We start from the raw sequence: 288,358 nt of genomic DNA, 5'->3' as shown, positions 1-288,358 counted from the left end.
GGGAAAATTATTAGTTGACCAATTGCTTGAGTCCTAAAGGAGGGGGTGACAGCAAGTATGAGCTTAGCGTTGGGAAGGATGGGGAGACGTATACCTGTCACATCAAGGAGCGCCTTCCACGCAGACATCAGACTGTGTCCCTCAGACATTGTCACGTAAAGGCTTGATGTTCTAGAGGAGAAAAATTCATTAGTATTTATTGGGAAAATGCTTAAATAAAAACCATAGAATTAAATTAGCTCCATATATTATGAAACATAAGTCATGGTAATTTTTGTTTCTCAAGAGTAAAAATAAAGCCAAACCAAGCAAACAGCTTTATGGAGAGGCCCATGGCTAGCTACTCCAACTCCCAATCGGGCCATTTCACTCACCAAAGGTACCATCGCAAGAAGAGGCGAGACAAACGGACAGTCACCCATGACAGCCCCCGACTTCCTGAGGCACCCGTGGAGTCCTGCTTTTCCTGCCCTCTGTTACCCGCCTCCTCTTCCTACCTGAGGTGTGACCATTCTCCTGTATGTTTCCAGCTTTGTTACATACACTGTCTGTTTGAGCCTCACACCAACCCTGTTTGTTAAACTTTTCTCCCTCCCTGGTCTCCCACTTCCAGCCAGACATGGCTCCTGTTGATTCTTCAAAATGTTTCTCGCATCTTTCTCGCCTTCTTACTTCCAGGCCTTTTTCTGAGTTTAGGACTTAATCATCTCATGCCCAGATTTCCGTGGTAGTCTCCTGTCATCCTGCCTCTAGCAGATCTCAGAGGCGTAGCACAGTAGGGCTCTATTTCTCATTCACATCACGGTTTCATGAAGCATATGGTTGGGGTGGGACAGGGTAGACAATGTTCTAGGAAGTCTTTCAGATCCAGATTCTATGAAGATGGCTCTAATGTGCCTTTAAACATAAAGAGATAGATTGAAATAAAAGAATAGACAAGTAAATCTTAAGTAAATAGCGAAACGAAATAATCATTAGCCAAACTCAATGAAATAGAAAACAAAAAATAGAGAAAATTAATAAAGGTACAATACAATTATTTAAAAAGACGAATGAAGTTGATACAGCTATGGCCGCTGTACTTAAGGAAAAAGAGAAAGAGGAGATATTAGGAGTACTGGGAATTAAATAAGTGATATTACTCTAGACCTTAAATACAATAATAATAAGTAAAAAATATTATAAACAACCTTAAGCCAATAAATTCAATAATTTAGATGGAATGGACAAATTCCTTGAAGAAAATAAAAAGATGACAGAAGATGAAATAGAAGCTTTAAAGAATTCTATGAAATAATATTAATAAACAACATGAATGTAAAAATAAATATAGTATTATAATGACCATAAACATAATATTTGAACAGTAATTAAATTTTAAATTCATTATCAGAAACAAATTTGATAATCTATATCTCTGGGGATGAAAATCTGTTATTTAATAGAATACGAAATATAAACTAATGTCAGGTATAGAACAGAGCTTTCTAAATATAGCCAAGACTTTAAATGGTACTAAGAAAATGTATTTAGCTTATCAGTACATTTAATCACAAAAGGCAAGATGGTATCATTGGTGAATTTCATCAAACATTTAAGGAAGAAATAACAATACTCTTACACAAACTATTTAAGAAAATACAGGAAGAGGAGTTCCCATTGTGGTGCAGCAGAAACGAATCCTATAAGGAACCATGAGGTTGCGGGTTTGATCTCTGGCCTCGCTCAGGAGGTAAAGGATCTGGTGTTGCTGTGAGCTGTGGTGTGGGTCGAGACACACCTCGGATCTGGCGTTGCTGTGGCTGTGGTATAAAAGGCCAGTGGCTACAGCTCCAATTCAACCCCTAGCCTGGGAACCTCCATATGCTGTAGGTGTGGCCCTAAAAAGAAAAAAGACAAAAAAAGAAAAGAAAAAAGAAAGAAAATACAGGAAGAGAGAACACTTTCCAACTTTTTTTTTTTTGTCTTTTTGCCTTTTCTAGGGCCGCTCCCACGGCATATGGAGGTTCCCAGGCTAGGGGTCCAATCAGAGCTGTAGCCACCGGCCTACACCAGAGCCACAGCAACGTGGGATCCGAGCCGCTTCTGCGAACTACACCACAGCTCACGGTAACGCCAGTTCCTTAACCCACTGAGCAAGGCCAGGGATCAAACCCGCAACGTCATGGTTCCTAGTCAGATTTGTTAACCACTATGCCACGACGGAAACTCTACTTTCCAACTTGTTTTATGAGACTACCAAAATCTGACAAAGATGTTGAAAGAAAAGGAAATTACAGATGAATATTCCTCATGTACAGACACAGTTTTTTAACAAAATATTTGTAAACCAAATCCTGAAATATATATAAAATATATACATCATGACCAAGCAGAGTTTATCCCAGGAATGCAAGAAATGAAGGAAAATATAAACATAAAACAGATGGGCAAATTAAAACCATACAATAAGATGGCAAAATAAACCCAAATATAATGATATTAAATCTAAAGTACAAATGTTCAAAAAAATTAAGATTGCCAGATTGGATTAAGAAATAACCACCACCATATGCAATTTAATATGCATAACAAAGTAGAAAATTTGAAAGGACAGAGGAAATATACCACACGGATAAAATTTTAAAAATTGGTGTAACTGTACTAATATCAGTGATAATAGACTTTAAGGCGAAAGACATTAGTAGCATTAGTAATAAAGTTTCAATTCACCAGGAATGTATCACAATTTTAAATTTGTATGCACCTATTTACATGGCCTTAACATATATAAAATAATGTAAAATAAAAATTACAAACACTATAAGAATAAATAAAAATAATAAAAATAAAACTACCATATGACTCAGCAAATCCACTCCTGGTTATATATCTGAAAAAAACAAAGCCACTAATTTGAAAAGATACATGCACCCCCAAGGTTCATAGCAGCATTATTTGCAGTAGCCAAGATGTGGAAGCAACCTAGGTGTCCATCGACAACTGAATAGATAAAGAAAGTATAGTATACATATACAATGGAACACTACTTGGCCGTACAAATGAATGAAATTTTGCTATTTGCTGCAGCATGGATGGACTTAGAGGGCATTATGCTAAGTGAGATAAGTCAGACAGAGAAGGAAACACTATATGTTATGCCTTCAATGTGGAACCTAAAAAAAATAACAAACTAGTGAATATAAAATGAGTAGATTCACAGATCAGAGAACAAACTAGTGGTTACCAGTGGGAGGGGCAGTATAGCAGTGGGGGAATGGGAGGTACAGAGTATATTGGTTGTAAGATAGGCTCAGGGGAGTTCCCGTCGTGGCGCAGTGGTTAACGAATCCAACTAAGAACCATGAGATTGCGGGTTCGATCCCTGCCCTTGCTCAGTGGGTTAATGATCCGGCATTGTGAGCTGTGGTGTAGGTTGCAGACGCGGCTCGGATCCCGTGTTGCTGTGGCTCTGGCAAAGGCCAGTGGCTACATCTGATTCGACCCCTAGCGTGGGAACCTCCATATGCCGTGGGAGCAGCCCAAGAAATAGCAAAAAGACAAAAAAAAAAAAAAAAGGATGGGCTCAGGGATGTATTATTGCACAACATGGGAATATAGCCAATATTTTGTAATAACTGTAAATGGGAGGTAGTATTTAAAGTTGTATAAAAATAAAATTCAAAAAAATTTTAAATAATGAATACGTGCTTCATTTGGTCATTTTTAATTCTTTGAATCACACTATATTTTGTGCTTATTTGTAAGTTGATTTAAAGTCTTTTGAACAAGCAAGTATTTAGCTTAATTGGTTTTAAAATTCTAATATCAGGACCTCACACAAATTACTAAAGTTTATGTTCAAAGTATTACTAAAGTTGTGGTCCCTACTCCTGAGAAGGAGTTGAAAGTCTGTTTTGATAGGAGATTCTTCCCTTGTGTCTGGGGCTGGTCACCCAATGCCACTTTTTAAGGAAACTTTCCTCCTTTGGTCACTAGATTACCCTAAATTAATTGACACCTTAGGCATTGGATACAAAACACTTGATGCAACTTAATTTTAGCATGAAAATTTAAGTGCCAGTGTTATCTTTGAAATGAAATGGATGAGTGGTGTCTCTTGTTTTTATTTTCATTTTTAATCTTTTAGAAGAATTTTTATGCTTCTGAACCTTTGGAAGTTTGTTTAATGGTAATACACACACGAGATACAAGATACAAAATGCAGATGGAAATACTGAAAAAAAATTCATCTCTCCTGTCTGTCCTTCAAGCCCCAGCTCCAAGTAGTAGAGGCCACCAGTGTTACCAAAAGGTAGGTTGCCAGAAAGGCGTTCTTTACTCCATCCCCTGCCCCATTACTATTTACCCTAGGCCCTACTCCGTATCAGTTTATACAGTGGTTCCTCATTCTCTTTCATCTCCTGCATAAACCCATTGTTTAGATGAAGGTTGTTTGGGTGGTTCCAGGCCATCTGTTGTCACAAACAATAAGGCAATGGATACCTTTGTATACATGCCCTGTGCACTCACCTGGGTGTGTCAAAAGACTATGGTCCTAACTGTGAATGAGTTAGTTAAATGGTGTGTACCTGCACTTAATGTTGCTAAATATTGCCAAGTTGTTCCATAGACAGAAGTTCTACGAATATACTCTCCCAACACTTCCTGAAAGTACGAGTGCCCCAGAGCTGTTTCTTATCAAAATGCTTATCTTTTCTATTGCAATAAGTAAAAAATAGTTTCTCAGAGTTCTCTTGTGGCTCAGGGATTAATGAAACTGACTAGGATCCGTGAAGATATGGGTTCCATCCCTGGCCTTCCTCAGTGGGTTAAGGATCTGGGGTTGCCCTGAGCTGTGGTGTAGGTCGCAGACAAAGCTGGGATCCTACCTTGCTGTGGCTGTGATGCAGGCCGGTGGCTACAGCTCCAGTTGGACCTCTAGCCTGGGAACCTCTGTATGCTGTGGGTGCAGCCCTAAAAAGACCAAAAAAAAAAAAAGATAATTATAAAAAATAGTTTCTCGCTGTCATCTTAACAAATACTCCTCTTATGAGGGAGTTGAGTATCTTTTAAAAAATACTAGAAAGTGATATTAATAAGTAAAATGAATATAATTAGTAAGATTATTATAAACATAAGAAATGTAAATATAATGATAAGAAAAATTAATAACAATAAAAAATAATATTTGGCTTGAAAAAAATTCGTTGTCAGATGAAAACCACTGTGTGCCTTACTCTAGTTGAATTTCCCCGTTTTCTTCTTTTCAGGTGCATTTGCTACCCTGAATTTATAATTTTTTTAATGTCTTACAACTCACACATGTGCTCCCAAGCTACCTGTATGTGTATATAATTATGTGCGTGTTTTTAAACTTCCTATAGTGTTATCTGCATGTATTCTCCTGCAGTGTGTTTTTTATCCTTAACATTATTTTGTGAGAATTCATTCATGACATCTGTATAGCTCAAATTCATTCATTTTTCTTAGTACTCAGTACTCCAGTGAATAATTACAACATTTATTTTACTATTGATGCTCATTTAGATTTTTTTTCCAGATGTCACCCTTTCAGACAATGCTACCGTGAGCGTTCTTGTAAATGTCTCTTCATTCATGTGACAGCATATACATTATTACTGGGAGTGGATCTGCCATGGCGTTTGGCATCTTCAACTTGCTTTGCCAAATTGCTTTGGAAGTGGTTGCCCCAATTTATGCTCCCATTAGCAGTATAGAAGAGTTCCTATTGTTTCTTATCCTTGCAAAATGTAGCATTAGGATATGTTAATTTTTCGCCAATGTGATGAATTTGAAATAGAATTACATTGTGGTTTTCACTTGCATTTCCCTGATTAAAAATAAGAATAAGCAGGAAATTCCTTGGTGGCACAGTGGGTTAAGGATCTGACATTGTCACTGCTGTGGTGCAGGTTTGATCCTGGCCCAGGAATTCCCTCATGCTTTGGGCGTAGCCAAAAAAAAAAAAAAGAATAAGCATTTTTATGTAAAAGCACTTGTATTTTTCTTTTAGGTAAATTGCCTTCTTATGGTCTTAGCTATGAGGTTATTAACTTTTCTATTAGGCTGTTGTTTTAGTTTTAGTTTTAATTGTTTGTAAGAATTTTTTTATTTTATTTTTTAGGAAATTAGCTTTCTTAGCTGTCATTTTTATCAGAAACAGACTTTCATTTTACTTTTGTCTTTAAAGTAGCTTTTACTTATCTTAAAACAAAGTATTTAAATGTATATACTTATACACATAGCCATATAAATATAATTTTATATAAATGCATAAATGTGACCACATGTAGGAATTTTTTGGGTGTAATTTTTTTCCCTGTTTTTGTTTGGCTTTCTTCTCATCCTCTTCTACTTTTTTTCCTCATGCGACTCTATTTCTTTTCCCTGCAAAGGTAATTCGTATTAAAGACTTTGTATAGCATCTATGTTGTTCATTGTGTTCAAATAACTCTATACCGACATAATTTATATAATATACATTTATACACACACCCTAAAGATATTTTAATTTTTTTATCATTATTTGGTTTATAAAAGTGGGATTAAGCTAATTTTTTTTTACTGTTTATATTTTCACTTAGCAGTACTTTGTGAAAATCACTCCAAGACGTTCTAAATCATTCTTTTAGTATCTCATAAATTGCCTTGCATCAGGAAAACTTTGCTAAGCAAAAGCCCCAGTACAGAAACTTTCAGGAACCTAAAGAAAAGTAATTGTACTTAGGATTTTATTATATATATTTTGAACATTTATTTACATGCAGGAACTTTACAGTGACATTAAGAAGTACATTTCCGGAGCTCCCGTCGTGGCGCAATGGTTAGCGAATCCGACTAGGAACCATGAGGTTGCGGGTTCGGTCTCTGGCCTTGCTCAGTGGGTTGACGATCCGGCGTTGCCGTGAGCTGTGGTGTAGATTGCAGACGCGGCTGGGATCCCGCGTTGCTGTGGCTCTGGCATAGGCCGGTGGCTACAGCTCCGATTCGACCCCTAGCCTGGGAACCTCCATATGCTGCGGGAGCGGCCCAAGAAATAGCAACAACAACAACAACAAAAAGAAGTACATTTCCCCCCAGAAAATTTTATTGTTGCAGAAATTAATCCACAGATGAATGTATGTATATATGGTCCAGAACCAAGTAATAGGAAGTACATTCTGTTCTCTTCCTGGCTCAGTAATAGATGCCTCTGTGAACCTGGGGAATAATTTCCCTTTCTGGGTTCCAGTTATCTTGTTTAAAATGAAGGATAGAAGTAGAATATATTTTGTATTCCTGATGAGGTCATATAATTTTAAAAAGTCAGTGGATTCAAGATTAATCCAGGGTTTGCCAAGGCTTTACACCAGCTGATGTGGCGCCACCATGTGGTAGAAGCCTAAACACAATTTAAAATGCAAATAATTCATCAGCTTTCAAATTTTGATTCTTCATCAATTTTTTATTTGAGGAATTAACATTATTTCAAATTTGTGCATGAATTGGGACCTCATTAACATGCTTATTTTGCACTATTTTAAGTTTGCATAATATGTAACCCACCACGCTCTACATAGTCGGAGCAGTTTTGACATCTAACATTTTTTTCCATACCTTTCGATAGTAGTCAATCACCTGAGAAAATGGAAAAAATATACAGTAATCAGAGCAAATGATTCATACTACGCAAGTGTATTTTATGTAAAAATATTCAGCAGCTTTAGCAGCTATATATATGTGGCTAGAAAACTTTTCCAAATGCCTACAGTCTCTGAAATCAGAAAAATTGGGTTCAAACATAAAACTCATTGTAGTTGAACTCTGTATTGTCATTTAGTTTTCAAAATATCCGAAACATATGTTAAATTGAAGAATGTTACACAATCCATTAATGAGATGGTAAAGAGAATAAAAGAGACCCTTTTTATTATTTCTTCTAGCGTTTATGGCTCTATTTCTATTTACAGAAAATAATTGTATCAACTCTTCACTGACTTTTGGTATTTGGTTTTGGTTTTTGTTTATTTTAAATTTTAGAGTAATTTCAGATTGATGGAAAGTTTGCAGAGGTATGACTGCGAGTCCCCTTGTATCCTGTACTCAGCTTCCACCATTAACATCTTATTTTACTGTGCTGCATTTGTCAGAACTAAAGAGGAAACACGGGTACATTATTATTAACCTAAGTCTATACTTTACTTCAATTTCCTTAATTTTTACTACTGTTCTTTTTCTTTTCCAGAATCCCATCCAGGATACCATCTTACATCTAGCCATCATGTGATTTCATGCTCCTCTTGGCTGTGACAATTTCATGGATTTCCCTTGTTTTTGAAGACTTCAATGGTTTTGAAAAATCCTGGTCAGGTATTTTGTTAACCGTTCTTCAGTCTGGGTTTGTCTGATGTTTTTCTCCTGAGTAGACTGAGGTTATGGTTTTTGGAGAGGAAGACCAGAAAGGAGAAATGCCATCCTCATCCACATGACTTCTCCGTGCTGATGCTGACCTTGACCACTTGGCCAAGGTGGTGTTGGCCAGGTTTCTCCACAGTAAAGTTATACCTTCCCCCTTTTTGCACACAGTGTTCTTTGGGAGAAAGTCAGGATGCAAAACCCACACTTACAAGATAGGGAGTTATACTCACCCCCTTCAGTGGGAGTTATACACAAATTATTTGGAATTCTTCAGAATATTTGTCTCTTCTCCCTCATTTTTTAATTTACTAGACATTTATTTATATCAGAGGGACTTATGGTTATAATCCAATAACACTATGTTATTTATTCTGATGATCAAATTGTTCTAGTTTTGACCATTAAGAGTGGCTTCAAGGTGGCTTCTGTGTGTCCCTTTGACATGCCCCATCATTTTCTTCTGGGGACATGTCCGTCCTTTCTGGCACTGCGGTGCTCTCCGAGCTCATCTTGTGTATTTCTTGCCCCAGTGTTAGAATCAGCCTTCTCTCCAAGGAGCCGTGGTTTGTTGGAGAATGGTATTCAAAACCAAAATCTGGGATTTTTATTGACTTTGAATCTTTCCTCTATATATTTTTACATGGTTTCCCCTTCACGTCCTAATTGTCTAAAATTGAGATGATTTTTTAAAGCCTTGAAAACGTAATGAAGAGTTTGGTTAACAAGACTTATGTCACTCTGGCTGTTGATTGCTTTGGATGACTGCTGCTGTTAACACCATTCCATCCCTGTTTGTAGTTTGTCACTCTCAGATACGAATTCGGGATAAAAGCTTTCTGGGGAAAAATTATAAATTATGTATGCAATTTTTCTCGCTGCATTACCTTCAACTAAATCAGCAGCCGACAAATACTTTTTGGAAGAGCTACATGTGTATATGCATACAGGTGTTTCCCTTTAGGCTTCTCATTGGATCACAATTTCTAGAAGAAATGTGCCAAAATTACTAGACTGTGATTCACCTGAAAGTAGCACCTGTGTGTTCTCTCCTTCATCTTTACATTTCCAGGGCTCAACTCGAGCTTGACACGATTCAGGGGTTTCCTAAATGTCTGCTGAGTAAATCACAGGGAATCATAGACCATGGTGAGGCCTACCATCAATAATTTAAGTATATTTAAGGGGTTTTTTTGTTTGTTTTCCTTTTTGGCCGCCCAGCAGCATGTAGAATCCCCCAGCCAGGGATCAGATCCAAGCTGCAGCTGAGATCTATGCTGGGCTGGGAATCGAACCTGCGTCCAGCACTGTAGGGACACAGCCAATCCCATTGCACCATAGCAGGAACTTTTTAAATTTGTCTTTGTTGGTTTTTATTTGCTTGATTTGTGTGGGAGTGCTTCAGTGCCGCAATTAAAAATGTTAGGGAGTTCCCATCGTGGCTCAGCAATTAATGAACCCAACTAGCATCCATGAGGACACAGGTTCGATCCCTGGTCTCAGTGGGTTAAGGATCTAGCCTTGCCGTGAGCAGTGGTGTAGGTTACAGACACTGCTCAGATCCGGAGTTGCTGTGGCTCTGGTGTAGGCCGGCGGTTGCAGCTCCAATTGGCCCCTAGCCTGGGAACCTCCATATGCCATGGCTGTGGCCTTAAAAAGACAAAAAAAAAAAAAAAGAAAAAGAAAAAAAAAGAAAAAGTTGGTGGTCACTACCTCTTTTAATGGAAACTGTTTTCATCCCTCTGATTATGTTTCATCATGAGCCAGGGTAAATTAATAAGTTTTAGGCTTCTTTTCCACTGGTGAAATAAGGCCCAGCTGTTTATTTTAGAGAAAGTACTTGCCCATAGAAAGCCTATAAAACCAGAGTGTGTTTTTCCTTGATTCACAGTAAGACACGAACCCTTTATTTGAGCTCTCTATTACATGGAAAAGCATTTCTATGTATCATGTTGAATAAGCTATTCTTTCACTGGACGATATTGAATTTAACTAGAAGAAAATATCTTCATGAAAATAAGGCTTAAATGATACACTGTTTCATTTAAGACCATAAGTCATCATATCCTCTAAATGGTGGAATAATGATGCCGAAACAAAAGCCTATAGAAGAAAAAGTATTCATTGGGTGCTCATTCTTTCTGGGGAAAACATGTGCATTTTTATTCTTTATCTTCATTTTATTCTTCCTTCCAATTTCCCGTTTAAAAGAAGGTTCTCTTGTATGTTTTATGTTAATTCTACTCTAGATTCAGTACAATCTTCATAAAGTGAAATTCATGTATATGTCATTCAGGACCCAAGCCGCCTTGAATGAAAGTGTTTGAGACAGCACTCAGGGCTTCAGTATAAACACTACCAGCACCGTCCGTCCATCCATCCATTCATCCACTTATCAAAACTGCCGTGTGTCCCTTGCCATCTCGGTGCTGGGGAAACATGGATGGGAAAGATAGATCATGCCTCCAATGATTAGCAGGGGAGGTATAAAAAGAGACTAAATAATGTAGCAGCATGGTCCTGGTTGAGCAAAGGAAAATGTAAAACCTGGATCTGGCCCAATGTCTTGTTATAGAAGCGTTTGTATAAGATGGCCTGTGAGGTCGACGTGCCCTGGGCAAGTGCAAGGCAAATGGGGTAGGAGAGAACCAGGACAACCCAGAGCCTTGTGCCTGGCCATTAGCCTTTTCTTTTTTTTCCTTTTTCAATATAATGAACATTTATTAAGTGTTTGCCCGTGTCTGGACACTGTTCTAGGGACTCCGTGTGGTCGTAATTGGTTCATTTTTCACTAGAGCCCGTTCTAACCACCGGCTCACTGAGATAGACTGTGATCTGGAATAGGCCCCGTAACTCCTGTTTCCATATTTCAGATGAGGAAGCAGAAGCACAGAGAGTTCAGCTGACTTAACCAAGATCACACAGCCCCAAGCACTGTGGCCAGGGATGTTAGCGCAGGCAGCATGCTCCAGGGCCCTGTGCTCTCTCTGTAATGATTATCTGCACTCTTCCTGACACGTCAGGGGAAAGGAGCAGTAGGCGGGAGCAGAAGAAGCTGTTCTTCCCAAGGGCTCTTTGAGACAGGTGGAAACAATGAGGAGGGGAGGAGTGGGCAGCACACACAGCGCTTCTTAGGTCCTGTCATTGGCCAGAGGGGACCAAGAGTTGGCAGAGGGAACCCAGTCCTGCTCCTGCAGACTGATGGAATGGTGGCATCGTGGCATGGACATCATGGTTCTCATCAGGGGCACCAGGGACAGCCCTGAGATGAGACATGCTCCGCTAACTTCAGGAGCTGAGGACAATGACAGAGGAGAGTGGTATTGGCAGGATAGGGAGAAGGGCAGGGTGAAGCAAGAGAAGAGCCTAGAATCTTCATAGGGACTCTTCGTGAAGCTGGACATGTTGACACAGCAGAAAGGTGGTTCTGATGCAGGCGACACTTTCGTGGCCACATGAGAGCTATGAAAAAAAATCATTGTTTTTTTGCTTGTTGTTTGTTTTCCCCAGTAGTGCATGTAACATCCCTAAACCTTGCTCTGCTCCTGAGGCTCACCAGGATTGTGAGATTTATGTTTTCCACTTCACTGAGTATAATTTGAATGTTTATAGATTTGTGTTACCTTTATATATAAGAAATTTTCCCTGTAATTTGATAGAATTGGGTTAACTTCTAAGGAAATAATAGTGCAAATTTGTTATTGATAATAAATGTTAACAATAGCAATTATGCTTTATTAATATTACTGATAGAAATGTCAGAAATTGAATGGAGCATTATTGTGCAGTCCAGTCCTAAGAATGAGGATCACGTATGTGGACCAAATAGCATCCTCCCTGATGTCTTTAAGGGAGAGATGAGAACATGTTATGCAATTCATCGAACATGCAAGGGAAGGAATTCCCATTGTGGCTCAGTGGGTTAAGGACCCAGCACTGTCTCTGTGAGGATGAAGATGTGATCCCTGGCCTTGCTCAGTGGGTTAAGGATCCAGGGTTTCCAGAAGCTATGATGTAGCCCAGCAGCTGCAGCTCTGATTCCACCCCTGCCCCAGGAACTTCTGTATGCAGCAGGTGAGGCTGTTAAAAAAAAAAGAAAGAAAGAAAATGCCAGGGTTCCCATGGTGGCTCAGTGGTTAACAAATCCGACCAGGAACCATGAGGTTGCGGGTTCGATCCTTGGCCTTCCTCAGTGGGTTAAGGATCTGGCATTGCCGTGAGCTGTGGTGTAGGTCGCAGACGCGGCTCGGATCCCTTGTTGCTGTGGCATTGCCGTGAGCTGTGGTGTAGGTCGCAGACGCGGCTCGGATCCCTTGTTGCTGTGGCTGTGGTGTAGGCCGGCGGCTACAGCTCTGATTAGACCCCTAGCCTGGGAACTTCCATATGCCGCTGGTGCAGACCCAGAAAAGACAAAAAGATAAAAAAAAGAAAAGAAAATGCAAGGGGCAAGGGAGTTCTCAGAGATGAGCAGATACATTGCTTGGTGCATGATTGAGGAACAATGGTCTTTCCTGAGATGAGCAAGTGCAAGAAATAGAAGACAAAGCCTAGTTCTCCTTTCACCTCTGGCCTCCCTCCTACTTCCTTTCATAGAGGGGAAAGAGGGGATGAGTTTTCCCAAGGATATGATGAAGTAGTTTATTTTTATCATTACCTAGTAATACAAATTGTTAAAAAGTAAAAACAGATAAGGCTTCATCTAAACGCCTCATCAAAATGCCTCTGCCTTGGAAAACACTGCACCAAAGTGACTGTTCCAGAGACTTTGAAGTCAAAACAGCAGCACCCTTATTGGGGCTGCATCAAAATGACTGTCAAAACGGCCCCCTCGAAAGGTCGGGTACCTGGAGCACATGGATGGAGATGCTCCCTTGACACTCCCAGGATAACAGAGCCAAGATCTTATAATGCGTGATCCTCTGTGCCCACAGTCTTCTGACGCTTAGAAATATCTGTAGAGAAGAGTCATACAACCTACGTGTCAGGGAGAAGGTGAGCTCAGGATTTTAGAGGAGGGGACCTTCAGAAGGAGAAGGCTTCCTGGAAGAAAAAGAAGTGGTTTAGGGGACTAGGGCAATGGGGGTAATGGAGGAGGGGCAGGAGGTGGGGGGAAGGGCTTCCCGGCTGGAGGAACAACATCAGCACAGAGACAGGCATGAGAAACTGACTGGCTGATTGCAACAACCTGTAGGCGTTTCAGGTTGATCATCACCCTGCCTTTACTGAGCACCTACTGTGTGCTTCACCAGATTGTTCCCACCATTTTGGAGAGGACATAATTGCACATGGCTCCGTCTTTTTTTTCCTTCCTCTCAACAAGAGCAACAACAAAATACATCTGACCCTTAAAACAGTTTCAGAGATCTAGTTTGACTTTAACACTGTATGGTTTCTCTTCAAATTTGCTCTACTTAATTGTTAAGCCACCTTAATATGAATTAAGTAATTCGGAAGGAAATTATGTTTTCTATTTATTTTTGAAATCACCTTAATCTGAATTAAATGCAGATAAACTATTTGGTTTATTTTGAAAAATGCAATTATATTAGAAATATAAATACAACAAATTGCTGACCAATTAAGTTATTAAGCATTCACTTAGTATGCCATAACTTCTGAAAATACCAGTAATTACTCAATTTTAATAATAATACTTTGCACTCTATAGAATTGCAAAGTATGCTGAAACATTTTAAATACTTCATGTCAATCTTCTTAAAAAATGAATCTTAACATGTGGATTAAGTGTAGATTAGTTTTCTGTAACATTACCGTTAACCCAAATGTTCCCATGGTAACAAGAGTTATCTAACAGAATATAAAGTAGATAACTTTCAATGTTTAATGCAAATTCATAAATAAAAACATATTTGTAGTTGTATGAAAAGTATACATTAATCCCATCTATCAGGTATGCAGAAATCTCCCTTGGACTCATATTTTCAAAAAAATTTATATTAACAATTTATGATTATGAAAGTAATATTCTTTCTGTAAAAAAATTGAAAAACAGACTAAAAGAGGAATTAATCTCAGGAGAGAAACACTAGTATTTGTTTTCAGTCTTTCCTGTATGTTGTCTTACTTGCAATTTTTTTTTTTCTTTTTTTGCTTTTTAGGGCCACATCCATGGCATATGGAGACCCCCGGGCTTGGGGTCAAATCAGAGCTACAGCTGCCAGCCTACACTACCACTACAGCCACAGCAAGGCAGGATCCGAGCTGTGTCTGTGACCTACACCACAGCTCATGACAACACTGGATCTTTAACCCACTGAGCGAGGCCAGGATCAAACCCGCAGCCTTATGGTTCCTAGTCAGGTTCGTTTCTGCCGCGCCAAGATGGGAAGTCCTACTTGTAAATGTTTTAAAAATTTTGTATCAGATTATACATTTAATCCTGTCTTCTTTCTTTTTTACTTCTTCCCATGTTATTATTTTTTAAATGTTTGGTAGGTAGTAGATTTGTGTTTGTCTCTACAATGTAATTACATAATTCCTGTTTAAGTGATTGTTTTTAAAATCCTGTCCACAATTAATCTAATACTTGCAGTTGTGAAGTCATACTCCACCCCCTCGGAAAATGATGACTAAATAGTTTTAAATTTCTTTATGTCCTTTTTCACAGATTTTACCAGGCAATTTCTATAAGCAACCAAAATTGTTTGATGATGTTTTAGACTAATTCTTCCTCATCAAACATGGTTTTTTGTGTCTAAAATAGAGTAACTGAGAGCTTTTGTAGGAGCTCAATAATAAAACAGCTAAGTTCTGAAAGAGAGCTGAGGGGGGCATTGCCTTATATTTCAGCATTTATAGTAATTTCTCAGGAATACCAGAGTGTAAAACTTTAAATATGGTTTACTACTTTGGCACATGGGGAAAAAAACAGTAGCTAGAAAATGCCCTGCACGTGGACATTTTCCATTTTAAATGTATCTATGACTCCATTATTTTAGCGGTGAAGTAGTATCAAATAGCAGATTATGTCTATATAGTATAGATACAGCATGGGGACTGTAAAATTTCACAAACCCAATTTAATGGAACATAAATAGTGAGACAGGAAGGGGGGACATTGCCTTCCTCTGGTTGCAAAGAGCAGCAAGGAAGAGAAATTTGAAATAAGTTAGAGAAGACCTCAACCCAAGAGGAGAAATGCAGTGGGGTGATGGTTTCCCAGGAACTTTGGGAGCCAGGATTGCAAAGATTTGGGAAAATCTAGGAAGTCCTCTTCTTTCCCAAAAGTCTCATTTCAGCATCTCTCTGCCACCTGATTCATGCTTCTTTCTCTGTCAAGCAGCATCCTCTGCTCCTCAGTCCACAGGGCAAGAGAAGGTGGATGACACTCACAGCTCCAAAACTCATCAGGAGATAGATATGGGTCCAGCCACATAGAGAAATGGATTCTCTCTCAGTCCCAGTCATTAGGTGCTAGGGACTGAATGTTTGTGTCCTCCCAAAATTCATAAGTCAAAACTCTAATCCCCAGCGTGACAGTATTTGGACATGGGGCCTTTGGGAGATTAGGTCGTGAGAGTGGAGCCCTCATATGGGATTAGAAGAAAAGACACTAGGGAGCCTGCCTCAATCTCTGCCCTCTCAGCCTTGAGTCGATACAGTGAGAAGACCATTATATGCAAACCTGGAGGTGGGGTCTCATCAGACATGGGATCGGATGGCAATCTTGAATTGGATCTTTTCTTCTTTTTAATGATTTTTATTTTTTTTCCATTATAGCTGGTTTACAGTGTTCTATCAATTTTATACTGTACAAAGGTGACCCAGTTACACATTCATGTATACATTCTTTTTTCTCACATTCTCAGGCTCCATCATAAGTGACTAGATATAGTTCCCAGTGCTACACAGCAGGATCTCATTGCTAATCCATTCCAAAAGCAATAGTTTGCATCTATTAACCCATCCCACTCTCTCCCCTCCCCCTTGGCAACCACAAGTCTGTTCTCCACGTCCATGATTTTCTCTTCTGTGCAAAGGTTCATTTGTGCTGTATATTAGATTCCAGATATAAGCGGATTGGATCTTGACCTTGGATTTTTCAGCCTCCAAAACTGAGAGAAATCAGTGTTTGCTGTTTAAGCCACCCAGGCTATGGTATTTTGTTATAGCGGGCCAAACTGACTAAAACTTCAGCTAATTGTCTCAGCTTGACTCAGGTCCCTAATTCTGTGCCTATTAGCTGTGACCAGGGAAGAGTCACCTTGGAAAAAATCTCTGAATCCCCTCTGATTCCTGGGGCAGGGACTAGAAGAAGCTTGTAACAGCTGGAATCACTGCAACCACATAGCTAAACAGTAGGTTCTGAATTTGTACAAAGTATGATTTTCTTTTTACTATTTTTTTCTTTTTTGAGAATTATGTTAATAGTATACAAATACATTTTCCTTGTATGTGGTGTGTAAACTTCCAGAGCATTCCTTTGGGGAAATCTTATTGTACCTGTTGTTCTGCAATTTGTTTCTGTTTTGTCACTTAACAGTATGTCTTGTATATTAAGGTTATATATTTTAATGAATTAATTTTTTAAAGTAGGTAATATATGAATGCATTTTATCATAAAAACATCTAAGGATACAGATCGTGTGGATGAAAAAGTCAAAGTTCTGTTTCACACAATTCCTGAATTATTATTTCTTTACTTTACTAAGATTGTGGTTATATATTGCTTTGCAACTTGAATTAATGCATAAATATATACTCATTATTTTAAAAATGCATTGCTAAGAAAACCTTATTAAAATATATATGCACAGTAAAAAAGAAAAATAAAGGATCCCCTTTCAACACCCTCCTGCTACCACAATCCAACTTGCTTTTTATTAAAATACATGTACACAGTAAAAAAAGAAAAAAAAGAATCCCCTTTCCACACCCTCCTGCTACCATAAACCAACTTGCTTTCTCAAAATTACCATTAACAATGTGTTAAGTATCTTTCTGGATTTTTTTCTATGTACATATATACATTCATACAAAAATGTATATGTTGGGATTTTTTTTTTCTTTTTTTCTTTTTAAGGCTGCTCCTGCAGTATATGGAAGTTCCCAGGCTAGGGGTCGAATCGAAGTTACAGATGCTAGCCTACACCACAGCCACAGCAACACTGGATCCAAGCCGCGTCTGCAACCTACACCACAGATCATGGCAGTGGGGGATCCTTAACCCACTGAGCAAGGCCAGGGATAGAATCCACATCCTCATGGATACTAGTCACTAGTCGCATTCGTTAACCACTGAGCCACGATGGGAACTCCTGGGATTTTTTTTTTTTTTAACATTTTCTTTTAACATAGTTGGGATCAAAGTGTAAGGATGAAACAGAACTTTATTATTTTCAATTTACAGATATATGTTACAGGTAATTCCACAACAATATACAGATTTATTAAGTTCTGCATGGCATTCCGTATTATAGATGTATCATAATTTAACTATTCCTCTCTATTGGTAAATTTTTGTTTTGAATTTTTCACTGTTGAAAGTATTGTGATGAATATATTTGTACATATTTCCTCATGATTATGTGAAGATTTTTTTTCTGTATCAAAGAAACATAAATATTACAAAAGAGTCCTTCAGAAAAAGTTATAATAATTTAATTCCATTCCATATGCAGTGTTTCTCTCCATACGACCTTGCCAACCCTGGATATAAAAAATCCTTTTTAAATTTTTGCCATTGTGAAGAGTAACGGAAATTCTCTTTCTCTTGTTATAATTTGTGTTTTTATCCTTATTAGTGAGCCTGGATGTTTATTTGTTCACTGACGATTTATATTTCTTTTTTTTTTCTTTTGGCATTCTTACCCTATTTTAAAAAATCAATTTGTAGGACTAAGTATTCATCCATTATTATATGTTGTGCAAATATCTCCAGATTTAACTTTATTTGTGCTATTTTTATCATATGAAATTTTAATTTTTCAAGCAATCAACACTGTTAGTCTTTTCCCTTGTGGTTTCTAGATATTATGCGTTATTTTGGAAATTCTTTACCATACTAAGATTATAAAGAAATTCTCAAGTTTATAAATACCTCGATGCATTTTTAAGGTTTAACTTTTAAAACAATATAGAATTATTTGTGTATGTCTGTGTTGTATGCTGAGAGCTAAATCTATTTTTTAGTAGATTGTCTAGAAACCATAAAGGAAGAGATTAACAGTGTTGAATGCTTGAACAATCAGAACTTCGTATGATAAAAATAGCATAAATAAAGTCCTATAAATTATGGAATCGACTAATCACGCACTGATTTGACAAATCTACCCTTCTTGCAAATGAAAGTCTTATACAAATTAATCCTTTCACAGATCCTGCTTTCTATCTGCCCATTTCTGTTCTCTTGATAACGCTACACTCTTTCACCTACCATAACTTTACCGTACATTTTGTTATGTGATTGTTCTTTATTCAGCTTTTCCTGATATTCTTATACATTTTCTCTTACAAATAAACTTAAATATTTTCCAATCCGGTTACATGAGTAACCTTTTTAGATGTCTTACTAATTTTCTTCCAATCTTCCGTAGGAATTTTTAATGGAATCATATTGAATATAGAAACAAATGTGGATAAATGCCTGTTGAAGGATTGGAAAAGCTCACCTGTAAAGCCACCTGAAACTGGTGCCCTTCTAAGATTCATCTTTGACTCCTTCCAATCTCTTCTATGATTATTGGACTATCCAGCTTCTTTCCTTCCTCTTCAGTTTAACATAACCATTTGTATTTTTTGGAAAACCTTCCCCTTCATCTAGATTTTCAAAATGATTTATGGCTTCCTTACTCATTTCTTTCATTGGCAATTGTGTCTTTTCACTTTTGTCTTAAACAGATGTGACAAAGATTTATTGACTGGTGTCTAGGTAGCTGACTAACATCCCTCCAAATTGTGTGGCTTTACTGCCCCAACTAGTTCTTTCTCCAAAAGGGAGACTTGTGTTCTGCGTGAAGTTGGCAGGGTGTTCCAACTGCCATGTTTCATTCGAGGCAGGAAGACCCCGCCTTCCTAGTACCAAAAGGAAGAGAGCTTCAGTAGCGTGCATCCATGAGTCTCATTAGATTCTCGTTCCCTTTCTCTTTCCTTGGCATCTGTGGTAGAGTTCCAGAGGCGTGCCTCCCCAACCCCCTACCCCCACCCCCCAGCTCTGGCGGCTTCTCCAAGGCAGGCAATTCTCTGGGGACCCCTCATTCTCCTGTGGCAGATCATCCACCCTCCAGAGAGGGTTTTTCTGATTTTCTCCAGGGACAAACACTGCTAATCCCTGCCACTCAGAGTAAGTGGGAAGGGAGAGAGAAAGAAGGTGCCCAACTGGCCTAGCTATTTCAAGAATGTGTTGACTCTGAGCATGGAAAAAAAAAAAATCACTGAAATTCCTTCAACCCTGTAAAATTTTCTCTTCCCCATGTTTTAGCCTGAGGTTTTCTCTAACCCTGTTTCTTCATCAGTCCGATTCCATTTTGTTTCTATTTATCTTCCTAGAGACTTTAATTTTCTGGACAGCCTTTCTCATTTTCCAGCAGTGATACGAGTTTATTCTCGAGAAACAAACAAACAAAACGTTTTCTGTCATTTCCTTAAGGGGTCGGGAGTGAGGAAGACTGTACACGTGCCCTCTTCCACCATTTTTAGTCCGTTTCTGCTTTTAAATTTGTTTACCCTGAACTAGAGGGTAGTCCCAGTCGGTAAATAACTTGATGAGCAAAAGAAGGCCTGAATTAGGGACGCTCGTTTTGCTGTCCTGACATTCTGCGTTTCCTCTCTTGTTTCCATAGTTAAACCTGTGTCGCTGTTGTTCAAGTGGCTGTGAGACCAAGGGTGGCGTTCCTCTATGTCCTCTTTGCATCTCTGGTACACAGCATCGTTTCCGTCACAGCAAGCATCCCAGAAACACTGGAGAAATGGAGACAGGAATACATTATTTTACGCACAGACCAAAAATGCAGACGTTCAAGATCCCCGGAGGACTAGGTACAGATTGATCCAGACACTAACAAGACTAAGACGAGGGAGCAGACTGACTGCTCCTGGAGTGCTCTTTCCACGCATTTTCTCAGACGGTTTGCCTTGTTAATGCTGTCCTTCCAATTGCTTAGACAAAGACAAGCGCAAAGAAGTCTGACTTTAGTTGACACTGGCAGATACTGTCACCCTGTCTAACAAATGACAGAAGTATCACTTCTTACATTATCACTTCAGGCCACCCACTCGAGTAGCTTCACCTCTACCTTCCTGTGCTCTTATGTCCCTTATTAGAGCAATAAACTGAAGCTCAGATCATCTGATTATGTCGTAAACTTTATTGTCCTTTCTGCCCTTTTGTGCTTTTGCAAAGCAAAAAGCTGTTGGTTGGACTCTGTATGGGTGTGTGTGGATCAGTGGAGTGGGTGGACGTATAGAGCCTGTTTGTTTGTTTTAAAATTTAACATCAGAGTTGGCAAGCCACTGGTTTCCTAGAACAAGACTGTTTCTTTCCAACGAAGGATAAAATGATCCTTTTCTATTTTGTTCCAGCAACATAATAACCTCGGGTCTTTGAACCTAATAGCTGAATCCATTCTTTCACCAGCATCTTACCATAGGTAAATAGATGTTACTTGTCTTGCCAGAGATTATGCTGTTTATATGCCTAATGTGGATGATAACTGGATTTAGCAAAAATGTTTCTATTTGCTTTCGTTGTAATTATATTTTCTTACTTTCTTGTGACATAAACTATAGATATAAATTGTGAGTTAGAAGCTTGTGCTTAAATCTTCATTTTACACATTAATATGAAGGTAATTATTACCACAGAATGATAATTAATGGATTATTACCACATCACATGGTATAGATAAGGCTCTATTAAGATTGTTTATGACAAGGCTTATCTTATGAATAAAATTTTAATCTACGTATACAGTAATTTCCTCCTACTATTATGAGAAATCTGGAGTGTTTTCAGGTTGCAGATTCTGACAAAATTGAATATACCTACTTCATATTGAGTAAAGAGCTGTCAATAACATTTTAAATTATTTTAAGAACTGGCGTTCACCGGTCTCTATTTAGAATGGCTGTACTTGAAAAAATGAACAACTATTTTCTTGAAAATAGGATATATAATTCCAGTTGGCCTGGAAAACACTGCTACAGAAAAGAGAACAACCTAACAATGTCTCAGGCTTGTCAGAGCAATAGCACATCAGGATATCATGGAATGGTCACAGCTAGAAATTACCTTGAAGATCTTTTAGCTCCCTTTTATATGTATAACTGGTGTGGATTTTCTGCATGACCCTTGAACATAAAAAATATTTCTTCGTTTTTCCGGGTCAGATCCACGTTGGCCAGGCCCTCAACCTATTTGGATTGTTGGAAATCCAGTCTTTGTCATTTGGAGTACTGGCCCCTTCCTTGACTCATGGTGACACACAGACCAGGGAATGCTGGAGGAGGACTTCTGGCCTTCCCCCATGGTCCCCATGACGGTTAATTTGTCAACTTGGCTGAGCTATGGTTTCCAGTTGTTTTGTCAAGCACCAGTATAGATGTTGCTGCCAAGCATTTTCTTAGATATGATTAAAATATAAATCAATAAACCTGGAGTAAAGCATATTCCTCTCCAGACTGGGGGTGGGACGCATCCAACCAGTTGAACAAAAACTGAGATTTTGGAGTTTCCGTTGTGACTCAGTGGTCAGTGAACCCGACTAGTATCCATGAGGACGTGGTTCAATCCCTGGCCTCACTCAGTGGGTTAAGGATCCGGCATTGCCATGAGCTGTGGTGTAGATCGCAGATGCGGCTCAGATCGCATGTTGCTGTGGCTGTGGTGTAGGCCGGCAACTACATCTCTGATTCAACTTCTAACCTGGGAACCTCCACATGCTGCGGGTGTGGCCCTAAAAAAAGACAAAAAGACAAAAACAAAAACAATGTGAGATTTCCCAAAGAAGCAACAGTTGCGCCTAAAGACTACAGCATAGGAGTCCTGCCTGAGTTTCAAGCCTGAAGCATTCTCATTCAAGACTGCAACACCAGCACTTCCTGCATTTCTAGTTGCTGGCCTGCTTTACAAATTTCAAACTTTCCATCCACTCCAAACTTATGAGCATATATGTATATGTGTGTGTATGCATGAATATTTTTATTCTCCCCCCCAAGAACCTGATCAGCATCTGATTAATAACCCTTTAAGATATTTTGCTGTTCATGTGTTGCATCAGAGTTGGACTATCCTGCCACTTTCCACATCCTCTCTCTCAACCAAGCCCCAGTTCACTCTGAGGCTTGCTTTGGTCCTGAAGGCACAGCCCTTAGCGTTCAGTCCCACATGCCGACCAATCAGAGGTCCTGCTGTAGCCTGGGCCACATGGTGGTATAGTACTGTCTTTGCCGCGGTGAAGCTTCACTCTGCCTCTGCTTTCTCAGCCTCTGGGAATCCAGCTCTGCCCCAGCATTGAGTCAAGAATCTTCCTCCCATCCTCACTTTTATGTCCAAGCTTTAAAACCCATCCTTTCCATACACCCCAACTCCCACACCTTGAGCAGAACCAGCTACCTTCCACGAATGACCCAAGGGGGGAATAAATTTAAGAAGGCTTCTCAAACACAGAAAAGCTATGTATTTCTCTTAGGACAACAAACTCAGAACACAAAAGATTGGCATCAAGTACTAGGAAATTACTCTTTTATTCCTCTGAATATTCTACATCACTGAGAATAGATATGAATTAATGTCTCATTAAACTATCCCTGCTTTGTGTCTAAGGAGCCAAGACCCAGAGAAGTTAAGTGGTTTCTCAAGTTTCCCAGAACATTCTTATTAAAAAGGATACAATCCTATCTGATGCCATATCCATCCGCTACTATTTCACCTTGTATCTGGCTATAAGCTGCTGCATACTTATGCACAAATTCGTGGAGCTCCCGGTGTTGAAACTGCTTTGCTACCTCGATATGAAGTGGCAGGTTGGAATTTGATGCTTAAATGGGTCACATTCTCTGTGGCTTTTGGCAGCCACAGCTTCCTCCATATATTTCAGCCACAGGCTTTGGAGGGAAGAGGGTCCCTTGTGTAATTTAGTCCAAGCTTGAAATTCAGAGGGCACTACCAGGCACCCATGGTTAGAACGTTCCTGCAAGGTGTAACTGCTTTCTCCCCCCTCTTGATGAGTAATCTCTACAGTTTTTTTATTTTTTAAGTTTAGCAGCTCTGTGGAGGGACAATGCAAAATGGAGCTTCAGGCTGCAGCATTATAACTTGGGCTCTTCCTATCGATCTCACGGGCTCATTATGTAGCTTATTTCTTCTGCTGATACAGGAGCAAAAAAAGCTGACTTGTGACTTTTTTTGCCTACTGCACTCAGTTGTCCAAACATACTCAGACATTCACCAGTACAGGAGTAGCCAGCCATTTGGTCTTTTCCACCAAAAAGGCTGTGGCTAGGGGTTGCTTGAGAAAATATCTGCTTGTGATCAAAATAAAATTCAAACTGTAAACCAGTATGGTTCATCACCTATAATGAACCTTGTCCCTTAGGGGGTGACAATAAAACTGTCAACCTCATGTGTCACTCCTCTCTCCCTCACTCTTGTTCTCATTATTTATCTGCTTTAGTAGTTAGTGGTTTCTGTGTTCTATGTTCTGACTGTTTTCTTTAGAGATCTGCTTTCTATAGAGGTTATCATATATGTCCTTGTGTGTGTGTGTGTGTGTGTGTGTGTGTATAATATATTTTTTCTATTTATTTATATTCCCTTAGTATATATATATATATATATATATATATATATATATATATATATATTCATTCTAAGAGAGAAGAATGTGGGTGTGGACAATAAGGCATCTAGAGGACATAGTTGTTTGAAATTAGCATGTGTCTTCCTGGCCTGGTACCACTAAATACAACTGCCAGACATGGAGAACTCAAGATTGCTCCAAAGCCTATTTATGCCAGATTAGCATCTGTACTGCTTCGGGGCCATATATTACAATTCCTATAAGAAACAAATTGTGCAGACTCTAAAACCAGGCTGTCAAAGTTCAGATCCTAGCTCAGCTGCTTGCCAGCTCTTTATAAACCTTGTGTAAGTTACTTATTTTCACCATGCCTCAGTTTCCTCCCCTGTAAATTGGGGATTTCAAAGAATGAATGTACATCACATAGGTACTATGAGGCTTTGTTAAATTAGTGCATGTAATGCCCTCAGAATAGTATCTGGTGCATTGTAAACACTGAATTAGTGTTAGTTATTGTTAACCCAGTGTTTGAGAGACTTTTGTTCTATTTTACCAAAGACTAGAAAAAAAATGTATGTGTTTTATTTTGGCTCTCTTATAAACACTGATCTAGAACATAGTAATACTCCTTCAGTTTTCTTGATAAAAACCATATTCCTGTTCTGGAAATTAATATTTTCTTCTGGGCTGGAAATTGCTTTTGAAACTACTATAGCTGAGAAATTCTTCAGATCAATGAGATCCCCACCCAGTTTGAAAAGAAAAATAAGAGGAGTTAAGAGCGATGGACTTGGTTTAAGATGGGGAAGTTTAAATTATAAGCTTTATTTGGCTGTGCAAAAAAAATATCACTGCAATTCAGTTTCCTCCTCTGAAAATTGAGGGTATCACGACGTAGAAGGTATATTGGAAATAGTTCTGTTACAGCTCTAATTCATAGTATAACAAACATAATTTGAAGTTCTATATATAGAAATATTTAAATGTAAAAACAAAACTGTTAAAATATCAGCACAAAGCATAGATGAATATCTGATATTGGGATGCAAAGAGTCTTCCAAGAAACATCTCAAAAAGGGAGAAGTTGAATTGATCATCAGAATTTTTTAAGTAACTTTTACAGAAATTCCTGTCGTGGCTCAGTGGTAACGAACCCAACTAGTATCCATGAGGACTTAGGCTCAATCCCTGGCCTCACTCAGTGGTTTAAGGATCCGGTGTTGCTGTGAGCTGTGGTGTAGGCCGGCACCTGCAGCTCTCGATTTGACCCCCTAGCCTGGGAACTTACATATGCTGCAGGTGTAGCCCTAAAAAAATAAAATAAAATAAGTTCTACAAATCAAAAACTTGAGGAAATATAAAGGCAAACAGCATAGTAGTAGTAACAGTGTAACAGGGAAATATGTATACTGCATAAGAAATTCTGAAAAGTTAATGAAAAGGATTAAAATACCAATGTAAAAGTGAATAAAGGAATATGTAAACAATTAGAACTCGTGGGTCTTATTTCGATCTTGGTACCAATAAAGGGACTAAAAAAAAAAGCTATATGGCAATCAGAAATTGGAACACTTGATATTTTCTGATAAAAGCAAATTTTTTTCAAATATGACAATGATAGTGTAAGTCTATTTTAGAAATAGCCCTTACCTTTTAAAGATACATTCTGAGACATTTGCAGATGAAATGGTTGGATGCCTGAGGTTTGCTTCAAAATAATATTGCTATGGGATAGATGATGGGGGTATAAATGAGGTAAGGTTGGTCATGAATTGATCATTATTAAAGACACATATGGGGAGTTCCCGTCGTGGCGCAGTGGTTAACGAATCCGACTAGGAACCATGAGGTTGCGGGTTCGATCCCTGCCCTCGCTCAGTGGGTTAAGGATCTGGTGTTGCCGTGAGCTGTGGTGTAGGTTGCAGACGCGGCTCGGATCCCGCGTTGCTGTGGCTCTGGCGTAGGCCGGTGGCTACAGCTCCGATTCAACCCCTAGCCTGGGAACCTACATATGCCGCGGGAGCAGCCCAAGAAATAGCAACAACAACAACAAAAAAAAAGACAAAAGACAAAAAAAAATAAAAAAATAAAATAAAGACACATATGGGCTACTTATTCTAGCTGTTGTATAATATTTGAAATTTTATGTAACAAGAATATATAAAGTTTATAAAAATGATAACAGTATTCCAACCGTGTTCATGTGGATACATAAATTATGAATTTGGGGTGTGTGTGTGCATGCAGTGTGAGTGTGTGTTTGTGTATGTGTGTGTGTGTGATGAGATGAAGGACAGAGAAGGAGAGGAATGTGATCAAGGAGGGGTCCACTGGGATATAACTACTGTATATTTTTTATTTCCTAAACCAGGTGAAGCATAAAGTGGTGGTTGAGCTATTCTTTATTTAATTTTGTACATCTTTATATTTCCCCTTATATTTAAAGAAAAAAGTTTAACTGTTCTAGAGAACAATGGAGGTATCAGAGATGATTTTTTTTAGAAGTGTGAAAGCATGTTTTAATCAAAAGAAAAAATGAAACTGACCAAGAGCTATAGGGAAAAATATTAAAACTTGTTTTTACTGAAATAAAAATAAATTTAGATAAAATACTTTTTTGGCTTATTGGAAAAAATTAAAATATTATAGTAATCAGTGTTGGCTAAATTACAGTCATTTAGACACTCATATACTGCTGGAAATAAAAATTATTTCAAACTTTCTAGAAGGCAACTCGATGTACATTTCAAGACAGAATATTTCCATTTGACATTATTTATTCTATAGAGATAACCACAGAGAAGTGCAAAGAATTTTTATTAAAGGATGTTCATTGCAGTTCTGTTTTGTAGGAAAATTGGAAACTTCCATGTCTTGCAAGTGGAATTTAGTTAAATGCATGATGGCATGTTCATAAAACAGAATTCTATGTACGACTGAAAAATTATATTTTTAATGACATAGAAAACGTGGGTGACATAGGATTAAGTTTTCAAAATCAGCCAAGGATGGTGCCTATAAGCATGATCCCACTTTTATAAACAACAAATAGAATCTGAGTGTGAATGTGGCGGGAGGGCTGTTTCGGTTCGCGATTGTGTGTCACCTTCTGAGATGTAAGCAAGTCTGGGCAGGCTTAAGGAGCTGGTGGGTGGCCTCCTGGGCCTCTTTCAGTTTTCTTGGGGGAATGAAGGAACTGCCTAGAAAATAACTCATTCTAAGGGAAAAGGAAGTCGTGAAAAACAAATCTGACTATGAGACAAAGCCTTGGGGGTGAGAGGCTGCAGTAATTCTGAGTTCAGCTATCTGTCCTGCATCTGCCTTGGCTCAGTCTCCACGGACTTGGAATTCGTCTTGGGAGACAGAGGACTCTGCACAAGTGGAAAGATCTGCTTAAGGAAAGCCTTTGCACAGCCCAGCAAGAGCACCCGTGGCACTGTTTCAGTGTGCCTACGACAGATGTAAGACAAAATGAGAAGGGAGCTTTCTTTGCTGCTTTTCTGTTGGCCTGTGCCCAGCTTAGAGTTTTGAAGGCTGCAGTGTGTCAGAGCACTTGTTGATACTAAAAAGCAGCCAGGCACTGCAGAAACAGTGCTGGGGCCTGAAGCCTACCATGTGGGAGCTGCCTGGGCTGGCGCTTAGCACCTGTATGACCCCCCGTGGAAACCATAGAAACACATTGAGAGCAGGCAAGATTTCCAAAGGGCTGTGATCCTGCATTTTCACAGGGCAGCGAAATAGAGGTAACACTGCTGAGGTGTTTCGTGTTTAACTTCAGATCGAGGTGGTTTGAGAAAACTCAGATCACATGTATGTGGGCGTGTATATCCAAAGAAAATAAACCCTCATGTTACTGATGCTTATCATTATAGGTGATTTCAATTTTTCTCTTTTGTGTGTAAGATTAAATGTTTTTAATCACTGAGATTTAGATGAGACTGAGTGTGCCTGAAGAATATCATGGTTGAATGTAGTGAAACTTCCATATTTCTAGCTCAGTGAAAGCCTGAGGATTCCTATAAGAAATTTTACTCTTAAGAAAGAGAGCATATTTTCTTTCCTTTTTTTTTTTTTTTTAACTGTTAAATGTGTCCTCATTACCTTCTAGGTCAAATATTCTATATGATTTTATAATTCTGAGAAAACACTTGGAGTTCCATGAGTAAATATTTTTATTCATCTAGGAAAATAAAAGTATAATAAGTAACTTCCGTTATACATGTTGTGTTTGCTCTTAAAATTCCATATGTCTCCTGTGGAATTCACAAAAATAGTCACGGCAATGAAAAACAATAAGGAAATTTACTTAAATTGTATTTTTATTTATGCTAGTCTTCTCAATCCTTTATATATAATAGAGGGTCTATATTTCAGCCATTAATATTTAAGCTGTTTTGTGCTTCACAGTTAGGCTGGGATATGAAAATAATTCTTTTGCATATGTCAAGGAATCAAGCCTGACTCAACAGTTTCATATGATAACATATGATAAATACATAAAGCTCCCAAGGTGAGGAGAAGATGGACTTAGTCAAAAGTTAGGAAATTTGAAAAAGGCAATTTGATGGGGATACAAATTACAAATGTTTGAAAGCTGTCAAAGTGATACATTTAAGATATATTAAATTATAATCTTTGTCCTGGGGAATACCAATAATCTCTACTAGTTGAGATTTTTAGCTTTTAGAGTATCTACTGATAATGGAAGAACTGGCCTTTGAATTAAGATTACTCCTATGGGGAGTTCCCGTCATGGTTCAGTGGTTAACAAATCCGACTAGGAACCATGAGGTTGCAAGTTAGATCCCTGGCCTTGCTCAGTGTGTTGAGGATCTGGCGTTGCCGTGAGCTGTGGTGTAGCTCACAGATGCTGTTCGGATCCTGTGTTGCTGTGGCTCTGGTGTAGGCTGACGGCAACAGCTCCAATTTGACCCCAGGCCTGGGAACCTCCATATGCCGCGGGAGCGGCCCAAGAAATGGCAAAAAGACAAAAAGACAAAAAAAAAAAAAGTTTACTCCTGTAATGCAATTTTTTCCAACTGGCATCAATGTTTTATGATTCAGATGACAACCATGTTTGTTTTGGGAAATAACCTTTATCATATTTTAGTAACTTTTTAAACTCCCATTTTACATTTAAAGTTAGGATGTTCCTTTATCAAAACACTTCTAGCATCTATAATATATTCATTGCTTTTTTTCCTTTAAGTTATTGATGACCTTGAAAAATTTTCTAATTTTGAATCACACATTGCTGGAACAAACTACTTGGTTGTATAGCATTCTTTTTGATATTCTGTGCTTCTGTTTGTTATTCATTTATGTAGAAAATTTGCGTCTAGATTTGTTAATAAACCTGATCTATATGACCTCTGTTCCTGTTGCTACACCATCTGTATTGAGTGTTGGTATTAAGCTTAAATTAATTTCATAAAATGAACTGAAGAGCCTTCCTTTATTCCCTAAGGGTGGCAGAATTAAAATTAGATTTGTAAAGGCATACCTCAGAGATATCATGGGTTCTATTCCAGACCACCACAGGAAAGCAAATATCCCAATAAGTTGAGTCACACAAATTTTTTGCTTTCCCAGTGCATATAAGTTATGTTTACACTACACTATAGTCTATTAGGTGTGAAATAGCATTATGTCTAAAAAATGTACATATACCTTAATTAAAAAATACTTTATTGCTAAAAAGGCTAACTATTATCTGGGCCTTCTGTGAATCATAGTGGTAATATCAAAGATCCTAGTCACAGATCATCATAACAAGCATAATAATAATGAAAAGTTTGAAATATTTTGAGCACTACCAAAATGTGACACAGAGGCATGAAGTAAGCAAAAGCTGTTGAAAAAATGGCACCAATATACTTGCTCAAGGCAGGGTTGCCACAAACCTTCTATTTGTAAAAAGTGCAGTATCTGTGAAGTGCAATAAAGTGAAATGCAATAAAACGAGGTCTGCCTGTACTTACAGATACTAATATTTAAATAAATATTTAGTCTATTAAATAATATTAATACCAAAATTAGTATTGATATTAAGATAAATAGTATCTGTTTTTGTTGTTCTTTGTTTTTTGTCTTTTTAGGGCCGCATCAGTAGCATATGGAGGTTACCAGGCTAGGGGTCCAATCAGAGCTGGAGCTGCTGGCCTACACCACAACCACTGCAATGCCAGGTCCGAGCCATATCTCTGCAACCTACACCAACAGTTCACAGCAACACCTGTTCCTTAACCCACTGAGCAAGGCCAGGGATTGAACCCACATCCTCATGGATACTAGTCAGGTTTGCTAACTACTAAGCCATGGCAGGAAATCCAGTATCTGTTTTTTAAATGTTATTGTCAGTTGAAAATCAATATGGATCTGATGCTTTTTCAAATGGTTAAGTTTTATTGCCTTTCCAAATGCATAAAGGTTTTTTTTTTTCTGTTCCGATTTCTATTTCCTCGTGGTCAAATGTGGTAGACATATTAGTCAGAATAGGCTATGCTATGCTGCAATAACAAAACATTGACTATTAGAAGCTTAACATCATCAAAGTGTATTCTGGCTCACATCATAGTTTGAGATGGATCTGCCAGCTTGTAGCTATACTCTATGGGATACCTGTCTTCAAAATCATCGGGCAAAGTACTAGAGAAAGGAGCAGGATATTTTTAGGTGCCAGACCCTTAAAGTGGCTTATATCGCTTGTATTCTCACTCCTTTGGCTGGATCTCAGTCTTATAGTCTCGACATAACAACAAAAAGTCTCAGTGTCCATGAAGAAAAAATAGGAAATAAAATGGTCTTTTTCTGCCCTGGTAGTTACATTTTCCAGGAAATCATCTAGTTTCTCTAGACTTTCAAATTCATTACCACAGAATTGCACATAATGTTCTCTTATAATCATTTCACTTGTATCTCTATCTGTAATTATATATTCTTCGTCATTCTTAATTTTGCACAGTTTATTTTATCCCTTTTGTCCTAATTTGTGCTTACCCGCTATTCATCAATTGGTCTTTACAAAAAACAAGCTCTTGTTTTTATTTATTCTTTCTATTGATATCACAGATAATGACTGAGTTCTATTCTAAGTAAGTGAACATTTTGTGGTAATAAGCAAAAGAAAGTTACCTGCACCCATGAAGCTTGGAATTCTCCTGCTTTCTTTCAGGCTATTTTGTTGTTCTCATAAGTTGGTTGCTTTTCTCATTTATTTTTAATCTTTTTTATTTTTAATAAAAGCCTGTAAGGCTATAAAATTTCTTTTGTCTTAATGGTTTTCTCTAGGTTTTGATATTACAGGTTTTCATTTTGTTTTCTTTTAGATCATTTTCCCCCCTCTGGTTAAGATTTCCTCTTTGATTTAGGATATTTTTTAATAGCACATTTTCACTTCTTTTCTTTTCTTTTCTTTTTTAATAGCTGCAACTGTGACATATGGAAGTTCCAGGACCACAGCAACACAGGATCCCAGCCCGCATCTGCAACCTCTGCTACCGCTTGTGGCAATGCAGGATCATTAACCCACTAAGTGTGACCAGGGATCAAACCTGTATCCTCACAGAGATGTTGGGTCCTAAACCTGCTGAGCCACAATGGAAACTCCATTTTTTTAAATTCCTTTTTTTTTTCTTTTTTTTGACTGTGCCTGTGGTATGCAGAAATTCCTGGATCAAATCTGTGCCTCAGCAGTGAGCTGAGCCACTGCAGTGACAATGCTGGATTCTTAACCTGCTGAGCCACAGAGGAACTCTGGGAGTTAAGTTTTTTGATCTCGATTTATCTTTTTCTCTCTAACTCCATTAAATTGTTACCACAAAATGCAGTCTGTAAGATCTCTATTTTACAGAATTTGTTGTTTTCTTTGTGGCCAAGAACATGATTGATTTTTATACATGTTCCATGATCTAAGCAGAGAATATATGTTCTCTGATGTAAGACACAGTTTTTTTTTTATAGCTTGTTGATTATATTATTAAAATAATCTATGTCCTTACTTATTATTTATCTACTTGAGCTATCAAATTCTGGAAAATGTATATTAAATTCTTCCACTACATTTCATTAAAGATCTAGCTGTACTTTATAAAACCCTTTTATATTTGACGGATATATTATTTTGTGAATAAAATTATGCATAAATTATGGGACAAAACTTTCCTGAATCTAGGGGAACTGTGTCTCTTACCTCTAAATAATGCCTCAGTTGGGTTTAATGTTTTTGGCCTTGCTGTTTATTGATATTCACACCTGCAGTCTGTTTGTATCTACCTGCTCTGTCTTTGAGCATATCTTCATTTTCAACATTTCTTTGGAAATTTATTTTAGATTATTTTCATTTTTAGATTTTTTTAATATGACCATGGCAAAAATTTAATGAGAATTGATATACTTAATTTTATTTCTTCCATTATGTTATGTTTTCTTGATATTTTACCAAGAAATTGTTATTATTATTTCCTCTCTTTATTATCTGGTCTATCAATGTCAAATTTTTCCTTACATCTTTTTCAAATTTGGTAATTTAGAATTTCTTCTTTTTAGGCGTTCCCATCATGGCTCAGTGGTTAACAAACCCGACTAGTAACCATGAGGTTGCGGGTTCAGTCCCTGGCCTCACTCAGTGGGTTGGCGCTCTGGAGTTGCCATGAGCTGTGGTGTAGGTTGCAGACACGGCTTGGATTCTGCATTGCTATGGATCTGGTGTGGGCTGGCAGCTACAGCTCCGATTAGACCCCTAGCCTGGGAACCTCCATATGCTTTGGGTGTGGCCCTAAAAAGGCAAAAAAGACACACACACACACACACAAAAGAATTTCTTCTTTATAAAATCTTTCTGGTGATTAAACCTGTAGCTAAATCTGTATTTACCTATTGTGACATGAGAATATAACTATATCTAATTCTGTATGTTTGTTTATTTTTCCCCTTCCCATTCCTGAGAATTAGAATGTTCTTATTTCCTTGATCCCCCACATGTTCTGTTCCATCTTGTAATTGTTTATTCTTAAATTCCAGGAATTTCAATATGATACTCAAGCTATGTAAGTGGGGACATTCATAGAGCTCATGTCACTTGTTTCCTTTTTTCTCAGTGATCATGGTTGTTATACATATTCTGACTTTCTAGGTATTTAACGTGAGAGGGTAAATCTATTTCCTCTAAAACCAGCATGGTTAGAAGTGAAAGTGTCATATTTTTTTTTAAGTAATTGTAAAATTTGGTAAATCTTGTTAATTTGTGCACTCCAGTCTCTTGCTGCTCAGGGAAGTTTTATCTCATAATTTAATTTCTACTTCCAATTTGCCTCCTTCTGAGTTCCAGAAGTCCCACATGCTGAATCAATCCCTTGTTGGGTTTCCTGGATCTGTCCTCCTATTTTCTTTTCCCTCATTAATTCCAGCTCTTTGTATTTTGCTCTGTGTTCTGACACATTTTCCCAGTAGATTTTCTGCACTACTAATTTGCCTCTCAACAGTAAATGTACCCTATGGTGAGTTGTTTGCCTGATTGTGGTGTTGGCTTTCTTCATGCTGGTCAGACTGTAGGCTCTAAGGAGAAATGAGAAACCATCAAACGGTGTGAGGCAGAGCAGAATCTTTCTGTCATAGGAGAGGAGCAAACAGCTCCTTTCCAGAAAGTGAGAATAAAGGGAAACTTTGGATGGCTGTCATCATGGAGACATTACGTTTTTTCCCTGAAATCCCGTGGTGGACAGTCTTATGGGAAAAGTAAAGCTTTGGAGTTTTTCCTCTGGGTGAGCTAAGAAAACATTGGAAGTTTCTAAGTAAAGAATGAATAAGTGTCATGTGATGGTAAGTATTCCAGAGTAAGCCCAAAGCTACCCCAGTAATAGGGATAGTGAGGGATGAAAATGTTAGGAAGGTTTTCTTTGGGGGGAAATAATCAGTGGAAGACTCTCAATTAAAGTGACAAAGTGTATTCACAATAGCCAAAGGTGGAAATAACCCAAATGACTGTCTGTCAGACGAATGGATAAATAAAATGTGATACATATATGCAATGGCATATTATTCAACTTAAAAAAAAAACACCCTATTTATCAGGGTTAAAGAGAAGGAATTCTGACACATGCTACAACACAGATGAACCTTGAAAACATTAAATTAAGTGAAAAAGCCAGACACAGAAGGACAGATACTGTATGATTCTACTTATATGAGATACCCAGAATAGTCAAATTAATAGAGATAGAAAGTAGAATAGTGGTTACCAGAACTGGGGGGAGGAGAAAATGGGGAGTTATTTTTTCATAGGCACAGAGTTTCAGTTTAGGATGATGAAAAAATTCTGGAGATGGATGATGTGAAGATTGCACAGCAGTGTGAATATACTTAATACCATTGAATTGTACACCTAAAAATAGTTAAAATGGTAACTTTTGTTGTATGTTTTACCACTATATAAATAAATATATTTATTTATTTTTATTTATTTATATAGTGGTAAAATATCATAATAAAATTGTATGTATACATAACAAAATTATATATGTATAATTCTCAGAAGTGTAAGGGAACTCTCTGCTCAATTTTACTGTGACCCTGAAACTGCTCTAAAAAATAAAGTATTTTTTAAAAACACAGTTTATTTAAATGTTAGGTTGTGGTGGCAAAGGGAATGCAGATGAAAAGTACAAAGGACAGAACTATGTGCAGGAAAAAAACCTGAACATTCTAAAACAATCAGCCAGGAAAAGAACAAAGGAAAGTAATTTTAGTTACATAGTAATTCAAGGCTATTTGACATTGTTTCCACAGGATAATGTCAGAACTACTGTATGAATGGAAAGGAGAGCGGGGATTAGAATATGACCCATTAGTCTGTAGAGTTCATTCTAAGTATGTCTCTTTTTAAAGAAATAGCTTTATTGAGATATAATTAACATACAAACCCCCACACATATTTAATGTATACAGTTTGATAAGTTTGGACATATGCATATACCACAGTAAAGGTAATTAACATAGCCATCACCTGAAAGAATTTCCTCATTCTCCTACCCTTTGTGTGTGTGTGGGGGGGGTAAGAGCACTTAACATGAGATGTACCCACATAGCTTTTAAGTACACAATACAGAATTGTTAAGTATAGGCACTAGATAAGCAGATCTCTAGAATGTATTCATCTTGCATGAATAAACTGGAACTTTATATCCATTTAACTCTAGCTGCCCATTTACCTCCCCTGATCTCTGCAGCCCAACCCTGGCAACCATCCTTCTACTCTCTGCTTCTGTGAATTTGACTATTTTAGGTACTTCACATAAGTGGAATCATGCACTTCTATATGACATTTCACTTAGCATATCATTAGGATGGCTATTATAAAAAAACAAAAAAAAGTTTTGGGGAGGATATGGAGAAACTAGAACCCTCATGCCCTGTTGGTGGGAATGCTACAGCACCTACCAAAACAGTATATATAGTCTTCAAAAATTAAAAATAGAACTACTATGTGATTCAACAGTCCTTTTCCTGGGCATCTGTCCAAAGAACTGAAATCAGGATTTTGAAGAGATAATCTGCAATTCCATGTTCACTGAAGTACTATTCACAACAAGCAATTTATGGAAACAGCCCAACTGCTCATTGGCATATGAGTGGATAAAGAAAAATGAGTTCCCATTGTGGCCCAGCAGAAATGAATCTGACTAGTATCCATGAGGATGCAGCTTCGATCCCTGGCCTCACTCAGTGGGTCGGGGATCCAGCATTGTCTTGAGCTGTGGTGTAGGTCACAGATGTGGCTCAGACCCTGTGTTTCTCTACCTGTGGTAGAGGCTCGCAGCTGTAGCTCTTATTTGACCCCTAGCCTGGGAACTTCCATACACCATGGGTGTAGCCCAAAAAAGAAAAAAAAAAAAGGAAAATGTGGCATATATAATTGAATATTATTTGACCTCTCCAAAAAAGAAAGAAATTCTGCCATATGCAACCACATGGATGAACCTGGCTAGGGAGCTCTGAGGGGATTTCTTTTACAGTGGCACTAGTACCATTCATGAGCATGCCACACTCATGACCTAGCACCTCTCAAATGTCCCACCTTTTAATATCGACACATTGGGCATAAGGATTTCAACATATACATTTGGGGGAGGCACAAACCATAATATCCTCTAAGGGAGTCATTTCTGGATTCCTTGAAGACACTTCTTACTAAAGGCCTCCCTCTGCAATTGTCCAGATTTGGGCAATGCCTATAATCTTGTAGGCTACATATGCTTCATCCCTTTGTTCCCACACATCACCAGAACTCCTTTCCAGGAAGTGCTATTGAACCTGATTCAACAAGTGTCTAAGGCAGCTTTCTTCCTCATGGCCTAAATGTAGTCCACCAGGAGCCACTCATGAACCCATGGCCACTGTTGCTGAAAAATGAGGAATTTCCAAGTACAACTCCTTCCCCCTCTTGCTCTGCTACTTTGGGCTGCTCTAGGTACAGCTTTTCCACCAGTGTTCATTCTTCCCAACTTCAGAAACCATAGGTCATCTTCTCTGATTAGTTTCCGTCAAGCCTTCTCTTTAGCTTGGCTTAAAGAAAAGGGGGAAATGACAAGGCACTGTTTTTCAGGGAACCCCCAAGATTTGCAACAACATTCTCCAAAGAAACTCTCTTTCTGTCTCTTTGCATTGTTAATTTCACCAAGGTTATACCTTCATGTAAATAGTGAAATAGAGGTTGAAGTAATCAGTTTAAAGCGTTGGCCTAGCACCTCCCCCTAGAACATCAGAGATTTTGAAACCAGTGTTTTGTTGTTGGTCTTTGTTACCTCAGCCAAAACTAAGACTATTTAAAAACTTGTTAGCCTAGGTAATGTATTTTAAAACATGTTACTGACATTGCCTACCTCCCCGCTCCCCTCATAATTTTGGTGGCTTAGTAAATACACCCTCACACCATGCCGAAAATAAACTCAAAATGGCTCGAAGACTTAAATATAAGACAAGACACCATCAAACTCCTGGAAGAGAACATAGGCAAAACATTCTCTGACATCAACCTTACAAATGTTTTCTCAGGTCAGTCTCCCAAAGCAACAGAAATAAAAGCAAAAATAAACCAATAAGACCTCATCAAACTGACAAGCTTTTGCACAACAAAGGAAACTGAAAACAAAAAGACAACTTACAGAATGGAAGAAAATAGTTTCAAATGAGGAAACTGACAAGGGCTTAATCTCTAAAATATACAAGCAACTTATCCAACTCAACAGCAAAAAAGCCAACAACCCAATTTAAAAATGGGCAAAAGACCTAAGTAGGCATTTCTCCAAGGAAGATATGCAGATAGCCAACAAGCAATGAAAAAAAATGCTCAACATCCCTGATTATTAGAGAAATGCAAATCAAAACTACCATGAGATACCAGCTCACACTAGTCAGAATGGCCATCATTAATTAAGTTCACAAATAACAAATGCTGGAGGGGGTGTGGAGAAAAGGGAACCCTCCTCCACTGTTGGTGGGAATGTAAGCTGGTACAACCACTATGGAGAACAGTATGGAGGTACCTTAGAAAACTATGCATAGTACTACCATATGACCCAGAAACCCCACTCTTTGGCATATATCCAGACAAAACTTTCCTTAAAAAAGACACATGCACCCGTATGTTCTTTGCGGCACTATTCACAATAGCCAAGACGTGAAAACAACCCAAATGTCCATCAACAGGTGATTGGATTAGGAAGATGTGTGTGTGCGCAAGCGCGTGCGTGCAATGGAATACTACTCAGCCATAAAAAATAACAAAATAATGCCATCTGCAGCAACATAGATGGAGTATAGAGACTCATAGTGAGTGAAGTAAGTCAGAAAGAGAAAGACAAATACCATATGATATCACTTATATCTGGAATATAATATATGGCACAAACGAACCTTTCCACAGAAAAGAAAATCATGGACTTGGGGAATAGACTTGTGGTTGCCAAGGGGGAGGGGAGGGGAAGGATGGATTGGGAGCTTGGGGTTAATAGATGCAAACTATTGTCTTTGGAATGGATTAGCAATGAGATCCTGCTGTGTAGCATTAGGAACTGTATCTAGTCATTTATGATGGAGCATGATAATGTGAGAAAAAAGAATGTATACATGTATGTGTGACTGGGTCACCATGCTATACAGTAGGGAAAAAATTGTATTGGGGAAATAACAATAAAAAATTAAAAATAAATAAAAATTGAGAAAAGTAACAGGAGGATACTAATTATCTTTTTGGAAAAACAAAAACAATATCTTTTTCCTCTCTAGCTTGGCAAAATCATTCAAGAACTCTTTCCCACACGAGTAAGAACAATAGATATTTTATGTCTTAACTGGGACGTTTTGAATGAACTACTCTGATAAACTGAAATTTCAGGTCAAGCGGCAACCCCTTTTCGTTTTAACGTTTGTCATTAAATATCTTCCTTAAATTCCGTAGCTGCCTTAAATTCCTTTTGGAATCTGGTGGTAAAGAAGACCCTCCTTATCTGCTGTTTTGCTTTCCACGATTTCATTTACCCACAGTCGACTGCAGTCTGAACATATTCAATGGAAAATTGCAGAAATAAATGATGCTTTAGTTTTAAATTGCGCGCCGTTCTGAGTAGAGTAATGAAATTTCGCGTGTTCTTGCTAAGTCCCGCCAGGGCAGCAAAAGACCCGTTGGTCAGGTGTATCCCGCCCTTTAGTCATTTAGTAGCCACCTTGGTTATCAGATCTACTGTCTTGACGTCACAGTGCTTGTGTTGAAGTCATCCTTATTTTACTTAATTATGTCCCCAAAGCGCAAGAGTAGTGCCGCTGGCAATTCGGATTTGCTAAAGAGAAGCTGTAAAGTGCTTCCTTTAGGTGAATAGGTGACATGTCAACTTAATAAGGATAGAAAAAAAAATCATATGCTTAAGTTGCTAAACTCTATAGAAAGAATGATTCTTCTATCCATGAAATGGTGACAAAGATGAAATTTGTTTCACAGCTAGTTTCACTGTGCCATCGCAAACTTGAAAAGAAAGAAATGGCCTCAGTGAGTGACAAGTGCGTATGTAAGCTGGAAAAGGCATGAAATTTGTAAAATAAGTTATTTCAAGAAGGAAAGTTCCCAACATTCAAACACCTTTTATTACAGTATGTTGTTATAATTGTTCTATTTTAAATTATTGTTGTTAATCCCTTACAGTGACTAATGTATAAATTAAACTTTATCATATGTATTTATGTAAAGGAAAAAACAAAGTATATAGAGAGTTTTCAGTACTGTCTGCATCCACTGGGCATTGAAAGATATGCCCTATGAATAAGGTGGGGATTGTTACACATAAATGAAATAAAATTATATGTCATTTTTCCACCTTTAGGTGGCTTATAGGAAAGACAATTTAATATTTGAGAATTATAGGAAATCTATAATCCTTGTACCTCTGACCTTCCTCCTCTGACATTATTATATGTCTCTGGGCCTGGAGATACCTGCACTGCACAGGCAAGGACAGGCAGGTGTCATTCCTGAGCAGCTAGGAATAAAATCAGGTGCTTGGTTTCAAGCCAGGTGCTGCTTTGTGAAGAACCCAACTTGGAACAGTGACCTGGGTCCCTCTTGGGGGACAATTGAATGAGAAGATTGGCAGAATAATATACTACCACTATACCGCCAATTTATTTGTTTTCCTGTATTTTCTCACACTGTCTTTTATGCAAGTATCCAAGATTTTTAGTTCCTTGATCCAGGATTTTAGCCAAAGATGCCTGAGGTGGATGGACACTTTTTCTTTTGGTAATGCCCACTGAAGACATGATATTGTGTGGCTACAGGGGAGAAGACGAGTGATTTTGAGTGACTTACAGGGAGAACAGGAAGTTCTATAGATTGTGAATGAGAAGGGGGCCATGGGTTCCTGGCAGTTTCTTATTTAATTTTTAGTTTCTTTATAAAGCCACACCCACAACATATGGAAGCTCCCAGGCTTGGGTCTCAAATCCTAGCTGCAGCTACAATCTATACCACAGCCACAGCAACTATGCCACAGCTTGCAGCAATGCCAGACCCTTAACCCACTGAGTGAGGCCAGGGATCAAACCCACATCCTCATAGATACTATGTCTGATTCAACCCCACAGGGGAGTTCCCATTGTGGCTCAGTTGGTTGAATCGGAGCTGTAGCTGCTGGTCTACACCACAGCCACAGCAATGTGGGATCTGAGCCACATCTGCGACCTACACCACAGCTCACAGCAACTCTGGATCCTTAACCCAATGAGCACAGCCAGGGATGGAACCTGCATCCTCATAGATACTAGTCAGATTCGTTTCCACTGAGCCACAATGGGAACTCCTAAAAATAGAACTTTTGGACAGAAAGAGCCATATAAACGATGGATGATGATTATCTTGAACAAAAAACAGTACAGTCTGATGACTGCAAGGGCTTCCAAATGCTTTGGTGTCACCTAAGACTCCAGCATCTTTGTACAGCTTAGTCCATGAGTCTGTGTAGGCAGGAAAAAAAGACACTGAAATGACTCAGCCTAATAGGCTTAGATGCTTATAGTCAGAATTAGGTAGATGTATAGAATTCTGATACTTGTTCCACATTAAGTATGTAGCTAATATTCCTTTGATCAATGTCTTTAAGTTCAGTGAGCTCAGGACCCACAGTTGCTTTTAACACCATGAAATGCCCCAGCCTAAGGCTTGGCACCTGGGAGATGTATCACCAAGTAGAAATACACCAAATTTCCATTAAATATGCCATTGTGTGGCTTTGAATAAGAGACTAATTCATTTTATTGATTGACTTTTATCTCTCAAATGTTGAAAAGAATTTTGCTTTAAAAAGTTGTTATAGAGATTAAATAAAAAAAAAAAGTGGTCATCAGGCAGGTCCAATACAGTTCCCTCCAGCTCCTTTATGCTTTTCCCTGAGGCTTTGAAGCACTTACCTTATTCAAGGCCCTCTTGGAAGGCTTCACAGTTGTCATAAAAATCTCACAGATTTTTAGAGCTGAATTTTCTTTTTCTGGGTTTCCCCTGGAAGCCGTGGCTACTGCTGGCAAGGTTCTAAGGTGGTTGCTGATACCAAAGATGGCCATTTATGTGTGTCAGTGACTAGATGGCTTGTCAGTGAACTGTGAGGTGCCTGCAAAGCTGGAAGTCCCCCAGTGGGGGCACCTTATATTACATGGTGACTAAATCAACTGAATCCTCTGTCTTGGGGATTTTAAGTGTGAAGTACTAGAGTTAACTGTTAGTAATGGAGGCAGAAGTTTATTTATTTATTCGACGAACAGTAGGTTTTGAGAATATAGTCAGTGAACAAAAGAAAACTATTTCCTTCCCTTCTACTGTTCATATTCTGGTGGGAGAGGCAAACACATATTATATTTAATTGATTTGAAGACATGCATTTTTTCACCTTTTTAGATTTCTGAAAATAGAATGCATTTGACAGTCATTGGCATCATAAAACCACAGTTGGACAGAGAGCAGTCACAGAGTTGTTTCACTCTTGTGAACTTAGTTATCTGTTTATAAGTATAAACACAACTGAATCATGTGAATGGCTGATACTCTATGTGTGGACCTTAAATACTGTTTAAAATGTCTTCAAAATATGGTATTCTTGTATAGCTGAAAAAGAAAAGTTATTGTGTAGACAGCCAGGCTCAGAAATGGCACAATGAAACATAAATTTGATATTAGAGAAGCAAGTAATATTATTTGCAGAATGACCACAATTCCATATTTCTTATTGTGTGAGTTCTAGGAAAGGAAGACACTCACAAGTGGATGAAGCTGTTTTGCATTTTATTCGTGAGGTATTGTGTGGAAAAAATGGTGACATTGAGTATGAGTTGAAGAATATATCAGAATATTAAATTCTGAATGGAATGGAATCGATTTATTTTGCTTCTGATTTCCTTTTTGTGCATGAAGGATATATGATTTTAAAAAACATGTCTAAATAAGTCTAAAAGACCACTTCCAATGAATATAAAATAAAAATTCTAAGAGATAAGAAAGACGATATGAATTTTATTGGTGAGAGTTTCTCCTTCTTGATGGGTATATAAAATAATGGCACATGTTCCAACTGATAACATCTCAGAGTCACTGAAATTCAGTAGCTATGTAATGTCAGTGCTAAGTGCCACAAAGAGAAATAAAGCAGATAAGGGGATAGAAAGTAACGGGCAGATTATGCTATTTTGGGATGTGGTATCCAAGGAAGTCCTTTCTACTAAAGAGACTTTTGAGCAGAAATCTGAAAGAATTGAGAAATTGAGCCATGCAGTTACCTGGGGGGGGGGGCTTTTCCACATGGAGGGAACTTCAAAAGCAAAGGTTCTGTGGAGAGAGCATGTGTGAAGTGGTTAGGAATTGGGGAGAGTTTTGTGTGACTGGAGCACAGTGAGGAAGAGGGAGGTGAAGTCAGAGAGGTGGTAGGTGGTGTACATTATGGAAGTCCTTGTAGACCATGGCCAGGACCTGGGATTTTTTTCTAAATGTAATGGAAAGTCATTGAGGAATTCAAAGCATTTTGGGGTGGGGGAAGGCTGTGCACATGGCATGTGGAAGTTCCCAGAGCCAGCCATCAAACCCATGCCACAGAACCAACCTGAGCTGCTGCAGTGACAACATCAGATCCTTCACCAACTGCACCACCAGGGAAATCCCTCATTGAAGGTGGGTTTTTTTTTTTTTTTGGCTTATTTTTTGTTTTTTGTTTTTGTTTGTTTTTTGCTTTTTAAGGCTGCACCTGCAGCATATGAAGGTTCCCAAGCTAGGGACCCAATCATAGCTACAGCTGCCAGCCTACGCCACAGCCACAGCTCCATCAGATCTGAACCCAGTCTGTGACCTGCACCACAGCTTATGGCAATGCCAGATCCTTAACCCACTGATTGAGGCCAGGGTTCAAACCCAAAACCTCATGGCTCCTAGTCACATTCGTTTACACTGTGCCACGGTGGGAACCCCCCCTCATTGAAGATTTTTAACACTCTGAATACTGCATAGAGAATAGAATAAGGGGCAATTGAGAAGACTGTTCCGATAATCCATGGAAGACATGGTGGTGGCGTGTAATAGAGTATTTGTGCAAATGGTGGATTTTGAATATATTTAGGAAGTAAAAATCTATAGGATTTGCTGGTGGATTATATATGGGGATGTGAGGGAAGGAAGGAATCAAGGATGGCTCCAAGGTTTTGGGCCTGAACATTTCATTAATGGTGGTGACCTTATTGAAATAGGCGAGGTTGTAGGAGAATTAAGATCTATAGAGGATGCCAGGGAGGGAATTAGTAGATTAAGACTTTGATTTTGGACTTCTTAGGCTTAAGCATCTAAGAGAAAATGGTAAGTGCACAGTCATAGAGAAGAATCTTTGATCGTGGAGAGGCTAAGGCAATAGAAATACATTTAGGAGTCATCAGAGTATGGATAGTATTTAAAGCTATCACAGAGGATGAGCTCATGATGGGAGTGAATAAAGGAGACTGAAGAGAGGCAGACAGACAGTGACATGGGGGGTAAATCAGGATTGAAAGTCAAGTGAAGCAAGTGTTTTAAGAAGACGAGACTAATGAGCTGTGTCAAATGTTGCTGGAAGGTCAATTAAGATGAGATGCAGAATTGACTATTGGATTAAGCTATGTGGAGGTCATCAATGGCATTGACGAGAACAGTTTCAGTGGAGAGGCAGGAACACCAACCTGAGTAGAGTAGATTCAAGAGAAAATGAGAGGTGAAGGCAAGATAATGAGATTTAGGAGAGAAATATTTTACATGACTTTTGGAGGGAGAAAAGAGAAAAGGGTCAGTACTGGAGGAAGATGTGATGTCAAGAGTTTTTTCTTTCCACTTTAAAAAAATTATGGAAATTATTAAACCATTTAGTTGATGATATGAATGATCCTGTAAAGAAAAGAAATTGAGGCGTTCCCATCGTGGCTCAGCAGAAATGAATCCGACTAGGAACCATGAGGTTGCGGGTTCAATCCCTGGCCTCACTCCGTGGCTTAAGGACCTGGTGTTGCAAAAAAAAAAAAAAGGATCTGGTGTTGCTATGGCTGTGGTGTAGGCTGGAAGCTACAGCTCTGATTAGACCCCTAGCCTGGGAACCCTCATATGCTTCGGGTGCTGTCCTAAAAAGAAAAAAAAAATTGAAAAAGAGGTATCAATGAGTAGGCAGAAGAGATGGGTTTCCATCTGTAAGAGAAAAATGTGTATAGGAGACTTAGATAGGAGCCTAAACAACTCAGCCACAAAGGAAAGTGAGTGACTGTGGTCCAGAACCACATAATATTGGGAGATAATTCATGAGTTTCTCATGGCTTTGCACATCTTGCAGGCAGAGGCACTGACTCATTTTGTTTCCATATATCTTTTCAAGGTTGTTGGTATCATGAGCAGCCTTAGAAAACAGTGATATTGTCTCCTCTGGAGAAAAAGGTAGGCGTGCTTGCTGCCTATTATAAAAGATATGGGTCTCTAGGCTCAGGATTTCTCTCCTATAGCACAACCTATAGCAGGTACAGGTGTCCATCTGGGCTCGTCTGTGAAGGACATGGTGCAGAGAGAACTGACAGTAAATATGCTGATGCATATGTTGTTTGCCAGAAGTCCTTTGTCTTCTGCTGGCATTTGTGGCCCTATGGTAAGCTAACTTATTAGCTTTTACAATCTCAGGCTACTCACAGTGCTTGAAATATAGGTTGGTGAAGGGATAATGAGGACATCCTTCCTAGATAAAAGGTAAAGCAAAGTCACAACTGAAGAATGAGAATGGGGAGGATATTTTGGAGGTTAAAAGACAAGAGAAGGCATGAAATAGACATCTTAGAGAGTAAAAAGATCAAGGAGATGTAATAGCATTACCAAGTCATTTGGGGGCATATTTGAATATTTTGGGATATAATGTAAATAAAGTGCCATCAGTCTGTATAGTCACACATTTTTCTTTAGCCACTTTCAGCATCCAGAATGAAAAAGAAGAAACAGAAAATCAAATTTAACTAGGAATTGGGATTTTTGTCCAAAGTGTGGATGCTGAAGGGAGCTCTTTGTAGGCCTGAAGAATTTTTAAAATATATATACTACGGAGTGTGATCCAGAATGGTATAAGGGAGTCATTTAACAGTGATATACCTGAGATGGAAATTTGGGAAGTGGTAACATTATGGGCATTGATTTACCAAGAATTATGACTAAGGTAATGGTAGAGAGAAAAGTAAGAAGCTAGGGATTCCCTCCAGTGAATGAGGGAAGTACTGGAGGTAACGACAGTAAAAGATGAAGTGGTCTGATCAGGGTGGCTGCTAGTCCATACGGTGGGTGCCTTCCCAGGAAGCAGAAAATCACCGTGTTGAGAAATGCAGCTTGGCTGAAACTAGGCTTGTCAAATGGTTTATGTTTCTGTGCAGGTTGAAAATGGCACCCTTCTTTGGTGACAGCCATTGTCTTCCAGCCTTGTGCAGGTTCTGCCTGCACCACACTATATTACAACCCTGAGTGGGATGACATATGTCTCCCCAAAATAGGCTTTTGGGGATATTTTTGCTTGTTTTAAGAAACAGCCTTTTTTATTTTCCCCCAGAAATGGCAATGGGAAGCAAGGATAAAGGCTTTCACCGTACCTCGAGACCAAGCAATTTATAGACTGTAAGAAAATAAACAGTCATCACTATCACTTGTCAGAGTTTTAGGGGAAACCGAATCCTCAAGGGAGAGTCAGGCTGTAGTGAAAGAAAGTTCATAGTATATACCTGATGACATACTGTATCAGAAGGCAAAATGGGTAGATGGACCTGGGAAGGGTGGAAAACTGGGCAAAGTTAGAATGTTGTAGGTAGATATGAATCCCAAAGACAGTGAAGAATGATCTCAAGAGGTTTTTATGATGTGATGTAGAGCCTTTTGCAGTTATTCTTTTTTTAAAAAAAAAATTGCTATTGGAACATAGTTGATTTACATCAATACAGCCTTCCATCGTTGGCTTAATGCTATGTTAACAAGAATTAGTCTTGACGGTCTCTTAGGGTTTTCAAACATTTTGACTGCAGTAAAAATGTGTTTTACATTGTGACCCAGAAAACACACATACACACACCAGCAAAAACTCCACGAAACTAGTCCTTACCTGATTTTTTTTAAAATGTACAATGGGGAGTTCCCGTCGTGGCGCAGTGGTTAACGAATCCGACTAGGAACAATGAGGTTGCGGGTTCGGTCCCTGCCCTTGCTCAGTGGGTTAACGATCCGTTGCCATGAGCTGTGGTGTAGGTTGCAGACGCGGCTCGGATCCTGTGTTGCTGTGTCTCTGGCGTAGGCCGGCGGCTACAGCTCCGATTCGACCCCTAGCCTGGGAACCTCCATATGCCGCTGGAGCGGCCCAAGAAATGGCAAAAAGACAAAATAAATAAATAAATAAATAAAAAATAAAATAAAATGTACAATGTACACCAATATTTTCTATCCAATTCTAAACGATTACTGAAAATACCTGGGCCCCTCTGGGACCCCTGCAGATGGTCAGGAGTAGGGGATTGTAGACATTCTGAGGAAGCAGAAACCTGAATGTCGACAGGGAGGTGGAGAAGACTTCTGCTTCAGGTCCATCTACAACCATTTTTCAGTCACCTGGACTTCTGGTGACCACAGGGGCTGCTACTTGATCTTCGAGTATAGTAAATGCCTCCCACAGATCTTCCTAGAGAAAGCTGGGCTAGTGTCTTAATCTTCCTTACAATAAACTTCTATTTTATAAGATGAATTTAACATATTTGTGACCTTCGAAAATAGAATCTAATTAACAATGACTGTGAAGCACAACGCCTCACACATACTATCAATAAATGTTAACAAACACAGTAACAAAACCGGCCACACCCTAGAATCAAATTCGTCTTCTCTAAGGCAGGGCTTCTCTAACTTCACTGGGCTTATGTATCACCTGGGGATCCTGGAAGTGTGGATTTCAAGTGAGTAGATCTGGAGTGAGGCCTGATCTTCTGCATACTTGTTTTCACATCACACTTGGCATAAACAGACCCTGTGGTAGCAGGTGGGAAAATTTTTCTATAAAGGGCCAGATTGTAAATATTTTAGGCTCGAGGGGCCATGCAATTTCTGTCATAGCTGTACAACTCTGCTGTTGTAACATGAAAGCACGAAGCTATAGATAAAACTTAAAGAAATGCACCCATGTCCCAATAAAACTTAACAGGGAACAGATAGTGTGGATTCCATTCCTCTCCACCTAGACCACTGTAGTAAAGTGAATATCTCAATAAAGTGAGTCACCAAATTCTTCATTTCCAGTGCATATAAAAATTATGGCTACACTGACTGTAGTTATTAAGTGAGCAATAGCATTATGTCTAAAAAAAATACAAACCTTGATTAAAAATTATTTTATTGCTAAAAATGTTACCCATCATCTGACAATGCAGGGTGGCCACAAACCTTCAATGTGTAAAATAAACATGATATCTGTGAAGCACAAGAAAGTAAAACTCAGTAAGTCTTATTCACACTGAGATTTGAATGTATACAGTTTGCCCTTTTTTGTGTTTTTTGCTTTTTGGGGCCGTACCTCAGTTATATGGAGGTTTCCAGGCTATGGGTTAAATCGGAGCTATACCTGCCAGCGTACGTACACCACAGCAACATAGGATCCAAGCAGAGTCTGCAACCTACACCACAGCTCACTGCCACACCAGATCCTTAACCCACTGAGTAAGGCCAGGGATTGAACCCACATCCTCATGGATCTTAGTTGGGTTCCTTACCACAGAGCCACATCGGGAACTCCCTGGATGTATACAGTTTTCATGTCACAAGCTGTTGTCATTCTTTTGGGGTTTTTTTTTTTTTTTTTTCCCCAGCCATTTGAAAATGTGGAAACCATTCTTAGCTTACAGGCCATATTTGTCAGATATGGTGCATAGGCTTATGTTCGCCAGCTTCTGCTCTAGAAGTCACCTGTTAGTTTTCACTCCCTGACATCTATCACACTTTTCCATTACTACCTCTCTGTTTGGGGGAAGCAGGTGGGGGAAACTGCTCTTGTCCGCATTTACTGTAATTTTTGTGCAGCTATGAATATCATGATGCCCTGACCAAAGGGTAGGCATGGGGCCCAAGCTAGACCATCCTCCCCCAGGAATTTGGCTTTTGAGTGAAGAGACCTAGGGATTCAGGATGCCAGTTTCTCCAATGGTGGCATCCCAAAGAAACTGCTCCATAGTTCTGGCAAATGAGACCCAGGAAGCAGATGAGACAATTCCTTCTGCAGAATTTTTCCCAAGTGTATGATACACACATCAGAAACTTTTCTAGGTATAACTTTTGTCAGATTATTTATTATCATGTAATTCCAAATTCATCCTTTTTGCCAGCTCCCTGAAAATGGAGCCAGGCCCTTTACTTTTCCTTTGCCAGCTGGTGCAATGTTAAGTTATGTCAGAGGAGGGCGATGGAGAGGCAATGCAGGAGGAAAGGGTTTTGCTTCCTGGTTCTGGTGGGCCAGCCTCCTGAGCACCGGCAGCCTCTCCAGAGCTTGGCTTCTGCAGCAAGAATGGTTTATCTCTCCATCACCAGACGTGCAGTGCCTGTCAACCTGCCACACCTAGAGGCCAGCAGCTGCCCCTGGAAGCGCCCTCAGGTGGTTTTGCTGCAGATTGCCTCTGGTGAGACTGGCTCCTGTGAACAGCTTTCCTCAGCACTCTCAAGGGTAGATTTCCAGCAATTTCCAGGGGGCGAGTTTCCAGAAAGTTCCACTGGTGTGGCATCCCATGAATTCTCTCCATCTAGTCAGCCATGCTGAGCCCTCCCCAGCGTGGTTTAGAGCTCAGCTTTGAGGGCTGCCAGCTCTTCCTTGGGCATCTGTTCAGCCCCATTGGTAGCAGCTGCTCCTTACCTCTGCTCTCCCCTGTATTCTTTTTTTTTTTTTTTTTGCCTTTTTGCCATTTCTTGGGCCGCTCCCACGGCATATGGAGGTTCCCAGGCTAGGGGTCAAATCGGAGCTGTAGCCACCGGCCTATGCCAGAGCCACGGCAACACGGGATCCAAGCCACGTCTGTGACCTACACCCCAGCCCACGGCAGCGCTGGATCCGTAACCCACTGAGTAAGGCCAGGGACTGAACCCGCAACCTTATGGTTCCTAGTCGGATTCGTTAACCACTGCACCACGACGGGAGCTCCTCTCCCCCCCTGTATTCTTTAGAGATCACTTCTTCCTATTAGCCCCTTATTAATTCTAACAGAGGATTAGAGTAACAACTCTTTATATTAAACTTCCTCTGTTCAAATAACTGTGTGGGTTTCTGTATCCTGTGTGGACTCAGAATGATATATATGATACATAACCATTTTAATTTCCAAAATGATTATACCAATTCTCCATTTTATGAGAGTTTTCATTTCCTCAGCTCTTCGAATTGGAAGATTTTAAGTGATTGCCCATTTGATGAATTTGAAATTATATCTCCTTGAAGATTTAATATGTTTCTTCCTGACCATAAGCCCTGTTTGACCAATCTCCTAAAATAATATCTGCGCCATGTTTTTATACACCAGCCAGAGGTCTGCCTCTTCTGGCTTCTACATGCTCATCCCTCAGAGGGTATGCTGACAAAGTAAGGCATTTTCTTCGTAAACTAAAGATTCTAGGCTCCAATCTGATTGCCATGCCAGAGTCTCAGATTCTTATGGCTGACCTGTTCAAAACCTCAGCTTCACCATTGTTAACATCTTCCCACATCTGCTTTAGCACACCCACTCTTTCCACATGTGTCTGTATGTGTGTTTATGTATACATTATATGAATATACACAATTTTTTATTATCATTGGAACCATTTGAGAGTACCATGCAGACGTCATATACCTTTACCCCTAAATATTTCAGTCTGCATCACTTATAAACAAGAACAGTATCTTCTGTGGTCATGGTATAGCTCATTTGTAAAATGGAGAACATTTAGCAGGAACAAATTTTGCTATGTAGGATATAGGCAATATTTAAAGAGTCCCAATTTTTTTCCCTTACCCAGGATCTGGTATAGGATCATGAACTGCCTTTAGTTATCATGTCTCTTTCGTCTTCTTTAATCTGAAGTAGGCTCTTATCTCTCTATATTTCACAGCATTGATATTCTTGAAGAATACATGGTAGTTTTATGCACTGTTCCTTAATTTAAGTGTGTGCGATGCTTCCTTATTATTAGATGCAGGTTAGGCATTCTTGACAGAAATATCACAGAAATTATGTTATGGTCTTTCCAATGCTTTGTATCATAAGGCACATGATAGCAGTTTCTCCCAATATTGATGTGGACTTTGATCTCCTAAAGTGGTGTCTGTCAGTTTCTCCGTGTAAAGTTATTATTCCTCCCCTTTGTTCTTAATAAGTAATCTTTGGGGAAACACTCTGGGACTATGTACTGTTTATCCCCTTCCCCAATATCGTTTTTTGTATCTCCCTTCTCCCACAGTGAGAACCCTGGTACCCAACAAAATCAATATCTTTACTCATTCTTTCTATCCTATAAATAGATACAATATAGTTTTATAATTAACAGACTAATGTTACTAACAGCAACAGACTAGTTACCAAATAAAGTCAAAAATTATTTACAGTTCTTTTTTCAATAGACTCTGTCCTATTGAAGATGGAGAGTACTGTGTTCAGAGTTATTTGAATTATGGGTTTTTTTCATGTGATTATTTTATTAATTTGACTTACATGTAGGTTTGTTTGTTTCTAGCAATTAGTTTATATACTAGTTAGTGATTTACTTTTTTGTCCCTTTAAGTTTAATTTTATGTTTTGAGTATTTACCCTGTTCTCATCAACGTCTAAAGAAAACCAATTTTATAAGTTTATGGCTTATCTTTCAGTGTTTCTCTTTGCAAAAATAAGCAGATATGTGTATATGTTCTTGTTTATCTTCCTATACAAAAGGTAGTATACCATACAAACTCTTTTGCACTTCGTATTTCTCACAGTGTTCCATAGAAATTTATATGGGTTCATAGGGATCTTCCTCAGCTTCACCATTGACCTTTGTGTGGATGCATGGTAGTTTTTTCAACCAGTTTTCTGTGTATGATCATTTAGGTCATTTCAGTATTTTCCAATTACAGACAGTGTTGTAACAAATAATATTGTCTGTGTAATTTTTTGATTTTTCTGAGGTATAACTTTGGGGTAAAATCCTAGGAGTGGCATTTCTGCATCAAAGTATAAATGCATAAATTGGGTTTTATGGTTTTTTTGGTCTTTTTAGATGTACCCAAATTTTCCTCTGTAAAGTCTGTGCTTTTTTGCATTCCCATGAAGAATATCTGAGAGTGTTTTAGGGCAGCATTTGAGGCAAGTACTTCTCTATCACCTGAAAAATCCAGTCTATTAGTTAAATAAGGCTAAGGAAGGACTTTGGGATCAGAAGACTTCTTGTCATGATCTCCAGTGGGAATAATGAGAAACAAGTGTAACAGAGAAAAGGGCCAGAAAAAGACCAGTGTATTTGTTGAGTAAAACATAAATGTGACATTTGAAACCTGTGTGGAAAGGATACATTTTTCAACAAATGTTGTTGACTAAGTGGTTAATCATTTGGGAGAAAAACTTTTGTCCGATAGCAATCGCGGAATGTGCTATTCAGATGAGCCCAGATCACCTCTTGATGGAAATAACTAAAGATCCTGGGTAAAATGTAAAAAATAGCTTCCTGTAAGGATAGAAGACACGATGAAACAATAAAAAATGTCCAGGCCCAAACTGAAAGAAAATAAGAACCAAGATTAATTCCATTAACTCAAAAGAACCTTGGCCTTCAGGGTTTTTTCTGACTCTTGGAAGGTAGAAACTTTGACAACTCATAGAGTGGGGGAAAAGGAAATCCACACCTACAATTCATCCAAGGTAGGCCTTCTGCCTACAATAAGCTGCCACTCCAGTGGGCTACGCCATCAAGGTAAGGGTGAATTAGAAATTAAAACAAAACAGAACTCTGAAGTGGAATTAAAGCTCAAATTCAAATTACTCGAAGTGGTTGAATACAGCCCTAGTCTGGCAGTGCCCCCAAGTGTCTGATAGAAGTAAATGTAAATCCCCTGCAAGAAGGTACCTTTATCACGTCTCAGATTATTTCCACAAAGGATTGTGCAAATAGCATGTTCAGGACACATTAAATAATAAAGAGAAAAATAAAGGAATGAAGCTCTATGACTGAGAGCCAACAGAAAAAACAAACAACAGAAACAGATGCGCTAAGACTTCAGCCATTAGAATTATCGGGTACAATATAAAATAACACTACTCCCTACAGTTAAAGAAATTTTTAAAAGCCTTGAAGATATCAATAAAGAAGATTCAGAAAAGGACCAAATAGAATTTCTAGAAATTAAAAATATAAATATAAACAAGCACCTATCTCACACCATATACAAAAATTAAATCAAGATGGATCATAGACCTGCATATAAAAATTAAACCCAAAAATGCTTTTAGAGGAAAACATAGAACAATATCTTTGTGATTTGGTGGTATATAAAATTTTCTTAGGTCATAGGAAGCAATAAGTATAAAAGAAAAAAGTGGAGTTCCTGTTGTGGTTCAGTGGTTAATGAATCTGACTAGAAACCATGAGGTTGCGGGTTCCATCCCTGACCTCTCTCAGTGGGTTAAGGATCTGGTGTTGCGGTGAGCTGTGGTGTAGGTCGCAGACATGGCTCAGATCCCACGTTGCTGTGGCTGTGGTGTAGGCCAGCAGCAACAGCTGTGATTAGACCCCTAGCCTGGGAATCTCCATATGCTGTGGGTGTGGCCCTGGAAAAGACAAAAAGACAGGGAAAAAAGAAAGAGAGAGAAAAAGAAAAAGTAACCAAATCAAAAATTACTGTTTATCAAAAGACATTGTTAAAATAAATAGGCAAGCTACAAATTGGGGGGAAATATTTGCAAAGCGTATGAAAGATTGGTACTCAGCATCTATAAATAACTTTTACAAGTAATAATAAAAAATAATAAGCTCGATTTTTTTAAATGGACAAAGCGTTTCAGAAAAAGACAGCTAAGAAAACAGGAAATTGATGAATAGCTAACCACTTATAATTGTATGTCTAGCAAAAATACCGAATAGCAATGGAAACATATGCATATAAAAAGGAATGAAGAGCAATAGAAATTTGAAATATGCCAGTAAATATGAGACCTTTTCTCATGCTTAATTTTTTTTTTTTCGTCTTTTTAGGGCTGCACCTGCGGCATATGGAAGTTCCCAGGCTAGGGATCAGATCAGAGCTGCGGCTGCCAGCTTACACCACAGCCATGGGAATGCCAGATCCAAGCTGTATCTGTGACCTATTCCGCAGTTTGTGGTGATATCAGATCCTAATCCACTGAGCAAGGCCAGAGATCGAACCTGCATCCTCATGGATACTAGTTGGGAATGCACTGAGCCGCAACGGGAACTCATCTTGTGTTTAATGTTTTTAAATGATAAAGTTACAGAAAAAATAATAATAATGTATTATGACATTTCTAATAAGCAAAAGTTAAATGTATGAAAGTAATAATAAAAAGTACAGAAGGGGTGGTGTACTGTTTTAAGGTTCTTACATTAAAGGTAATTTGGTATATTATTTGAAGGAAGATTGTAAAAAAAAAACAAAGATGAATATAGTAATTCATAGAACAAACACTTTAAAAATAAAATGAGAGTTCCCTGGTGGTCTAGCAGTTAAGGATTTTGCATTGCCACTGCTTTGGATCAGGTTCCATCCCTGGCCCAGGAACTTCTGCATGCTGCAGGCACAGACAAATAAATAAATGAATGAATGAATAAATAAATAAATAAATAAATATACACAGTGAAATGAAAAGGCAGAAATAATAAACCAAAGGTGTGGATAAAGCAGAACAGTGAAAATGCAAAAGATGACAAGAAAAAAAGAAAAAAGGAAGTAAAGAATAGATGGGACAAAAATAAAAGAAATAATACTATAGAATAAAGAGTCATTGTGTTGACCACATTAAATGTAAATGGTCTAAGCACTGCAATTACAAGGCAGAAACTGTCAGAACAGCTAGAAAGCAAGAGGCAATTAAATGCCATCTGTAAAGTAAAACACTCCAAATATAAAGATACAGATAGGTTTAAAAAAAAAAAACATGCAAGCAGTAATTACAGGAAAGATGGAGAAGCAATACTAATATCAGAAAAAAATACATCACAGAACAAAGAATATTACCAGAGATAGAAGGACATTTCAAAATGATAAAAAGAACAAGTTAACAAAAATTTGTACCAATCTCAAATGTGTATATACAGGATAACAAGCTTAAAATATATAAAGCCAAAGCTGACATATAAAAAAGGGTAAATAGATTGAAAATACATGAACGTTGAACAGTTTAATATCCTATCTCAGTAACTGATGGATTAGATAGAGATAAAACTAGCAGGAATGTAGCAGACCTGAACATCGCTATCAACCAACGTGATCTAATTGATACAGGACACTATATCAAAGGCAGAATATACATTTTTTTCCAGTGTACAAAAAAATTTAAAATAAGCGATATGATGGACCATGAAAGAAATCTCTATACATTTAAATAAATTGGGAACACGTATAGTATGTCAGCTAACACTATGGTGGTGATCACCTTGCAGTATTATGTTCTTCACGTTAACATGTTGTACATCTTAAATTTATACAATGTTATAGTCGACTATATTTCAATGTATTTTTAAAGCATGCAGTAGATGCACACAAGGCATTTGTCAAAATTTAACACCACTTTATTAGTAAAAATAAAACTTGACAAATTAGAAATAAGAGAGAACTTCTTAAAAATAAAGAATTTCTATAAGCACTCTGCAACTAATATCCAATAATATCATTCTGAAAGAATGAATGCCTTTCTTCTAAGATTGTGGGCAAGGCAAAGCTGTGCACTCTTGCCATTGCTAATCAGTAACGTATTGTATCTCTTGGCAACTGCAATAAGAAGGGAAAAAAAGGCATACAGATTAGAGAGATAAAACTAATTCATAGAGGATATGATTTTATATTCATGTATGTAGCAAATCTTAGGGAATCTACAGAAAAGTTATTAGAAATTATAGTTCAAGTAGTCATATTTTGGAATACAAGGTCAATATACAAAACAGTCAAATTATAATAGCAATAAAAATTTTAAAACAATTTTTAAAATAACATTTAAAATAGCACAAATAAACATAGAATACTTAGGGATATATTTAACAAAATGTGTGCAAAATTTATGTACTAAAATCTGCAAAATATTGCTGAAAGAAATTCTAAAGCCTGAAACATATGGAAGGACAAATCTTATTAATGGATTGAAAAACCTATATATTATTATTATAGTAATTCTCCATAAGTTGACCTAAGGATTTAATATAATCCCAGTAAACATTTCTAAGTTTTTAAAAAAGAGTTTGATAAGCTAATTCTAAAAAATATAAGAAGGTACAAAGGACAGAGAATAACCAAAATAATTTTGAAAAAGAAAAAGAAAAATGGAGGACTTTTACTTCCTAGTTTCAAGATTTAATATTAACTAAATTAATCAAAATAGGGAGGATTTATATAACAGTTGACATATAGTTTAGCAGAACAGAAGATAGAATTCAGAAGGAGATTTGTATTCTACTAAATGGTGTTAGAAAAATTGAATATCCATGTGGAAAGAGAATTAATCTTGATCCTTATCTCCTGACACACACACAAATTAATTTGAAACAGATCATAGGAAAATCCAAAAGTATAAAACTTATGAAGGAAAATGTAACTCGAAGTCTTCATGATCTTCGGATAGGCAAAGATATCATTTACAAGACACAAACCCCACAAACCACAAAATAAAAAATAACAATAATTTAGACTTCATTAAAATTAAAACCTTCTGATCTTCAAAAAACATCATTAAAATCAATTCCAGTTCTGCTAGGGCAATATAATTTCCCTAAAAATCCATTCCTCTCATGATAGCAATAATAAACTATAAACTAAATATTAAAAACAACTATCTGAGAACTCTGAAGAGTTAAAAAAAACAAACAGGCAGATTATGGAGAAAAATCAAACTCAGAGAAGTGACTGGCATAGGGTAAGGGATTTATTGTGCTTTTGGGGGTAAGTTTACCATGGCTATTGCTGTTGCCATTGTTATTGGTGGTGTTTTGCAGCTTTCACAAGATAGAGTCACAGTCATGGAACAGGGTGAGTAGCTAGATTTCCCAGAGAAACCCTGACATATTTCTTGGTAAAGGAAATAAGGAAAGTAGCCTAGGCAGGCTACAGCATAAAGATAAATTTTTAACAAGAGCGATCTGGAGAAGGAGGGAGTTGCCTAATTTTGCTTACGAACACACACACAAAGACTCCGCCAAAGCCCCAGAACCATGTAGACATGGAACAGATTCAAAACCTCATAGTAAAAGTGCAAAGAAATAATTTGAGATTTGTACCACCACTCAAAGAAGATAAAAAGATTACTGTCTGAGCCCAACTGGGTTAATCACCTTTTAAAACAAAAATCAATGTTTTCCAAAGAATATTAATAGAACCCCAAATATATACATCATATAAGTCACAGCTTCCAGGATACAATCCAAAATCACTTGCCATAGAAGTAATTAAGAAAACATGGCCCATTTTCAAGAGAAAGGACAATCAACAGATGCTAACTCTGAAATTATCAAGGTATCAGAGTTATCAGATAATGACTTTGCATAGCTATTTTAAATGAGGTAAAGATGAATGAAATAAAGGAAATTTCAGCAGAGAAATATATTACAAAAATTAAAAAATATAGTTTTTGAAACATACAACAGAAATAAAAATATCACTGGATAGACTCAATAGCAGAATATAGAGGACTCCTGAAAAAAAGAAAAAAGAGCTAGTGAACTTTAAATTAGATCAATAGAAATTTTTTGAACCCGAAGAACAAAGAGAAAAAAAAAGGTAAAAAAGAGAGAGCCTCAGGAAACGGTGAGAAAATATCAAATACTCCAATGTACATATAACTGGAATCCAAGAAGTATAAGAAAGAAAGATTGGGACAGAGAAATTATTTGAAGCAATAATTGTCAAAAAGTTCCTAAATTTTGTGAAAGAAATAAATGAACGGATTCAAGAAGTTCTGAGAACTCCAAATACCATAACTTCAAAGGAAACCATGGCTAAGAATAAAAATTAAAAATGTTGGCAAGGATGTGGAGAAAAGGGAACCTTCCCACACTGTTGGTGGGACTGGAAATTGGTGCAGCCATGATGGAAACAGGCTGGATGTTTCTCAAAAATTAAAAATAGAACTCTCATATGACCCAGCAATTCCATTCCTGGATATATATCCAAAAAACCCAAAAAACACTAATTTGAAAAGATACATGTACCCCAATGTTATTTACAGTTGCCAAGACATGGAAGCAACCTAAATGTCCATCAAAAGATGAATGGGGAGTTCCCGTCGTGGCGCAGTGGTTAACGAATCCGACTAGGAACCATGAGGTTGCGGATTCGGTCCCTGCCCTTGCTCAGTGGGTTGACGATCCGGCATTGCCGTGAGCTGTGGTGTAGGTTGCAGACGCGGCTTGGATCCTGTGTTGCTGTGGCTCTGGCGTAGGCCGGTGGGTACAGCTCCGATTGGACCCCTAGCCTGGGAACCTTCATATGCCGCGAGAGCGGCCCAAAAAAATAGCAAAAAGACAAAAAAAAAAAAAGATGAATGGATGAAGAAGATGTGGCACATATGTATACAATGGAACACTAGTTCAGTCATGAAAAAGAACAAAATTTTACCATTTGCAGCAAATATGGATGGACTTGGAGGGCATTATACTGGGTGAAATAAGTCAGTCAGAGAAAGACAAGTGCTGTATTATATCACTTATATGTGGAATCTAAAAAATACAACAACTAGTGAATATAACAAAAAAGAAGTGGACTCACTAGAACAAACTAGTGGTTGCCAGTGGGGTAGGGGAGGCAATATAGGGGTGAGGTAGTGGGAGGTACTAACTATTGGCTGTAAGACAAGCTCAAGGATGTATTGCACAACAGTGTTTTTTAATACTGCAAATGGAAAGTAACCTTTAAACATTGAATTTAATTTGTTTTCTTGTTAGGGCCATACCTGTGGCACATGGAAATTCCCAAGCTAGGGGTCAAATCAGAGCTGTAGCCGCCACCCTACACCATAGCCACAGCAATACCAAATCTGAGTGCATCTTGCAGCAATGCCAAATCTTTAAACTGAGCAGGGCCAGGGATCAAACCTACATGCTCATGGATACTAGTTGGGTTCTTAGCCACAACAGGAATCCCTAAAACTTTTTTATTAAAAGAAAAAAAATGTCTAGACACATCATAATCAAACTATAGAAAGACCAAAGGTTTTTTTCTTTTAATCTTAAAGAGTAGTCATTTAAAAAATTGACTTATTCAAAGTATCAATTATTTGAATGAATGTGGATATCATCAGAAACTGTGCAGGCCAAATGACATGCAACGTCTTCAAAGAGCTGAAAGGAAAAAATTTATCAACCCAGAGCTTTATATCCAGCCAAAATATCCCTCAGAATTAAGGCAAGATAAAGACATTTTATGTAAAGGAAAACTAAGAGAATTTGTCATCAACATCCCTGCACTACAAAAAATGCCAAAAGAAATTTTCCAGGAGTTCCCGTCGTGGCACAGTGGTTAACGAATCCGACTAGGAACCATGAGGTTGCGGGTTCGATCCCTGGCCTTGCTCAGTGGGTTAACAATCCGGCGTTGCCGTGAGCTGTGGTGTAGGTTGCAGACATGGCTCGGATCCCGTGTTGCTGAGGCTCTGGCGTAGGCCGGCAGCTACAGCTCCAATTAGACCCCTAGCCCGGGAACTCCATATGCCACGAGAGCGGCCCAATAAATGGCAAAAAGACAAAAAAAAAGAAAGAAAAAGAAAAGAAATTTTCCAGCCTTGAAGAAAACGGTGCTAGAAGGAAATTTGGATTTCAGATCAAAAGAGCCAACATCAGAAATGATAAATATCTGAATAAAAATGAGTCTATTTTTTTCCTCTTTAGTGTTTTAAAATACATGACTCTTTAAGGAGTTCTTGTTGTAGCTCAGTGGAAATGAAGCCAACTAGTATCCATGAGGATGTGGGTCCCACCCCTGGCCTTGCTCAGTGGGTTAAGGATCCAGCGTTGCTGTGAGCTGCAGTGTAGGTCACAGACCCAGCTAGGATCTGGCATTGCTGTGACTGTGGCATGGGCCAGCAACTGCAGCTGTGATTTAACCCCTAGACTGGGATCTTCCACATGCTGCAGGTGTGGCCCTAAAAAGGAAAAAAAAAAAGAAGAAAGAAAAAAGGATTTTTTTTTCTATTTTAATTCACTCCTAAAAAGTTCTGTCATTTTATTTTCACAATTTTTTAATTAAAAAAAGGACTTTTAAAGACAAAATTATAATATTCTCACGTGGGATGTTTTCCATGTATGCAGATGTAATAATATCTGTACCATAAGGATGGCATGAGGGGGGTAAGTAGTCTATATTGTTGAAATGTTTTTATATTTTATATGAAATTGTTGCTATAATATTAACTTTAGAGAGACTGTGAAAGGAGATAGAATCAATCTCTTAAAAAATACAAGGAAGTGTATCCTAAAACCAATAGATAAAATAAAATGGAATACTGAAAAAATAATGGACTAATGCAAAATTAGGCAGGAAAGGGGGAAGAGAGGGACAAAATAACAGTGGTAAAAAACAGAAACAATAATAAGCTGGCTCTCTAAATCCACCTTTAGATGGATTGATGTATTGATTTAGTACATCAATAATTGTACGAAATATTAATTGGAGCCTAAACATCACCAATTCAATGAAAAATATTGACAGATTGGACAAAGCCCCCAAACAATTAGATCCTGCCTGTAAGAAGGAATGAACTACCTATAACTGCAATACATATGCATATAAAACATATAAAAACACTTTGCTGAGTGAAAACAGCCAAACACAAAATACATATCATATGATTTCTTTTATATGAAATTTTAGACTAGGTAAAACTAATCTAAAATAACTGAAAGCATGTTAGTGGTTGCCTGGAGCTGGGAAGTAAGATGAAACTTTATGTGTGATAGAAATATTATATTTTTTTGATGAGCGATAACTAAAATGTATGTGCAATTGTCAAACTCATTAAAACTGTAAACTTAAGATGGATACATTTTATTTTATGTAAATTATCCTCAATAAAATTGAATCAAAACACTAAAATAAGTTTGAATTTGATTTTATGAACCCAAGTTTTTTGATATGAGTTTTTTTAATATGTATTTTATATTTAAAGAAAGAAATTAGCTTAATTCCATTCCTCCTTCTGTCCTGTGCTAACCAAAATTAATTTGAACTCAGTAATCTAGTCCTTGGGAAAATAACGCTTTCTTCTCACTGTTTTGGAAGACATAGTTCATCATGGGGGAAAAGCTTATACCATGGCTTCAGATTTGGCTTTAAATTCCATCTGATATAAATCCCTTCTTTTGGAGTCGCTCTCTCCTGACGTGTAAAATTGTTGTAGTATCTCCTTTGCTGGGCTGCCAGAAGAAAGGAAGGTATGTTGTGTGACGTACCTGGCACAGATGGGAAACTTGAAGGAATGGTTACCCCTTTTTTTAGGAGAACCACAGCTTCCAGATTTTTAAAAACAAGCCTAATTCCAAATGTTCCATTGAACCTAAAATCTCATGTGTACTTCTCATCCTGTGCATTCCGGGCTATTTCTGTTTGTTTGTTTTAAAAATAGGTGACTATGTTTTCAAAACAAAAAATATGGAGTTTAATTTAGTCATCACTAAGTTTAATAGACTACACATCACTCTGTCGATTTCTGTTGAGCACCCATTATGGGTCAGGCACTTTTCTAGTCTCTGGGATTTCTGTTAGAGGCATGGATAGGGAATAACTAAGATGTTTTCAGTTAGTGATATATGTTAGTGTATATATGTAGATACATTGTATGAATGTATACATACACACACCCAAATATAGTACAGTGAACTTATATACAATTTTGAAACATCTTGGAGTGTTTTGCATGGTATTAAGTTTGTAGAGTCCTGCCTCAGCTGTGCCAAAACTGATGTCACACTGGAAAGTAAATTGCATTAGTTTCCTCATCTATAAAGCAAGAGATTTGAACTATGTTTCCTTTCAACTCTAAGACCTATATACGGAAAAATACGTGGAATCCTTTTCTTCATTTATTAGAAAATCATTCATTACATGTATTTTTTTTCACTATTTCTGGGTATATATTATTAATCAGATATAGGTCTATATAGGTAAATAAGTTTGATTTCTGAATTATCATCTCAAATTTAAAAAAAAACCATTCTTCATTCATTCACTCATTAAATACTTTCTGAGCCCCTGAGTTATTTATACTATGCCAAGTTCCAAGTATAAAGTGAAGATCAAAACAATTTTGGTCTCTGACCTCATAGAATTTACTAGGTGTAGAGAGAGGGTAAGGAAGAAGTTCTCTGATTTGGCAGGAAAATAAAAAATTCAATTCTGATAGTTTAAGTTTATATGCCAGTGGAGCCGGCATATAAACCGAATTAGGGAGACATCGCCAGAAAGATAATATTGAAAACCATAAGACTGGGAATGGTCAATTTGAGAGAGTGTGTACAGTAAGGAGAAAAGAAATCACATGTCTAAACTTTCAGGACAGTTCAGGTTTAGATATGACACATAGAAAGAGTTCCTAACAAAGCAGACTAAGAAAAGATGCAAGAGGTAGAATGAAAACCATAGCACAGCATACCACAAAGAGGGAATGAATGGTTAATTGTATCAAGTACAACATAACTGAAAGAAGGATCCATTGGGTTTGAAAAAACTATGAAGGATCCATGTTGCTAATGCACTTGGCAAACATTTCAGTGGGCTACTTGAAGCAAGATTGAAATTGCTGAGAAGTAACTGAGGGTGCGAAGTTGAAACTATGAGTGGACAAGTTTAGAAAGAAAAAGCTCTGGTAGTTGGAAGCTAATACAAGCATCATAGGTTTTGGTGCCGGCTTGCTTCTTAGTATGACTGTGTTGGTTTTGCTTTTATTTTTATTTTTAGGGTGAGTAATATCGAGGATGAACGGAGGTGGAAGATGAACAAGAGAGGAGAGCACTGATGAATGAGAATTCTTAGGTGGTGAGGAGTGATGTAATCCAAAGAAGAATGGAAAGGTTGGTCTTTGACACTTTTAAGAGGCTAAAAGCAGTGGAAGGATGGCAGTGCAGATAGGTTTGTAGAGGATGGATGAAGGAAATAGCAAGTAGCATGGTGGGAAGTTTAGGAGCTGGACTGTGAAACCAGGCTCAAATCCATCTCCTTCTACTTACTCCCTTGGTCAAGTTCTGCTTTTTTTGGACTTCCATTTCCTCATCTGTGAAATGGAGGGAAAGCATTATCTATGTCTTAGATTTGTAAATTTTTAAATGAGTTAACATTTTATAAGAGCACTTGAAAAATATCTGGCACCTACCAAGTGCTGTGTAGGTGGTAGCTCTGATTATGTCATTGTGGGACCATAAAGAAGGACCTGTTTCATGGCCTTTATTTTCCTCAAGAAATAGGATGCAAATGAAACGATTTGTTGTTAACCTTTCTAAAATGCAGAGTCATGTAAGTAAACAGGAAGAACACTTTTTTTTCCCCCCTGTTAAATTGCTAAAGACTGACACACTCTAAGACCCACTACTGGTGATGGCGGGTGAATCAGGCCTACTCCTCCACATCTGGTGGATGCGTAACGTGTACCTCCTCTTCAGGAGTCAATCTGGTCCCGTGAATCAGAGATTTTATTATGCCAGTAACACAGAGGTCCTCAGAGGAGGGGCGTGTGCTGTCAAGAGGGGGTGGAACGTCCTGCCCCTGAGAATCCTGGTTATATTGGACTCCCTCCCCAGTTCCTTGATTGGGGAAACTCCGAATCCTCCCCATGGTTCCCGTTAATTCCCAGGTTTAGGCTCTGTGGTGTAATTGGCCTCGGGCTCCTATGTTTGTATGCAGTCTTTGTTTCTCTTACCAACAATTCGGCTTCTTCACAAGTCTCCAAAAGAAATCCACTCAGAGGGAAGGGGTCATGTCCTTAGAGGCAGAGTCTTACATCTTATTTCTCTCTCCTAGTCTCTGCCTCCCCCAACACCTCTTCCCCCCCCACCCCACTGGTCCCTGCCATCGCCTCTGGGGGTTCAAAATTCTCCTCTATTGTGCAGAGAGCTCAGCTCTTGCAAATTTCTAATTCCAAAGTGCATACTAAGCCTTTCAAGGTGTCCTGGAGAATATTCTAAGACCTCCTATTCCTAGATGGGTTATCAAAACTTTATAAAAATTTTTACGACTGCCTCCGTCACTCCACATCCAGAACGAAGAATAATCAAATGCTCATTTCAGTATTGTAACCACCAAAACACAAACAACTTAAACACTCAAATAAAGGGGTGAATAAATCATGATATATATCACATGAGGAATGTCACACAACTGTTAAAATACAGTTTGAAAAGTCATCACTTAATAAGGGGGAAAATTTTGCCTTATATTTTTTAAAATACACTGAGCAACAAAGAATAAAACAACCTAAAAGGGGTATGCCTTAATCTCTCTTCCCATCAATACTTTGATAAGGAACAATGCAGGTATGAGGTTTAAAATTTAAACAGTGAAGAAAGTTACAAAACGAAAAGTGAAAGGCTTCCTTTCCGTCTTTCCCCTACCACCCTCTCCAAGTGAACAATTGCTTATTATACTTCCTAATTTTAAAAAGCATAAATCTGCATAAATTCACATCTATCTTTATTTTAATTTTACACAAAAGCGAGCATACGATTTACATAGTTTTATACCTTTTTTATATTTATGATACATTTTAGAGATCTTTTCAACATCCACATATACGTCTATCTATATAGATATAAATTTTTAATATGGCTTTGACGATATGCCACATTATTCCATCACATCAGTATACTCTGTTTACCCAGTACCTATTTCCGGAAACCTGGTTGCCGTATTTTCTTCCAAAAGAAGAAATTTGCAGAGTTTTCCCATGTTTTTCATTGCATCTTTACCAAGTATCATTAAAATTTACAATATATATTTAAAAGAAAAAAATCTTACTATAAAACTGTCAGCAAAGTCATTCAAGTTCCAATGCATGAGAGCTACTATATGAATTTTTTTTTTTTTTTGCCATTTTTTGAGCCGCTCCCACGGCATATGGAGGTTCCCAGGCTAGGGGTCGAATCGGAGCCACATCCACCCAGCCTACGCCAGAGCCACAGCAACACGGGATCCGAGCCGCATCTGTGACCTATACCACAGCTCCTGGCAACGCTGGATCGTTAACCCACTGAGCAAGGCCAGGGGTCGACCCCACAACCTCAGGGTTCCTAGTCGGATTTGTTAACCACTGAGCCACAACGGGAACTCCGCTACTATGTGAATTTTAAAGTCAGGGCATTTTATTGCATGGAGCTACACAGCAGTTACAGAGATGAGTAAAATATGGTTCTTAGTCTCTGTCCTCAATCTAGTAATCTGGGGGGGAGGAACAAGTGACAACAATACAGAAAAGAATAGAAAAGAAAAAGAGTGCACAAAAGAGAGAGACGTATTTGCCATACTAAAATTAAAATGAAGAGCAGGGTATGGAGGAAGAAATGATTTATTTCCTCTGAGATTTCAAAAGCCTTCATGGTACAGGTGCCATTTCACTTGGGATGTAAACCATAGCAGCTACCATTTGTTGACAGTACTAGGTATATGTTCTAATTTAATCTCCATAAAATATGAGGTGGATGAGATTTTCACAGACATTTTACAGGAGAGAACATGAAATCCAAGCAAGATTAGTTGGTTAACGTCACACAGCTGCTACCATACACCTTCCATGTACAGCTCATTTAATTCCCATGGTGTTCTTATGAAGTACGCTCTAGTATTCGCCCTTTCACAAGGGATCAAAATAAGGCACAGAGGGCTTAAGGCATTTGCTCAAGTTCACAAGGCCATGTGCATGACAGAGCAGGAACCCAAACCATGGCACTCCCAGAGCCCAAGGCCATCGTGGATTTGCTATGGGAGGGAAGAGGATGAAGAGAGGGTATCAGAAGAGCAGAGAGCTGCGTGAGGTGAGCACGGTCAGTGTGAGGGGTGGATTGGCTGAGCCAGACTCTGGAAGTACAGTGACCCATAAGAGAGCTGTTTGCTGGGGACTAGATGAGGCCAATGGGAGTGAAAATGGAGTAAGTTTATGGAAATGAGATGCATGGCAGAGGGAGAGGAGAGACCTTGATGACTAATCAGATGCCTCAGTCACAGCCCTCCCAGACTTCACCTCACTAAACTAAGCGTTTTACTCCCTCCTTGTAGCCAGAGCCCACGGCAGCCTTTTGTTCCTTTCCCTTTGATTCTTTTAGAGGCCTGTTTCAGGATGCTTCTGTTAGAATCGAGATCCTTCTCATGCAATGTGGACTTGAGAAAGGCTGATGCTAATGAGCTCTGTAGTTGGGATAGTTCTCCCTCTCTTGCTCAGGAAAGAGCATCATGAGGTCAGGAGAGTGGTCATCAATCAGTCTGCAAGAGAAATAACATCCTTCCCTCCAAGAGTTTCTAAGATGGATGAAGAGATATGTCCAGTTGCCATTTTTCATGTGTCCAAACGCTTCTTTTTGTACCATTTGACCCTGCTAGTTATTCCCTCCTTGAAGTCCTCTCTGCCATTAACTTCTGCAATGCTACTCTTAAACTGATTTCCCTCCTCCCTCTCTGGCTTGCCTTCCCATTCCCCTTAAATACTACTGCCTGTCCCTTTGCCTGCCTCTGAAAGGACCATGGTTCTCAAGGTTTGCTCAGCATTCTTTAATTCTCCGTCTGTTACTACCAGTACAATCTCAAATAAATTTACTTGGAATCTTTCAACTGTCAGTTCACAGAAATAAGAGGGCCCGGACCTCTATTTATTTCACTGTTTTTTTGTTTTTCTTGGTGTGGTTTTGTGTGTGTGTGTTTATTTTTGGTTTTGTTTTTGGGTTTTTTTGGCTGACCCATGGCATGTGAAAGTCCCTGGGCCACGGAATAGAACCTGAGTCACAGCAGTGGCCTAAGCCACAGCAATGACAACACGGGATCTTTTAACTGCCTGGCCGCTAGGAAACTCCTATGTCAATGCTTTTATTCAGAGAACCTCATTAAACTTATAACCAGGACTGTAGCTCATTTTTGAGAAGGACACTTGGGCCTATTTTACTTATCGCCTTCTCAGCAGACCTGATGGTTGGTCCTGACTTCCACTCTCATCTGGGCTCTGCTCCTTGACCGTATTCATGCCTAGACCTTTGTTTACCCTGCTTTCAGCTACTATGTGTATACACTTCATTTGGCCCAGTTTAGTAATCAGTACTCTACTATCAGTAGTTCCCAGATCTTACACATGTTGGAGTCACCTAGGGGTCTAAAAAAAAAAAAAATCCCTGCACTTAGTCCCTACCCTGACATGCCGATTTAATTGGTATGGGGTGACTTTAAAAAGCTCAGCGCGTGATTCTAACGTGCAGTACATTTGGGAAAGACCACCCCGTGTGGTAGTTCTCACACCCAGTTACTCATAGGAATCACTTAGGAAGTTTCTTAAAAAAAAAAAAAAACCAACAACAAACAAACAAACAAACAAAAACCATTGTGTCTGTGAGGATGCCTTCAATCCCTGGCTGTGTTCAGTGGGTTAAAGATCTGGCATTGCCGCAAGCTGTGGCATAGCTTACAAATGCAGCTCAGATCTGGCTTGCTGTGGCTGTGGTGTAGGCTGGCAGCTGCAGCTTTGATTCAGCTCCTAGCCTGGGAACTTCTGTATGCCACAAGTGTGGCCCTAAAAAAAAAATAAATACAGATTTGGGGGTTCTACCTTAGACCTCAACCAATGGGATCCCGGAATCTTTTTTTTTTTTTTCAATAAGTCTCCAGGTGAATGGGGTGTTGAGACTGACTCCCTGCTGTGGGTTTAACTTGGAGTGGCCTTTATGGCCAGATTACCACTGCCTTCATTCCAGCACTTCTAATGGCATCATGATATACCTTCCACCTATATCTGAAAAATAGTCAGCTTCTTTTCTTGTCCATGTTTTGTGATCCAGACTAATGTAGAGAAGACCGCAAAGACATTTAGTTGTCAGACCACCTACATTTCAAATTCAACATGGCCCAAATGGGCTCATCGGGCTTTTTTTGTTTTGTTGGTTTTTTTTTTTTTGTCTTTTCTAGGGCCACTCCTGCGGCATATGGAGGTTCCCAGGCCAGGGGTCGAATTGGAGCTGTAGCCGCCGGCCTATGCCAGAGCCACAGCAACGCAGGATCCGAGCCGCGTCTGCGACCTACACCACAGCTCACGGCAACGCCGGATCCCTAACCCACTGAGCAAGGCCAGGGATTGAACCCGCAACCTCATGGTTCCTAGTCGGATTCGTTAACCACTGCGCCACAACGGGAACTCCTGTTTTGTTGGGTTTTTTTGTTGTTGTTGTGTTTCTCTTCTCCATCTCTTCCAGGTGAGCTTCACCCCTACCTATACAGGTGTACAAAATGCAAGCCCAGAGGCCATCTTTGACTTCTCTTAATTCCACAGCCAACAGCAGCTAAGTCAGCTATGCTAAATTCTATCCTGTTGATTCTTTCTCTTTTGCAGATGACAGCCTTGGTTCAGAGCCATATTATCTCTCAACCAGAGTACTTTTAATAACCTAACTGGTCTTCCTGCCACTAATTTCCCAACTGCTCTATCTCTGCTTTCTTCCAATTCTTTTCTGCTGCTTGAATGAACTTTTAAAAATGCAAATCTAATCTTATCACCACTCTGCTTAAAATCTTTTAATGGCTCCACCTTGCCATTAGGATAAAATTCAAACTTTTAAGCATACAAAGCCTTTCGAGAGCTTTGCCTCTGGCCTCATTTCTTAGGACAAAGTTTCCCTTCCGTGTGAGTTACCTGGGGTCCCACTCCAGACCCTCTGAATCAGATTCCCTGGAGGAAGAGGTTAGCCATCTAATATTTAGCAAGTCCCGGGTGATTCTGCTGATCACACGAGATTGAGAAACAGCCCCCAGACACACTCATATCACTTGTCACTTTAAAATACTAACTTTTAGAGGTTTCCTGAAGGCACTGCATCATGTCACAGCTTTACTGTCATGTGCCTGTGCTTCCACCTGGCTCACTTCTACTTCTCCCTCGAGGTCCCTCATGGGATGGTGTTTCCTAACTCTTCAGGACCTCTCCTGGAGTCCTTTGTGTGTCTATAATATTCCTCTATTTACCAACTTGTTATTTTCTTATCTAGCTTCCCCATTAGAATCCGAATTCCATGATGGTAAACACAATATCTTGGTTTTTTTTTGTTTTTAATCCCCAGATTTCAGCACAATGTTGAGCATAATGAATGTTTGTTGAATGAATTACTAGAAAATGAAATCGAAGGAGTCCATTGTTAAGTAAACAGGGTTGTCAAAAGCCTAGGCAGAATTAGCAATACAGTGATCTGAATTTGAATTGAAATCTGGAGGTCCTATACCAATAATTTAAAACACATATATGTAGGTATATACAGAGAATCATAGTGTAAGCACAGCATTAGTCAAAGTGTATAATTGCAGGTAATAGACATGGATGCAGGCTGATTGGAACAGAAAAGGAATTTATTGAAAGGTTGTTGGAAAGCCCACAGAATTTCCAGGAAGCCCACCATGCCAGGCTTTGCAAACAGGCAGGAACGAAGGAAGGCGAAGCCCCTCAAATCACGTCACAGCTAAACAATGGAGGCTGCAGCTCACCCACCTGTCTCCATACAAGGCTCGATTCTGCAATTGGTATGGCTTCTTAGTGACTATTGCTGTGGTTGCTGTCACTAAAATGAATCCTCCACTGATCCTCCACTGATCGCCTTACTCACCCCATTGAAATCTCAGACTGGTTCCAATGACTGGGCAAGTGACCATCTGGGTGTGTGTGTGAGATAAAGGTGCTATGAGACATTCTTCTGGACTTCTCAGTATCTGTGAGCCCATGGAGCAAAGGTTCACAGCTTGGAGAATTCCCCAAATGAAGGCAAGCATTCAGATCTTGGATAGCCTACTTATTAAAAAAAAAAAAAAAAAGTTTCTGGAGTTCCCTGGTGGCCTAGTGGTTAAGGATCCAACATTGTCACTGCTGTGGCAAGGGTTTGATCCCTGGCCTGTGGGAACTTCCATATGCTGAGGATGCAGAAAAAAAAAAAGTTTCTACTTTTATGTAGTGTTCTGAAACAGTAAAATTAATTAAAATCCTGGGGCGCTCAAAAAACTGCAGCATACTTCCTCTAGGACACTTGGAGAATGAATAGGAATCCAGAGGGGAAGGTTAGGTTCCAGATAAGGGGAGTTGAGAGGACAGGGGTAGGTTCAAAATTGGGACTGCAGGGTCAAGAGTTTGTGGCTGGGGAGATCAAATTGAAGCAAGAGTGTGAAAATAAACATAGGTTCTGGATGATGGCCTTATACATGGGGTGGTATTCAAGGTTAATAGTTCACTTAAAATTGTGTTTCTTGGAAGTTCCCATTATGGCACAGCGAAAACGAATCTGACTAGTATCCATGAGGATGCAGGTTCGATCCCTGGCTTCGTTCAGTGGGTTAAGGATTCGGCGTTGCTGTGAGCTGTGGTGTAGGTCGCAGATGAGGCTCAGATCCAGTGTTGCTCTGGCTGTGGTGTAGGAACTTCCATATGCCTCAGGTGTGGCCCTAAAAAGCAAAAAGAAGACCAAAAAAATTGTGTTTCTTTGTTTTTATATAGAAAAGTGTTCTTTGTAAAAAGAATAGATGCTTTAAAATTGTTCAGCAATATGGAAAAAATGCAAAGACAGTTAAAATAGCCGCTTCAAATCCTACCTCCAAGAAATTGCCATTAATACCAGCGAAACATCATCCTAACCATCTTTGCATACATGGTCGATGTGTAGAAAATATAAATACATGTACACAGGTAAAAGCATCTAGGCCGCTATATTGCATCACTCAAGCAGTCATCATTCATCCAGAATGCGTGTGAGAAGGATAGTTGGTTGGATGGATGGATGAATGAACTTTTATTAAATGACCTCATTTTACAAAGAAAGTAATAGTTTTAATTTTTACGGAGAGAAAAAATTAAAGGAATTTATAGACTTTAAATGTGTTTGTTCATCACAAAACACATTTTCCTTTTTTATTTTTGTGGTTGGTTGTTTTGTTTTGTTTTGTTTGCTTTTTAGGGCTCTATTCGAGGCATATGGAAGTTCCCAGGCTAGGAGTCTAATTGGAGCTACATCTGCTGGCCTACACCACAGTCACAGCAATGTGGAATCCGAGCCACGTCTGCACCTACACCACATGCTCATGGCAACGCCAGATCCTTAACCCACGGAGTGAAGCCAGGTACTGAACCAGCATTCTCATGAATCCTAGTTGAGTTTGTTAACCACTGAGCCAGGAAGGGAACTCCTTTGTTGGTTTTTTGGGGGGGGCGGGTTATTGGGTGTTTTTTTGTTTGTTTGTTTGTTTTTGTTTTGCTAAAACTTTTAGTTCTGAAAAGAATGTGTTTAAAAGTAAGGGGTTGTAATTGTTGCTTTTTTGTTTCAATTAAATGTTTTGGTTTTAGGCAGTATCAGTGGACTCACTGCTAAGAAAGATGAGGACCTCAGCCCTCTCATACTTCTTGTTACCTACTCTTCTCAATGTTGCCACGTTGTTTGTGAGTTCTTTTGTCTTCATACTGTCAAGATTCATTTCACTTGCATTCTGTATTTTCCAGTAGTCTATATGGAAATGGATTAATCTCTCACTGTGTGTTTTTTGGCCACCTCTTATCCATTCCCCAGATTTTAATTTTGATTCATTTCTTAATGAGTTGAATTTTTGTCATCAAATATATTACTTTACAGGAAAAGCTCAGTGTGTTATATTTCCTGAGATCTTTCTTTTTAAAGTATGTTTGTTTTTATTTATGTGACACCATGCAGGGGAAAATATTCTTTGACCCTACTTTCTGTACTTGAGAACGCTTTTTCTCATTTCTCCATCATTTCTCCAGCACTGAATACTACTGTGGAGAGGAGTTTGATACCAACCTTTTGTCGTCGTTGTTGTTCTTTCGTAGGTGACTTGGTTTTTTGCGTTACTGTTTTATACTTTCCAGTTCAACAAGTAAGCCAGATGTTTCCGGGGGCTGAGACTTCCTTATCTAATTATTCTTACCAGAATTTGAGGTGTGATTACAGCACTCCTGACATTGGCAGTCCTGAAAAGCCGGGGAATATGAGTGCATCCAGAAGAAGGCCAGATGGTATCTTTGACTCCGATTTTGTCTTCTAGGTCCATTGCCTTTCTTTAGTTTTTGTTCCTTCTCACGTTCAAGCAAATCCCGGAGCTCTTCTTGGGTAGCTTGGAGCGATTTCATGTACTCAACAGTTGCTGGAAAGATGGTGAGGCAAAGAAGTAGCAGGAATAGAAGTATTGCTGCTGTGGAGGAGAGAACTCTTGGTGGAGAGACGAAATGAATTCTGTACATTGCAAGTATATGTATATGGTAGACCATATACATCGTTAGGACGATGAGTTTTGTCAGATTCCTTCTACCTGGCCATTGGTCTGGGATATGCTGTGCTTAGATAGATATATTTGGATAAGAAGGGTCTGAACAATATTTTCTTTCTAGAATGTGTATATGAAGTAGTTGGGAGTCTATAGAGGTAAAATACTTCTGCTGCATAGTCCTCTCATTCAGAGATAATATATGTCATTTTGGTGAGGACATATACTTCCACTTACTTTAGGAAGGAAAAGGGGAACAGCCAATGATAAAAATAATGGTGACATTATCTCAGAGATGCTGGAAACAATTATGCTGGACTGTTAAGAGGACTTGAAACTATTATTCTAGACTGTTAGATCTATCCTGCATATGTGTAGGTGACAGAGTTGTTTATATTTTGGATGTTAATACACCAAAAGTAGAGTCATCAGAAGTGCCAGAGGACTAGTTTAAAGGTTTTCAGTGGGCTGGTGACCCCAGATGCTGAAGCACATAATTTGTGGGTGTGCATCTCATGTCAAGACACAGATCTAATTGGTTTGGTTAAGAAGTCTTTCTCCTATCACTGGACCACACTACTGGGGATACTGACCAAGTGCTGGCCTCAAGGCATTGGTTGGCTTCCCTTGGATGGCTTTCCATAACTCTAACTTAGGCTGAAAGATCACAGAGTTTTTATACAGGGATATTTCTTGTGATGAGCTAGTATTGTGCTATAAAAGTGTGTCTGTGTGGTTGCTCAAGTTCTTATCTCAAAGCCAAATGGAGCTCCCCTCCTCTGGTGCCAGTGGAGTTCTCATAATTGCTGTGCCACTCACAGCCTTCAGGTGAGATGAGAACCTCTCTGAATGTTGAGTCCTTTTAATTAGGTGTACCACCAAACTGTCTTTGTCAATATTTTTTTTTCCCCCTCACTGGGTAGTTACCCTTGGCTAAAATGAGCTTCCCTGATGAAGAGAAACAGGTCAGCTGCGCTGGAATCCTCTTTGGGCCCAAATGGAATTCGCAAAGACATTAGAAAGTTAATTTAGATCAGAAATATCAAGCTATAAGCCTATATTATGAAATCAGCCCACAGGCACATTTTCTTTGGCCACGATATCTCTTTGCCTATACATAAAGTCATTAAAAATTTTTCTTTTCAATTTGTTGCCTATTTTCAAAACTTAGAAGATGTCCCATGAAAAAATCAGATTTCAGAGTTCCCATTGTGGCTCAGTGGGTTATGAATCTGACTAGTATCCATGATGCCTGGTCTTGCTCAGTGGGCTAAACTGTGGTGTAGGTCACAGATGTGGCTTGGATCCTGAGTTGCCATGGCTGTGGCGTAGGCTGGCAGCTATGGCTCCAATTCGACCTCTAGCCTGGAAACTTCCATATGCCATGAGTGTGGCCCTAAAAAGACCAAAAAAAAAAAAAATCCAGATTTCTGTCTTTTACTGTAAAATGAAAGATATGATAAAAAACACTGAGTGCGTATGTCCAGTGGCAACATCAGGTCCAAAGCCACCAAGAAGATCTGAGGAGCAGGTGTCCTCTTGACACAGGCCCGTGTTCTCCACTTCACTAGGGTCCGACCAGTGATTATCCTCCTGACACAGAGGCCACCTGTCAGCCCTCATTTATTGTCATGCCTGAACTTCTGTCTTGCGTGTGGTAGAATGAAGAGGAACAAGATGTATTTCCCACTATAACTGGAAATATGTGAGACAAACAGGGCAATGGATTTCTTTCTCTTGGCCTGCTTCACTCATTACCTGTTGGGAACCTCTGGGCATCTGAGCATGTGGCTGTTGCTTTGGATGACAGGAGGGCAAGGGGCATTAGGTAGCCTGAGATTAGGATACAGGTAAACATGATGGTTAGTTCATAGAAAAGGGCAGCTCCTGCCACGTGACCAGCATCTATCTTGTCATGTAGACTTATTTCTTAGGAGTAGGAATGGGACTATTGGAGGAAGAAAAGTCCATGGTCATTGGAGATTATTGAATGTCCTTAATTGTTTGCAGAAACATATCGCTTTCTGATTTTGCTCCCTGAGTTTTATTATTATAAAATCATAATGTGATTTATTGCAAGTCCTCCGCCTACTCTCCATGCCTGAACTACTGGGCCACTTAGCAGTCTGTACATGAGCCTAACCAATGATTCTAGGCTAAGCCTCCTTGTGAGCCATGGTTCCAAAATCATCTGAATTTTATACCAGCTAGCCACTTTGCAACTATGCAGCCATGCAGAATATTATGCTTGTATAAATACAAGTTGTCACCTTGCTTTCCTTTGTCCAACTTTCAAGTTCTTTATGCTCTTTAAGATCATTTTAAAATTTATCTTGGAATGACTAATACTTTCCCTTGGTTCAAATTCAGAAAGTAAAAAGGGTATGCAGTGAAACATCTTCCACCCACACCTATCCCCCAATTATCCACTGCTCCTCAGTGAAGGAAAATAATGTTACTGGTTTCTAATTTATTATTCCAGAAATTGTTTATGCTGATATTTCTCAAAGTATGATCCATGCACCCTTGGGGTTTCCAAGATGCATTGAGGGGGTCTGTAAGATTAGGACTATTTTTATAATGCCAATGAGACACATTTGCCATTTCCACTGTTGACACTTGCCCTGGTGATGCAAAAGCCGTGGTGGATAAAAACACTGGCACCTTGACCTGAGTCAGGACGGTGGCACTGCACCATACTAGAGAGTCATCGTATTCTTCCCTACCATGTATTCACAGATAAAAACATTCAAATTTCACTTAAGAATGTCCTTGATGAAGCAGGAAAAGCTAATAATTTTATTAAATCTTGACTCCGGAGTGCCTTTTTAATATTCTGTCTGGTGCAAAGGGAAGTACACATGAAGCGCTTTTGCTGCATACCAAAGTACCAGGTTGTCTCAAGGGAATGCATTTGCATGGTTGTTTGAGTTGCAAACCCAACTAGCTGCATTTTTCACGGAACACCATTTTTACTTCAAAGAATGACAGATAAACTATGGTTATTCATACAAGTGTTTGGGAAACATTTTCCTAAAAATGAACAAAATGTTCTTGTTAATTCAAGAAAAACAAATGACGATATGAGCTGCAAATTATAAAATTTGAGCTTTTAAGTAAAAATTAGAATTTTGGAAAACTTGTATATACCAGTATGAGCTCAATAGGTTCACAATATCTGAAAATTTTCCTGATGAAATTGGTGGTGTCACATGCAATTTTTTGATGTTGTAAAGTGAGATGTGTTAACCTTTAGAATATACTCGTAACTCAGTGGACCAGTATTTTTCAAATGACTGGTGCATGATCTTAAAAAGTATGCATGGGTAAAAGAACTGTTCCAAGTGCAAGGCAGACCAGTGGATTTTAATGTGACCAGGTGTGAATAGCTCTTCGATAGGGTTTCAGATACTACATTGCAATTAACCCTTAAGAAATTGTTAGTTGTCGCGTTTTGGTATAATAACAAAGAAGAATAGCTACAATTATCTGAAAACACTTTTTAAAATACTTCTCCATTTTCCATCCTCCTATCTGTATGAAACCAGACTTTCTTCTTATACTTCAACCAGAACAACTTATTGCAATAGATTGAATGCAGAAGCAGATATGAGAATGCAGGTGTCTTCTGTTGAGCCAGATATTCAAGAGATGTGCAAAAAACATGCCACTCAACCTTTTATTTTGAAAAACCCAGTTATTTTAAATAAAAACATATTATTTATGTTAACAGGTAATGGGTTCATGATTACTGTGTTCTCAAATGATGGAAGGGGCAAGAGAGCTCCCCAGAGTCTCATTTATAAGGGCACCGATCTCATTAATGAGGGCTCTGCCTTCAGGACCTAATCACTTACCAAAGGCCCCACCTCCTATTACCATATTGAGGATTAAATTTCAACACATAAATTTTACAGGGGCACAAACATGCAGTCTATAACAACACATACTAAATATATATGTTCTTTATGTATTCTCCTTTTTTTTTTTTTGGCTGTACCCATGGCATACAGAAATTCCTGGGCCAGGGGTTGAACCTGAGCCACAGTGGTGACAACTCCAAGTCCTGAACCACTAGGCCACCAGGGAACTCTTCTCCTTTTCTTATAGCAAACATCCTATACTCGCTGATCCCACACCTTGCTTTCTGAACCTCATGACATATCTTCAGAATCATTCCATTATCAGGACATATAGGTGTTCCTTATTCTTTTTATGGCTACATGTTATCTCCTTGTAAGAATTTGCCATAATGTTAAAAGCTAGTCTCATACTGATGAATTTTTTTCTTAGAGGCAGTGCTACAAAGAATAACTTTGTACTTATGTCATGTCACACACATATGGGAAGGTGTGTAGGATGGAAGTAGAAAAGCTGGTCAGATATTTAAGCACATATGTAATTTTGATGTATTGTTGCAAAACTTATAAGGTCATGCTTTTGTGTGTGTGTGTCTTTTTGTCTTTTTCTAGGTAGCACCCACGGCATATGGAGGTTCCCAGGCTAGGGGTCTAATCAGACCTGTAGCCGCTGGCCTATGCCACAGCCGCAGCAACTTGGGATCTGAGCTGCGTTTGTGACCTACACTGTCGCTCATGGCAACGCTGGATCTTCAACCCACTGAGCGAGGCCAAGGATCAAACCTGAAACCTCATGGTTCCTAGGTGGATTCATTAGCCACTGAGCCACAACGGGAACTCCTTTCTTTCTTTCTTTTTTTTTTTTAAGCAAATGATCTGGAGTTCCCTTGTGGTGCAGTGGGTTAAGTATCTAGTGTTATCACTGCAGTGGCCCAGGCGGCCGCTGTGGAACAAGTTTTATGGCCTGGAAACTTCAATTTTAGATGTAAATTGTGGTCAGCTGAATATAGCATATTTGAGTGGTATGTAGACACATACATGTATGCAGTTTACATGTTTGGGAGCAAAAAAATGATTTAAAAAAATAAAAATTAAGAAAGATTTCAAATGTAACACATAAAGTATACTGTTGATTGTCCATAAACATCCCATATCATAGATATAATTTCGGAGAAGTTATAAGTTTTGGCATTTGTTTAGTCTATAGTTGAAACAGTTTGTTCTTTTGCTGGAGGCCCTGAAGCAGCTGGCACTGGCTGCACCAATGAACACAAGTTCCCAGCATTTGTAAATTCCAAGTTCACAGTGGCCAGAGGAGGAGATGGTGCTTGTCATGGCAGAAGCAAGATTTCAGAGCCTAGTGAAGATGAATCCCAGGCAAAGACTGCTGCAGAGAAGCAAGATAAGTTCTTGAGTTCCTGCCTAGCTGTTGCAGGCAAGTGCTTGCAGCTCAGAGATATGGACTGGTAAGTGCTATAATGAAGCATCTTTGTGTAAGAGGATGGATTTTTTTTATACTCAACATTTTCAGATAAATTTAAAGAAATGAAAGTCCTTAGTTACCTCCTCCCTGTTCCCAAATAACCTTCAGAATTTTTTTGGTACTTATTGATCATTTGCTCATTATATGGTGTCCCGTATTTCCCATTCTATCCTCACATATCAGCTTAAATGCCATCTCTTCTGGAAAACCTCAGAAGTTTCCCTTAAACTCAACAAAATTATTTTCCTTCCTATTCCCATAGCATTTTGTACTTTCTCTACCATATTTCTTTCTTTACTTTTATTTTTTTCTTAGGGCCGCACCTACGGCATATAGAAGTTCCCAGACCATGCATGGGTCCAGTCAGAGCTGCAGCTGCTGGCCTATGCCACAGCCACAGCAACGCAGAACCTGAGCCACATCTGAAACCTACACCACAGCTCACGGCAACACTGGATCCTTGACTCACTGAGCAAGGTCAGGGGTCAAACCCATGTCCTCAAGGATATCAGTCTGGTTTGTTACTGCTGAGCCACGACGGGAACTCCCCTTTCTTTATTTTTGTGCTTTTGTCACCAGTTTTTCTCTAGCATATATTATGATGTATTATAAGTGCCTATTTATTGATAACATCTCCACTAGATTTAACATCCTAAGGAGAGTGATGGTATGTGTTTCATTCAGTGTGTTTTATTCCCAGAACCTAGCATAATGCCTGGAATATAGTAGGTACTCCATAAATATTTGTTGAATAAATAGAAGGACAGGAGTTCCCGTCGTGGCGCAGTGGTTAACGAATCCGACTAGGAACCATGAGGTTGCGGGTTCAGTCCCTGCCCTTGCTCAGTGGGTTAACGATCCAGCGTTGCTGTGAGCTGTGGTGTAGGTTGTAGACGCGGCTTGGATCCAGCGTTGCTGTGGCTCTGGCGTAGGCCGGCAGCTACAGCTCTGATTCAACCCCTAGCCTGGGAACCTCCATATGCCGTGGGAGTGGCCCAAGAAATAGCAAAAAGACAAAAAAAAAAAGAAAAAAAAGAAAAAAAAAGGACAAATTTCAGAAACTGAAATATCTTAGCAAAAACATCCCTGTTTTTCACATCATTTCTTTTATTGTTTCATGTAAAATTTCTAGCAAAACAAATACACAGAGTATTTCTGGTGTAGATATATTATGGTTTGAGATGATTTAGCATACTGTTTTCTCCTCTGTTGTCTGTACCTTCCCTAGTGATATTAGCAGTGTTTACCTTATTGACCATCAATGGTACGTGAGGCCTAAGAGAAAAAAAATGGATTTTCCAAGTAATAATAGGATAAATCGCATCAGAAAAGGAGCAGTCAATAAGCGGGTATAATATACACATTAATAGCCCAGTGGAAACATGCTTTAGGTGATATTATTAAGTATGAGATTATTTTTCTATATTTTGATGGACATTGATTTATTTTCCTTGGTTTCTAGACTCCTCTAGGTCAACCAAAGAAAGCAGAATCTCAAGATGTGGGGTATCATTATCCTCTTTTAATTCTGAAAAGGCTTCCTGTGTATCAGCTTAGAAGGGTCAAGTGAGGAGGAACTCATGAAAGGCTGCAACTCCAGGAGTTCCCGTCATGGCTCAGTGGTTAACGAATCTGACTAGGAACCATGAGGTTGCAGGTTTGATCCCTGGCCTTGCTCAGTGGGTTAAGGATCCGGGTTTCTGTGAGCTATGGTGTAGGTCACAGACGTGGCTCGGATCTCGAGTTGCTGTGGCTGTGGTGTAGGCCGGCGGCTATAGCTCCGATTAGATTCCTAGCCTGGGAACTTCCATGTGCCATGGGAGCAGCCCTAGAAATGGCAAAAAGACAATAAAAAAAAAAAAAGAAAAAAAAAGAAAAAAAAAAAGAAAGGCTGCAGCTCCAGGGAGACTCTTCCCCTGTTCCCTGCCACCTCCTCCCTTGCTATAAGGCAAGAGCCAATTCATTTCCTTTGAGAAGACTTCTCTCATCCTTTCATCCCAGTTAGGATTCCCTCTTCTGTGCACTCTTTCACTGGTTTCCCACATATACTCATACTTCTGTGACTGCTCTTATATCTTCTCATGAACATGGGTTTCTTGGGGTCCACCGTGGGTTTTCTCTTGTTATCTGGCCTGGCAGCTCATGAGTGATGCTTCTCTGTAGATGCTGTCAAATGCCTTAGTACCACTGTAGTGACTTGCCCCTGTTGTCTATACAGGCATGTGATGCAGAGAACAAGCGTATTCAAAAGAAAAGAGGAAGCTAGACAAACTCTTAAAAAAATGCAGGAACATTTCTGCAAGTACAAAAAAATGTAGATGAAGGAAATAAAAATCATTTCAAGAATATCATGACTGGGGAGTTCCCGTCATGGTGCAGCGGAAATGAATCTGACTAGGAACCATGAGGTTGCGGGTTTGATCCCTGGCCTTGCTCAGTGGGTTAAGAATCCGGTGTTGCCGAGAGCTATGGTGTAGGTCGGGAGCTACGGCTCTGATTAGACCCCTAGCCTGGGAACCTCCATATGCCACGGGTGCGGCCCTAAAAAAGACCAAAAGAAAAAAAAAAAAGAATATCATGACTGAACTCAAACACTGCCCATATAGGTCTAGTTCAAAATCTTTTTTTTCCCTTTTTTTAGTTTTATTGAAATATAGTTCATTTACAAGGCTGTGATAATTTCTGCTGTACAACAAAGTGACCCAGTCATACATATACACATATCCATTCTCTCTGATTCTTTTCCCACACAGATTATCACAGAACGCTGGTAGGGTTCTCTGCTAGTTCAAATCTTGACATTAACATTTAGAAGTTTGTCATTTGGGCCAACAACTTACCTTTTGAACCCTTATTTTTCTGTAAATTGGGGATCATAAGAGTAGCTATCTGTGTTAAGGAGAATTATAAGCTGGCCCCCAAGGTCCCCCTCAACTGGTGTGTGCTCTCTGTCCAGTCACCTCTCCTTGGCTGTCGGAGGACATGTGATGGCATTTTACTCTATATTGTTCTGTGACAAGAGAGAAGGGATTTTTCAGATGTAATTAAGGTCTTAAGCATTGGACTTTGAGTTAATCAAGCAGGAGATTATCCTGGGTGGACCTGACTTAATCAGGTAAGCCTTTTAATGGAGGGTCCAGGGCCTCCCTGAAGGGAGACATGCAAAGTGAGAGAGATTTTGCTGCCAGGATTGAAGAAGCAAACCGTCATGTGTGAGAGGCCTATGAATACGGCGGAACCACAGGGGCCTCTAGGAGCTCCAGCAGAGGACCAGCAAGAAGAAGGGAGCTCCGTCCTATCACCACAAGGAGCAGAATTCCGCCAGCAACCACATGAGCTTGGAAGAGGTCTCCAGACCTCGGAGGAGCACTTAGCCCTGACTGACACCTTGACTGCAGCCTGTGAGACCCTGAGCCTAGGACCCTGTTGAACTATGCCCAGAGCCCTGACCCATAGACACTGTGACATCATAAACATGTGTTGTTTTCAGCAGCTACATGTGTGGTCGAATGTTACATAGAAATGAAAAACAAACATACTACCTTATCAGAAAGATTTTTAAGTTACCAACAACTGATTCTGCCTAAAATTAGATTTTTTTTTTTTTTTTTTAAAGCAGAGTTTGGAGTTCCCGTTGTGGCTCAATGGTTAACGAATCCGACTAGGAACCGTGAGGTTGTGGGTTCAATCCCTGGCCTTGCTCAGTGGGTTAGGGATCCGGCGTTGCCGTGATGTAGGTCGCAGACGTGGCTCGGATCCCGCATTGCTGTGGTTCTGGCTTAGGCCAGCATCTATGGCTCCAATTCGACCCCTAGCCTGGGAACCTCCCCATATGCCGCGAGAGCGGACCAAGAAATGGCAAAAAGACTAAATAAATAAATAAAATTTAAAATAAAAATTTTTTTTAAAAAAGCAGAGTTTTTGGAATAAAATTTAGTATGCCAAAAAGTTGAAGGAGGGAGTTCCTATTGTGGCTCAGTGATAACAAATCTGACTAGTATCCATGAGGATGTGTGTTGGATCCTTGGCCCCGGGCATTAAAGGATCCACCACTGCCACGAGCTGTGGTGTAGGTCACAGATGCGGCTTGGATCCTGTGTTGCTGTGGCTGTGTCATAGGCTGGCAGTTGTAGCTCTGATTCGACCCCTAGCCTGGAACTTCCATAGACTGTGGGTGCTGCCCTAAAAAAAGCAAAGCAAAAAAAAAAAAAAAATTGAAGGAAAAGCTAAATGATCATGCCTTGGGATAAGAGACACCAGGGCTACTCTGACGATACCATTCAGGAATTTGGGGGAGTGCCCTTTGAAAAGCTGCTCTTGCCACTCGGCCCATGAATCAATAATCAGTACTCCCTATTGGGCCTAATTGGCCTCATCGCCATTACCCACCCATTCCTTGATGTTAGGAAGCTGTGGACTTGACAGGCCACCCACGACCACGTGGAACGAGCCTGCAGGGTCCCTCATGGGAGTGTTGGTGCCATCAATGAAAGACGAGGAAAAGAATCTCAGGTTGTCACGCACACACAAAAAGAAAGGCCCTTTGCTACCTCATAGGTTTGTCAAGAAGACGTGAGATAATATAAGGAAAGTGCCTGGCGCAGTTCTTGGCACACAGTAATTACTCGGCAAATTATTAAGCATAAGTATTAAGTACCAGGGGGGCTAAGTCTCTTCTAGACAATAAACCCAAGAACTCTGCTCTCGAAGATGAAAACAGAAGTCCCATCCTGATGAGGGAAAAATTTTCCAGCACCCAGGAAAATAAGCTTAAGTGTCTGAGGCTACCTGGATGACTTATAATGAAAGGGTTATCAGATGATAGAAGGTTATAGATTCCTAAATGCTCTTGGTGCTGATGATGGCCATATACTCAAAACCGAATCTGCTGTCAGATGGGCTCCTCCAAACTCCAGCGGGTCACGAAGGGAAACCAAATGTTAGTGGCTAAGCCTTCTCACAAAACTCTTAATGGTTGGCTCCCAGCTCTGACGGTAAATATGCCCAACAGCGCCTAAGCACCTTCATCTATGTGTACGTCATGGCTTTCAATTTGAAATTTTAGAAAACTCATCAGATATACTGATGATAGCCCTTTTACGGAGGATGATAAATAGAATCCAGAATAGCTGTATCTGGTATTGGGTGATGTCATCGTGTAATAGAGGTGGGCTCTCCTTGGATCTTTGTGTGTAGTGGTCAGTATACCTGTTCTGAGGAAGGCCTGTCTGTGAGGTGATGTCATTTTCAGCCTGAAACGTCACTGATGGCTGAACTGAACTCCAATTCCATTCTATTGTACTCAACACATATTTATTGAGCCCCCATTATGTGCAATGAACTGTATTAAGTGCTATGATAGATTTAAAAAAAATGAATAGATAAGAGAGCTCCTGACCTTAGGGTATGTATTGTCTCAAAAGAGAGACAGACCTTTACAAGGACCAGATACGATATAGAGCAGGATGTGACAAGTGCTAAAATAGATACGGAGACAGAAGAAAGCGTTAAATTTCAAGTGTAATTACCTGGAGTTTTTCACGGCAGAGGAAGAATGTGAGCCCTTCTCAATTTTATGCCCCTCGGGATAGGCAGCACTTTATTAGGTATCTGTTTATTTGTATTCCCAATGCCTAGCATAGTCCATTGTACTTAATATATATATAACTTAAGATGAGTTAGGGGAAATTTTTACTTGTGGTAAAATATACATAATGTAAAATTGACCATTTTAACCATTTTTTCTTTTCTTTTTTTTTTTTATGGCCCTATCTGTGGCAGATGAAAGTTCCCAGGCTAGGGGTGGAATTGGAGCTGCAGCTGCAGGCCTACACCACAGCCACAGCAACACCAGATTAGAGCCGCATCTATGACCTGCACTGCAGTTTGCAGCAATGCTGGATCCTTAACCTGCTGAGCAAGGCCAGGGATCAAACCCGAGTCCTCATGGACACTATGTTGGGTTATTAACCCACTGAGCCACAACGGAACCTCCTTACTCATTTTAAAATGTACTGTTGGCATTGACTACATCTGCGTTGCTGCCAAAAAAACAAAAAACAAAAAACAAAAAACCCAAAAAAACTATCACTACCATTCATCTCCAGAGTTTTTTTCATCTTACAAAACTGAAACTCTGTACCCATTAAATGATAACTCCCAATTCCCCCACCAAACCCGTAGTCCTTGATTTGGCTTTCAGTCTCTATAAATTTGACTGCTAAAAGTGTAATCCTACAATATTTGTCCTTTTGTGACTAGCTAATTTCACTTAGCATAATGTATTCAAGGTTCACCTGTGTTATAGCATGTGTCAGAATTTCCTTTTTTAAAATAAGGCTAAATAGAAAAGACAAGCTGCAGAATGGGAGAAAATATTTGCAAATGATTCGACTGACAAGGGATTGATCTCCAAAATTTATAAACACCTCCTGAAGCTCAATACCAAAACAAAACAAAACAAACAACCCCATCAAAAAATGCACAGAAGATCTGAAAAGACAATTCTCCAAGGAAGACATACAGATGGCCAAAAAACACATGAAAAGATGTTCAACATTCAACATCACTCATTATTAGAGAAATGAAAATCAAAACCACTAAGAGCCAGAATGGCCTTCATTAAAAAGTCTACAAACAATAAATGCTGGAGAGGGTGTGGAGAAAAGGGAACCCTATTACACTGTTGGTGGGATTGTAAATTGGTGCAACCACAGAGATTCCTCAGAAAACTAAAATAGAACTACCATTTGATTCAGCAGTCCCACTCCTGGGCATCTATCCAGAGAAAACCATGACTGGCAAAGACACATGTACTCCAATGTTCATTGCAGCACTATTTACAATATCCAAGACATGGAAACAACCTAAATGTCCATCGACAGAGGAGTGGATCAAGAAGAGGTGGTATATATACGCAATAGAATATTACTCAGCCATCAAAAGGAATGAAATACTGGCATTTTTAGCAACATGGATGGACCTAGAAATTATCATGCTCAGAGAAGTCAGCCATACAATGAGACACCAACATTAAATGCTTTCACTGATATGTGGAATCTGAAAAAAGGGCAGACTGAACTTCTTTACAGAACAGATACTGACTCACAGACTTTGAAAAATTTATGGTTTCCAAAGGAGACAGTTGGGGGGGTAGGGGATGCACTGGGGTTGTGGGATGGAAATCTTATAAAATTGGATTATGATGATCATTGTACAACTATAAATGTAATAAATTCATTGAGTAATAAATAAATAAATAAAATAAGGCTAAATAATATTCCATTATATGTATATGCCACATTTTGTTTATCTGTATATCTGTTGATGGCCACATGTGCTCTTTCTACCTTTTGGCTATTGTGAATATGCAGCTAGAAACAAGGGTGTACAAATATCTCTTTGAATGAGGCAGAAATTTGGATAGGTCAAGTCGGGGCAGAGAGAGGGCCTTTCATGCCTAGGAAATAACATGAACAAAAGCAGAGACAGGTGACAATGCATTGGGTTTGCTTGGCTTGGCTTACTCATGGGTTTGTGGGGTGTACTGGCTGAAGACCGAAAGGTCAGTTTGTTCCAGTGCTTGAAGGGCACTAAGTACCTACCAAGGAGATATGGGGTTTTTTTTTTTTTTGGTCTTTTGTCTTTTTTGTTGTTGTTGTTGTTGCTATTTCTTGGGCCGCTCCCGCGGCATATGCAGGCTCCCAGGCTAGGGGTTGAATCGGAGCTGTAGCCACCGGCCTACGCCAGAGCCACAGCAACGCGGGATCCGAGCCGCGTCGGCAACCTACACCACAGCTCACGGCAACGCCAGATCGTTAACCCACTGAGCAAGGGCAGGGACCGAACCCGCAACCTCATGGTTCCCAGTCGGATTCGTTAACCAGTGCGCCACGATGGGAACTCCCGAGATATGGTTTTTTTCCTAAAGTTCTGGGGAATCATTTAAGGATTTGGAGCAGGGGAGTAACATTACCAACTCTCTGCTGGAGGAAGATGATTGTCATGACAAGGATGTAGTTAGAAACACAGGGTAATAAGCCTGGCAGGAGATGAAGCTGGGCAGTGGCAGAGGAAATAGTGAAAGGGAAGGAAGGATTAGAGGAGAGATATTATAGAGGAACGATCAATCGGATCTGGTGACCAACTGGATGTGAGTGGCAGCAAAAGGAAGTTGTAGTTAAATCGGTGACTTAGAACATGGAAACACTGTAAATTGAAATGGATAATAATGAAGAAGGAAGAACAGGAAAAACAATATTTACCATTCATTAAGCTCTTATGTGTTAGCTACCTTACATACACCTTTAATCTTTTTTTTTTTTTTTTTTGGTCATCTTGTTTTTGCCTTTTCTAGGGCTGCTCCCTCGGCATATGGAGGTTCCCAGGCTAGGGGTTGAATCAGAGCTGTTGCTGCCGACCTACACCAGAGCCACAGCAATTCGGGATCCAAGCCATGTCTACAACCTACATCACAGCTCACAGCAACGCCAGATCCTTAACCCACTGAGCGAGGCCAGGGATCGAACCCACAACCTCATGGTTCCTAGTCAGATTTGTTAACTACTGAGCCACGACGGGAACTCCCCGCACCCTTTAATCTTGATAATGGCCAGTGCAGGAGATATTACTGAATATGGGGGGAAACTCAGTTTAGTTAGATTAAGTTACTAATATCTAGGTAAGTAATGGAAGTGGGATTCCAACAGAGGTCTAACCCCAAAGGTTGTTGGTTTTTTTGTTGTTGTTTTGTTTTTGTTTTGCTTATTAGGGCCACACGCGTGGCATATGGAGGTTCCCAGGCTAGGGGTCGAATCAGAGCTTCAGCTGCCAGCAACAGCCACAGCCACAGCCACAGCCACACAGGATCTGACCCACGTCTGTGACCTACACTACAGCTCATAGCAACACTGGACCCTTAACCTGCTGAGCAAGGCCAGGGATTGAACCTGTATCCTCATGGTTACCAGTCAGGTTTGTTTCTGCTGCACCACAACGGGAACTCCAAAGCTTTTTTTGTTTGTTTGTTTGTTTTTGTCTTTTTGCTATTTCTTTGGGCCGCTCCCAAAGCGGCATATGGAGGTTCCCAGGCTAGGGGTCAAATTGGAGCTGTAGCCACTGGCCTATGCCAGGGCCACAGCAATGCGGGATCTGAGCTGCGTCTGCAACCTACACCACAGCTCATGGCAACGCTGGATCGTTAACCCACTGAGCAAGGGCAGGGACCGAATCCGCAACCTCATGGTTCCTAGTCGGATTCGTTAACCACTGCGCCACGACAGGAACTCCTGTTTGTTTGTTTTAAACCACCACATTATTCCATTGTCTTCAGACACATAGAAGATCCACATGGAATGGCTCAAGAAATTTGGACATGTAGGTCTGAAGCTCTGTAGAATGCTCATGAACAAAAGTATCATCCAGGAGTTCTTTAGAAAAAGATAAGTCAGTGATTCTGAGAGACAACACGAGCATGAGAGAGTGTAAAACCAGAAGGGATGACCAGAACTTTATTCCAGAAGACTCATTTTTCAGGTGGGAAGAGCAAGAGGGATTTTGTCCAAGGGACAGAAGAACAACCAGAAAAGTGAATTGACAAAGAGGTTACGTGAGAAGACAATTTCAAAGAAGGGATTAGTCAACACTGTCAAATGCTTCAAGAATCATAAATAGGAAGTGGACTGTGGCCACTAGATTTGACATTTTGGGAAGTCACTGGAGACTTTACAAAGAAGAAAGCCTGTTCAGTAATGTCTGTGGACTGAAGAATGAATCGGACGTAGGGAAACTGAGAAGTTGAGTGTAAACTGCTTGTTCAAGGAGTTTGGGCAGCAAAAGAAAGGAGAAATTATGGTACAGTATGTGAAGGGATGTAGAACTTACAAAAAGTTTTCTTTTTTAGGACTGGGAAGATGTGAGCATATTTTTTTTGGCTGTGAAAAAAGCCAGTGGCGAATAACGAACTGTAAACATTGGGAGAATAATGAAAACTTATGGAAGAAGACAGAGAGAGTGTGATCAAGAACACAGTGAGAGTGACAGCCTGGGGAAGAAATTGGGATATTTTCCCCTGGAGATGGAAGAGGGAAAGAGATTTGGAACTGAAGGGAAGAGCTGAAGGAGCTCACCTTGGAATAGAAGACACCTGGCATGGAGTCTGGCCTTGAGATTTGTAAACAGCTGGTTAGGCTTGGAAGAGGAAGTTAGCTAGAGTCAAAGAAACTGATTATCCAGCTTTATCGAGGGCTCCTCTGCGTTAGGATTGTTTTAATCTCCAGTGAAGTCAATCAGCTAGACTGGTAACCAAAACTCAGTATCTCTTTTCAGTCCAATACATTTTCAAACTTTCTTGAATCTCAGTAGGGACACCGGATTGGATTTGGGCATTTCCCAAATCTCCCAGAACTAGATTACTCTTGACTGATTTCATCAACAATATACTGATTTTTACCCTTTCATACTTCACTGTCTACAAATTCTAAGGGCATACATACAGAAACCCCCAGTACACTGACATGAGGCACGAACTGCTTTCTTGAAGAAGTTTTCATAGAAAAAGATTGGGAAATTACTGAGATGTGGTGAAAAGTTTCACTATTGAATTTCAAAATTTTATTCCTTAAAGTCTTCAAATCCATTGAGAAACCTCAGTTTTTTCTATTGATTCTAGTTTCTGAAATAGAACCAAGTGAAAGGCATAGCTAGTATAATTTAAAGTAACAGATTGTCTTCTTCTCGAAGGCTGACATTCCATTCGGCACTCTACACGAACAAAGTAATGTTCCAGATTTTTTTTTCTTTATATACTTACAGTATTTATGTAAGTTACACTTACTGTATTTCTGTGATGAATTTTATTCCCGATATAGGTATTAATGATTGGAACCATGCCTCAGTTACCTCCCTTATGAAAGATAAGATAGGAATGTTATAACAAATATTTAGTTAAAAAATGGAAAAGGGCTTTGAAAATGTAAAAGTGTAATATAAATGCTAAATAAAGATAATATATTCTGAACAGCAGGCTCCTTTGAAATAGGGCCTATGAATTCCATTAGCATTCTCTGTTTACATGCTTTTAGGAACTTTTAGGAGGATCTGTCCATGGGCACACCTATGACCTGAAACCTCTGGGAAGGGAGAAGTAAAAGAGTGGATGTAATAATTCATATAATAATATTTCCTTAAGTCATTCAATAAATATTTATCACACAATTAACTGTGTTCAGGTGCAAATGTAGGTGCTAGGAATAGGGCAGGGAACAACTCAGGCAAATATCCTGACTCACAAGCTAACATTTATTGATCACTAACCACATGCCAAGGTTTAGTTGTACATTCATCCATTAAGCCCTCATCACAACCTCCCGAGCTAGGCACTGTAAATATCCCCATTTTACAGATGTAGGATCTGAGGTAAGAGAGGTTCAGCAACTTGCCCAAGATCACACATTAGCAAGTCGTGGACTTGGGATTTGAGCCTCACCGTCTGGCCTGTGTGTTCCCCTAATGGGAACGAAGTGACTGGGTACTGGGCTGACTGAACTGACTTTTGACTTGGTCCCCTTTAAATCTGTAAGGCTCGAAAAACCAAGTCATACCCATTGCTATGTTTATCTACTCAATTCAAAAAAACAACTCAATTTTCCATAAGGGATGGGGAATCAATGTGTGAAACTACTGAAGACAGAGATTCTAGCTATGCGGGTGATCTTCATGGTAACCCAGAGCAGCCAAGCCTGTCCAAGACTAGAAATGACATTTGGGGATAGAAGGTCATGCAGAGCCCAGGGCAGCTCTGACATCTTCATCTGGCTGGCTTAACTTCTGCTCTGCTCTACCTTATGGTTTCTACTTATGCATATTTGCTATGCCTAACAGCTAATGTATCTGCACTGTACCTTTTTCTCTCCGTGAATCATTTAGTTTTGTGATTTTATCTCCAGTATTTCTAGCTCACATGGCCAAGCATGGGAATAGACTGGTCCATTTCGTCACTTCTCTTCATATGGGGAAGCACTCCCTGCTGACTCATTGGCTCCCCCTACTTGATTCAGTCCTTGGATTGAATGCCCACTCCTGAACCAATCAGCTAGGGCCTGGAGACCAGGTCAAGTGGAAAGAACATTCTAGAACCAGGCTCTAAGTGTATCAGGGGCTATTTTCACAGACATGTTCTGAAGTCTGGCTTGTCCCCCTAATACTCTTTAGTTATAACGCTTTTGGACTTAGGCTTTAAGTGAGTGTGTTATGGAAAAGTATAAACTACTATCTTTTCCATATAATTTAGAAGTCTATCTATAGTCCCATATTATTCCACTCTTTTGAATATGTCTGTCATATTTCTGTCTTATGATAGAAGTTATCTTAGCTATCTTAGATACCGTGGCATCTAAACAAAATTACACATATCACATCTATCCATAAGTTCTTTATATATTAATTTCCTTAAAATGTTGAGAATGTGATATACATTATAATCCTCTCCTTACCTGATGACTAATATATCCTTTTTCTTTCATCCTCAACATTTCAATTACATTTCTCTATCCTAAGCCCTGTGCTAAGAATGTATACAGCTATGACAGAAGAAAGATAACCAGAATTCAAATTTGAGAACTATATGAACATTTTAGTGGTATCTAGAACACTAATAAGAAAATCAAACTCAGCCCTTGTAAATAAATATCAATAATAAGAATCTTGGCCAAATCAATGTCATTTTTATACTTGGAAAAACATGGAACACACAATGGTGTAGACTAAAAAATTCAATAACTTGACTCACACTTAAAAGTAAGATAATACATTGAAAGAATGATTTCAAGTATTGTTCATTTTAGAAAATTTCTATGGAAAGATTCAATTTCACCTTAAGACTTGTGACCAATAGCAACATTACAACATGGGAAACTGGGGTTAGGAAAGCAGTTTGTGGCTATGAAACAGATCAAAGCTAGCTGGCCATTAGGGAATGGAACCCATGACCTTCATCTCATTAGTATCAGGTTTTAAACCAACGGAATGAGCTCTAAACTGGTAACATTCTGTTACCTGACAAATGGATGGATTTTTTTCACTCCTTACTTAAAATTCTTTTCTTGGTTCCATATTATTTGTACTACAACAGTGTTGCTGTTATGTACACGGAAGGATGGAAAGGGACATGGCTTTCAAAGAGGTCTTAGCAGTCCATTACTACTCTCTTTTTTGTGTGTAACTAGTGAGAGAATTCAAACGCTGAAACATCAAGTGACCTGCCTCCTGGTTCCCAGTGGTGGTGGCAGCACTGCATTACAATGAAAATCTCTTGGACTTCACTCCTGGTCACTTACAATCTGTGCGGGGCCGGCTGGTGGAGGAGGGTTGTCCTTGAATTGTTCCAGGATGGAGGAGGATGTCCTAACAGTGCAGAACAAGCTTAGCGTTAGGAAAAGGGGAGTGTAGGTTGCTAAATTGAATTCACACAGAGTGGAGGTTACAGGATGGAGTACAGTCAGAGAGGTTTTGAATGACCTTCATCCAGGAGGTGATGAACGCCTCAAAGTGTATCTGGAAGAGTGCGTACAGTGATTTGTTTAAAACCTTTTCCATGTAAAATGGCTTTAGCTTCAGAATGTGTAGGAATGGAGTAACCTGAAGTCATGTGGGGTATAAATAAATAAATACAAAGAAAGGTAAAGGAATGATTAATACTTTAGTCTGGGATGTCAGGAAAGTTATAGATCTGGTCTAAGGATGGATTAGGTATATGCATGTGATAGGGTAGAGCTGGGTGGGATAGAAAGGGGGGAGAGTGTTGGAGAATGATGAGATTAAGGGATGCTGGAAAGAAGGGATTCATCATGAATTATTAACCAGTGACTGAATAGTGAAAGGGGGAAGAAAGACAAAAAGCTTCTATTGGCATATTACCATTTAGGAACAGATGGAGAAAGGTCCTGTAAATACTACCAGTTTATATAAAGAATAATGGAATGTTATCTAAATTCTAATATCATATTCTGCCTTTGTCTCAGAAATGGCACCAGTGGATTCTTGGTAGAAAAATCTTACCCATGAGTGCCTTCAAAATATTTCCCATCTGGAACCACATCTTGGGAACAACTTGTGTTCAATCTTTGAGGTTTTACTGATGACCTCTGTGGCAGAAAGGCAATGTATTGTAGAGATCCCCAACTCATCCTTATTTTTTATTTTTTTATTCTTTTGGGCGTGCCTGTGGTGTGCAGAAGTTCCCAGGCCAGGGACTGAACCTGTGTCACAGCAGTGACCCAAGCCACAGCAGTGACAACACTGGATCCTTAATCCCCTAGGCCACCAAGGAACTCCAGCTTATCCTTATTTTTGTTAGTGAACCTCGATGTGTGAGTAGGTACAAGGCAAACCTTCCTCTCCAAACCTCTGGAGCTTTACTCAGGGTTTCTCTGATTGGATCACCTTCACAGAGAAAAAGGAGACACTGCACACTTGTCCCTCAGGAATCAGCTTAGTTACCACCTTTTCTGGAAAGCCTTCCCTTACTGCAATAGATGCTCCTCAATTGTACTTCCTTTCATACCCCTAGTACAACTCCCACTGCAAGGTGAAGCAAGTTCATTAGGCTGTCTGTTTTGCCAGATTGAATTCTGTGGCCTCATATTTTTTCTTTTTTGGGGTGCACCTGTGGCATATGAAGTTCCCAGGCAAGGGGTTGAATCAGAGCTGCAGCTGCCAGCCTACGCCACAGCCACAGCCACGCCGGATCCATCTGAGCTGCCCTATGTCCAGCTGCTTCTGCAACCTATGCCGCAGCTTACAGCAACACTGGATCCTTAACCCACTGAGCAAGGCCCAGGATTGAACCCACAACCTCATGAATACTAGTAGGATTCTTAATGCGCTGAACCACAATGGGAACTCCATCTCGTGGCCTAGTTTTGATCATCTGTTTATCCCTAACACCTTGTAGCATGATTAGCATAAGGTAGGCCTTGATTTTAAGTTTACTGTGGAACCAACATTCCCAAAAATGTATATGAAATAGAAATATCATCCATAAATTATCTAGAGAGAACACATCTAAAATGGATTTTTAGAAAGAGGAATCTAAAAGTAATGTTATTTTTTTTGGGGGTAAAGTCTTAGTTTTGCACATAGCTCCTGGTAACAATGCCTTTGGCCATTTCACTGCTTATAATTCAAGGGCTAGGGAGGAAAGGAGAGAAGCTAAAATTCAGATCAGTTAATTAAACTGTTTGGGAGCAGCTCGAAAAAGGTTGGATGTGGTAGGTGAAATCAATGAGATTACCTATAGCTCTCACTAACCCAGCCTTCCCACTTTGCACCCTTAAACCACTGGTTGCCCAACAAATGAAGCATACTCTATAAACTCATTTCAGCTTCACAGAGTTCATTTCTTTGTCTTGAGTACATGTCAAGCCCTATGTCCTGGTTTTTGGTTTGGAGAATTTGGTCACTGCACCAACACACGACATAGTCGGGTGGTCTGCTTCTCTAGGGTAATTTCATGGTCCTAAGGAAAGAATTTAACAGTTTATTTTCTGAAACTGGTTCAAGGAACATTCCTTAAGTGAAAAAAATTCAATCAAGAATATTATTACTTACATTTTGAGGAAGAATTTTTTTAAAGCAGAATTTCCATCTGTGATATATTTAAATTCTAGACCTCAGGCAGCAATTTCGGAAAAGGGCCTCCTTTACCCTTTATTAGATACAAACTAAATACTCCACTCTGAGAGGTGGGGCCTTACTTTGTCTCCCCACCCCTGCGAAATGTAAGACTTGCTTCCACCATTTCTGAAATTATGAGTGCTACTTTTTTTTTTCTCGCAAACTCTGTTATGAAGGTAAACATATTTATTACAACTTCAATTTCTTGAATTATTTTCTAAGTACTTGCATCTAGTAGAAAAGGAGCATGGTGAACTGCCCAAAAAAGAAGCCTGCAGTCAATAAGTGGAAAGCTGTCAATACAGAAATACAATACTCTTGCTTGATTAGTTTTGATGCCTTAACAAAGCAGGTTTTGCTGTTTAGGACTGCTCAGCCATCTTGACTGAATACGTTCAGAGGGTAGTCCACGGCCGACCTGCTTATTGTCAAGGGACTTTAACACTGATTTCCAAGTTGACATACGAATCCCAACATATTTCACAACCGAGGCCTAACATGTTTAAGCTGTCAATAAAGACCAACACTTAGGAAACGCAAGGCACGCGCAAGTTTTATATGCACACTTTATAACGCATTCTTCCAGCCCTCAAAGAGGGGGAGGTTCTATAACCTAGAAGCTTAAAACTTTATTTCTTATTTTTCATGACCTGTAGCACGCATTTAGCCTTTTTGGCTTGTGTTTGTATAAGGCTGTGGCCCACTCTTGAATGGCTGAAAGCAGACGTTTAAACAGTACATGGTGGATTAGCTGCTCAGAGAAATGCCTTTTTAAAAAAGTAAAGTGAAAAATAGACAAAGAAATCTATAATCTTAGCAGTCTTTCATATTTGTTTTGATTGTTCTTGAACCAGCCCTGAGCCGGTGACAAGGATATTGAAAAGATGCACCTGAAACAGTATCTGCGGGCTGCTGCATTTGCCAACCGGCTTTATTGCTGCTTTCCAGTGGCGAAGGCGCAGCAGCATTAACAGGGAAGCCAGAGCGAGCCTCCCCGGCAGCGGCGGCGGCGGCGGCGGCACAGGCACCAGCGCAGTTTCCCCCTCTCCCCAGCCCTGACTCTACGCGCACATGCGCACTGCGCCCGCAGCCCTGGACCATTTGTCAGGACTACTCGTGAGACGGAGAAAAAAAAAAGAGAAAATTTGGGGGTAAGAAGCGGTTGATCGGATCTAATCTCTAATTAATATGAAGATTTGTCCGTGCAAAAGCCATTCATTTATTTTTCTGGGGGAGGATGAAAGTTAAGAGACCTATAGAGAGAAGGAAGCGCACCCTCGTCTTGTGAAACAGATCAGGGGAGGGGAAAGGACAGAAGGGGTTTCTCCCCCACTTCTCTGCGCCTCTGGGAAAGAGGAGAAAACTTAATCCCGGGGAAAAAAGTGGGCAAGTGACTCGGAAACGGCTGGAGGGGGAGTCTCTGGGCATCTCACTCTTAAGTAGTGAGTGCGAGTGTGAAAGAGGAACAAAAGAGAGAGAAAAGAGAAAGGAAAAAATGGGGGGAGGAGAGACTTGTATTTTTTCCTTTGCGCGCACACGGGGAAGGGTGTGGGGGGCCGTGCGGAAGGGAGCCGGGGCGAGGCGGCCGCGTCGGGCTCTCGCCCGCGCGCAGGCGGCGGGATGCGTGTGGGCCCCCTCCCCCGCGCCCCCCGAGCTTGTCACTTTGGTCGCTTTCATGACACCGGGCGCGGGGTGGGGGAGCGCGGCGGCGCCGGGCTCCGCCGGGGTGCGTGCCCGAGTGGGCGCCGCGGAGCCGCAGCCCGGGCGGCGAGCGCGGCGGCCCAGGCGGGGGGCGCTGCCGGGGGTGGGGGGAGCGCGGGGGCGGCCGGGGCCGCGGATCGGTGCGGCGGGAGGCGCGAGCCCGCGCGCCGCCCCTGCGGCCCCCTCCGCCCGTGTGGCCTTTGTGCCGGGCGCGCACCGGAGAGCGGGCGAGCGAGCGCGAGAAGTACAAGTACGGGAGACCGAGGCAGTGGGAAAAGAGGCCGGGCCACTTTCTCCCCGCTCTGGCTGCGGAGAATGGACTGGTTGAATGTGCAGGCGCGTCTCCCCGGCGTGTGCTGTGTGTGTGTGTGTGCGCGGCGGAAAGGCCTCCCCGACTCCCACCGCGCACACGCACACTCACACGCACGCACACACTCACGGACCCGCGGCGGGCTCGGCGGCCGAGAGTTTGCGTTTTCTTCCTCGCCGCCTCCCCCTTCCCGACCGACTGTGTGAGAATTTCATATAGATCAGCTCCAATTTCCGCCATTTTGGGAAAGTTGCACAAAAATAAACCCTCCGGTTTATTTCTGCCCGAGGCAGGAAAGTGCTTCGGGAAGCGAGGCGGCGCGGGCCCGCCGCGGCCGTCCGCGCCGAGGAGGGCGCGGGCCGCGGGCCGGGCCGGGAGCCCGCGCCGTCGCGGCGTTCGCCCCGCGCCGTGCCGCGCAGCGCCGGCCCGGGTGCGGGCGCGGGCGTGTGTCGGGAGGCGGCGGCCGCGGCGGCGGTAGCGGCGGGCGGCGGCGGCGGCGGCGGCAGCCGCGCCGGGGCGGCGGGCGGAGGTGGTGAAGGCGCGGGGCTGCTTTTCCTGCAACTTGTTTACGCCGTCCTTATACTGGGGAGGCAAAGAGGGGTCCGAGGCGGGGCCGCCGCCCGCCTCGCGCCGCGTGCGTGTGCCATTCCGGAATAATGGGTTTTGCACACTAGCGTCCTGGGCCCGGAGGGCCGTCCTCGCGCCGCGGCGGCCGGGCGGGGGGAAGTAGAGGCCGGCGGGGGTGGGGATCGGGAAGCGCAGGAGCCGAGGCATCCGCCGCGCGCCCCGCGAGCTGGTGGGGGGTGGAGAGGGAGGAAAACTTGTGAGCCCTGGGCGCGGGGGAGGGGGGGCACGGTGGCACGGGCGGGGGGAGGGCGCAACTTTTGTGCTGGTGGTAAAACTTTAATTACCTTGAAAGAAAAGGGCCCTCCGGTCTCCCCCCACCCCTTCTGGTCAAAGCCCGGCCCTAGCGCGACCGTGAGAGAAAGTTTAAAACCGGGCAGTTTCCTCCCCGCCTTCCCCGCGGAGGGGTGGGGGTATCTGTTTGTCCGTCTGCGCTCGGAGAGAGGTGGGGGTAAGGAACCGCCCTTCGGGGTCGCGAAGACCGCGGCTCTTACCCCACCCTTCCACGGGGAGACGAAGGTAAACGTCGCTTCGGTTTCCCTCCTACCTCCCCCCTCCCCGCTTCCTTTTCCTCCCCCTCCCCGCCGATTTTTTTTGAGGGGACCCGAAAAACGGAGTCTCTTTCCTTATGCAACTTCCTCGGGCGCTGTGAGCACGGCCCTTCCCCCTCCCTGCATCCCTCGGCCCGCTCCTTTACCACCTCGGGTCTACCGCCGGAAAAATGCATTAGAGCTCATTCAGAGTGCCTAAGAAACAAAAATAGATTTTTGATTGCTCTAAGTTAAGAGAAACTGAGATGAGAAATAAGAATGGGGCGGGGGGAGAGGCTGGGACGAGTGCGTCGAATTTTAATTTTGATTTTCCTAGAGCGTTGTTTGGAATAGCTTTATTAGTGTGGGGAGCCCGAGAGTCTCTGTACTGGCGAGCTCGGTCGCGTGGATTTTTGCGCAAGTTTTTAGAAAAACACTGACTCGAGTAGAGCATTTCTCCGGAAAGTTTCAAGTGCAGCAAAATAGCGAACGTACAAAACTGGCCAAGGGGAGACCTCTAGTGGTTGAACGCATCTTTAAGTTCGGAAGGCCGAGAGCAAACTTTGGCCTTTACTTTTAGCTACGTAGTCCGTTCAGACGTGGAAGTAATTAGACGACCTGAGCGAGCCGCCAGATGTTGTATGAAAGGATGCTAATCAGAAATAGGAGGTTTAGTAAATCGCAGAGCAAATGAAATTTGAGGACCCAGACCCTCTAACTTCCATCCCTCGTTACCTCTGTGGGAAATACACGTTGCTTTTATTCTAAGATTTGGGATTGGTCACTCTGGATTAGAAACAATAGTTTATTTATCGTTGTCTGTGCATTTGATCAACCTTTAATCAGGAGTCACAGCGGATAATTTCAGTTGAATGTTAATAAAAATACAAAGTGCTGTATGTGTTTAAACTTTGGAAAAGTGAAAAAGACCTTTGGATGAAATTTGCCTATTACATGAGTTGATCATTTTATTCCCTAATAAATATACTTTAAGGCTGGTATTTAGTTTCTTAACCATTCAGTTATATATAGTCATAAAATAAATGGCCCCTTGTAGTTCTAAGAGTATAATTTTGTTTCACTGGGTTAAGACAGTATTTCTGAATACTTTGTATAATTTGTGATTTAAACACCTGTGTGGACAAAACCTGCTAACATAGTATCTGTTCTTTTGCCAGCCAGTGTGTGTTCTGTACCCTAACTTTAATTTTAAGGATAAAGGCAATGAGAGAAATTAAAGTTGAATTAAATGGTCCCTGTAACTTTCATATAGTAGCTTGTCCTATAATCACAGGGACTTCAGTGGGGGAATTTAGGGTAGGGCAGTGAAATAAATGACAAAAATCTATTTAACGTCTTTTTGAACTAGTTTATTTTTTGTAATATACTGAGTGATAATGTATGAGCTTAGGTAGTGAGTCAGAGATTCAAAATATAAACTTCTTAATTGTGGGCTCGAAGGCTTCTTTTTTTAATGACAATCCTCGATGTAACTTTTTTTCTGTTTGAATCACTGCTAGACCTCCAGGAGAAGCCTTAAGGGTGGATGACAGTCATAAAGACCATCAGACAATTATTTCTTCATCGCCACTAGGTAAGAGTTGCATGTTGAAACAAATTGCTTGATATACTTGCACATGTTAAAGACTGCATTTGTGGATCAGGAAGGAGAGTGTGGAACAAGATTGGCAGAAAAACATCATTTTGTGAGGGCTGCTTTGAATGCAGAAACTAGGTGCGAGTGAGGCTCAAATAAAAAACATTAGGAAAAGTTAAGAGATTTGTTTTGGATAATCTTTGGATTGGCTTTTTTTTTCTCTCTCTCTTTTAACTAATTTCTTTCTTCTTTTTTTTTTTTAGGGCCACACCAGTGGCATGTGGAGGTTCCCAGGTTAGGGGTCTAATTGGTACTGTAGCCGCCGGCCTACACCACAGCCACAGCAACGCCCAATCCAAGCTGTGTCTGTGACCTACACCACAACTCACGGCAACACCAGATCCTTAACCCACTGAGCGAGGCCAGGGATCTAACCCGAAACCTGGTTCCTAGTGGGATTCGTTTCTGCTGCACCAGGAGGGGGAACTCCTTAACTAAATTCTTAATTCACACTCCAGTTGCACTAGTTGCACCTGTTGTCTCCTGAAAGTAAATTGTTTTATTCTTTGGAATTGAGAAAGTGGGAAAACTAGAAGCAATTGTAAATCAATATGTGTTGTGTAGGTGCACAGTGATGTGAAAGATTCTGGAACTTGAAAAAATTTTGTAGGTGAAATTTACAAGGTATTCGGGGGGTATTTAAGTAACTTATTTTCTATGGTTCAAATCCAGCATGGACTGACTTGTGCCAAATATCATGTCATACAGGGTTTTAGAGAGTTTCCAGTGTGTTGGCATAAATTTGTCAGCTTTTAAGCATGTCTCCATGGGGAATACAGCTCTTGTGCAGTAAGATCGTTCTGATAATTTTGGAGGGTGCTAGTTTGTCTCCATGATCCCGGGCTTATATTTAGGACAGAGATCATTCTCATGCAAAGGGGAACTCTCTCTGGGTAGACCATCAAAGTACATTTGTGCTACTCTAGCTTTTCTATTTATACCTCTTCTTTCTTTTCTTTCTTTTTTTTTAATCTTTCCCTTTTTCTGCTTCTTTTCATTTTCCTTCTCTGTCTTAAGTATATAAAAAGTTTCTAATATTTGTTTGGCAAAAACAAAAAGAAAATAAACCAGCAGGACTAAATGGTTCTCATTAGGCCACCGTATAACCAGGATAGGTGTGGTCTAGATGTCAACGCTGGCTGAATAAATACCAACATAAAAATGATTGTTAATAGGAATGTATTGTCATTTTCCGCTTGTGGGTCATCTTGAGTAGTGTAACTAGCAAAGTAAATAAATGTGGTCCGTATAGTTGATGCCCGCAGCGACGAGGGGGCAAGAATAGCTGCAAGACGATCACGCAGACAGAAGTTGAGTTCAGATAGAGTCAATTGCGTTTGCTAATATGGTGATGCTCCTGTTTAGGTGTGGAGTGGAAAACAGTGATTATTTTTCCTCATTTGGGAAATGGTTGTGATTATAGAGGGAATGGTAGAATAGGAATCTGAAAACAGTTTAACCACTAAATGTATCACCTTGTGTAAGTCCTTTTAACTCTTTCAGTCTAGATTTCCCCACCTGGAAAATGGGAGCAGCAATGCTTACCTTAGTTTCTTTGCTGGAAGGATCTAGTAAAATAGGTTTTGAGAACCGTGAAGAATTATTCACATGTCTAGGAGTCAGTAGTACCATTTTACCTTAGCAGGGTTTTATGAAGAGGGCAGGAGGTAGGTTGTCAGCTGAAATGAGTGATTTAATTCCGTTCTAAAACTATTAGTTTGATTTTTGATGTACGTATTATGTGGACTTGTCACAATACTTCCAGGGGAGATTTTTTTTCTTTAGGAAAAAAGTAGTTTATCTTTTATAGCTTTGGCTTCTAGAGAGAAGGGACCATGTTTTAACATGGTGTTTAATACAAACTGAAATTTATTTATCCCAAACTAGTCATTTATAGGTAGGAGTGGATGAAATAAATACTTAAATATAAAATGATGCCAAACTGTGGGAATGGTAGGGTGATGAAAGTAGAAGCGTTGATGTGAGGGGAATTTGTGTGCTGTAATTAATTTTTCAGTTGCATGAGTCTGCTGGGAAATGAGGATGAGAAAATAGGTAACTGGAGTATTAAGAATTTAAACTATAGGGGCCAGAAAATAGGTCCTGCACAGGACTGTGGATTTGGGGGAAGTCCCTGGAGGGCTTTCCCCCCACCCCCGCTCGTATTTTCTAGACCCCTGCTGCTTCATTCTAACTCTAATCAACTATCTATTATCTAGATAGAAAACAAATCATAAGTATGCTCCATCATTATTTTCAGTTTGATCATACTGAAATTGACAAACCCTGACAACGTTTAGTTTCTCTCTCTTCTCTTTTAAATTATCCAGTCACTATTCTAAGATCCCAGAACCCAAGAATGCAATGGTGAAAGCAAGAAGAAATATTTTGTCCAATTTAATTAGTCCCTGTGTAGTTGAAGGTTGGTTCTTGAATAATTCCACTGGTTGGTTTTTTTGTTTGGGAGTTTATTTCTAAGAAATACCCATGTCAACCAAGGCTAATTGTAATAGACACAGTTAGGATGGGAAATTTTCAAAAGAAGCGGCCTTATGTGGTGTGGACAAGGGTACCCTTGGGGTCTCCAGCATGGGTCCCCTGAGTAACCCCTCTAGCAAGATTTCTGCTAGTTAACTGGTTTTTATTTCTGCTCTTATGGTATGAACAATAAAAGACTAGGTCCTTGCCCTCGAGGAGTTCCCTACACGCTTATCCTAGGAGTGTGATTTATGAAGTCAAATTGAAAAAGGCCTTTAAGAAATCCTTATTTAGGAGACAGTGTTTCGAAGGAAAGAACAAGGACTTTTGAGAGGACCTGGGGTAAAGTTGCCTGATCCCGGATGCAGGCCCTCCTGAAGAGCTCTAGTTTCTTGCTCAGAAGTAGACTTATAGTTAATGACTTGGATAGTGATTGGAAGAATTATATGTATATTATGTGTAATAATAAAATGCTTTCTTTTCATTATTCTTTCTGTCAAGTCAGTGTTCTGTGTCAGTCAACAAATGTCTCTTATCTATTTTGGGTCAGTCCCTGTTGGGAAGTGTTCCACAAAATGAATACGTGGAAATTGTTTGGGCTACAAAGACAGCAACACCCTTTGGCCTCAGTGTGAGCATAATCTAGTTGAGGAGATAAGCTACACACATGCAGTGGAATTACCAAAACAAAGCCATGGTTTCGTGCTAGTGTAAGAGAGAGGTAAATGCAGTAAATCCTGTGGTGGTACTGCTGGATGGGGTGTTACATGTATTCCTAAGGTGGGAACCTGGGAGGTGGCTGTCCTCTGCAAAACATTGTGAAGTGTTGATTATGTGTTCCATGTAATTGTATACTGAGCATCAAGCGTTAAGCTACAAACTTTATATTCATTCATTCACTGATTTATCTAGCACGGACTTGCTGAGTGCCCTCTGTGTACCCAGGTACTGTTCTAGGCACAGTGAGTATTGTCTCTAATACTTTACTGACCTTGAGCATTTGGTATTATTATTTCTCTTTCAGAGCAAACTGGTGCTTCAGAGATACTTAGTAACTTGTCTAAGTGCATATCATGCAGTTTGGAAGGGGTCCGGCCAGGGAAAATGCCACTGGCTTTTGCTTTGTTAGGTCTTTAACTTTCTAATTTTCAAAGTAGTAATTCTTAGAATATTTCTAAGAAAGTGCTTTTCCAGATTAATATATTTGCCCTAATACGTTGGTTCACCAAGACCAGCGGTAGCAAACAGGTGTAGGAAAAAAAGATGGGATGAAACACACTCTCCTTTTTTTTATTTCCTTTTTTTAAATGAGGAGTGGGGAAAATGCTGAGTTCTGCTGAAAAGAAGACCTTGGCCTAGCTCATGAAATGATCACCAACTGTTAACAAAACTTTATTTAGATTAGGTTTCGGAACACAAGGTTGATCTATAGAAAGGCTTCACTTTTTTTTTCTTTTTTTGGTAGGAAGAGACCTGATAAGGCAGTAGGGTTTGTTATCAAAAATGTAAATCAATCACTGAATCATCATTCAAAAGAAAGGGACCAGGAGTTCCTGTCGTGGCGCAGTGGTTAACGAATCCGACTAGGAACCATGAGGTTGCGGGTTCGGTCCCTGCCCTTGCTCAGTGGGTTAACAATCCAGCGTTGCCGTGAGCTGTGGTGTAGGTTGCAGACGCGGCTCGGATCCCGCGTTGCTGTGGCTCTGGCGTAGGCCGGTGGCTACAGCTCCGATTCAACCCCTAGCCTGGGAACCTCCATATGCCTCGGGAGCGGCCCAAGAAATAGCAACAACAACAATAACAACAACAAAAGACAAAAAAAAAAAAAAAAAAAGAAAGGGACCAGATTTTACTGTTTTGTGAACTCAAAACATGATGGAATTTATTCTGATTACAAAAGAAGAAAATTAAACTGTGGGAGAGAGTTAATGGTGGTGAGAAGCTGGGGCAGGGAGGAATGAATGTAGAGTGTTGGAATCAAAGTTTTAGAAAGATAACAGGGACTGTGACTAATAATATATTCACCAAAATGCTATAATTACCAATGTTATACTCTTTAGCCAGAAGAGTAGATGCATTTACAAAATGAAGTGAAGAGTCTTTGATTCATTGGGTGGTTCTGGATTGCATTGGGAGTCATATAATATTTCTCTTATCCAAGTTAAGGTCCATTAAGCAGAGTTTTAGTCTGACTTAGAGGATGCTGTCGTGTGCATTGATTAGAGGGGTGATGAATTGTTTCTCCTGTCTTGAAACTCTATCATCCATTACATTTTTTGAACACCTACTGTGTGCCAGACCTTTTCAAGATTGGACTTTTTTTTTTTTTTTTTTTGCATTTTTGTATTTTTGACATTTTCTTGGGCCGCTCCTTCGGCATATGAAGGTTCCCAGGCTAGGGGTCAAATAGGAGCTGTAGCCTCCAGCCTACACCAGAGCCACAGCAACGCATAGTTTTATTTTATGTATAAATTTTATAGAATTAAACTAGTTCAGTTACAAGAACACTTTGTTACAATAATCAAATCAGTTGATTGTTTCTCCCCCACCCGTTAACACTGATTAAACCCTGAACTCCAGATTGAAATCTCTCATCTCATTGTTAAATGACTAAAATAATTTCACCCCGTTGCTTTGTGGTCTTACTTGGCAGCTTTGAGGCCTCGGCTGTTCAATCTATTGATAAGGAGTTTAGCTATAAATGGTTATTAAGAGAAGCCTGTAGACATGACTTCTGTGAGAGAAATAAAATCTGGTCAAATCTAATTCATTATATGCAAAAGTGAAATCAAGTGTAAATCTTTTAATTTTAGCTTTATGTTCTATAAAAATGTGAAGCAGAATAAAAACAAAGAAGATACTGCTTTTAGAGTTTAAAAATTATGAAGTGAAATAAGAAAAAAGAACAAGATACTACTTTTAGTTTTCTTTTTTAAGTTCATGCATATTTTGCATAAGCATGGAAATATCTTGTGTGAGACGGGTTCTTGCTCTTTTTATGCCCTTGAATCCCTGCGATGGTTGTAAAATTTCTATTATTACCCTACTAGTGTAGTATGTTGATGACAGGATAGCACTTTTAAGGATATTTCTCCCTCAAATTGAGATATCTTATAGTCTCTACATTGAAAATGAACTTCAAATAAAAGCATTTGAAGAAAATATATTAAATATGCCATAAGCCTGTTAATGTCAGTTTTCATTTTCTATGTACATTTTTTTTTTTCTTGAAAGGCATTTTTCGTTTTCTGTTCCTCCTTCAGAGGAAGTAAGTAGGTTAGGCCACAGAATCTCAAATAATTCATCCTTCTTACAGTAACAAACGGAAGGGCAGGAAGTTGAGATCTTATAAAGGTCGCCTTCAGTGACTACCCCTTTGTGTGTAGTCTCCATGGCAGAAAAGGTAGCAAATCAGAGAAACCATCGCTATATATAAATAGGGTCGTTCTCATTGAAATATGACCAGTAGATACGGGGATGGTGCGGGGAGGTGTTTTTGGAAAAAAAAAAAATCAGTACGAGGGAACTGCCCTAATTACTTCATATTTGAAGGAAGCAGAGATTAGTTGCCACTCAGGCATCTACTTTAGAAGCATAGATGTGGGCAGAAGAAGCAGACTCTCAAGGATTTGGTCTTGATGCTACGGAGATTTCGGTTCTCACAATGAAGTGATCTAGAGTTCTACCTGCCTAAAATCTAGGCACTTGAGCCCTCAGGGCAAAATTTCACATCAGTCCACAACAGATCTCAATTCCAGGCTGTGTGTGATTCAGAGTTCCTATCGGGGAGAGTGAGTAGAATATCAAAGCTGATATCTGTCATGCTTGATTTGAAAGGAAGATTTTTCTTTGTAGCAATATGTGTTTGTTGAGAGATGCTTCAAGTGTGAGTTTAGATTTTTCTCTTATCCTTATTGAATAAGCCTGTTGAAGAGGTTTGAATTTAACTTCTTTTGATGTGTTCTTCACTGACACTTAAATAAGGAGGGTTTCCTGGAGTGGGAATGTTACGCTTCTGCCAAGGAGGTAAATAAATACTTAGCAGCCTCCTCGTTAGAATTTTCACTAGAGAAGATGAGATAGATGGACAGATGAAGATCTTTTTCTGACTTCCCTTTTTTCCAGTCCGTGCCCACAACTAATCTGTTAGGTTTTCCCCTTTCTCTTTTACTCACTCACTTGATAAATTTTATTGATACCTAGTGTGGATATTCACACGGTATAATGGAATGATTAACTGAAGGTCTCTTTCCTCTAAAACCTCGGTAAGTAAATGATCATGGTATGATGTAATACGTATTATAATTGGGGTACAGATTCTGTCTTCCCAGCCCCCCTTTTCTTGGCATCTTACAAACATATATTCCAATACTTGTACAAAAAAGACTCTCACTAATATCACCTGAGTCCCCTTTGGAAAGGGTCCATAACTTTTATATCTTCTTTTCCTCCTGCCCTCTTGTTCTGATCTCCCATGGTGCTTTCTCTTTGCCTCTGTACTAGCTTTCTTGAAAGCAGGTCCTAGAACCCCACAGTTGGTATGTAAGGAAGTTTTTATGCTTCCTCAGCAAAAGTGTCACAGAAAGGTTGCCAATGGCTTAGTCATGAGTCTTTGTTCAGAGATTATGTCCTTCATGCTTTTCTCATTGTTAAAATGTTCTTTTCTTCATAAGAGCTTGGAAAAATGTCATGGTTATTGCCCTTACATCAGTTTCCCAAATTCATTTTGAAATTTTACTTGTCCCTGAAATCCCAGAGTTCTACCACAGGTCTTAATCCTGACTTTTCTCCACCGTCTGGACTCCTGAGAAATCAAGTATGACTTTGTGTTGCAGAGGCATTGGCTTTTGCACAGTTATCATTCCTCTGTCTTGGGAAGCTTTAGACATCTGGTAAACCCATATTTGCAGGGAACATGGACACTGGAGAGCAGCTTGTTTCTTTGCTTCAAAATAACTGTAGCTATTGTGGACTAAGGGTCCACAAACTACCAAGCCCTTTAACATGCATAATTTTAAAAAATTTATCTCTGTGAAGTAGCTATTCCTATTCCATTTTTCAGATGGAGGAGCTAAGGTTCTTCAAGAGAGGTTGGGTACCCTGCCTAAGATTATACAGCTAGTAAGTCATGAAGCCAGCATTCAACCCAGGCACTTGGGCTGATGTGCTTTTCAGCTTCACATTAGATTGGCTTCTTTCTTGACTAAAATACAATGTGTTGAGCGCTGTGGTATAGGCTGAGAGGCACTGCCTTAGGAAGTGAATGTCTGTTTATTGGTTGGGTGATCTTTTCTCATCTGTAAAATGAGGCTAAGAATTCTTCATAGGTTTAAGAGGTGGCTCTGAGGGTCAGAAGGCTGGCATTAGTCAGATCCTTTAAAATGACAAAGCATGGAAGAGACCCTCCAACTCCAGTAGGTGTCTATCCCTGGAATGTATTAGTCTTACTGGCTTTGGCTGACTGCCCCTCTGTGGCCTTGTATTTGTGGGTATGTGAGTTCTTCCGTTACAGGCCTTGTACCTCTCTGGTGCCATGAAAGTAAATAGGAGGCCATCGGAGGTTAAATCAGAAAACCATAGATGGACCTTAGGAGGCAGAGGCCATGTCTTTCTCAGGATCATTTTCTTCAGCCTGGACCTCGGGGTCCTAAGGGCATTCCTCAGTGTCAGACACCACAGACTCTCAACACGCAGATGCAGGTGGGGAGCACAACCAGGAGGTAGCATCTCTGTAGTTAACTCTAACTTGAAGATGAATAAATTCTACCCTGTAAAATACCACCTACTCTTGTGTTATTTCTTGAATCGATTTTCCATAGCTCAGCATTTTCCAAAAGGGGAGCTCCATGGGACTCCCTATACAGGGATTACAGAGCCCTAAGGCTCAGTGCCTGGGGGAACTTGGGCCAAGGCAGTGCCGGACAGGTTGCCGCTCCCACCGCCACCACTGCTGCGCATCATCGTCTTCCAGAGACCCTGGGAGATTTGCACATCTCTCGCCACAAAACTTGTATCTTGGAATGTGAGTAAATGGTGCCCTAAAAACTGTATTTTGAGGAGCAGACTTGGGGAAACACCTCCGTAGCCTTTCAATCTAGTCTTGTTTAAATGCCTTAACCTGGTCCACAGTGTCCTGTCAACCTAGCGAGGTGGCAAAGAGAGCCCAGCCTTCATGGCCAACTCCCTCCCCAAGTGGCAAATCCTCCTCCATTGCTTCAGAGGTATTGTTCTATGGGGAAAGCTAGTTGTCTCTGGAACCATGTAAATATGAGGGGTTTTTGTTATTAACAGTACAACATCTACTTTTATGTAGTGTGCTTTGAACACAGGTAGCTTACCATAAGAGATGCTGTTGAAGTAAAGGGAAAGGAGTTCCCCTTGTGGCTCCATGAGGATGCGGGTTTGACCCCTGGTCTCTCTCAGTGGGTTAAGGAGCCAGTGTTGCTTTGAGCTGTGGTGTAGGTTGCAGATGTGGCTCGGATCCCACATGGCTGTGGCATAGGTTGGCAGCTATGGCTCCTATTCACCCCCTAACCTGGGGACCTCTGTGCTGCAGATGTGGCCCCAAAGAGCAAAAACAAAAAAGAAAATAAATAAAGGGAAAAGAAAGGGGAAAAAGCCATTACCTAATTTTTTTTTTTTTTAATGGTCACTGAGCAACTCTCATGAACTCAAATAATAGTTAAACCAGGTAAATATAACAGAAAGTTAACATTTTATTGATTGCTTACTATGGGAAAGGCACTGTGCTCAGGTATCACTTGGTTTATCTCATCTAATCCTCACCATTGCCCAGTGAAGACATATGCTGTTATTCTGTATATTTTACAGATGGGGAAATTGAGGCTTCAGGGGTGGTCTGAAGTCACAGAATAGGTAATTGTCCAGCTTTGGAAAGTGAATTGAAGAGGAGGAAAGGAAGGTTTGTTTAGGGAAAGGGCAGGGGGTGGAAAGAGGAACTTGTGAGAGTGTGGCAAGTTTTGAGAATGATCCATGAAGTACTTGATTTGCATCTATGAAAGGGTGACAAGGAGCAGAGTGGGTGGGGATAAGGAGGCTGAAAGCAGTTTTCTCTGCCGCTTTAATAAGGTGTTTAGCAGTGGGCAGAGGCCTTTTAGATGATATTACCAACGATGACGCTTAGGACTTTTTTGAGAATGTCACAGTGTGCCAGAGACAGCATTTGGTTAGTGATTGACAATTTCTCCAAAGTAAACTAAAAGCCACCTTCACTTGCTGGTATCATTGTGGGGATCCTAGCAGCAAGGCATCAGATCCCTGTAGGGAGGTTGACTTTCTTATTGCCCTCTTCTCATAGCTGTCGTGTCGGATTGGCTCACGGTCGTGATGGTAGAGTTGCCTTTCCTGACTTGCTCTTTACCAAAGACATATTGCCCTCTGACCAACACCCGGTGGGTTTAGTCCATTGACAGCAGGCACGGATATCTCTGTCCCATCATCTCGCTGAACCACAGTTTGAATCTGATTCTCAGATGCTCCCTTGGAGGTAACATCTCCCCTCACTTTACAACTACCCCCGACTCTTGGCCACGTCCTCTCTTTAACTTATTTTTGAAAAATGCACCTGTTAACCGTAAAGCTATAACATAGAACTCTAAAAAGCAACGTTATGTAAAACCATTGAAACTCTTTAACCGGTCCCAGGGAACATAACAAGCTGTTCTTTTAAATACTATGATATTTTGAAAACAATGCCTTGACCCAGACTACAGTTCGTACGTTTTTCTCAGTAATCTTTAATTCTCACCTTATCTGCAGATCCAGACTTTTGGTTTCTAGGCCAGGCCCACTCTTTGGGGCTGCTTAGCGTTCAGAGGACCCGTTATCTTCTCGTCATCTTAGCCCTAGGCAGTCTCTTCACCTTGAATGTGCCGTAGAAGTGCCGCCCCCGGGTGTCTCTGTCCCCCACTCTGAGCCACCGTGTTATCCTCTCCTGGCAGATTTGAGCGAAGGAATTAGATGAAGGTAGGATTATGAAGGACTGCGAATCTCCAGTCAAAATAAGATACAGTAACTTCTTGACATGAGTGAGGGGATGTATCCCAAGACCCCCAGCCCTCAGCCTGAAACAAATGATTGTCAACCCATAATTCCTCCTTCAAATTACTAACGTGTAACTGAAAAATGTAAATGATCTCTCTAGACCTTAACTACTTAGCTCACTTGATGAGCAATTTTTGTACTGTCTGGAGCACTTATTGAAACAAATTCACACGTCTTTTCTACTTATTTCCTTTAGGAGCATTTGGTAGTTTTGTTCACACAATGTGTCTGAGTCATCATTGCATTTGACATTTCAGTCTTTCATTTATCTGAAACTTCTATTTTGCGGCTGGGACCTAAGACGTTCATAAACATTTCCACACTCTCCTCGTTCTGTCATCCACACTAGAATCAACCAACAGTTAGTTTTGTTTGTTTTATTTCTTAACAAGAAGCAGAGTCTTTAGCACTGTATTTACGGTGGCCGCAGCGCTGAGCACTGACTCAGAGCCCACCTGGACCTTGACTGGGGCCCCTCAGTTGATGGTGTGTGTGTGTGTGATTCAAAATCGTGTCTCTGCAAAATGGCAAGTTACTTCAGCTGTCACTCAGGAATGTAAAAACCATCAATAAATAGTCCATAAGCGCCAAGGATCTACTGTACAGTTTTGATACCTGAGTTGTGGAGACGTGACCCTCACCCTTTCTCTTCTCATCCATGTGTGGAGCTGATCCATTCCCATGTATAGTTAAATACCTGCTAGTTAAATTACCTCACAGCTCTGGGGAAGTTGATTTTCCTTAGTGACTTCTAGGCTCTAGCTTCAGTTGTTGGCATCAACAACAAGCTAAATATTTTCGTAAGAAGACGTGCCTTTCATAACAGAGTATTTTAAATAAATATGAAATAGAATTTTAAAATCATTTTTTATTAAATTTTTTCCTAACCCCCCCCCCCCACATTTAAACATTCAACAGGTACAGAAGGGGCCACAGAGAGAAGTTTCCTTCCCATGGTTATTTTTCAGCCAGTCGTTGCCCCTTTCTGGAGATACCACGATATGAGCTTCTGATAAATCCTGGCAGAGATAATGTGTGTGTGTGTGTGTGTGTGTGTGTAAGCCACACACATGTTTATATATACACCATTTGTTTTACACAAGTGGTAGCACAGTTTTTTTTTTAAAATAACTTGCATAAAATTAGTAGGATTAATAATATCTTGGAGCTCTTTATCAGAATATAAAGAATTGCCTCATTGTTTTCTATAGTGGCATTTTATACCAAAGTGTGGATGTACCACAGTTGTCCTTTATTGATGGGCAGTTAGGTCGTTTCTAAGTTTTTGACATTACAAACAGTCCTGCAGTCCCTGAGTCCCCTTTTACATTTTTAAGACATATCTAAAGGATAAATTTCTAGAGGTAGAAGTGCTGAATGGGAGCATATTTTCTTTCTTTTTCTTCTTCTTTTTTTTCTTTTTTGCCCACTTGCAAGGCACGTGGATGTTCCGGGGCCAGAGGTTGAACGCACACCAGAGCAGGGACGATGTTGAATCCTTAACCCTCTGAGCCACCAGGGTACTCCAGAAGGATATATCCTTAAAAATGGATCTCCATAGAGGTGTTTTTTTTTTTTTTTTTCCCTGATTAATAATGCCACCATCAATGTATAAGAGGGTCTGCATCTTTATATTCTTATAAAAATAAGATATATGATATTTTTGATGTAATGCATTAATTTCATCATCACCTGGTGCATGGTAGGTGTGAGCATCCAGGGATTTTATTTGCATGAAAGATTGAGGAAGTTCATCCATTAGATACACTATCCCAAGGGAGGGTCAAGTTGCACAGCTTTGGTTTAGAGACAAAGAGTGGTACAGGAGAGAGACAGAGGAAGTAATTCTGAGGACAACGTTAAATGTGATGTAGTCTCTCCTCCAGCCCTTTTGTTGAGTTCTTTGGGCAAGGACATTGTGAGGAAAATGAGGAAAAGCTAAAGCGGACTGTTTCACAACAGAGGGGCTTTGAGAGTGTATCGATGCCATCAGTAGTGATCTTCACCCCCGGCAGAGTTGTCAGCAGCTTGATGAGACACCCACTCTGGCATTGGTGGATGTCAGCACCCTTGATTTGGCCATTGTCAGCCTTAACGTAGGTGAGTAGGTATTAGAAGCTGCATTGGGGCATTTGGTGAATACCTAAACTCCAGAGGTGTCCCTTTCGTTGTCAGGAGTGGCTGGGACCCTCAACATTTAGAAGAGATTAGGAGAAAAGTGGTAGCTCTTGGCTAATAACAGGACACATAGAAGATACTTCCTTAGGAAGTCTCAGCACCATTAACAAGTGATTTGGGATGTGATTTTCTGTAGAATGAGAAATACAGTTTGTGACTTGTATTTTTTTTAATTTAAACAAATTTTATTTATTTATTTTTATGGCCACACCTGCAGCATATGGAAGTTTCCAGGCCAGGGATTTTACCTGAGCCACAGCTATGGCAATGCCAGATGCCTTAACCCACTGCACTGGGTAAGGGATTGAACCTGCACCTCCCCAGCTACCCAAGCCCCTTCAGTAAACACAGCAGGAACTGTCAGCTACTGCACCATGTTAACAACTCCTTTTTTTTTTTTTTATTATTCAATGAATTTTATTATTTTTATAGTTTTATAACCATCATCACAACCCAATTTTATAGCATTTCCATCCCAAACCCCCAGCGCATTCCCCGCCCCCCAACCTGTCTCATTTGGAAACCATACATTTTTCAAACTCTCTGAGTCAGTATCTGTTCTGCAAAGAAGTTCATTGTGTCGTTTTTTTTTAGATTCCGCATGTAAGTGATAGCATGTGATGTTGGCGTCTCACTGTCTGACTAACTTCACTTAGTATGATAATTTCTAGGTCCATCCGTGTTGCTGTAAATGCCATTATTTCTTTCCTTTTAATGGCTGAGTAATATTCCATCGTGTATATGTACCACATCTTTATCCATCCCTCTGTCAGTAGTCATTTAGCTTGCTTCCATGTCTTGACTATTGTATATAGTTCTGCTATGAACATTGGGGTGCATGTTTCTTTTTTTGAGTCATGGTTTTCCGTGGATAGATGCCTAGGAATGGGATTGCTGGATCAAATGGGAGTTCTATTTTTAGTTTTCTGCGTTATCTCCATAGTGTTTTCCACAGTGGTTGCACCAATTTACAAATCCACCAACAGTGTAATAGAGTTCCCTTTTCTCCAAACCCTCTCCAGCATTTACTGTTTGTAGAATTTTTGATGATGGCCATTCTGGCTGGTGTAAGGTACCTCATAGTGGTTTTGATTTGCATTTCTCTTATAATGAGTGATGTTGAACATCTTTTCATGTGTTTTTTGGCCATCTTTATGTCTTCTTTGGAGAATTGTCTGTTTAGATTTTCTTCCCATTTTGATGGGGTTGTTTGGTTTTTTGGTATTGAACTTCAGGAGGTGTTTATAAATTTTAGAGATTAATCCCATGTCAGTTGCTTCGTTTGCAAATATTTTCTCCCATTCTGTGGGTTCTTTTTGTTTTGTTTAGAGTTTCCTTTGCTGTGTAGAAACTTTTAAGTTGAATTAAGTCCCATTTGTTTATTTTTGTTTTTATTGTCATTACTCTAGGGTGACTTGTATTAGGTTAGGATTATTGTAAGTGACTGTTGTCGACCTGGTTTGTAGGCCCATGGAATATAGGTTAACACATGGGATGATGGAATAGTACCAGGTGATAATTAAAGAAAATCTAAAGAAGTTCCCTTCGTGGCTCGGTGGTTAACAAACCCGACTAGGATCTATGAGGTAGTGGGTTTGATCCCTGGCCTTGCTCAGTGGGTTAAGGATTCGGTGTTGCCGTGAGCTGTGGTGCAGGTCGCAGATGCGGCTCAGATCCCGAGTTGCTGTGGCTGTGGTGTAGGCCAGCAGCTATAGCTCTGATTCAGCCCCTAGCCTGGGAACTTCCTTATGTGGCGGGTGCAGGCCTAAAAAGCAAAAAAAAAAAAAAAAAAAAAAAAAATCAAGCATAGCATTTCTGAGTACTAAAAAAAAAAAAAAGACTTAACTCTGGGAAGCACAGTTTGTTGAAATGTAAAACACTTCATGTTTGTATACCAGTGCACACACTTAAAAAGACGAAAAAGGAAGAAGACTTAGGGTATCATAAAAGTAGCTTCTGTTAAAGTAATATTGGTTGCTGCTCCTTCTACCTGATGAGGAGATGGTGGAAAAACACCTGATCTGTTCTAGCTGTTCAGGTTTGTTGTGATAGTGAAAGTAGCCAGTGACTTCAAAATTAGATAACTGGAAGGGCATTACAGTGAATTTTTTTTGCTATAATTTATACAAAATGACCACAAACCTTAGAATGAAACAGTGGATGGAAACAATTTTTATAAATTTTAGATATGTGCTTACAGGTGTAATATATTATGAAACATTACCAATGTTTTGTATAATAAAAGCATATTCTGTATATTTTCTAAAATATGTAATAAACATTTATAGCACCTTTTGTACAATGATAGCTTTTAAACTTCTCCTATTTTCTCTTCCTGTTTCTAGGCACAGATAGGATTTTGCTTTTGTGAATTTCATACAGTTTTGGTTTTTAGGTGGGAAAAGACCAAAAGTCTATTTGTATTGAATATGTGTCTTAATGATACTTTGTAAATAAGTATGCATTTGATGGCATTTTATGAAAGGATACATGTTGTACTGATCTACATAAATCAAGAACTTTGGACCTGGTAAACTGGTTTCTGGATTTGCTATGTTCCAAGGAGTAACATAGGGAAAAGAAGGTTTAGCCAGATTCTCAGAGGGCATCAGACTTTGAGACAGGACAAGGACAAGACAGTGCTTGAGAAGTTTTCTCAGTGGCACAATGGCATAAACAGCATCTCTGGAGCGCTGGAACACAGGTCCAATCCCTGGCCCAACACAGTGGGTTAAGGATCCGGTATTGCCCCAGCTGCAGCGGAGGTTGCAGTTCTAGCTTGGTTCTGATCCCTAGCCTGGGAACTCCATATGCTGCAGGGTAGCCAGAAAATAAAAAAAAAAAAAAAAGGACAGTGTTTGGAAAAAAAAGCCTAGGGTTGGAATCAGACTCTCCTGGGTTCACATCCTGGCATGTGCCACCCAGTATGGATTTGGATGAGTTACTGAACTCTTTGCAATGTTGACTAGAGGGATGATAGAACCTATTTTTCTTTAAGAAGGAACTAAATGAAATAATGTGTGTGAATTGTCTGATGTTTTGAATCCTTTTCTGGAAGAAGGTAAGATTGAATTAATAAATTTAAAAGTCTGACACTGAGTCCCTAGTGAACAGATGGTAGTATGCAGAAAGTACAATAAACATTTTCTTTTTAGAGGATCCCTCAGGTCTTACCTAGTTTATCCACTAGGGGGGAAATTATTCTGTCACTCTACTCTCAGGAAGAAGTTTCCACTCACTCCTGTATTACTTAATAGGGATGTCAGTTTATTGCTGATCTTTATTTAGTGAGGTAGGAATCATGGAGAACATAAGTGTGAGTCTTAATTCATTTCATGTTTTCACTTTTTCTTGGGTTAATTCTTCCTCAGGCCTTTACAGCCTAGTTCCTGTTTTGATGATTAAGTCTTAATGATAAAGGAAGAAATAATATTGAAGCATGCTCCAATGGAAGATGGCTGTAATTCAAAGAAACACAGTTTCTTTTTTTCTTATTGACTGTTGAAAATATAGAATGGAGTATAATAACAACCCTAGGCCCTTCACTTGTCTTCGCAGTTTCCAACATATTGTCAGTCTTATTTCACTGTTTTACCCCTTAGTTAATTGGTAGCAACTTCCTCATCTTATATCATTTCACTCTTTCAGTTTGTATCTCTAAACTACAAGGAAGACCTCCCCTCTTAAAAGTACATATCATCATCCCTCTAAAAAAAGCAACAGTATTTCTCTAATATCGTCAGATAGTCACTTGGCATTCATACTTCCCCTTCTGTCTAATAATCTTCTTTTTTTAAAAAAATAGTTTAAATCCGGGTCAAAGCAAGAGCTGTGAAGTGTAGTTAATATGATTGGTTAATTTGTCTCAACTCGCAATCTAAAGTTCAGATTTCCTCTTTCATTTGTTTACTTATTATTCCTTATGATTTTTTTTGTGTGTGTGCAGAATTCAAGTTTTTGATCCTCTGTAGCAGTGGCTAAGACTTTTTGATCTCCTTTGTGTTCTCAAAAATGAAAACCCCAAAGAGCTGTTGTTTGTATGTGTTATCTCTGTCAACATTTACTGCATTAGAAATTAAAGAATATGGGTTACTTTAATATTTATTGAATAACAGTAGTAAACCTATCACCTTAGGATATATAAGAACAATTTTTTATGAAATATAATCAGTTTCCAAAATTTAAAAGAAAAGGTGAGAGAAGTAGCACTGTTTTGCATTTTTGCAAATCTCTTTAATATTTGCTTTTAGTAGAAGATAGCTGAGTCTTCATATCTGCTTCTGCATTCAGTCTTGGGGTGTGTTGTTTTGGTTGAAGCATGTGGAGAAAATCTGCTTCACGCTGATACGAGGTTGGAAAAGGGAGGAACGTTTTAAGTTTTTCATTTAATGATGGGCATTCTTTTTTAATATTACACCAAAACTTGACATGTGGTAGTTTACTTGTTTTTTTCCTTCTTTCTTTCTTTCTTTCTTTTTCTTTTTTTTTTTGTCCTTTTTAGGGCTGCATCCACGGCACATGGAGGTTCCCAGGCTAGAGGTCAAATTGGACCTGTAGCCTCTGTCCTCCACCACAGCCACAGGAACGCCAGATCCGAGCTGCATCTGTGACCTACACCACAGCTCAATGGCAATGCTGGATCCTTAACCCACTGAGCAAGGCCAGGGATCGAACCTTCGTCCTCACAGATATTAGATTTGTTTCCACTGAGCCACCATGGGAATTCCGTGGTTGGTTCTTAAAGGTTAGTTGCAGTGTGCAATTGGAAATTCTGTCAGTGAGCTTCCTCTGCTCTGTTACATTAAAAAATCCATTGGTCTATCTTGCAGTTTGAATGGATACTTTAGCCAGGCATAATTTTGTAATTTTAGGCATTGGTCATTTGGAAAATCCTGCTTCACTGAGTTGTGTTGATCTTCCAGATGTTGACATATTTCATTATGAAATATTTTTAAAAATCAGCTCATGAATATCACCATCCATGTCCTTAGGAAAGTCTACAGTTATTGGGAAGCTGTCAAGCTCATGGTGGTGGATACAGGTTTTCCAAAATGCTCAAATTGTATCATAGTAACAAATGCTGTCAGTGTTTTCCTTGATGTGACAAGCTCACTTCATTTATTTTTGACAAAATATTTTCCAAATATCCAAACTTGAATAAACATAGTTTTTAAAATAAAAGTTAGATTCCATAAAAAAAAAAAAAAAAAAAAAAAAAAAACAGCTTGTTCAGCTTGCATCTCAGACAGTTCCCAAGTGCTTTTTCTTGGGACAGCTTTACTTTGGCGTGATTGAGCACTTTATGCATACCTCTGTTTCATCATACAGAGTATTAAGAAGATGCATATTCACATATCAAGACTTAATGACATTTGTTATTTTACTTCATCAGAGATGGTTTTTGGTAAAACTGGCATTTGTTTCCTGTGAGTGCATGGTAGTGAAGAATAAACCAACTACTACTGCAGCTGGGTGCCACTGCTCTAGCAGTTTTATCCACTGTTGCTTTGCACCATCAGAGTAAATATCAATATAGTGTGCTAGTATTTTTATGAAAATAATTTTGACTTCTTGGATCTTTTGAAAAGGGTTCAGGATTCCCAGGACAGGCTGAATTTTGCTTCTTATATCTTTATAATTTCACATGTTCCTTTGTCTATGGTATTTCCCGTAAATAGATTTGAACAGATCAGGTTTAATTTAGTTTTTTCCTGGCAAGAATACTTCATAGATGGGTTGGGTTGGTAGGTTTTGTTAGAAGGCACTGGTCGTCATCATCTAGAGCCATTATTTTAATGGTTACAAATAGTTATGTTTCACTTGTATCATTATTTCTTTATTTGTTAGCAAGAATTTTTTCTAAGGGGAAACTTCCTCTCACCAATGATATGGTTATGCTGTATTTTACCACGGATACTACTAGAAAAAATGTTAATGATGTTTTTGAAGCAGTTATTTCTAAATCTGTGGATATGGGATATTGTGATCAAGAAAATCATGTAACTGAGTTCCTGTTGGGCTCAGCAGGTTAAGGATCTGACATTGTCTCTGTGAGGATGTGGGTTCCATCCCTGGCCTTGCTCAGTGTGTTAAGGATCCAACATTGCTAAAAGCTGTGTCATAGGTCGCAGATGTGGCTCAGATCCAGTGTGACTGTGGCACAGGCCGGCAGCTGCAGCTCAGATTCAACCCCTGGCCTGAGAACTTCCGAATGCCACAGATGCAGCTATAAAAAGAAAAAAAATATATAAATAAGAGAAACTGAAGGAATGACCACCAAAATAAAAACTGATTTGTGTGTAGAATATTTAGTGATATGCCCTTTTTTCCTTTTCTAGGTTAAGGTATAAATCATGACTGAGTCTGCCTCTAGCACAAGTGGTCAAGAATTTGATGTATTCAGTGTTATGGACTGGAAAGATGGAGTAGGTACATTACCTGGAAGCGACTTAAAGGTAAGCTGTCTTTATTACATAAAATTGTATGTGTGTGTACCTTTGTGTTTATTATTAAAATGAGTTCGAGCACACATGTGAAATAAGGATTAAAAGCATTAAGCATAGTGTCTGTAGTTTTATATGATGCTTGGTCCTGTGCATCTCAAGACAATAAACTGCTGATAAACAGAATCCTTTGTCACTTGAGGTAGAAAACTAAAGAGTATTTCTTCCGTATGTCCTCATTTTGTAGAAATTAGTGTATAGCTTCGAGGAAGAGTGTTTCTGTTTTTAGTCTATCACAGTGGTCAATAAATGTGAAACCAGTAAACTTAGAAGACCTGGCTTTATGTATTTTGTAGTAATGGGCTTTGTAAGTTTAAGTGAAAACCCATAGTTCCTGTTTCCTAGTTTTCTGATTTAAAAACTGAAAAATGTTAAGATGTTGTACAAACCGGACTATGCACCTTCCTTAAATTATTTGTACAGTAAACTGTAAACATGGACTTTTATGTGATCACTCGTTCAGAAACTGGTCCTTGCTGTCATTGAGACTGCTCTTGTATAAATGCAAACTCCCTTCAGAGAGCAGTGCTTCAGTCTGCTCCTTTTCCAGGTGCTCACTCTGCCCCTTTCCCCAGCCCCCTAAAGCCACTCCAGGACCACACCTGCCGCCCAATGGGATAGGGCTGTGCAGACACCCACCTGGAAAGCCAGATGTCCCCACCTCTCATTTCTAATTTGCTTTTGCTCTCATCCTATCTCTGGGACCTTGAACCTGTCTGTGGCCCTTTAGACTTTGTGTTTGCATTTGGTCACTCAGGTGTTTGAACTTCCAGTCTCCCTAACTGGCTGTCTCTTGGCTTGCCTCGCTAACACTTGGCATCCCCGCGTGTCTTGAATAGAAATTCCTGCCCCCTAATATTATCTTCTTGAAATCCAGTCCCTTTTAGTGGCTGCTTGACAAGTACCTGAGCCAAAACTGTACTCTCTAGCTCATCCTCAGTGGTGAGATTGGACAGTCTGCCTGTCACTGGTTTAATTAATTGCATTGTGCCGGTGTATCTGGGATTAGCTTAACGAAAGTATTGCAAAAATATTGCAGTGAGGTTTAGTGAAATCTAGAAAGGAGATTTGGTTTTTAGTTTTAGTTCTGTGTGACCTTGAACAAGTCAGTTAATCTCTTTGGGGCCAATTTCCTCTTTGGTAATAAAAGGAATTAAATGAATTCCAAGGATTTTATCTGCTGTAACATTCTCCAAATGTTCATCTGGATTAGATATGATGGAAATAGACTGCAGAAATTTTTGAGAAAGAAAGACTGTTCCAGATTCTGCTAGTGTCAGTCACATATTAGCTACATGAGCTTTTGTCAGGTTACTTAAATTCTAGGTTTCGGAATCTTTGTCTGTAAAATGGGGGTGTTGTCATAAGGTGATTATAAACATTGAATAAGTAATGTATGTAAAACACTTAAATTGTATCTTTTCTTGCTTTGTGGTATATTATGTAAACTGCTCTTTTTTTTTATTGCTTTATTAGTCTCTTTTTCTTGTACATTTTTATCCCTTTTTTTCTGAATGGCTTTTTTTTCCACGTCCGGTAATTTCTGGTGAGTTAGATTTTGACGATAGAGTGACGTCTCCATCCCTAAGAAATTTAGATTGCCTGGAGGTTTTCTAAGCAATGGATTTTAGGAATTAACCTATTACTTTTATTAAGGTAATCAGGTAATTAAGCCACTTAGTGGGTATTATAATCTGGGTTATTTGATTTGACTTTTAGGCTCGTCTGATTACCTGGGTAATTGCCATGTATCCAGTTCACTTTATGTGCTGTTGACAGTTTGATACCCCACTTAAAAAATAATTTAAAAAATATTTTCTACTTTATAACCCTTTGTATCGGAGAAGGTTCAGAGACTAGCCAGTTGATTATATTGCTTAGGATTTCTGATTCACTTGCTGCTATTATTAAAATTTGAGCTTCTTAAGAGATCTGATTAAGAGATTGATTTTTCACAATAAGTTATTGGAAAGAGCATTGAATAAATCATAAAATGTACTCTCTTACTGCATGCCTTGCCTCTCTGACCCTTGGAGCTTCTCTTTTTTAATGGGCAAAGGTATATGGATTTCCTAATGTGCTGTCCCTGAGACAACCAGCTGCAGTTAATTCAGCTAATAAATAGAAGTCAGTTTCTTATGGGAACAGGTCTTTATATGCTTTCTTTTATTGCTGTTTTAAAAGAACTTTTTTCTATGAGACCCTCATGATTGCTGGCCAATCAAGTTATGTCATTTTTCTTCTTAAAATCCTTTAGCAGTTTCCTGCATCTTTCATGATAAAGTTCACGTCTCATAAGTTTACCACAAAAGTTTTTGGGGGTCTGGCCCTTACTTTCCTCTCCAGCTGCATGTCATTTCACTCCCCCGTGCCACCCTGTGGCCTTTCCAGCTCAGCCATCGAGTTCATCCCTCGGTCCCTTTTTACTCTTCCCTGTTGCTGGGGTCTCCTTTCCTGCCTTCCCACTGAACTAACCAACTTTTATATGAATCAGTGCAAAAGCTTCATATTTGGGTGCTCTAGCAGAAACAAAAGAGAACTTATTCTCTGGCGAGGATTTTACCTACATCTTTTAATTCTTTTATTTAACCCACTCCAGGTAGTGTCAATCACTTCTGTCAGTTTACAGATGGGGAAACAGAGGCCTCAAGCGGTTAAGTCACTTGCTCAAGGTCACACAATTAGGTATTGGCAGAACTGGGTCTTAAAACCAGGCTTTTCTGATTTTAAAATGGATTTCTCTTAGCATTGCTCTACTACAGTTGAACAAGAGAAATGTTTCCATATCAAAAGAGATGAAAGGAAAATGTTACAGCAATTTGGAGCAGGTATTGTTTTAGCTGGAGGGATCAGCCAGGCTCTGAAAGCAGAGGTCATGTGAGCTTTAGGTGCCTGAAAATAGGTTGGAGTCTTTGCGGGAGACTTTCACGGGCAGGGGTGAGAGGGGGGCGATACAGGGCTTGCAAAAGAGGGACCAGCGTCAGAGAGAGCGGTGTTAGGGGAGGACAGCAAGCGGCCACTGGCTCTGGAGAATATTGTAGTCATTAGCAAGATGCTTTTGTTTAAACAAGCTTTGGAAACTACCATTGCCTAATTTGTTCCTTTGAAACACAAATTAGTGTTTGTAGATTAATATCTCAGGGCCAGCTGTACGAACTGGCAGGCAACTAAGCGAGGCTTGTGCAAAGATGCATAGTAGGGCTCACGATCCCTAAGCAATTTCTCTGCCTGAACTTTTTATGATATCTGAAATTTATCCTCAGAGAGTTATTCCTTCAAGTCATAGGATTTACTCTTCCACAGTCCCTCGGTAAAGGGTAGGTACACTCCTCAGAGTGATAGATAGCATCTTATCTCATAGGAATAGTTGCCACTTATCAGAGAGCGAGATCCAGCAGCAGTGATGCAGAAACCCATCTAGAAAATGGTCCTAGGACAGGGTTTTGCCTTGTCCTGATTGAGGTTCAAAACTATTTATTAAATATCTTTGCCCTTAAAACAGATTGGTAAGTAGAGCTCACATTTCAACGTTGAAAGTAATAAACACAGTAATCTCAACAGTGTCTTTTAATGATCTATTATTAAAGACAGGCACAAATCGGCAAAATATTCTTTGCCTGTATAAGCAAAAATAAAGAAGTGAATGAATCAGCTAAAGGTAGTTTAAGCCAAGACAAACAAAAACCTTTACAACCCCTTATGTATTTCAGGCATAATTCTTTTCTAATTGACCTGGATGTATCCACTAACAGAAAAAGTTACAGTGTCAGCTGATGTGTTTGATTTTCTTAATAAAGCCCTTTTGTAAAGTTGATAATTTTGACATTCTTGATGGTAGAATCGAGTCACTTGCTAATTTTTATAGTGCCTTTTAGATGCCTAGATTAAAAGAACTAATAACTTTTTAAAAAAGAAATAAAGTTGATTATGTCAGTTTTCATGGTCCCAACACCATTTATAAAAACATTACCAATTTCAGAATTTGAGTATTTTATTGGGGGAAATGTCATTAGGAAATGTGTTAGTCTTTCTAGAATTTCATCTGTGAAACTTGGTAATGTTAGCAGCACTAACAGCCTGTGTTGTCTAACATTTTCTACAGTAATGTGGACAACACAGTAAATCCAAATTGAAAAGTCAGAAAAAAAGATTAATCCTTTTGCATATGATAGGCTACTTTGAGAACACTTGGATACTTTGAAAATTTACTTTGAGGTCAATTTTGTTTGGTGTGGTTTGGCTTGGTTTTGCTTTTTAGGGCCACATCTGCAGCATGTGGAAGTTCTCAGGCTAGGGGTCGAATTGGAGCTGCTGGCCTACACCACAGCTGCAACAACGCCAGATCCAAGCCACATCTACAGCCTGTACACACAGCTCACAGCAACACCGGATCCTTAACCCACTGAGTGAGACCATCAAACTTGCATCCTCATGGATACTAGTCAGGTTCATTACCGTTGAGCCACAACGGGAACTCCAGAGGTTAATTTTTTAATTATTATTATGTAAGTTACAAGTGTACCATATAGTGATTTTTAATTTTTAATGGTTATTCTCCCATTTATAGTTATTATAAAATATTGGCTATATTCCCCATGTTGTACAATATATCCGTGTAGCTTATTTTATACCTAATAGTTTGTACCTCCTAATTGCCCCTCCTCCCTTCCCTCTACCCATGATAATTACTAATTTATTCTCTATATCTGTGAATCTGCTTCTCCTTTGTGATATTCACTTCTTTGCTGTATTAGATTCCACATATAAACGATATCATATGTATTTGTCATTCTTTGACCTATTTCACCCAGTATATTACCCTCCAAGTCCGTCCATGTTGCTGCAAATGGCAAAATTTTGTTCTTTTTTATGGCTGAGTAATATTATATAATTAATATATATAAACATAACATACATTTATAATATGTAATATAGATAATATATAAATATATTGCATAATATAGCAATTGTATGTTATTTATAATATTTATATTATAATTTATATTCTTTTCTATAAATATAGTATAAACATATTATATAGAACTTGTGGCATATATGATGTTATGCATAAACATTATATAAGCATAACATGAAATATGTTATACTATTGTATATAATATATCATATATATAACATATTATATATATCATTATATGTATGCACACCAAGCCTTCTTTATCCATCCATCTGATGATGGACAGTTAGGTTATCTCCTTGTCTTGGAAATTGTAAGTAACGCTGCTGTCGACCTTGGGGTACATGTATCTTTTTCCATTAGTATTTTAATTTTTTTTCGGATGCATACCCAGGAATAGAATTGGTGGGTCATATGGTAGTTGTATTTTTCATTTTTTAAGAAGTGTCCATACTGTTTTCCACAGTGGCTGCACCAATTTGTATTCCCACTAGAAGTGCACAGGGTTCCGTTTTTCTCCACATCCTGGCCAACATTTGTTATTTGTCAACATTTGTTATGATAGCCATTCTGGCAGGTGTGAGGTGATGTCTCTTGGTGGTTTTGATTTACATTTCCCTGATAATTAGTGATGTTGAGCATCTTTTTCTGTGCCTATTGGCCCTTTGTATGTTATGTTTTATTTTGGGAAAATGTCTATTCAGATCTTCTGTTCATTTTTAAATTGAATGACTTTGTTTTTTTGGTGTTGAGTTGTAGGAGCTATTTACATGTATTGGATATGAACTGTTTATTAACCCCTTATCATTCATATCATTTGCAAATATTTTCTCCCATTCAGTGGGTTATCTTTTTGTTTTTCAGTGGTTTCCTTTGCTGTGCAAAAGCTTTTAAGTTTAATTCAGTCACCTCCTCCCCCCCTTTTTTTTGCTTCTATTTCCTTTGTTTTAGGAGATGGATTCCCCAAAATATTTGTATGATTCATGTCAAAGAGTGTTCTGCCTATATTTTCTTCTAGGAGTTTTATGGTATCTGGTTTTCCATTTAGGTCTTGAGTCCATTTTGAGTTTATTTTTGTAAATAATGTTAGAGAGTGTTTTAATTTTTGAGATAAAGTAACTTGGGTTAGAGGAGACTTTTTTTTCAGGGTTATAAGATGCCTTGAGAAAACGATAAAACTTAGGAGTCCCATCCCCAGAAAAATATATATGTGTCCTTAACCATAAATCGTTTGATTGTTTCGTCAGTCTCTGAGGTCTGTCCACTAGTCCCAGCCCTCAGGAGTAACTATGTCCTTAAGTGCCTTGCATCTTTACTTTGGGCTTAGACTCTCGGTTAATTACTGGCAATAACTATTAGGAAAAGGAAAAGGTAACTGGGATTACATGTTGTGTTGTGGGAATATTCCCTTTTAACTTTGAAAGTCTTTGAGCCTAAAACTTGCAGGTGTCATAGGTCTGAGTTTTTGTTTAAAGATTCCACTCAGTGCTGTTTCCTTCCTCAGTGTTTGAAATGCTAGGGTGGTTTGTAGTTTTAGCAGCAATATGGAAACGTAAGCCACTGGAGACTTTCTGTGTAATGTAAATATGTGGTACTATTTCCCACATTTTAAACTTGTCAAAGAAGTTTAAGTTAACATCAACATATAAAAAAGTAAAATTACTTACCTGGGCTGGTGCTAGTTTTTTTAAAAAAAATTTATTCAGAATTGATTTTCTACCATATTTAAAAATATCATTAATTAATAATCATGGTGGTTTGGTTTTTCTTCTCTTGCCCAGTAGATGGTACTGTCAGCTTTATTTTGAAATATTCTGTTTTCAGAGTTGATTATTTAAAAATTTATTTATTTTTTTCCAAACAGTAAAGTTATTTTTAGCTCTTTCCCTTCGAATTGACTTTTTACCACATCCTAAACTGACATTTTTTTGGTGAACTCACTAGGTTTAGTATATACATGTTACCTGGGAACTCGCATCTGGGATATGTAATAGGGAGAAAGATTTTCACTTTCCTTAACTATTGCACTTGTTCAGTCTGGAAGCTTTTAATAATTGTGAACTATGTGCAGAAACTTGTTTGAGATGCTGTTTGTCACCTGGTGGAAAGAATCATTAGTAGTAACTTTTGCTTAAGATTTTTGTGACTTGTGGTCTGAATCTAGTTTGGTGAAATAAATCATTCTATTGGCATGTTGACCACATAGGTTTTTAGATTGGGAGAGGGAAGGCCTCATTTAAATACTGCACATTTGCACACTCATATATAGTTGTAAGAGATGCAAAAATGTTAAGCAAAAAGTTTTATAACCCTTTTGAATTTTGAGCTTTCTAGCTCTTCATCCCCTATTAAAATCGGATCCCTAATGTCATTCTGTTTTATGGTAAAACAGAAGGAATACAGAATAACTTTGAATTTCATGAATGTGCGAGAAAACCTGTTTCAAAGAGGATGGGGTCTCTGCATACAGGTAGTGGTTAAAAGGCTTCAAACTCATACACAGGACATCCAGGAGATTGCAGAAGACTACATAACTTGGTGTGAGGCTTCCAAGAGTGAGAGGATATTTTCAATATTTGGAGTCCAAAATGCCCATGAAATCAAAATGCTCTTACTTTTTAGTGATAAAAATCAGCTTGAAGCTAGTAGATTTGTTCAGGTCTCATAGATATTACTACTAGCTGTTTGGGAGAATTGGAAGTGAATGAATAGCATGGAGAATTCTAAAGAGCCATGAAAGAAAGAGGAGGTATGGGGCTGGGGGTCCCATGGTTCGTGCTCAGCCCTGCTTTACTTCTTGGAACGTGGGGCTAGGGATATGCAGGTCGTCATTTCTATGATAGCGATAGTCCTTCTCTTTAAACCAGGTGAACTTGAGGGAGACAAGTTGATTCCTGGGAAAACAGTAATTTTCCTTTTACTAACTTTAATCATCAGATAAGCAGTATGATGAAATAACAAGTCTTAGCCAAAAAAAAAAAAAAGAAAAGAAAAGAAAAGTATTTGAAATTCATACAAGTGAGCTGGCAGCTCTACAGGACAGTGCCTGGGTAGTTGCTTATATCCCTAAGAAGCACTTTTTACCTCCTTGTCCTATTCCCCCTTCCCCAAATTCCAGACTTGGTAAATACCAAGGGCTTCAGAGTGGTAGCAGGGTTATTTGCATATAATTGTTTAAATTAACTGTTAAAACATAATTGCTAAACGACTGTATTGCCAGCCGTTAAAGGAACACTGCTCTGAGTACTTTTGTAAATTTTGCCTCTTTCTGCTCCTGTGGCTAGTTCCGAGTAAATGAATTTGGAGCCCTGGAAGTTATTACAGATGAGAGTGAGATGGAAAACGTTAAAAAAGCAACAGCTACTACGACCTGGATGGTACCGACTGCTCAAGAAGGTAAGCACGGGTCGTCTACATTGCCATTTCCTTTTTGGGGGAGCGTTTTCAACTAAAGACCATCTAAGGTTGGAACTTTGAAAATCCTGGGTGATCTTCGTGTCACATATTCTTAGGTAAATTTCTGTTAACAAACGTATGTGAAACCAGCTTTTATATTTAAAAAAATAACTATATAAACTTGTCTTCTTCCCTAAATGCCAGATCTGTCATAGCACAAGGGTTAATTGGAAATTATCCAGCAAATCCATGTTGTAATAGCCTACCCAGGTGATTTAGCCAAAAGCCTGCCCCTTTTTTCTCATCTACTCCGATGGTTGTAACTAACACCTATATGCTGATGACTCCTAAATCTATATCTCCAGCCCCGACCTCTCCCCCGAGCTCCAGGCCCGTATTTCCACCTGCCTACTGGACATCTCCACCTGGATGTCCCACAGGTACCTCAAACTCCACATGTCTGAAATGCGATTCATTTTCTATTTCTTTTTCCCCTTCCCCCCACCCCCAACCTGCTCTTTCTCTGTAGCCCATGTATCAGTTGATGGTAACACCATGCATCCAGTGGACAAGCAAGCAATCTAGGAGTCATCCTGAATTTGTTCTCCCCCAGCCCCACGGCCTATTACCTAACCCTCTGGTTTTTACTTCCTAAATATGTCTCAGACTTGGCCTCGTCTCTGTGTTATCACTGCCACTGTCTTGATTTAGGTCCTTATCACCTCTCACCTGAACTACGGTAGAACCTCCCTTCTGATTTCCCCCCAGTTAATCCCCACACCCAAGTCAGAGGAACTTAACTTACAGAGATGGCTTATCTGACACTTCACTGATTTCATATTGTCTCTTTAGCAAAAGCTTCTAAGATCTGGGTGACCTGCACCCACCTGCCTGGCTTGTCTCTTTACCCTCCGTTCTGTTCTTCGTACGCTGTGTTCTGGCAGGGCCAGCAGCACTGAATTACATAAAAGTCTCCCAACACATCATGTGGTTTCATGCTTCCTTGCCTTTGCTCATGCTGTTTCTTCTGGCTGGGATGCTGTTTCTCTCTTTGTCCAGTTGGTAAATTCTTCTTTGGCCTTCAGAACCCCAGTGAGGCTTTATATCAGAAAATCTCTCCTTGACCTCCCCCAGGCTGGATGCGTCACTTCTTCCTCTGTGCTACTTCTGGAACTTGTTGATGCTGCAATTATTGCATGGATCACATTTGATTATAAATATTGGTTTTCTTGCCTGTCTTCTCTTCTAGACTGTGAGCTCTCTTGGGCAAGGTCTCTACTGTCATTATCAGTGTCTAGCGTAAATTGGTGCCTAATAAATGTTTGTTGAATGAATGATAAGCCTAACAGTCAAGTGAAAGGAAATGTGAGCTCCTAGATGATAATGGATGATTAGGATTCAGACCTGCTACATTAAAAGTAAACTAGGAAGACGTTGATTCAGTCTATTAAGTAAAACAGAGTCACTCATCAAAACCATGATATAACTTAGATAACCCTTTTTAAAATTTGTCAAAAAGATACAGTGTTTAGGATTCTATGGATGGATGGTTTCATCTTCTGAGCTTAATGACTCAGGAAGTTTTCTACATTTTACTTTGAACTGTAGGAAAAGCCTTGGGCGAGCCTTTGTCTTTTCTGCAGAATTTTTTTGTTGTATAAATGACTTGAGTGATTCCTGTCAAGTCCATCCTCTTCTCCCTCCCAAACGCTATGGTTTGATCATTCGTTCATTCATTCAGCAAATATTATTCTTTTATTGTGTTGCTAACAAAATTATTAGAAGAAAAAGTTTAAATGTATTTTGCAATGATTTCTGTCATGGTTTTAATTTTTTTTTTCCTTCTTTTCATCTTCTAGTCTTTTCTGAGAAGACTGGGGTGCCTTTCAGGTTGAAAGATCCAGTGAAAGTAGAAGGGCTTCAGTTCTGTGAGAACTGTTGTCAGTACGGCAATGTAGATGAGTGCCTTTCTGGAGGAAACTATTGCAGCCAGAATTGTGCTCGGCATATCAAAGACAAGTAGGTTTTCACCCCATTTCATCTACAAGATGAGTTTTAGAGTCCAAGATCCTGGTGCCTGAGAATATAGAGGGTCTGTGCTCTCTGCCAAATGCCATCCCCCACCCCCCACATTTTTTTTCCCCCTCAGAGGCTTTCCTTTTAGAGACACTTTATCCCATTTCTGGACTCCTGACTTTAGTCATGATTGAGCCGAGTTGTTCGGCTCACGTCCTACCTGCAGAACAGCCTCTGTGTCTTTCTTTAGCCTTTTGTTTACATTAATTTGATTGCTCCCCAGCTAAGAGTATTTAGATTTCTTTGGGCTGCGTACACATTGTTAATGATACTGATGTTTATGGGAACACACTTTTGTTTATATTTTGGGGGTTCTTAGGTAATTCAGCTAAAACTCCACAAATGGAATAAAGCTTCCTCTGGCTGGGAATCAGCTGGATGGGCCATAGTGACATAGTGAGTTATGTTGCTGCTGATCTCAGGACAGACTGAGGAGTCTGAGACAGGGACGTCAGCTCTAACTGACAGGGGTGTGTGACTGCTGCCTGGGGACTGTCTGACAAGGTCAGCTTATCACCAAGAAATTCTTACATAGAATTGCATACTGCAAATAAATGATTTGACATTTATGTTTTCATGGAGTTTCCCATGTATTTTAATCAGCACAGGCTCGGGAATTGTCTGTTTTCGTTGGCCAACTGATATTTTACAAAGTTACACTTGGCCTTCAGCAGTTGGATTTGGCGTTCTTAATAATTGCTGCATCCTTGCTTTAAAATTGCCCCAAAGGCTAGAATATCTCTAATAATTGATTCTTCCTATTCTTTTTTTTTAATTGGCCGCATGCTTCAGCATATGAAGGTTCCTGTGGCAGGGACTGAATCCTAGTCGCAGCTGCGACCAGTGCTACAGCTGTGACAGTGCCAGATCTTTTATCCCACTGTACCGGGCACGGTCTCAAACTGGCACCTCTGCAGCAACCCAAGCTGCCGCAGTCAGATTGTTTTTTGTGGCCGCATCTGCAGCATATGGGCGTTCCCAGGCTAGAGATCGAATAAGAGTTGCAGCTGCTGACCTGTGCCACAGCCACAGCAACAATAGATCCAAGTTGCATTTGCAACCTATGACACAGCTGGGCAATGCTGGATCCTTAACCCACTGAGTAAGGCCAGGGATCGAACCCGTATCCTCACCAAGACCACGTCTGGTTCTTAACCCTCTGAGCCACAATGGGAACTCCTGTAGTCAGAGTCTTAACCCACTGTGCCACAGCAAGAACTCAACAATTGACTCTTTTATTAGTATGGGTGGCAGCTGTGAAAGACAAATTACATTTTATTTAAACTCGTTAGAACCTGTTTCACATGTGCTGGTCCCCTTTAAAATTATATCATTAATTATGTAATTATAATAATACATAAGCTAATTTCCACTTTCTGCCTTGACAGCTGTATATATGACAATGGTTTGAGGTGTTTCTTATCGATAGTTTAATACATACACATTTTCCTAGTGGTTAAGATTTTTTAAAATAATTTTCGCATTGCTAATCAATGTATAGATAGTTGATGGGTATTGTTTCCTGTCACTCTTCTGGGTTTATAAATACAGCAGAGATCTGAAAGAAGAGAGGGATGTGGGAGAAGACAACGAGGAGGAAGATCCTAAGTGTAGTCGGAAGAAAAAGCCAAAATTATCTCTGAAAGCCGACTCCAAGGAGGAAGAAGAGCGCGATGATGAGATGGTTGGTACCCACAGGGCTGCTCCTTAAGCGGGTAGCGCCATGGAGCCAGTTACCCAAGTTCAAATGCTGGTTCTGTGACTTTGTGTTACCATCGGCAAGTTACCCACCTACCCTCTGTGTGTCACTGTCCCCATCTCAAAGTGGGAATAATAAATGGTAGTACCCCCCCCCCAGGGTGAAGAAGTAGGATGTCCTGGAATTTACAGCTGGAATGAGAGAGGCAACAGCAGAAGCTTCAGTTTTGTAAATGAATTTTAAATTCCTCTTGACAGCAAAATGCCAATCCCGTTTTGGAAAATCATAGACAGATCTCATAAAACTATGTGAGTAGGTAGAAAATAGCAAATAAATGTCAGGTATATTTGGAGAAAACTAATTCAGAATGTGCTAATTAAAATAGAAACATGTCATCTGTAAAGTATTATGAATAGCTCTATATGAAAAGAGAATTTTAAGGTCTCAACACATTTTCCTGGCCGTCACTATTGAGTAGCAATCATTGGCCAGTTCGCTAGTCCCGGAGCTAGGAATGCAGGAATGGATGAGACAGTGGAAAGAGGGGTATCTGTCTCAGGGATGTTACATTCTTGTTAAGGGGACATATAATAAACTAAACAAGGTGAATATCAGCCTATGCTGAGAATGACAATAGAATATTAAGATTATCTGACTGCTTTATTTTGGGTAATCAGGGATGCCTCCCAGGGAGGGTGGCTTGGATAATGTGATTTGAATAATAAGCAGGAGCCTGACATAAAGTTAAGAGAGCGAGTCCCCTGGGGCAATGGAAATGCTAAAGAAGAGACCGTCAGCTAGGATTATGTGCAGCATGCTTTTGCTTAAGGAAATAAAGATAACAACAGGTCCTTGAGCCTTGAGGGTCAGGGGGAGGGGAGTAAGATGAAGCTGAAGGGTTCTGTGCCGTCCAGTGCTTTAGGGCAACCCAGTGGGGTTTTATTCTAGGGTGGTGGAAAACCATTGGCAAGTTGAAGGCAAGGGGAATACTTTGCTATAACTAATGTGTTAAAATGATCACTCAAGTTTTGCCATGTGAGAGCAAGAGTGGAAACAGAAGCCAATTAGGAGTTGATTGCAGTGGACTAACTGAGAGGGCTCTGTAAGACAGCAGTCAGTGGATTGGAGGTAGATCCTCATGTAGAGTTGTCAGGGTGTGTGAGGGAAAGGGAAGAATCAGAGATAACGCCTAGATTTTTGGCTTGAACTGGTGCCTGGGTAATCATGCCATTTGTTGAGAATAGGAAGGCCCAGGTGGAGGAGAGGATCCTTTGGCCGTCCTGACTTGGAGATGCTTGTTAGACCCCCAGGCGAAGATCCCAAGTAGGCACCTGGATACTTGAATGTGGAGTCAGGTAAGAGGTTAGGGCTAGAGATATGGATTGGGGATATTTAGCAGACAGATGATCTGTGAAACCCAGGGAGAGTGATTAGATAAAGAAGGAAAGGGCCCTGGATTTCAGGGGCCACCAGCCAGGGGACTGGGAAAGAGGAGCCAGGGAGGTACCAGGGAAACCAAAATAGAGTGGTCAGGGAGCTGAAAGAAGAAAGTATTTCAAGGAGGTGGGAGCAGTATCTGTACTATAACAGAGTGTAATTCTTAGACATGTTCTTATTTTGTAAGGATCTCCGGCCAAAAGCAACACAGTTCTCAAATGACTTTCTTCAGAAGTTATGAAGTGAAATTGAAGAACAGTACCAAAAAGAAAAGCTTTCTGACAGCTCTCTAACTTCTCACTGGTGCCAATACGAGCTTTTAAAAGTCATAAACTTATCTTCCTCATTGTAGGAGAACAAACAAGATGGAAGAATCCTGAGGGGTTCACAGAGAGCCAGAAGGAAAAGACGAGGTGATGCGGCCGTATTAAAGCAGGGTGAGTTGATGCCAGGAAGGTTCTTATCCTGTAGCTTGTGCAATTGAAAATATTTCATACAGGTAGATGTTTCAGTCTTGATTGTAATGCACACTGTGGCAGGTAAGTATTGTTTGGGGGTTTTCTTTGATTAAACTATGTCAATAAAAATTAGAGTTTAGAAATAGATAAGGGGGGACAGCGGAAATTAGCAACTTTCCAGTAGTGTCAGGGGAAACTCGAGACCGTTTTCCCTTATTTCTTTTTCCATCTGGTAGATTTCTTCTACTTTTGCACTTTTACAAAAACCTCTGTTCTCATTCATTTCCTATGATCGTAGATTTTTAACGTTTCCTCTCAACTGTAACGCCTGACATGGTATGTTTTTTTTCTTCCTTTGTTCCTCAAGCAACACTTCATTTTTATGAGGCATCTAGTCCTCAGGTCCTGCCCTTCAGTACTGGGTGGATGAACTCACTGCCTTTTTTCCTCGGGACCTTGGCTCATCTCCACAGAAGCCTCCATGTGCCTCGCTAGGGCTGCATCCCAAGGACGTGCCACATCTGCCTGGCCCACGCTCTGTGTGAGGTCACTGCTTGGCGCGGTCCCACTCCTATCTGCCAGTCCCATCACCCCTACAAATCAGGGCCTGAACCCAGTGCTCCTCTTCAGGGCTCGGATGCAGTCCTTGCTCATTCGGCCCTTAATTCCTCAAAAGGAGTTTGAGATCTCTCCCCCTGCGTCAGGCACACAGCCTAATCTTTACACTTGGGGGGAGATGACCTTCTGTCTTACGTCACTGCCATCAACTTCACTGCCATCAACGGGAGTAAATCCTCAGTTACTCTGCACTCTGCCTCAAAAAGGTCTTTATCTTTCTCTCCTGTCCCCTTTGTTTCTGCTCTCAGGGCTCTGGTCCTTCTGAGATCTTGTTCCTTCAGTTATTTCCCCTCTTAGATCTTCCTTTTTTTTTTTTTTTTTCTCTTCCTGAGCTTCATCATTTCCTGTTCGAAGTTCATTCCCCAAATATGTTTTCCCCAGTTTTATACCCATCAAGCCATTATACTCTTTCTTTCATTTGGATTTTTTTTTTTTGTCAAATTAGTCCCCAATAAAATTGCTATTAGCTGAATCCCTATCTTTGTCATTTATATATTCTTATGCTGCTTAAAATTTGGCCCTTGATGCATTTTTTTTCCCTCTTCTCTAGGATCAGCAGCCAATCCCTAACCTCTCAGAACATTGGCCTTTTCTTGGTCCTCAACTTCTTGATCCCTTAGGAAGAAATTTTTGTTCGTCCTGCTTCTAGAAGATTTTACTTCCTGTAGCCTCCACGACACTGTTCTATCTTGGCTTCCTCCTATAGCTTCCTCATTTACTCCAAGTTCTTCTGCTCCTTTCTTCTGCACTCGTGTCTGGGTATACACACAGTTCACTTCTTTGCTCTCATTCCTTGGGAAGAGGAGCCAGGAAAAGAAGATTGAGAGATACAAGCCATGGAAATAAGAGAAGAGCCAGGCCCCAGAGAGTTAGGGAAATGAGAGTTCACAGTCTATCCCTCTGATTTCCTCGTTTTGGAAATTTCGGTCATTTTAGTCTTACTTGCCTTTCAGGTTTGCCTCCTAAAGGAAAGAAAGCTTGGTGCTGGGCCTCCTACCTAGAAGAGGAAAAAGCTGTGGCTGTGCCGGCAAAGCTGTTCAAGGAGGTATGGGCCCTTCTAGAAAGCGTTGTCTGTAAGGCCATAGGAGTTGGAATGCTGATCGGGACTCAGTATTGCTGTTTCTCCTCCCTCTTTAGGAAATGACTTGGGATAATTTCTCAAACATGCCATTTATCATATGTGAAGGGAGACCTCCGAGGACAGCGTGCGTTATATGCACACACTATCCTCAGAGCTGCACGCATGCACACGCATGTGCATGCACGCTCTTTTCTCTTAACGTTTACCAGGCTTTCACATGTCAATTTTAAGAGGGACCATTCTATTACTACTGAAAAACTAGCGGATAAAGAAAAACTGGCATGAAATTTCATGTCCACATCATGGCTTTGTGAGAATAAAAATGAGTTGCTGAGGTTTATGTAATACCACAACAGAGCATCTAAAAACAAGTTACTATATTAACTACCCTAGAAATATTTCATCGCAAGTGATTTGAAGTCGGTAAAAAAAAAGTTCTGAGTAGGAGCTGCTGCCCCTGGGCTAAAGGAGGGTCAGTAAACTTTTTTTGTAAATGGCAATAAAAAATCCTGTAGGCTTTGCGGGGCATGTGGCCTCAGTTCTAACAACTCATCTCTGTTCTTATGGTGAAAGCAGCCATAGATGATATAGAAATGAGTGAACAGGGCTGTATGCCAGTAAAACTTTATTTACAAAAGCAGGTGGTGGGCCCGATGGGACCCATAGACTGTAATTTGCTGACCCCTGGTTTATATGATTTAATTATATCTAATCACAGTATGTAATAAACCTAACATCGATACTTTGTTATATACGTATGAACACAGTTTTTAAGAAGTGGTGAACAGTAAATGTTGAGGTGATTGCATCTATATTGAGAACATTCAATTTAAACATAGTAGTAGTTGCATATGACTTATTCTGTATAATTTCTGCAGCTTTGGTCCTTTTCAGAATGGATGTTTTGCCCTTAAAAAAAAGTTTAACTATAGCTAATTACTTGAATCAGTAATGCATTCGTATGATTCAAAATATGAAAGTGCAGAGTTCCCATTGTGGTGCAGCAGAAACAAATCTGACAAGGAACCATGAGGTTGCGCGTTCGGTCCCTGGCCTTGCTCAGTGGGTTTAGGATCAGGCGTTGCTGTGAACTGTGGTGTAGGTTGCAGATGCGACTCAGATCCTGCATTGCTGTGGCTGTGGCGTAGGCCGGCAGCTACAGCTCCGATTAGACCCCTAGCCTGAGAACCTCCATATGCTGTGGGAGCGGCCCTAGAAAAGGCAAAAAAAAAAAAAAAAAAAAAGGCAAAATATGAAAGTGCTCTAAGAAACTTAAGTGTACCTGTAAGCAATATGTAGACATGAATCCTCCCTTTCCTGTCTTGAACCAAATGGATACCGTATGTCATATACTGTTTTGGACTTTGCTTTTTTGTCTAACTTAGTTTGGAGATTATTCCATCTCAGTTCATGTACTCCCTTCATCAGTCTTTCATACTGATACATGGGAGACCATATTCTCTTTTTAACATAATCATGTAAGCTGCTTCCTGTGATTAATGTATATGTCATATGTATGCATCATATATATCACAGGCATATGGCACACACATAGATGTGTCAGTCAATAGGAATCAACTTAGAATGGAACAGACCTAAGATGAAATACTCTATCTATCCATGGACTGTATGATGTACAAGAATCTTCTGCTAAGTAAATGCTTTAGTGAATAACCTTGTACACTGCCCATTTTGCACATGTGTGGGTATTCCTGTTCCATAATTTCCTAGGATTAGAATTGCCAAGTCAAAGAGAATGTTCTTTTTTATAGTATCATGAGATTACTAGCAGTTGTACAAGTTTATAGCTTTCTTGCGACGTGTGTGCGTGTCTCTTTCCCTAGAGACACTTGCCAGTGCAGTGTTACCACACTTTTTGATCTTTACCAATCTGATGGGTGAAATATATTGTATTGTAATTTTACTTTGTATGACTCCTATGAGTGAGGTTGAACATCTTTTCAAATAGGTAACATTTGAATGTCTTTTTTTGTCACTTGTTTAGAGTCTTTTCCTCTTTTTCCATGGGATGATTCCGTGACCCTTTTGGATTTGTCGGAGTTGTTTATGTATGCCATTGTATAGTGTTTAAGAATGGTGATCACTCACTAAAACTGCCGTCATTTTGCATTTTAGTATCAGTCTTTTCCATATAACAAAAATGGGTTTAAAGTTGGCATGAAGTTAGAAGGTGTGGACCCTGAGCATCAGTCTGTGTACTGCGTCCTCACTGTGGCCGAGGTAAGCTTTGCCTCATCTTTATTTTAAAATAAAGTAGTGATTGTAGAGTTTTAATACTGGGAAAAAGTGCCATTTGTTGAGTGCTTACTTTATGCCAGGCGTGATGCTTAGGAAGGCTTCAGAGGGAAGAGCCAGATGTGTCTTTGAGGCAGGAGGTGGAGGACAGAGGAGGTTGTTCACCAAAGGGTTCCTGAGGGCATAAAGTGCAAGGGAGAGATTCTGGGGAGCAGAGGGAAGGGGATTAAGGGGACAAAGACTTGGGCAGTATGACCCCGAGGGTTTGGAGGGACAGATTACTAAAGGGGCTTGTTTCTTAGGCATTGACCGGACACAACCGAGTGTGAGGCCGGCTGGTCTACCTCGTTCCAAGGCTTGAAAGAGAAATAGCCACTGAGATCCTTGGCATGGGGTGGAGGTGGGGTAGGGGGCATGGGATGGATTGGGGTAGGGGCACGGGGTGGATTGGGGGATGGGCACGGGCTGGCCATTAGGTAGGGACATAGGGCAGCCGCTTACCCTTCTCGAGAGATTGTGCTTCTAGGGTGCCACTCAACTCTGTGGTGGGGACTCTAATCTCTCTGGGGGGAGTCATCTTATTTTAAGTTTATACATGTACAACGTCAGTGCATTCTCTTTGGAAAAATACTAATATGTAAGTAAAATATAAAAAATTCAGAGTTCCCGTTGTGGCTCAGCCATAACGAACCTGCCTAGTATCCATGAGGATGTGGTTTGGATCCCTGGCCCTGCTCTGTGGGTTAAGAATCCAGTGATGCGGCTTGGATCTGGCGTTGCTATGGCTGCGATGTAGGCTGGCAGCTGCAGCTCTGATTTGACCCCCTACCCTGGCAACTTCCATATGCCATGGGTGTGGCCCTGAAAAACAAAAACAAAAAAAAAAAACAAAAAAACCATCATTCCCTTTTTGTCTCTCCTTTCCCATTTCTCTAAATAAATCACTGTTGATAGATGTCAGATATCTGACATCTATCCTTCCAGACTTTTTTTTCCTGTGAATTTACATATGGTACAAATGGGTGTATTTAAATACATATACTTGTGTGGGAAGGTGTCCATGTGTGTATTTATATACGTATGTTTGTATGTGCATATATATATGTGTGCACACGTATAATAACATGTATGTATGCCAACCCAAACATCCATACATAAATATACACATGGACTCACATATACAGAATCTTTCTCATAAACTGACCCATCTTGTAAGTTTATTCTGCCACTTGAATTTTAGCAACATGCCTTAGAGAACTTTGCATGGCAGCCACTATATAGCTACGTGATTGCTTTGGGATTGTGAGTTGCCCTGGCTCTGGGCTCTAATCCTAGGCTTCTTGTTCAGACTTCGCTGCAAGGTGCCCTGGAGTGGTTAGTGGTCTGGTGTGGTGGGTGGTTCCCCTTGAGCACACCTCCTGTGCAAGTGGGAAGGAGATTGAGAGGCTGAACTTCTGAGAGCCCAGTGCCAAGCATGACCCAGCTGAGCCTCCATAAACCCATGTGACCTTTTAACTTAGAACTTCCTCAAGTGGGGCCCTCATTTAGGCTGTGTGTGGTCTCAGCCTTTGGTGTGCATTCCGCAGAGTGAGTTCTCATTGGATCCCATGGAGCTTGACTCATCTGAGTGTGAATTGGGAAGGCTTTTTTTTTTTTTTTTCTTTCTCCCAACTCTGCTGCTGTGGAGGGGAGAAGGTGGTGACCTCTCCCTGTGTCTGCACCAGCTTTGGTCCTGGATATGGCCGCCTGGAGCTTTATAAAGGACAGAGCGCCAGCACTGAGTTGGTGCACAGGTGCCCTGGGACCCTGCCGGAGGCATGTGCCCTGGGCTTTCGGCTCTCCTTGGGAGCCTGTGCTTGTACAGTGAAGGGAGTGAAGAGAGGACCTGTATCCTTGGAAGAACTGCTCTTCACCCCAGATCTGTGTGCTCCTGTAGGATGCCAGAACACCCCAGCTCAGCTGCTCCCAATATGATAGCCTAGGCCTTTAGATTTTGTCATTCGTTCGCTTGTTTTTGTGGTTATTAACAAGGTGCTTCGATTAATGTAACCCGTATCATACTTGATGTGCATGTTAATTTATTTTTGTTCATGTGCACAAATATTCTGGGCTTTTTCTTTTTTTGTTTTGTTTCTTAATCAACCTCCTTTACCCATTTCAGGTTTGTGGATACCGGATAAAGCTGCACTTTGATGGGTACTCTGATTGTTATGACTTCTGGGTAAATGCAGACGCTCTAGATATCCACCCAGTTGGGTGGTGTGAGAAAACTGGCCATAAGCTCCATCCTCCGAAAGGTATTGCCACTTTTTAATTTCACATTTTACATTCTGAAAACACTTATTTTCTTATATTTAATTTAGATTTTTAAGAATTCAGACTTTATGGTTATTCTGGTGGGCCCAAATGTAAGTTTATTGTCCATGATGAAAAATGTTAAAGTGAAAGAAGTTTTAAAAATAGAATCCTACCTAAGAGAATAAACTATGTCCATTTTTTATTTGCATGTAATATGACATTTACATGATACTTAATTGTAACTACAAATTTAAGCTACGTATTTCCATTTCATACACAGTCATACATAGATAGACATTCATGGAATAACTGATTTGAAACATTAGTTCTAACCTGTTTATTTAAGTGTATTTACTAATATTTCAATAAATAGAAAATCTTGAGAAATTTTGTGTTAAACATACATATTTAATTTTTTAAGAGATTGGGAAGGAGAATGTAACACTGAAATTGGTTTAAGTGGAGGTTGAGCTGATAGCAATTACTCTTTTATTATTAAATTCTTTATATTACAGTCTGCCAATGATCTTGTCTGTTTAATGTTAACAAAAGATCTAAGAATAACAGATACTGTCTTTTTCAGTTCACCCCTAGTATATTTAATAATATCTTATTTCCTTCCTTTTTGGCTATTACCTTCAGTATCGTTTGCTTGATGTCAAAGAACTAGGTTACTGGTTTGATGTTTTTGGCCCGTCTTGGGGTTATTGGGTTTTAATGGACAAACTATTCTTTAAGTGAAAAATTAATAGCAGAATGATATTTTCAGATAACTCAAAGAATGAACAAAAAAACCAGAAAAGATAAGGATGAAAAAGAAAATCTCTAAGCCATTGTGTAAATTGGTCCCTTATATTTGGTGAATTATTAGCTGGTCTTTTCACACCATCTTCTGGACTTTGATGGAATTAGAAGAGAACACTTGAGCAGATAAAATAAAAGAGTCAGTTTCCTTTGTTAAGGAAATGTTGGCTTTACTAACATTAAACATGAAATTGAGAAAATTAAGTCAAGGACATTTCCATTACTGTAATTTGCCAACGTGCTTACTCATCATACGTCTTGAATTGTCATTCTTGTGCTGATAGACCAAACAGATTTTAGCTGTTGTATTACTTTTTTCTCCCCCAGCTTCCCACTTGTTTCTATTTGTTTCTTAAATAGAATGGGTGAAGGAAAAATGAAGAACTTGACTACTCCAGCTCACTGCTGAAGAATTCTACCTAAATAATGGTAGAAATAGTTGGTAATAAAAAGAACTGATTGGAGTTCCCATCGTGGCGCAGTGGCTAACGAATCCGACTAGGAACCATGAGGTTGCGGGTTCGGTCCCTGCCCTTGCTCAGTGGGTTAATGATCCGGTGTTGCCGTGAGCTGTGGTATAGGTTGCAGATGCGGCTCGGATCCCACATTGCTGTGGCCCTGGCGTAGCCCGGTGGCTACAGCTCCGATTGGACCCCTAGCCTGGGAACCTCCATATGCCGCGGGAGAGGCCCAAGAAATGGCAAAAAGACCAAAAAAAAAAAAAATGCATCTGACGACAATATGTATTTGCTTCCTTACCCCTTCTCTTTTTATCCATTACCATTCATTCAGAATTGAAAAATTAATACAATTGGTTGGAAAGAAACACTCTATGTGTAAAAATCCATAGTTATAGATTGTGAGTTTAATATTATCTATTTAGAAAGTCACATGATTACTTGATTCTGGCATGTTGGAATTACAGATGAAAGTAGGACTGAAAAGCTAACTGAAATATTTTGATATTTTCCTATCTGTTTGTTTGTGTTTACCCTAGGGTATAAAGAAGAAGAATTTAATTGGCAGACCTATCTCAAGACTTGCAAAGCTCAGGCTGCTCCCAAGTCATTATTTGAAAATCAGAATATAGTAAGTGCATCCAAAATACTTTTCCTTTCACAGGAAGTGGCTTTTGAGTGTTTCATCTGATAAATTACAAGTGATAACAAGAAACTATAATAAATTGTATTGCTTTGGTAAATAGAGTGCTCTTATCTTAATTAAACTTTAAAATTAGCTTAAAATCATCACGAATGAGTATCTATTTTACAGCCAGATCATGGCTGTCTTTTTAAATTAAATAATAGACAGCAACATAGTATAGAACGTAGGTATAATTTACATCTGAGGTGCATAAGAAAATTAAATTGACTGGGACATTTTATTGTTATCATCACTTGGTTTTAGAAGGGCTGTTCAGGTGAGATTCACATAATGAGATGACTGTAGCCCCATTCAGATCTGCATGCTGGAGGCTATCACTTAAATCTTCTCTCCAGCTTCTGGCTGTGTTTTACAGTGTAACAGAAGCAAGTCTGGGTGTGTCTGTATGGGTGTGTCTGTATTTTCTGCTTCTTGCCCTGTTTTCCCACTTTCTGTTATGTGTTCTTCTGTGGGCATCTCGGAGGAGGCCTGATACATCTCAGACCTCTTCCCTGCCCACGTGCTGATCTAATTGCAGATCAGAGAGCAAACAGGTGGAAAAACCGAAACCTCATCTTTATAGCTGATAAAGGCTGGTTGGAGTGCATGCATGGCCTGTATCTACTGACGTAAGAACTTCTTGATTCTGAGCCTAAGAGTAAAAGAGGCTTACTGGCCCTTCTCACTCCATCACCCATGCCCAGGAGCACTGGACCAGTACAGACTGCCCTCTTACAGGGCAGAGCTTGCTTCTGTGGCAGCAGAGGGAAATGGTGTGCTCTGTAGGCCAGCTTACTCTGAAAAGTGGGACCCATTCCTCCTTTCAGATTCATAGTCAGGCAACAGCAAGGGAAAGTGTGGAGAGAGGCAGTCACGTTTCACTAGGGGTTCCTTCCAAATAAGTATCAGGAGTGAGGAAAAGCCTTCTCAGCCACCCCACATACCCTCTCTTTGGGGAGTGACATTAACCAGGTGTTTTAAGGGCATCTGTCTAATGGCTGAAACATTCTCGAATCAAATTGAACGTAAGTCAGGTTGACTTAGAGGACTGAAGAGGGGTGTGTGTGTGCATTTAGGTAATTACTAGAGATAATGAGCCAGGTTATTATTTTTAAATATCTTAATTGAGAGGATAGCTTAATTGCTGAAATGTAAATACCACCTAGTCAGTCAGCATTCTCTGAGAAGACAAGGGAGGAAGGTCAGCCAGGTGGAAAACTCAGCAGCCTGCTGGCTGTCACTACTCCAGGTTTCTTAATCCTTGTCTGGTTCTCTGATGATGAGTTCAGTCAGGGATTTGATTCATTGCCTTGAACCGTCATCTTAAATTCTGTGCATTGCTAAGACAAAACTTAAATTGTGGGCTCTGCGTTTGGTATCTAAGAGGCAATTAATGTTTCTATTTCTAGAGTCCCCCACCTCAGAATATGCAAGTCTTTATGGTCAGAACACTGATAAGTGATTTCAGGGCTTAAATATATAGTGTCAGTGTCTGTGTAACATTAGTGCCTGATTCAGACAGGACATATCTCTAACATCTTCAGATATAGGGCTGTCCACATTTTTGTAATGATAACTGTATGATTATAGGAAAAAGAGAGCTAACATCTACTTTGCTTAAAGTAATTAGAATAGTAACTGTATGCTTCCATTTGGACAGAAGAATTTTTTTTAGAAGGGCAGAAATGACGTGTGTCGTAATTGACATAACCGATATCCAAGTACCTCTCTGAGATTAGGATTTTTTTTTTCACGAAAGATTGTGATGAATGTTATTTTGTGGCACCTCAAGCACTAAACCGTATTGAACTTCTGTTGCCTTAGTTTCACGTCCCAGATGGCTGATAATCTTTGGATTTCCTTATATTACAAACTGTTTTGAATGGCTGTGTGCATTAACAGCCAGTTCTTTTGGTGCTATTGTGAATACTATCTGTATTGTTGAATAGAAGTTGTAATACTTTGTAGCCTTTCATATAGGCAGATGACCTACTTTCAGTAGAGTACTCTTTTGAGAGAATCTTGTCAGAAGTGGGAGTGAATTTGAACTGACTCATACACATTTTTAACCGAAGTGCATATTTTATGTGGAGTAATTTTCATTGTTAGATCTGTAATAAAGGAAAAGAAAAACTGAAAGTAACCTATACAGTGGACAAAACTTACGTAGCTAGTATAGTCATCTAAGGTACCAAGACACATGTTAAAATTAATTAAACTGCATGAGGTTGTGGGTGTGTCAGTTTTGAGGTCCACATAGTTAATTGGGGAGTTCCTGTCGTGGTGCAGTGGAAATGAATCCAGCTAGAACCATGAGGTTGCAGGTTTGATCCCTGGCCTTGCTCAGTGGGTTAAGGATCTAGCGTTGTAGTGAGCTGTAGTGTAGGTGGCAGATGCAGCTCGGATCCGGTGTTGATGCGGCTCTGGCATAGGCCAGCAGCTACAGCTCTGATTCGACCCCTAGCCTGGAAACCTCCATGTGCCATGAGTGTGACCCTCAAAAGACAAAAAATAAATAAATAAAAAGACAGCTAGTTAATTGGGTGTAGCAACAGGGCATTTTTATTACTGCTGCTTGTTGGAAAGTAACCCTGCTGTAAAACTGGTACATGATTTTTAAATTCTGTGAATACAGCTGATGGAGGCCAGGCCTTCCAGCAGAAGTGCAGAGAGGGTGCAGGTCCTTGCTGTTAAGTGTGTACTTATCTCTAATTAAATCTGTGTGCTTCATAGACAGTGATCCCATCAGGCTTTCGCGTTGGAATGAAGCTTGAAGCTGTAGACAAAAAGAACCCTGCATTCATCTGTGTTGCTACGGTAACAGATATGGTGGACAATCGTTTCCTGGTACATTTTGACAACTGGGATGAGAGCTATGACTATTGGTGAGACATTTTCCATTGCTGTGTGCTTTTTTAAATTGAGTGTTTATTTAAGTACATTGTTTAAAAACAATAATAATGCAAAAGCTTGTAACGAAAATAACAGTGTTCTGTCCTACTTTCGCATTTCAGATTTTTAACTTTTAACCTGTTCCATATGGCATGGATTTCTAAATAACATCCTTTAATTCCACTTTGTGATTTGTATTTTAGTTGATTTCCTCCTGTGGAAGTGCAGTTCACACCATATTCCCAACATATGCTCACACGTGTAGGCACGCACAGACTCACACTTCCCCCTCATCTGAGGTGTCTGCTCTCTCTCCCTTTTTTTTGTGGGGGGCGGGGCGCACACCCCTAGCGTCTGGAGGTTCCCAGTCTAGGGGCCGAATAGGAGCTGCAGCTGCCAGCCTACACCACAGCTGCAGCAACATAGTGTCCAAGCCACATCTGTGGCCTACGCTACAACTCACGGATCCTTAACCCACTGAGCGAGGTCAGGGATCAAACTTGCATCCTCATGGTTACTAGTCAGGTTCTTAGACTGCTGTGCCACAATAGGAACGCCACCTCTCTCGTTTTCAGGAAAATATTTTAATCTTCCTTTCGTATTTTCATGCCCAGTAGAAGTTTAACTATTTACTATTGCTGAATGCAAATGTATTGAGGAATATTTTTTTTAATCCTTATGGTTTTTGGCTAAACTATATAACGTACAACATACTATAAAATTACATAATCACAAAATAATTATAATAAATCCATTAGATTTTGATTAAGCAATTGAATAATGATTTTCCATATATAATTCATGTTTATCGATGAAACTATAATTCAGTCTCCTGGTGAAAGGCGTTTCTGCACTGTTCACTTCCTTCTGGAGAATGCTTGCAATGAGAAGTGATATATCTATAAAATGTGGCCTATGTTATGGTATCAAGTGGATGTTAATTTATATAAATGTAGCTCAGTTTCAGGAAAGCTTGTTTGCTGACCTTTTTAGTATGTGTATGTTTAAATATTCAGTAGAGCCATCACTAATTTCTTTTACTTCTCAAATTGGATTCTTAGTCATCGGTTTTACTTGCATTGTTTTTAAAAAGGAAGAACATTGAAAGTCATTTGTTATTCAGACTTTAAAAGGCTAAATTTGAAAGATCTAAATTATATGTTACATATAGTTTTCACTGATTTTTTTTTTTTTTTTTTTTTGGCCATGCCTATGGCATGTGGAAGTCCCTGGGCCAGGGATCAAGCCTGTGTCATAGCAGCAACCCAAGCCACTGCAGTGATAATGTCAGATCCTTAACCTGCTGCATCACAAGAGAACTCTCACAGAACTTTTTAAAGTAGATCTATGATCACATCACACAGAGTCAAGTACTTTTGAATATTTTAGTATGTTTTACCTATCTTTTTTTCTGCAAAGCCTCATTTTCCTCGTCGGGTATCTTTTTATTCAGTTTGCAGTCAATATAAATATATTTGTTGTTGTTGTTGTTGTTGTTGTTGTTTTAGGAGTATACTCTTGGCATATGGAAATACCCAGGCTAGGGGTCAAAGCGGAGCTGGAGCTGCTGGCCACAGCCACAGCCACCCCAGATCACTGAGCGAGACCAGGGATCAGACCCTCATCCTCATGGATACTAGTCAGGTTCTTTACTGCTGAGCCGCGATGGGAGCTCCTGCAATCCATTTACTTTTTTTTTTTTTTTTTTGAAACTCAAACCATTTCAAGTGTGTACAAAAGTTAGAATGATAGAGTGACACTCCTGCAGCCATTCCATGCTATCAGCAATTAGCAGATTTTCCCCGTCTTGTTTCCTCTGTTTTCCTGCTCCTAAAATCCCAACTCCAGGTTTGTTTTGAAGCAAATTTCAGATATTGTAGCATTACATCTGTGAATATATCTCTTATAAAGGTAAAGATTCTTTTTTTCAAATATATAAAGTTATAAATGCCATAATATCACTAACATACTTAAACATTCTCCCCAACTGCTTTGGTTTTCTTCCTTCCTCCCCCTCTCCCTCCCTTCCTTCTCCCTCTTCTTTTTGATGATTTTAGGTCCAAATAAGGTGGACCTGTTATGATGGCTTTGAGGTTTCTCTTGATCTCTTTTAGTTTATAGAATCCTATTCCTCCATCGTTTTTTTCCCCCTCATAGCTTTTATTGAGGAGACCAGATTGTTTGTCCTGTTGGGTCTCATACAGTCTGGATTTGCTGATTGAATCCTCATCAGATTGCTTACCATGTTTTTCTCTTCTTTATACTTTCTGCCAACTGACAGTTTTGTTTCATTGGATCCATATGTATCTTGAGTGAGTGAATAGAGGCAAAAACTGCAAATTTAGAAGTACTGTAATATGTTTGTCCTGAGTGCAGCATGTCTTCCCTCCTGTGTTGGATGTACTGTGATGATGGCAGTACCAACATGGTGACTGGGATCCAGTCCATTATTAATAAATGATCCCTTAAAGCACTTGTTAGAATTTGTTGAAATAAAAGCTTTTTGGGGTTTGGGGGGGTGGAGTTTTTGTTTTCGTTTGGGATTTTTTTTTTTTTTTTTTTTTTTTGGCCACACCTGTGGCATATGAAATTTCTCAGGCTAGGGATGGAACCTGGGCCCTAGCAGTGACCTGGGCTGCTGCAGTGACAACGCCAGATCTTTAACCTCCTGCGCCACAGGAAAACTCTGAGAGCTTTTTGTTTTTATTTCAAGTTTTGATTCATTTAGGTAGGTTTTTTTTTTTTTCTTTTCTTTTTCTTTATTTCTTTCTCAGACCTCGCCTGCAATATATGGAAGTTCCTAGGCTAGGGGTCGAATTAGAGCTGCAGCTGCTGGCCTATACCACAGCCACAGCAACACCAGTTCTGAACCGAGTCTGCGACCTACTCCACAGCTCATGGCAATGCTGGATCATCCACCCAGTGAGTGAGGCCAAAGATCAAACTGGCGTCCTCGTGGATACTAGTCAGGAATCTGCTGAGCCACAGCGGGAACTCCAAATTTTTTTAAAGCTTTTGCCTGATTTAAACAAAATGGGTAAATGTTAATTCCAGTTATTTTTGTGGCCTTATAAGTATTACAGGGTTTTAAAGGTTAAGTCGCTTATTTGACATATGTTTCCTTTAAAAACAGTCTACTTAAAAAAGTAATGGGGAAGTCTAGAAGAATTCGTCGCATTTTTCTCTGATGCCAAATACCTAGGAAATAGGAAGTATCCTGGGTTCTTTTTTGAAAAAGTGAAGGAAAATTTGATCTCTTTTATCTCTGATTTTGTACTGTTACAAGCACAAGCTAATTATTTTTAGAGTGGTACATACTTTGAGGATATGCTTACACTTCTAACTACTGACATGAAATTATATTTTGTTAATTGTTAGAAAAAGAATACATTGTGTTCTCCTCAATATGCAATTAAGGCACGTTGAAAATTGCTTAAATGCACTGGAATTTCTCCAGCCTTTATAAATATTATGTTCTTTGATCTTGGAATTTTGGAATGGTTTTTATCTGTATAGATTACTTACTTAGGTCTGTAATTGAAGTTACAAATTAGATGGCCTTTCCCAATTTAAAATAGTTTGGAAATGAGATTTTTTTCCTTTGAATTGGATAATGATCTTACCTCTTTTTTACCTTAGTGGGAATTTGAAAGCACATGTGCACACACATACACACACATTTGTGATACTGCCTGTTTAGTTGCAATAAAGTATTTCTTCCTTTCAAAAAAGGAATGCTGTATGAGATTTAAATTTATGCAGGAAAAGCCATTGTTAATGAAAGGAAATAGCATATGTATATTAGAATAAAAATTAGTTTACCTCTGGCTTTCCTCTGTGCTTTTGTTATTGTAGTTGATACTGTTTAATTCTGTCCCCTTTTCAATCATGAGACTTAATCCCAAATATCACAAAGTATTAGAACTAGAAGACACTTTAAAGGTGGAAGAAGGAAAACCCCTGCAGTGAGGATGCCACCATCCTCCAAGAGCGGCACACGGCCTCTTTCCCTCAGGCCCTGGGAAGGAATCCTGCTCTTTAAAAATGTAATGTGTATGTGACCTTGTCCTTTGGGAGCCAGGAAGGGAAGAGAGCAGGACTTAGGTGACAGTTGAGTACAGTGAGGTTGCTGCCTCAGCCGTCTTTGAATTTCCATCCGATGTCCCAGCGAGGGAGGTTGAAAAAGCATCCAATAGATCTCTGAAAAGAAAAGCATCGAGTTTGTGACTTAGAGCAGATACGGGGCTGGGATCTTTTACTGATGGTCTCCAAGGGTATTGCAAACTTGTTTGTTTGTTTTTGGAAATAGGGCTCTTTTACATTTATGCATTGAGCATAATAATAATTTTGTGTCTCCCCAAAATAAGTTGAAAAGCATGCATTGTGTTGTCCGTCTCTGTGAACAGCGTCAAAGTGAACAGTGTCAAAGTGAACAGGTCTGTCGTCCTCCGTTAAGTTTGAGAAGCACCCGGTGATGGGGGGTGATGCGTTAGAGAGGTGAAAGGGACCTACGCAGTGCTGCTGCACTGCCCTCTGGAGGGGCTCAGGGTCTGGGAATGAGAGAAGCACAACACCCCTGGCTTGACTGCAGGATAGATGGTGGTTAGTGCTTAGTTATTAGAACCAACTGCTTGCTATTTATGTTGGCACACAGACAGATGCATGGATGGACTGACTCACTGGAGGGTTCTTGGGGAGATCTTTCTGGGGCCATAGGATTTGAGCTGGACCATGAAGAATGATAGGAATCAGTACTTAGATGTTGGGATGGACTATTCCTGGCCAAGGAAAGGGCTTGCTTATGTGTAAGCCCAGGGGACAAATGGGTGTGTTTGGGGCATGGCTACCAGTGTATTCAGTAAGTGACTTAACTCCTCTAAGCTTTGGTGCCCCCTTTGCAAAATTAATAGTGCTTATCTCATAAGGTGTTGTGAAAATTAAAATAAGAGTTCTAGAAATAAAAAAAGAGAAAAATGTAAGGGAAATTAAGCAGAAAAGTTGGGCCCTGAAGGCAAAAGTGGATCATTGCCTGAGGGGGGTCAACCCCCAGGGAGGGTTTCTTGCACAGGGAGGGTTTTGAGCTTGGTTTTTAGGCTTGAAGGAAGGAAGCCACTGTAGAGTTGCCGTGGAGACATGAGACTGGGACACCAGCTCCCATAGGAGGGGCAAACCTTGGGAAGAAATGACCTCTCCCCTCTCTCGGCCTAGAGAAAATGAGGGCATGAAGGAAAATTGACACGAGGGTAATGAGATGGCACCTCCTTTATCTTTTCCTAGTAGTCACGTGTTCGTGAAAAATCAGGTATTAAGCTTGAAGCACATTACGAATATTGAAAACAGCTACTGATGGGAAATGGGCTTGGAAACGAATTAGGGAGGAAAAGGAGAACTAGACGGTTCCGTGTGATGAGGTCGTAAAACACGGAGTGATGGAGGCCCTGCAGAGAGTTAGCACAGAGTAGAAGCCAGGAAATGGGCACTGGGAATTAAACCCAGGCGTCATGCTTTGGGTTTAGGGAGCGGGAGAGCCAAGTGTACAGTATTTCCGCAAAGAATCAAAACCATCATTGCTTGAAATGAAGACTTGGATATTTTCCTTAAGTAGGCATCTCGAAATGTTCTTGCTTGATTCTGCTGGGATCTGGGGAGCCCAGCGTGGGTGTGTTAGTTTTGTTTAGCTTTTGGCTGTGACCGATAGAACTAGCATCGCTTTTTTTTTTTTTTTTTTTCCTCCAACCCGAGGGCTTGGTGAAATCGCTTAACCTTTCAGTGTTTCAACAAAATGAGGCTCTTAATGTCTGTTCACTTAGCGTGCTGCTGCAAACATGGATTTTCATGAATTATTATTTCTATTATTATCTACCAGCCTAGGTCTGATTGGATCTTATCACCTTCATGAATAATTTGCACCTGTGCAGTTTGTGAAGCAGACTTTGAGATTTTTTTTTTTTTTTGAAATGAAGTTTTTTGATGGTATACATAAAAACCCAGAAGAAACAAAGGCAAGGCACAGTGAGCAGCTGTGGGCCAACCTTTTCACTGTTAGTTGTTCCTCATTGTATTTCTTCTTGGTTACATTTCTGCTTTTGAACACTAGATGGGACTAAGAGATGACTTGTGTTTCAGTCGTAACAAGGATTTCACAGCCTTCCAACTTCTGAACGAAGTGGTGTTTATCGAAGGGGTGTGAGTAAACTCGATGAAAATAGTGCTGTTTTTATTTTCTTTGCTGAGATGGCTTCCTCATTTATTTTAAATGTGACTTGAATCAATATTTAAATAATCTCGAAACCTTATATAAGATTCAGGTTTTCCTTACTTGTAGTTTATAGAAAAACCCAGTAAAATCAAGGGAGTTAGTAACGTCTAATGCTTTTTACTATAATCAGCATGAGCATGACATAGAATTACTTAATAATTGTATTAAATTGGGAAGAAAAAATTAAATAAATGCCATATACTTATTTTTCATTTTTAATGAGTCCTATGTCAATTAACAGCTTTCTCTAAAATAAAATAAAAATTTCCCTAAAATAAAGGCAATACGTCATTACTAACAATCCATAACTAAATGATTGTCTAGGGAAAGAATAGTATAACTGGAAATCATGCTCCATAGCTTTGCTTCCACAGCTTGTAACAGGATGTCCCTGAGTATTAAAAAAATCTTTTATGAAAATGTGTAGTGTAAGAAATGTACCAGTTTCCCTATGAACTTGACCTACTGTGCAGTGTTTTCCTTTCACATTTCTAAAATAAGGACATACACATCTTACCTATAACCCTATGCAGATTAAGCAGAATAATCCTGTGTGGGGAGGGTAGGTAGGAAAAAAGTGAATAGAGTAAAAAAGGAAGAAACCTTTAAATGTGTCAAGGTACTTCTACTGAAATGATTTTGAGGAAAATCAGCATTAAGTTGGCTCACCCTGTGTTACTGGTCAGGGCTGTGCACTTGGAAAGGTTGACTTGAAAAGTTTCTTAGAAACTTCTCTGCTTTTGACTACTTGTCAGAGTTTTATATGCCCTGAAACCCAACCCCCTGTTGCCTTCGTGGCTTTCTACCTTCCAGATTCCCATCTGGAAGGTTGTGCCGAGATTTCCTGATGGGTCAGGATAGAGTCAACAGACAAGGTTAATGGATCAAGACGCTACCCCTCGGCATCCTTTGTTTTGAACCAACATGTCCCAGACGGAGTTCTGCAGGACACTAGTGTCACCATGATGTCAAAGGCGTTCGCCAAAACAGTGTTTCCTAGTTAATTATCTTTAGGGAGGGCGAGGGTAAGCAGTTTGAAACTGGATTGTTTATTCAGGCATACCTTGGAGATATTGTGGGTTTGGTTACAAACCACTGCCATCAAGCGAGTCACACCAATTTTTTTATGGTCTCCCAGTGCACGTAAAAGTTATGTTTACACTATACCGTAGTCTATTAAGTGTGCAGTGGCGTTATGTCTAAAGGAGCAACCTATATACCTTAATTAAAAATAGTTAATTGCTGGGGATTCTCGTTGTGGCTCAGCGGAAGCAAATCCGACTAGTATCCATGAGAATGCAAGTTTGGTCCCTGGTCTCACTCAGTGGGTCAGGGATCTGACATTGCTGTGAGCTGTGGTATAGGTCATAGATGCAGCTCGGATCCCATGTTGCTGTAGCTGTGGTGTAGGCCTGCAGCTGTAGCTTAGATTCAACCCCTATCCTGGAACTTCCACATGCCACTGGTGCAGCCTTAAAAGCAAACAACCAAACAAAAACTTTATTGCCAAACAATGCTAACCATCTTCTGACCACACAGGGTTGCCGTAAACCTTCAATTGTAAAAAAAAAAAAAAAAAAAAGGGTGATACCTGCAAAGCTCAGTAAAGCGAAGTATGCCTGGTATAGAATATGCTAATGATGTATTTTGTAAATCTCTAAGTGGGAAATGTAGTATTTTCTTGAAATATTTGGCCATAGGGCTCTGACTTTTTTTAAAAAAATGTTATACCTATATCATCTTTGAGAACACAGATGGGAAATGTTATACCAACATTTATTGGAGTTGTAGTGTAACTTCTATACTGTAGGATTTGTAGTAAAAACTTCTATTCTATAGGAGTTATAACAGTAACTACTCCTATGGCCTCTACTTGCTTATAAAGAAGTTTGCCTGGCAGAAATCTCAGTTCTGGTTGAGTCTCACTTTCTGCCTACTCACCCTCCTGTGCCTGAGCATTGGAGGATAACTGGAGACAACATGCTGACTGGTCGAACCTCACTTTCACGACCGCTAACCTCAGAAGGGCTCTTGGTCCCGCCCCATGATCCTGCTTCATGTCCCTGTCTGTCCTTCCACTAAATTTTTTTTCCCCCTCCAATCTTTCACATCCCCTTTCCTCTTTTCCCTCTCAGCTGGTAACCCTGCTTCCTGTATCACTTAAAAAAAAAAAGACATGGTCAGAAGATGTCCACATGCATCCACCACGTTGTCTCCCTACCTTCCTGTTCTCTGTCCAGGGAATGAACCATAACAGTGGGTGAGGTACCCCTGCTCTCTCGCACACTATTCTGGTCCCTCTCACCGAGTCAGTTCTCTTCTCTCCTGCATCCGTAGGTCGTCGCTCTCTTTTGAATTCTTCATGCTGGTACCCAAGAGGGAAAAGGGATTTTGGTTTGTTTTGACATCCCTGGTAACCCTAGTATCTAGACCAGTGCACTTGTCACAGTAGTTGCTCAGCTTATATTTCTTGTATAAATGAAGTGCTATTTCAGCTTTTAAAAATTTGTTTATTTTGAAGTCATTCTAAACTGAACGTGCAGAAATTTCCATATATGCCTTCCCCAACTTCCCCTAATTTCCCAACTTAAAAAAACCCCAAAACTTCCCTTTTTCTATCTAATGTCTCATTTCTCTGCTTCCTTTTAAAAAACTCCTGAAATGCACTTTCTGAGCTAGCTATTGCCATCTCCTTCCATTTTCTCTTAAACCTGCTCTGTTCAGGTTCTGCTCTTTCCCATTCCCAACTCCAGCCAAACAGCTCTCGTTCAAGTATACTAATAACCTTTCCACGGGTAAATCTAGTGATCCGTTCTTGTCTCTTTTCTTCTTTGACCTAATAGCTGCAATTGATTCCATCAATTTCTTCTCTCTTTCTTGCTCTTACTGTACTAGTCACTCCTTCTGGGATTTCTTCGCCTCTTCCTGTTCTGTTCTCTGTGTTCGTTCATTTCTGCTCATGGCTTAACATCCTAAATGCTGGTGACCCCTAAATGTGTGATTTTAGCCTTGACCTTGCCCATGAACTCCAAACTTTTGTGTTCATTATCTGCGTCTTACCTGTTTGTTAAATATATGTTAATAATAGAACTCTTCATTCACTGCTTGAAAGGTCAGGCTGTGCTTGCTCTCTTTCCATCTCAAAAGATGGTATCTACAGAGCCGCCACGCCTAAACCTTAGACTATCCTGGACTACACTTCACTCACACTCTATAACAAGCTCCTTCTGCTTATCCTGTGGACTTTTCCTTTAACATACAGACGTAGGGAGTTCTCTGGGGGCCTGGTGCTTTCACCGTTGCAGCCTGGGCTTGATCCTTGGTCTGGGAACTGAGATCCCACATCAAGCTGCTGCACTCTGCAGCCAAAATAAATTTTAAAAATTCTTTAAAGAAAAAATAGACCTAAAACATGATCACTTCTTGTTATCTTCACCACCAGCACTCTGGTTCAGGCCACCATGGTCACCTTTTGCAAACGCCTTCCGACAGCCTCTTCTCTTCTTCCCAAATGTGGTTTATTGTCTGCAAAGCAGTCAAAATAATTATAAAACCTAAATCAGATTGTGCCACTCCTCTGCCTAAAATATTTCACAAGATGTTCTAGTAAACATCATTTTATGCAAGATTCCAAGACCTCACTCTGGCCTAACAGCCCCTCCTAATATTATTTCCTGTTCTCTGTTTCTCTCCGTCCATTCCTGACATAGCCCTGTGAGTCCCACCTCATAAGGTAGCTTCCATACTTGTGGTCACCTCTGCATGGAATGGCTTTCCTTTACATATTTGAGTGGCTCAATTCTCTGTTCCCTTCCTTCAGATGTCACCGTATTTGAGAGCATCTTGACTGTGTTATATGGAGTACCTTTCCACTGTTACTTCTTTACTCTGATTATTCGAATAGCATCTTGCCACCAAAATATGTTTTGCTTATTAATTTATTTCCTCTTTTTTACTCTGATTATTTGAATACCCATCGTGCCACCAAAATATATGTTTTTCTTGTTAATTTATTTCCTCTTTTTCCACTCTCCTGTAAGCTCCACAAAAGCAGAAACTTGGTGTATGTTTTATTTACTACTGTGTCCTCACTGCCTATCCCAGTGTCTGGCACATCATAAGCACTCAGTATTCCAGTGAAAGGGTGAGTGAGTAAATGAATGAGGCGTGTTACATGTTGAGATGAGGACTGTTTGGAACAGATATGATAAGGAGCAAGGAATCAGATGTACCAGGTAAGCATGCTGATGAAGAGGCTTGACTAAAGTAAAGATGATAAAGATGAGAAGAGGTGAGGAAAAGAAATAGCCCGTGTTAATACAGGGTCTCTGCCATTCTAATGGGTATTGCAGGTGGCATGCTTGTTTTTGGAGGGTGATTGAGCTTCCTGCTTTAACACATTTGTCTTTAAAAATATGGGAGGAATTTTAGCTTGTCTGTGTATATGATGTCTATGTACACATGTTTATTTTTTCAAATAACTTTCATAGATGGAAATTTCAAATTTTAATGAAATTATCTTTGAATTTTTGCTAGTTTTGAAATTGTAGAATATAACAGTTTGCCTGGAAATAAAAATTATTTGCCCGGTGTCAAGTTTGTATGATATATAGCTGATAAAAACTTATTTGGTTCTAATAAATTGAAAGAGTGAAAGATCCTTTGGTTTAGCAGGTTTTTTTTCAAATTAGATAGTCTGTAAATAGAACTCTGTTTAAGGTATTCACAATATCTTTTTTTTTTTTTTTACTAGCATTTGAGAATTTATCCTGATAATTACAATTTTTAAAAAATTTATATAACCTACAGGTGTGAAGCATCTAGTCCACACATTCATCCAGTTGGCTGGTGTAAAGAACATAGAAGAACCCTTATTACTCCTCCAGGTTTGTGTTGATTATTCATATATATCAGTTGGCAGCAAACGTTTTCTGCAAAGGGCCAGATGGTAGGTATTTTTGGCTTTGGAGGCCATACAGTCTCTGTCACCACTACTCAATTCACTTTACCCACAAAAGCAGCCATAGACAATGCATAAATGAATGAGCATAGTTGTGTTGCAGTAAATGTTCATTCGCAAAAAACGACAGCCTGCCTGCAGGTGATCGTGTGCTGACCCCGAGATAGCTGAAAGTTTGTGAGTGTTGACCTCATCTGTAATGGAGTCTCAAATTTTGTCTTCTTTGGAAAAAATAAGTTCTGTTTTTAAAAGATGTTTCAGGAGTTCCCGTGGTAGCTCAGCGGTTATCGAACCCAACTAGCATCCATGAGGATGTGGGTTCGATCCCTGGCCTTGCTTCGTGGGTTAAGGATCCCACATTGTCGTGAGCTGTGGTGTAGGTCACAGACACGGCTCAAATCCCTTGTTGCTATGGCTGTGGTGTAGGCCGGTGGCTTCAGCTCTGATTGGACCCCTAGCCTGGGAACCTCCATATGCCACGGGTGCAGGCCTAAAAAAGACAAAAAAAAAGTTTCATTTATCAAGTTGAAATTCATTTTTAAACTGTACATTGATGTGCATTTAAATATTTGTTTAACCGTAGTTGCCAATTGTCTAAGGCTTTGAAAAGTATAGAAAAATGAACATTGGAAATTAGAGACTCTCATACTAAGTGAAGTAAGTCAGAAAGAGAAAGACAAATACCATATGATATCACTTATAGCTGGAATCTAATACATGGCACAAATGAACCTATCTACAGAAAAGAAACTCGTGGACATGGAGAACAGACTTGGAGTTGCCAAGGGGGAGGGAGAGGGAGTGGGATGGACTGGGAGTTTGAGGTTAGTAGATGCAAACTATTGCATTTGGAATGGATAAGCAACGAGCTCTTTCTCCTGCTGTGTAGTACAGGGAACTATATCTAGTCACCTGTGATGGAATGTGATGGAGGATAATGTGAGAAAAAGAATATATGTATGTATGACTGGGTCACTTTGCTGTATAGCAGAAATTGACAGAACATAGTAAATCAGTTATAGTAAAAAATAAAAATCTTTAAAAAGAAAAGAAAAAAAATGAACATTGGGGACAGCATGCATAGATGTTACCTTGACCACACATCAGGTTAAGGTCAGTTCTGGCAAAAATACAATGTTCACAGTTTGGTGAGAACTTGAGGCTTTAGTTTTTGTTTGTTTGTTTGTTTTTAAACACCTAGATCAGAACTCCCACACTGACCTTTCCTTTTTCTGTTGTGATTCCTGGTCCTAAAATAGATTTTGCACCTTTATGCCAATATGCCTTTCCTAGTTCCCTGAGGTACTTCAGCTGTCTGCTTCTGGCCATGGAGATGTCTCAGCTTTTTTCACTCTCTTTGACAGGGAACAGTTTAACTGCTGATAGTTCTGTTTTATGTCAATTTGAGTTTGATGTGCTACAGAACAGATTCTGTGGCTTCCTCATAAGACAGTGAGTTTTTGAGCATGTCGGTATTTAATGTGCTGTGGCTAACTGCTGATACAAAATGACAGGGGCGTCAGCTAACACCCAGCATCCCTGTGGTCAGTGTGGTTGCTTGTGGATATTCCTGCAATCGGTGAACACTGTCATTATCATAGGGAAAGGAGGCCTCCTTGGTTTGTTAGGAGCTGTTGTATGGATGTCGCCTGCGGCATGAAGCAGCAAAGACTCTGCCTGGGGCTGCAACTACTGTCTCATTCTGTTCTGCCAGCTGGTTTCATGTTTCGACTCATTGCCAGTTCCTTACACTCAGTTAGTGCCTGATCATTTACACACTCAGGAGACCACCCATTCCTGCAATAGTTGAGGCGAGTCCCTTCCCCTTTCTGAATTTTCTCCTATGTTCAGGGACCAAAGCTCCTCTCCTTTACTGATTTACAGAGCTGTTTTGAAGTTGAGAGAGCATTTACATAAACTATAATGTGTTGAGGCAAGGTGTTGATGGCTTGGTGGTCCAAATATGGTGCTGCTTGGAAGATTTCTCCTGTTTAGCCTCTTGAGTCCTGTGGCTTGTGTATTATTGGGAGCTGGCGAATAATGATGGCCACTGTCGCCGTCTGAAGTGCCATGAGGTTGCTTTCGGATTTCCCAATTTGAGAGTGATTTTTTTTTTTTTTTCAGTTATCACCCTTTTGGTCCTCATCAGGGATCTGGTAAATGAACAGGACCAGTGAACCACAGGGTTCCAGCTACATCTTCACAGCACTGGGTTAGGTACCCTGGGAAGTGGTGAAGTGAGGCACTGTGATTGACTTGCGATGCGAGGCAAATTACCAAGTCTTCTTTCTCGTTTCATGGACAGCCATAATTGAGTAGAAGAAAAAGCACATAGCTTTTTGACAAATTTAAAAAATATAAAATTGCACGTTAAAAAGTGTCACACACCCAACGATGTGAAAATATTTATGCCACTAACTCTAACACCTGAAAATGGTTAAAATGGTAAATTTTATGTGACAGGTATTTGATCACACCAATTAAAAAAAATGTTAAAACAACCCGAAAACCTGCCACATCATGAGACTGGTTTGCAGCGCCTGTGCTGATTTTATTCTAGTCTTTGGCCCCACGGCAAAAAAGATGCCCTTTCTCTGGTTCCCTTTTTCTGAGGGCAGATTCCTGGCTTGATCTCTGATCTCCTGTATGAAAAGAAGAGATCTTAATAACCAGTCTCCCCCTGCTGCTTCATAGATAGATCAGTGCCCTGAGCAGCCCTGCCTGCTACCCCATGTTCATGTTGTCTTGTAATATGTAGCAAAAATGTATTGTTCTTTTTCCAAAATTGAAGTCATGTCTTTTGTTATTATTTTTACTTTGATTTATCCAAATTATCCATTTAGACATGCTTGTTTTTTAAATATTTAGGGTGAAACTAAAGATAACCACTGTTTCCTTTCTAAGTATTTTAATAGTTGGTTATTGTTCCTTTCCAGAAAAACCTTTTTGCCTCTGTATACACACGCACGCATGCACAATCAGCTTTAATGTCATTTAGATTGTGCACGATGTGTGCCTTGAAAATGTGTTGTAAAATTTCGCACTCATGGAAACGGTTGCTCTTTACTCTCTAAAACTTTTATTTTGAAACAGTTTCAAATGTAGAGAAAAGGTGCAGGAATGGTAAAGAGCTCATCTATACCCTTGAACCAAAGACCCGTTCAAGTTTTGTCAGTTGTATAACAGTGTCATTTATAGCAAGAGGATCAGGCGCATTACTCTGTGTCGTTTCTCTAGTCTCTTTCAATGGGCTCCCAGTGACTTTTATGACCTCCGTATGCTTGAAAATTACATATTAGTCATTTTGTAGACTCTTGCTTAATTTAGGTATGATTGGAGCATCCTCATAATCAGAGCCAGGGTACGCATTTTTGGTATGCTGTGTTCTCATTCTGTCCTCTCAGGTGGCACTTAATGTCTATTTGTCTCATTACTGGTTGGATTTTACCAGTAACTGATCAAGTTGGTAGTTACCAGCCTTCTTTACAGTTGTAGTTTTTTTTTTTCTCTATAATTAATAAGTATTTCAGGGAGACACTTTGAGATTGTATAAATATCCTGCACTTCATTCCCATGTCACTCACTTACTTTTAGCATCTGTTGATGTTTCTAGTTGAGACTTATTATTCTGACAGTTGCTAAATGATAATTTTTGTTATTCCTTGTACATAATTAGTTGACATTCTTTTGCAAAGAATAGCTTTCTCATCTTTTCACTTATTCATTGAATTAGTTTATTTATGTCAGCATGGACCCATATGTTGCCATTGTCGTTCATGGGTTATAATCCATTACTAGTATTATTTATTTTCATGTCCAGATTTTCTCAGATTTGGCCAGTGGGAGCCCCTTTAAACTGCTTTCTATGTCCTTTTGACATTTTTTTTGTTTTCATCATTTTTTGGAGAATTTCCTATTTTCTGGCACAGCTAGGCTTATCTTGTGCTTTCCCTGACCCCATCCCAAAGTCAGCTATTTCTCCCAGGCTCCATGGTTCCTTTTTGCAGAGAATGGTATTTAGAAACTAAGATCTGGACTCATAGGTGCTTATTGCTACTGGAGTTTGCTGCTTCCATCCTCTCAATGGACATAGGAGATACAGTGTAAATATATCAAGCTTTTATATTTGTTTATTTCTATATCCACTTGTAGATATTAAAAACTATGAATTTATACATTTAGCTTCAAGTTCACATGCAACACCACTGAATTCATTCTCACTTTCCATATTTAAACCTTTCTTTTTAGCCAGTGAGAAATCTGGCTTCCTTTAACTCCATTTTATTTACTTATTTTTTTTCAGTCCCCTTTATGTAGCCAATTTCTCACTCTACAAAGCCCATGTTAATTCCTCCTCATGCCTACCTAATGGATTTGGACTTTGGAGGAAACAAAAGAGGGTGAGAGAGAGGAAGGATAGTTATTTTTAGATGTTCTATTAATACCATTCCCTGATTTATTTTAACTTATTTGTTTATTTGGCCTAACAATGTGACAATGCAGTTAGAATATTTCATATATAAACCTGTCTCATTCTTTTTAATAAATGCTTTCTATTTTATATTTATTGTACATATAATTGCACATTTCTATATTGATGGTGATTTACATGCCTTTTACATTTTCACATTTACAAACAATGGTGCATTCTCTCTATATACACATACGAGATTTTCCTAGATTAGTACATGTAAAATTGCTAGATTAAAGGGGATTTGGGTTTGTGTATATCTTGTGTTATGAGTTACCTTACTTAAGAATGCAATTAAACATATATATTAAATTTTTTTTTAAAAGCTAATAGCCAGATCATAGCTTAGGTGGAAAACAATTTCATTGTTACAAGTAGCATTGAATGTGTAATCAGTTTAAAGTTATTTTGTGTGATAGGAACATAATTTCTACATTATAATGATAACATCTCCTGATTTTATAGATCAGTTTGTGGTTCTCACTATCACTTTGGTTAAATCTGATAGGATTTACTGTTTTCATTCTTAGGTTATCCAAATGTGAAGCATTTTTCTTGGGATAAATACTTAGAAGAAACCAATTCTTTACCTGCTCCTGCAAGAGCTTTCAAAGTGGTGAGATATTGTATTTTACAATATTTGATTAATTTGTGTCAATGATAGTGTTCAGTCATTGAAGTTAAAGAACAGAAAGAGTATTGGTGAACAGGAATGGGAAACAAACAGAAAACCAAAGAAGATGCTTTTGAACTTTTACAACTTTGAAAGGAAAAATTGTTACTTGGGCTTCTTGTTGTTGGCATCTAAAAAAAGTACTTCCGTTTTGGATTGTAAAGGTTCCTGGGAAAATAATTATGTTTGAATTGGTTTGCAGCGAGTTGGTTGTACAGCAAACTTCTGCTTTTTCCAGCTAGATACTCTGCAAGACCAAATAAAATAGGATATTGTTTTATAATGAAAATGATATTTGATCTTTCCTCTGGGTTTGTTTATGGCAAGCTGAAATGCTATTTTATATTTTATTGCTAAAAAATCAGCATGTTTGACTACCAAAATGCAAGGTCATCTATTTTTATTAAAGTATCTTTCTAACCCAGGGTCATTGCTTCCTACATATTGAGCTCCAAGTTAACCTCATTTGTGTGCAAGGGAAGGATAAGAAATGAAATATATTTAAAAATTTTTTTTTAATTTCAAACAACTTGCTCTATAATTTGTATTTCCCATGCATTTAAAGGAAAAGACAGATATATCAAACACTTGATTTAAAGCAAATGTGGCACAGTCTGTCATAAACAACATTTTTCTTTAATTGATCCTTTTGGGCATAAAATTACAGGATTTTTAATGATAGAATTAATTAGTAGGTATGGACCCAAATACAGAAGAAAAGGACATTAGAGATATTTGGGAGACTGCATTACATGAGGAAAAGCTGTATCAAAGAATATGTACGATTCCATCTCAGATTAAGCTCAGGATTTATAAATGAGTAATGTTTAGAATTATGTCATATTTATGGATTTTTTTACCTGACTCTATATTTTAACTTAGCCTCATACAAAGAAGAGCTACTTTACAATTTGCTTTGAACTGGATAAAATTATATCAGGCTCAGTCTGCGTATCTAGTGTCACATTGATTTTAGAGAGAAAATTAAGATTTGCCTAGTTTGGTCTTTAGGTGCCTTGCATTAATTGTTCTGCATCCTTTACATAATTTTCACAGCAACACTTTTATTACACCTATTACCCATCACCTCACCTTCTGCCTTTAAATTTTTCAGAGGCTTGTGGGTTTCTGCTGAGTATTGAGACATAAGTAGCTGTGGGTCCTCGTTTTCATTCCTGTTCTTACTAGAGCAGTTCCATCTTGTGTATCTTTTTTTTTTTTTGGTCTTTTTGTCTTTTGTTGTTGTTGTTGTTGCTATTTCTTGGGCCGCTCCCGCGGCATATGGAGGTTCCCAGGCTAGGGGTTGAATCGGAGCTGTACCCACCGGCCTACGCCAGAACCACAGTAACGCGGGATCCAAGCCGCGTCTGCAACCTACACCAGTTCACAGGCCACCTGCTCGGCAGAGACCCATAGGCAACCAGTGTTCCATGAAAGTACTTCCCAAACCTGCCTCCACCTCTGACTCCCTGGCATCTCTAACATTCAGATTTGGGGGCCCTGCCCAGCCCACCAGAATCTTGCAGGCTAGATTTTAAATTTTTTTTTTTGTCTTTTGTTGTTGTTGTTGCTATTTCTTGGGCCGCACCTGCGGCATATGGAGGTTCACAGGCTAGGGGTTGAATCGGAGCTGTACCCACCGGCCTACGCCAGAACCACAGTAACGCGGGATCCAAGCCGCGTCTGCAACCTACACCACAGCTCACGGCAATGCCGGATCGTTAACCCACTGAGCAAGGGCAGGGACCGAACCCGCAACCTGATGGTGCCTAGTCGGATTCGTTAACCACTGCGCCACGACGGGAACTCCATCTTGTGTATCTTGATTGCTGATTTTCTTCTTTAAAAAGACATCTATTGCTTATAGGTCTCATCAGTTCCTCTAATCTCTGTGTTTCATCTCTGCCCCTTGAATGTTCTTCCCTCTTTTTAAAAAATAATTTTCATGTTTGTTGATTTTTGCCAAGACACTTCCAACTAATGAGAAAAAATTCTTGTCTTGCCTATGGCTAATCAAAAAAAAAAAAAAACCCACAGTATTTTGAATTTCATCTTTATGTTCTTTGGCTTTCTCTTTATTCCTATGACTAGTTGTTCAGGCTGTTTCTGTTGCCTGTGGGCTTGGCCATGTGATTGGGATTATTTTTTGTCAGGGAGGGTGAAATTCAAAGCCATTCTAGGAACTTGAGTTTGAAAGGCTGGTTTCCCAAATAGCTCATCTTTTTTTTTTTTTTTCTTTCTTTCCATCTTTGTGACACAGAGCTCACCTTCTCTTCCTCTAAATCTCACTGTATAAAATTTTCTATTATGGCAGAAACCTCCACATGGATTCCAGAAAAAAATGAAGCTTGAAGTCATAGATAAAAGAAATCCCGTGTTTATTAGAGTAGCAACAGTCGCAGACACGGATGATCACCGAATAAAAGTAAGTGTTCTCTGTTGTGGTTTTGTTTTATTGTTTTTTCTTTTTAAGAAAATCATCTTTTTAAAAAGACATCTTGGATGAAAACTCTAGCAAATAATTTAATTTGTGAAGCCCTACAGTTAGTAAAACCATGGGAATATGCAAATTAGGTGACTGTGCATCTTTATAGGTCAGTATTTTTCCACTGCTTATACTTTTCTTTCATTGCATAAGTTACATAAAACATAAGTTTCCTTCCATTACAACTGACTTTTAACATATGTATTTGGAGGAAAAAAGTAGATATAGTGTATTAAGGTATAATCCTCTATTCAGAAGAAGATATAATAGTTCATTCTCCAATAGTGTATTAAGGTCTTTTTTTTTTTTTAATGAGGTATAGTACATGGAGACTTTTCAGAAGGATATACCGCTTTTAATGTAGGGCAAGTAAAGAGAAGTATTTTAATAAGTAAAGTCAGATTTTAATTAGAGTTGGATTAATAAAATCAGGTACCTCTCATAAAGTAGCAAACGTTCAGGAAAATGGGTTCTGTCTGTGTCCATCTGCGATACAGTGAAGTGTAGTAGCAAGTCCACATGAGGAGCCTGAGGGCCTCATCTCCCTTTCTGGCTTCAGTGTCACCTTCACTCTCAAACCAGAACATGTGTTCTGCTTACCTCCAGGGTCGTTTAGAATTCCCATTAGGAGCAATACTAGTTATAATAGCATCAAGACGTTAGCTGTACCTGGAGTTTTATAGGGTAGGAGTGTTCTTCCCTCATCTGATATTTGTGGTGATAGGAAGGTGGGAGATTTATGTTATTATCATTACTCTGTCGATGAGGCCGAGGCACAGAATGAATTACTTGTTAATTATGGGCAGTGGCAGAACTAAGTCATTAAGCTGTAGGCATCTGAGTCCATGTTCTTTAAAAAATAATAAATCACATCTTTAGCTGTCTCTAATGAGGTCATGTTGAAGAAAATAAATTAGAAAATAACATGAAAAACCTGCACAAATGTCGTATTTCTAGAAAATAGACATTTTAGCATTTAATTCACTATTTTTAAGACTCTGTAGTCATAATACTTCAGAAAATTGTATAAGAAATGGGAGGCCTGTTTTAGTCTTTTTCAAATGTATTTTCTTGTTCATTGTCCTTAGAAATATGGAAATAAGCAATGCGTTATTTTTGTAAATCAAATTGGTCAGAGTTGAAAAAAAAAATTACATTCCAGTTTGGGTATAATACGCTTATTCTCATGTACAGCCGGTGAAAATGTAGTGTCTTAGCCTTTCCGGAGCAGTTTGGTGAAGGCATTAAAAATCTTAGAATATTGTTTACCCTTTAATTCAGGAATTTCAGTCCTAGGAATTTATGTTAAGGGAATAACCAAAGGGAACATAAAAGATAAAATCTGCAAGGAAAATCTAGCAGAAGCAGCGGTTTATGGTATTTAACATTGGGAACAAGTGCGGGGGGAGGTGGGTAGAATAAATGACTCGGTTATCTATACAATGTTACATATTTTAGAAGAATATTTAATATTTACAAGAGAGAAACTCACATTTAATACTGTTTACAATGTCTTGTGTTGTCTTTAAAAAGAATATATATTTGCAAGTATGTTATGGAAGTACACATGCCAAAATAATGACATTGCTTTTCTAAAGAGTATAAATGGTTAGTTCTTTTCTTTTTAATTGTCTGGTCAAATGCTGTACAATGGATGGTGCAGTTCGTTAATGGGAGAAGTTTAGAGTAGAATCCAGCTTGTTTTGCTCCTGGCTGAATTCTCTTCCCAGTACAACATCCTAGTCCATCTTTAATAACACAGAAAAGAACTACCCAGGAGGTGTATCATTGACAGTCATTTTTTATAATGACTGAAATGAATTTCATAGCCGAAGGTAAACCACTGAACAAATATCTGTGTGTTCATGAAGTCCACAAAAAGGCAGTGAACTGGTGACAGTGACTCAATTTCAGGATTCATCGGAGACTTCTGAAAATATGGGATGCTTTCATCAGTACAAGCTTTTCTAATAATGTGGGAGATGATATAGCAAGAGCACTTATATTTCTTTTCATGAAGAGAGAAAGGTAAATAGAGACAAAGTCATTAGTATAACTTCATAGTTTAAGTTTCTCAGGGATAAAATCAACTTTTCAATAAAATCAACCTTTAAAGTTACTTAGTACAAACTGTTTCACAAAGTGTGTTATCACAGTTAAAAATTTTTTAACCTTGTGTATTTTGCTGTTGAAGAAAAATGACGGGAACGGTTTTGTTCTTGTCTTTATGGTTTTTTTTTTTTTTGGTTATTGTTGTTGTTGTTGTTGTTGCTATTTCTTGGGCCGCTCCCGTGGCATATGGAGGTTCCCAGGCTAGGGGTCTAATCGGAGCTGTAGCCACCGGCCTACGCCAGAGCCACAGCAATGCAGGATCCGAGCCGCGTCTGCAACCTACACCACAGCTCACGGCAACGCCGGATCGTTAACCCACTGAGCAAGGCCAGGGACCGAACCCGCAACCTCATGGTTCCTAGTCGGATTCGTTAACCACTGCGCCACGACGGGAACTCCTTGTCTTTATGTTTTTATGATAGAACATAAGCTAGTTCCGCCTCATCCATCCCCACCCCCAGGTCTGGTTCCCCAGAGGCAAGAACTTTCAACCCTTGGCTGGTGCTTATGACATTTGATCTGCAGTTAAAAAAAATAATATCTGGGAGTTCCTGTTGTGGCTCAATGGTAACGAACCGAATAGGATCCATGAGGTTGCCAGTTCGACCCCTGGCCTCGCTCAGTGGTTTAAGGATCCGGCGTTGCCATGAGTTGTGGTGTAGGTCACAGACGCAGCTTGGATCTGGCATTGCTGTGGCTGTGGTGTAGGCTGGGAGCCGTAGCTCCAAGTGGACCCCTAGCCTGGGAACCTCCATATGCTGTGGGTGTGGCCTTTAAAAAAATAATATCTGTATTCTGCTATTTCTCAATCCATCAATTTAAAATATGTGTATTGCCTTCCTTTAGATCTTGTCATCCTTCCCTTCCCCTTATCCTTCAGTAATTATTTCACAGTGTATGATGTTCTTTGTCCACTCTTCCATTTTCTTGTTGTTTTAAGTAAACAAATCATGTTCACTGCTGAGCAGAGGAGTCTTTGCCTTGTGATATTTTCCCTTGTGTCAATAATTAATTTGTTTTGGTTTTAAATTGTCTGTGTTCAAGTGTATTTTTAAACCTTGAATCTGTATCTTTTTCTTGAACCTTCCTCCCACAGTTCAGCAGCCACCTGTCGTGATGAGTGTGGGTCCCATCTCAGCCTCACACAGAGCTTTCATCCTGAGACTCCTTGTTGCCAACACACCATGTTATACTTTGTTTTTCCCGCATCACGCGCTTTGTTTTCTCTGCGTGCTCTCTTACCTTGCTGAAACACGTCTTTTTGGTCCTTCCTGAGGAAGGGTGTGTGAGAAGCATATTTTCTGACTCTGCATGTCTGAAAATGTCAGTACACTAGCCGTTCATTTGATTCATACCGCGACGAGGTAGAAAACCATTTCCCATCTGAAAACACAGGCGTGGTTCTGCTGTCTTCTCACACATTGTTGTTTTTTGAGACCGCCAAGGCTGTTTGGTTCCTTCTCTCTGGGTGATGTGCCTTTTCTCTAGGGAAGCTCTCAGGACCATCTCTGCCCCTTATGTTCCGGTGTGTTGTGATGGCATGTCTTGGTGTGAGGGTCTTTTTTCACTTATCACGCAGGGCACTCGTGCCTTTTTGCTGTGGAGTTTTATATCCTTTGGTGTTTAGGAATGTTCTTAGATTATTGTTTTGTTGACTTCCTCCTCTCCTTCTCTGTTCTCTTTCTGGAAGTCCTGCTGCTCTTTTATTAAACCTCTTAGATTGACCCCCTGATTTTCTTACATGTTCTTTCTTATGCTCCTCTGATTTTTTTTTTAACCTGCTTAGAAATATCTACTCTTTTTTTCTTTTTTTTTTCCTTTTTTTTAGGACTGCACCTGTGGCACGTGGAAGTTCCCAGGCTGGGGCTTGAATCAGAGCTGCAGCTTGCTGGCCTGTGCCACACCCACAGCAATGTGGGATCCTTAACCCACGGAGTGACGCCAGGGATGGAACCCACATCCTTATGGGTACTAGTCGGGTTCATTTCTTTTTTTTTTTTTTTTTTTATCTTTTTGCTATTTCTTTGGGCCGCTCCCGCGGCATATGGAGGTTCCCAGGCTAGGGGTCGAATCGGAGCTGTAGCCACCGGCCTACGCCAGAGCCACAGCAACGCAGGATCCGAGCCGCGTCTGCAACCTACACCACAGCTCATGGCAACGCCGGATCGTTAACCCACTGAGCAAGGGCAGGGACGGAACCCGAAACCTCATGGTTCCTAGTCGGATTCGTTAACCACTGCGCCACGACGGGAACTCCTAGTCGGGTTCATTTCCACTGTGCCCACAACAGGAACTCCCCTACTCTTATTTTCTATATCCTATATTACATTTTTTATGACAACTATGATTTATTTAATTTTCAAGATTTTTCTTGTTTTCTAATCTCCTCCTTTTAAATGACATCCTCCTTTTTATTTCCTGAAGCAATATTGATTCTTATCTGAAGACATAAGTGATAGTTTTTCATTTGTTCCCTACTTATTTCTTACACATTTCTATTTTATTTTTTTTAGGGCCACACCCACGGCATATGGAAGTTCCCAGGCTAGGATGTTGAATCAGAGCTGTAGCCACCACAGCCATAGCAACACCAGATCCGAGCCGAGTCTGAGACCTACACCACAGCTCACGAGGCAACACCGGCATCTTAACCCACTGAGCGAGGCCAGGGAGCGAACCTCATGGATACTGGTCAGGTTGGTTTCTGCTGAGCCGTGATGGGAACTCCCACATTTCTCTTTTAGTTAATTAGTTAGGCTTCTGCTTTCATATTGGAGCCTCTTCTTAAATGTCAGGTCCTTGATTGGCTGCTCATATTAAGAAGAAAAAGGCACTTAATGTTGGCTACTTTCCTGGGTAGGACTTACAGACCAGTGGGCTTCCCTCTGGGATAAAAGAGCAAAGAGCCAGCTTTTCCACAGGGATGGCCTCATTCATCAGCATCTGGGTTCTTTTTCTGCAGCCTTTCAGTTTCTCCTGGTTTCCTCCCTGGGGCAGAACACACCAGGTGGCCACTGTGCGAGGCAGGGAGAAGGACCAGGTTGGAGTTTGCAGGCTCTCATTCAGTCCCTGTACTTTCCATCCAGCCCATCACCACTGACTGGAGTCCAGAGCCTCTGTGATTATGTCTCTAGACAGTAAATATCCATTCTTTGGCGGGGTTGCTGAAGGAGCAGTTACATTGGTGGGTGGGATAGAGGAGCAGACCTGGGGGTCTGACTTTGAGCCAGTCCTTTCATTCTCCAGACTTCCTCACACACATGCTCCCTCCACATTGAGTCCTCCTTGGGTTCACCTTGGCGCTGCACTCCCTCCCTCTCTAGGCACCTGGGTTGCAGCCCATCCTCTTTCCACCAGTAGGCACTTGCTCCCGGCGTTTGCCCTCCATGAACATCATTGCCACTGTTAGCTGCTGTCCTTCTCCCCTGTCCTTCTGGGTTTGCTCTACCTTTACAAACATAACTTCCATTTCAGAAGAGAGCAGAAATAAGCACCTGCTCTTTACTGAGTGGCCTTTCCAACCAAATCACTTTTTTCAAAGAACTAGTGTGCTTTCTAAAAAGATTATCTGTCGTAATCTTCCAATTGTCAATGATGTGTATTAAGTTTTTATGAAAAGTCCAAATTATACTTCTGTGTTAAAAGTGTATAAACTATAATTTTAAATAGGCGTAAGTTAAATCATCTGTACTATGCTTTGGTACATAATAGCCTATTTTCTTTAGAATTTTAATTAAATTCATCCTCATTGCTGAGTTGCTGTGTTTTGTATAATGTTTAAATATTTCATGTTGTATGTTTATGTATCTTCCTCTCTTACTCTTTGTTAGGTATTTGATTTCTTTTCAAAATAGGACCCAGCAAGAGAAAAACTATCACTTAACTGTTACTAGAGTGTCTGATTTTTTGGTTGTGTAAAACCTGTTAATGCTCCAGGAACTAAGGTAGTAAAGATGAAACTAAATTATACAAACTTTAATAAATGTATTTTGTCTGGGCTTCCAGAGTAAGAATATTAATTAGGGTTAATAGTAATTTTTGTATCTATCATTAAAATTCACATAATTTCAGATAGCAGTGTTTTAACTGAAGTATAATTGACATAATATTTTATTAGTTTCAGGAGTATAGCATAGTGGTTCAGTATTTTTGCAGGTTATACTCCATTAAAAGACATCATAATGGGAGTTCCCGTCACGGCACAATGGAAACAAATCCGACTGGGAACCATGAGAGTGCAGGTTTGATCCCTGGTCTTGCTCAGTGGGTCAGGGATCCGGCATTGCCGTGAGCTGCAGTGTAGGTCGCAGACGCAGCTCAGATCTGCTGTGGCTGTGGCATAGGCCAGCAGCAACGGCTTTGATTAGACCCCTAGCCAGGGAACCTAAAAGAACAAAAGACAAAAAAAAAAAGACATTATAAGGTAATGGCTGTGATTCCCTATGCTTTACAATATATCCTTTTGCTTACCTATTTTATATATAGTAGTTTGTATACCCTTAATTTATTCCTTCCCCCTTCCCTCTCCCCTGTGGTAACCACTAGCTTATTTTCTGTATCTGTGAGTCTATTTCTATTTTGTATATACATTTACTTGTTTTATTTTTTAGATGTTACATGTAAGTGATCAGATAGTTTTTAAGTGCATTTGCTACCAATCAGAGAACTGTATTATTACCTCTGTTCATAGCATCTAAATTAAATTTTAGCTCTGATATTTAACCTTAAATTACTAAAATTCTCCTGATTGCCTGCCAGCCTGGTGTGTAGGAAATGTTTGACTTACTGTCACTAAGATGCATCTATTATCTAAGATAGATGACTTTTCATTGCCAAACTGAAATGTCTGGAAAGGGTTAAAGTATCACCAGATACAGTAGCTTCAACATAAACATCCTTAACCGATATATGGGAGGAAATTTTTTTATTTTTTTATTTTTTTTATTTTTTCTAGGGCCGCTCCTGTGGCATATGGAGGTTCCCAGGCTAGGGGTCTAATCAGAGCTATAGCCACCGGCCTACACCAGAGCCACAGCAGCTCAGGATCTGAGCCATGTCTGCAACCTGTACCACAGCTCACGGCAATGCCAGATCCTCAACCCACTGAGCAAGGCCAGGGATTGAACCTGCAACCTCATGGTTCTTAGTCGGATTCATTAACCACTCGCCATGACAGAAACTCCTAGGAGGAAATTTTTTTAAAAAAACTCTTTTATTTATGATAACTTCAAGATGTGGGGACTATGTGTTGCTGTACAACCTGTTTAGTATCCGTGGGTCTCAATTCTGAGCGCACAGTAGAGGTACTCAGAAGTTCGGTAAACAACGTGCAGGTACACAGAACCAGTCTGCCCCTGTAAGTTCAGAACCTCCTTGATGGGCTGAGCCTTTTCCTCTCCTTCTTTTTCTTTTCAATAATCAGGAGTAATTCTAGTGTATATCCACGTTGGAGAACCATTTACTTATTAGGATTGAGTTTCTTTGCTATGAGAGGATAGCTGCCATTTGTAAAATTGAACCAATAGAACATGAGTTACGTGAACATTGATTCCAGTGTAGAAGAAATGGAATTCAGGAGCAGCAAGATCAGAAAACATCAGAATTTCATTCATGTATCCAGTAAAATAGAGCATTATCACTTGATGGTTAGTTGAGAATTAGAATGCTTAAAACTGACTATGGTGCTATGAATGGCAACTGCTCATTTATTGGTGGCACTGATCGTATAAATTATCATGAGTATCATTCTCAGTGTTATTGGAACATTTTTGTTTGTTTGTTTTGTCTTTTTGTCTTTTCTTGGGCCGTTTCCGTGGCACATGGAGGTTCCCAGGCTACAGGTCGAATTGGAGCTGTAGCCACCAGCCTACGCCAGAGCCACAGCAACGTGGGATCCGAGCCACGTCTGCGACCCACACCACAGCTCATGGCAACGCCAGGTCCTTAACCCACTGAGCAAGGCCAGGGTTCGAACCCGCAACCTCATGGTTCTTATTCGGATTCTTTAACCACTGTGCCACCGAAGGAACTCCTCGAACATTATTTTGATCAGAGGAAAGGAAAGAGTAGTTTTGAGTTAACTTAAGTACTGTTTGTATATGCTGTGTATGTGAGTGATGAACAGTATTTAAAATGTTATTCATGATTTCTTCCAGGTGTGGAATTCTTGGAATTTAATTCTAGGATTAATTGATTTCTCAGCTTTAATAAAGTGGATTCATTGCAAAGGGCATTATTTTGAACCCATATATATGTACTTTAATAACTCTGTACTATTATGTATTATAAATTTACCAAAATTTATTTAACCAGTCTCCTACGGTGGACACCCTGGTTGTTTTCTGCTGCAACAGCGAGTTGAGTTACTGAGATTATCAAGTCAAAGATGATATATTTTAAGCGTTGATTATTATTGCCAAATAACTCTCCAGAAATATATCACCAATTTATATTCTTGTCAGTGGCCTATGTTCTGTCCATTTATTCTCATATTCACCAGCTCTAGAATCACCAAAATGGAGTAATTTTGGCAGGTGAATGGAGAATAATTACATCTTGTAGTTTTAATTTGTAGTGTTTTAGTTATAGGTGAAATTGATTGTTTTTCCCTGTGTTTACTATTTATTTTCTTGTTTATGAGCCATTGTATCCTTTCCATCTTTCTATTGGATCTTTCATTTTTTATATTGCTATGTGATGTTTTTATAAGTTAAGGAAGTACATTGTCACATGTTAACAAATGTGTTTTTCAAGTTTCTTTGGGGTTTTCCATCTTGTTAGCAGTAATATTGGCCATTCTGAAGATTCAAATTTTGATAGAGTCAAATTGATCCATCTTTTATGGCTTTTGAGTTTGGCTTACAAAGTCTACCCCACCCTAAAATAAATACATTAATTCATGCTTTTCTCTAGAACTTTTATTGTTCGGTTTTTAATGTTTGGATTTTTTAATCTTGATGTCTATTTTTTTAGGAGTAAGAGATTCATAGACTTTAAAAAAGGAAGTCTAGCTGGCAAACTTGATGTCAAATAATATATTTATATGTGTATATATATATTATATATACAGCATTTTAGTGTATCTTTTCATTCTAAAGATAAAAAATATGTCATGCTTAAAAATGTGGATATCAGGAGTTCCCATCGTGGCTCAGTGGAAACGAATCTGACTAGCATCTGTGAGGACACAGGTTCGATCCCTGGTCTTGCTCAGTGGGTTAAGGATCCAGCATTGCTGTGGCTGTGGTGTAGGGTGGCAGCTACAGCTCCAATTTGCCCCCTAACTTCCATATGCTGCAGGTACAGCCTCCAAAAAAAGATGTGTAGCTGGTCCTTAGTACCCATGCCTGGAAGACCAACTGCCCTTATACATGGTGGCCGGTAAAGTCCCTAGCCCTGACCACTCTGTAAAACCTCTTCGAGAGATATTGTGGTTATCTTTGAGGAAAAAAAATTTCAAAATGCAGTTTATGGAGGAATATTTTGCAAACCGGGTGTACTTCTAGTAGGGCGTTAACATTTTTTTAAAGTTTTTTTCAGCATAATTCTAGGAGACTTGATATTTACATGAAAGATCTTGCCTGTCCTGGAATTCCCCTCCCTCCCTTCCCTAATTTATTCATTACACGTAAATTTATTGGGTGTTCAGTGTTGCTCATGCGAAGATGTTAGGTATTCAAACTGCATACAGTATTGGGAGATAACATGAAATCTATCTATAGAAGTATGGCTTAAAAAGCGCCCTTGGCAAAACGTTTAATTATGATTAGATAATATGTTGAAGATATTTTAGAAGTATCTCTTTTCTCACAATTAAATAATTAAAACAATTTATTGGGGTATTACATGTATGTAAGTTAGAAGAGAATGCAGGTGGTTACTGTGGGCACAACTTTTACTGGAGGAGTTTTTGTGACCTGAATTATACTGGTGTATTTCTCTTCATTATCAAGGTTCACTTTGACGGCTGGAACAGCTGCTATGATTACTGGATAGATGCAGATTCCCCTGATATTCACCCCGTTGGTTGGTGTTCAAAAACTGGGCATCCTCTTCAGCCTCCTTTGAGTAAGAGACACGAGGACAACTTAAAGAAATGTTGCCTTTTTCTTGTGTAGTGTGCTTATTATTTTCTTTTCCCCTGCTTTCTTCCTCAGCTTCTTTACATTGTTTCTCTATGTAATTCTTTTTCCTTTTACTGAATTTTTTTAGTTACCTGGGAGTCAAAAATATCTAAAAGAAAAAATTTAGTATCTGAAAATGTTGTGTGCCTAGACATTCTTTTATTTAGCAGTATCATTGTTTTGTAAAAGTCCATACTAAATTTTGTTAGACAGTTTGTAAGACTATCAAAATGTAGTGTATCAATGTCAGTATTCTAATAATGATTTTATAGTTTATGATTTTATAGTTTATGAGTTTATAGTTTTGCAAAATAGTCCCATTAAGAGAAGCTGGGAAAAGTGTGCAGGGGGTTTCCCTCTGTATCATTACTTAGAGCTGCATGTGCTTTTGTAATCACCTTGATAGAAATTTCAGTTAAATTCAATTATTAAAAAAAAAAAAAATTACACCGAGAACTTGACATACCAGATCTCAATTTTGGAAGGAAATAAATACATTGTAGGGGGAAAAAATGTAGCAAATACAATAAATTATTGTTGGGTTTTTTAAAAATCAAGCATGACCGGCTATAATGGAAAAAAATAAAAATCATCAATAAATGAATGAATAAATAAAAATCAAGTAGCCTTCCCCTAGATGTAGCAGCTTCACTTTTAGAAGCTGCATAATGGCACCAAAATGCACAGACATGGTAGTGTTTATAGCATGTTTAAAATAATTAAACCATAGAAACAATACTGGTTAAATAAATTATGGTGCACTCATGCTTTGACTACAATGCAGCAGTCATAAAGAATATTACTACGGAGATGAAAAAGATTTCTAAGACATGCAGTTAAAGAAAAGGACTCTGGTTGTCCCTTTCATGTGGCAAAATAAAGCAAAACCAAAAACTTAATACGTGTATCTATACAAATATGGGGTTGCTTCTAATACCTAAGAAGGTGACACATTAACATAATTAGTGCCAAGGAGGGGTGAAATGTGAGGGGAATGGCTTGAAGGGGGTCTGTAACTGTTCTTCGGTGTCCTGGTGTGGTGGTTGAAGTTTTCGCAGTGTGCGAGTATTCATATATTAATGATGTTATTTACTTGATCAGAATTTTTTAGAATCATCTCATTATTTCAGATTTAGGTATCTCTAGAATTTTTGACCTTTTGAAAGAGGGTGGGATCAGAGTTTACCGTTTCACTGTCGAAGGTAGTGTGAACAGAGTCCTGGGAAAACCTGTAGAAGTAGAGACTTTAAGCATATTTTTCATTTTTATAGGACTGAGTTCTCTTTCTGTTTATAAGTGTTGATTAAAAAATTAGATTTTTCCTCTGTTCTGATCCAAGACCGTTGACTCATATAACTGTAACTTTTGCCTTTTTTTTTTTTTTTTTTTTTTTTGCTTTTGAACAGGCCCCTTAGAATTAATGGAGGCCTCAGAACATGGTGGATGCTCAACCCCAGGATGTAAAGGGATTGGCCATTTTAAGAGAGCGAGACACCTGGGCCCTCACAGGTATGTGGTGCTGCCATTCACGTGGAAATCCCTCATGTGGTTGGACAGAGGGCAGTGCCTGTCCCACTTATGTGGTAGATAATGATTTCCATGTAAACTGAATACATAGGAACTAATTCTACACTCAGACCCATATGAAATGTGGTTACCATGGTGACCATGTAAAAAGAAGCCCGTATCTGTAGTTAAGTTTTCCTGGGAGAGAATGCATTCGTGATTTAAAATAGATTGACTCCAGCTACTTGGTTTTTCTTGGCAACCTGATTAGTTTTATAGATACCTAACTTCTGAAATTGTTGTTTTGGGTTGACCATTAATAAGGAGAAGAGGGCAGGCCTTGTTGAAAATATTTGTTTGGTAGAATATTCTCTGATTGGGTGATAATTTGAATAATGAGAGGTGAGATTCTTGTAGATCAGCAGCAAAGGTCACAAAGGCACAGATATAAACAGACAAACATCAGAATAAGCTGGTCAAAATAAAATGTTTTTCAATATTTATCTCCCTTCTAAGTAACTTAAAAAATAAACCAAATGTCTACATTCAAAATTTGATGTGTCATTTAGGCTATTTGGGGTCTTTGTAGATATTTAAAAGTGTTCTGAAATACTAAAAAATTTGTGACTTCATTGGGATTTTTAGAGGACAAAGGCATCACCTCTTCGTGTATATAATAAAACAATAACTTGTCAGTGTAAGTGTTCTGACTTCATGTTGATTGGGTTGCCCAGTAAGAAAAATGATTCCTTGTTTATTTTGTTGTCACAGGTTGTAAATCTAGATCGTCAGAAATGTAGAGATGGCACTACCTGTTCCTTTAAGAATTAATAGGAATTGTAAAATTGGTGTGATTATTTTATCTTCATGTAGTTTCTTCTTTCTTAAATCTCTGTGACTTCAAATGCTGCTTATTGTCCTTCTGCAACACTCCTGCTGGCTTTTTTTATGGGGTTCAGGGTAAAAGTCTGCACATAGGCAAGACGATTCCATTTGCAAAAAGCTACTTAAAAATCCTTTTTTGTGGCTTGTATGTCTGTGAACCAAGAGCTACATGATTAATTTAAAGGGAGTTAAAAATCCTGCATCTTACAAGTTACTCAGTATTGGCAAGTGAAGGCATCTGTATTATCTTGAGGCATTACAGTAGTCCTCCCCACCACCTGTGCCCATGGGAGCTATGTTCCAGGAACCCTCAGTGGGTGCCTGAAACCTCAGATAGTTCTAAACCCTACGTGTTCTTTGTTTTTTCCTATACACACATACCTATGATAAAGTTTAATTTATACATTAGGCACAGTGAGAAATTAACAACAGTAACTTAAAATAGAACAGTTATAACAATACGCTGTAATCAAAGTTACGGGAATGTGGTCGCTCTCTCTCTAAATATCTTATTGTACAAATTTAATGCCTAATTTCCATTTTAACTAAGTGCTTATTACACACTGTGGTCCTAACTTTTGCAGTTTGAGGTGTGACAGCAGAATTAGCACAAATTTCTTTTTTCCTCCTGTCCACAATTTCAGAGAGAAGATTCATTCTTACCATAAATCTTAGCAACTTCAGCATGCGATTTTTCTTTCCTTCTGAAATTAAGAACTGTCACCTTTTCACATAAAGGAAGCACTTTACAGCTTCTCTTTGGCATGTTTGGATTGCCAGTGTCACTACTCTTGCTTTTTGGTGTCATTATTAAGTAAGGCAAGGGTGACTTGAACACAAGCACTGTCATACCAAGACAGTAGGTCTGATAACTGAGGTGGCTGCTAAGTGGCTAACGGGCGGGATGTACTGGGCTCAGGGGTGATTTGCCTCCCAGGTGTGGGTCAGTGTGAGATTTCATCATGCTACTTAGAATGGTGCGCAGTTTAAAGCTTAAGAATTTTTTATTTCTGGAATTTTTGAAAAATATTTTCAGAGCTCAAGTGACCTCAGGTAACTGCAACCACAGAAAGCTGGGGGGTCGGGGGGGGGGGACTACTACAGTATGAATCCAGATAACTAAATTTCCATTATATATTTATAAATTCTTTCAGTGGATCTTCTTGAGCAGCCTTTTTTTTTTCAATAGCATGTAGGGAGCATTTATTTACTCTCTGTGATGTATTGCCCTAATTGTTTTGCATGTATTGGATAGCCTCCAAGTGACCCTATAATATAAAGCTATATTATCTCTGGTTTTTTTGTTTTTGGTTTTTGTTTTTTGCCTTTTTGCCTGTTCTAGGGGCGCTCCCACAGCATATGGAGATTCCCAGGCTAGGGGTTCAATTGGAGCTGTAGCCGCCGGTCTACGCCAGAGCCACAGCAATGCAGGATCCGAGCCGCATCTGTAACCTACACCACAGCTTATGGCAACGCTGGATCCTTAACCCACTGAGCAAGGCCAGGGATCGAACCTGCAACCTCATGGTTCCTAGTCAGATTCGTCAACCTCTGTGCCATGATGGAACTCCGATCTCTGATTTTTGATGAAGCCCCTCCGGCACTGTAGAGGTTTCCTGACTTGCCTTATTGACACCTGGTGAGGCGGAGCCAAGAAAGGTGCCCAGTCTGTCTCTGCTCCTGACCACTCCCCTCTCACTCACTCTCAGGGCACAGCCTTCAGAGAACTCCAGGGCTCATGCAACTATGCACAGCCGTACATAATTTAATTAAAATACAAGAAACAGAATAGTAACTAATATTGAAACTTTCATGCATATCCCTTTCTGCTGTACCACCCCAAGATGTTCACTGAACCAAAGGCAATTTGCTCAAATCATAAAGGAAGAGAACAAAGAAATCTTTAAAATGGGTGAATACCGACATCATGTTGTTTGGGGTACCATTGCACATTTACAAAGAATTTATTTTTTGGTCTTCTGGGAAGAAAATCCACCTTACACGAATGTCCATACTCTCTTTAGGAGTCCTATAAGTCTAAGCAGAGCGGTTTTGCCTGTCACAGCAAGGTCTGTGGTGACAGTCCTGCATCCTGCCAGGTGGCCCCAGCCCCTCATTAAGACCACCTTTCCCCACGTGTTCTGTGGACCTCTCAGGGTCCCTCAGCTGGTCTCACCCATTTCGCAAAGTTTCAGTGATTGTCTCTGGAGTATTTTTTCAAAGATGCCAAAAGAAGGGAGAAATCATAGAATCATGAACAATTTTTAGAGAAATGTGGTAAAAAAAAAAAAAATCTTTCAATATAATCGAATCACAGTAGGGAATTAGTCATTGTTTTTTGGACCGAAAGTGGAACCAATGGCTTAAAAGACATGCATTGATGAAGAGGTTGGGTTCACTTCCTCGTCACGTATCCCATAACTAGCGGGTCTGAGCATAGCGCTGGGGCAGGGGTGTCATCTGAAGAACGAGTGGGCAACATGAGTGCCTGCCTGAGTCCTTGCCTTCCCTTCTTCTCAGCCCTTTTGACTGGCGTTTCTCAGTCTCTCTGAATATGCTGTTCTATTTACAACACTCAGAGCTCTTTATCTGGTGGGATATTAATCCTTCACAGGCACAGCCTGTTTTCCAGTTCCTTGGTGGACTTGGGAGAGAACTGCTGCATCGTGGCTATTCTTTGAAAGGTTCATTTCACTGGTGCTTATTTTTGTCCTTGCTGAGAATGCTGGGTTTAGAAAAACATAATGAGGAAAATCTCTTTGGATTAATCTGCTGAGAAACTGTGTAAATCAAAAAGTGTTTTCTTCTCCTCTCTAACAAGGAAAGTTGCTCTTTTGGCGAGGGTAATCAATTTTCCGAACATGTAAGCAAAAGCCTGTGTTTTGACTAGCATGTGTTGTTAGCTTCTCTGAAAATTACAATAGTTGAATTTGATCTAAGAGGTGTTAGAATAGAACATGTTTTCTCAACAATGAAATTTAAGAAGGTGATGTTTTCACATGTTGAAATACAAACGATCAGTGAGAGTTGGGCGGGGATATGGTGTTCTGATTTCTAGGGGTGCTCGGTAGCCAGCTTACTTAATTCTGTCTCTAGCAAGGCATCATTAGTCTTGGTGGTGTCCTGGTGTTTCCCTTTGTTGATTCATTCATTTGGGCACACGGAGAGGTCCTCATGGGCAGACATGAAAGGAGAACTACAGTTACATAAACGTAGATGTTCTGCGTACCTAGTGCCTTCAAAAGTAAATCCTTCCTGTGTAAGATTTTACTTTGGTGACATTAAACAAGAAAAGAAAAAAAAATAGTGTTTCCTGCAACATCTAAAGGATATTTATAAAGCCCATGGAAAGTCTTAAAAATTAGGAACTCTGGATATTCACCTGCAAACTGTGGTCATCATATTAATTCAGCATCCATCCATTTGTGGAAGAAACACTAATTGAGAGCCTACGATGTGCAGATAGAGCCATTGCTTCTAAGGAGGCCAGTGTGGTGTAAACAGATTTGGGGAGAGGCTTGAATGAGTCAGACTTAGAAGCATCAGCTTTTCTTGGGGAAGCAGAGAGCTTTTGTAAGTGAGGCTTTTAACGCTATTGTTTACTTCTGCTTAAGGTCCTCTACACAGTAGGGGTGAAGTGTTACTCCTCTCCTTTCAAATAATAGTCATAGACAATGTTTTTTTTTTTTTTTTTTGGTGGCTTTCTGTGTTCCAGATACTGTTTCAGGACTTACGTGTTATCTCATTTAATGCTCACAGCAGCCCTGTGAGGCTGGTACTGCTTTAATCTCTGTTTTACAGAAGAGGGAAACAGAGATTTAGAATGCCTAAGAAAGTGCCCAAGATGTGAGAGTGGCAGGACCAGGATTCAGCCCAGACTTTTATGACGCTTCAGTCACTGCTCTTAACCCCTAGGCTCTCATGCAAAACACCGTGGCCAGAGAGAATGTGTGGTTTGTAGGTTCTTGTCTCAATGGAGTGTACGCATGATTATGTGAGCCCTTAGAAAACCTAAGATGTTGTTCAGTTTTAAATAAATGTATTTACAATTTAAAGGGTCGCTGGGAGAGCAGCGAACAAGGCAGTCTCACCTTGTCTTTCCACCTTTCTTAATAAGCTGGACCAGTCTTTCTAGGGGAAAACGGTCTCCTTACCGTGGTCAGGGGGACAAGTACTTGCATATATAGCAGAGGTGGAATTACTTGCTAGGAGAACAGAGTACACCCTGGTAATGTCCCTGCAGCAGAGAGCTGTGGAATTCTGTCTGAATCTGGTCCCCTGCCATCTGAGGAACTGCGTAATGTAGAGGTGTGTGTGTGTGCCTGTGTACATGTGTGTGCTCAGTTCTAAATAAACGTGTGATGAGCCATGCCTTACTTATGCTTCTACTAGTAGATGAGCAATTGGAAATGATCATAAGCCTCAGGAGAACCCACTTTTTCCACGGAAGTTTGATCAGCACTTTGCATTTATCAAGTTTATCACTTTTAAAAATGTATACAAATTTCATAAACTTAAAAAATGAGGACATTGGCCCAGAGAGGTTCAGTACTGCCTCCGTACAGAGTAGCTCCCTGACAGCAGCATCTTGCTAGGAGGTGGTGCTCTCCGACGGGTTTAATTGCACGGATTAGGGATAAGGAAATTCATCCAATATTGCAAGGTACTTTTTGCCAGTGTAATGTAACGGTTAGGAGACAGCCAGAGTTCATACTCTAATGGAGCAATGCTGAGTGAGTTCCTCTTTTTAAAGCCTTAGTGTCTCCATCTACAAAATGAGTATTAGAATAGGAATGACTTCCCAGGGTGGTGCGAGGGGACGAGGCAGTGCAAGTAAAGCATGGGGCCTGGGTAACACACTCGATCCGTGGTGATGTCTGTTATCATCCTCATTTCACAAATGAGAAAACGGAGTCTCCCAGGCTGTGCTTGCTCATTGCTGAGTCGTGGATAAAGCTGCAGCGCACACTGAGAACCAGGCATTCCCTTCCCTCTGTGCACACTTCACTTGTACTTTGTGGATCTCCTTTTTTTTTTTAATCACCTCCCTCTGCAGGAACCAGCTGGCTTCCCTCTCTATCCCAGAGTAGTTGTAAGAACAGGAGGTGTGTAAACCTACTTGACTTTTCTCAGGATTCAAAAGAAGAGAAGGCGTTAGTGCATAATCTGTAGCTGATCAGCATGGGTTCCCTTGGTTGATCATCCTGGTCCATTAGTACATCTTTGCCTGGAAGGCTGTGATTGTTTTCTTTACTCCAAGGTGAGAATTTGACAGTTTTCTCTGGCCCTGGCAATGCAGGAAAGCGGGGGGGGGGGGTATTTTGTCCCCCAGGTTGTGGCCTGCAGTCCTGCCTTTCTGAGCTACCCATGCTTACATGTGGTGATCTGGGGAGTTATTCTTCCGTCACTCATTCAACCAGCAGATGAAGAGGCCGCCCTCATGGAGCGTGTAATATAAACCTTCTAAACTGTAACTGTTCACTGTGGCCTGTCATTGGGGACCCAGTCCATCCAGGAATCTGAGTCTTCCCTGAGTTGGGCTGGTGCCTGGGGTTAGGAACAGGTCCCTCATTTTCTTTACTTTCTTCGTGTCTAATAAACTCCAAAGTAAATGTCCAGTTATTCAGCAACGGCAAAGCTAGGTGTTTAACGACGAGTGAAACATTTGATGGTTGCGAGACTCTGGGAAGAGCAGCATACTGCCTGTCAAAAGAAACCAAAAATTGTATTTTTTTTTTCCCCTGCTGCCACAAAACTTAGAGAGATAAATTTGCAATAGCAATAGGTACACAATTTGAGCAAGAAAGAATGGAATAAAGAAATGACTGAGATCTGAGAGTTGGTTCATATATTTTCTTTAGCAGAAACAAAGAATCAAGGGCAGGAGGAGGACCTCGTTGTGGTCCGTATTTTATTTTTTTTTCAGGGGCAGGGAGTTCATTAAAGATGAATCTGGCTTTAAACATGTTTACTATAAGACAACCCTAGGACATTTATATTTGCTTGAAATCAGGCAGGGCTCTACCTCCCTCGGGGGAGCCACGGGGTCCCCTTCCTCAAGCCTGTGGGCAGTTTCCTTGTGGGCAGAAGACCCAGACGTAGCCTAGCAGGTGCTCCCGTGTGGGCCTTCCATCACGAGGGGTGCTGTGAAGGTAGGTGGGTCTTGGGCATAGCCTCTGTGGAACAGAGGGTTGTGTGAGATCTGAAAGTGGCTGAGGGTCTGAGAAGACGGCCGAGTGCCGCAGTCCAGCAGCCTCATCCTGTGCAGATGCTTTCAGGGGGCAGGGGAGGGGCAGTGCTGGGTGGACCCTGCTTCCTGCCCAAACCTGACTGTCTTGCCTGCCTGCTGAGCTGTCCAGTACTCTTGCCCAAGTTAGAGTTGCTCGTCGTCACTCATATCTGTAAACGCTGATGAGTACAAATATCCCATGAAGCACTGGAAGGGTTATCATTCAGAAGGAAACCCATAGTGGTTGGAGATGGGTTTTCCTTCCCATCATTGCTAAATGAGTAAAGTGAAATGAAATAGTGTCTCCATTCTGAATAGGATGGATACAGTAGTATGCTCATCTTGCTGAGCTCCTTCACTGCTCTCTGACCATGGGCAAGCAGCACGTCTCTTTGGATGTCGGATAAACATTCCACAGTGCCTGGTGCTGCCCCCAAATCTTTTTCCTCTAGTCATTCTCATCTCAGGGAGGAAGAAGAAAAAAAGGCATCCCTATTCCCAGCCAGTTCTTCAGATCAAAAACCTTGACTTCCTCCTTTGTATCATTCCGCATCTCCAGTCCATTCACAGGCTCCCTCGGAGGGATCAAAAAAGATACACGATGGACGTCTTTATCCCCATTCCAACCACACAAATTCGAGTCACTATCATGTCTTTACTCTTAAGTAACTTGTCTTCCAATTCTGCTGCCTTGACGTCTTCTCTCCACAAGCATCCTGAGTGATTGTTCTCCGTTGTAAATCAAACCGTATCATTCCCTTATTTGAAGATTCTCCAGTGGCTATAATTTGAACCTAAACTACAGATATGAACCTAAACTACAGATATGGTGACCATACCATCTGGGCCCCACATAAACCTTCCTTGCCTGCTTCTACATCACCTCTTGCCCCTGCTCACTTCACTCCAGCCTAGCTGGTCTGGTTTTCCCCGTGTTTGTAAGACTCCCCGTTTCCTGAAATGCCCCTTGGCTGTACTGACAGAGGGGTCCTCTTCCTGACTCTGAGGTCGCTGCTCAGATGCTGCTTCTTCAGCGGTGCCCTTCCTCACCACCCTGTGTCACAGTCCTGCGGGCCCTCTTGCATCAGACTCCATGGCTTTTGTCACCTTGTGAGCTTGTTTAATTTATTTGTGTCATCATGCCTTGCCCAGCTCTTAGAATATCAGCTCCATGAGAGCAGACGGCTTATCTTTTAGTTTTGATTGTCTTTCCAATGCCTAGAAAGGTAACTAGCACTTAGTGGTTACTTGATAAATACTTGTTGAACAAGTGAATGAGATCATTCAAGATTGGAATTAACTAATCATTTTAAACCTTAGTTTGTGGCATCAAAAGCCTTCCTTGTAGTTGTGAAAATTAAGTAAAATACCGAATGTAAAATACTTAGCACAGTGCTCCGTGTATAGTAAATGCTCCATAAATACCACTGGCCGTGGGTTTTGCTGTTATCGCATTAGCATTATCTACATTGATGTTAGCACCAGATCAAATGTTATTTACTCTCCTCTTTTGCATTGATATCAGTATAAAGTAGCATGTAGGTAATGGAAACAAAGATTGTACTTTTGCTCACAAGATGTGTGATAAATTTTATAGACCGTTATCAGAATCACTTGGGAGCATTTACAAACTCTTCTCTCCTTCTCCCGAGAGACGGTGTCCTTAGTGGAGGGTGGAAATGCAGTGTTTACACATTTCCCCTGGGTGATTATCAACATTCCCAGTATTACCTAAACTGAAGGAAAGACTATGCAAGACGCTAATACAGTTACCGAAGTCCAAACCATTTTTAGATTTCAGGAGGCTTCCTGAAAACCAAGGGGCAAGCTAGGCTGTTAGTTGGATAGATTGGTTATGTATTGAGATGCAAAGCTTGTCCAGTTGTTCTGGAGACTGGAATGCTGCAGCTCAGGCCCAGGAGTGTGCAGACTTAATGTTGAATTAACAATGACCTGAATTCCCTTTGCTTGAATAACAGGAATGATCTCACTAGGGAATCCGAGAGACCAACCAACCAGTGTTCGCCAATGGAAGGGAAGTGATGGCTCATTATCCAGGAAAAGGGCCTCTGGTCCCTTTTCTTACTAGGGACAGGATTAGCTACAGATCGATATATGTATTTTCTAGGAAATCATGGGTACACATGGACATGGAGATAGGAACATGGGGTATCCTCCGTTCTTATAACAGCAGCAGCTGTTATAAAGGAAATTCAACAGTGTGTGATGGCTCCCGGCCTAGAAGATCACGTTAGGAAGCAGATCTGCTCCATCGGTCTCTCTCTGTCCCACCTCTGTCACCAGCATTTCTCTCTTGGGGCTGATTGTTCCCAGAGAGATGTACAAGCCCTGCCCTTGGAGCCCACGGAGGGAATCCTTCAGTGACCATTGCTTTCTTCCGAAGATCACATGAGATTGCTGCTAAAAGTCTTACGCATCAGAGTAAGACTTGAATTAAGATAAAATATTTCATACTCCATGTTTCATCATACATATATACATATGTAAACATGCAAATTGAATGTATTTGTAAACATACACATTGAATGTATTATTCAGTATAATTAGCTCAATTTTTGAATCTTATAGCCTGTCATTTTAATCGGAAGACGTAGTACATACTAATAGGAATGTTCTTTTCTTAATGTTGTAGTGCGGCCAACTGTCCCTATTCAGAAATTAATTTGAATAAAGACCGCATTTTCCCAGACCGCCTAAGTGGTGAGATGCCTCCGGCCAGTCCATCATTTCCAAGAAATAAAAGAGCAGATACCAATGAAATATCTTCATCTCCTGAAATCAGGTAATTAAAGTGATAATATTAGTCTTATTTAGAGATACTGTGGTTGGAAGAGATTTTTTCCTTAGATATTTTATGTTCTGTGGTGCTATCTTCTGGTATAGTATTGAAAATGCACCTGATATTTAATGTGAAATCATGGTGAGGATGAGTACTTGGATTTAAAAGCTTAGGCAGACAGTATAACAGTGTCCTTGTTCATCTTTCAGTTGAACTTGATTGATGTCACAAGTTTGGAAATCCCAGTCTTTTTATTTCATGCCAGCTCATATTTCTGAATGAACCGATCAATATTTATATAGAACCGTCCTTTGTAAGAAAAATGGTAGACTCCCTGTGAAGAATGGACATTATTTCTCTTTAGTATTCATCATATGGCAAGTACTTGCATCTACATTATTCCACTTAATTATCAGGATAGCTGTTGTACTATATGCTCAGCCATTTGGTTGGGATTTCACTCGTAGAGTGGAGTTAGACTCTTTTAACCTCTGTGCATTAAGAACCAGTGTGTCTTTAAGCAAGTGGTCCGTGCCCTTATGTTAACAGAAGATTCTACTAAAAGAAAGCAGATGAATAGGAAGATGATCCTTAGCACTTAGGTTTGGGGGCTTTCATCTATGGAGTGCTTTTAAAAGTGATGGCAATATAGTTCTTTGATTATTTAATATTTTATAACTTCTCTTATGGATGACCTAAGTGAACATTTGAATTAATAAATCTGATTCTCAGTTCACAGCAATAGTATTGGGGAAATGGCATTTTTTTCTTTCTGCTCTTTAAATTTTTATAAAGTATAGTTGATTTACAATGTTGTGCCAATTTCTGCTGTACAGTAAAGTGACTCAGCCATATATATATATATATATATATATATACACACACACACACTTTCTTTTTTATATGTTGTTTTCCATCGTGGTCAGAGTAATGGCATTTAAAGTATCAAAGTCCTTATCAAAATATCCTCATTGAAAGCGTCAGTATCTTATCCAGTTTTGCTCTGTAGATGGGCGAGAGCTGTAACTTCTTTATCGAAAAACAGTGGTGATTTTTTTTTTATATTTAAAACCATGACTAATCATTAACATAAATTGTTTATCCATCTCAGTGCACTATAATGAGGGCGTATCATTTGAGGATATTTGAGACAAGTAAAAGTACTAATTTGCAGAGCTCCCATCGTGGCTCAGTGGTTAACGAATCCAACTAGGAACCATGAGGTTGCGGGTTCAATCCCTGGCCTCACTCAGTGGGTTAAGGATCCGGTGTTACCATGAGCTGTGGTGTGGGTCGCAGACACGGCTTGGATCCCGAGTTGCTGTGGCTTTGGTGTAGGTTGGCAGCTACAATTCCGATTGGACCCCTAGCCTGGGAACCTCCATATGCCGTGGGTGCGGTCCTAGAAAAAGGCAAAAAGACCAAAAAAAAAAAAAGGTACTAATTCGCACAGTAATAACTACAGAGCTCATTGACTTACAAGAGGGAAGGATACCTAAAGTTTAGATTTCAAAAGCCAAGATACGCTTTCGGGGTAGGGGGGAGTTATTGTTGTTTTGCTTTTTTAGGGCTGTCCTTGTGGCATATGGAGGTTCCCAAGCTAGGGGTTGAATCCGAGTTACAGCTGACGCCCAAGCCACAGCCACAGCAACACAGAATATGAGACATGTCTGTGACCTACCCCACACCTCACAGCAACGCCCGATCCTTAAGCCATTGAGCAAGCGCAGGGATTGAACCTGCATCCTCATGGATACCAGTTGGGTTCATAACCCACTGAGCCACAACAAGAACTGCCAAAAGCCAAGCTACTGTTTAAAGTTTTAACAGAATAGTCTGAAGCACTGGCAGGTTTATCTGAAAGGCATTTCATTAACTTTGTGGGCTCTGGGCTGGATACCTGGGGTTAGTTTCCTCATAGCAGAAAGAATTGGTTGTTTTAGATGATTGGTGGGGGGGATCCTTTTAAACTCAAAATCCTTGTGAGAAAAGATTAATAGTTTTTCCCTTGGGTTCTATTGAGGTATAATTGACATACAGCACTGTGTAAGTTTCAGGTGCCCAGGATAACCACTTGACTTAGCTATATTGTGAAATGATTACCACAGTAAATTTAGTTAACATCCATCACCTCAAATAGATCCAAGAGAAAAAAGAAAAAAATGTTTTTTTCCTTGCGATGAGCACTTTTAGGATCTGCTTTCTTAGCAACGTTCAAATATACCATCCAGCAGTGTTAACCATAGTCATATGCTGTACATCTTGTGTACTTATTTGTTTTACAAATGGAAGTTTGTACCTTTTGGCCACTTTGCTCCAATTCCTCTGCTCTCCTCCCCTGCCTCTGGTAACCACAAGTCTGATCTCTAGAAAAGAGTAGTTTTTACAGAGGATCTCACCATTCCAGTGATCTATCTTCTGTGAGGGTATAATCATGGCTCTTCACATCATCACCTGTGATTCAGGAGACAGTCTCAGACATCTTAAGGTTTCGGTAGTAACCCATTGCACACGATTGATAGCTAAATATTTTTTGCATTATGTAGATTTTTAGTCCATGTTATCTTCTGATTCAGTGAATTCTACCTGTCATTACTTCTCCGTGAATTCATACTTACACTTATTTTTATCAAAGTTTAATTTCTTCGGAGTTCCCGTCGTGGCTCAGTGGTTAATGAATCCGACTAGGAACTACGAGGTTGCAGGTTCGATCCCTGGCCTTGCTCAGTGGGTTAAGGATCTGGCGTTGCCGTGAGCTGTGGTGTAGGTTGCAGACGTGGCTCGGATCCCACGTTGCTGTGGCTTTGGCGTAGGCTGGCGGCTGCAGCTCCCATCCAACCCCTAGCCTGGGAACCTCCATATGCCGCGGGAGAGGTCCAAGAAATGGCAAAAAGACCAAAAAAAAAAAAAAATTTTTTTAATCAAGTGGTAGGCCTTCATTCTAGGGTGCCAGGATTTAGTAAATGACCATTACAGGATTGACTATTTTAAAGACTTTGTTCATCTTTTTCTTCATCTTCAGCTTTCAGATTTACTATTTTTATCTTATTTATTTATTTACCAGTTTGTTTGTTTGTTTATTTATTGTGAAGCTAGCAATAACCTGAGAGATTTGATTAGCTATATGTTGTCAAAGGAAACAAGAGGGAGACAATCCCTAATGATCCCTCTATTTTTAAGGTGAACATTTTGATCAAGATTTTTTTCACTTTACTTTTATGATGCTATTTAAATAAATGAGTACAGATATATGATATATGCTTACTTCATTATGCATAGAAATGAGATTTCCAAAATAGCCACTATAACATAGATTTATTTACTCTTTTAAAGATAAATTTTATTCTTTAAAAATTTATTTTGGCAACACCCACAACTAGTGGAAGTTCCCAGACCAGGGATCAAAACCACACCACAGCAGCGACCTGGGCTGCTGCTGTGACAATGCCAGATCCTTAACCTGTTGCACCATAAGACAGCTCCCTATTCTTTAAAATTTTTAAAAACTGGCTTCCAGAGTATTTTTTTCTCTATGCAGTCATTAGCTCTCGACAATCAAAATGGCACATGGCATCTTAGACATATATAATTATGAGGTGGCAACATAGCAGGTGTTAACAAACAAGATTATAAACAAAGAAGTGTATCTTATGGCTTGAGGATGGTTGATTTAAAGTAGAATTGACAGGACAGAAATTCCCTGGCGTCTTTGCTGTAAGTGAATCTGTATGAACATATTTAATTATTTTTTTAATCTTTAAAAACAGATATAAACCTTTTTGATCAAAAGGTTTGATCAAAACCTGGACTTAAGATTGAACTGGTGAGCTATGCAAACTCTGAGAATGGTGGCTAATTATTAATAAGCCCTCAGTAAGTGTTAGTTTTTATTGGTGTGGTAGCAAGAGGAATAGGTTGCTTATTTGTTTCATAGTATTTCTTTATGCCAGAAGAGCAAAATAAAAGGGTGTGTCATTTTTTAATTAATATTCCTAGGTTAACTTTGAATAGAGCACTCAAATAAGATGATTCTCATAAAATCAGATTACATTCTCTTTTCCCATAATTATTGCTTATGTGGGTGGAGTTTCCCAGTCAGGTTTAAACACATTTCCTTTCCATCTTCTTAATAATTTGCTAAAAATTGGTCACCAGCCTCTACTTTAAAAAAAAAACAAAACAAACATTTGGCACAGCAAGAGACCGTTTTCACCCCCAGAAGCAGACCCTGAGACAGAGGTTTGATGGCAGGTGGTTTACTTGGGAGGGAGGGAAACACCAGTGGGGAGGTGAGGTGGTGAGGCCGAAGGGCAGACAGCCAATAAAAGCGTCACTGTCACCCTGGCTACCACTGTAGGCGGCGGGAACACAGTCCTGCGGGGAGCACTTCCAGAGACTGGGTAAAACACACATCTCAGAGTTTTCCCACCATAGGGATGAAGGAGCTGAGCTGTTTTAAAGGCCAGTTCCCTCTGGTCATAGAGTGAGGCTGCCGGGGTGGGAGAACGTGTAGTTGCACAGAACGTCCCCTGTTGCCCAGCAGGCAGAGCAGCCAGAGCCAGGTTAATTCCGCAGGAAGGCAGAGAGTGAGACAGGTAAGAGTCAGCTGCCAGTGGCCAGGGTACACGGGCCAGGCCCTGCCAGCGACTGCTGTGCCATCGCATTCACCCGTTTCAAATGCCGCCAGTAACATAATGACATCACACATACACCACGTTGCTTTCGATCTGGGAACAGACATAGTAGGGCCAGATAAATTAACAGTGCGAGGACATAGGTATCCTTCATACACTGCTAATGGTAATTGAAGGGCCAGTTCACAGGCCACCTGCTCGGCAGAGACCCATAGGCAACCAGTGTTCCATGAAAGTACTTCCTAAACCTGCCTCCACCTCTGACTCCCTGGCATCTCTAACATGCAGATTTGGGGGGCCCTGCCCAGCCCGCCAGAATCTTGCAGGCTAGATTTAAAATTTTTTTTTTTGTCTTTTGTTGTTGTTGTTGCTATTTCTTGGGCCGCACCTGCGGCATATGGAGGTTCCCAGGCTACGGGTCGAATCAGAGCTGTAGCCACCGGCCTACCCCAGAGCCACAGCAACGCGGGATCGAGCCGCGTCTGCAACCTACACCACAGCTCACGGCAACGCCGGATCGTTAACCCACTGAGCAAGGGCAGGGACCGAACCCGCAACCTCATGGTTCCTAGTCGGATTCGTTAACCACTGCGCCACGACGGGAACTCCCTAGATTTTAAAATTTTAAATTTCATTTGGGAGGGTATCTCCCTGCTTAAAATGTTCAGTGACTTCCCATTACTCTTGGAATTAAGACCTGAATTCTGAATGTGGCCTAATCAGTGCTGTCTGGCTCTGCCTAACTCCAGCTCTCGCCACCAGGCTGGTTTTAGCCAACCTTCAGCCACCTTGGTTCTCAAACCCTCTTTTTTCTGCCTCGAACCCCCATCCCTATTCTCCCCTAGGACATCTCACCTCGGGTAACTCTCATTTCCTCATGGGAGCTTTATCTGTTCCTCCAGACTGTGGACCCGGGTTCCTCATTACGTGCTTCCGTATCATGCATCCCAACTCCATAGACAGTTCTGTGTAAATACCTCCCCGGGTCTGTGAACCTGGCTTGATGATAAGCTGCATGAGCGCAGAGGCACGTCTTCTCTTCTTCTATGATTCTCTGAGATGCACACGGTGAGGATGCAAGGCCACCATGAATCATCCACCAACCTTCAAGGAGATGTCTTCAGTTATGTCACCTAAGAGCCAAGCCACTGCATAACCTTCTTTTTATTCCAGTGAAACGTTCTACTCTTCTCATCTTTGTAAAATCCCCACATGTGATATAAGGAGTGATTATTAAATGAGATAAATCCCCTAAACACATACTTGCACTTTTATAAATTGGGGCAGTGTTTCCCAGACTGTATCTAACTATTTGCCCACGTAGAAATTGCCACAAGATGAACATTTCTCTGTGACACAGCGAGAAAGTGGTTATGGCTGCCTCTGGGTGACGAGATGGGGCCCTGGCTCTTGACAGGGCTACAGGCAACATATCTTGGAGAACTTGTACCCAAGGGTCAGGGCATCCAGCTGGGATGCTCTGCCCCCCATTAAGAAGGTGCTACCTTGAGTCCTTTTGTAGGTGTGCTGAATGTTTGGATCTGTTTTCCTACCAAGACTTGTCAAATGGGTGGTCAGGTGATGAGTGAATTCTCTGTGTGTTTAGCTAGAAATGTTAGGATGTAATCTTTTCCCAGTTATCTGTTCATTCATCAGATGCGTAAGGAGTCTCTTGTGTTATGTCCAGAGCTTTCAGTGAGATGTTTTCCTTGCTTGAAAGAGCAAGCAGCTCTTCTCTGCCCTCACAGTGCTCCTGGCAGCAAGCTGGAGCTCTACCCATCAGGGGAAGAGCTTTTCCTGGGGACTGATAGATAACCTTTTTAACAGGCACTTCCAGGTGAAGGATGCAAGTCATCTATAAAGCAGGCTCTTAGAATGCACATGAATATAAGGGCCTTTTTCCAGAGTAATAGTTGACAGTGTAATACCAAATGGAGAACGGCAGTGTGTATCCTACATAGCCTTGTTCTCATGAAATCTATTCTACAGCTGTTTGTAATTGTGTTTCTAAATTAGGTACTATCTCTATTAAAAAAATCACATAATGTTTTAAGCTTCCATGTTGTTTAAGCCTGCTTAGCCATAACCACAGAAACACAGTGAAGCATTTTAAAAATACCTGCTAATGCTTGTATTACCTTGCAAGGCAAATGCCCATTACTAACCTAAATCCAATGAAAAAATCAAATCAGCTCTTTAGATTCCATTAAAGTGACTTTTCAAGTTGTAGATCCAGTGTTTCTACTTGAACATTATGTAGAGCAATTGTAGGAATTATAGCTTCCATCTGATTTGTATATTTAGGATGAATCAGATTTGCCCATCTGTACCCATAAGAAGGGCTCGATGAAACAGATGGGAATACAAGCTAACATAAAATATGGAAGTATAAGCATACATACATCTCTTTACTTTGCAAAACTGTAATATCAAGTGGAGTAGAATTAATTCAGAGCCGAAAGTTCTAAAATATTACAATAGTTAATTAGGAATCTTCAGAAACTTTGTTTTGCTTCCTGAGGTTCTCTGGTCCTGAGGGCTTGGTGTTGACACTTACAGAAAGTGCCTTTAATGACTGGGCATTCCCTGGCTGTTGGAAAGCCTCGTCCCCCTTTTGGTTGACAGGCTGCCAGATATGGATTAGGAACTGCAGAAGTTTTCAGATAGTCCAACTCTTAGGAATCGGAGTCCTCTATGCAGTTGTTTGTGTGCGCCAGGGAGAAGCTGGGTTTTAGTTAGAACATGGTCCTGATGCCAACCGCTGTGACACCAAGGCAACCATTCAGAATATAAGGAAGAGATGACTGTGTTATTGTTGATGCCTGGGAAGTTGTTAGAGCAGTTTGTAACACGGTTTTTATTTTATCTCCTCAATAGCACGTATTCCTGACTCAGGAGACTTTTTTTTTTTTTTTTTGTCTTTTTGCCATTTCTTGGGCTGCTCCCACGGCATATGGAGGTTCCCAGGCTAGGGGTCTAATCGGAGCTGTAGCCACCAGCCTGCGCCAGAGCCACAGCAACGCAGGATCCGAGCCGCGTCTGCAACCTACACCACAGCTCAGGGCAACGCCAGATCCTTAACCCGCTGAGTAAGGCCAGGGATCAAACCCACAACCTCATGGTTCCTAGTCGGATTCGTTAACCACTGCGCCACGATGGGAACTCCAGGAGACTCTTTTATGTATGTAGTGGAAAAGCAATGACAGCTGTTCCCTTTTCTATGAAAGCAATGCAGTCCTGCTTTTCTTATGATCCATCATCTTTATTTCCCCAATTTCACCTTATTGGTTAGGGCTTTTCGTTTCATAAGAGAATCAGTTACTTAGCTTCTGAGTCCGTTTTATTGGGGGTTTCTCTGGCATCTTGATAATATCAGCTGTGTTCAGTCATAATCCTTTCTTCACAAACGTATGTTCTTATGCTAAGTTCTAATTTAATAGCTTTATTAATCAAAATGCTTTATTTGTAGCCATTAAATAGTAGACTATATTTACCTTGCTGGGGGGTATTTATGAAAGTACTATTAAAACTATTGCTAGTATATTGCCTCAAAAGAAATATAATTTTAAAAATTCTATTCGAATATTAACTGTAGACATGAAAGTTTTAATCCTACTGGGTTTGTCATCTTTTCCAAATCTCTTTGAAGATGGTGCCCTCCTTTTCCCAAAGCTACCAAGCATAGTCTCCTCATTTGTAGGAGGGATTCTGGAAACAATTCAAGCACTTTTTTACAGTTCCTCTAACATAGCACCTTGAGATTTATTCTCTGATTTTTTACCTGTGAGTGACCTCAGCCCAGAAATTTATATTAAATGCTGAGAGCATGCAAAGAGATATCCTTTGGATGTTCAAACCCTACTTTTTTTTTTTTTTTAAACAGATCTTACTGCATTCACTGTGTCCCCAGCTGTTCCTGGGGAAGGCAGGTACTTTACAACCCTAACAAAGCCCATATGAGATTAGAAGAATCTATCCCAGAAAGAGAAGGATGATGTTGTTTTAAGGTACAAGCCAAGCCAAACTCAAGCTAGATTTAGGTGGCTGGAATCCCTGAATTGAAGCAAAATAATTAATTATTTCACATTTTTTCCACATTTTTGACAAACTGATGACTGATTGAAATAGAGCTAGCTAGGGATTGGATTGTTTTTAAATAAAAAATAAACAAACTTGAAGAGATACAGCTGTTTGTATTCAAGCGCTACCCTGTTACTATGTATTTACTCTTCTGATGTTTGTTTCACTAATATTTACGCAAAGTATAATTAGAGTAAGATAGTAAGACATCTAAAGCATGACACATAATTACAGAGAAAAAGGGAATGCTGACTCAGAAAGAAAACATTTTTTCCACTTGAGTGGATTCCACTGTCTTAATTAAAAGCCGAAAGAGTATTCTTGAGTCAGATTTTAGCTATGATTATATTTCAGTTTGGGCTAGAGAAATGTTGAAATAAATTTGTTCTTGAGAATTCTAACATCCCAAGAGGCATTTCTCTATTCCACGTGCTTCTCTAGGTGCTTTTACCTGTGTTAGATCATTGACGCCTCCTAATGCCTTATGTGGGGTAGGTGCTATTATTACATCCCCATTCTACAAACAGAACCACTCTTGGTTTCAGATTATATAGCTAATAAGTTGCAGACCTGAGTTATAACATAGGCACTGACTGTAGGCTCGTAGTCATCACTCTATAAAGGCTATTCCAAAACTTGAGGAAAACATCTTACTTAAAGAAAACAGATGTCAGTAAATAATTTTACCCTAAAATACAAGTAATTCTTTTTTTTTTTTGGTCTTTTTTTTTGTTGTTGTTGTTGTTGCTATTTCTTGGGCCGCTCCTGCGGCATATGGAGGTTCCCAGGCCAGGGGTCGAATCGGAGCTGTAGCCACCGGCCTACGCCAGAGCCACAGCAACGCAGGATCTGAGCCGCGTCTGCAACCTACACCACAGCTCACGGCAACGCCGGATCGTTAACCCACTGAGCAAGGGCAGGGATCGAACCCACAACCTCATGGTTCCTAGTCGGATTCGTTAACCACTGCCCCACAACGGGAACTCCAAGTAATTCTTAAATAGTAGTAGTTACCATTTATCATGCTCCTGCTTATGTGTGTGGCTGTGTGCTAAGCACTTTCTATACTTTATTTTACTGAGCCCTCGAAATGCCTGTGAGGTAGAGTTATTATCCTTGCTTTACAGATGATTCAGCTGAGAATTAGGGACTTTCAGTGACTTGCTGGAGGTCACAGAGAACTAGTAAGTTGCAGAGCTGAAATTTGAACCAGGTGTGTTCACTTCCAAAGACCATTCATACAACCCCTGCTGGGCTGCTTTCTCCATGTTACGTTTCACTGTACCCATGCCTCATCAACCTGTACCCCCTTCCTAGAAGAAGTTGTTGGTAATGAAGTATATTGATCAAGAGGAGAAGATAGAGTACTTTTTAAGTACAAAGGAGATAAAGGAGTTTGTAAGTTAAGACGATAAAGGAGTTCTGAAGTTTTTAAGAACAAAGTTGTAATTAAAATACAACGTAAAGTGTGTGTATATACATGCATGAATCACTTTGCTGCATAGCAGAAATTAACATTATAAATCAACTATATTTCGATTAAGGAATATAATGTAAAAATACTTTTGGTTGTCATTTTTTTAAAACAAAATCTGTCACGAAGCATATCTTGTACTATGTTCTAGAGTGGATTATAATATTAACAGTTTTGACATTCTGATATAAGATTGGGAAATCAAAATCTTAGATAAAGCATTCATTTGAGCATAGAGAAAGAAATCCATCACAGTACTTACAAGATTTCTAACCTTATGGGTGAGAGAAATGTTGGCTGTCCAGTTGAGAAAGCAGTTTTTATTTTAAAAAAATATAAAACAAGAATATTAGTCAGATTCTTCATTCCTGACCTTATCAATAAAAGATAGTTTGAAAATAAGATTATGCCACAACACGGAAAATTCCCTTAAGTCCTTGTAACAAGGATATGTACTGTCTTCTGGAAAAGCACAGGGTAAGAAAAAAAAAATAGTAATTGAATCTAATTATGGATTTTGGTGTCAGTAAGACCTGGTGCCGTATTTGCCCTGAAAATTCGGGATCAACCTCTTTAAGTTTCAGTGACTGTAACAACGGAAACTTTTCCAGTGATGCAATATTGGACATGTAAAGAGCTCAGCCCATCTTTGATGCATAGTGTGTTCTTAAGTATGTTAACTTTTCTTCTTATTACTTCTTGTTAATACTGCTTCTATATTTCTTGATGTGCTTGATCAGGATTCTGTTTCCTTCAGTGGTTCTTTTCATAATGCCTATGCCAGGTTTTTCGTTCGTTTGGTTTTTTGTTTTTTAATGGTTGCACTCATGGCACTTGGAAGTTCCCAGGCCAGGAATTGAATCCAAACCACAGCTGCGACCTATGCTGCAGCAATGCCAGGTCCTTTAACTCACTGCATCGGGCTGGGGATTGAATCCTTACCTCCACACGACCCGAGCCGCTGCAGTCAGATTCTTAACTCCTTGCACCACAGCAGGAGCTCCTAAATGGGCTAATTTTTAAAAATAGAGTTAAACTCCAGGAGTTTATGAGCCACTCACATATATCAGGCTAGGAAGCTGATGGATGACTGTAGGGCTTTCCTTGAAGGCATTTGCTTTTACAAGGCAGAGAGGGATGGTGGACCAAGTGCCAGCTTTGGGGTCACACACACCTGGGTGGGAATCCTGATGCTTGCACCTGAGCCGCTATGGTCAGATTCTTAAGCCACTGCACCACAGCAGGAACTCCCAAAATACCTGTTCTGATGGACTGCTCAGAACTGACCCTACCCTCTCCTACCCCGTTAACCCTCCAGCTAAAGGGAGCATCACACAGGACCCAAAGGGGCTTAGTCACTTTTAATTTTAAGGAGTTCGCAGAATCAGTATATTAATTGGAAATAAAACGTTCAATAAACGTTTCTTGTGGAGTCCTGTATCGGAGTTGTGTTCAGTGAAGATGAATATCCATGTTTGTGTATTCCCATGTTTATGTGGGGTAAATTTAATGAAATACCATGACTTAGGTATGGAAAGTGAAACGTGCTTATGCCTTTATAATGAAGCAACAAATAATATAAGAGCAGAAAGCTTCTATTTTGTTTCTCTTTGGGGATGGATTATGGCAGATTCAGCCATGAAGAAGCTTTTTGGGTCAAAAGTCTTGTTTTCCTTTTCTGTCTCTGTTCTGCCTAGAAAATGGTCCTTTTCTTACATTTCATAAAATAAGTCGTTGGCGTTGTATTTGGGCCTAAGAATACAAAAGAACTTTCCTTATACTTGGGTCAGATAGCTTTAGTGAAGTTTAAAGGAATATAATATGCTTTATTAAAACCACAAAAATGTAACTTTAATTATCAATGGACAGTTTCAATCATGAAATCTGAAATATACAGAAAATTCTAATAATTTTAACCTTTGTCTCCATTTGGCTTTTTGTTGTTTTGTTATTGTTGTTTCTGTTTTTTTTGTGGGGTATTTTGACCATTCACTAAGGCTTTTAGGGAAACCCACACTGACTAATTGGGAATGTATTTTCATTGACTCAGTGAAGTGCCAATTTTAAGTTATAGCATATAATGTGTGATTATTTCTAATAAATATTAATACAGCCATCCACAAAAAACTTTTCTGTGGCCACAATACTTATTGGGATAGATTTGTGGACTCAATAAAATTTATTATTGCCAATTAAACATGAAACAAGTTTGGAAGATCACAGAAGGTAATTTGAGCAAAAGTAAGCTGATTTTAACATGTAATTACCAAGTCTAACTTCAGCACTGTTTTTACAGAGAAGACAGTTTTCTATTATCACTTCAACTAATGTCCTTTCTCCAGTTATCAGTAATTTTCTTATATCCATTTTCTCTATACCACTGTCTCCCCACTTCTATGGAGTAAGAGCCTCCATAGCCATTTAATTTCTCAAGGAAAAAAAATCTTTATTGCATAATAAAGGTGGTTCTTCCCCATTCTCAAATAAGTCAGTATCCTTCAGCAATTGTGATAAATTACATTTAGTATGAATTAAACCTGGAAGCTCAGATTCCAATGAAATTTCACATGTCCCTGGAAATGATCCAGGTAGTGAACATTTATTTATCACATGCTTACTATGTTGGTATCATTGTGTTAAGTTATTATTGTTTCAAATACAGAATAAATTAATGTAATTAAAACTATAAAACTCCTTTGTACTTTGTTGGGATATTTGGTTTCAAGTGTATTTGCCCTCTTTCTGACACTGAACAGTAGAAGTATGGTTTTGGGTCTTCAGAAACTCAGGATATGTTTTTAAACATAACAGCATACAGAAATCATAAATAAAGGCATTATAAAGTACTAAAGTTTGTAGGCCAGATATCATACCCTAGATAGTCTCAAGAAATTGCAGAGTAGGATTTATTTTGAACTCTGAGAATGGAATAGATTATGTTAAAGTTTTTAATCCCTGAAATTTAGGTCTAAAGAAAATATGTGGCCTGCATTTGATTTCCTTTAAAGCCATTTTTGTCCCTGTTTTCTGGGTAAAGCTCTGAATTAAGATTGTAATGATCCAGTCCATCCAAGATCATCCTTGACATGGTTAGGTTAGCAGTAGGTCATTCCTGGTCAGAAAGAGGTAGAATCAATTCAGCCTGTGAATTTGAGTTGAGCAAACCAGGAAAAGCTTCCTAGAATTCAGTTTAATTCTCCTGGGCCAATCTCAGCCTCAATCCCAAATCCTGGAGCTGAGTCATATATAATGACTTGATTAAATGGTGTGGATCTTAAAGCACTTTCTTTAAATTGTAGTCATACCCAACACAAGTAAAATTCCTCGTAAATATATGTCCCAATTTGAAGTTGAATTATTCAGTAACCAGATTTTCCAGAATAGTTATCCTTCGTACCATTCTTCGCTTTAACATTTTTTCTTTTTTTTTTTTTCTTTCTTTTTTTTGTTTTTTCTTTTTTGTTGTTGTTGTTGTAGTTGTTGTTGTTGCCATTTCTTGGGCCGCTCCTGCGGCATATGGAGGTTCCCAGGCTAGGGGTCCAATCGGAGCTATAGCCACCGGCCTACGCCAGAGCCACAGCAACACAGGATCCGAGCCGCGTCTGCAACCTACACCACAGCTCACGGCAAACCGGATCGTTAACCCACTGAGCAAGGGCAGGACCGAACCCGCAACCTCATGGTTCCTAGTCGGATTCGTTAACCACTGCACCACAACGGGAACTCCTAACATTTTTTCTGAAAATGTTATAAAGTGTTATTAGTATTAATTTCTTCTTAATAAAACTAAAAATCCTTTCTAATATTTTAATGATACCTTTTTTTTTTTTTTTTATCTTTTTAGGGCTGTACCTGCAGCATATGGAAGGGCCCGGGCTAGGGGTCAAATCAGAGCTGTAGCTGCTGGCCTACACCATAGCCACAGCAATGCCAGATCCTTAACCCACTGAGTGAGGCCAGGGATCGAACCCACATCTTCCTGGATACTAGTCAGATTTCTTACCACTGAGCCACGAAGGGAATTCCCATTTGTTCTTAAATTAAGAAAAACAGTTGTTGAGATGCAATGTGAACCATTTTTAAAAGTTTCTATTATAGAATATTAAAACACCTTTTTTTTTTGTTTTTCTCAGAGACCAGCATGCTGATGATGCCAAAGAAGACTTTGAAGAGAGAACAGAGATTGAAATGAGGACATCCCATGAAGCCAGAGGTACCTATAATAATCTCATATTATTGATGGGTATTACTACTAATACTCAATAGTCAAAACTTAACTGGAATATAGCATTCACTTTTATATTAAAGATAAGCTTCATTTGCTTGGTTGGTTCTATTATTGCAGGCAATGAAAGTTTATTGTCTAGGATAAATTTGATAGGTAATTCATGATAAAAATAATTATGAAAGGATATGTAATTCATGATGATACTGATTCATCTGGGACCAGTGTTTACAAATCTGTACAATATTGTGTGTACAGTTGGGGTAATTCATTGCATTTGGTCCTTGTTTGTACATTTTCTTTGGTTCTTGTTGATGTCACTTGCTCCTATGTTTCTGACTCATCTCAGAATGTGTTGATATCCAAATAGAACTAATATGGTCTTAATCTGTTACCACAAAATGAAAAGGAACTCACTTGAACAAATGTTTTAAGTTGTATTGGAAAAAAATAATTTGTCTTAACATCTTTGCTGAATAGACATTACAATGGTTTAATTAAGCAATGAAGTCATAATAACTGTTAGTTGTAGAATAGGTTGTATTTATAACTTACACATAGCTATGTAATTATTATTTTTCTTATAAGAAAATGTTGGTCTCATTGTGATTTTAATGATTGTCCCTGGGGACTTGGCTTATCATGTGCTTTTTTTTTTTGCTTTAGATTGTTTACAGGATTATAGAATGGCACCAAAGAGCTCTTTGCCCATAATACCCTGTTCCATAAGTGATGCTTTGATTTCCATATCTGATTGTCATAAGGCAGTAATTTATGATTAATTTAAAGGTTATAGTCTCTGCTCTCCTCAGCATGTGTTATGGTGTTTAATCTAGCACCATACATAAACCCTATAGGTGGCTAGAGTTTGAATTCCTGTTCTACCACCTGCTCACTGTGTAATCTTGGACGTTTCATTGAATACCTCTCAGTGCTTCTGTTTCCTTATCTGTCCAGAATGTTGATGATGGTAACTCCCTCCCACAGTCATTATAGGGATTGAGTCTAGTTAACACTTGTAACTGGCCTAGAATGGTGCCTGGCACGTAATAAGTACTATGCAAGTATTTGATTATTTTAAATGTTTCTGGTCTTGAGAAAGGAAGAGAAACATTTAATTTACGAAGGTTTTATCATCAGAGTATATTGGGTTCTTAGTCAAAGGCTTCCGCCTTCCTTTGTGAATAGTGATTGGGAGTGTGACCTTCACCAGTACTGGTTGTGTGGCTGGCTTTGGGAAAAGTATTTATCTTCTCTTTGCCTCAGTTTCTTAATATTACCCACATTACTGGATTATTAGGAAGATTTTAAATGTGTTAGTGGCCGAAGTATTAGCTGCGAGCAGCAGCAGTAGTAATAGTAGTAGCAGTAATAGCAGCAGCAGCAGTAGTAATAGTAGTAATAAAAGTAGTAGTGGTAGCAGTAATAGTAGTAGTAATAGTAGCAGTAGTAGGATCGTGAAATAACTGATTATTGCATGGAATCATCTAATCATTGGAAGTTCAGATAGATTCTTACTAAAACCTTCTGGGCTCTGAACTGTTTGAGGGAGTAATAATTTGGTAACCTTTTCAAATTCTTCCTAACGTGGTGATGTATTTCACTTTTCATTTGATTTGCTAAGCCAATGTTGACAGTTTTGTTTCTGAAAACATTTGATTTAGTGGAAAACTTCTGTTTTTATTAAGGTGTGATATACTCTCTCTTTCTTGCAGAAGTTTTGTCATTTTTGGCCACCCCCTGCAGCATATGGAGTTCCTGGGCCAGAGATCAGATCCAAGTCACAGTTGTGACCTAAGTTGCAGCTGCAGCAATGCCAGATTGGGGACTGAACCTGTGTCCCAGCACGCCCAAGATGCTGCCAGTCCCATTGTGCCAAAGGGGAAACTCCTATGGCAGTTTTATGTCTTTTCAAACTTTGTATTTCTTTTATTTTGTTTGTTTTTACGGCTACACCCACAGCGTATGGAAATTTCCTGAGCTGGGGTAAAATTGGAGCTGCAGCTGAGGTCTACACCACAGCCATAGCAACATGGGTTCTGAGCCACATCTGTGACCTATACCACAGCTTGCAGCAACACCAGAACCTTACCACTGAGCAAGGCCAGGGATTGAGCCCACATCCTCACAGAGACTATGTCAGGTTCTTAATCCACTGAGTCACAACAAGAGCTCTGTCTTTTCAAACTTTGTATATTATTGTCCTGTTTTTCTTGATTTGAGTTGCCTGAGTTTTTCTGTTTTGTTATTCTTTCCAAAGAAACGTTGCTCGGAGTCATATATAGCTCTTATTTTTCTCACCTACAAAACCTGTGGTTCAATATGCATATTTTACTTACTGTGTTATTTTTCATTAGTGAAAGGGAACCTCATAAAACAAGCTGCTTTGAGAATTTTTGCACATATGTTCCTAAGTAAGATTTGCCTAATAATATCTCATCCAGTTTTAGCCTCCTAAAATGAGCTTGATAACTTCCCTTCATTTTCAAATTTTTGGAACATTTTATATAAAACTTGCATAAAATTAATTTTCTCTGTAGTGAAATCATGTTGTGATTGTTAGCTTTAAATTAGCTCCTTTCTTAGCTTCAGATTTCCTTTATTTTCTGAAAGTTTTTTCCCAGAGTCAATTTATATGGAAAAGTTTTGAATTTCACTCCCTGACTATACCATATAATTTTTTTTTTTTTTGTCTTTTTAGGGCTGAACCTGCAGGATATGGAGGTTCCCAGGCTAGAGGTCAAATCATCTGCAGCTGCTCCTACACCAAAGCCACAGCAACATGGGATCCAAGCCACGTCTGCAACCTACACCACAGCTCATGGCAATGCTGGATCCTTAACTCACTGAGCAAGGCCAGGGATCGAACCCACATTCTCATGGACTAGTTGGGCTCATTAACTGGTGAGCCATGATGGGAGCTCCTACCATGTAAATGTATTGGTTGTCTTTGCCTGGACCTCATGGACCTTCAGTCTGGAATGATATCTTACAGGAGGTCCAATTGTGGTTTAGCAGATTAAGGACTCAACATAGTCTATGAGGTTGAGGGTTCCATCCCTGGCCTCGCTCAGCAGGTTAGGGATCCATCATTGCCACAAGCTGCAGTGTAAGTTGTAGATGTGGCTTGGATCCAGTATTGCCATGGCTGTGGCACAGGCCTGCAGCTTCACCTCTGATTTAACCCCTAGCCTGGAAATTTCATATGCCGAAGGTGCAGCTGTAAGAAGGAAAATAAACAAAACCAAAATGAGATCTTATGGTGTCTGAGAGCTTCTGTATCTTAGGGATGTTGGGACTATCTCAGATCCTAGTCAATGGGTGGATGTATTTAGTTCTTTCTGTACTGCCTCTCAGGTCTCAATAGAGCCATGACCTAGTGTCTCCAGTTGGGCTCTTTGGAACCAGAGAGTGTTGCGAATGTATTGTGTACAGGAGGTTTGTTGTTGAGCAGTCTTGAAAACAATACCAGTGAGAGAGTGAGAGAAGCAACTGTGGTACAGTTACAGAAGAAGCTGCAGATGATCCTATTACGAGCCCCAGGTGACCCATCAGAGTTATCCCTAATTCAGGCATGAGAACCAGACCTTTTGTATCTTTGCATTGACCGGTCCCAGGATGTTGGCTGAGAGGAGCCATGTCCTTGGGCATGGAGTCTCCCAGTGGCTCAGTACTGTTCCTGGAGAGGGAGGTGGCCCCGAGCCATCAGTGGTCAGCAGGTAGGAGAGTGGCTGTCTTCGTTCTGAAGGGGGATTAGGGTGGCACACCGCAGTGTCCACCACAACCAGCTAGTTATTTGGTCTCTGACTTTCTTTTAAGAAAAATAAGACAAAACAGGAAATCAAACCAAAATATCCTTTCACATATGTGGGATTAGGCCAGCACAATTCAGTCCGGTCTTTTGGGTTTGAACAATGAATCTGGCTCCTAAATGCAGTCTTCTTTCATTATTTTGCCTGAGATGTAATGAGCTTTTTTTTAGTTTCTTTTTTCTTTTTTTTTTAGATGTAGGATTTTTTTCTTTAAATCCAGAAAACTTCCTTCAGTCATAATTTTTATTATTACTTTTGTTCTATTCTCTTTTTTTGACTGGTAATAACCTGTTATTCTTGGGTTAGATCCAAAGGATGACATTCAAAATATTGAACAATTAATGTGACAGCCACCATTGCACAGGACAGTTGAAACAAACACCAGTCTTAGTGTGGGAGCAGAGTTTTGGAATCTCCCCGCTGTACCGAGAGTTATCCTTCCTTGCTTGCATCTTAGGGAAGTCCCACAAGGGCCTGACTGCTGAGGGTGGAGGGGATCTTTTACCAGCCAATCCGGAAGTACTTTAATATTTCAACAACCAATACATCTTTGGGGTATTCCAGACATATTTCTCAAGTTGAAATACCGACTCTTGCTTTGTCAAGTGTGTTACCTGAGGGTTAGGTCAATCTGCTGAGTCTACGTGTTCACCAGTATTCATTCACGGTTCTTCCCTCAGTGATGGAAGCATTGGTCCCTGGATCTAGCCTGATTGGGGAGTGGCACAGGGCTAGGGGAGAAAGCCTCTTGCAGTTTCTGCACTATGCAGTATAGAGGAGACTGAAAAAGAAGCCCACTCTGTATTTCCTTATAGCCAGTAGGATTTAAGACTCAGTAAGCCCATGAGAACTTTTTGGGGGGGGGGTGGAGGGGCATCTTAGAGCAAATTGATTTTCAAAAACACTTCGCCCTAAAAGAATATCCTCCCGCCTGTTTCTTCAGTTAATTCAATTTAATTCTGCACAATATGTGTAATTTTGAGCCTTTTTAATGCCACCATGCTACCACATTTGACCTTTGGGGACCTTTGCTGAATACAGTTCCTTTCTTTCTTTCTTTCTTTCTTTCTTTCTATCTTTCTTTCTTTCTTTCTTCCTTCCTTCCTTCCTTCCTTCCTTCCTTCCTTCCTTCCTTCCTTTCTTTCTTTCTTTCTTTCTTTCTTTCTTTCTTTCTTTCTTTCTCTTTTTCTTCTCTTTCTTTCTTTGTTTCTTTCTTCCTTTCTTTTTCTTTCTTTCTTTTGGTTGTTGTTGTTGGCTTCTGTCTCCTTTACCTGAAAGATGATAGATAAAATAATTCATTTCCTCCATTGTAGGAAGGCCCATTAATAAAGAATTCTATGAATTGGCCTTCAAATTTAAACTCATATTCCTGGGAAAAGTATCATTTGGTTTTCCCTTCTGCAAACAGTCTCTCTCATGGGTACTGATATGCAAAAAGTTGAATTTCATTTTGTAATGTGCTAGATTCTCACTTGAAAAATTAGGCTTGCTTTTTTGCTTCCATAGCAATTGGTTTTTATTTTGGTTGTTAACCTTGAAGTGATCCTCAAATATTTTTCATGCCTGGGTTTAGTATCTTGGAGCTAATTTTATCCACATTTCTTGATGCTCTGATCCATTTATTCTACCCAATCACTGTTATTGTTCATCCTTTTTATATTTAGTAACCAGTTAGTAACACCATTAAAAAAAAAATTGGGGTTGACAGATGCATCGCATTTCTTCTGGCTATTTTTTCTTTTCATATTAAGAGCATATTTAATTCATGGAGTATTAGTCCAAGGGGTCATTGACTTCGTTTCATTTTGCCTGTTGATATCCAGTACATCCTCAGCCTTTCTTTCAAGATAGGAATAATTTCTCCCATTTGCTGAGTCTTTACTAATATGTTAGAGACTGGGATAGCATTTTTTCAAATATCGTGTAATCCTTAGCCAAATTTTAATTTAGTTAGTGGCAGAGCAGGAATATGAATCCAGGTTTATCAGACTCAAAACTCACCCTCTTGACCATGGCCTATACTTTGTATTAGGAGACAAAAGATCCAGGGTCACTTTCTGAGGCTTCCTCTATCTCAGTGTGGCTTTGGGCTTCGCCCTGTCTCACAGTGTGTTTTCCTTATCTTGGGGACAGCTACGTCCTAGCATTGTTTTGAAACTAAAATGAAACAAGGCATCTGCAGATTCTGATCTCACTTTTTTCACTGGCTTGAAGGGATAGGAATGAATCAGGACAAGTGGTAATTCACACAGTGGCTTGTTGACTAAGCCTTGTTATACTTAGAAATAAGAAGCAGAATGAGATCCAGGTCTGAAAGCAGCAGGGAACAAGAGTGCTGCTTTCCTCTGGGTCATTCCCTGCCTGGTCAGGCTACCATGCAGTGGTGTTACTGGGCCCTAACGGGGACAGTCCTAGAGGAAGCAGGGCTTCAGGCTCCATGGCATGGAGGGCATCTCTTAGTCCTGGGAGATTTCACGTTTGGTTTAAAAGGTGTTCTCTATGATGAAAATTTATTGTCTTGACTCTACATGAAACATTGGAGGTTATATTTCTTTCAGGATCATATTTATCAGACCCATCTTCTTATAGAGGTTAATCTTCTGCCTCACTTTTTCCTACTCAAAGCCAGATCAAGTATTTAATACTCATATTCTCAGCCAGAATTAGGAGACATTTGTATTTGCAAATTCTACTTTGGATAACCACATTATTATCTATTAAACCATTTCAAGAAAGTCTGCAAGGATATGCTATATTAATGTAGCCTTCCACAGTTAATGGTGCATTGTTAGTGCCCAATAAATAATTGCCAAATGAATAATTTCCATATAATAAATAGCTGTAAATAGTAGAGGGAGGCCTTTACTATCTATTCATTAAATATCAACATAATAAAAATATTCCTCGTTTGATAATTGTCTAGAGTGATGAAATAGCAGTAAAACCAAAGAACCACAAAGTCATTTCTCCAACACTACTGTCATCTAATATTTTATTGCTTCTGATATTAAGGAAATCCTGCAATTGACGTTTTAATAATATATTTCCAAAAATACAGTACGTTGGTTTCCAGGTCACCAAAAAGTGAGGCTTTCATTTTTTGTTATTATTTTTTAGTAATAGTAAGTAGCTTATTCAGTATCAGCTTCTGGTTTTATATAATTTATTGCCAAGATAACATACTTATTATAGAATAATTAGCAAATACAAGAAAATTTAAAACTACCTGTCCCTTTTTTTTTTTCTAACACATCATTTTCTGCATTTGGGTGGGTGGATTTTTTTATATCTGAAATATTATACTAACTACTTTGTAACCTGCAGTTTTTTAACTTGACAACATGGCAACCATTTTCACATAAATATCTACTAATTACAAGTAAGTATTGCCTCTGTGGATGGGTGCAGCATCATTTAACGAACCAGTCTCTAGTGGTTTTCTAGACTAGTTGTTTCCTGTCTCTCACTACTACAGGCCCTATTGCAGTAAAACTCAGTAGTATTAGGATTAGGGGTGTGTGTGTGACACACAGACCATGTACACATGGGTTGTGTAAGGTAAAGCAGTTTCTTTCTCATCAGAGGAGGTGCAGAGGTTGGTGCTCAGGGCTTATTGGTTCTCAACAGTATCGGGAAGTCCGGTTCTATCCGTCTGGTTGCTCAGCTTTGCAGAGTGTCTGTTCCCAAGGTCTTATCTTGGTCAAGGGTGGTTCTGGAGTGCTCGCCATTCCTTGCCCAGGAGGAAGCAGGCTCAGCCTGAGGGAGGGGTGAGAAAAAGTTCAGCCATATGCCTTTGGTAAATTTTCGTTTCAAGAAACTTCAAAAAGTACAGAAAACATCTTTAAAAGTATTATTTTTCATGCAGGTAAATAGTTTGAGAGAAAGGTGGTAAGAAGCCCGACCTTAGTGAAATGATGATGGCAGAATTGTTTTCCAGAATAAAAGGCTTTGTCTTCTGAAGCACATTGTGCACATTCAGACCTGCTCTTCCTTACTCTTTGCACTGAGCCAGCTCCCTGAGCCAAAGACTGTGCACTGCAGTTTCTATTGCATGTTAAAATAAAAACCTAGAGTCACATTTCTGCACAGTTCAAGGGAGTAAATACATATCCACTCAAATGAAGTTGCTTTCTTTATCCCTTTGGTTAGGGGTGTACCTAACCTTAGATTTCTGAGAAGATGGGAGTGTAATGTAGTTGGTAAATGCTATAGTTGCCCCATTTGTCAGAGAAGAAGAGGTGAGTCAGAAAAGGAAAAAAAGGAAGGGGAGTCTTAATATGGAGGATACAAAGTTGGTATTAGGAAGGATTGGAGCAGAGTGTGTGTCTAGGCCTATTTACAAAGTCAGCTTCAAAGACATGCAAATGCTACCAGAAACACAAACACCATAGGGGTTTTAGTCATTTCTTTAGAATGCCTCTTATTTTTCTAAGGAATAATGATGTAGGAGCATTAGAAATGGACTGTGAATAACACAGCTTCAGCAGTAATAGAATGAAAGTAGAATGGAGCTGCAATGGAGAAGTAAACGGTGCCAAGTGGCAACGGAACATAAACAATTATAGAAGGAAGTATACGGTTTCAGAGAAGACTGACCCTTATTCTGTGGCAGACAGTCTGAATGCAAGTTAAAAAGCAAACTGCTATGTTTTACTCTAGTGTGAAACTAGAAATCTTACCATTTGATACAAGCCTGTCTCCTGAAAGATTTATAAATATTGCATTTCAAATAATTGTTAAATCATTGGGACTGTCTGAGATAAAGGAATATTTTAAAGTTACCCCATATTTATGCTAAACAAAAATGTCTTGAACTCTGAGAATTTTAAAAGAATAAAAACAAATGGGTACAGGTTTATATACTTGGCTCATATAGATTTCCAGGGAAGTAGAATGAGGATCTAAAACCTTAAAATCAATTATATGAGATTTGTTGGATGAAATGTGGAAAGAGAAATCATGAAGTGTTTTTATAAAATATTTAAAGAATTAAAATGTTTCATGGGGACCAGCTACAGTTTTCTATCTACATGAGTGAACTAGGACCAGTGGGCGTTAGCTCCAGTAAAATAGTTTTGCTTTTTTTTAAAATTCAGCATAGTAGCCTTTCTTACATTCAGAGCAATTAAAATTTAGATTAGGCTAGTTTTAAAAGAAAAGTTACTAAAGAACCATAATAGAACAATAAATAAATTTTTTAAACTCTATTATCACTTATAACAGCAACAGAAGACCTCAGATACATAAAAAATAAATTTAACAAAAGATATGCAAGCTCTCTACATGAAAATGAAAAACCATTGAAGAGAGATTTAAAGCAGATCCAAAGAAATGGAGAGAGATGCCTTGTTCTTTGATTGGAAGATCAGTATTGGGAAGATGTTATCTCTCACCAAATTGACATATTCTCAGTGGTCATCCCAATCCAGATCCTAGCATTTGTTTAAACCAGCTGATCCTAAAGTTGGAAATGTGTAGGGTAAAGCTAGGCAAGGCAATCTTTATAGGTGCACTTATAAATAAAGTGGAAGTAATTAAAATCTATGCACTGGTGTGGAGCCCGGTGGAACAGAATAGAAAATCTGAAAACACGTTTCTGTTTTGTTGGTTTTTTTAAAAGTTTTATTGAAGTATAGTTAATTTACAGGACTGTGATAATTTTCTGCTGTACAACAAAGTTACCCAGTCATTCATACACACCTAACTATCTCTCTGATTCTTTCCCCACATAGATTATCACAGAATACTGGGTAGAAGTCTCTGTGCTGTACAGCAGGGTACCTTTTGGGCACTGCAGTACAGCAGGGAAAGGATAGCTGGACTTTTCATTAAACCATCATTGGGCAATTAGAAATCCATGTGGGAAAAAACATGAAGATTGATCTTTACCTCATACCATGGAGATAAATTTCAGATGGATTGTGATCTAAATGTAAAAGGCACAGCATCAAGTGGTTTTTTTTTTCATTTTTTTTTATTACTCAAATGAATTTATCACATCTGTAGACAACATCAAGTGTTTTGAGGAAAGCAGAGAAGGGTATCTTCAGGACCTTGAGATAAGGAAAGATTTCTTCAAGCCATAAAAGAAAAAATTAATCATCGAAGTTCCTGTTGTGACACAGTGGAAATGAATCTGACTAGGAACTGAGGTTGCAGGTTCAATCCCTGGCCTCCCTCAGTGGGTTAAGGATCCAGCGTTGCCATGAGCTGTGGTGCAGGTCGAAGACAAGACTCAGATCCTGTGTTGCTGTGGCTGTGGTGAAGGCCGGCAGCTGTAGCTCCAATTCAGCCCCTAGCCTGGGAACCTCCATATGCCACAGGTGTGACCCTAAAAAACAAAAAACAAACAAAAATTAATAGATTAAACTTTACTACACCTAAGAGGTCCATTTATCAAAAGACCCCCCCCCCTTTTTTTTTTCTTTTTTTGTCTCATCTAGGGCCGCACTTGAGGCGTATGGAGGTTCCCAGGCTAGGGGTCCAATCGGAGCTGTAGCCGCCGGTCTACACCACAGCCACAGAAACGCAGGATCCGAGCTGCATCTGCAACCTACACCACAGCTCACGGCAACGTCGGATCCTTAACCCACTGAGCAAGGTCAGGGATGGAACCCGCAACTTCATGGTTCCTAGTCGGATTTGTTAACCACTGCGCCACAACAGGAACTCCCAAAAGACCCATTTTTTAAGGTGCAAAAAGAAGACAAAGAGTGGAAGGACATGTAGTAATACATATTTTCAAGAAAGGATTCTTCCCTTGATTTCTTACTTCTGCAAATAAGTAAGAAAAAGGCAAGATGACTCAGTGGGGAAATGATCCTAAAATAGATAACGTACTTCACAAAAGAGGTTCTCTAGATGACCAATAAAAAGGGAAAAGATTGTCAACTTTGTCATCAGACAAATGCAGTTGTAACTGCAACATGATACCATGACACCCCCATGACAACCGCAATATGATACGAAAGTGGTTACAATGAAAGATAGACAGTACCACTTGTTGATGAGGACATGACACACTTGACACACTCTCACACTGTTAGCAGGTGTGTGCTGTACAGCTCTCTTGGTGAATTGGCAGAATTTGCTGAAGCTTAATGTGCACCAATGCTGTAACCACAAAGTCCTCCTCTTCAGTATATATATATGCACAGGAATGCATATATATAGTCAAGAAAAGATATGGACAAGAGTGTTCCCCCACAGCACTGTTGGTCATAGCCAGAACTTAAAAACAACTCAGACGTCCATCAGCTCCAAATTCATTGTGAAATATTCCTAACAATGAAAAAAAACACACAGCAAAGAGCAGGTGAGCTACAACTTCATACAGCAGTTTGGATGAACTGCACAAACCCTGCTGAGAGAAGCCAGATACCAAGTTTTCATCTAACTATAGTTCAGAACCAGAGAGGAAGAAGTAGTGGTGTGAGAAGGCAGGGAAGTGGCCCCTGTGCTGGGTGGGTGTGACTGGAAGGGGTTCAGGGTTTGTGCCGGACTCTGCTTCTTGATCTGTGTGTTGGTTACATAGGTGCTATTGTTTTGCTTTCTGAAAAAGCTTTGAGCAGTACGCTTAGGATTTGTGTAGTTTTCTGTTATTCTTCAAGGAAGCAAAGTTTAAAATGCTAGGAATACAGAAGTCTAAACTGGGTAACCAGGTGGTGAAGGTTTGCAGTGGAATTCAAGGATCACAATAGCTGAGCTGATGGGAAGAAGGAAGAGGTAGTGTGGGGGATGTGGCCTTGCTTCTGGTGGGCTTTGCATAAGTAGTTAAACAAGAGTTCTATTCTAAAGGATCCTAAGAAAGAAAATGATTGACAAACTCTAGTTGAGAGTCCCAATGACCAAAAAAACAAAAATCACTTGCTAGAAATATTTTAGGAGAGCTGCAGTAAAACTAGGTTTGGATTCAGAAGAACTAGCAGATAAATAGAACATTCTGTAGTTTTAGTTTTGATCTTCACAGATGAGGAATGACAAAAGCACTTGTCTTGCTGCAATGTTGTTTTTCCTGCACTAATTTCATACCCCCTTTCAAAAGAATTAAGTTACCTATTTAAAAAGTCAGTGTGATTAGCAAATAGAAGTAGAAGAACAAAGCAGGGCAGAGGTAAAAGGAGAGAACAGATACAGTAACTACAGGGTAAACACAGTGGCTGGACTTGAGCATACAACTTGACTCTTACTTTTAGGGTATCCAGAGCCGAATGGGAAACAAACGTAATTTCTAAGCTGAGAGCTGTTTTTCTTGTCAGTGAAGCTCAGAGGCACATCTCTTTCCTGAAGCACTAAAGGAGCAACGCTGAGTGACTTGATGGGTGTCTCAGTAATGGGTGATGGAGCAAACATGTCGGTTGAATTTCAGGTTGTTTCTTGTGATGACCTTCAGTCAGGACAAAGGAGAGTAATTATTCATTGAATGTAATGTTGAACCAAGGCTTTACCTAGCACCTCTGCCACTCATGGTTTGGGGTGACATGTGGCATTTGGGGCTTTTTTGGCTGCTTTTCAGAGAGTGAGTTTGGGTTTGTTTCTGTCGACTAGGTGCCCGGGAAGAACCCAGTGTACAGCAGGCACAGCGGCGGTCGGCTGTCTTTCTGTCATTTAAGTCCCCGATTCCATGCCTGCCCTTGCGCTGGGAGCAGCAGAGCAAACTCCTCCCAACTGTGGCCGGCATCCCTGCCAGTAAAGTTTCCAAATGGAGCACAGATGAGGTATGGTTTATTTTCTTGGTCTGCCAGGGACCAGATGTAAGAGTATGGGCTTAAGTAGCACGCGTGCCTGCAGTGTTTCGCCGTCTTTTCTGAAAGGGAAGAAATTATTATGAAACGATGCGAACCTATAGGTTACGTATTTTGAACCTGTGACATTTAGATTCTGGCTTCTTTTTTTAAACTAGCATCTTGACTTTATTTTTAACAGGTGTCAGAATTCATACAGAGCTTACCTGGGTGCGAAGAACATGGAAAGGTATTTAAAGATGAGGTAAGTGTTCCACTGAATTGCAGTATGTTACTTAATGGGAACAAGGCACTGAAAAGCAGTGAATGGTGAAATATGTTCTGAATTGGCAGAGGGGGGAAGAGATGGGTTTTGTTGAAATTGACAAATTGATATCGAGTTGTCTAACAAGCCGCATTAATCAGTTGTATAAAATTGTGTTTGTATAAGATTAGATGCAGAGGAAATGTTTGTACCGTTTTATCATGCCCCACAGCAGTAGCACTAAACTGTCTATTTAAAAAAACACACATACACAAAACTTAATAGCATGCATTTATAGTTTATAGCACAGAAAAACCAAGGCAAGAAATAAGCAGCATTTCATTTTTAATAGAGTAAAATTAGTTCCCATTATTTTATTTTCAAACATCACTTTAATACCAAGACTAAATTCATTTGATGCTTATAATTAAATATTACCATTATTTCTAAAATAAACCCTTAGATCTTATGCATTTCTCAGTGATGTTTATACTGATATTCATTATATTCATTATCATCTGCTGTTGGAAGATTATTTTATTCATTGCTTTCATCTGACCATCCAAAATTTCAGTATAAGGGATGGTTAATGATGATACCACCTCTGTCAAGCATTAGAACAAAAAGGAATTTGACTTCTCACTACACTAGAGTCATTGCTGTTCCAATACAGCAGGAGACTGTTTTCACAGGAGACCTTTAAAAATAAGCCACTTGCCTTTCGGCTCCTTCAAGGAGAGCAGTTATCCCTCTGATCTTGATTCTCAGAAGGTAGAACAAAGACTAAGTCAATTGAGAAAACTTTGTCCAGCACCTGCTGTCTGCAGTCATAAGTGTATACACTTGTTTGCTCCTGTGTTTAGCTTCCAGTGTTCAGAATAGCACACTTTTGGTGTTCCAGTCATGGCTCAGCAGATTAAGAACACAACTAGTGTCTGTGAGGGTGCAGGTTCGATCTCAGGCCTTGCTCAGTGAGTTAAGGATCTGGCGTGGCAGTGGCTGTGCCCTAGGCCAGCAGCTGTAGCTCCGTTTCGACCCCTAGCCTGGAAACTTCCATAAGCCACAGGTGCAGCCATAAAAGGAAAAAATTTTTGATTAAGAACATTGCAAGAGTGTCAGGACAGCCAAGAATCCAGCCACCCATTGCCAGTGTCACTGTATCATTTACACTTTAGGTGGATGCCTCTTAAAATGCACAAGGACCTTATTTTCATCAGCCTTTTTCTGTTTTAGTTCCCACTTCAGAAATGTCCTATCTTCTTTCTGGTTGATCTCTAATTTGCAGTTACTACGATTTTGGCTTTCTTAAGGCCCAAGTCCTTAGTGTCTTTGTGGACTCCTCTCGGTCAATCTTCGATCTCTTTGCAGACTTAGATACCCACAGGGTGGTGAAGCTCTTTCTTTAAAAGAGCCTTGTAGTCATTACTTTGAAAATGATGAAACAACTTTAAAGATAACTTTCTAGTACATCTATTTTATAAATTCTACTTTTGGTTCTGTTGCTATCTAGGCAGTCTATCTAGATTTGCTCTGTTACTTAGTTGAAGTAAAATTTTGAATTCAAAGGATGTGTTACTTCTTTGAGTAAGTTTTTTCTTCATATTATTTTTGGAGACATTCCTCAGGCACCAGATATCCTCAAAGGCAAATCCTTCTTTTAAAGACAGTGAATGTTCTCTCTCCACGTATATCATTCATGTATTCATTCCATTATTCATTCATCCTATGAACTCTTATTAAATTCCTGCCATGTGTATGTTAGTCTATGTAATGCTGTGGTGAAAGGGTTAATTCGGAGATAATAGGACCCTATCCTTGCTCTCAAATATCTCACCAGGTCAGCTGGTATGGGTTCTGAGTCCTAGAAAAAAGTCTAACTAGAGTCCTGTAAGTCATCTCTAAAAGGCAGAGTATAGGGATTCAGATGGGGCTGTTGTTGAAACCATCCTTGACTTCTCTTTCTCTTACCCATTCCACGTTTAATCAGTGGAGAATTTTATCGCTTGTATTTTAAAAAACATTTTTGTTAATGACTTAGATGACGTCTGTCGTCAGACCCTTCATTCTACCAAAGTCTAACTGGGTCGCGTAAAGTGTTAATAGATCTGCCTCTTCTTGGCCTTTCTTCTCAGAGGGCTGTCACAGCATAAGCACATGAGACTGAAACCACTGTTTCCAGGAAACAGTAGCGCATTCCTCGTAGCTGCCACCTAATTTGTCTTACACATAGAAATTAGTACTGTGGAATGCCTGCACTTCTGTCTACATCTACAGGATGTTTCCTTGCTGAAAATTAGCAACCTTTCCACATAATTGTTACTCAAAGTTGTATAAGATGACTCGAGTTCTTACTGATTAAACAGATAAGCAATTTAGATTTAAAGGTTTTTATTTTTAGAGGAAAGAAAAAAAATTCAAGAAGTAACCACTTAATTACATTAGCCTTTATTTACTGAACTGCTTCACAGAATTTAGAGTGTATTAGTTTGCTTGGGCTGCTGTAACTAAGTACCCTAAACCAGCAGATTAAATGGCAGAAATATTTTGTCTCCCAAATCTGGAGGTGAGAAATCTGAAGATGGCAGGAAATCATGGTGTTGGCAGGTAGCTTCCTTCCGAGGGCTGTGGGGACGAGATCTGCCCAGGCCTCTCTCCCGTCTTGTGGGTGGTGTTCTCTTGTTGTCTTCTCTCTGTATGTGTCTGTCTGTGTTCAGACTTCCCCTTTTTATAAGGACACCAGTCATCTTGGATTAGGGGCCCATGCTATTCTAGTATGATCTCATCTGAACTAATTACCTATTTCCAAATAAAGTCACATTCTAAGGTCATTGAAAGTTAGCACTTCAACATAGGAATTTGGGAGGAACACAGTTCACCTGGTAATAGTACACTGATGTCAAGTTTCTTTCTTTCTTTCTTTCTTCTTTCTTTCATTTTTTGATTAGTTGATGTGTCTTTTTTATTTTACTATTTTTATTATAGTTGATTTACAGTGTTAAGTCAATTTCTGCTTATACAGCAAAGTTTCTAATGTACTCTGAGGCAGAGAGCAAAAGTGTCTTTTACTTTTTGTATGAAATGGAAAAACCAAAAGAAAAGCAAATTAACTTTTTGAGATGGTGGAACTCCTGGAAAGCTGGAAATTATACAAGAAAACTGCTCCTTTGCTCCACCCATGAAACCAGACATCATCTTCCTAGGGTTGTATCTTTGAACCTCAGAGTATTCTATTTAGTAGAAACATTGAGGATTTTTACTCTTAGAAGAGACCCAGAGAGAGGAAGGATGTTTCTCATGGTTACCAAGTGGTAGAAGGACCAGCCTAGGGTATATGACTCCTCCCACCTGCCTCACGTTCCTTCACCTACACTGTTGGTTGCCCTTGTTAGTAGTTGCCTTTCTTCTGTAATTGAAAGAGTAATGGTGGCTACTCTAAAAATGAATGTTATATTGGATGAAACTAGAAACTCTCTTACTAAGTGAAATAAGTGAGAAAAAGAAAGACAAATGCCATTTGATATCACTTATATCTGGAATCTAATATATGGCACAAATGAACCTTTCCACAGAGAAGAAACTCATGGACATGGAGATCAGACTTGTGGTTGCCAAGGGGGAGGAGGAGGAGGGAGTGGGATGGACTGGGAGTCTGGGGTTAATAATGCAAACGATTGTATTTGGAATGGATAAGCAATGAGATCCTGCTGTATAGCACTGGGAACTATATCTAGTCACTTGTGATCAAGAATGATGGAGGATAATGTGAGAAAAAGAATACACACACACACACATGTGTGCGTATAGTAGAAAACTGACAGAACACTGTAAACAAACTACAATAAAAATAAAAATTATTATTAAAAATAAAATAAAAATGAATGTTATCACTGATTTTCCTTTCTTCATGATGGAAGGCTAATTTTTTTAAAGAGTTAGCATGTAGCTGATATGTTTGTCTGTGAATTCCTTTGTTTACATCCACAAATATGTATGTACTTGTTCTCATCCTTCATTCTAAAACCTGCCATGATAAGAACTGGATTTGAGGCTTCCTAGACTTTTCTAAATTCTTCTTGACTGGCGCCCATGGCAGAATAATCATAGAAAGATATGGGTACGTTCCACTCCTATGGACTGATTTTTCAGATGAATAAACTTGACTTTAATCCCAGTCCATATTTGGGGGTGATGTTGTAGATAAGAACGGCCCGTTTATCAGGAAATGTTTGTACAATGAACTCCCCATCTGTACCATTTTAGTGTTGTTATGGAGAGACAGGTGATAATTTAGGCTTGACTATGTCCCATCACCCGATTAACTCACAGTCTCTTGTCTTTTCTTCTCATTGTAGCAAATTGATGGAGAAGCATTTTTGCTTATGACCCAAACAGACATTGTGAAAATTATGAGCATTAAGTTGGGCCCTGCTCTCAAAATTTTCAATTCTATCCTGATGTTCAAAGCCGCAGAGAAGAACTCTCACAATGAACTTTGAAGATGGTGGATTCTGAATACCATCAGCTTTCTGCTTTAAAGCTCATGTTTTACTCAAAGCACAAGGACAGTTGTCACTCCTAAGTGAGAAGTCTCCAAAACTCTAAAGAGCAATGCTACCAGATTATTTATATTCCTCGAGAGACAATATATATGAATTCTTAAGAAAGTGCTTGAGCTTTTAACCAAGTACTGTCTAACAACAGTCATCTTTTGGTTCTGTTCACTGAGCTAAATTTATCTTTGTAAATCTTTTTGAGGCTGGGGGGTGGGGGAGAGGGACTTCATTAATTATTTATGGGTACAACAGAAGGGGCAGAGTAAGAACTTTTGGCATTTTGTAAACATTGTTGAATTCTCTTTCATGTACACTGTTTCTTTTTCGATACTTTCGGGAACCTTTTTATATAATCAAACTTCAACTTAAACCAAATTAGTCAAAACCTGGCTCAGTGTGGCCAGTGTGGGACTGTTACCTGTATTGTTAATTCTGTGCCATATTTTGAATTGCAACATTATGCTAAGTATAACTTTGCAAGTCATGATATTGCCTAACTGCTTGTCATAATTTGTTGGGGCTGAATAGTTGTAAAAATTACCTTCCTTTAAATCAGTGTTTTTACTTTTGCACGCCATGAGATGTTTAAACAGATTACTTTTCACCAGCATCTTTACTCTAAGTACCAAAAACATGTAAATAAAAATAATGGAATTGAAAAATAAAATATATCAACATAAATAAATTAGGTGATGTGTTTGAATGGCATCAGTCTCTTACATTGTGGTGCCCTGTGTGTTTACAAGACTCCAGAGATATCAAAGGAATATGCAGTCATGTTGGAGAGGTTGCTGTTTGTATGATCTTGAACTACTGAGGAGATTACCTTGAGCTTCTCTGTAATTGTCATTGAAGCAACTGTGGTGCTTTTCAGAGATGAAGGGCTCCTCCTGTCCATACAAACACTAATCCAGAAAACTCTGTCTCAGACCTTGCAGTGTCCTCCAAACCCAAAGAATTTTTTTCATGATTGGCTGAAGAGAGTACATAGATTTTACTGAAGAGGCAAGATTTGAGGGAGCAACACCAGTTGACATAAAGATTTTAAATGCTCACAGATCAGAGAGGTGGCTTCTCAAAGCAGTTATTCAAGAAGCTCCGTTTTGGAGAGATTCTTTTCTCTGTAGAACAGTTTGTCTCAATATTTAAGCGTTACAGATGCACTTTAAATGAAAGCCTTTGATTATCTATAAACTGGTAGCTGGTAGTGTTTCTTTTGCAAGAATGCATTTCCAATGCAAAAGGTAAATTATTTTATCAGCCTGTGTGTGTAAATTCTAATTGCAGGATTGGATATTTATTCAAGGACTGTTTTAAAAGTAGAAAGTAAGTTTGTAGCATGTTGTCTGAATTCTGGGGAAAGTTCCACCTCTCTCCTTAGTTGCTCTCTTTTTTTTTTTTTCCCCTCATATAGAATTCCCTTGATACCCCTATTGGAAGTCTATGAGTGGTCCTTTGTTTTTGTCATAATACACAGTAAATGAGGGTCCATGACATCTGCAGTGCAGTGCCCCATTCATTTCTTTGCATGAATCTGCTTTTAAAAAAGTTTTTCGTTGTTTTTTTGTTTGTTTTTTGTTTTGTTCAGAATTTGTACATTCAAGTTGCACTTGTTATACCTGACATGAATGAAATAAAATCTTAACTGCAGATACTTCTTTACACATGTATGATTTTTAAGAAAGCTTGTGAAGTAGGAGGGGTGGATGAGGGCAGAAATAATACCGAACACATGGGCATTAGATAACTGTGTAATGGATATGTAGGATTCAGAACTGTAGGTCAGAGTATGTCCCAGATTGGAGTTCCCCTTGTGGCGCAGTAGAAATGAATCTGACTAGGAACCATGAGGTTGTGGGTTCTATCCTTGCCCTCGCTCAGTGGGTTAAGGATCTGGCATCCCTGTGAGCTGTGGCATAGGTCGCAGATTCGGCTCACATCCTCCGTTGCTATGGCTGTGGTGTAGGCTAGCAGCTGTATCTCTGATTCGGCCCCTAGCCTGGGAACTTCCATGTGCCATGGGTGTGGCCCTAAAAAAAAAAACAAAAAGAAACTATGTCCCAAATGATATGAAGAGTGACAAAAAGGAAAAAATCAAAACTTTTATTAGGTCAAGTAGGGTCAACCACTGGGGACTTTTCCTTTCCAGTTTAAAATATGTATTATAACAACCATTTAAATCTTAGTGAAAACATCTAAGAAGCGTGGTATTACATGTCAGAGGCGAGGCATGAAGCACCCCTATTAGGGTGGAACCATCTACCACAGGAAGTGGAAACCTTTCACCCTTCCACCTGGGATACATACCAAGTATCGTTTAAGTTTTAACAGAGGAAATTGGGAGCCATGATGACAGGTCCCTGAAATGAGAGAAACAGCCTCGGGATAAGACAAAAGGGAGGGACAGGGAATGTGGAATTTGACAGGACTGTGCCATCTAAAAGCATTTTAAAAAATGACAAACACTCTGCCAGCCAAAGAAGACCTGTCTACAGGTTGAAGACAGGCTGCCATTTTGCAGCTTCTCAGTTGAGTGGACTCAGCTTCCAAAGAAGATGGGGTTAAGCTGGTTAAATACTATTGACTGTTTGCTTAGCGGCGTGGCCGTGCTGGACACTGGACATGGATACACCATTGAAAGAAACAGCAAAGCTCACGTGAGTCTGCCCTCACGTTCAGCTCATGCCTGTCCTGTTTGGAGCCAGACTTCACTGCAGCTTCCCTCTGTGTCTCTCCGCCCCAGCCCAGAGGAACAGAGAGGCGTTAGTTCAAGGCCCGCCATACAGATGTGGGTCTCCAAAGGAAAGGACTCTTTAAGATGTTGATAAATTCATTTGGGAGAAGCGGATGAAGACAGAGTGTGAAACAAACAGGAGTGGGAAGGGAATCGGGGGAAATAAAAGAAAACTTGTCAGGAACTTAGGGCACATTGTCATTAAAGGGAAGAGATGGAAACTTTAGAATAGGAACTGGTTATGTGAAAATGAAATGTACCAAGTTGTTACTTACTCTGCCTGTCCATTCTCAAGAAGTGACTAGTCATTGCAGAGTTAGGCAGCTGATCTCTCATTTTCTTTTCTCTCACTGACTTGAGCATTTTAATGACCAGTCCCCAGAGAGAAAAATATTACTATTTTGCAGTATTTGCAGAGATGTATGTTATAAAAATATTTCTTCAATAATTCATATAGGAGTTCCCATTGTGGTGCAGCAGAAACAAATCCAACTAGTATCCATAAGGATGAGGGGTCGATCCCTGGCCTTGCTCAGTGGGTCGGGGATCTGGTGTTGCTGTGAACTGTGGTGCATGTCACAGATGTGGCTCAGATCTGGTGTTGCTGTGGCTGTGGTGTAGGCCGGCAGCTGCAGGTCCAATTCAACCCCTAGCCTGGGAACTTCCATATGCCATGGGTGCAGCCCTAAAAAGCAAAAAAAAAATAATAACAATAATTCATATAAATCCTTTTCTTCTTAAACTTAAAAAAAATTTAGTTTGATGAAGTAACCCAGGAAATGTGCATCAAATTGTGATGCAATATTAGCACACTTCAATTCTTCAGTCTCTAAACCAACCAGTTCTGTCAAAACTAAGTAACATAGGGAGTTCCCTGGTAGCCCAGAGGTAAAGGATCTGGCATTGTCATTGCTGTGGCTCGGGTTCAATCCCTGGGCTGGGAACTTCTGCATGCTGTGAGTACAGCCAAAAAATAATAATAATAATGTTGAGATTGTGATGATGACATCAAGGGGGCACGTTAAAATTGCAGTGTTGGATGAATTTCGACATGAGATTTTAGCTGGATAAATTTTTCCAGGGCTAGATGAAGCACCAGGAGGAGGGCTACTGAGAGAGGTCTAGAAAGGACCCTAACCTGGAAACTAGTGGTCCTGGGGGTGAAAAGCCAGGTCCTTTATCACAGATCCAGACAAGCCCAGGGGGCAACCAGGGCAGATGAGAACACTGGAGATTGAGGCGAGGAGAAACCAGAAGCTGTGTGGGGAGATAAGAACCAGGCACATCACTGTATCTCAAGGGAGGGAAGCAGACAAAGAAGAACACAGGTCACAGATGATCAAAAGCTGTGCCAGCAAGATGGGCCAGCAGTGAGGTGACTTCAGGAATGAAGCAGACCTGGTTTTCCACAGGTATAATTGAAGAAAACCAAAACCCCCAAGGCAGGGTAGCTGGGGAAAAGGGGAACTGGGGAATCTGTACATCCTCTTAAAATATTCAAGTTCAAACTCTTTCCAAGCAATGTTTAGACCAAGGAGGCAGACCACAAGCCACAAATGTGCAGCCCCTGGACAGTAAGTCTTTCCAAAGTAGGCACATAATTAAGTGCAAGGTCATACCCTAAACTGAAGGCAACGGTGTCTTTTAAAAATTAATGCACCCTTGAAAGTATTCACTTGGACTGGAGTTTCTTAGAATGCCAAATGAACAACTCTTTAATTCAGTAGTATTTTATTACAGCATTTCAAGAAAGATTTTAAGTATCGAAGTGTCAGGATGGAAGGCATCGATATTCCTTTGAATCTTAGAGACAAGATGGTTTTCTAATACCTAGCTCTACTACATCAAAACGAATTTTTATTGTTTCAGCTGTCCCAGAGATCAATTCCGATAAAATATCTGGCATGCTATTAAGTGAGTGGGTGTTGAAATCCTACTTCTTTTTCCTTTTCTTGCATAGAAGAAAAATATGGACTGTGCATATCAAAAATCAGTGTCTCTAGGAAGTTGAGGGTTTGGGACAGTTGTTTTGGACACTTGATCCCAAATACATGGAAGGCAGCTATGAGAGCAGCCAAAGCTGTCACACAGTCGTCCACCTTGGTGAGTCTCTCTTTTTCTAAATACAAAGAAAATTCGCAGACATCCATGTTGAAAGGGTTCTTAACTTCTAGCACAGGAGTGGACACTTGCACCTGAAAAAACAAACAAACAAACAAACAAAAAAACATTGCAGTAGAGTCACCACCCCAAGATGTGAAAAATAGCTAAATAATAGTACAAGGTGCCTGGATTTAACCATGACATTCCAATACATGAGCTTGTTGCAATTTAGCCGATTAGTAAATGTGACACAACACTCTTCAAAATAAGCCGTCATCCTACTTCAAATAAATTATCACAAAGATAAGAAACATCCAACCAATGACCATGGACTAACTGCATACCTTGTCATTCACAATGACGAAAAGGCTGGGATCCTCCCCAAAAACATCTGGTAGGAGTAAACATGTGGCTGTCATCTTCATATCTGTCAAAGCAAACATGCTTACAGTCCAAGTAAAAATAAGCTCTTACCAGTGTTGTAAGTAAAGCCAGTTTAAAAAAAAAAAAAAAAAGGTGGATTTGGTTTTTTTTACTTGTTACAGAAAACAAACTATCCTTCTTTGATGAGTGTTTCCCTACCATTTTTTCAGCAACATCCCCTTCTAAACAATATTCGCGATCTCCTGTTCTGCCCTCCAGGTCATAGCCAGGAGAAGGTAAGAGTGCTGCACTGTCTGTCCATCAGCCAAGATGATTTCCTTGTCCTTTCCCTTGGTCCTTGTCAATTACCTTGTGAAATTAACAGGTTACTAGTTTCCCAACTATAATTTTACAATACCCAGTGTACCTTCTAAACCTGTATCCCAGCCCCCTCTATTGAAGAACTTCTTTTTTGAGTTCCTGTCGTGGCTCAGCGGAAATGAATCCAAGAAAGAACCGTGAGGTTTTGGGTTCCATCCCTGGGCCTTGTTCAGTGTGTTAAGGATCCAGTGTTGCTGTGAGCTGTGGGGCTGTGAGCTGTAGTGTAGGCTGCAGACGCAGCTCAGATCCCGCGTTGTTGTAACTGTGGTGTAGGCCGGCAGCTGTAGCTCCGATTCGACCCCTAGCCTGGGAACCTCTATATGGCGCAGGTGGGGCTCTAAAAAGCAAAAAAAAAAAAAAAAAAAAAAATTTCTCCTCCCTACATGTTTCACTAAAATTTACTTATTACCAAAATATAACTTTCCTACCTAGCCTGAATTATACTGATAACTGAGACCAGATCATGCTATTCCCCAAGTTTACCAACATTTCAGCACATCTTCATCTGTATGCTGTTTCATTTTTTCTTGCAATGCAACATTGATTGGATTATCCACCAAAGAAAAAGAAGCCAGTATGTTTTCTGAATAGAATTCCAAAATGTGTCTCGTTTTCTTGTAAATATCAGTTCCTGTAAGAAGGTGGAATTCTCTGAACAGCTGAAAAAAGAAAAAGAACATGAGGAAAGCTCATGTAAAGAAGGTAAGGAAATAAAGTCTTTAAAATTATATTAGCTTTGACCTGCTAGCTTACATACTAGATATTTGACTAGATTTAGTGGAGAAGTAGACCTAGGGCAGAGGAGGAGGAAAGAATGAAAGCCTGAAGTGTATAGAAAAAGATAAATTAATAAAAAGATAAATAAGGAACATGGCAAACTTCTAAGCCTGTAGAATTAAACTGTGATGATGACTCAGGTCAATGAGAGTTGCAAAGCATATAATGCAAATTTTGACTGTTCAGGTTACCCAGCCGAGATTGTGGGATCTACTTTGGTTGAGCCAACAAGAGACAAAAGAAGAAAACTGCCAGATTTTCGGAAGCAAACCTTGAAAAATACCTAACCCCAATATCCTGAAGGGAAAAGAACCTTAGAGAGTCTGTAAATTCAGACAGAAACGGAGGGTGCAAAATAATTTAAGCCAGGGAGATTTGACTACAAGGCGAAAGCAAAACCAGTTCCCCTGTATGGAAACCCCTTTATTTACTTATTTAGTCTTTTTGCCATTTCTTGGGCTGCTCCCACGGCATATGGAGGTTCCCAGGCTAGGGGTCCAATCGGAGCTGTAGCCACCAGCCTACGCCAGAGCAACAGCAACATGGGATCCAAGCCGCGTCTGCAACCTACACCACAGCTCGTGGCAACGCCGGATCGTTCACCCACTGAGCAAGGGCAGGGACCGAACCCGCAACCTCATGGTTCCTAGTCGGATTCGTTAACCACTGCGCCACGACGGGAACTCTGGAAACCCCTTTATTTAAAAGCACTTTTCCTGCCATTGCCTAAGTGAGTTCTTCCCTTCAGAGAATTCCACCACCACTGTCACCCTCTTGACTTTTTTTTTTTTTCTTTTTTGACACGATTGGCATTAAAAGACTGTTCATCATGTTCATCACGGGTAGGGATTACGTAATCATCACTTTTCCTAAAACTCCAGCAAAGAACAGTTAGACACTACCCACTGGGTCTCATCATTTTGTGAATATTTTGGTGGATCTTAAATAGCCCAAAGATGCAGTCCAGCAGTTAAGTTATCAGAAAACTGGAATGCATATTCTCATAAAGGCATAGTGGCTCTGGTATCAGGCCACTCCCAGGGGAACACTGCTTTAGATTCATACCCTAAAAAAGAAACTTTTTCATCAGGAAGATGTGATGTGAAACCTGAGGAAGGGAAACATTCTCCACTATCAGGTGCTGAGCCAAGAAATTTTTTTTTTAATCCTTTAAACAATTTTTTTTTTAAGTTTACATTCAAGTGGCAGGAAGAGTAAATAGAACTCATCAATGCCCTTCATGCAACTTCCCCCAATGCTAGCATTTCAGATCCATTTGAAAGGAAGCCGTAGGAGTTCCCATGGTGGCTCAGCAGGTTAAGTACCCAGCACAGGCTCTGTAGTCTCTGTGAGGTTTTGGGTTTGAACCCTGGCCTCACTCAGCTCAGTGGATGAAGGATCCAGCATTGCGGCAAGATGTGGTGTAGGTCACAGATGCCGCTCAGATCGGGTGTTGCTGTGGCTATGGCATAGGCTGGCAGCTGCAGCTTCTGTTGAACCCCTGGCCCAGGAACTTCCATATGCTGCAGGTGTGGCTGTAAAAAGAAAACAAACAAATGAACAAAAAACCCTATAGGTTCACATGGATACCTTCAACCACCCCAACAACACGGCTTATCCCAACCTTCCCCTTTTGCATACATTTCTCTTTCAACAGTAAAAAACCTGGCTCCCATTATCCTGGCTATATTTACTTATTTGCCCAAATATTCCCCAAACCTCCTGTGGTCAAACCCACAGCCATGAATGGCCAGCCACAGAATAGCCCCTCTTTCCACAGCCCCAGGTTTTGTCCCACAGGTTATTCATCTTAATCCTTTTTCCTGTTTTATTCAAATTGGATCATTTCTATCTTCAAGTTCAACTCAGTCACAGCACCAGTTAGGGCTGGGGAAGTTTCTCCAGGAGGCTGTATATCTATGGTGCTGTTTCTCCCACAGCTGGAAAGCACGGATCCAGGAGCGGAAACCGGAGTGGCACCCCTCACTGTTACCCCTAGTGACCCACTAGAATGGAGTCTGGATTAAACCGTGTTCCTTTCAAGGGTGTTATATTTTGTCCTTGCAGGCAATTAAATTTCTGGTTAATCCCTCTGGTTCTGTCAGACTTGATATCATTGGTTTGAACAGGTCTATTTTGGTTTTTGTCCTTAGTCCTAGGGGACAGCCCAATTCAAATCTAGTCTACGCTTTTATGTGTAGACTTTCTGGGGTCTCAGATGGGACACCTGAGGGGCTCGGTAAGGTACCCCAGTCTGACTGGGCCAGAACTCTTAATTTTCAACACCACGTAGCCTCTGGTTTCAGCTTATGGGCCTGTGGCAGCCTCTCTTTGCTGCTTTGGGGGTCTCATCCTGTGAAGTCCAGCTTTTAGCCAAGGACCCCTGGGGGATTCCTCCACGGACTTACGCGCCCCCATCTTTCCCCTGGTACCCTGTCTTGCAAATACCGTCTGCTTCATCATTCTCAAAGTCCCACCTCCTTCTGTTCAACTCAGTAAGACCACCATTCTGCTTGGCTTTCACCTGTTTGTGCCACGATCTAGAAAGTAACCCCAAAGAAGAAAGCTGAGGCATATTATATCTGTTCCTCTTCAATTAGGATCAGAGTCCTGCAAGCCTACTATCCAATGCCGGGAAGCAGTTGCCTCAGTTTTATCCACATTAATGATGGGAAGGTAGGTCCTGTACCAGTTTCTCCATTATGGGGGAAACAAAACTCAGATTCTTTTTTTTTTTTTTTGTCTTTTTGCTATTTCTTGGGCCGCTCCCGCGGCATATGGAGGTTCCCAGGCTAGGGGTCCAATCTGAGCTGTAGCCACCGGCCTATGCCAGAGCCACAGCAACACGGGATCCGAGCCGCGTCTGCAACCTACACCACAGCTCACGGCAACGCCGGATCGTTAACCCACTGAGCAAGGGCAGGGACCGAACCTGCAACCTCATGGTTCCTAGTCGGATTCGTTAACCACTGCGCCACGACGGGAACTCCTCAGATTCTTTATCTTGTTTTCCTTTGAGACTGTTATATTAGCTGGTGATTCTTAGATTCTGAGGTTTTAAACAATGATTGTTGAAATGTTGTTTCTCAGGTGAACACTAGCCTCTCAAAGGATTTACTGGAAAGTTTGGGGAATTGTTTAAATTTATGTTTAGTATTTTCCACTCCCCAACTTCTTCCTACTTGTGCCATGCCCACTAGGTCCCAGAAACATACTCCTAGTTGATAATACCTTAGATAGTCTCATAAAGTACATTTTAAATTTTTAAATTTTCTGTTGAGAGAGTTTTTTGAGAGGAGGACATTGGTGGGTACAAATGGTGATGGAAGGTCCCCTACAATGTCCTGGGACCAGCCTCCCACACTGGCTGCTTCTCTGCCACCATCCTGCATCCACACGTCCACAAACTCCTGAAGAGCTGAGTGTTCTATGTCGGTAGCAGTAACAAGTGAGGGGGGAGGTCTGAAGAAGAGGCAGCTGTCCTACTCTAGGGACTGTTTGTTAACTGGATATTTGAAAGTAAGGTCAAGCTTGTTTTTATTTTCAGAAATGCAATAAGGGTCTTGTAAATTGTAAATCCCAGCTAGCAACACAAAACTAGTTAGGGAAGTACTTTCTGAAGAAGCCTAAGATGTTTAATCCTTTCGTTGAAAACAACGAAGGTAACTTTATTCAGTAAGAAGAGTTATTACCAAAACGATACCCCAATCCACATTTTGGATATAAAGAGTGAAATACCTGAGAGGATGGGAGGGGAAGGCTTACAGGTGCCACAGTGGGAGATCTATACAAGGCAGCAGAGATACAGCCTTAGGTCAGAAATCTCTCGCTTCCTCATTCAGGCTACAAAGAACCCCAGACTTATTATCAACTTTGGTTCTCTGAAAGACCTCTGAGTCATAGCTCATCGATTTTAATCACTAAATTTTTGTAGGCTGCACACCAATGAAGACCTCAAAGGCTGCATCAGTGACCGGGACAGCCTCACCGGCCACTGGGGACTGAATATTTGTGCCCCGCCCCTCAAATTCATATATTGAAACCTAGCATTGTGATGGTATTAGGAGGTGGGGTTTGGGGGGTTGTTTAGATTACGAGGGCAGAGCCCTCATAAATGGGATTAGTGCCCTTATACAAAAGCCCCTAGAAAACTAGCTTGCCCCTGCAGCCGTGTGAAGGTACAGCTAGGAAGCACTGGGAGAAATACATCTCTATGGTTTATAGCCACTCAGTCTATGGTATTTTTGTTAAAGCAGCTGGACTGGACTAAGACATTACCATCTACTAACTCATTCAACATTCAGAAAAATTAATTTTTAATTTGTATTTCACACGTAGTACTCTGCTAGGTACTCTGGGAACTACTATGATGTTTAGAACATGCTCCTTATATTTAAATAGTTTACAGACTCTCGGTTTGACCGTTTTTTTTTTTTTGCTTTAAAAGTATATTTTGTACTTGTGTGTCAACCTGGCAGATTTTTGTAACAGCCAGAGGCTACCGGCTATTACTGTTCTTAGCAACCCAAAGATTAAGGAGAAAGCAACCAATAAATAAGGTAGTGTTGCTGAGAGAGAATTAAACAAAATAATCCATGTAAAGCCCTAAGAACATGCCTGCCATGTCGTAAACACTCAGTAATATTTGCAACAACATTATTATTAAAACAAAACATGAAGCAAAATTCTTATTTCAAATTTTTTTAGGGGGTGGGAAGAAGAAAAGCATGTAAACCTTTTCATTTCCAGTTTGGTTGACTGGACCCACAGAGTTCTTCCAAGAAATGTATTCTCAGATGAAAACATCTATGAATCTTTCATTATATACTACAGACAAAATTACACAAAAATTGAAATAGGGTTCCTTAATGGTCAGCTTAAATAAACTAGATGGCAGGGTGTTTGATTTACCCATCAAACTTTGTATATTTTAAGCCACTTTATGAAATGATTTGGAAGAATAAAGGAAATGGATTTAGAGTAATGCTGCATGCTAACAGTTCCCTTAGAGACCACTGTGATTCTCTAAGTATATGCAAAGGGAAAATGCTTCTCACTGTCAAAATACCACAGAGAGCTAGTACCAGTCTCCATGACATGATCAGTGATGGGGAACTCTTTAAAGGTGAAGGCAGCCCGTGGGTGTTATTGGGATATGATTCTAGCAACTCCTACCCAATGCCTCTAGTTGTAGCCCCTTGGCCCTCACACATTCTACTGGGAGTCAACCCACCATCTTGCTACACAGTCCTGTTATCACTCCAGGAGAAAAGAGACGAAAATCAATCAGACATTATAGTCAGAGTATTGTAAGCAAATAAAGATACCTGATGAGGGCACTTCAGGAAAGGAAACATTTTAAGAACGTCCTTCAGGGGTGTTCGGCTGCCGATCAACTTTCTTCTTATTTCAAAAGTCTGGCTCATCCTCTTATCAATTTCTCTCCCGTCCTTTTCTGTTTTCTCATACTCTTGCTGTAACCAGTTAATATGTTCATCTACCTTAGAATCTAAACAGACAGCTTCCTCCTGCAAAATATTTGCAAAATTCAATATGTTCCATGATTTAAGTGGCAGTTTAACACTTCCTGAAAATTTGAATTAGGGGCTGTTATTGAACACTCAATACATATACAATGAGTACTGCTATGTAACATTACACTTGACCTTGAACGTGGTTAACAAATGTCTTTGACACTGTAAACAAATCAAATAGTTACTGACTGTGGAATTATAATCTGTTTGTTTTCTTGGCAGATCTAAGAGTTACTTCATTTCCCACAATACTCTTTCATGTGGAAACTTAGTTATTATCCACAAAGTTCACACTTAATAGCAATGTTATTTCTATGCATTTAAATTTTAGAAGACAAAGCATTAAGAAGAGATTAAACATTTTTAAATTAAGTTTTTGTGATTGTTTGCATTTTTTCCTTTTTAAGTGCCTCTTTAGGGGTTCAGTACCATGTGATGTGATCCAAATTCAAAATAACTGCAGTGGGTATTTTGTGAGGCTAAATCATGAAGCTGTCAATTTTATTCACTATACATTTGGGTACATTGGATGGGGTCAGGTGGCTAAAAAATACCCCACACATTCTCATTAGAAAATCTAAGGCAATCAATAGGCTTTGATGAGACAAGAAAAAAAAAAATCTTTCTAGAAAAAATAGTTAAGTGGACACTTGGCTGAACTACACTTGAATCAACAAGTTGACAAACTATCTCTCTGACCAGAATGTAAGCAGATATTACCTATAAAAGATGGGAAAATAGTAAGGAGCCTAAAGGCTCCTATATCAAGAATTTTACTAGACTATCAGGAAAATATCTAGTAGATCCATTACTTGTGACCATGGGGTGATTAGCAAAACATAGACAAAGTGAAAAGTCCTAGAAAATTATAACATCCAAACAGACTAAAAAGAAATTCCTATAACTTTTATAAATTTAATTAGAAGATAAAAATCTTTCCTCAAAGAAAATATCAAGACCTAAAGTTTTCACACGCAAATTCTACTAAATCTTCAAAATAGAATGTAAAAAATTTATGGAATTCTTTCAAGTAGTCAAAAAAACAAAAACAAGAAGACAGTTCTATGAAGAATTCCAACCCATTCTATAAAGCCTCTATGTAGCCCCCATGTCTACGACACTGATTCCCAATCCTGAAAGAACACCGTGAGAGAGGGTAGTTACAGGTCAATCTCATTCACGAACAAAGTTGCAAATATTAGAAACAAGGAAAAACTAACTTGGGTTTATCTCAGAAATGCAACAACAGTTTGCCATTGGTAAGGAAATACAGAAAACTAAAGGGAAGCATGATTGATTTACCCATCACATTCTACATACTTCCATACTGAAATCTGAATTTGAGGGCCACTGTTATGGAAAGGCTTGGAACAGAAAAGGAGTAGTTTTTTTGAGAAATGTGGTGTACTAACAGTTCTATAATGTAACCGGCTTATCTAAATATGTGTAAATGTTATATACTACATTAATCAATTAAAACATAAAAAAAGATTATTTGAATAGTGCAGAAAAAATAATAATATTTATAAAATTTAATATACCTTTATGATTAAAGAAAAAAATTGTCAAAATAAGAGATATTTTTAAAACTTATAAAGTTATCTACCTCAAGCCTGGAAGTAACATCATTTTTAATGGTGAAATTTTAAAAGAATTCTCCTTAAAAGCAGAAACAGGACAAAGATCCTCTATTATACTCTTATTCAACCTTATCATGCAGATGACAGCCAGAGTAGTTAGACAAGAAAGAGAAATAAAAGTGTAAAAATTAGAAACAAAACTGCCATTATTCATAGATGATATGATTGTTTAAGGGAAAACTAAGAAAAATGTACATTTATTTATTAGAATTAAAGAGTTTTTCAGACCAATGGAGTATAAAATCAATATACAAAAATCTACCAACAAACATAAAATAATTTTTTACAATGTTACAATGCTATAAATTTAGTACCTAGGAAGAAAACCAGACATACCAGACCTTTATGGAGAAAATTATAACATTATTAAAAAATAGTAATGAGTGGAGTTCCCGTTGTGGCTCAGTGGTTAACAAACCTGACTAGTATCCATGAGGATGTGGGTTCAGTCCCTGGCCTTGCTCATTGGGTTAAGGATCTGGTGTGGCCATAAGCTGAGGTGTAGCTCGCAGATGTGGCTCAGATCCCACATTGCTGTGGCCGTGGTTTAGGCCAGTGGCTGCAGGCTCTGATTTGACTCCTAGCCTGGGAACCTCCATATGCCGCATGTATGGCCCTAAAAAGAAAAAAAGAAGAAAACAAACGGTAATGAGATGTAAATAAAGGGATAGAGCTACCATGTTCACTGTTAGATTCAATGTCATAAGGAAGTCACCTTTCTCCAAATGGAGCTATAGACCCCACAACTTTTCTATTCTATAAAAATCTAAAATCTATCAAAAACCAAAAATGATTTTGTAAGAACATAAGACTGATTCTAAAAGTCACTTGAAAGGTTAAGAACTCATGAATAAACAAAGAATTCCTGCAGTTCCCTGGGGGTGCAGCAGGATAAGGATGCAGCCTTGTCACTGCTGTGGCTCGGATAGCAGCTGTGGCACACGTTGGGTTCTACCCCTGGCCTGGGAAGTTCAATATGCCTTGGAAGTGCCTCCCCCAAAAAAGAAAGGAAATTCTAAAAAAATGATAATTAGTCAGTGATTGAAAGTATCAACATATTTCACCACTATATAAATAAGGGAAGTTGGCGTTCATGCAGGGATAGATAACTTTGGACCACAGCAGAGATTCCAGACACAGAACAATGGAAAGAACAGAAGTGACATCACAGATCTCTGGGGAAGTAAGGATTATTTTATAAAAAATTGTTTATTCATACAGCAAAAAAAGAAAGAAAATAGATTTATACCACACACCTTATGCCAGAATAAATTCCCTATGTTTCAAGAAGAGTCGGGGGCGGAGACATCGGTGATGGAGATGAAGAGGATAAATTTTCAGCTACAAAATAAACAAGTCCTGGGTATCAAATGTACAGTGTGGGAATGTGATAGTCGATAATTACGTACCATCTTTGCATGGGTGACAGATGCTAACGAGATTGATCACGGTGATCATTTTGAAAGGTATGGAAATATCAGATCACTATGTTGTGTATCAGGAACTAACTCAGCGCTGCAGGTCAATTATTCTTCAAAAACAAGCTAACAACCTCAGAGAGGAAGAGATCAGATTTGTGGTTACGAGAGGCAGGGGGTGAGGAGAGAGGAGATTGGATGAAGGTGGTCAAAAGGTACAAACGTCCAGTTACAAGATAAATCCTAAGGAATGTCTAGTACAACGTGATAAATATCATCCACATGGCTGTGCATTATCTATGAAAATGATTAAGAGAGTAAATCCTGGAGTTCCCGTCGTGGCACAGTGGTTAACGAATCCGACTAGGAACCATGAGGTTGCGGGTTCGGTCCCTGGCCTTGCTCAGTGAGTTAACGATCCGGCGCTGCCCTGAGCTGTGGTGTAGGTTGCAGACGAGGCTCGGATCCCGAGTTGCTGTGACTCTGGCATAGGCCGGTGGCTACAGCTCCTATTCAACCCCTAGCCTGGGAACCTCCATATGCTGCGGGAGCGGCCCAAGAAATAGCAACAACAACAACAACAAAAAGACAAAAGACAAAAAAAAAAAGAGAGAGAGAGAGAGTAAATCCTAAGAGTGCTCATCACAGCAAAAGAATATTTTTTCTGTTTAATTTTGCATCTATATGAGATGATGTGTTCACTAAACTTACCGTGGTAAACATTTCATGACCCATATAAGTCTACTCATTATGCTGAACGCCATAAATTTACACAGTGATGTGAATCAGTTTAAATAAAACTGGAAGAGGGAACTACTGTTGTGGCTCAGCAGGTTAAGAACCTAACTAGTATCCTTGAGGATGCGGGCTCTATCCCTGGCTTCGATCAGTGGGTTAAGGATTTGGTGTTGCCCTGAGGTGCAGAGTAGGTCACAGCCACGGCTCAGATCTGGCATTGCTGTGACTGTGGTGTAGGCCGGCAGCTGCAGCTCCGATTCAACCCTTAGCCTGGGAATTTCCATATGTCCCCAGTGCAACCCTAAAAATAGAGGGAAAAAAAATGGAAGAAAAAACTTAAATATTAAAGGCAGAACTGTAATTTTTTCCAAAAAACCCTCCATATATTTCCTATAATTTCAACTTAGGAAAGGAGTTCCTGAAAGCACTAATCATAAGAAAAATCATTGATAAACCTTACTACATTAAAATTACAAGTTTCTCTTTATCAAAAGACAACACAAAGAAATTTAAAAGGCAGAGGACAAACTAGGAGACTATAATTACAATAATATTACTGGTAAAGGAGTAAATACCTGATTGATAAAGAACTCCTACAAATAAATAAGAAAAAGGGCAACCTTATAGAAAAATAAGTAGAAGCCATAAATGGGCATTTTGTAGAGGAGAGAACTCTCTCATAAGGCACGAGGCATGATAATTAAAATGAATAATAGGACCAAATAAGATGCCACTTACTCCCATAAGACTGAAAGAAAGAAGCGTGACAATAATAAGGGCTGCTTTGCAAGCTTAGATGGCTATACACACCTAGGAAAACAGCTGCTTATCACCGTTTTATAAAACTGAGTATTTGCATACTCAGTGTGCCAGCAATTCCACTCCTAAGCATTTATCCTTAAAAATAACTGCACGTAATCACTGTGGAAAGCAGTATGGCGATTCCTCAGAAAACTAAAAATAGAACTACCATTTGATCCAGCAATCCCACTCCTGAGAAAACCATGACTCGCAAAGACACATGTACGCCAATGTTCATTGCAGCACTATTTACAATAGCCAAGACATGGAAACAACCTAAATGTCCATTGACAGAGGAGTGGATCCAGAAGATGGGGTACATACACACAATGGAATATTACTCAGCCATTAAAAAGAACAAAATACCAGCATTTTTAGCAACATGGATGGACCTAGAAATTATCATGCTAAGTGAAGTCAGCCATACAATGAGACACCAGCATCAAATGCTCTCACTGGCATGTGGAATCTGAAAAAAGGACAGATTGAATTTCTTTGCAGAACAGATGCTGACTCACAAACATTAACTTATGGTCTCCGGAGGAGACAGTTTGGGGGGTGGGGGGGATCTGCTTGGGCTGTGGGATGGGAATCCTGTGAAATCAGATTGTCATGATCATTACACAACTACAGATGTGATAAATTCATTTGAGTAATAAAAAAATAAAAAAATAAAATACCTGCACGTGCACACCATGACATACCCAGCAGCATGACCACACTGGAAACAAGCAACTATCCATCCATAAGAGAAGATCTAAATAAACTGTGTTTTGCTGTCACAATAGATTTTTTTAAGCCAATATGAAAATGAATGAACTACACAGCTGAACTTAAGAGCCTGGAGGAATCCCAGAGCTGAGTGAGAAAAAGAACGTCATCAACAACATACAGTTTTCACATCATTGTGTCAACTTCAAAGACAAGCCCAACAAAATACATGCCTTAGGAATCATGCATATGTGGTAAAGTGCTATGTTTCAAATACGGATGAATGATAAACACAAAATTCAGAGTGGAAGGCAGTCTTGTGGGAAGGTGGGTGACGGAGGAGGAAGAAGACACAGGCAGGCATGACAGCATCGGCTGTGTTCCAGTTTGAAGGCTGAATGTTGGGCTCACAGTGTTCATTTTCTCACAAGTTGCCCACACCCTTCCTATATTCTTCTCTCTCTTGCACATGCATGTTATGAAAATTTTTTACATAAAAAGAGAAAATCCAAATTTTGAAAAAATAAAGGGGAAAATGTCAACTATACTAATAGCTTTGCTTCTACCGAAAATAGCAGAAGTTCTATTATCGCCAAGATTCACATTTGTAAACTACTATACCCAGGATGTACTCCCTCCCTCAAAAACCTCACCTGAAGTTCCCGTTGTGGCTCAGCGGTAATAAACCCACCTAGTATCCACGCAGACACGGGTTCGATCCCTGGCCTCTATCAGTGAGTTAAAGATCCAGAGATAGTGTGAGCTGTGGTGTAGGTGGCAGATGTGGCTTGGATCCTGTGTTGCTGTGGCTGTGGTGGGCTAGCAGCTGCAGCTCCAACTTGACCCCTAGCCTGGGAACCTCCATAGCCTGCAGGTGCAGCCTGAAAAAGACAAAAACAAAAACAAAAACAAAAAAAACCCCAATTCATGAAATGTCACAGAAGTGAGTTTCAAGGAAGCTTCTATGTGATTGGACTCACATAATGTTAGTGGACTGTGTCCTAGTTGAAGTGACCTTCCTTATTGGAAGGAGTAGCTGGCTGCATCAGAATTGAAAATCAAGAACTTAGAAATCATCTGGTTGAGGCCTCTTACTGACTGATGAGCAAATTGAGACTCTCCAAGAGGAGGTGACTTGCCCAGAGACGGCCAGGAGTGGGTGTTCCTGTCTTAGTGAAGATCCCCAAGTCTCCAAGGAAATGGATGACCTGGTTCTGACACGTTTCCTCAGTATCACACATCAAGGTGAGAGAATGAGTGGATGAGGAATGCCCGAATCCAGCAGAGTTGACTGCTGGGTGTCTGTCTCCGTAGGGAGACATGGTGGGGGAATGTGCTAGAAAGGGAATCAAAGGAAGAAGCTGTGAAGCGCAGAGCAGATCACTCCTGGCCAAGAAATGGCAACAAATGGACACATTGAAGGGAAGGGTAGGAGTCACGTGTGGGATTTGGGACTTCAGAGGAATTAGCATAAGTGAACCAGAACATGAACTTGAGTTGGACCCAAACCAATGGGATAATGAGATTAAGCCACACCTTCTCGACCACACCACACGGGTGCTGGTAGCACAGAGCTTGCTCTCTATTCAACACTACAGGGGTCAGCAGCTCTTTGAGTGTTGGGGGAAGAGCAGAGAGCCCAGCTCCTGCCAGCTTCTAGTCTAAGCTGACAGCTGGAACAGGAAGAAAGAGGACAGTATTTCTAAGTTAGATTTGAACAGAAGGTTGAGATTGCTTCTGAAGAACTAAGACACAGCATGGTTTCGAAGGTATGTTTATAATTTGTGCCCCCAGAAATGAATAAAAACTCATCTTGACTTTTCTTAAACATAATTTTGTTCTACATTCTGTCATCCGAATAAGTTTGCAAAGAAAATATCTCGTTACGAAAATTGAATGATTTTGATAAGTACATTGTTAAAAATCTCCTTTAAGGGCCCTGCATTAAAGTCCTATGATTTAGGGGCTACAGCTCTGAACATCATCAGAAAATAACTGATCATGCCCCTTGCTAAACATGGTGTGCCCTGGAGAGTGCTGTTTTATTCCCTAATTTCTCTAAGGGGGTGTTTATCTGAGTTGTCCGGTCTAGAAGCCACTGGCCACGTGTAGCCAGAGAGCACTTGAAATATGGCTAGACTGAATTAAGATGTGTGCTGGAAACACCGAATTTCAAAAACTTTGTATGCAAGGAAAAAAAAAAGAACGTAAAACATCGCATTAACAATTTTACGTAATGATTCTGTATTGCAATGATACTATTGTAGGTTCACTGGGTTAAGTGAAATAGATGGAATAGTGTAATTCCACTTGCTTCTATTTACTGTTTTTAATGTGGCTACTAGAAAATTGTAAATTACGTATGTGCTTAATATTATATTTCTGTTGGACAGTGTTGTGTTAGATGCTAGGGCTTTCTTCACATCAAATTCTAATCATCCTCTTTCCATTCTGTTGTTATCAAAATGCTTCCCCGTGTAGCTTGAATGGTCTCTTTCCTTAGCACTAAGTCATGTGTCTTAGTGAATCAGCAGGGAAACTGCTGCAACTTTGCCCCATGTTTTCAAGTGCACAGCTGACTTGTAAAACTCCACAGTATTAGCAAATGTGCCACCTGCTGATGGCAGTAATTGCATTATATCCAGCATGCAATTAACTGTCACCATTTTTCTTCAGCTTTTGCTATCTTACTCAGTTTTGTGCCATGAGAGAAACATCTGTGGGAAAGGCTATAAAAGTGATTATTATTTATACAATAAATCATTATGTGTCAGTTGCAGTAAGAACCAAACAGTAAATGCCCGAAAAGAAATTCAAAGGAACCTAATAAATATCCTTAGCATTTGGTTATCTAAGCGGTTTTTGCATGACTTTCAATTCCATTTTATTTCTAAGCCAAAGAGAGCTAGCACAGTAGACTACTTCATGACTTTCAAAGCCCTAGGGTACATATATACCTAATAAGTAGGAAACGGAAAGGTGTTAGAAGAACTACAGTAGTTTTCTACTTATCCGTGGGGATACGTACAAAAGCCCCCTGGAAGCCTGAAACCGCAGATGGTACTGAATCCTGTATATACTATGTTTTCCCCTTAATACACTCATGATAAAGTTTAATTTACAAATGAGGCACAGTAAGAGATTAACAAAAATAACTAATAATAAAAATAGAACAGTTGTAACAATATGCTGCAATACAAACTATATGTATGTGGTCTCTTTTTCTCTCTCGAAATATCTCACTGTACAAATTCAACACCTTTTCCCTCTTAATTAAGCACTTATCACTCACTGTGGCTGCAGTGTTTGCAGTTTGAGGTACGACAGCAAAACTAGCACAAATTTCTTTTCCCTTCTTTACAGTCTTATGGATAGAAGAATCACTCTTACTGTAGATCTTAGTAACCTCAGCATATGACTTTTTTCTTTCCTTATCAAGTTGCAAACTTTCACCTTGTCCCTTAAAGGAAGCCCTTGATGGCTTCTCTGGTGTATTTGAAGTGGCAGCATCACTGCTCTTGAGCTTTAGTGTCATTATTAAGCACAATAAGGGTGACTTGAACACGGCGCTGTGATACCAGGACAGTAGTTTGGATAACGGAGGTGGCTGCTAAGTGAGTGAGGGGCAGATATGCTGGACAAAGAGGAGATTCACTTCCTGGGTGGGACAGGGTGCGATGGCAGGAGATTTCATCATGTTATGCAGACTGGCATGCAATTTAAAATTTCTGAATTGTTTATTTCTAGAATTTTCCATTTAATCTTTTCAGATTACAGTCAACATCAGGTAACTGAAATCTTAGAAAGTGAAACAGTGGATAATGGGGAGGGCACTTTTATAAAAGTGTAGCATAAAAGTACAGTGTTAGTAATTCAACACCTGGCGGTGAGTTTGTTTGTTTATTTATTTATTTAACAAATATTTGGAATACTTTGGATGCAAGGACATCCTATAATCATTTATTAAATCAGGAAGTCTTAGATATAGCATCTTTTTTAAAAAAAACAACAACACAAATTATCCTCTCTAAAGAAACTGCCACAATATTCCAGTATATACATGATATTTCACACTAGAACTGGGCAAAAATACAAGTTTTGTTTTCTTCATGTTTCAGACTCTAAGTCCTTAAAACTAAGGTCGCAATGGAGATAATCTACTCCTAGTATTGAAGAACTGGGAAGAATCTCCCAATAAACTATCTGAAAAAATTAAAACTAGATATTTTTACTCAAAGTGACATAACATTTCCCTATATTTTAAGCATTTTTATTATAACACTATAACAATACTTTTCATAGATCTCTCCAACCTAGATTCAGTATAAGGACACAGAGTGTGAAATCTCTAGGGACAACAGCGGGATCACCCAGAGGCTCAAAAATACCCGCATCGCTTGATGAATTCTGCCCAGGAAGAGAAGCATCACTGAGACATGGATCCAAAGCCTGACACATGGGGCCTGGGGCTGCTGGTATCGCTCAGGATGGCTGAGGTGCCACTGCTCTCCCTAACAGCCCTCATACACTGGAGCAACATACATTTATCACTCTTGGGACATGTCCATCTCAGGGTTTAGCTCCTCATCCTCCTCACCCAAAAAACTGGCTCCACCATTTAGAATGTCCGCCATCACAGCAAAGAAAGAGAAAGATGGGGCACTGCATACTGGATCTTCGGGGCTCTCATCATTTCTGTTCACATTCCACTGGACAGAATCAATCTCATGACCATAGCTTGGAGTTCCCTCGTGGCACAACAGGTTAAGATCCAGCACTGTCACTGCACCTTTTTGGGTCGATGTTGTGGTACGGGTTTGATCCCTGGCCTGGGAATTTCCCCATGCCACAGGCACAGCAAAAAATAATTTTTTTTAAAAAAGTGACCACATCTCACTTCAAGGGAGTGGAGAAATATGGTCCTGCTCATGCGCAGGAGATGAGCTGATTACACTGGTGTGCAGCAAGCACATCCACACTCATCTACCTCTGGGTTTCTTTTTATAAATTTCTACCAAATCTCCAATTCGGAGTTAATTTACTCCATAAAAACATAGGAGAATCTTTGCAAAGTGGATGGAAAGATCAGGCATAAATGTGAAGAGCTGGACACATGAAAGTTCCAAGCAAAGTTTTTTTCAGAAAAAGTTGAGAGAAGCAATGACTATTATCAAAGTCAGCTTATATCCCATGAGTGAAAAGTTTATGAAATCTCTACTAGCTGAAAGAAACCTCTAGAATTTAAGAAAAGAAAATGTGTGCATTAATCAAAAAGCACTGAAGAAGAGTTGAAGCCTTTTGAAAGTATGTTTACATCCTGATGTTTCAAATGGGGCATTTGGCAGAGGTCCAAAAGCATCACTAAGGGATCCTCTGGATGAAGAGATTCCCAAGAACGGATGTGCACCAGGCTGTGTCACGTGAGGACCCAGGGTCCAGTGCTCTATGTCCACAATAGGCCATCCCCACCTCCACCCTCCAGGGTCAAGATGATGGGAACAGGATCCTTCCATACGCCATCTCCATTCTGTCACAGCAGGCTTCCCCCAAGAGCAAGACAGAGCTTATCCTGGTGCTCCTTGTGTTGGCAGATGCTCAGAACCATCCTTTGGTCCAACCCTCCCACCCGAACTCAGCACCGCTAGCTCAGGCTTTAGCTCTCCTATGTGAAGGCAGATGCTACAAAGGAGTTCCAGGGGTGGGTTCCTGAGAAAAGAACCTCCTGTCCTTCCCCTAATTCCAGAAAATGAGGGGAGACCTCTCCAAAAATGGCTCTACACTAAGTGCTAAGTGATACTGAGTAATAAACACTAAGTAATCAAATGTAATGTGGTAATGGCATAAGAATGGACTGACAGACCAATGGAATAAGAGAGAGTGCCCAGAACACAGCCAAGTCTTTTGGGAGGACTTAACATACAATAAAAGTGCCACCATAAACCAGTGAAAAAAAGATGGATTGTGTAGTAACTGGTGATGTAAGAGTGATTCACTCTATGGAGATCCTTACTTTATAGCATATACAAAGACAGACACCAGATGACTAAAAGATCTAAACATGAATTTGCAAACTATAAACTGAACAGAAGAAAGAGAAGGAGAATATCTTTGTCACTCAGGGCATGGGAAGGACGTCTTCCTACAAATGAACAAGAAAAAGATGCCGACCCATTAAAAACTGGTCCGTGGATCTAATGAAGTAATTTTTTCTGAAAGAAAAAAATAATAAATACATGAAGAGATGCTCAGATTCATTAGTTACCCAGGGAAATGCAAATCACAAGAACATGATTATAGTTTATACCTATTAGACTTGGCAAAACTCACAAGGCCGGCTAATGCCAATTGTTGGCAGAAATACAGGGTACTGTGGGAGTGAGACTAACAAAGTCATTCTAGAAAGTAATTGGTCAAATTAAGTATGTGCATGCCCTCTGCCCGCCCCATCAGTTCCACTTCTGGGTGTACAAGCCAAAGAAAGAAATTGCAGCTGGGTCCATAACCAGATAGATACAAGGTATGCTTTGCAGTGAAGTTTGTGGCGTGGGGGGGGGGGGGTTTGAGGCAAGGACAATTCCATATTCTTACAATCATGCACTAGAAATACACATAGTAACATGAATGAGTCTTAGCAATCGTCAGTGAAAATACTGTTTCCATTAAGTCAGATATATATGAACCCAAAATGATAGTACACATTTTAGAAAACTTACTAACAAAAGTACAGAGGAAACATATTAGAAGCATTGCCCAAGAGCAGAGGTGGGGAGAGTGAAGAATACACACAAAAAGAAACCACGAGAACAAGAGAAAGGTCTAGCCTGGGATAATGAGGATACTGTGCCATGGGGCGAGGAATTTGACTCGCTCAGCTTTAATCAATACCTGAGGTTTTTCACAAAAAATAATACAGTATGTTATTTATAGTGTAATTAATTCCACTACAGACATGCAGCTCCATATAATTCCTGTGAGCCTTTAAAATCAGAGTCTTCATCATTTAAACAGGATAATGTCGTCAACAACTTAGAAATTACTCAGTTAAGATACAAATGAGTTTATTTACAAAACAGAAATAGACTCACAGACATAGAAAACAAATTTATGCTCACCAAAGGGTAAAGTGGGGGGGGGGTAAATTAGGAGTTTAACATATATACACTACTATACATAAAATAAACAACAAGGATCTACTGTATAGCACAGGGAGCTATATTCAATATCTTGTCATAATCTATAAAGAATAAGATTCTGAAAAAGAACATAAATATGTACATACATATATAACCGAATCACTTTGCTGTACACCTGAAACAATGTAAATGCCAATTTTAAAAAAGGAATTACTGTTCAGTCTACTGTTTTGAGAATCTAATTATGTCTCAGTTTATAAATACTTAAAGAGATATAATAAAAGGTGAGTTCCTGTCATGGCTCAGCAGTTAATGAACCCAACTAACATGCATGAGGATGTGGGTTCGATCCCTGGCCTCGCTCAGTGGGTTAGGGATCCGGCGTTGCCATGAGTGGTGGTATAGGCTGGCAGCTACAGCCCTGATTTGATCCCTAGCCTGGGAACCTCCATATGCCATGGGTGCGACCCTAAAGAGGCAAAAAGACCAAAAAAAAAAAATTGAAAATAATTCAGGCAATTCATATGAAGTATAAAATCCCATGAGATAAGTGGTATAGTCAATGGATTTGTCCTTCCACTCTTCTTAGTGCTTTTCCATTTGCCTAATTCACCATGAAGTCGAACAAAACAGAAACACATTGTTTCTGTACTATCCGAGTGCACCATCTTCTCCGTCCTTTAAAGCTTTTGGCTTTGAAGAACAGTAGGTCATAAAAAGGGATGCTACCATCTTTAAAAGAATCAGCAATTTGTAGCTCCATTGGTAAGAGGGAGAAAAGTAAATCTTTACCAATTAGATTTGCTTGGCAGGAAAAATGTGGCCTCTTCAGAGGCAAACAATGACCACTTTATATTCTCTTTTCACCCCAGCTGGCAGGAAGGTCAAAATGAAATTCTGTTTCCACTTAGCTCATCTTGGGCCCTGGTACATTCAATCCCTTGTTCTTTTTGTAGCAAAGACCCCTGCACAGGCCTCAGTAGGATTCATTTTAGGATTTAGGTGTGTCTGGGGGACTCAGGATAGGAACCACAAAGGGTATAGTTACATGAATAGCTGAGGTGGTTTTGAGAAAGAACAGAGAGATGATTGTACACACTGGATCAATGACAATGTGTCAGCATAAGAAAGGAGCTGCCCTTTAGTCTTGTGTCCCTCACGGTGGCCTCTGACCCCATGGATTTACCCTTGTTGGGGGTAATTGCTACTTTCCGTTTTACCATTCATCCATTCCAATGAATTTTGGTGGGACATGCATCATAGGGAAAGAAGGAAAACTGAATTTGTAAACTTTGAATTCATTTATCAAGGAACTCCATTTGTGGCATAATGAAGATCACATATTTTGAGGATGTTTATGCATGATATAATTATGTTCCTTTACAAAGTGACTTTTTATTTAAGAATATAAAAGATATTTTTAAATGAATGTAACTCTACCTTATCATGATTTTAGCTGATACTTGGAATATTGCTGTTAAAGTGTCTATAAAATTACATCACTAAATTCAGGTCCTTTTCATCTGCCTTGTTGTTTCATCAAAGAGCAGACATAAAATTATATTATCTTAACTGGCCTGTCATTTGAAAATTCCACTGAAAATTATAATACGATGTTTAAAAATACACCTTCATCTAAATTTTTTTCTTATATATGATGCTGGGATAAGGTTTACAAAATACAGTAAACATATTCCTGTATCCTGGTGCTTATAAGTAGTGACAGTAAAATGGAGATGACTTGATAGGTTGCTCTCTCAGTATCAACTAATTATACCAGCTGGAGAAGAAAGTAGAATATTTACACCAAGTACACTCGCTAACATAATTGTGTTTGTAGTGAAAATTTAGATTACGTATTCATGTTGGATTGAGGTGAAAACAATTTTAGGGGGACATGAGAATTAGCTTCTATTTTTTTTAGGGCCACACCCATGGCATATGGAAGGTCCCAGGCTAGGGGTCAAATCGGAGCTGTATCTATTCTTTTTCTCATATCGTCTTCTCTCATGTTCTATCCCAAGAGATTGGTTATAGTTCCCTGTGCTGTACAGTAGGACTTCATTGCTTTAATGAATCAACCAATCAATAAGATGTCAGAACAAGTAAAGATTCACGCTTACTTTTATCTGGACAGTTTTAATGTCATCAAATCTTATATCAGCAAGAGATTTCCTTGTTTGGCCTCTTCGGTGTCCAAATTTACACTTATTTCTCATCACTTGTTCATCATCTTCTATGGGTCTTCGAACATATTTAAAGCGATCTTTGAGGGCTCGTTTCCATAAAAACTGTAAAATCATAAAACATGGGCAGTTAATCTTTAAGGAGATTGTAATAATCCTATATAAACAATAAAATCTATGTTTGTCTATCTCCTTTGGGCTTCAAATTATTTTCCCATCACAGTAATAGAAACAATATATCTTTCCTTCTATTTAGCGTCATGACATCCTTGTGATATTACTATAAATATATATATATATATATATATATATATATATTGCATGGTATATAGCTATATAGCTATGTGTGTGCATGCATGCGTGTGTGTGTGTATGTGTGTGTGTGCGTGCACACACACAGCTATATACAAAGTCATTTAGCTACATACACTGGCTCTTGAGTCTAGATTTCCTAATTCCTAAAATTGGATAATTTTCACCTTATTCTGATGCCTCCATGATGCACCCCACTTTCCTTGTGGATTCTAGAAAAGAACTGATAACTGGCTTACACCTGTAAGAACTGATGCCTTTTCTTTAAACACATCATGAGATGAAGCAGCCTGTGCCATGGAGGAGAGGAAAAGCTGGTGCCATATGGAGAACTGCCAAGAGTTGTGTGTGGCTGGAACAGAGAGCTCCAGATGGGGAAGGGTAGAAGATGTAGTCAAAAATAAGGTGGGAGAGAGAAGCCCCATCCTGCAGGCTCAGTCACTCCATAAAAGAGCTTTAAGATAATACAGAACTAGATGGTTTCAAATTCTTTTCTGTGAAGAGGCGACAGCAGACTCCCATAGGAAACTTTTGCCCTTGGTTCTTTTTCTAAAGCAACATTTCTCAAACTTCAGCCTGAATCATAATTCCCAGAGGATCTGTTAAAACACAGATTTCTGGGTCCCGCCCTCAAAGTCTCCAATTCGGTAGGCGCAGGGTGGGCTGAGAATCTGCACTTCCAGCTTAGCACGTACTAGCTAAGATATCTTCACCAAGTAACCCCTCAGCCTTAGTTTCTTTACCTGAAAAATGGAACAGTAAAATTAGTCCTGTCAGCTACACTGGGTTTAGGGGAGACTTAAATGAACAGCTACTCTCGGAAGATATTTGTAAACGAAAGTGCTGCTCATCAAACCATCAACAGCCCTGGTGAGGATGCTGTGGGTTGGGGGTTGGGGGATGGCTTCAGGCTTAATTAAGCACGTGGGTATATATGAGTCAGAGACACTTCCTCACCTCCCACAGGCTTGTGGGTCTGCACTCTGCTATCACTGTCTTACAACAGCACAGAAATAAAGGACGGCTTGTGTTTTTCTTAGCCTTGAAATATAAACTAGTACACTTACATTTTTCAGTGCTTCCTACGGCACTGAAGGGCTTATAAACTTGCTGACCTGGTGGGCAGTATCATAGCAATCATCTGTTAGGATAGTTGCTTTTTTTCTGTTTTGGTTTTTTTTTTGGCCACACCTGGGCATGGAGAATTTCCCAGCTAGGGATGGAACCCACGTCACCCAAGCCACAGCAGTGACAACACCAGATCCTTAACCCACTGAGCCACCAGAGGACTCCTGCTGGGACATTGTTTAATTGCCAATGTCTTCTTTCCAGCCTCTCTCTCTCTCCTTATTAAGTGCCTAATAGAAATAGAAAAGGGACAAAATCAATGCAACAGTCCACATGAGCACTCAACCAGCAAGGGTTTCCTGAGTATCAACTATGTGTGATACCCGGAGTTCCTGACACAGATGCCGCAATAGAAAATCTCTGCATCATTGAACACTCATCCTTTTTCTCATGCTTTCCCAGCTAGAGAGAGCATGGAAAGAGCTATAAGGACGCAGCCCTCCTCCAATCACTCTGAAATAAAACATAGCCCTGAAGTTATGGCCTCCTGATTGCGTATGTGAACCAAACATGGCATCACCAGCAGATCTTTGCCCAACATTTCAAACCCAATTATAACCATTAGAAAACATTTAGACAAACCCAAAATGTGGCAATTGGATTAGACTTGTCCAAAAAGTAAACATTAGGAAAAATTTAAAAGAGCAGGAAAATTGTCCTAGACAAAAATAGACATAATAACTTCAAGAAATGCATAGTCCTTAGATTTTATAGCCAAAACTCCATTTTAAAAACACTGAAAAATTGAAGAAAGAGGGATATGGATTGTATATGATACTATGCAATTATTATTAATTTTTTTTGGTATAAAAATGGTATTGTGATCCCTCGGAGATTGTCCTTATCCTTACATGATATATGCTGAAGTATTTAGGAATGGCATCAGCAACTTGCTTTTTTTCCAAATGCTCAGTCAATACCAAGAGATAAATATGAGAGAGGAAAAATAAACATGGCAAAATGGTAATACCTCATGAATCTCAATCAGTGATTCTCAAACATCAAAGATTTTGCCCACCTCAGGATACACTGGGCAATGTCTGGAGACAGGGTTCATTGATCTAACAGTTTGGGTGGAGTGGTGGGTTCTTCACCCCTAGCGGGCTCTAGGGATGCTGCTAAATATCCTACAATGTGGAGGACAGCCCCCGCCACAAAGAATTATCCCCTCAAAATGCAAAGACTGCCCAGACTGAGAAACTTTGATCTAGGTGAGGAGTATGTGGGTATTCATTGCAGTAGCTTTTCAACTTCTTCTTTCAACATAGATTTGAAAATTGTTGTAATAAAAAGTTGAGGATATCGGTATCTTTTAATAACCCATAAAGGAAAATAATCTGGAAAAATATATATATAGAATCACTTTGCCATACACCTGAAACTAACATAATACTGGGAACCAACAACCTTTCAATAAAAAAAAAAAATGTTGAGAATAAAATTAGTCCAAAAAACAACCAAGTGCTTCCTTGCTTGTGTGTGCACGCTCTCTCTCTCTCTTTCTCCCTCTCTCTTTCTTCCTCTTCCCCTCCCCCCATGCACACATTAAGAATGTTTCTAAATCTTCCACTGTTACATCAGGAACACAACCTTGGAGTTCCTGTCGTGGCTCAGCGGGAACTTAATCTGACTAGTATCCATGAGGACACAGGTTTGATCCCTGGCCTGGCTCAGTGGGTTAAGGATCCAGTGTTTCTGTGATCTCTGGTGTGGGTCGCAGACATGGCTCGGATCTGGTGTTGCTGTGGCTGTGGTGTAGGCCGGCAGCTATAGCTCCAATTGGACCCCTGGCCTGTGAATTTCCATATGCCGGCCTACACCACAGCCACAGCAACACCAGATCCGAGCCACGTCTGCGACCTACACCACAGATCACAGCAACAACAGGACAAAAACAAACAAAAAAACAAAAAGGAATACAACCTCACACGTGTTCCCAGGTAAACAACTACCAGGCAGCAACATTCTCCCTTCCACTCTATGTGTACTGACCTGGGCCATATGCATTAAGCAGTTTTGCAGGTCTCTTAACATTTAAGCATCTTTAGTTAATATCACTGGGAACAAATGTGAGTAAAATACACACAAGATCAAAGTAAGCATTATTCATTACTTTCTATTTGTCTCAATTTGATAACCATGAAGCTAAAGGTCAGAATGTAATTGGGTAGATGTGCATTTGCTTATAGATATGCAATTATTCTCTGGAAGGAATCTTTAATAATACTGGTTACTTAAGGGGAGGAAAATTGGACGGCTGGAGGAGAGGGGCAGGAGGGAGGCTTTTCCATTTATTTCCCATTGTAGCTTTTGCATTTTGAACTCTGAGAATATATAACTTTTTGAAACAGCAAATTTAGATTATTTCTATATTTCTAAATTATTTCTGTACAACTAGCTCTATACACAGCAACTAATTAGTTGGCAGCTATTATACTTTAAGTGTAGAAGGAATTTGTATAATCAGTTTTGTCAGCCATGTCGGGGTGATTTGTTTTGTTTTGTTTTGTTAGAGCAAATTGTGTAGGGTGTGCTTTTTTATTCAGCAGCATATTTTAGAAAGAATGTCATACTAGAAGCAAGAGTTGCTGACTACGTCAAAGTTATTGGCTCCAGATATGTCTCTTTTGAGTCCGAGTGATAAAAAAGAATCTTTAAGGTCCTCTCCCACTCAGAAAATCCTATGGTTCTATCCGTATATGGCAAAACTTTTCTTGGGAAGAAAGAAAGAATGAGGGAAAGAAAGGAAAAAGAAAGAAAGAAATAGGAAGGAAGGAAAGAAGAAAGAAAGAAAAAAAGAAAGGAAGGAAGGAAGGAGGTTAGAGGGAGAGAAGAAAGAAAACAAAGGCCTTAAATGTTTTTATGTTCACAGGTAGTAGCCTCTATCTTTTGTTGTCCAAATTGGAACTAATTGCTTAAAATCTATGTCTTCAAGAAAGCACAGAGAAACATGTTCTCACAGATATTGTGATAACGAGGTGCAAAAGACATCTAGCTTATTTACATACTGACAACCAATGTACAAGGACAAACAGACTTACCTCTTTAGGTACACATCGCTGTAATTCCCCACAATTACTCCTTAAATTATACAGTTCCAGTGATACAATACATTCAATTTTTTAACCCTTTTTAAGTGTATAGTTCTGTAGCGTTAAATATATTCTTGGGCAATGGAGATCCCAAGCTTTTCAAGCCAAGAAATACGTGAGTCCAGAGAGCAAAACTTGTATTGAACCCCCCATAGCAGTGTTTCCCAACCCCGGTTGCACATTAGAATCATCTGGTGGACTTTTAAAGATGCCTAGGTCCTCTCTTCCAATCGACTAAATCAGAATCTCTGGGAAAACTTATGTACTACCAGGGCTGAGAACTGCTCTCCCAGAATACCTTTAGGATCTGTTTTTGTCAAGACAGCAGAGGTGGGAGAGGACCAGGCGAGGCTATGGGCCAAGACCTCAAAATCAGGCACATTCTCCACTGGGTCTAAATAAAGGCAAGAACCACCCTATTGATGAGAGCACTGATGTTGGTACAGTCACATCCGACTCTTTCTACATATGGCATCACTTAAAGATCCTTTCTAGAGACTCATCATTACACATGAGCTTCCAAACAGCTGTGAGAGAGAGAGTGACAGAAAGATAATGACACAGAAACAGAAAGAAGATAAAGGAAGAGAATGAGGAGGGATGAGTAGGTGGGGCACGGAGGATTTCCAGGGCAGTGAAAATAGTAGACATGACACAATAACGATGGATGCATTTGTCTAAACACATAGAATGTGCAACACCAAGAGTGAACCTTAATGTCCCTGATATAGATTTTGGGTGATAAGGATGTGTCAGTGTAGGTTCATCCACTATAACAAGCGTACCACCCTGTGGGGGATGTTGATAATATGGAGGGCCATGCATATGTAGGGGCTGAGGGTATGTGGGACTCTCTGTACCTTCCACTCCATTTTGCTGTGAACCTAAAACTTCTCTAAAAAAATAAAGTATTCTTTGGAGTTCCTGTCGTGGCTCAGTGGTTAATGAATCCAACTAGGAACCATGAGGTTGTGCGTTCGACCCCTGGCCTTGCTTAGTGGGTGAAGGATCCGGTGTTGCCGTGAGCTGTGGTATAGGTTGCAGACGCGGCTCGGATCCTGAGATGCTGTGGCTGTGGTGTAGGCTGGTGGCTATGGCTCCGATTGGACCCCTAGCCTGGGAACCTCCACATGCTGCGGGAGCGGCCCTAGAAAAGACAAAAAAAAAGACCAAAAAAAAAAAGAGTATTCTTTTAAGAAGACAAAGGAACATAGAGAGACAAAGAGAAATCGTAAAAAAGAACAGACCCAGGGTGGTGGGGGGGAGAGAGAGAGAGAAAGACCAAACCTAAGAACAAAACAGAGACTGACAGCAAGAGATAGAAGAAATGGCCAAAGGAACCACCAGAGAGAGGTGGAGAAATTGGCAGAGAAAGAGAGAGATGGACCAGATACACAGACAGAGGGAAAGGGAAAGAGGCTTCAAATACAAGGCTATTGCTTTAAGATGGGTAGAGAGTTACAGAATGGTGCCAGATGGTCACTTACAAAGCCACAGCCGTCCTCGTCCAGGAAAGGGTGGGCTTGTAGCAGGGCGTTGACCACGTCATTATACTGCTGGGTGGTAGGATACCTGTTCAGGGTAACAGGGAGGACACAGTTCAGGTCCAGAAGCCCACAGTCCTTCCTAGAAGATGAGTCCAAATTGCATTCACTTCCCTTCAAATCCTTCCATGCGGCCATGTCGACATTCAAATATTGGGTGATGTGGGCCTGACTACTAATACGTCATCCAAACTCTGAAGAGAATGGGTTCCAAACGAATTCAAGTCTACTGTGAAAACACACCCTCCACCAAAGCAGCAAGTCCGCTCTGTTATTACTCACAGTGAGCCTTCCAGGTACTTAGTCATGTCAGCCTGGAGAAACTCAATGATTCTTATCCTCATGCTGTGATCGGGACACTTCTGTTCTGCCAACAGGCATTTGACATCATAAGGGAACTCTGGTAAAACATAGGACTTAGTCCATTGTAAGGCTTTGTTCCTTGCTACAATGTGTTTCACATTCCTTCTGTTAAATAAAAGCACACAAAGGGTGAATTCTGTTTCAAACACATGCAACTTCGTAATTCTCTACCCCCTGAGAATTTACGATGTAAGCCAGTTTTTCTGAGACCTAAATATATGGAACTCATTAATCCATCTTCCATCCAATCATCTATCTGCAAATACCTGAGGGCTCATCAGAGATCTGTTTTCTTTCCCTTTGCACACCCATAAATACTTGTCGTTCTGGAAATAAAAAAGTCATAACAATATAGACTATAGAATAAAATCTGAAGTTGGAAAGAAAATTGATCCATATATCTTGGAGAGGTAATATAAAATGCATAGCTAAAACTGAACATGATATCAGACTAAAAGAGAGGAAGTTGCAACTCACCAAAGCAAATGAAGCATACGATAAAGTCTTAGCATCTGAATAAGAAAATTCTTCTAATTATTCTGCTGCTGTTTCTAGTGAAATATAAGAGCTGCTTTGTTTAGTCGGTCTTTGGTTATTTTAATACTGTAAACGTAGTCACTAAATTAAAAATAAGTATCAGATATTCTAATCCATTCAGATGAAGTTTCTATAAAAGGCTACAGAAAATAATAAAGCTCATCAGTGGTTGCCTGGGCCTGAGGGTGGGAGTAGAGACTGATTGAAAACAAGGACGCCACGGGATTTTTTAGGGTGATGAAAGCATTCCAAAATGAATTGTGACAATGGTTGCACACCTGTATACATTTACTAAAATTAACTGAGCTACATAATTAAAATGGGTGAATTTCATGTTATGAAAATTATACCTCAAAAAAGATGCTTATAAAATTCAATACCAGAACCACTTTAAAACCTTAAAGTTAATGATTGATCTAGTATGTAAAAAGCAAAATTTCCAAGCAAGTTCCCAGAGGCAATAGGTAACTTGCAAACCATTTCACTAATAGGATTGATTAGAATGGATATGCAGTAATAGAGGCAAGCCAAGCAGAAGACAGAGACAAAAAGATTTCCGAAATTAGCTTAAGCAGGCTAATTTTCTGGTACAAGCATGGAATCTTTAGTAGTCCAAACAAAATTCAGAGGAGCTTTGAAAGGCCAGGCTTCCTTTAGAATTTTCAGACATATTTTATAAGAATGCAGGAGGTATAATGAAACATGGGAAATAAAGAAAAGAGGAGAAAGAATTATTCCCCTCTTTTCATGATAAGTTCTTTCTCCCTTTTCCCCCTTTTGGCAATAACTCTATCAGTGGTGAAAATATGTCCTGGCTAAAATGAGTACACCAATAATTTAAACCTTGATTCAATACAGCAACAGGCAATTCCCAGAAAAAAATTTGTACCTCAGCCCAAACTATTTTCCAGTATGTTCCTTTCTTACTTCATTCATTCATTCAACCAATATTTACTGGGGATGTGTACTATTTGGCAGTTACTCTTCTATAATCCCCATTTCCTTTCCTCTTCTATTATCTTGTTTCTTTCTCCCATGATCTCTCCCTGTTCTACTTAGATCAAGGGTATAAAATATTGGCAAGTTTTATTCAATGCATTTTGAGCCTTCCTAGGATTTTGGAAAGGTGTTATGACTGTGCAGGTGTTCAACTTGGTTTCAGTACAACATTTTAACATCTAGCTCCTTTCCCCTAGGAATTTCAAAGAGATAAATTAACTGCATGACCTCTTTAGACTTTTGAGGCTGCCATGTCTTATTTGGTGCCACGTCAATGGATAACTTCAATATTCCAATACTATAAAATACGGTTTGAGACAATTTTTACCTTCTTGTTCTATATTTTTTTCCACGTGCCTTTTCTCTTCAGCATCAGGATAGGGACTATATAGCATGGTATTATTTCTGTCAAATGCCTAGAATGTAACTGGACATGTAGAGACTCTATCAAAGCCAGATAGTCTGCCTTGCTCCTAACAGAATTATCAGACAAAATCAGAGTCATCAAATTTTCCTTTTCTTTACATGAAAAACATTTAACGAGGAGTTCCCGTCATGGCGCAGTGGTTAACGAATCCGACTAGGAACCATGAGGTTGCGGGTTCGGTCCCTGCCCTTGCTCAGTGGGTGAACAATCCGGCGTTGCTATGAGCTGCGGTGCAGGTTGCAGACGCAGCTCAGATCCTGCATTGCTGTGGCTCTGGCGTAGGCCGGTGGCTACAGCTCCGATTCAACCCCTAGCCTGGGAACCTCCATATGCCGCGGGGAGCGGCCCAAAGAAATAGCAAAAAGACAAAAAGTAAATAAATAAATAAAAAGAAAAAAAAAAGAAAAACATTTAACGAGATATTCAGAAAGTGAAGAGAATGTAAGCTATGTTAAAATACAAGTCAAAACTAGTTTTACACAGAATACTAGAATCGGGAATTAAATATATGCTCTAATTCGGGTGCATAAAATTGCAGACACAATCACCTCCCATCCATAAAACAATATTTGTAATGGATTTTTAAAATATTTACTGTGAGGTTAAGATTATTAATAACTTTATTGAGGTAGTATGGGGCAGAACACCCTAGAAACGAGCCTAAAGTAAGTTCAGGGAGCAGAAAACAATCCCAAACTAAAAAGATGCTGATATTTCTGCTCCCACCTGAGAACCAGTGCCCTTCAAGAAGATACAACCATAAAACAACAGATCCTTAATCCAATGGATCTGAATCCTGGGTTCACACTACAGTTATCTGGAAAGCTTTTAAAACATGTTAATGGTTAGGATAGATCCCATCCTAACTAAAGCAAAGTCTACTCCACTAAGCACTCAGTTTACATCTGCAATGAAATAAAGCTTATAATAAAGTTAATCTGACACATCTGATAATTACTAGTATGATTATTGCAGAACGCACCAATTAAAAAAATATGAGATGGAGGTTCTCATAAAAAAGTTCATTGACTCCAAATACGCTGTCTAACCTTAATAAGAATAAAAAGCACCTAATTATGGGGCTCACCTAGGATAAGGAAGATGGCCCTATACAGAACGAGCCCCATGGGGCTCAATTTTTTGAGAAAAAAAAAAAAAATCAAGTCTCTACTTTTTGAGAAAGCAGAAGTTGAGCCTTGGCAAGGAGCAGAAGAAACACAGAGGTTTTATGAGGGCAGAGACTTGTTTTACAGCCAGTGTGTATAACTTAATAATTAAGGCAATTCATAATATGGTCCAATTTTGTGTGCTGTTTCATTATCAGCTAGTATCCAGTGTGAATTCTCAGGGCCAGCCAAGATTCAAGCCTATTAAATCTCCAGAACACACTATGTATGTGTCAGCAGTTGTTTCTCCCACCCCAAATGCTCTAAGTTTCCCACATTCTTCTAGGCTCGTCTGAAGCCCTCTCCTTGGTGAATTCTCTTCCCCACTCTCCTGGTCTTCCTTGTCTGAATTCCCCACATGGCCTGGTCCAACACTGACCAGTACCCACAGGTAATCAACTACGTCTTGGCTCCTTATCTGCTGTGATTTTCCCTATGTCATTGTTGAGTGGAACGGTTTGCAACAAAAATGCTGCAGAAAGTTTCGGGAACATTTGAGAGAGCTATAAAATATTAAATATAACAGCCTATGACAGATAAAGACACTCATTAGTTCCATAAACCTGTGTTTTTCACATATGAAACTGACATCTTTTGGAAAGGAGAGTGCTGTTATATTAAAAACAGCCCACCCATGATAAAGGAAACTTTGACTAGCAAGCCATCACGCCATTGTGCCAGAAGTGTCACATCATTAAATGCTTAAGTTTGAGATAGGAAAACTAGTAAGACCCAAATGCAAGAGAGGCAGAACTGGGGATTGAAGTGGAGTCCTCTGTATACACAAAAGGTATACAAGAATTAGACTGGGGCTGTGGAGAATTGCAAGATTATCAAACACCACTGAAAAAACCCTACCAGGGACGTTTTCTCAGTATCTCACCAGCTTTCAGTTGCATCCCTTCTGGATTCTTTACAGATCCAAGGGCAGAGTTCATATCACACTCAGTTGGATACTAGTTGACATTTGGAGTCATAGTCATGAATCATGTCTGCTTTCCTAAAATTCAGGGCTCAAACAGAACCTTTCTCTAAGGGCCCCCAGTTTGGAGATAATCTGCTACCTTGAGGGACTGTTGATGTTTTTCTAGGCTTGTAAAATGGCACTGCTTTCATTTCTCACTATTGGGCTTGGTCTTCACAACAAAAGGATCACCAGTGGTAATACTCCCACCATCGGAAGAGAAAGTGGTGACAAATACCATGCTCTCCAGGTACTGAACTGAAAGCCTGTGTTCCAGAAGCCACTCCATTCTAAGATCCTACTTTCATTTTCTTCTTTTCCACACCCAAGCTTGCAGACTTTATATACTGTAAACGGAATATATTGGGAATCCCGGAATTCTATTATCAACCCTGAAACTATATGGCATGTAACCACAGCAACATCTAAAAGCTTAAATGTTTTTGGAACATAGGAGAAGAGAAAGGAAGATAGAGGAGGCTTAGACGTTTGTTTAAAGTACTTGTTATCATCTTATCACTGGACAGAAAGGGACCGCATAATACATAGCTTCAAAAGAGGGACCAAATTTCACCAAACTACTATGTTAAACAGCAATGTTGCTTCTGTGTTATTATGCCAGTACTCTGAGAATTACCTGCTTTACTTTACCTTTCCACTGCTAAGAAAACAAGGTAAACAAGAAGTTTCGAAAAGCCCAGTAAAGAGAAACATGCGACTGAGCAAGGTGAGATGCCATCTTTGAAAAGAGAGAACAGTGTCACTGCATACATGCATAGACTATGAAGAAAATGCTGTTTTGTTGCTGCAACCGATGGTACCCACCACTACTTCAGAAAAAATGTTTGCTCCATATTCTTAGCATTTTGATGTTTGCTTTTAATTTATGTTTTATAGCTCTAGGCTATCACATCTGCCGTTTAATCTATGAGACTTCCAAAAGATTCAGTTTCTGAAAGGCATGTGTGAACACATAATCAAGCATAAAGAGGGCATGGAAATATGGATGGCATCAGGCACTGTACTGTGGCACAGATGGACAGACACCTCTCAAATCTTCCCTGTCCTTGGTTGCCAGTGTGAGATTCAAGGACCCAGGAGTTTGGAGGCCCTAACTAATCAAGACAAAAGCATAAAATCAATACAGTTTTTATTTCCTCCCATTCCCCAATTCTTCTTCATGTTGACAGAGGCCTTACCCTCAATATTTACACTTACTAGCATGAGAGCTACAAAAACAGATCTCATGGGAACTGTAAAGTGTGAGTCCCTCTTTTTCTCTTTCATTACTCATTCATACAAGAGAAAGGTAATGAGACATTACCTATGCAAAATGGTTCAATACTACTATTTTGGAGTTCAGGATTATTAAAATCTGGTGTGGTTCAGGACTGAATGGATGTAGGGCAGCTTTTTAGTAATTCGCTTTTATACTACTAGACTTTTGAATCCTGACCTCACAATGAAAGGCTTATATCCTCAGAGCATCTTCTATATGGAGATGGGAGGTAGGAAGTTCACTTCTCATATCTGGTCCAGAGAACTGGTTTTATGTGCCTCATGGAGTGAGGGGAGACTGACTTAGTCTTTTTCCAACTATGTGTCACCTAGGGTGTGGCTTGCCAGTTCCTCCACTATGTAGCTTCATAAAAATAAATGATTCCTATTTTTAAGGATTCAAGGAACTTAACTTGACGTATAACAAATTACTGTTAAACTGGATGGCTTAAACGACAAACAGTTTCTCACAGTTACGGAGGCTGGATGTTCCAGATCAGGGTGCCAACAAAGTTGGGTTCTCGGTTAAATGTTCTCTTCCCAGTTTATAGAAGGCTGTCTTCTCATTGTGTCCTCACATGCCAAAAAAAGAGCTAGCTAACTCTCTGGCCTCTTCGTATAAGGACACTAATCCTACCCATGACGGGCCCACACTCATGACCTAATTACCTCCCCAAAGCCCCCTGTCTCCAAATACTACTATATTGGGATTAGGGTTTTGTCTCGAAGGGACAAAAACATTCAATCTATTGTACGTCCCCACCAATGCCTAGGAGAGCACCTGCACTCCTTAGGGGGTTTGTTAGAGGTGTTGAATCTCAGGCTCCACCTCTGACTACTCAATCAGTATCTGCACTGAACAAGAGTCCTGGTGACTTTTGATTACATTGCAGTTTGAGAAGCACTGGTCCAGGGCCCTGATCTATTTGGTTTAAGTCCTCCAGGAGAATCTAATATAAGTCAGGGTTAACATGCAATGTCCTGTCCATTGGCATAGCACAGAGCCTCCTTACCTCACTCACAGCACCTCTCATCTTTTCCAATAACTCCATTTCCTCTGCCTCTACCTCTCACATGCGAAAATACGCCACGTAGAACACCCTGCTCTGATTCAGGGGTCTGTACCTTTGCCTATGCTGTTTGCTTTGTGGTGCATGTCCTTTCCCTCTCTCGTTCTATTTTCCTCCAGATGAAATTATAATCATCATTGAAAAATCCTCCCTATTTTTGTGAGCCTTCCCCCTGAGGCCTTCTCCATGCTCACTTCCCTGGAAGTCTCATTCATCCTTCTTGGGTGATATTTCTGTACCCTGTGCACTTCCATTTCCACATCTCTTTCTCAATATTGCAGTTATTAGCTTATGTATCTTTCTTGTTAGACTCTGAGATCCCCTAGGCAAGGACAAAATTGCCCCCCATTCACCTGCTGTCTATATAATAGCTAACTCATGGTGTATATTTAGTAACATTCTGAATAAAAGGGAAAAATAGACTAGAAATCAGGTTTGCTTTTCTCTCTCTAAAGACTTCGTGTTAGATTCAATGGGGCTGGGCAGTCGTCAGAGTTATGTACCAGTCCTGTTAGCCCATTTTCTCCTGATTCTGCAATTCCTATTTGGCCGGATCCACAGATATCCTCCCCTAAACAAAATGTTGGTTTTAGCCAATGCTCCTCATTTCATTGGGGTTGCTGCTCAAGCATCATCTAGTGAAAGTCAAAGGTCTTCCCTGAAAACCCCATCTGAACTAGCACCCTGCTGTAGTTGACACACACGTGCACGTTTGCACGCCACACACTCTCTATTCCCACTTTTTCCTTTGCTTCATTGGTCTTTGCAGCACTTACACATATTTACAACGTAATATCCTATGAATTTGTTACCCACCCCCCACCACCATCAGGGTGTGAACACCGGGGAGTGGAAGGCTTGATCTTCTCTGATCATTCCTGTGTCCTCAGGGCCAGCACCAGGTCCTGGCACAGAGGAAACACTCAGTCACTATTTATTAGTGGATGAATGAATGAATCCTGACTTTGGTAGGAAAATTTTCAGTCCGTGGTTCCTAAGGTGTTGCCTGTAACGTTATTAGATGTTACACAAAGACAGAATTCTGGGTCACACAGAGTTAAGTGGGTTTTCTTATAATAGGACTCACAGCATTTACTATGTTAATGTGTACAGCGATTTTCCCATCAAGGATTAGAATTAGAATGTAACACTTCCAAAATACACATGGGTGTTCTGTACACCTGGAGGCAGGAGAATGGGGATCCCGCACTTCACTCTGAGGGATACTTGTGGTGTCACTGACTTGGGATTCAGCATCTGAACGTGACAATTTATCACCTATATTGTCTTTGGTGCCCGTCATTGAACCTCCCTCTATTACGTGCTGGATGAGATGCACACACACCTGTGCTAGTCCTTGTTTGAGCTGTGTGTGTGGCAGTGCCTACGAACATGACATCAAGTGTGGAGCCCTTGGCCTTTGCCCTCCTGAGCACAGGCAGGTGAGTAAGATAACTGCACGACGTTTTAGAACAGTAGCCAAATACCGTAAAAAAAAAAGTCAAAATAATTTTTAAGTATGCATGAAACCGTGACTAATTCATAGCTATGCCCAAAGGCTGAAGAAAACCATATATTTAAAGTTCAAGTGAAGTGTTTTTAAAGTAACATTTAGGAAAGCTCTACCTGTTTATCTGATTTCATGCCTTATTAGGTACCCAAAGGGAAGCAAACAGTTTCAAATAGTGTAGATGAAACACTAAGAATGGCCTTGGCAAAAAAAAATATTTCTAAAGGATCACCAACACGTGTCGAGGATGGAACCTTAAAATCCTTCCATTGGGAAGATATTTAAGTAATTCAGTAAAGAGCGAGGGATCACCCATCACTGAAGAAAACTGTGTTGTGTCACAGCACACAGAATTCATCCACTGGACACACACATCTCTCTACGAGAGACTTTTCAAGAGCCAAAGTCAGGTGACTGTCCTGCCTCTAGAGCCTTCTTTTACTTCTCATCTACAATAATCTGGATGGAAAGCACACATTCATTTTGGGGAGCATAGAAAAAAAAATCACAAGAATAATGACTTTGTATGGTGTGGTAACAGCTGCCAGGTACTTTGCTGTCTCGGATACAGGTGGGTGGTCCCATCTTACATCGTGCAGACACCACCTGGAGAATAAGTGGAAGAGTCAGGATTCCCACCCATGTGTGTGAGACCCCAAAGCAGGCACTTTGTCTACCATCCCGCTTCATCTCATGAAAGCACTGGGCTTAATGAAAGCTTTGTAGTCAACCATCAGCTTCCTAGCCTGATATGTGTGAGTGGCTCATACACTCCTGGAGTTTAACTCTGTTTTAAAAATTAACATATTTAGGAGTGCCCACTCTGGTGCTGTGGGTTAAGAATCCGACTACAGCAGCTCGGGTTGCCGTAGAATCACAGGTTTGATCCCCAGCCTGGTGTAGTGGTTTAAAGGATCAGGTGATGCCACAGCTGCAGTGTAGGTCACTGCTGCGGCTTGGATTCAATCCCTGACCTGAGAACTTCTGCATATTGTGGATGCTGCCATTAAAAAAAAAAAAAAAAAGCATATTTAGCAGGAATTGTATCCAAAATGTCTACAAAAATTGATGTTATTCGATATTTATCCTGTCCTATGATATATTCAGTCTTTCATTGGACCATGCATTCTCATTTCAACTAGAACCTCCTATTTAGCCTCTCTGTGCCAGAAACTGTACCAAGTGCTGTGATTACAAGGACAAAAAGGGCCTGGTCTTTGTCCAGGAGGTGCTTCTAAGGAGGGAATACAGACCGTTACGTAGTTTTACAAGTGAAGCAGGAGATCTTTAAGAGGGTGAGGAACATAGAAGAGGGGCTTCTTGCCTGATCTGGAACAACAATGGAGGGGCTTCTTTCTGAAAGAGGGATTTTGAGCAGTCTTTGAGGATGAGCAGGTAGGGAGGGGAAGGGAACAACACAGCCTGACCCATGAGCCAGGCAATAGACCTTTAATCACCTGTTGGATGAACAGCATCCAACCTGTTGGATGGCAGAAGGGCAGGAGGGAAGGATCAAGGGTGGCTCCAATGATTTTTACTCACTCGGCTGGATAATGGAGCCACTGTGTGAGATAGGAAGGGGCAAGGGAGAGAACCTTCTATCCCACCCCAATCCACGGTCCTGGATAAATGGCAGGACCAGAGTGAAAATATTTAAAATAGGTACAGCTGCCTTGTCCTCATCTGCCCACCCACAGCTGATCCACCCCTCAGTTTCTCTTCCCCAGATACTGAACTAAGCAACCCTGAAAGACAGAATCCCTTGGCTGGGATGACCTGAGCTGTCTCCAGGGAGGGCTTCCTCCAGAGGCAGTGCTGTGGAAAGGCTGCCATGGGCCAGCCATTCTGAATGGAGCTCTGAGGAGTAGGATAAATCCTCCTCATAGGGAGAAGCAGAACAGAGACGGAGGCTTCATGAGAGAAAGGGACAACTTCACCCCTGGCTTTCCAGCACCAGTTCCTCTGTCCCCAGGGAACTTAACATGGTTTGCCCTTGCATGCTGTAAAATGCTTTTTTGCTTTTTTTTTTTTTTTTTTTAAACAATAAACTCCCCTTGGAGTGCCCATCATGGCTCCGTGGTTAATGAATCCGACTAGGAACCACGAGATTGTGGGTTTGATCCCTGGCCTTGCTCAGTGGGTTAAGGATCCGGTGTTGCCGTGAGCTGTGGTGTAGGTCACAGACTCGGTTCAGATCCCGAGTTGCTCTGGCTCTGGCATAGGCCAGCGACCACAGCTCCGATTCGACCTCTAGCCTGGGAACATCTGTATGCAGTGGGTGCGACCCTAGAAAAGGCAAAAAACAAAACAAAACAAAACAAAAACCACACACACAATAAAAAAAACCCCAATAAACTCCCCTTAAGGTCATTTGAGGGGATATTTATTTTTTACACCCAAATATATACTAAGGCAAGGGGCATGAGTCTATTTGGGAGCAAGTTTACCAGGCGCCTGTGGATAGTGATGGGCAGCAGGTGGTCACCTAGACAAGGAGAATCTTTATGATTAGAAGAAAGATATGAGAGTATCAACTCTGGTTTCCAAATCCTATTTCTTTCCATTTCTAACCCAGTGCTGTTGTCTTTCTCCTCCTGGCCAGATGCTCTGAAGACTGAGAACTACACTGAAGCACAGGCTATGCCTTTGACCAGCCACAATAATCGTCCTGCCTGACTAGCATCGCAGACCACCTGAGAATGGAATAGCATCAGAGGGCTAAGAAAGAGAAAAGACCTATAGGACATATAGAAGGTGACATCCTCATCTCCCACTGGGAGCAAGTAGGGAGAGGAAAGCAGGTCTTGGGAAAGCCGCTTACTACCTGGAGCAGTGCTGTGTAGACAGTGAAACACTGAGCACTTTTGGGGTGCTTCCACTGAGCTTAGAACCAAGCAGGTATTATCTGTTTTTATATAATGGTTCTCACAAGGGCAGCATGAGGAAAGGGTTGTGGTTATTATTCTTTCGCAGCTTGGATACAGATTCACAGCGGTATTGGGATGGACCACTGGGACTAATCATTGCTCTTCCTGTCTCTATGGAATAATCAGAGAAGAGTCTGGCTGCTTTTGGCAGCCTCATAAAGGGATCGCTGAAAACTCAGGGCTGACTCCACAGCCAGAGCTGGAACCACCTCAAAGGACAGCCCTCGGAACCAACCAGCACCCGTAGGCAGGAAGGAGGTAGATGAAGGCGTCATGACAATGTGTTTACATCTCCTGAACATCTTCAGAACAGGAAGACCATGTGGCCATCTCACCTAGTCTCACCTAGGATATGGCCTTCCAGCTGCCTGTCCACCACCCCAAACGGGAGCCAATGGCATGAAGGAAGATGGACCCGAAGGCTGGGAGAGCTTGAGGAGCTGGAGCCTTTGAGCCCAGGGGTGAGAGGGCAAGGAGGAAGATGGAGGAGAGAAAAGAGGACACCTGGAGTTGAAGCCTATTTGCAGGAGCTCCTGATCAAAGGTGCAGCTTTCCCCTGCACTATTGGGGCTGCCGGGGCCAGGCAGCCAGTGGCTGAGGCCTCTGCCTTTGGTCCCCTGAGCTCCCACACCCATGGTGGTAGATTCTGAGCTGGGGTGAGAACAGCCCATTTGGGAAAAGAAGCCCCTTGATGTCTCTGAATCTGTTTTATTCAATTACATACAAATAAGAGAGAAGCATGCCCACCCTTCAAGACGGCGATGTGGATTAAATGAGACGATAAGGTAAAAGGTTTGTGAAAACTATAAAGGACCACACCCAGGCTTGACTCATCCCTGATTATTCATCTATGCTAGCTGACATCTCTTCTTGCAGTGACAGTATCTTTAATGAAATGCATTCACTCATCAGTATCAAGAGTGACACATGAATGGCAGGCCAGGTGTCCGGGAAATGGCGTATAGGCCACCGTGGTTCTTGGACCATATCTTACCTACGGTCCCTCTCAGGACTTTGTCTGAGTGCCACATTCCTGGGTCTGGGTCTCTAGGTGTATAGTTGACCTCTGTTCCAAAGTAACCTGTATATCGAAATACTACACCTCATAAAACCCCGTGCAGGAATATAAGGAAATATTTACTGAAGCAGTGCCTTCATTAGGAACAGTCAAGTTAACAAATACAAAACTCAAAAAAAAAAACCAAAAAAACAAAAAAACAAAGACTCCATGGAGTTCCCTGGGGGCCAAGTGGTTAAGGACTCTGCATTGTCACTGCTGTGGCACCAGTTTGATCATCCCTGTCTCCCTGCCCCTGGAACCTCTGTATGCTATGAATGTGGCCAAAAAAAAAAACCAAAAGAATAAAGAAAGAAAGCCCAAGGAAGGAGTAAGTCCAGGGAATGAAATCTAGTGTATGTGTATATATATATATATAAAATATGTGTGTAGTTTTATAAACTAAAAGGGAGTTCCCATCATGGCTCAATGTTAATGAACTTGACTAGCATCCATGAGGTTGTGGGTTCGATCCCTGGCCTCACTCAGTGGGTTAGGGATCTGGCCTTGCCATGAGCTGTGGTGTAGATCATAGACATGACTTGAATCTGGCGTTGCTGTAGCTGTGGTGTAGGCCGGCAGCTGCAGCTCCAATTAGACCCCTAGCCTAGAAACCTCCATATGCCTTGGGTACAGCCCTAAAAAAAAAAAAAAAAAGACTCCACAAAGGCATACTCTATAGGACATTATTTACTGAATAAATTTAACCTTTGTGGCTACTGCCAATCACTCTGGACAGTTTATGACAGAGAAATTCTCTTTTTCCTTAACAACGTGTTCTTGAAAGATACATAATATCATCTCAAAACTTTACTTTTCCAATGCAAAGATCATAAAATTTAAACTTTAAAATTTAATATCTGATCTATCTGGACTGCCATCGCTTCCCAAATATCTTCATCACCTAATTAAAAAAAAAAAAATCCCTTCCAGAAAAACAAATAGCTTCCACTTAGAAATACATGTAAACACAAGAAACCTCATAAAAACAGAGACAAATATTATCATTTGGCTTTAAAATGTTTCAAAGTTGTCAATCCCACCTCTGTTTCAGGACTCTTTGGTCAATTAGTCTATTATCAAGGTTTTCAGCTGGGTAGAAAGATGGCATCTGCTCTCCATGATGGGCTGGACTGGAGGACTCTTTGTCCCTGTGACCGAGAAAGAAGAGGCAGGTCAGGGTGACTCAACAGCAGGCACATCCGTTGCTCTCACAGTGGCTCTGAGGATAGAGGTCAGCCCATAGTAAACACTGTGATCTGTTTTCACTTCCAAGCTCCACTTCAGAGTCATGACTAAGAGAACTGAGAGAAAAACCCTCTGAGGTCATCTCACACAGCATCGGTTCCTACATGCCAGGAGGTAGATGATGCCAGTTCACAATGCTGTTTCCCCCAGTCAGTCACATTTATAAATGGTGTTAGGACAATCCTTTCCTTTCTGAACTAATGGTGGTAACAGAAATGTACTTTTATTGGATATTAAAAAAAAAAAAAAAGGGTAGAACTGGAAGTCAAATCTCTTCTCTATCCCCTGCCATGGGGTGGGGGCACCTTTCATCATCTGTGAAATTTCATGATCTTGGAACCACACTCCACTCACTCCTTCATTTTCAGTTGAGCGGTACAACTGAAGCCCAGAAAGGAAAGCGACTTGCTCACCACCCACAAGCTACTTAGAAGCGGCGCCAGTCAGCCTCAGTTTTCCAACTTCCTGTCCAGCGATTTTTCTACCAGCTTCAACAAAAACAGTCCCCAAATGCAACAGCAAATACTCCCACTTACTACCTATCATTTGCCTAAGTCTGAATAGGATGCCAAATATCCTGTCCAGATGTGACCTGCAAATTTTTTTCAAAACATACCAGGCAACCACTAGCCATTAAATGAAATTTGCACTGAAGTTGAAACCCATCTGCAATCTCTGATCAAGCTGGACTGCCGTTTATATAAATTCTTGAGAAGTCTAAAGCATCATTCATTCTATCCACTTCTTTTTACACTTGATCTTAGCCAAAAGGCCGAGAAGCGATACCCACTTCTTTTTACAGTTGAAACTAAGAAAAATCAAGCAAATCTCCAAGGATAGATGAGTAGCTAATATCTGAACAGGGATTTGAAATCAAGTGTTTTGATATGTAGCTTCAGGGTTCTTTTCACTACACCAAATCCCCTGTCTTTATTAAGCATGTCCTTAAAAGATTTTAATTAAATACCATATTAAATAAATAGCATAGTCGCATGCCTTTTTCTATTATCACAATTCCCACATGAAAATATATTTCTCAAGTGATAATGCATTTGACAATAAGCAGATATAGCCAATAAACATTTTAACCAAATACAACCAGTAAACCCATCTGTAATTGTGGTTTTGCACCAGAATGATTTAATTTGAATGCAAGACCACACAATCCTGAGACTCAACTAATATGGGTAGAGTGAAAAGCCCCTACTCATCAATTCCTGGAAAACCTGTGTTCCAAGTCTGGGCTACGTTTGAAAATGGCTTTCTAAACCGAGTTAACAATGCTTAATATTTAACAAAAGACTATCTTGGTCTGGGAGAAGAAGGAAGAGAGACTTGCCTGAAGATTATGATACTCCTAACATCGGTGTGAATTAATGTGGAGTTAAGCACTGTATTACTTTTCACAACCTACAGATGAAGCAACAGGAGTGTCAACATTTAATATAATGAGTCCAAGTCCGCGGTAGAACCAGGAATGAAGCCCAGATTTCCTGGCAGTCCAGCTAGTTCTCATTTACTAGAGAACATTATAAACTGATTTGCAGTGGAAACAAGGCCGTCTGTTTTCTTCCAAGCTGTGCCTAAGGCAATATCAAGATTCCAGTCAACTGGGGAGAACTTCCAGCTCAGGAGTCCAACTCACCCAAGAATGCTGGGAAATTATTTTGAGTTCTGTTTGAGGTTTACACCCTCTCTGTGCTGGAAAGGAATAAAAGCATGCAGTGGGAACTTCATCAAAAATTACATATCTTTGGAGCTCTCTGGTGGCCCAGTGGGTTACAGATCCAGCTTTGTCACTGATGTGGCTCTGGTTCGATCCCTGGCCTGGGAACTTCCATATGCACAGCAGATTTAGCCAAAAAACAGAACAAAACAAAAAACAAGTTTTTTTTTTTTTTTGTCAAAACAAGGTTTAGAGGAAATCCTTTGAATAAATCAAATGGTAGAATATCCAGACCATTCTTTCAAGTCTACCTCTCCTCCTCCATATCCCAAATATCCAAATATTCTAGAAATTAAATCACTTAATCCAGGTCTCTCTAACATTACATTGTTTGTAAAACAGCAAGACAGAAATATATAGTTCTACAGATATAGTTTAAAAAAAAAACTAAAGTAAAAACATAGTATGAATTTCATCAAACATCATGATCTTATTTTAAAAATTAATGAGTAAATGGTCTGCAGTAATTATTTAACCTTAGAAAGCTTAAAAAAAATCTCATTATGAGAAAACCAAATCAGAATGCCTGAAATGATCCTGGGGCAAAAATAAAGCAAAAATTTTCATTTTATAATTCCTAAGATCATCCCTTTTTATTGCAGAAGTTAGCAATAAAAAAAACAAACCAATACAAACCTTCCTAAACCTCGAAGCCACCACAAATTTTCTACATGACTTTTGTGGGATGCTATCAGAGTGTTCAGTATTCCAAGAATACTCTTGAGAAATTAGAAAAATCCACTGCAGCGAGAGTCTTTAGCAAATTATATTATGAAGGCCTCTAGAGGAGAATATAAATTAGTTACTATAAGAAATCCTATGCAAATCAATAAATAAATAGCTTTGGAAAAAGCAAATGAGGAGAAAAAGATGCTTTTCTCAGACTGCAATTTTAAGACCTAAGCTGCAAAAGCCCATTTCTATTTGTGTTATATATACATTTTAACTGCTTGTTACAGAGCTTTCTACACAGGAACTCTGGGCTTGTAGGTCTTGCCTTCCAAAAACCAGTGCATTAAAAAAAATGTATCTTGATTCATAAAACTTTGCAAAATGTGTCCTTTGTGCGGATATTAGAAACAGTGTATACACAATCTAGCTGAAAATAATTACAATTTTCAAAGAGGCTTAAACCCCAAATGTCATGCTACAGCCTTTATTGGGAAAGCACAGAATCAAAAAATAAGGCCAATCATTAACAGACTTACTCTGGGGCCGCTTCTTCTTGCGTGAACCGGGCTCTTTCTCTTGGGCTTTCAGGGGGCTTCAGTTCTTGACTCTTCTGCTTATATTTTTTGATTAAATCCATTAGAACAGCCTGGTGCCCAATTTTCTTTACCAGTTGCTGCACCATCCGATCATTAAGTGCTAGAAGAGCAGCCCCACTCACTTCTTCCTCTGGGAAAAAGAAAAAAAAAAAAAAAGTCTCTGACATGCCTGCATGGTAAAGCACTGTAAAACACAGCACTCTGAGCAGGAAAGTTATTTCTGAGCATTAGATGGAGCATCTAAACTTGTGCTCTGCAGTTATAAGATTATCTGTATTTTTGACAAAAATAGAGTAGAAATACTGCATAATTCCAAATCTCCGTCTGCTCCTAAGAAAAGTACCAGAACATGGAGTCACAATAAAACCTTTTTACTTCCTCAGTAATATCTTCCTCCTTCTGATTCATTCTAATGGACATTGTTTTTATAAGGAAAAAACTCTTTTCAGAACAATATCCTTAATGGTACCTCCCAGGCAATATTCAGCACTGGTAAATCCAGCACTACACAAAGCTGCACAAAAAATGCATAGGCTGCATATTTATGGACAAAAGCAATATCAAATGCATATATCAAATATGTATTTTAAGTATCCCTTAAGATTTATTTTGAGTTCTTTCTGAAATATTAGATTCTCTTGTGGACACTAGGTCAAATGCAAACTGCTACAGTCAGTAGAGAAATGAAAGTTCCCCTCTGCAGCAACTCCACATCAATATTCACACACATTAGGAAAAAAAAAATCAATAACAGAGGACACTCAATATTTCGGCCACTCAAGTAACATTTTTGAAAGTGCAAACGACTCACCTTGAAACCTATGAACTAGCTCTCCTAAGTTTTTCTCCACCAACCAACTGCAGACCTGATCAACTGACCAAGTTTCCATTGCTGTATCCTGCAAATACACCTGTCGAATAAAAAGAGGCGTCTTCAGTTTTTCTTTCTGATTGTCGTTCTTCTATTTATTTATTTATTTGTTTTTACCAACCAGCTCTCTAATCTAATCTCAGCCCTTCTTTCGCCAGACTCTTTTAGACTCTCAGTACTAAGCTTCTTTAAAACTATTCTTTGCCAAATACGCATCCAAGAGCTGCTAATAAAACAAATACTCTTTTTAAAATTGAGACCAATTTGAACCTATCTCCTAGTCTCATTTCTCAAATTTCTTCACCTTCTCCTACTTTTTTTCCACAGGCATCCCTCAGCTTTACTAACAGACAGCCAGAGACACACAATGGTACCCAATCCTGTACCATTAACACCCAGGTTTCTTCACAAAGAAAAGAAAGGTGTGAAATTCACCACTACTAGGCTCATCAGGAAGTGGTTGACATTTACAAAAGGGGTGGGCAGGGGAGGAAGGCAGGAAGGATCAGATAAAAGCTTGACAGAGATAGTTAGTCAACCAAGACTGGTTAACCCCTTGCTGCTCCCCAGCAAGGAGAGCTTGTAGCTGCAGCAAGAGGAGGAAGTAGGAACTAGCTTCTCAGGAGAATCTGAATCTTTCTTGCCCTCCTTTCATTAATATTCATACATATTCCATTCAGTTCTAGAACTTTATTGAACACCTTTATGACTGGAAAAAAAATGACTAGTACAAACTAGCATGTTGATTGAAAACTTAAAAAAATAGCAAATTCAAAATGGGAAAATAATATGTTAATAAATACAAGTGAAATAAGTGTATATAAGGTTAGCAAGATATATTCTTTAACTATTCAGCTTTATTTGCACAACACAGTTCTTCGGAAATCACTTAGAAAACTTAAAACAATTATGCAATTACAAAAATTTTTCTTATTTCCTTAGGCAGTTTATCCCTGTTTTTTATAATTCAATCCAAATTACTTTTAACGGACTGAGGAGAAACTGAAGAAACTTAAAATATTTCCATTTTTTTAACATACTTTCGATTTCATCTTGCAAACTAAATGATATAGATTTACTTGTACAGTAAGAAACTATCTTTCCTACAAAGACAGAGGAAAAAGCTATACTTAGAGAAATGAAACCATGAGAAAAAGATATTATGTATCAAGACATTATATATTATGTATTAAATCATGTATTCGAATTTTATTGCTAGAAGTTTTCCAAATATTATTGTATTTTTCATTTCTGTGTATCTGAATAAGCTCCAGTTTCCAACATCATAGTTAGAATAGGGGAAAGACAGAACACGTTTACCTTTCATTCTGGACAATCTGAAAAGATAACAGCCTTCAAAAATCATTTCCTAGAAAACAAGGACACTTCAAAGTAATAAGCCACATCCTCATAAGTGTTCACAAGCACCAAGTTGCAAAACTGAAAACAAGGGTTAAATATGGAAGACAGTCCTTCTGAATTACAGCAGTGGATTTAATTTGCTAAGACAACAGTAGCCACAGAACTCCTCCCCTAGGCCAAGTAGCAGTAGCAGGGTGTGAAGAGTCATTATTTGCGAGACTCTGGTGTAAATTAAAAATCACACCCTCCTGTCACACTTTTGGCTTCCTTGTGAAGAGGAGGACTTAGAAAAAAATAGAAATGAAAGAAAAAAGACAACAGTTCTCTAAACTGCAAGATTAAAAGGTATGCAGAGCAGAAGATACTGCCCTGCAGCCATCAATGGATTAAAAGGACATTTCAAAAGAAAATGAATCCTTGGAAAACCCTCTCATATTTCTTAATTCCCTGAGTATTACAAAATCTACTTCTGGGAAAAACAAAACAATTATCAAATTATAACTCCATATAAACATAATAAGATTTAAAGAAGTATAGTATAGCCATTTGTTCTTCTGAATATTTAATAAAATAAAATAATATCATTGCATAGACAATGTACCATCTTTAAGTACCAACTTGACAACCTCTTCTCACATAAATAATAGATACATTATTTATGATCTTATACATCATAAAGGAAAAAAAGATACGTCAAATGAGAAAAGATGTATCCAGCAGCTTTACTGCATATGAAGCAGTTTTAGAAACATCTAAAGATTTTGAAATAAAAGGGCAAGTATTATCATGAAATAAAGACACAATATTAAAAAAAGAATAAAATAATTAATAATAGCATTTTGCTTGATTACTCCAGCCAAATTATTCTCATTGTTTGATTAATTGTATTTCAATTAAATAAATTTGTATTAAATATTAAAAATCTCATTTAATTAAAGCCAGGAACTGGTAAGACGTTAGCTAGCACAACTTAAATGGAGGCTAGTTTTATTTAATAAATTTGTTAAAATTCCAAACGAAGAGAATAATGCAAACTGTTGTGAATGTGTGGTTTATAAGTTTCAAGAGCAACGTAACATATAACAACATCAGCCACAAATAGACACTTCTTAAAGAAAATATAAAAACACTTTGTCTCCTTCCTTTCTGTTTGCATTTTTGCTTTTATTTCCCCAGAGTTCAAAAGCTGAGACAACAAAGCTGAGATTATTAGAACTTTGCTGGCAGCATTTGCACTCTCGGGGATCTGAGCGTCATCCTTCTCTGGGAAAAGACATCTCCCACCATGGCTGTACTTAAAAGAACCAGCCTTTTTGGCAAGAATCTGGTCCTGTTGGTGATTAAGAAGGAAAATTGAAGAACAAAAAGAGGGACGTGGCTGTCATATGGAGCTATGTCCAGGCAGTTCTACTGGGTAGCTGCCTTGCTTTGACATGAAGAAAGGATATCATTGAACTCCACTGGAACATAACATCACATAACATAACATAACATAACATAACATAACATAACATAACATAACATAACATCTCACCCACTTTGGAGAGGTATTCATTTCAACCATCACCAGACCAGGAGGAAAAAACTGGAATAGTCAACTAGAATGTCTTGCAAAACTTAATCATCAAAATGTTTACTGTCTCGATAGCTCAGAACTAGGTGAATGACGTTACACCAAAGAAGTTAGAAGCCTTACCAAGAAGATATGACACACACACACAAGCAGGATATAATATAGAGTCAATTATGATGGGTACAGAAAATAGCACTAGGGGCTGAATTTTCTCATGCTCCTGGAAAGGAATGAATCTTGATTTGGAATCTGAATGAAAGATACAGTGTAGATAGTGAAAGAGCTGGAAGAAATGAGAGAAATACAAGGAATTATATTTTCCTTCTTCTAGGGAAAGAAAAAAAAAAAGAGCTGAAAATAAATGAATCGTGAGTGGGGCCCTAAAGGTAGACCACGCTTTTTAGAATGGTGAACACATGGTAGGGAAGAGGAGCCGTGAATGTGAGAAAGATCCCTAGGGAGCCTGGAACACTGAATTCAAAGTTTTTAGACATACCTGAGCTTGGGAAAGTCATTGAACTGATCCCACATTCCCTGCTTTAGAAAGACTGATTATGCAGCTGAGCCAGACAACTTAAAGGAAAGGGTGTGCTTTCTTGAAGGAAATTACTCATGAGAAGGAATGGTTTAACTTTTACCAGACATTTATGTATGCTCCAATTTTTCTGCATTTGTTTTATTTTATTTATTATTTTTACTATTTTTTTTTTCTTTTTAGGTCCACACCTGTGGCATATGGAAATTCCCAGGCAGGGGCTTGAATCCGAGCTGCAGCTGCTGGCCTACACCACAGCCAAGACAATGCCAGATCCAAGCCTTGAATGCAACCTACACAACTCACTGAAGAGCTGGATCCTTAACTCACTGATCAGGGCCAGGAATTGAACCTGTATTCTCCTGGACACCAGTCAGGTTTGTTGCCATGGAACCACAGTGAGAACTCCCAATTTTTCTTCATTTTAGAAAGAAAGATACTTATATTAATCTTTCAAAGTATTGCCAAAATAAAACTTAGAATGTTTTCACACCTTGTGGGCAAAGAGGGAGTGAGATCTACAAAGCAAGCTGACACCGAGCAACCGAAACACACCAAAGGAGTGTCAGGATATGTTTAAGCTAAGCCTTATGAAATTGCCATTTTTGTACATACAAGAGCCTAAGACCAGTAATTTCTTTTGGTCGAACTTGATTGAATCTTGATTTTGTGGAAACTACTCCTAAGGATTTGTTGGTTCCTTTTGTCTAGAAAAACTTAGGGATACCTGTAATTAATACCACCTCTGAAACTAGGCAGAGTCACTTAAATTTGTTTTGTTCTATCTTTTGGCCATACCCACAGCATGTGGCAGTCCCCAGGCTAGGGATCAAACCCGTGCCACAGTGGCACCACTGCAGTGATGCCAGATCCTTAAGACACTGTGCCGTAAGAGAACGCCTTAAAATTTTCTAGTTTTTTTTTTTTTTAACACTATGAAGAAACTAAACAGCAATATACCTGGGAAATTTAGTTACATTAATGAACAAAAATAGCAATGGGCAAGAGTTCCAGATCTTTTTGGACTTTCGAGTCACAAACCCTCAGGTCTTTTGGCTTATGAGTCAGACTTCTGGGGCATCCTTGCTTCTGCCTACTTAATTGTCAAAGTTTATGGATCAGCAACAGAAACTACTAATCCTCAAAATTAAATTAAATGCCATTTCATTTACTCTATTGGAAGTAAAATTTGGTAAAATTTATTCTGTCGTATTATTCTCATTTTTTTTTAAAATGAAAACCCTGAAGTTGACAGAAGTAATTCACCTAAGTCCTCAGAGCTTATAAAGGAAGGGTGGATTTGAACCTCAATCTATCTAACTTTAAAGGCTACTAGTGTATAACAAAAAAATCTTCAAAATATTCTTACAATTTGACCCCAGCTAAGAATTTACACTAAAAATATTAACAGAATGAGCACAAAGATGTTTGCCAAAGCAATAGTTAGAATTGCAAATAAATCAAACTAATTTTCAGCATTAGGTACTGACCAAAGAATTGCGATCATTTATATTTAAAATGGAATACTATGCAGTGACTAAAGCCTGTTTTAGCGAAATAGTGAAATATAATTAAAAGCAAATAGGTTTAAAATAGTATGATTCAATGCATACAAAGGATAAAATAAAAATAGGACAACATGCATAGGCGACATAAAGCCTGGGAAAACATACCCAAAGATAAAAGAATTCTCTCTGGTGGAATCAATGCATTTTATTTTTTGATATGCTACTCTCGAAATTATTTCCATTAAACCATTTTAACTTTTATTTTCAGAAAAGTTAGGGTTTTAAAGATAAAAGGTAAAAATTGATATTTATGGATCATTGCTAGAGAGGACTCAGTCTATCTGTTCTACACCAGAAAATTAAAAGACAGTGTGCTGGACTGGATCCAGCTCATTGAAATGGTTTTATTCCTTTTTCAAAATGGAAGATTTCACTCCAAACTGGAGTCTTGGTTTCCCTTGAAAAGTCAGAAGTTCTTGCAAACTGGCTTCATATTTCTGAAGAGCAGCAAATTGATTAATGGCTGCTCCCTTGAAAGCAGAGTAAGATACTCTTTGAGATGTGGGGCAGGGTACGGGAAGCTTAGAACAAATTAGAACCTAGCTGGATCTTGGATAGCTAATGTCCGTCACCTCTTGAAGGAAGAAGGTTTTGAGAAGAGTGATAAATACCATATATACATAGATAAATGTGTATATGTATATATATGTATGTATATATTATGTGTGTATATGTATATATGTGCACAATAATTATCTTTGAATACAGTTCTTAATTAACTTTTCTTTTTAACTCCTAGAAGAAATTATGCCTATCAGAAAAACATTTGCCATAGCAACCTTAAGGCAGAGATGATAATCTATATACTAGAATTTAGGCTCCAAATCAGAGTCAAGGACTCAAAGTTCGGTGTGTCAGAAAACTTCCGTGTGCTGGGGCTTTTGTTATCCTGGTAACTACATCCTCGAAGTAAAATGCACAGAATTTTATTGATCATAGACACTGGCTTAGCGTAATTCTTGTTACCTCACTCAATGAGCGTGTGATAGTACAGGTGAGAATTGCTTATTTTATAGCTCTGAAAGGTGGCAAGAACTGACGCTATGAAAATATTATAGTTATTAAACTGTTTCTTCGGAGCCCCTCATCTGTTAGAGCAGATGCCAGTTGGTTGCTGCAGCCTCAACGAAGGCTTTGCTGGTAGAGCCAGGATGCGCTCTCTTGATCTATTCTACTGAGTGTCTGAGTTTTTAGGTCCCTTTTGGAGGAAGAGGACATAGGGGGAGGGCTTTCTTAATGTGGTGTCATTCAAACCACATGAGGCAGGTATGAGGACGATGAAAAAAGGACATGATTCTGTGGTTCTCCTTTGAGATTGGTACAGGCTGAGTGCCCCACGCTCATGCTTCTGTCAGTCCTGGGTTTCTCTGAAGACAGGCTGGAATGTTCAAACTTTCTGTTGATATCAAGCTACTCCTTTTTTTTTTTTTGTCTTTTGGTCTTTTTAGGGTCGCACCTGTGGCATATGGAGGTTCCCAGGCCAGGGGTCTAATCGGAGCTGTAGCCGGCAGCCTATGCCACAGCCACAGCAATGTGGGATCTGAGCCATGTCTGTGACCTACACCACAGTTCATGGCAACACCAGATCCTTAACCCACTGAGTGAAGCCAGGGATCGAACCTGCATCCTCATGGATGCTGGTTGGGTTCTTTTACAGCTGAGCCATAATGGGAACTCCCCAAGCTATTCTTCTTAAAAAATTGGTCCAACACGTAAAAGTGGAACCAAGGGGTAGATTATACTAGATTGGATAGTCTGAGTGTGTGTGCTTGAATTTGTGTGTGAGGAATGTGTGTGTGTATGTGTGAGGGAGAGAGAAAGGAAATGAAAGCAAGACTGAACAAGGGAGCAAGCCAGCCTAGGGAAGAGAGAAAGGAGAGAAAAAGATTATTATGAATGCTAATAAATAGATGATAATGTTACCAAACTAAACTTGAGGCCACTCACTCACAGTAAAGCCAATTGACTGACACCACATTGTGGTGAAGGAAAGCGCAGTGTTTATTGCAGGGCTCCAAGCAAGCAGCTCGGGACACTAGAGCTCAAAAAGTCTGCACTCCCCCATGGATTTCAGCAAAGCATTTTATTTTTTATTTTTATTTATTTATTTTGGCTGCACCCATGGTGCACAGAAGTTCACAGGCCAGGGGGGCAGGGAACAAATCCAAGCCACAGCAGTAACCCAAGCCACAGCAGTGACAACATGGAATCCTTAACTCGCTGAGCCACAAGAAAACTCCAGCAAAGCATTTTTTTTTTTTTTTGGTCTTGTCTTTTCTAGGACCGGTCCTGCGGCATATGGAGATTCCCAGGCTAGGGGTCTAATCAGAGTTGCAGCTACTGGCCTACGCCAGAGCCACAGCAACGAGGGATCCGAGCTGCGTCTGCAACCTACACCATAGCTCACGGCAATGCCAGATCCTTAACCCACTGAGCGAGGCCAGGGATCAAACCCTCAACCTCATGGTTCCTAGTCTGATTCGCTAACCACCGAGCCACGGCGGGAACTCCTCCAGCAAAGAATTTTTTAAAAGCAGAGTGTGTGAGTGTGTGTGGGGAGGGGTGATCAGCTCGGGCACAATTTTCTGATTGGCTGATGGTGAGGTAACAGGGCGGGGTTACAGGGGTTCACTGTATCCCCTCCATAGGGGAAGGTTCCCATCTGTAAAAGAACTCAGGAAATGTGCCTTAGATACCATTATCTAGGTTCTTCTGAGAGGAGCCAAAGCAGAGGATATGGGGGAGGGGCCTGTCCTGGGAAGGCCCCATAAGCTCCTACTTGGTTACAATAAGATAACAATAGGATAATTATATTGGTAGTAAACACCACAGGAATGTAATAAAGTTTTCATATTAAACATGGTAAACAAAACTCTAAAATTTGTTTCATGGTAAATGGTAAATTCTTAAAACTCTCTACATTTCAGTCTTTTTTTTGGTCTTTTTAGGGCTGCAGAGGTCGGATCAGAGCTTCAGCTGCCAGTCTACACCGCAGCCACAGCAATGCGGGATCCGAGTCACATCTACAACCTACACCACAGCTCATGGCAACGCCAGATCCTTAATCCACTGAGCAAAGCCAGGGATCGAACCCGCGTCCTCGTGGATATTAGGTTTGTTTCCGCTAAACCATGACAGGAACTTCTACATTTCAGTCTTAACACTTATTCTATTCACTTCTACCATTCTTTGATGGCCTTTGAGAACAAATGTGGCACAATGGGGTAAAGGTGAAGGTAGTTTGGAGGAAGAGGAAGAAAAATAAATTAGATTCAGAAATTAGGTCTCTCCAATGGGCAGAGGGAAGGTTTGGGAGGGTGGGAATAACATATATACACCACTGTATAAAATAAATGATTAACAAGAACCCACTGTATAGCACAGGAAAATCTACTCAATAATTTGTAATAACCTATATGGGAAAAAAGAATGGATATATGCATATGTATGACTGATTCATTTTACTGTACACCTGAAACTAACACAACATTGTAAGTCAACTATATGCCAATAAAATTAAATTAAAAAAAGAAAGAAAAAAGAAATTAGGTCTTCCCTAAAATATTAACATGTGAAAAAAACTAGTCAGTATTTCCACAGCCAGGCTTAAAATTTACTTGTCATTTCAAATTTCTTGGCACTTAGAATACAGCTTAACAAATACCTGGGCACTTGTTCTGGTAAAATGCTAAGGAGAGATGCCTAAGTGAATTCAACCATCAGCCTGCTATGGGGCTTAATCCCCGGTTCATTGTCCCTTGATCACATTACCCTTTTAATCCAGTTGCTCAAATCCCCTGTTGTGTTATCCACATCGGGTTGTTCTCTTCCTGGTACAGCTTTCCATTCATGGCTGCAGAAATATATTTGCAGTAATTCAGCACAGCAAATCAGCTTTTGCAGGAAAGGATACTTAATGAAGCTGTTACCTGGTGGGGCCTGCTGGGCAGAACAGGGGGAGAGATGGGGTAAGAGGTGTTGCTGAGGGCTGTCGGAGGGCTGCTCATTCCTTTCTTCTTCTCAGTTGAACGCAGAATTCAGAATTTTATCTCAAAAAGTGTATTTCCCAACTTATCTAATATAGGAGACAACTGGATGTACTTCATGAAAATGTTGATTCCCATTTTTTTCCCAGAAGTTTCTCATTCGGGTAACTTGGCGTGAATCCCTGTAACAAATATTTTGAGTCATTTCCAGCTGTTCTTATGATTAGCCAAGTTTGAGAGGCAACTGAAATATTCATCATGGAGTTCCCGTCGTGGCTCAGTGGTTAATGAATCCGACTAGGAACCATGAGGTTGTAGGTTCAGTCCCTGGCCTTGCTCAGTGGGTTAAGGATCCGGCGTTGCCGTGAGCTGTGGTATAGGTTGCAGATGTGGCTCGGATCCCGTGCTGCTGTGGCTCTGGTGTAGGCCGGCAGCTACAACTCTGATTAGACCCCTAGCCTGGGAACCTCCATATGCTGCGGAAGCAGCCCTAGAAAAGACAAAAAGGCGCCCCCCCCAAAAAAAAGAAAAAGAAAAAAAAGAAATATTCATCATGACTTATTTCCAATTTATAGGGCCCAACAGGTCAAAGTTTACAAGCCAGCCTAACATGCCATTAGGCATAAATTATTCCATTGAGAGCTTTTTTTAAAGCAACTTATAAAAATAATCATGTAAATATCACTGAAATTAATGTAGTGATGTTGCATTACAAGGATATTTCATAAAACTAGGAACAGATGATAAAAGTGGTAACGACTTTTTTTCAATATTTTTTTACTGTGGTTAAATATACATACAACATAAAATGGACCATTTTAAACCTTTTTGTCTGTGCAATTCAGTGGCATTAAGTACTTTCACATTGAGTACAACAATTACTATGATCCATCTCCAGAGCTTTTTATCATCCCAAACTGAAACTCTACCCATTAAATAATAACTCCCCTCCTCCTGATAACCACCAGTTTACTGTCTGTGTCTATGAATATGACTATTCTAGATACTTCATATAACTAGAAGCATCGAATATTTGCCCTTGTGTATTTGGCTTATTTCATTTGGTATAATGCTTTCCATATTGTGTTATCCTTCCTTTTTAAGGCTGGATAATATTTCATTGTATGTTTATATCGCTTTCTATTTATCCTTTCACCTGTCAACATTTGGGGTTGTTTCCACTTTTCGGCGATTGTGCATAATGCTGATATGAACGAGGGTACACAAATACCTGCATTCGTAACTTGATTTTTTTATTCTTATTTTTTGGCTACACCTGAAGCATGTGGAAATTCTTGGGCCAGGCATCAAACCCACACCACGGCCGTGACCCAAGCTGCTACAGCGAAAATGCCGGACCCGTAACTTGCTGTGGCACAAGAGAAGCCCCTCTAGTAACTTGAGTTTCATGGTTATAAATGTCAGAGGAATCTTTCAGTGTACTCTGACTTCCTGCTACATCATTAGCAGACTAGCACCTCTCCCAGTTGTAGAGAGGCTTCACACAGCCTCATGCACTTAGCCCACTGTGCATGAAAAAAAATTTTCCTTTCTCTGCATGCCATGATATGAAAAAGTTTGAGAAGCAAAGGGCCAGGCTGGCAAAATGGAGCTTGGAAGAACCGGGAAGAGATGGATATAGCAATGTTTCAATTATATCCTCTGGCCTGCATTACTGACAGGGGCGTTGTGCCGAGCTTCTATGCCAGGCCAGTTAAATGATAATTTCTGCGGGGGGATCAGAGGCATTAGTATTTTTGAAGCTTTTCCAAGTGATTCCTGTATGCATCCGGGCTGAAAACTGATGTTGTAAAGCGAGGCACAGAGAAAAGACTAGCAAAAACAAGAAAAGATTTTGCCATGGAAACACTTTTTGAGCCTCCTGTGGCACTATAAGCAATCAAATAAAGGGAGGCTTCCCTGAAGGCCTGAATGTGGGAGTATGAGCAGACAGTGCTGGCAGAGGCATTTCTATGTGCATTGGGGTAATTCCCAAGCCAGCGTTTCTTCCTTCTCACACCCACCCCTCCCAAGTGGGCTCTGGGTTCATTGCCACTGGGAAGGAACATGGCAGCGTACAAACCAGAAATGAGCACAGGTGCTTCTGGTTATTATAAACAAAAGCCTGGGCTCCAAGGGAAGTTTAGGCACTTAGGCTTAGAGAGAGTATCCTGGTCAAATATGATGAGAGGAGGATTGTCCCCAGAACGGAGGGAGAGTCCTTTCCAGGGTCACCTCTGCCTTTTTAGTGGCACTGCCAAGGAGAGAGCAAGCCTCCACCTGGGGAGAGCAAGGCCATGCTGAGTATGCACAGATGTGACCCCAGGAGGCCTGGCTCAAATTTCCTGTACCCAAGCTTAGCCCAGGTGTAGTAGCGAGCCTCTGGACTCAAGGACCATGTCAGCCAGGAGAGTGGATGTTTGATGGGACACTCTGTGTTCAGCGACCAAAGGACAGATGCCTCCTGTGTCCCCTCCCCCTCACCAATACTTCAGTGCCTATGTCTTGGGATCCATGGCCTCAGGGGTAGGAGTTGGGGGCTCCAGGGGGAGCTGAGGTTGATTATCTTTCTCCTGACACTGGTGGAACTGGGACTCAGAGCCTGACATTTAATTGCTACGAAATAATGAAAAATGGATGCCCTACACTACTGATTTATTGGACTGAGGTTTATTCCTATGTGCTGTCACTTTTTATAATATTACCTTAAGTCATAAGGATTAAGAGAAACAAGGGGTGGTAAAGCTTGAATTAGGTGCACCATAATATCATATTGTGCTTCCATTGAAGCAGGAGATAGGTGGGTCCCAGGCTGAGCTAACTGTCATCTGTTTTCTGTGGAAAGATGACTTCAAGATAAAGATTATGGCAGGAGCAAGGAAGAGCTATGTCCAGCTTGGGTAAGATAGAGACCACCTAGTCCTCATTCTTGAGGTCAAGGAGACCTCTGGAACTATGCACTCGCAGAAAGGTTCCTCAGGGATCAGAGAAGGCAGGGGCACCAGACCAGAGTACATCCTGTCAACTTCCCAGAAACCCTAGTGGTAGAATCCATCCTGGCTGAAGGATGGACGCACACGGGGCGGGGGTGGGGGGAGGGAGGGCTGAGTCAGGCCAAATGTGAGCCCAAGGCCAGATGAACAAGATGATTGGTCAGAGGAAGCCTGGAAGGACTGCCCCCATACAAGTGATTTAAACCACCTCCGAAGCATGTGATGCTCTCTTCCTGTCTTGCTTTTTCTCTCTGTCTTTCTGTCTCTCTCCCTCTCCCTCTCCTCCAGTCCCCACTGGAAGCTGCTGCTTGTGCTTCCTCCACACCTATCTTCTCTCTTCTCTTTTAACAAATACTTCTTTGCCTCAGTACTCTCAGTCTCTTTGCTGAATTCTTTCTCCAAAGGGGCAAGTTCTGGAAACCTACATCAAGTGGTTAGGGTTCCGCCTTCTCACCTCACAGCCACTGGAGAACATGGACATGCATCCCGTAGAAATAATATTGTTTGATTGAACTCGGGTTTTCCCCATTATATGTCTTTTTTGAGGATAAGGACTGCGTCTTTGTTGTAGCAGTTAATACTATGCCTGACCCAAAGCAAGACATCAATTAGTGATGAGTAAATGAAGTGCATAGCTCCTTATGAGCAAATTAAAAGCTGGTAAACGGAATAGTCAGTAAAATGCAGAGATAGGAAAATGCATAGCTAGTAATGAACTTCATAGCTAGTAGATGAGATACTCAAAGAAAAAGAGTCAGAAAGCATCCCCATGGTGACAATTTTAATGGTTGTCAAACTATAGGCTCTGAAATACAGGCAAGTTTCATGGCTGTGGAAATTCTTTTGCTGTAGTCAGAGTTCATGAAACCAATACCTGCGTGTACAAATACTATCAAATGTTTTACAATTAGTTGTGATCTGTTTAGGAAATAAAGTTTAAAATAAAGAATGACTCCATGGTATTATATCTTACTCATGGAATAGAAGCTGTGATGTGGAACAGTGTGGATGAAATTACTAAAGAAAGGAAAGCAAATTTATTTCTACCAAGTTCCCTGAAGAGCTCTTAAGAACCTAAATGCTTAAGCTATTCCTTTGAGACCTCTGGAAGAATGGTATGATACTAGAACTCTTTGCTCTTGGAGCACTTGTGTCAAACCCAAAGGACCTTTGGCTGGGAAGATTCAGCAGGTTGGGGCCAAGCAGGGTTGGGGGGGCAGGGGACTGTAGAGCTACTCCAGCCATGCCCAGAGCAGGGGTCTGCTGTGCTCACAGCCATGGTGAGGTTTGTTCATTTCCCGTCCACACACCCCTGGGACTCTTTCTATTCAGCTGGAGGACAGCCTCTCAACAAGTGTTTGTTGAATAAGTTAAGTGATCAAACAAATTTAGTCCTGGTTAAATTATTCTTATTAACATCTTGTGGTCGAAATATAGAAATATGAGTTGAGTGCCAAGATAGTAAGTACCTGAATAGACATTCTTCCAAAGAAGGTACAGAGATGGCCAACAGGCCCATGAGAAGATGCTCAATATCACTGGTCACCAGGGAAACGCAATCAAAACCACAAATGAGATACCTCAACACATCCGTCAGGACGGCTATTATCAAAATACAACAGATAACAAGTGATGGAGAGGATGGAGGGAAAAGGGGAGCGCTTGTATACTGTTGGTGAGAATGTAAATTGTTGTGGCTGCTATGGAAAACAGTATGGAGAGTCCTCAAAAAACTGAAAGTAGGACTACATTGCAATCCAGCAATTCCACTTCTGGGTATTTATCCAAAGGATGTGGAAACACTAATAGGAAGAGATAGATAAACCTGATGTTTATTGTTGCATATTTACAGTAGCCAAGATATGGAAGCAACTTAAATGTCTACTGATGAATGGATAAAGAAGTGATGACTGGATAGATGAACAGATATAGAGAAGTATATATATCTATATCTCTCTCTATATATGTATACCATTACTTATACACACACTCATACATACATATATACACAATGGAATATTGCTTAGTCATAAAAGAAGAATGAAATCTTGCCATTTGTGGCAACATGGATGGGCCTGGAGGGTGTTATGCGAAGTGAAAGAAGTCAGACAGAGAAAGAGAAATACTATATGACTTCATTTATATGTGGAATCTAAAACACAAAACAAATGCACAAAAAATACAGAGCAGAAATAGACTTATAGATACAGAGAACAAATTGGTAATTTCTAGAGGGGAAGGGGTGAAGGGACAGACAAAAATGAGTGAAGAGAATTGAGAGGTACAAATTTTTAGCTATAAAATAAGTCATAGGGATGTAAAGTACACATGGGAATAACAGATTGTAACAACTCTGGGTGGTGGCAGATAGTAGCATTTCAAAATGTATAAAAATATCAAATCAGTTGTATACCTGAAACTAATACAATGTTGTTTGTTAACTGTAACTCAGTTAAAAAAATAAGGGTTCAAGTAACCGTTAGCTGAGGTTCAAATCTTATGCTTTCCTTTTTTTGGATGAATGACTTTGGGCAAGCGACATAGTCTAAATATCAGTTTCTTCTTTTACAAAGAGAAAGATAATAACTGCCTGCTCATACGACTATGATAGTATATGAAAAGCAACTAGCAAATGTTGACACTGCATTAATTGATACTTTATTAACTGCAATTTCAATAGTGGTGTGGAGTACTATTTGCTAAGTGGACCAACTTTGTCCAAGAGAAACTGGAATATCTGCCAAGCTGCTTAACAGAATTGGCCAGTGGGGAGAAAAAGAGAATTTCATGGGTGTGGCACTCATCTAGGGTCATTCACTGTGACACAAGCTTAGCTTATTGTGCTATTTTTCTCTTTTCTTTTTTTCTTTTTATGGCCACACCTGCAGCATATGGAAGTTCCTTATGCTGAATGGGAACCCTAGCCACCAGCCTGCACCACAGTCACAGCGAGTCAGATTCAAGCTGCATCTACCACCTACGCTGCAGCTTCCAGGATACTAGTTGGATTCTTTACTTGCTGAGCCACAATAGGAACTCCCTGTTGTGCTATTTCTGATGGGTGGAGATAGGTCTGGCTGGAGCTTCGGAAGAACAATCCCATGAATTTGTCAGACTATGAGATCTGAGGACACCATCCTTCAAGAGACCGACCTCATTTCAGAGCCAGTTGCAAGTTCAGGGCACCCCAAGGTCACCCTCACTTGTGATGAGCTAGCTAGAAATTTAGAGGTTCCCATAACCATGTTACATTCCATAATTCACTAGAAAGATTCGCAGACCCCATTGAAAGCACTCTACATATGATTACAGTTTTATTATGGCAAAGGGATACAAATTAGAAGCAGCTCAAAAGAGACACATAGGATGCGAGGGTTCCAAATATAAAATTCTGTTCTCCTCGGGACGTGGTCCCTTCCTTGTATTGAAGTGTGGCAATACTCAGAGTTTCGCCAACCAGGGAAGGTCAGTCTTCAGTATCCAGGGTTTTATTGGGAGTTCATTATGTAGGCAAGCTTGACTGATTCACAACAAAGACACTTCCATCGCTTGGCAGATTCCGAGGATTAGAAGTTATCTCACAGGGACAAAGGCTAGCCAGATCTTTTATGATACTGACAGGAATTGGGCTGAAGTGCAGTGAGTCCATGGGATCCACCATGACAGGGGAGATGGAGCATAATGCATGGACCCAGTGCCTCATTCTCTCTGACCACGTTGAAAGCTTTTGGTTTCAAAGACTGAAAGAGCAGGAGGAAAATTCTACCACAGTTCACAGCAGACCACAGCCAGAGGACTCTTCATAAACTCCTAAAAATCATCTAAGTTTGCCATGTTGCATGGCTGAGCTGATTCAGATGCAGGGCAGGGGAGATGGAGGAATCTTTTTTATATTCTACCACCCAATTTGCCCTTGAAGTTCCCTGCATCCAAGGGAGAAAACAGGCAAGGGAGGAACAGAAGGGGCAGGTGGCAGAACAGAAAATTTTCCTTCCTCTCAACTTTCAAAGAAAGAAACACCAGCAACCAAACCCTATCAACTCATTTCCAAAATCAAACAGTGCTGAGGTTGGTAATGGGGACAATTTACCTTCATACGCCACCTAGAGTTCAACTTTCCCTTTTAGGGCAACGAGCCACGTCACCACACAAATTATTCTTAGTCATTTTTGGCCTCGCATGGAGATGGCCCAGGCTGGTTGAAGTTATAATTTGCATGGTGAAAGCTGCTAGGAAAAAAGAAACTGTCGCCAAATGGATTTGTCATCTTGTAAAAGTCCCTAATTATTAGACAACCTTAATTCTCTGATTTGTTAGTGATCACTGACACTTTAAATTTCAAGAACAAAATGGAAAGGATGTGATTTAATTTTCAGATTAGCGAAAGCATCACATCGTCCTCCCAGCAATCCATCCATGTGAACAAAAAGCAAATGAGGTCATCAAAGATTCTGAGTTCAATGGAAAAATAAATCTCAAACATTTGCTTGAGATTTATTTAAAAGTGATTTTGTAGGAAGGAATCACTTAAAAAAAAGAAAAGGGACTGGCTGAAAGGTGACATTTGGCCTTTGGGTTTGCCGGGTTTTCCTTTTTAATCAAAACCCTGAAGTAGAATCACCTGATTTCTATCTCCATGGAAGCTGATTTGCGGAAGATCAATCTAGTGCTCGAGAAGTAAAAATCAACTTTATTTTAAAAATTAATTTTATGGAACATTATTCATTATTATACACTAATTGCTTCTGCAGTTGAGAGCAAATTACTTCTTTTTTTAAAAAGTGAGTTTTGTGGGTAATCTTTTCAGACATTTCTACAACATGAATATAAACCTGTTCTTCATAAGGCCATTTTAGGGTAATTCTATAGGTTTTTTGGAAATAAATTTTGTTGTTTAATTACATATAATTACATAGCAGTAATATATATGTATATACACAGTATATACATATATATTACTGCTATATGTAGTATAGCAGTAATATATATACACGCACAGTATATTTAGAGGGGCATAGCTATATACATAAATATATATATATATTTATATTTAGAGGGGCATAGCAATTTATAGCTATGCCCCCCTGAATACCTTAATTCTTAGAAAGAAATCTTCTATTTTTAGTTTTTACTTTTTGGCTGCACCTGCGTATATGGAAGTTCCTGAGCTAGGGATCGAATCCGAGCTGCAGCTGAGACCTTGCTACAGCTGCAGCAATACGGGATTCTTAACCTGCTGTGCCAGGCCGGGGATTGAACCTGTGCCACCACAGAGACAAGACTGGCATCCTTAACCTGCTGTGCCACAGCAAGAACTCCTGGAAAGAAATCTTTCATTAAGGATTCTAGTTACATGAATATTGAATCACTGCTGACCAGATAATGTCCCCTGATCACTAACACATCCTTATAACAAACACTTGACATAAAATTACTCTTTTTTGTTTTTAAATAAATGCAAAATACATTTTAGAATTTTTGATTTAGAAACATGTTCACTTATTTAAAAAATAAAAATAACATTAAAAGATATATGAAGAAGTCTTTTGGCCCATTCCTTTTCCCATCTACCTAATTCCCCTTCCTTGCAGATAATCTTGTTTATGTTATGCTACTACCTTTTCATTATCTCTATATGCAAACATAAGATAGTGGAAATATATGTTCTTGTGTTTTTTCATTCTGTTCAAAGTGGAATACCAAATACATTATTTTTTTTTTTAAAATTCAGAAGTATATCCTTATTGGAGCAGCTGTGGAGTACATTGTGTTGATGTGCCGTTGCTTCATTCTTAGTGGTTCACCTGGGTTTTCTCTAAACTGTGGGCAGAAACAATGCTCCAGATTGGCATATGCCTTTTGCTATGCATCCAGGAATCTGTTGACTGTATTCCCCAGAGAATGCTTCCTGGATCAAAACTAAATGCATTTGTCATTTTGGTAGATATTGCCAAATGTCCTTCATAGGACATTTTAACATTTTGTTCATTCCTATTAGCAATGTAGGAGGGTGGTTCCTCTTTCCCTTCCTGGCTATTGTGTGTTGCCAAACTATGGGATTTCTGCCACTTCTGGATAGTTAACTGAGGTTTCATTTTTCTTTCTCTTAAGTGTAAAGGTAATCATTCAAGACCCACTTATATATATATTTTTATGTGATGTTCATATGTCTCTATTATTTTTTTCCCAATGCTAGAAGGTTTTTTAAAAAGTAATTTTATTGAATGTTATTTATTATTTATTAAATTAATTGCTGTTTATTAAAGTTGAATTGATAAACTGCACATATTTAAAGGGCAGAGTTTGATACATTTTCTCACACACACAAACACATATCTATCCATGAATTTATCTGCTACAATATGACTATGGGTATATATGCGTATCCTACATATTCATACACCCATATGCAAGCATCACTATGATCAAGATAACAAATATTTCCCTCACCCCCAAAGTTTCATTTCCTACCAAATCTGCATAACAAACTTGACCGAAGAAGTAGGATAGCTGTCCTTAAACACATAGGAGAATAGAGTTTAGAGTCCACCCTACTCCTGATTCTTCTACCTGTAGATGGAAAGGGATGATCTGAGCCTTTTATTCATTTCCTGTCAAGTCAGAGATTGAAAGCTAATTTTCTTTATTTTTCTAAACTATTTTAGATTTCATTAAGATTTTTTTCTTCCAGTTTTCAGATACAATTGATAATGATTTGACTTACAAAAATCTTAATTATCACCATTAGTTTAGTGAACATCTGTCATCTCAGAGATACAAAATTTTATTTTATTTTATTTTAATTTTTTGTCTTTGTAGGGCCACACTGGCAGCATATGGAAGTTCCCAGGCTAAGGGGTCCAATCAGAGCTATAGCTGCCGGCTTATGCCACAGCAACGCAGGATCCGAGCCACGTCTGTAAACTACATCACAGCTCATGGCAATGCCAGATCCTTAACACACTGAGCAAGGCCAGGGATTGAACCTGTGTCCTCATGGATGCTCGTAGATTAGTTTCTGCTGAGCCATGACAGGAACTTCTCATAGATACAAAATTTTAAAAGAAAAAAATTTTTCCTTATGATGAGAACTCCTAGAATTTACTCTTAACAATTTTCAAATGTAACATACAGCAGTGTTAATTATATTTATCATGTTGTACTTTACATCGCTGATATTATTTATCTTCTAACTGGAAGTTTGTACCTTTGCACCATTTTCATCTAATTCCCTCTCCCCCTACACCACTTTTGATCTTTTTTTAAATGAGTTTGTTTAGTTTTGATATAATTCACCCACAACACTATGTTAGTTCCTGGTACATAGCATGGTGATTTGATATTTCTGTCCATTACTAATGATAGTTCTTTATATTATAGTCTTTAAATTATAGCTCTTTAACAAACTGAACTTCTATTTTGGTTTTATTATAATAAATATGGAAGCATCTATATTTTTCTCTAATGAGTTAAATAAAACACTGATGGAAAAATATATCTAGCAACAATGTATATGATGCCATGAAATGCGATTTTTATGAAAGCTGTATAACTTTCCTGTGTGTAATCATATTGTTTTCCAACAGAGCTAAATCATACTCTATGTAGAACTCTCATCAGTCAACTCTAATATAAGACTGTTATTTTTCCAAGTGCTTTTTACAAACCAATTCCAAGTGTTTGCACTGAGTTTGAAAATAATAATTTGGTTTCCTACTGAGTTTGAACATCGTGGTTTTGAATTTAATAGTGGTGGCTTTAGTGATGTAATTTTTCTCTTAAATTTCTGTTCATTGATCTGAAATCTAGATCTTTAAGTATAAGGTCACTGTTAGGTTGAATACAAAATATTCAATTGTCAAAAATATTAAAAGGACAATTTTCTACCTGGACCGTATCGTGAGGTTTTCCAAACATATAAACCTATATATGCTTAGACTCTCAAACAGAAGACATTTGAATCTAATCTAATTCATTTTATTCTCTAAATGGTAAAATAATTACTTCTCAAAGTTTTTCTTTGAAACACAGTAAATCTGACATTTGGTTAAAGATCAAATTATGTAGCAGAGGCCAATGTTTTTTGGTTCTTACTTAATATTAGTGGTATAGTAATGACGGTAACATTTATTGAGTAATTTTTATATTCCAAGAACTGTGTAAAATGATTTACAGGTATTATCTCATTTAGTCATCTGTGTGGTAGTACCATTATCATGTTCATTTTGTAGTTGAGGTTCAGCAATGTAAGCAAAGTTAACCTGATAGCCAATAAATAAAGTTGCTGGCTTTCAAACCCAAAGGTCAAGCTCTAATACCCATAACCTAATCAATTATTAAATTATAAGAGTTTTAACCTTTACCTTCATTCTCTGATATATATATATATATATATTTTTTTTTTTTTTGGAGCTTTCAAAAGAAAGAAAAGATAAACACAGGTCTCTAAAAAGTAAATGCACCCCCAAATATTGATTCAGGTGACATTTCAGATTAGTTTCTTCATTGTTAGAGGATTTAATGTTTGTAAAAGTGCTTGTTAAAAGGAATGCAAATATTAAGTGTTTAAAAAAATTCTTCAGGGGTTGCCATCCTGGCTCAGTGATTAACGAACCCAACTAGGATCCATGAGGATGCAGGTTCAATCCCTGGCCTTTCCCAGTGGGTTAAGGATCTGCCGTTGCCATGAGCTGTGGTTCAGGTCACAGATGCGGCTCGGATCCCGCGTTGCTGTGGCTGTGGCATAGGCCAGTGGCTACAGCTCTGATTCAACACTAGCCTGGGACTCTCCATATGCTTCGGGTGCGGCCCTACGAAGACAAAAGACAAAAAAAAAAAAAGGAAAAGAAAAGAAAAAGCCCAACTATTCAATGATGTTTCCATTCCAAGTTTGGAAAATTAAAAAAAAACAAGAAACAAATCCAGTTTGCTTGCTGATTTTTGTCAATTATGGTCATAATGAGAATTAATTAGAATTAAAGGCAAAAACATTCCAAATCATCACTTTTTAGTTTGTTTTTGTTTGTTTTACTTTTTTATTATTGATATAGTTGATGTACAGTAGTAAATTACAGATGTACAACATATTGACTTACAGTTTTTAAAGGTTATACTCCATTTAGTTTGTTTTATAGTATGAAGTGTACTATAGTCATATATGTGACTATATAGAATATCTAATCTATCTATCTATGTATAAATAACCATATATATAACCAAAGTGTCAGCATCCTTTTTTTTTTTTTTTGGCTTTTCCAGGGCTGCACCTGCGGTATATGGAGGTTCCCAGGCTAGGGGGTCCAATCAGAGCTACAGCTGCGGAGCCTACACCACAGCCACAGCAACTCACGATCTGAGCTGCGTCTGCTACCTACACCACAGCTCATGGCAACGCTGGATCCTTAACCCACTGTGCAAGGCCAGGGATTGAACCTGCAACCTCATGGATCCTAGTCGGATTCATTAACCACTGAGCCACAAAGGGAACTCCAACATTCTTAATATATATATATATATATATTTTTTTTTTTTTTGTCTTTTGTCTTTGTTGTTGTTGTTGTTGTTGCTATTTCTTGGGCCGCTCCCGCGGCATATGGAGGTTCCCAGGCTAGGAGTCTAATCGGAGCTGTAGCCACTGGCCTACGCCAGAGCCACAGCAACGCGGGATCCGAGCCACGTCTGCAACCTACACCACAGCTCACGGCAACGCCGGATCGTCAACCCACTGAGCAAGGGCAGGGACCGAACCCGCAACCTCATAGTTCCTAGTCGGATTCGTTAACCACTGCATCACGACGGGAACTCCCTCTTAATATATATTTTTTAGCTTGATTGGTTCCTATGGTTTGTTGACTTTTTTTTAAAACAATTTTTATTTTTTTCCATCATAGCTGGTTAACAGTGTTCTGTCAACTTTCTACTGTACAGCAAGGTGACCCAGTCACTCAGACATATGTACATTCTTTTTTCTCACATTATCATGCTCCATCATAACTGACTAGATATAGTTCCCAGTGCTATATCAATATTTTATAAAACTACTTTTTTTCAGCTAAAAACACATGCACAGAAATAAGACCCCAACAGCCTTAAAACTAGGAATTTAATAGTAATGTCATTGAATTTGATAGTAAAGCCTAATAATTGATATATATTTAAATAGGAAATATTTTTGAAGGCTGGCAGGTGGATTATTTTATCGGTTAGTATTCCTTTTCCCCCCATAAAAGGTAATGTTTAATGATATTTGTAAATCGAGAAAAAAAAAATTTTAATGGCCATACCTGCAGTATATGGAAGTTCCCAGGCTAGGGGTTCAATTGGAGCTGCAGCTGCCAGCCTAAACCACGGACACAGCAATGCCATATCCCAACAAATCTGAGCAGCATCTTTGACCTGTTCTGCAGGTCTTGGCAACACCTGATCCTTAACCCACTGAGTGAGGCCAGGGATGGAACCCACATCCTGATGGAGACTAGTTGGATTCTTAACCTGCTGAACCACAATCGGAACTCCAAGAAAAGTTTTTGATTTTTTTTATTACATCAAGTCAATTTTTTAACCATAATAAATTATGTGAGTAAGGAGGAACAATAGCAAGAGATCATGTTTTACTATTTAAAACCCCCAAAACAACAACAAAATATTAAAAAAAAAAACCAAAAAAACAGAAAACTGTCCCTTTCACATTTGTGAAGAAAGGTCAAAGGACAAATCAAAGGTCACAAAAAGACCTGGTCTAAGAACTCAAAGATTCTAAAAGACTCTAGGAAAGGACATGAGTCATCAGAGCCCCTGACCCCTGTGGCCCTCACGCCCATGTGAACACAGTGAACTGGCTACCAAGGGTCGGTATCTGGATGGAGTGTAGAATGTAGATGTGAGAAATGCTCTTCCCTCAGTTTCTCAGGCGTTAAGAGCGGAGGAGGGTGCCCGAGAAACACCTAAAGATGGCATCGGTGACTGTCCCAAGGCTGCGTAGCTGCCTTGCACTCTCTCATTTCCTGCCTCCAAGTTTCTTGTTCTTCCCACCATATTGCTCCGTGGTGTGGGGTGTTCCAGGACCTGCTTTGTAACCATGAGCTAAAAATAAGCAAGCTGCAAGCCAGCTAGAGCACATACCTTTCAGTAGATATGTTGAGGTGCTTTACAAACTGTTCTGAGACTGGACTGGTTTAATATAAAAAAACATTACATAATTAAAGAACACTTAACCAGTGGAGCCATTTCTTGTTTTTCCATCATAGGGCTGAGGATTTATGAGTTAAGAGCAAGTAGGGGCTGAAGGTGTACCAAGGCCAATTAACCACTATCGTAGGTGGGAACACTGTGGGGTTGGGGTTGGAAGGGAGAGGAAGAGAGAGAGAGGTTGAACGAGGGAAAGAGCAAACACCTGCGTGATTTATCTGAAACAGAAAAAATGTTACCAGCCAGCACATCCTATTGACCAAGTGAAAACCCACATACTGTTATATATAAGTTTATACTTGGTTTAAATTTTGAGGGGGAAATTTTGCTGTGAACTTCTCCTTTTTTCCTTTTCACAAAAGGATGCAGATATTTGGATCTCGGATGCGAGAAAAGTGTAACATGTCGCCATACACTCACTGTCGGGTTGCCTGGGTAATAAGCTAGCTAAGACCAGCCCCCCCCCCCCTTTTTAATAAGAGGGTTTGAACCCAAGTCCAGCTCCCCAGATTATCACTGGCTTCCCATGGTGCTGGCAGCTGGCATCTTGTTAACAACAGGCGTGCAAATGCCTTCTCTGTAAAGATGTCTCACACTTGCTCTTTATAAAGGCAGAACGCTGGAAAAACCCAGTCGCTCTCCTGGAGTGCAATCCCAGCGTTATCAGTACAGTGCCTGGCCTTAGGATGCTTCTCCATGGGGCAAGTGGGGAAAAGAAGAGATTCCCTGCATTTTCCTCTCTTGCTGACCTGGGTTCTGGAATGTTCCTCTTCCCAAACACAGCCTTTTCTTTAACCTCTGCAGGGAATTTTTCTGGAGTCTTGCAGCACCACTGCTGATGAACCCATCTGGTTACAAGTGTCTAATCAACAAT

The 288,358-nt window shown here is 39.8% G+C and overlaps 2 protein-coding genes across 10 annotated transcripts; one reads left to right on the top strand and one right to left on the bottom strand.

Moving 5' to 3' along the window:
* Window positions 1-93,939: 93,939 nt before the first annotated feature.
* On the top strand, window positions 93,940-214,980 carry L3MBTL3 (L3MBTL histone methyl-lysine binding protein 3). 7 transcript variants are annotated; one of them, XM_047758860.1, is made up of 23 exons: window positions 93,940-94,038; window positions 97,573-97,646; window positions 116,768-116,884; window positions 125,132-125,243; window positions 125,609-125,683; window positions 127,103-127,262; window positions 128,871-129,003; window positions 130,808-130,892; window positions 132,485-132,576; window positions 134,749-134,853; window positions 137,030-137,165; window positions 138,968-139,059; window positions 141,847-141,998; window positions 153,074-153,150; window positions 158,226-158,311; window positions 160,683-160,793; window positions 170,918-171,032; window positions 172,495-172,597; window positions 182,362-182,511; window positions 196,830-196,909; window positions 209,281-209,450; window positions 209,659-209,721; window positions 214,074-214,980. In XM_047758860.1, exons 3-23 carry the CDS (start codon window positions 116,783-116,785, stop codon window positions 214,215-214,217), a joined length of 2,343 nt encoding a protein of 780 aa, XP_047614816.1. In that variant the 5' UTR covers window positions 93,940-94,038; window positions 97,573-97,646; window positions 116,768-116,782; the 3' UTR covers window positions 214,218-214,980. The 7 variants fall into 7 exon arrangements, with proteins under 7 accessions (XP_047614816.1, XP_047614848.1, XP_047614826.1 ...); XM_047758870.1 differs by lacking the exon at window positions 93,940-94,038 and adding an exon at window positions 95,035-95,100; XM_047758876.1 differs by lacking the exon at window positions 93,940-94,038 and adding an exon at window positions 95,782-96,041 and having other exon boundaries at window positions 128,874-129,003.
* Window positions 214,981-218,722: 3,742 nt separating this feature from the next.
* SAMD3 (sterile alpha motif domain containing 3) lies at window positions 218,723-264,678 on the bottom strand. Of its 3 annotated transcripts, none has more exons than XM_047758819.1 (11): window positions 264,667-264,678; window positions 264,221-264,320; window positions 263,350-263,539; window positions 260,211-260,318; window positions 247,152-247,337; window positions 246,813-246,897; window positions 240,731-240,898; window positions 225,960-226,160; window positions 220,343-220,514; window positions 219,456-219,538; window positions 218,723-219,203 (listed from the first exon to the last, which is right to left on the bottom strand). In XM_047758819.1, the coding sequence occupies exons 1-11, from the start codon at window positions 264,667-264,669 to the stop codon at window positions 218,919-218,921; spliced, it is 1,581 nt and encodes a 526-aa protein (XP_047614775.1). In that variant the 5' UTR covers window positions 264,670-264,678; the 3' UTR covers window positions 218,723-218,918. The 3 variants fall into 3 exon arrangements, with proteins under 3 accessions (XP_047614775.1, XP_047614784.1, XP_047614794.1); XM_047758828.1 differs by having other exon boundaries at window positions 264,585-264,677; XM_047758838.1 differs by lacking the exon at window positions 218,723-219,203 and having other exon boundaries at window positions 220,339-220,514.
* Between the last annotated feature and the right edge of the window lie 23,680 nt (window positions 264,679-288,358).

This window comes from Phacochoerus africanus, chromosome 2, assembly GCF_016906955.1.
Source record: "Phacochoerus africanus isolate WHEZ1 chromosome 2, ROS_Pafr_v1, whole genome shotgun sequence".
Classification (NCBI taxonomy): Eukaryota; Metazoa; Chordata; class Mammalia; order Artiodactyla; family Suidae; genus Phacochoerus; species Phacochoerus africanus.
Note: the sequence above shows the minus strand (reverse complement) of the source record. Positions and strands in the feature narration are given on the sequence as shown.

What these genes read in the sequence shown, in the direction of transcription:
- L3MBTL3 (XM_047758860.1), top strand. Translation starts at nt 116,783, where the DNA reads ATGACTGAGTCTGCCTCTAGCACAAGTGGTCAAGAATTTGATGTATTC. An exon ending in GCTCGGCATATCAAAGACAA is followed by an intron (nt 127,263 to 128,870) that starts GTAGGTTTTCAC and finishes TTATAAATACAG; the next exon opens with CAGAGATCTGAAAGAAGAGA. An exon ending in AACCCTTATTACTCCTCCAG is followed by an intron (nt 153,151 to 158,225) that starts GTTTGTGTTGAT and finishes TTTCATTCTTAG; the next exon opens with GTTATCCAAATGTGAAGCAT.
- SAMD3 (XM_047758819.1), bottom strand. An exon ending in CAAAGAGTCCTGAAACAGAG is followed by an intron (nt 247,338 to 260,210) that starts GTGGGATTGACA and finishes TTTATTTAACAG; the next exon opens with AAGGAATGTGAAACACATTG. An exon ending in TCCTGAAGTGCCCTCATCAG is followed by an intron (nt 220,515 to 225,959) that starts GTATCTTTATTT and finishes TTCTTTTTTCAG; the next exon opens with CTGTTCAGAGAATTCCACCT.